Source organism: Barbus barbus, assembly GCF_936440315.1.
Source record: "Barbus barbus genome assembly, chromosome: 31".
Lineage (NCBI taxonomy): Eukaryota > Metazoa > Chordata > Actinopteri > Cypriniformes > Cyprinidae > Barbus > Barbus barbus.
The window spans coordinates 5635965-5924322 of record NC_136759.1 but is presented as its reverse complement, the minus strand read 5'-3'; the positions used below and the strand labels follow the sequence as shown (position 1 = coordinate 5924322).

General features: G+C 38.6%; 1 protein-coding gene across 5 annotated transcripts; it reads left to right on the top strand.

The window, feature by feature from the left end:
• Positions 1-73874: 73874 nt before the first annotated feature.
• LOC306851583 (roundabout homolog 2-like) lies at positions 73875-268591 on the top strand. Of its 5 annotated transcripts, XM_079387935.1 has the most exons (31): positions 73875-74593; positions 88029-88355; positions 192230-192387; positions 193353-193473; positions 193838-193976; positions 204383-204519; positions 206270-206281; positions 208903-209027; positions 210162-210333; positions 218261-218466; positions 219488-219569; positions 220161-220326; positions 221309-221475; positions 222013-222134; positions 223586-223817; positions 230841-230965; positions 232002-232173; positions 233568-233750; positions 235059-235085; positions 239009-239051; positions 248209-248336; positions 249772-250047; positions 251192-251317; positions 256536-256695; positions 257678-257941; positions 258991-259199; positions 263202-263387; positions 263967-264125; positions 264567-264821; positions 265877-266071; positions 266222-268591. In XM_079387935.1, coding segments are annotated over exons 1-31 (4734 nt in total). In that variant the 5' UTR covers positions 73875-74535; the 3' UTR covers positions 266224-268591. The 5 variants fall into 5 exon arrangements, with proteins under 5 accessions (XP_079244061.1, XP_079244062.1, XP_079244063.1 ...); XM_079387936.1 differs by lacking the exon at positions 235059-235085; XM_079387937.1 differs by lacking the exon at positions 251192-251317.
• Positions 268592-288358: the final 19767 nt, after the last annotated feature.

Sequence of the window (288358 nt, the reverse complement as noted above, 5' to 3'; positions counted from 1 at the left end):
TAGATACAGTAGATGGATTAAAAATCTTATTTTAATACAGTATTGCTCACCAAGACTATGCTTATTTGTGCTATTTTCTTATACATTTTCACATATACACACACACACACACACACACACACACACACACACACACACAGACATATGTGACTGTATATATATATATATATAATTTACATACAATTCTACATGCAATTTACAATTTCCATCTGAATATATTTAAAAATGTCATTTATTCCTGTAATGGCAAAGCTGAATTTTCAACAGCCATTTCTCCGGTCTTAATCATAATCAATGTTTACTCTATTTTTGATTAAATAAATGCACCATTGGTAGCCATAAGAAACTTATTTCAAAAACAATAAAAATCTCAATTATTCCTCTTTGTGTATATGTATGTGTATATACGCTTCATTGCTATACTGTATGTATATATGTGTGTAATATATTTGTGTTGCATTGTTTTTATTTACATTGTTTCATTGAGAAATTCATCAGATTGGAGTAAATTGAGTTGCAAACGCCATTTCATGTAGGCTTTAAGTCTCCTGAGCTATGAAAGAGCAACCTCTGAGCAATGCAATGTTCCACTGGTATAAACACACACACACACACAGTATTGAAGACAAACAATCTTTCCATTCCACTGTCCTATCAACATTATTTAGAGCTGAGCAACAGTGAGAAATGCCCCAGATATGATCAGCCAATGGCCGGGCGTCTGCCATCTATCAGCGGGTACTGCAAATGCAGGGAATTATAAATAACACAGGCAGGGGATGCGGGAAGAAATAGCTCCCAGTAAACAGATAATAATTATGTAAATGTTGTTAGACCTCGGGACTTAGTGAGGAATCTGTAACCGAAGCTCCGTAACAGCAGAGTATGCAGACAGTCGTTTTAATGTACTCTCTGCTTAACTCAGATAAACTGTCGTTTACCGATGCTAAAAAGATACTTTGCAACGACAGTCACCCAGTCCTAAATGAGGTGTGTTTTTGTGACAAAGAAACTGATTAATGTTCATATAATGTACTGACCTTGTCGAAAATGTCTTGAAATACGAATCCCTTGCAGCTTTTTAGATGTTTTAAGATTTATACGTAACTGAAGTGATTTGTTTCGTACAGTCTGTTCCAAAAGCTCAAAAACTGAGGTAATAATCCCTCGTCTCTCAGAGCTACAAAAACTCGCACAACTTCCTCGCAGCATATGCGTCCCGCCATATTTGCAGTTTTAAGCTGATTTGTCCTAATTGCGGAATCTAACAGTTGTCTAATGTGTTAGATGGGGAGTTAATTACGCACGACGTCGCACGCTCACTTTACAGCCGCTAATGGTCTCCAGTTATACGCCAACTTCTCCTCACGCCGCAGATTGTCTTCCGCCAAGAAAAATGGGAACCGCTCGTTCCAAAAATAACGTGATTAATGAGTCCGCCCGGCCTGATGTTCTTATGACTGTCATTCTCAAGATCTCTCCTTTTAATATGCATGTCAGAAAGTCGAGCTGCCAAGAAAAGATTGTCCCGCTAAGATGAAGGGTAACAGTTTCATTCAGCCGTTTGAGGTTTGAGATCTACATCATTAGTGGAATATTCCAGGTTCAGCGAACGTTAAGCTCTATTCATCTGATGTAGGCCTAACGTTTAATCACAGAAAATTATTCTGAATCGTACCTACTGTTTGGAACTATTTTCGCTGGAGAAATAAGAGAAGCAACAGTCAATATTAGCTACATAATGTCACTTAATGTTAGCTTCTTGTGCATTGAACTGTTGTATGAAATCACTATCAATAATAAAATAATTGCTCATGTGATATTGCTTAACTATGTGATATGTTATAGAAGTCATGCAGGGACATGTTTACAACGTATCTTGAGTTTTGATACATTTTTTATTATTATTTCATGGCACTTTTCATGGCCCAAGTTCATTTTCCCGAATAGTACTTTTTCAAAGTGAAACATAGCAAATTCCGCTATAAAAATAATTTTCTGTGGCATCATTTTGCAGATGTTGTAAATTGAGCTTAACTTTTGAATCTGTAACATTTAATAGCTTTTTGAATTCTTAAAGACCTCAATCTCAGATAAAAGGATTATCATTTTGGCATGCCGTCTTTTCTCTCTGTTTATTCCTCTTTCTTCCTGTCAGTTCGTAACAGGATTAAGCATCTTTTTCTCCAACCTTTCCTCTTTTACCTTCTCTCTGCCTTAGGGGCCATCTGTATGGAAATGCACTCTTTACACGATTGAAGGAATTTCTTTTCGGACGATCTGTATTTCTCTCTCTCCTCCTCCTCCACGCCAGATCCGAATCGTTAGCCTCTTAGCTTTTTTTTTTCTTCTTCTTTTTTCCTGAGCAAAGCTAAACAAATTGATGTCCACACACTTGATGAAATCGACCCCCGGGAGAGTAAATAACCACAGCACAATCTCGCTCTCGAATCTCTGGTAAACATTCCAGGGAATATGTCCTTTTTTTAGACAAATTTATTCATAAGCCTTCTCGCTAACCCATAGTTTTGTTGTTGATGCCTCCTGAAAATGAGGCCCAGTTCTACACTAGTGTAACACACATACGGGACGTGAAATTATGTTGTATGTCCCTCTGACTTCTATGCTAACATGTTTACTGGACCACATTAGCGTGATTAGCCTTTGCGCGAGTGTGGTTAGGCTAATGCACAAGCTGTCCCTCGTTATGGCGCTCGTCGAAGGCAAAGCAGTTGCGCTTAATTGGCTGGCAATGTTCCACATGGACAAGAAGGGACTTGCTGGGCTTCTGTCACTTTTCCCTGATAAAGACATCATGGCTAATGGGTGTCACAGCCAAAATCCTGCTGTTGGCATGACAAATAAAGCCATTATCTCCTCCTACTGGAGCGGCCATTTTGATTGATGCTACTGAGAAAGAAAGAGTGCATGTGTCTTTGTGTGCAGGGAGAGGTAGAGAGATGGAGAGCATGTGCGGTGGTTTTCCAAAGGTCTTTGTTTTGATGACCTTCTAAATCCTATCAAAATGCAGCTGGTCAACATGCCTGTTTGCGCAGGCCCTGCTGCCTATATAGAAATGCCTTTCAACAGATGAATTGCAGTCAGAGCCGGAGGCTATGAACCGCGTCTGGTGCTGTAACAGAGCTTTTAGTGGGCAGCCTTTGAGTAACACACGAGTCGAGGATGTGAAGAGTTTTTCAGCCACCAGGGGGCAGCAAACTTGTATGTTATAAAGGCTGGACTGGTTTTGCTCAGAAGATGAACACAGAGGACTATGCTGTTCTGTAATACGTATATGCTTTTGTGTGCTTTCCCTCACTTTTCTTGTTTCTCAATGTTTTTTTCTGATCAACTCGAACTCATTTAATCTTATTTTGCACACATGAAGGACCAGCATGTTATAACTGTTTTTTTTTTGAGCGATTTGATGACAAGACCATCTCCATGTCGTCTCATTACAGCTCTCATGATCCGAGCATGTTTCAGTTCGTAGGCTATTGTGCGGGATCTGCACATCATATTGAAAATTAAAATCGGTTGTCTGGGGAAATGGGGAACCCCAAAGTCTCATAATTAAGAAATGGGAGACATTTAGCTCAGATGAAATTTTAATGGCGTGTTAATAATTTAACATGGCAGATGGATCCGTTCTGCCTTACCTACACGGAGCGCTCAGTCACAGTCGTGTACAGAAGACATTCCTTTGTGTGGAGTTGTCAGTCAAGTCATTGTCTTGTCTTTAGAGATTCCTTGGCTTTTTTGTATTACCCTTGAGACTGTGTATAGGACAATAATGTTTTTTCATTCTTTTGGATTTTACGGTTTCCTTTTCATTTGAAAATGTTCATTTCTATATGACCAATTTTCTTACAGTAGTTGTTTTATAATTATATTATTATTTATTATATATAATTATTTTAGTGCATCAAGTTACATAACATTTTTTATGGCTTTAGTTCTAACTATAATAACCCTTTGTACAGAAAATTCCAGTGTATTTTTGACAAGTTATAGCAAACAAATGTTTTGTTTTGTTGTGTTTTCCAAGTGTAGTTTCTTGCTGTGGAGGAAAAAAGCGAATTATTATATAATTAATACATTTATATGTTGTTGTTGTTAATAACAATAAAATTTTAATTCATAATTAGAATTTCTATATAATATATTATTAAATAATTACATTATTATTATTAAACAAGTAGGCCATTTTCCAGATAATGTTTGACATATTTGTGTGTTTGTATAGTAGTAGTAATAATGATAATAATAATAATAATCATAATGCAACCAAGCCTGCATTTATTTTATCCAAAGTACAGCAAAAACAGTAATTTAAAAAAATATATATTTTTACTATTTAAAATACTGTTTTCTATTTTAATATATTTTAATGTAATTTATGCCTGTGATTTCAAAGCTGAATTTTTTGCATCATTACTCCAGTCACACGATCCTTCAGAAATCATTCGAATGTTCTGATTTGCTGCTCAGAAATAATTTATTTATTATTATTATTATGTTGAAAACATAACTGTTTTAAATATTGATTATAATAACAATGACAACAACAACAACAATGATAATAATAATAATAAATGTTTCTTGAGCAGCAAATCATCATATTAGAATGATTTCTGAAGACTGGAGTAATGATGCTGAAAATTTAGATTTGATCACAGGAATAAATTGTATTTTAAAATATATTCAAATAGAAAGCAGTAATTTTAAATAGTAAAAATATTTGTATATATATATATATATATATATATATATATATATATATATATATATTGTATTATCATATATTGCCAGCTAATTTCCCAGCCTGACCAGTTAATAATTCCTCAATATTCCTCTAAAATTAGAAAAACAAATACGACCAGCTATTTTTATCGGCCCGTGTACCTTATGTAATTCGGCTTGAAATGTTATCGGCTCTGCTTGAGTTAGGCTGTTTGCTCTCTTTAGTTTAGGATTGATTTGGTAATCTCAAGCAAAACTGTTCAAGATCCACAGCTGCTTCACAAGACTTTGGCCAAAGATCAGCAATGCTGTCCCCCAACGTTGGCGAGAAGCTTCAGACATGCTGTGTTAATTGGACATTTTGCCCCAGCCTTAGAGGCTATTTACTTTCTGCTTTGATGGAGCTGCATTTGTCAATAGCATCAATGATTCAAGACAACTAAGACTGAAAGTGTTGCCAGCCGTCTTTTGGAACCAGCCATACAAGACTGAGAAAGTGAGAGAGGCAGGCTGAGCTGCAAAACAGACATAAGAGCAAGAAGAAAAACGGACAGATGCATCGGGTACGCTCTCTGAACACTCCTCCTCTTCCTGGCTGTTCAACTCAGCAGGGTTTGTGCCCTGTGCTGCACTGTACCCATGTATTTATCTTCACAATATACACTGTCATTAAGAAGCCTGCCAATTAGACACACGCACATGGATGTACTCACGCACACGCTTACACAAGCATGCATCTGCTCTCTGAGCAAATATAAACACTTCTGTGTGCACATGAGAGGACAGAAATCAGATTTCTGCCCAAATCGAGTTTGGGCGAACGCGATTTGGGCGGCGCAGGAGTTGAAAGGCTGAGTATGTGTTGGTGTGCATGCGCTCGTGAGTGAGGGAGTTATTGCATTAGGTGCAGTAACTCCGGCTCTACAGGGATTATGGGTATTCTGAGAGTCTCAGCTGTTTGGAGGCTGTAATATTGTTCTTTCATAGGCATGTTTCCATTGCATTCAACATCGTGGCCCCAGAGGATTTGTGTATGTATGGTTATATGTTGTATGGATGTCCTTTATAAGGTACATCATCAAAGCATATCCAACAACCTATAGTAGCTTTTTTGGTAGCAGTGTATTTGTACTGTTGCTTACAAGGTGACGTCTTTACCAAGATGACGAAAGTTGGTTTTCTGATCAGACAAGTACTTTCTTTTTATATCTCTCTTCTTTTCTCTGTCCAAACCACCTCTGATCTGCTCTGCAACAATACTGGCAAGTAACTAGTGACTGTTTGATCAGTATATGGGGGAAAAATTGCAACATCAGTTGGTTTGTGTTGACAGCACACCTCAGAAATGTTTCCCCAATTAATAAAAAAAATAATTCCCCAGTTATCTAAAATTCAAGGAAAGTTAACAAGATTATGAATAATTCAATAAAAAGGGATTTTGATATTAGCCTTTTTCATCTGATGTTGTTTGATTGATATTGTTTGTGGTCTTTGGTTTGATGGAAAAACAGATGAGATTACTATATAATAAGAATAACTATTGGTTTGTTGAAATAAAATTGTTTTAAAAAATAAATGTGCTTCACAATGCCATAGAAGAACCTTTTTTGTCTAAATGGTTCCATAAATAACCTTTAACATCTGAAGAATTTCATTCATTCTTCAGATTATAAAAAGGGAAGAAAGAGACGGTTCTTTAAAGAACCTTTGACTGAATGGTTCTTTATGGAACCAACAATGGTTCTTCTTGCACCTTTTAAACCTTTTATGCACATTTATTTTTAAGTGTGGTTGTCATTTTGCAGATATACTAAAAAATAAGAATGGATGAATGAATGAATGAATGGGTAAATGAATGAATGAATGAATCAATCAATCAATCAAATTGCTAAATATTTTGATGAAAATATTTTTCCAACTATATTTAGCCACATGGACGTATTGATTATTGTAATCTTTTCTACAACAGGATTTTACAGATGATAATTCACAAGATCATAAGTAATTCAACAAAAACAAACAAATAAAGAAATAAAAAGGTTTAGACTTTTATGTGATTTTATTTAAATTGATGCTGTTTGGTCTTCAGTTTGTTGGAAAAACTAAACAACAGGTAAAATTAATAATGATAATGATAATGTTAATAATAATAATAATAATGATTTTTTTTTTATGAATTTTCAGACAAAATGCTAATCAGCCAAAGAATTTTACTGATTATCATCATCTTTCTATAATGTATTTTTTTACAGATCATAGTGTCTGTGCTCACGCAGGACAAACAGATCTTGGAGAGCTGCTAATGTTTGTATTGTCATCTAAATTAGCCGATTAACTTGTTTGAATTAGACCAATTTATTCCCAATTTATTTGTTATGTGTTGGTTGGTTGGTAAAAGCATAGAAATATTGCTTGTATTGGACTAAAAGATGTAAGACAAACACTGAAGAGAATTCATTGGGACCGAGATGTTTTTTTTTTCTTTTGCACTATATGCAGATTACTTTAATTTGCATATATTTGCACATATGAACTAATTAAAAGCAACTTAATTAACTACATAGATCTATTACTTGTAGATGACTATACTGTACACATTAAGCTGGAAAATATGTTTAAGAAATATGTAGAAAGAAAATATTTGAATAAATGACACAATTCACCTTTAACTATTTTAAATTGAGTTGAGAAGCTACAGTTTCACCAGCACTAATCTGGTTTAGAAATAAATGCCTTTAATATGCAGCTAACAGATGTCTAGACCTTAGGAGGCACCGGCACATTTTTATTTATTTGAGTTGATTGTGTTAGCTAATTTTTCCAGAAGGAGGCTTTTCACACCGATTGTGGAGGATTAGACACCGGAGATAGCCTTTTATAGTACCGACCATCGGTATAAAGAAAGAGAGAGAGTGCATGATAGAGGATCCATTATCAGGATCTGCCTGACAATGAGTCCATCAAGCAAAAACATCAGCTCCGACAAAGCTAAATTACACAGAGAGAGAGGAGCGCTCCCTTACCCCATGTGCACATTGCTTTCAATTATGGTGCTCGCCCAGTTTACGGCTGATTTCAACAGGGCTTGGCCTGGCCAGATGGTCCTGCTGTAAACTCTATTTCTCATTTAGGATTCATTCACCAGGCCACAGCATTTGTTTAGCATCTAATGGAAAAGCTCATGCTTTTTTCCTTTCCGACATGTGTGTGCGTGTGTTATTCTACTCTGTGCATGAATGAATGCATGCATGTCATTATACACACTTTCATCTCGACATCTCACTCCTTTGTTTTGATGCGCTAGGTTTTACAAGGCCAAAGCTTGTCGATGTGTAATCTGCACCCTGAGAAGTACGAACCCCCTTTGCACTTATGCTATCAAAAATGAGAGAACAGTTTAGCAGATGCTCTTGCCTCGCCTGCCTGAGTTCCACAGACCCAGTGAGGAGATGAAGCATTGGCTAAACTCTCGCTAACTGTCCTTTTTGATGGTACAGCTGTCATACCGCTTGAACACAGAACCAATACGTCCAGTAAATAGCCATTCCTGCAGTGTAGCAGAACCACATTTCTGCAGAAAGCTTGTTTTCAGCCTGGATGTTGTCATTAGCCATGTTTCCGTTCACTATTCACCATTCACTAATGCAAATTGTTAATATATTTCTATAAAACAATTCAACATGCTTTACATAAGCTATGAAAAATAATAAATATTCAAAAGAAATTCAAATAAAAAAACAAATAAAATTATAGATATTTGAATACTATACTATTTCAGTACAATTTTATACTTTAAAAAATGTGACATTTTATATATTTTGTTTTATTATTTATTATTATTATTTACCTTTAAATGATACCAGTGAATGACTGACTTAAATAGTTTAAATACTGCATGTTTATAAATAAAATTTCCTCCAAAAATGATTTTCCTCCGATAATTATTATTTTTATTTGGTAAAATGACATGACTATGGGAACATATTTCTAGATGCACATTTTGTAAAAAGGAAAAGAGTCATGTTTGCAACATGTAAACTGGTGTCCTTCAGACTTGAGTGTGTTTTGTCTTATATTATTTAATAATTAATTTAATTTAATTTTCATTTGAATAAAAATTTACCTTTTAATACAACTTCCATTACTGTTTTGGGCGAATAATCGCAGAATTGTTGTTAAAATTTCCTCTTGAACATGATAAAGATATATAAATATAAATATTTAGTGCTGTCAAACGATTAATCGCGATTAATCGCATCCAAAATAAATGTTTTTGTTTACATAATATATGTGTGTGTGCTGTGTATATTTATTATGTGTATATATATATGCATGTATACATTTAAGAAAAATGTTATGTTTATATATTAAATATGAAATATAACAATTAAGTGTATGGGCATGTAAATATTTCCACAATATATACTGTATGTGTGTGTGTATATATTATGTAAACTAAAACTTGGATGTGATTAATCGCGATTAATCGGTTGACAGCACTAATATTACATTTACATTTACATTTAGTCATTTGGCAGACGCTTTTATCCAAAGCGACTTACAATTGGGGAATACAAAAAGCGATTCATCTTGAAGAGGCAGTCAGACAGAGGAAGTGCTCGTAACACCAAGTCTCAGTCATTGTTCAAATAAGTACAAACTAGTAGGTGGAGAGAAAGATAGAGGGAAAGTTTTTTTTTTTAGTTTGTATATTAATATACAAATGTTTATTTGTTTGTTTATTTTTTATTTTTTTATTAATTGAATTGTCCAAATATGGTAAATAGTGACAATAATTAACTGGTAGCTAATACACTGTAAACTTTTTCGAAGTTCACCATTTCTTTGTAATTGTTTGTGAAATTTACTAGTAATGATATATATATATATATATATATATATATATATATATATATATATATATATATAAAGTTTCACTAACACATTTTTTTTTCAGTGTAGTATTAACAAATCATTCCAAATGTTGATGTGGAAATGTGACAGATGTATAACATTTTGTTAATGACAGGTGCTTGAATTCTGCAGAAAACTGAAGAACTTTTGCCCTAGTCTATGAGTACGGATTTCATGAAGGTCTTGTCATTGCACAGTAGCCGATATAATGGACTGCCGGAGTCTCCTAGAAAGTTTCCATCTCTCGGTTGACCTGCTTGTTCCTCCACAGCTGGTCAATTAGCTCCCTCCGTGCCAGAGATTATAGACCCAGACAGTCAACTTCCTGTTGGCTCCACCCAGCTCAGGCCACAGGCCAACTGACCAGCAGGTGACCGAATGAACCACGGGACCCTGGGAAAGATGAATACTTCTGCTAACACATCAGGACTGAAATCAGGGGGCTAATTGCAAAAGCAATTTGATATGGTTAACAAAGACTGGGCAGAGGAGAGGATTGTCCTTCCAGGTCAGGGACTTTCCACTGAGCCGAACAGAGAGATTTTCAGGGCCAGATGTTCAATTACAGCTGATGCCCTTGTGCCAAGCGTTTAGGCGAGGTCACTGTCAAACCCCTTGTCGTGTTTGAGTCCAGCTTACACAAAGCTTTTGGAGTCTTTCACGGTCACGCCCATTCACCTTGCTTGACCTCTGACCCCTGAGCCACAGTCATTTTACAGATAAATGACTGGATTTTCTTACGTCTGCTCTGATTTTTCATTGGCACAAATATGATCACATTGCATTATATTTCTGTGATGGCTTACTTGGGTTTCAGTCTGAAACCAGCTAGTATTATGAAACCAGTCATGTTTTTTTTTTGATGTTACTGAAGGGTTTGAATATGTATTTCATACTGTATGTATATTATTTATTATTTAAATACATTCATTTTAAAAAATGCAATTGGAATTTGGGAACTAGCCTACTTGTGATTAATGCAAACATCTCCTCTAAAGTACGCACTACTATTCAAAAGTTTGGGGTCAGTATTAGTAGTAGTAGTATTTTTTTGTAATATTGTGAAATATTACCACAATTTAAAGTAACTTATCTATTTTAATATGTATGTATTAAAATGTTATTTATTCCTGTGATGCAAAACTGAATTAATCCAGTATTTAGCATCACATAATCCTTCAGTAATCATTCAATATGCTGATTTTTTTTTCTTCTTTTTATCAGTGTTGAAAATAGTTTTGCTGCCTAATATTTTGTTGAAACAGATATTTTTATCAGGATTATTTGATAAGCAGAACGTTCAGATGAACAGAATTGATTTGAAATAGAATTTTTGTAAAACATATTTACTGTGACTTTTGATGTATCCATGCTGAATAAAAGTAAACAAAAAAAAAATATATATATATAATATATAAATATAATTTCAAATATCTTACTGACCCTACAATTTTGAACTGTAGTTTATATAATTAATATATATGATTTTTTTTGTTGTTGTTTGTTTGTTTTCTTCCCTCATTCCCATGTGGGTTTGTGTTACTCTTTCTTTCAGCGTTTGTGGTTTTTAGATTTGCTGATTTATATCATCTGGGCCATTATGCAAGTTTTATGTTTTTTACTTGTAACATCAGGCTTTCAGGTTAAATTTTTAATGACTGGGCACATTTTGTCGTCACAGTCAGACGATTCTAAAATTAACCATATCTCCAGTCCTGCCTCCCTCTATACTTTATAAACTGTACATTTTTATATATAGCAAGTCCACAAATTATATTGCACTTCGGATCTGTCATTTGAAGCATTCGGTGCCACGTTTTAGGAAAAAGACCCTCAGTTCTGATTCTGAAAGTGGATGGAGGGGCTCCCTCAAGCCCGCAACAGGACTGACCGTGCACCAGTCTGTCTGAATAAGGCGCACGAGACGGGCCGGGCCAGAGCAGACCATCTGAAAGGCATTAGCTCTAATCAGTGACTGGGTTTCTTGGTTTCTTTAAAGTGAGGATGTACGTGGCGCTCCGCAGGCATTCAGAGAAGACTGCGCAAAGGATAGCTGTGACGTCGAGGTCTTTGAATGCGTGGGGCAGCTTTAGACCACAAGTGGGAAAACCTCCAGACTCTGAGCGTTGGTTTAGAAGCTCAATCCGTGATTGATGGTGTGTCTGTTGTGTAGCGTAGCTGCAGATCACAATTACGGTGAAGCGCGCTCACCACTGGAAAAGTTGAGCGTATTTTAGCATCATTAACATTGGGGTATTAGCCTGAAGTGGCTTTGGAAATAAGAGCCAGTGGAAAACAGGAGCTTACTTGAGTCTTTTAGTTTTATTTCTGGTTTGCCTTGAACCTCGACTAGAAATAAGAGTAGCGAAGCTACACTGCTAAGTGTTTTTGTAAAACGAATGTATGACAAGGAAAATAGATTAGGGTCTGCGTTTCTAAAATGTAGAGAATAACACTGAAGATATATTATCAATGTAATGTTATTTCCAACATACTGATTGATGGCTAAGAGAAAGAGCTAAACTTAGCCTTGAACCGTTGGCCATCGTTTGAAGAAGATACTTCATGTCAGCAGAACTAGCCTCAGGCAGAAGCTAATTTTGTGAAGGCTTATAGAATGGACATTTATGTTGCTTTTTTTTTTTCTTTCTTTCAGGCCGATATTATATTTGATGCAGCTCTGGCTTGAGCGAGGATTTGATAAATAGACATTACTCTCAAAGAACAAAGAATGGAGGATCTCTAAATGCCTCTGAGACTGATTCAGATTGAGTCTGCGCTGTTAACCTTTTATTCTTCCAGCTCTTTAAATAATTCATCTACCACATATTGGTTTTTATATACAGACTATGCATGTGTGTGTGTGTGTGTCTGTCTGTGTGTGTATGTGCATTATGTACATTATAGTGTCTCTAATATATAGAGAGGTTGGAATTCATCCATATGAATCCAGACGAGTAGGAGCCCCAAGGCTACAATGTGACCAAATGATATATTTTAGATTTGTTTTATAGAATTAAATCAGAATTTCATGTCTAGGAATGTCAGGACTGGTAACCTTCATCTGTTGCCCTAGTCTTGATTAAAAGTATTCTTATTTCCAATAGAGTGAGCAATGTAAGACAACACAATAAAAAAAGCTCTAAAGACTTTTACTGTAGGAATAAAATTAATAAATCATCTTGAACCAGCCTAAGATGGTTTGCAGGTCCAAGTTGGAGGTTTGTGGTGGTTTTAGCAGGTTTAAACCTCTAGTGCTGAGATGGTTTAGCTGGTCTGCAAGATGGTCTTCTCAAAACCAACAAAGAGACTTGCTTGACCAGGCTGGGAGATCATGTAAGACCTGCAAACCAGTTTTTGCTGTATTTTAAGCAGGGTTGTGTTATGTACAACCTAGAATCATGCAATTCTTGAAAGTAATAATTCACCAAAAAATGAAAGTTTATTAACCAAGGTCTGGGTTTGGAACGATCACATCATTCCAAACCCAGACCTTAGTTCTGTCAGGACCACTATCGTCAAAATTATACTTAGCAGATACTTAGCATAAAGTTTGGTTTGGCGGTATGGTTCTGTTCTGGGCAAAAACTCCCTGCCCATCCATGCAGCCTGTCATGAATGAGCAGAGAGAACAGCAATAATAATAACTCGGTACTTCCGCCTACCTCAACTGTGACCTTTTCAACGTAATTGCGTATTACGTGACATCACGAACGCGCATCACAGAACAGAGCAAGGCGAGCATTTGTGCTTATAAAACTTAAACTTTTTTATTTATTTTTTAAATGACCGATCGTTTCGCAAGATAAGACCCTTATTCATCGTCTGGTATCGTTTAAAGCCCTTTGAAGCTGCACTGAAACTGTCATTTGGACCTTGAACCGTTTGGGTCCCAATGAAGTCCATTATATTGAGAAATGTTTTCATCAAAAACCTTAATTTCTTTTCGACTGAAGAAAGAAAGACATGGACATCTTGGATGACATGGGGGTGAGTAAATTATCAGCAAAAGTTTTTTTTAAAGTGAACTAATGCTTTAATCACAGCATGTTGCAGTAGTCAGAGAAACTTAAGGAAATAGCAGTCTCAATAACTAGATGAGCCATAAGCAGCAAGCATATTTCGAGAACAATCAGATGGCCTAAACAACAGTGAAACATTAGCTTCTTGCTGCTGCAAATTTAACCAAGTGCCAGCACTTGCAGTAACAACCAATATTTTAAAGCAACAAGCAGGTCTAGCAACAAACATGATACTGAGCACTAGATAAGCCCTAAAAGCAAGCAAAATCCCAATACCCTAACAGCTTTAAAGCCTTCTGAAATAACATAGACTGGGGCAGCATGCCCTTTAAGAAGAGAAGCAGCGAAGGGTTGCTCTTCTTTAATAAGCTGCTGAGAAGAGCAGCATGCCCCTTTAATGCAGAACAGCACATGGTCAATAACCGAAGTTTAGGCAACACCATGCTGCCCTTATCCAGATAATTGTTAGCATTAATAACCTTTGGTAGCAAAATCTACATACTTCCCGTTAGTATCAAGCACGTTACGGGTACACTAATTAAAGCAACAGCATATCACAAACTTAAAACACAGCGTTTTTGAAATAATAGTAGGATAAGTTTAATGAAACAGAATTCCCAATACTAGATGAGCTTAAGCAGCAAGCCTTCTGTTTCATATCAGACAGTCTTAAACAACAAATTAAAAATAAGCCTCGCTGTGGTAAGTTTAACTGGGTAATCTTACCAGTGTGTCAAAATAAAACCAATAAGCCTAAAGCAACAGCATGCCTAGCAAACAAACATGTTACTGAACAACTGCCTTAAACAACGAGCAATATTTGATGATAGCATAATTGGCAACATAGCATAAGGCAATGAGAATGAAAAAATAACTTAGTTTAGCTTCGTGAAGATATTCGGAGATGAATAAAGCGTTACATGTTCAGTTGTTACATGGATGCTTTAACCCTCCTTGATATCTTTGCTTTTTCCAGCAGGGAAAGCAGATCTTGTGTAAAAGTGTTGTTGATGCAGACATATTAGCACAACTTCAGCGAATTGCGGGCATTGCAGGCAAAGAGTCTATGTCAATGATATGTCATTGTGAGAAGTAGTGCTTGCTCAGGTCACTTCCGAGTCTATCAGCTTATATCAATCACGACGAACATGAACCTGAGAACTCTGTGAGAAACAAACCCCTGAAAATTCCTGATTGAAAGCTTTCCCACAGAGATGGAATTTGCTCCTGAGCAAGCGGCAAAAGCTGCTGATTAATACTGAATAGAGCTTATATAGGAATGCCACGATAGGTGTCATATTTCTATAGGTAGATGCGATCAGCTGAGAATCAGCTGATGCAAGCTTGACTCACGTGACCTGCCAGAACTAACGCTAACGCTCAATTTAATATTCCAAACATAAATTAAGATATTTAAAATTGAACCTAAGAGGTTTCTGTCTACCACTGAAAGTCAAATTACCTACATAAATTACAAAATCCAAAAAGTTTGTAAAGGCATCATAAATGCACAATGATGAAGATGCATGAGAACCAATGATGTTTGTTCTACCACGTGTATTTTATGTGTGAACAAAAGCCTAAATTAAATCTGTTCATCATATAAAGGGATCACATCTCTTCACAAGACTGATTAAACTGCTTGATATATACAGAATCATTTTATAATGCCATTTTGACCATTTTGGATCTTGTAAGTCTTGGTTAACCTCTCAGGATTTGTTTCATCAAAAAAATATCTTAATCTGTGTTTGGAAGATTAACCAAAATTTTATGAGCTTGGAACGACTTGAGGATGAGTAAATGATGATGAATATTCAAGTTTGAGTAAAACATCCCTTGAAAATGTTGAAACTTTAGATGTGGACCTTTATTTACTTGCGCAACCACACATAGCAATGACCAGGCGACCATGTAGAATAATCTAGTATTGCTTAGGAGCAGATAGTTTTGCATGGGAATGCACCATTCACATTTTCTTCTGAAAATGTTTGTTTGTTGTCACTGTAAACTCCTACAACCCCAAACTTGTTTTGGTTCAGTCCTCAACAGTCTGTGTCTGTATTCATTGCTCAAGTCCGATGGCTTCACTTCTCCAGAGTATTCTTTTATCAGCTTAACCCAGCTGGTGCCCAGCACACTTCTGTGGAGAAAACATCAGACCGCTAGAAAAGAGGCTCACTGCTGCGGGCGGGTGAGACAGAGAGTTATTAAAGGAGAAAGAGAGAGTCCACACATGGGCTTTTCCATTAGCCAAGAGCGGCTTAGTTCTGTAGCTTGTGGTGTCTTGACACATTCGTAAAGAAACGTCATTCTAGAGGCTTTTATCTTGCATCACCAAAACATCACTCTTGTACCAAATTCAAATGGGATTCAAATATTACTAGTGCTGTATTCAAATAATTCTAGAGGACTCAATTATGCTTGCCAAGGCTCATCTTTTAGGGCTAAAATGAAAAGTCTGTCATTGTTGACTCACTTTTTTAACAGAATATCCGACCAATGAAAGTAGGAACTTTTACAATTAGGCCTAGATTTCAAAAATGACAAAAGCAATATTAGAGCATCATAAAAGTAGTCTATGGCCATGTACACACTGTAAAGTTTCAGGAGTCACAGCCATATTTAAGTATGGGAGTGAATCCCTTAAATTATCATTTGTGTGTATGGAACAGAATTCACTCTCGAAACAGCGATTTTTGACACCATGTTAACCATAACAATGTTCTGGTGTCTTGCCATTTAGGATCCGCTATTTTTAACCAAATATTGCAGGAACCAAAGACTCTTAATATTATGCAATTTTTACTAAACCACCACCGAGCCATTGTGTTTTGTTTATGTTTGGAATGCTACTTCGCAAACGGTGCTCTTGAAGGGTTGCCATGTCCACTTATTATAAGCAATACTTATTAAGGCTCAGCTCATAGCGTTTTATGAAGTTAATAAATTAGGCAGGTGCAAGTCACTATATTTTGGTATGTGGCTTATTTCCAAGATAAGACATTATGGGCTTATTCTTATTTACTTTTTTTTCAAGCATATTTTTTATATATTATGTAAACAAAAACTTTTATTTTGGATGTGATTAATCGCGATTAATCGTTTGACAGCATCTTTTGGCAGTCAGCTCGGTTGTAGATTCCTGTGAATCCTGTGAACTATATGTGTACAGATCAGAACGTGTCCTAAAAAACTCGAGATTACGAACTTCTCAAGCTATGATATCTTTGTGTGAAATCTTAAAACCTATGGTACATGCAAAGCTTCATTTATATAAATGTGCCCGTTTTGCAGCTTTTATTGTGCCATTTGCTGTTCCATCTGCCTGAATCATTAGTCAGCGACCTCTTTAGATAAACTTTGGTGTCTCTCTGTTGTGCATGTTTTCTAGGAAGAGAGAGAGAGAGAGAGAGGGAGGGAGAGATGGTAGGCTGGCTGCTTCTGTCCCCAGTCAACAAGTTAATTAAAGAATGATTAACAGCGCTCCTGAGGAGGATACAGTTATTAAAAAAGAGAGAGATATCATCCATGTATATTTTATCTCCGTTTAAATATCTCTGAAGCTGAAGATGATTTATAATTAAAGTTTTTATTCAGAGCTGAGGTCAGAGTTGACTTTTTTCCCTCTAATTTGAAAATGCTGAATTGAATCACAAAGTTAAATTAGCTCTTAACTTGATGCACATGGAACAGGTGATTATATCTTATTTAGAAATCATGTATGGCTCATATGGCTCAATGTTCATACAGTGTTGTTTTGAAAGAAATGAATACTTAATACATGTTTCTTGAGCAGCAAATCAGCATATTAGAATGATTTCTGAAGGATCATGTGACAATGAAGACGAGTAATGATGCTGAAAATTCAGCTTTGAATCACAGAAATGAATTGCATTTCAAAATATAATAAAATAGAAAACAGTTATTTTAAATTTGATTTTCTTTTTTTACAATATTACTGTTTTTACTGTATTTTTGATCAAATCGATGCAGCCTTGGTGAGACTTCTTTCAAAAACATAAAAAAATGAAAACAAATCTAACCAACTTCAAACTTTTGAACAGTAGTGTATGTTTTTAAAAAGGTGTAGGTTTTATTTGGCAAAATATCAAAATATAAACTTTATACCATACAGTTTTCATGCCAGCTTTACTGTTTGCATGAGTCAGAGTGGAGTTTAATCCAGTTACGTTATGTCTTTATAAGATAAACCCAGCTTTCCAAGGCCTTGTTTGGTCTCTCATGGCCGGACATTAACATGTTTGCTCGCTAATCTAGCCTTCAAATTGGAAGTGAACAGCTTAATGACACATCACAGAGGACTGTGGGTACTGGAGGGTGTCATGCTTGGTGCCGCAGGGGCTTCAAAGTGTGCACTTCAAACGCTCTTTTGAAGTGGAAGGGAATGTGATAAGTCAAAAAGGGATCAAATTTTGATAGAGAGGAGTAACATAACGTTAGCATAGGGTGGCACTGAGCCTCAGGGCACGGACTGGCACTGCAAACTGTGTGGCACTCGGGCTAAAGGCTTTAGCCGGCGATCAGGGTTCAGTGAAGGATTCTTGGCTTCACTTTTAATGGATTTATAATCTAGGCTAAAAGATGCATTTGGTGCAGCCTCAGCTGGGCCAGTGGAGTTTGAATGTGGTTCTGCTTGTCACATGCATTCTTTTCTTTTTTTTTTCAATAAAATATGTGGATTTTTATTTGCTCATAATGCTTTTATTGTTATATTTAATTTTTTTTAAATGTGGATAATTTACTGTATAAGATGCCATTTCATTTAGACACGATTCTACACTTTTTAAAGATGCAATTCATATTAACACTAATTGTTTTGTTATAAGTTTTCAGTTTTTCAATTAAAGGTCATTTTGAATTCTGATATATGTTAGTTGGATGTAAAGTGAAAAAGTGTAAGCTGTCTGGAGATTAAAAAAAAATAGCAGTAGAACACTTTAGAGAAGAACAATATTTGGGGAAAAAATGTGTATATTCTTCAATAATTGTTCTTTCCAAAATGCTTTTCAAAAATTAATATTAGATACAATTTTTATAATTTCATTAATATTTCCCTAGCTTTATAACTTTAAAATAAAAACAATGTTTTCCCCCATAATAAATCTCTTTACTTTTTTTTTCTTGTCAAAATGTTTGAAACCAACATGAATATAAATATTAATATAATATAAATAAAATATTTTCCCATGATAAATCTTTCCTTTTCTTTTTTCTTGTCAAAATGTTTGAAACCAACATGAACATAAATATTACATTTCAAAGAACTTTCCGGCTGCACTCTTTTCTAGACTGTTAATAGATTTCTACTTTATTTCTTTGTCCACAAGGATCTCAGATATCCTTGCTACCGTTCCATCTAAAATATAGTACCTGCACATGGATATATGGATATTATACAATTGATTTGCTTTTGAACAGGTGGAAATCCCACTCAGTGGTCTATTCAGAGTCCAGTAATTCGCATTTCTGAAATACCAAAAGCGCCACAATATACTCAATTGATATTCAGTGTTGTGCATGTTTAATACATGACGCTAAATTAGTTTTGCTCTCCCAAAATAAATCCCCAAGCTATAGAAGATATTAAAATTGTGGCAAAAAATTATTTTTAGGTCAGGTGGTTCCCCTTGTGTGCAATATTGGCGCGCTCATGGTAATATGGTTGTATACTCAATAAAGCTCAATGAGATTTAAAGGCACTAGGCAGCCCTTATTGGATGCCTGACCCTTCTTATTCCTGGAGGTTAGTTAAACAGCCCCACGACCTAAAGACAAACACACAAATACGTTGAAGTTGATTACATTTTTCATTGGCTTTTTATGTCTCAATGAATATTCATTTGTGACGGAAGTCCTAGTACCCCGGAGGAAGTGACCTGGTCCGGTCCCAGATGGCGCGAGACAAAGCAACGGGTTCTTGTTTGGACTCTTCATGCATAATGTTTCATATGAGCTTTTGTCAGTTGCTAAATCAAGCCGCATTCGTCCTTTCCTACATGCCTGCGAGCTGTTTAGAGCTGTTGTTTCATTAGTATCCGAATGTAAGACGGTGACATTTCAGTGGGCAATGAACACTGTGAGAAATGAACTTCTGTTGTGCAAAAGTACATACAGTATGAGAACAATGGGCATTTGTGGCATGTATTTAATCTTGTACAAAGGCAGCCTGGGATCCCAGTGCTCTGGTGTTAATTACACGGCTAGTTGAAACACACTCGCATTGTTCGGTTTCCAAACCCTTGGCAGATATTGATTTCCATTGTCTTTCTAACTTTGCATGGGGTGATACTTGTGTAGCTCCTATTGGTACTTCATTTGTGCACGTTCAAACGATCCACAGCACGTTTATCCAGACAAAGTCGCATTTATTTCCACAAGTACCGCTTTCATCCGTTTGGTTTCATATTAATCGCTGTCGTTTGATGAGTCAGGTGTTGTTGCTAGCCATGTGTCGGGCGATTTGGTGAGATATTGCAGAGTGCTGTCGAATGAAGCAAATGCCTGTACTCTGGCTTGTAAATGGGGCCCCATTGTCCCTTGTATAATGACTTCATTCAAGCGCTTTATGAAATCCATTTCCCTTTGGATCAATCTGGCTTAATGTCATCCGCCTCGTTTGCCCGCTCTCGCGGTGTGGGACTGTATTAATAACGGTATTGACTGCATTGATTTCTATTGGCGGTCGAGGTGTCAAGGCTCAGAGGGACGAGGCTTCGCCCGCGACCGCTGCCTGTTACTCTCAGGGCTCTAAATCAAATGACATCTCATTAGAGCCAGCGGACTCCCGCTAACAGATTGTTGGGGGCCATAAAAATGGAAACATGATCAGCTAGGAATGAGGGAAAGGTGGATGGGTTGTTTGCATTGTTGCATCCCCAATTTCTCAGTGTTGTTTTGGGCATTTGATAGGGCTTTTTGGTACTGTATGCTTCAGGTGTGAAAATATGAATAATTTTAACAAAATAAGAGAGATTATTTTTTATTTAGTACTATCCTGAGTAAGATATTTTATATAAAATATGTTTAGATTTATTCCACAAGACAAAAAAAAAAAAAAGCTGAAATTATTCATATAACCCCATTCAAAAGCTTGGGAACCCTTGGTTTTTAATACTGTGCATGGTTACCTGGATGATCCACAACTGTTTTTTGTTTTGTGATGGTTGTTCATGAGTCCCTTGTTTGTTCTGAACAGTTAAACTGAGCACTGTTCCTTAGAAAAATCCTCCAGGTCCTGCAGAATCTTCCGTTTTCCAGCATCTTTTGCATATTTGAACCCTTTCCAGCAGTGACTGTATGATTTGGGAATTATGTAAGGCTGCTATTCATTGACTATAGCTCAGCTTTCAACACTATAGTCCCCATCAAGCTGGCTTCTAAACTCACAGACCTCGGCCTAAACTCCTCACTCTGTGACTGGATTCAAGACTTCCTCACCGGCAGACCTGAAGTGGTGAAAGTTGGCCAATTCACCTCAAACTCCATCACCCTGAACGTAGGAGCCCCACAGGGCTGTGTCCTGAGTCCCCTGCTCTACTCTCTCTACGCGCATGACTGCGTGTCCTCTCACAGCTCCATATCTATTATCAAATTCGCTGATGATACTGTGTTTCTGGGCCTCATCTCCAACAACGATGAGACCGCATACTTGGATGAGGTAGAGAGATCACATCATGGTGCCAGGACAACTGTCTCTCTCTGAATGTGAGCAAAACTAAAGAGCTGATCATGGACTTTAGGAAGAGACAGTAGCAGCCCTACACTCCTCTTATGATCAGTAGGACCCCTGTGGAGAGGGTGAGTTGCTTCAAGTACCTCGGTGTAAACATCTCCGAGAACCTGACTTGGACTACACACATCCAAATACAGGTTAAGAAAGCCAGGCAAAGACTGTACCATCTGCGACAGCTGAGGAAAGTCAGGGTCTCACCAGCAATCCTGAAAACTTTCTATTCAGGGACCATAGAAAGTGTATTGACTCAGTGCATCTCAGTGTGGTATGGAAACAGCTCAAATCAGGACTGCAAAGCACTACAGAGAGTTGTGCGCTTAGCTGAGCGCATCTCAGGGTCTGCTCTCCCCTCTCTGCAGGACATCTACCTCAAACGCTGCAAAAGTAGAGCTGTCAAAATCATCAAGGACTCAAATCACCCTGGTAACCAGCTATTCACTTTGCTTCCATCTAAAGGCTTCTGTAGCCTGTTGGCAAAAACTGAGAGACTTAGGAGGAGCTTCTTCCCCCAGGCCATCAGGCTCCTAAACTCTAATCTGGGTCATAACATCACTTGACTCCATGTTAACATCACTATATCAATAAGCTATTCATAATTTTTCCTACCTCATATGCTGCTATTTAAATACCCTATACAACTTTTTTGCACATTCTTTTGCACATTCCTCTTATATTACTATTTATGTCAACAACATACAGACCTGCACATTTATATTTATAAATTTTTTTATCTTTTATTTTATTTTATTTTTGTTTCTACTTTTCTTTTTCTTAATATTTGTCTATACAATTGCATTGTCCTTGGAGCGGACCTGACTTACATTTCACTGCTGGTTATACTCTGTATAACTGTGTATGTGACGAATAAAAATCTTGAATCTTGAATTTTGAGATCGATCTTTTCAAACTGAGGACAATTTAGGGACTCAAATACAACTATTAAAAAAGGTTCAAATATTCACTGATGCTCCAGAAGGAAACAGGATGTTTTAATAGCCGGGGGGGAAAACTTTTGAACAGGATGAAGATGTCCAATTTTTTCTTATTTTGTAGAAATATATATATATATATATATATATATATATATATATATATATATATATATATATATATATATATATATATATATATATATATATATATATATATATATATATATATATTTTTTTTTTTTTTTTCATTTAGTACTGCCCTTCGGAAGCAACAGAAGATACTTGCATGTTTCCCTGAAGACAAATTAAGTACAATTTACCTTCATCTTCAAATTCAAAAAGTTTTCACCCTAACCCATTAAACAAATTATTTTCCATGGTTATTTTTAAACTAATAATAATAATAATAATAAAATATGAAAATAAGTTAAAGGTGAAATACATATTTATTTATTTTCATATTGACTTTTTAGTAGCAGCAGCAGTAGTAGTAATAATAATAATAACTATATAATAATTCTTCTTCTTATATTATTAATAATAATAATGCATATGAATATACATATAAATCAATATTTCACTTATTTATTTTAATATTTACATGTATTTTTGTTGTTTCTGTTTTTATTTTTTATAAATAGAAGTGAAATTAATATTCTTATTTGAATGTGACTTGTTAACATATTCCTCAGTGATTCATCTTACACCTTGACATGGCACAGCTCCTTCTCTTCGAGCTGTATGACATGCATGTTCTTAAAATGACTTCATAATGAATACATATGAGTCCGTAATCTATTTGACATGATTTCTCTGTGGGATTTTATTCTCTGTAAAATGGCATGCTCTTAGAATAAAGAAAAAATGAGGACTAATTTTGATGATCACCTACAGCCTGCCATTTCATTGGGTTTCTGATTGAGTCCGATTTGTTTTCTGATGACTATATCATGACATTATAGTGGCTAGACGTGACCTCTAGTACCACAATATGCAAAAAATAATCTAATCATCTCTCTCTTTTCTTCTCCCTCTGCTTTCCTTTCTGTGCTGCACCATCCTTGCTTTCATTAAGGTAAGACACATTTTCTCCTCTGATCTGTGGTCATTCCTGAATTCTTATGCCGCTATTACCACAAACAAGCTCCCTGCACTCAGATTGTCTTGGTAGCATGTGATCCCTGCTCTTTTTTGCCTCTGTTTAATTTAGCCGCCGTTGGTTGCCAATACTAAGGGTCAATTCCTCCTGCCCCCACGTCTCCAGGAGGGCTGCCACTGATATTGGGGGCTAATCTCTGGCTGGGAATATCGGCTAAATTAACAATTTGAGATGCAGGCCAAGGCCTTGGCTGGTAATGAGGGCATAATGACATTTGGGGCTGGCTGTGTCTTTGGTAATGTGGCTTAGAAATGCGCCAGAGGCTGGTGGGATGACCTCATAGGCTCATATCATTGGGGCTTTCATATATTTGAATGTGTGTGTGTGTGTGTGTGTGTGTGTGTGTGTGTGTGGACGCCACTACATGCTGTGTTACTGCTCTCTGATCAAGATTTATTGACTGGGCACATCACGGGAAGCCAGCAGGAATTATTTATGAGTGAAATAATAAACATAATTTTCAATTTCCTAAATAAATCAGTTGTTTTAATGTTTAGTTCACACAAAACGAAAATTGTAATTTATTTATTCTGTCCTTTTATGTTCAATGGAAAAAAATGGCAAGCAAATTTGGAACAAAATAGACGATTTTTGAAGAATCTTCATGCATTTCCATACAGCAAGTTCAAGTTCAAGTTTATTCATATATTTATATATTGCAGAACCTTAATATATTTAATTTATGGCAAAATTTGGTAATTCTGTATGTTGTCTGAGCGTTGGCATCCTCTGAGGTCCTCTGAGGGGTTGGCATTATCTTTTCTCAGGTGTTCGGTCATCTCAGATCATTTAAGGGTTGGATCCAGACTGAAGCTTCTGTAATTCCTAGTTACCACGGGATGTTAATCAGAAACAGAGAAACAAATAGAGACATAATTAGCGTAGCTGCTGTTCCATCTAAGCAAAAATGATTTGTTCAAGCTAAAGAATAATAATAATGTACATTTGATCAGATATAACTGCAGTACAAGATTATAAGATGCATTATGTGAATGCTTGGCTAAAGAGATGTGTCTTTAATATAGATTTAAACAGATAGAGTGTGTCTGAACCCCGAACGTTATCAGGAAGGCTATTCCAGAGTTTGGGAGCCAAATGTGAAAAAGCTCTACCTCCTTTAGTGGACTTTGCTAGGTACTACCAAAAGTCCAGAGTTTTGCGACCTTAGAGAGCGGGTTGGATTGTAGCGTTGTAGAAGACAAGTTAGTTACGCAGGAGCTAAACCATTTAGGGCCTTATAGGCAAGTAATAATATTTTGTAAATGATACGGAACTGAATAGGTAGCCAGTGAAGAGACTGTAAAATTGGGGTAATATGATCATATTTTCTTGACCTGGTAAGAACATTTTGGACTATCTGTAGCTTGTTTATTGAAGATGCAGGACAACCAGCTAGCAGTGCATTACAATAGTCCAGTCTAGAGGTCATGAATGCATGAACTAGCTTTTCTGCATCAGAAACAGGTAGCATGTTTTGAAGCTTGGCAATGTTTCTAAGATGGAGGAATGCTGTTTTTGTAACATGGGAAATATGATTTTCAAAGCACAAGTTGCTGTCTAATATAACACCCAGATTTTTTATTTTAGAGGCCGTAACAGTGCATCCGTCTAGTTGTAAATTGTAATCCAAGAGATTCTGTGTAATGTTTTTGGTCCAATAAGTAATATCTCTGTCTTATCTGAATTTAATAGGAGGAAATTATTGGTCATCCAATCTTTTACATTTTTTACACAATCTATTAGCTTAGATAGTTTAGAAGTTTCATCTGGTCTTGTTGAGATATATAGTTGAGTATCATCAGCATAACAATGAAAACTAATCCCGTATTTTCTAATAATATTACCAAGAGGCAACATGTATATTGAAAATAGCAGAGGACCTAGGATCCTTGTGGTACTCCATACTTTACTTGTGATAATTGAGATGACTGCCCATTTAAATGAACAAAGTGGTAGCGATCGGACAGGTAGGATCTAAACCATCTTAAAGCCTGCCCTTGAATACCAGTATAGTTTTGTAATCGATCTATGAGTATATCATGGTCTATAGTGTCGAACGCAGCACTAAGATCAAGTAATACTAGCAATGAGATGCAGCCTTGGTCTGAAGCAAGAAGCAAGTCATTTGTAATTTTAACAAGTGCAGTTTCTGTACTATGGTGAGGCCTGAAACCAGACTGAAATTCTTCATAGAGATAATTTTTTTGCAAGAAGGAGCACAATTGAGCAGACACAACTTTTTCTAAAATTTTAGACATAAACGGAAGATTTGAAATGGGTCTGTAATTTTGTATTTCTGATCTCTTTCTGAAATCTGCATCTGATATTTCTGAAATCTGCAAATTCTTTTAGGAAATCTGGATATGGCCCTGGCGGTCTATACACAGTAGCCAGAGCAAGAGATAGGAGAGATTTATTTTGCATATCTAACATTGTAACATTAAGCAGAAGTATTTCAAATGAGTTAAACCTCCTGTATCCTGTTTTCTGAGTAACATATATAATGAGAATATCACTATATATTGTTGCAACACCGCCGCCACGACCAGTCTGATGGGGCTCATCTTTATAACAGTAGCTTGGTGGAGTAGACTCATTTAGACCGAAATATTCATTTGGTTTAAGCCAGGTTTCAGTCAGGCAGAGTACATCAAACTACATCAAACGCAGGCCATCAGCACGGAAAAGCCTAGGACGCTGCCAGAAAAGATTCCAGTTATTAACAAAGAGCAGTTTCTGTTCTTTACACCATGACAATAACCATTCGTTTAAAGCAAAACGTCTAGTGAACCTTTCGTGTCCTCGTCAATACGTGGGAAGCGGTCCTGACACGATGATCGTCGTCGCGGGCGATGTGCTGCGTACCGTCTCGATCAGGCTCCTGAAGTCCCTCTTCAGTGTCTCCGTCTGCCGTAGCTTGGTGTCGTTAACCCACGCGTGCAGCACCGATGCTCTCATCGCCCTTCGGGATCGCGGGTATCTGTGCAGAAACATCGAGAACATGAGCACCGGGGAAACAGTGAGTGTGCACTTTACCTTCAGCTAACGTAGCACGGACGTGCCGGATGATGGAGACTCCGACGATCACAGCGTCGCGTTCCGTCTCGCGGAGGGGAGCGAAGTGGTTCCGGGTGGAGATCTCGAAGACCGGAGGCGTCGGAGGGGGAGAGGTCGTCGCCCGGGGCCTTGCTCGCGTCTTCCGCTGCTGGTGCACCCAGGGTCCGTGGCGTCCCGGCACCGGAGTGAAGGACATCAGACTCGAGAAATCAAAATAAAACTAGTGATAACAAGGCGCTCTGATTGGTTTTGTTTTAGAATGCTATAGGGGATCTATTCACACGTTATAGAAACGAAAATTATAATGAATAAAATTGTTTTTAAGATAGAAAATAGACGATAAAGAATCAACTTGATGGAGCTCAAACTCAAAACACGCAGTCACAAATCAGCGCATGCGCACAGAATAATCAGCAACATTTCATAGTGGCCAAAAAATAACAAAAAATAAATACATTTTTTTTCATATTTATTTTTCTTCATACTACTACTACTACTACTGTTGTTGTTGTTGTTATTATTATTTTATTTGAGAATTTAATTTGAATGGGACATTATTATTATTATTAATAATAATAATAATAATGCATTTTTATTTAACAATTAAATGATCTGACATATTTCTCAATGAATAATGCAATGTGTTTCGATAAAAAGTTCTGTGACCCCCCAAAAAACATCAAATAAAATGTATTCTTCTTCGTCGTCTTCAATAATAATAATAATAAACATATTATAAAATAATTGCAATTACTATAACAATTGTCATGATTTACTCTCATTTTGTTCTACACTTGCACTTTCTTTCTTTTTTTCTTTCTTTCCTTTTCTTTTCTTTGCATGAAAAACAAAAAGAGAATTTTGTTGAGTCTTCACATGTTGGTTTTCCAAACCTTTTCCATACCTAATAGTGACCAAAAACCCACTAAATTACAGTTTTGGGTTAACTATTCCTTGTTAGGACAGTCCTGGGCTTCCTTCCCACTGTCCTGCCGTCCCTCGTTTTCTGCTGAAAGAGGCAAAATTGGAGAACTCATTTTCTAGTTAAATTGTTATTAGATTTGTTACAGAGTCCTGACGATCCGTCTCCAGATCCCGCTCTCATCCTATTAGCATTCCCCACGTTGTCAATTCCTTAGTGACTCTTTGCGAATTGAAAGCATCAGTTATGATGTGGTCTGCCGCGCGGTAATAAATCCAAGCGCCGCAGAGACGTGGACAGTCATGTCAATGGTTAGCTGCGCCCGCTTCTAATTCGCAGAGCAGCCGTAATTTCTCTCTCTGCGGAGAAAGATAGTTTGTTTCTGTCAAGCTTTCAGTATGCAAATGCCGTTAAGAATGATAGCTAAGCCCACAGTGATTCGGTTTTTGCTCTTAAACCAACACTAACTGCGCTGTATGTCTTTCCTCATGCTATAAATAAAGGAATGTAGTTTGTGTTATCTTTCATACGGCTGTTTTGACAAACGACTCTCTCCTGTCTGCTAATGTGACGTGAAATTAATGTGTTGCCCAGTTGCATCTTTCAATTTGTCCCTTCCTGAACTCGCCCAATGACTGTTTGGACGCTCTGTGATGTGAATGCTCAGGAAATCGAAGGAATCGGTTGCTTCTCCAATGGGTTAGCTTAACAATTTTTGGGTCCGCTCCTTATGTTAGCCACAGCTAATCCTTGTGCGATCCATCCTGGCTTTGGAGGAGTGGTTACTGTAATGACATGCTGACCAGTGTGATGAATTGAACAGGAAGGAGGTCATGGTTGCTTGGGCCGGAGGAGTTACCATTATGACTCGTTGCGAGGGTTGGATGTTCTTCAGAACGGGCTGTTGGGAGAGGTATAGGCTGACCCCGTAGATCATAGTCTTTCATATACTCATGGGTCTTCCATCTGAACCAATTACTGCCGCTCTGGTTGTGTTGGCTTTACTGTGCATGACATTGGGTCAGGACCTACTCTGTACTGCAACCCTAGCTTGGTTTCAAAGACATGTCAGAATCAAAGCAAATGGGCCATACTACTACATCAGAGTCCCTGGGCTGTTAACTTATACTAGTCACTTATACTTTAGATTCTCTTTTTGGAACTCATTAAGTGGCTGGGTAGAAACAGGCTGCAACAACTAATTGGTGAGATATTTCAGTATTAATAAGTTGGACGTTGTTTATAGAAAATCTTAATCTATGGGACAAAAACACATTTTATTAATATTCTTATAATATTATAATTTTCGTAACAGTATATTCTAACAGCAAAGAAACAATTAATTGTTGTTTTCATTGTTGATAGAGCACAATGGAGTTGAGTTTTAAATTAACTAGTTGCAACTTGAAATTCTGTATGCAACATAAGTAATTAAATTTTTCTATATTATTTTAAAATGTATTACTATATATATATATATATATATATATATATATATATATATATATATATATATATATATATATATATATATATATATATATCACTAATGTTGCATATAGGATTTCAGATATCAATTATAGTTGGTAGCAAAAAATCTAAATACTGAGAAAATTGCCTTTTGCCAAGTTTTTGAAAGTCTCTTATGCTCACCATGACATTTAAAAAAATACAGTAAAAACTGTAATATTGAGAAATATCATTGAAATTTAAAATAACATTTCTCTATAATAAATGTTTCTCTAATAAATTTTCAGATTTAACTTATTCCCATGATGCAAAGCTGAATTTTCAGCAGCGATTACTCCAGTCTTTCTCCAGTCACATGATCCTTCAGAAATCATTTGGTGCTCATGAAACATTTCTTTTTACCAGAAAACAGTTGTACTTCTTAATGTTTTTGTGGAAAACTTTGAGTAAAAATGTAAATGAAAATGAAATATTGTGTAACATCACAAATGTCTTTACTTTAACCTTTGATCAATTTAATGTATCCTTGCTGAATAACAGAAAAATAAAATATAAAAAAATCCCCAGCTTTTGAACAGGATCACTTCGTTATATAGTCTCACGTAGAATAAATGTCAGCTTTCATTATCCAAGTCCCGCCCATGAGGCCATTTGACTGACTTGTCATATAACCAATCACAGTTTGTTTCGTTCAGCATCACATTTCGGGGCGTGGAAATGTCGGCACAATAACAGATCGGTGTGTAAAACTCCCAGACGTATTTTAAAGTTTCTATGCCGTGAAATTTTAATTTCACATACTTCAGTTGATCCTGATAAGCGCTCATCGTCACAGTTGTAAACACGACGGCTTTCTTCTTTCGTGAGAGGGTTTTGTGCCACGGCATCTTTGTTTCCAGGCGGAACGTTAAAGAACGCAACAGACACATGTCTCCTGAAAATCCTGTATAATTCAACCAATCAGAAGACGACTTTGAAACTCCTGAAGTGTTTCCACTTTTGTGTGCCATATGCATCAGACGTTCAGCCAACGGTCCGTGGGCGTGACGACTGAGGATGAGACTACATATATTTCAATTCAATTCAATTCAAGTTTATTTGTATAGCGCTTTTTACAATACAAATCGTTGCAAAGCAGCTCTACAGGAATTTTAAGTTTCCACAATATATTTATATATTGCAGAACCTTAATATATTTAACGTATGGCAAAATTTGGTAATTCTGTATGTTGTCTGAGCATTGGCATCCTCCGAAGTCCTCTGAGGGGTTGGCATTATCTTTCCTCAGGTGTTCGGTCATCTCAGATCATTTAAGGGTTGGATCCAGACTGAAGCCTGTCCAGACTGTCATTCCTAGTTACCACGGGATGTTAATCCCGTGGCAGAAACAGAGAAACAAATAGAGACATAATTAGCGTAGCTGCTGTTCCATCTAAGCAAAAATTATTTGCTCAACCCAAGCTAAAGAATAATAATAATGTACATTTGATCAGATATAACTGCAGTACAAGATTATAAGATGCATTATGGGAATGCTTGGCTAAAGAGATGTGTCTTTAATCTAGATTTAAACAGAGAGAGTGTGTCTGAACTCCGAACGTTATCAGGAAGGCTATTCCAGAGTTTGGGAGCCAAATGTGAAACAGCTCTACCTCCTTTAGTGGACTTTGCTATCCTAGGTACTACCAAAAGTCCAGAGTTTTGCGACCTTAGGGAGCAGGTTGGATTGTAGCGTGGTAGAAGACAAGTTAGGTACGCAGGAGCTAAACCATTTAGGGCCTTATAGGCAGGTAATAATATTTTGTAAATGATACGGAACTGAATAGGTAGCCAGTGAAGAGACTTTCTTGACCTGGTAAGAACTCTAGCCGATGCATTTTGGACTATCTGTAGCTTGTTTATTGAAGATGCAGGACAACCAGCTAGCAGTGCATTACAATATTCCAGTCTAGAGGTCATTAATGCATGAACTAGCTTTTCTGCATCAGAAACAGGTAGCATGTTTCGAAGCTTGGCAATGTTTCTAAGATGGAAGAATGCTGTTTTTGTAACATGGGAAATATGATTTTCAAAGGACAAGTCGCTGTCTAATATAACACCCAGATTTTTGACTTTAGAGGACGTAACAGTGTATCCGTCTAGTTGAAAATTGTAATCCAAGAGATTCTGTGTGCTGTTTTTTGGTCCAATAAGTAATATCTCTGTCTTATCTGAATTTAATAGGAGGAAATTATTGGTCATCCAATCTTTAAAATTTTTTACACAATCTATTAGCTTAAAGTTTCATCTGATCTTGTTGAGATATATAGCTGAGTATCATCAGCATAACAATGAAAACTAATCCCGTATTTTCTAATAATATTACCAAGAGGCAACATGTATATTGAAACTAGAAGAGGACCTAGGACAGATCCTTGTGGTACTCCATGCTTTACTGGTGATAATTGTGATGACTCTCCATTTAAATGAACAAAGTGGTAGCGATCGGCCTTGATCTGAGATAATTTTTTTGCAAGAAGAAGCACAATTGAGCAGACTCAACTTTTTCAAAAATTTTAGACATAAACGGAAGATTTGAAATGGGTCTGTAATTTGCCAGTTCATTATAATCTAGTTGTGGTTTCTTAATAAGAGGCTTAATAACCGCCAGCTTGAATGGTTTTGGGACATGATACATTTAAGTCCTTACTTAATGTATTGTATAATTATTGTTTGTTTAATAGGTATAATTAACAACAAATAAGTTTTTAATGGGAAACCTATATGCGTGTAGCGTCTGGCATCACTGAAATTCTTACTGCAATGCAATGTTATCCCAAGGCCACAAAATATTCTGGTAGGGCCACCATGCACCTGATGTCCATGAAATTTCAAAATTCTGTACAAATCATTTTCCTCACTGCCTTGCATACAACTCTGTAAATGGCCTGCTTTGTTTGATCTAAATAGCGAGAGGCAGATTACACCATCCGCTGTGCAAGCAGCATGCTGGGTTTGTACTGAAATAAGTACTTTAGATAATGACTGTAGTCAGGCAGTCTCTCGCTGAGCGTGCATGCTACAACGCTAGCCTTGCTAATCTGATCACCTGCGTCAGCCTCACCTCAGGTCACGCACGCACGTTCACGCCTGCCGCACCACATCACAACAATCCAGCTCTTGCTGTGTAATTACTGTCTTCCACACTGTTTTGGCTCGATCACGCTAATCCAAGCTATCATACTGTTTCGCATTACATATTTGGAAAAACGAGTGGTGTTATGTTCCTAGGAAAGGCATGATTGTGTTTTCACAGGTAGTCTTATAGTACAAGGTGAATTCTTGAAGCTGTACCAGAGGAAAGGTTGTTCGATTGCGATTTTTTTTATAATCGATTCCAATTCCAGTAACTGGCTCTGGAATTAGAAAGCTTCTCCAGTTGTTGTTTTACAGATAGCTAGCTACACAGTGACTTGTGGTTTGGGTTGTGGAAAGCCAAATAGGTCAACAGTTTTACAGATTTAAAGAGAATTCCTTCAAGTACAAGATCAGCTGTTTAATGAATCACTTTGGCTAGTTGGCACATTTTCTTGCCCATTTTCCATCCAAGAATCTGAAATCCCACAAAGGTGAACTACGTTCCCCTCGTGTCATTCCTCATCCTAAACGGGAAGAGGAATGTGACTCTTTTAACAGCACACGGTGACCTGTGCCTATTTAGCGTCACAAAGACTTACAGCCTCAGACTTTTCCCTATGTCTCTGTTTCCTGGCCTTTTTATGGCTGTGTGCCGGACTGCGGGGTCGAGCTATATGCCATCGCTCAGGCCAGCTGACATTCTCATCAAAGAGCAATTTGCAGTAGATTTTGTGGAAGTCTATTCTTCCAAACCTGCCGGAAAAAAACCCTCAATGTGGAATGCATTCGAGAGCCACTGGTGATCATTTTTCACACGGCTTATATTTGCGATAGATTGTTTTCATCAGCGAGAACGACTGTAGGAAAAATGACATCACTATGAGGCATACAGTATATAAGAATAAGATGGTTTAATGCTTTGGAGATTACACTTTTCATGAAAAAGAGATATTTAGAAGTTGCTAAATATGCTATTTATCGTTTGCAATAATGACTGGCTGATTATTCTGCTTACTGAATTTCAAAATATAGAATTGTGTATGGACACTAAATAGTAACAAAACTTCAGTGTAACAATTCTTCTGTTTTAAGTTGTCATCTAGCTGTTTGTGTTTCTTGTTGGTTCCTTGTTCTTAACAAAACCCGTAAGACCTCCGTTCATCTTCAGAACACAAAGACCCTTCCATTGACAGCAAGCATACTACCACGGTCAAGGTCCAGAAACGTTGCAAGGACATCGTTAAAATAATCCATGTGACATCAGTGGTTCAACCGTAAATTTACGAAGCTACGAGATTACTTTTTGTATGCAAAGAAAACATGGTAGTATGCTTGGTAGTATGCTTGCTGTCCATGGAAGAGTCAGAGATCTCTTGGAATTCATCAAATATATCTTCATTTGTGTTCCGAAGATCAACAGAGGTCTGGGTTTGGAACAACATGAGGGTGAGTAATTAATGACAGAATTTCCATTTTTGGGTGAACTATCCCTTCAAACTAAACAGTGTTGGTGAAAGTTACTTTTAAAAGTAATGTATTACAATATTGTGTTATTCAATGAAAAAGTAGTAATGCATTGTGTTACTTTTTGTCACCTGAGCTGGACTTGCTTATTTGTTTTTAGCAACAAAAAACCCCAAAGTTTTGGGGGGTTTTTGGCAACTGTAAGGGCTCATTCCCTTATCTGAAAAAGTTGTATTTTTCAGATAAGAGATACAAAGAGATATTTTGTTGTAAATTTAAAAGTAATGTGCTACTTTACTAGCTTGAAAAAAGTAATCTGATTACGAAACTTGCTTTACTTGTAATGTGTTACCCCCAACACTAAACAAAAATAAGCCCTCCAAAGCCATTTTTACTACATTCATTAACTGTTTTGAGTTGGATGACTTGTTAGCTAACTTGTATTAGTATGAAAAGGGCGAGATATACAAGAATACAATGTTTAAATATACAGTTTAACATTAATGAATGACTGATTAATGCCATGAATGATAATAAATATAACATTTATAATTTTTTTTATATTTTCCATAAATTTTTGTAGTTATATGTCTCCTCTAACATTTGTACTGCTCATGTCTAATCTTAAAATTGCAGCATTGCTAATATTTTTTAGTAAGTAAAAAATACAATTAGTAAGTAGTTTTGGATGAAAGCATCTGCTGAATTATTAAATTTTAATATTATGAAGAAGTTATTAGCCAAAGTACACAGCCCGAAATTAATCAACCAGTTTCCAAATCAACTGTTGTATTTTGTTGTTATTTGCCAGATTAGATTTTTAATGAGCAAAGGAAGCGCTGTATGTTTTTCTAGCCCTTTCAGTCTCTGCTGGCTTTGAGAAGTCTGTTGAGGATTTTTGGGATCGACGGGGACAGTTCTGTTAATGAGTTTTATGAGAACAGAGGCCCAAGTGGGCGTTGAAAGCTAAACTAATTGTAATGACAGCTTGGGCCTCTGGCTAAGACACCATCGAGCAGACGGGATCCGGCCAGGGCCATGTGTATGACCACAGATTGTTAGTTTTTGTGCTGTTACACTCGCACAAACATACTTACACACATATAGTGACCAGACGTGAAGCGTATCATCTTCAGTACTCCATAAATAATGTGCAACTGAAACTCGGGCAATCCAGTAAATATGGTCAAACACACACACCCAGACAGGTATTAATACCAGGACACTGCAAGCATAATTTACTTTAGGCTTATAGTCTCTCCATCTCTGGACCCCAAATTCCTTTTCTATTATTTGAAATTCCATCTCGGGTGGCAGTGGCCCTGGCGCTCAGCTTATAATACAGTTTATTAAAAAAGCTGCCGCATTTGAACCTTGTGGGGGAAAGCCGGGGTCATGCGGGGACTGTAACCTGTGTCATCTATAATTCATTGCAGGAATATGCTCTTCTTACCCAGATTAAAGTTTAATAACTCCTGACACAGCCTTGGGTAAATACTATTTTTGTGTCTGTGTGTGGTTTGCGTGTGTGTTAGGGGTAGTGGAAACTCGGAAGATGCCGGATCGTCTAAGCCCAGCTAAAGCCAACAGAAGCCCGGAATCAGCAGGCCAGGTCTACTTACTGCTGAAATGTGTTTGCGGCCAGATAAGGGCCTGGCGTGAATGGGAGCAGCGAGAAATGTAGCCCCTATCTGCTGTGGGTCTTATTGTGCATGACAGAGATTAGATGAGCAGAAATGTAATACCTCTGGAACGGCAGAGGGACCTTTCGCAGGAAGTTTGTGTCTACGTTTGCAGGAAAACTCAAAAAGGAGGTGAATCATTGAATAGGTTTGCTCATTGATCATATTTAGTATTAATGAGTTGAACAAATAGCACTAAGTATAGCACTTATAATTGCATTATATTTCTAATGCTTCTAACTGTTTGTGCAATGAGAATGAATGATAGGCTACTGGACCTCAAATCATAGGCCTACTGTATGGCTTGTTGTGGAAGATGTATTATTATATATGTATGTTATGTTATTTTTTATTTTATTTCCCTATAGCTTTGTATAAGAAATTATGATCCGCACTCACGAGAACAGTCTTCTTTTTCATTTTATTTAACGATCATCACCAATGGGGAAAAAACATACTTTCCCTATAGCTTACAATACAATTGACAAAAAAAATCACAACTGCACACAAATCACAAATGCATACTAACCTATGCAACTGCATAGCAACATGATAAATCATCAGTCAGACCACTTTTGGAACCACATAACATATTACTTCATCTTTGCAACTTCATGATGTTAAAATCAGTCAAAACGCTTTAGCAACACGATAGCAGCATGCTAAAAATACTCGGAAAACCTTTTCAACGGCATGGCAACATGTTTTAAGTCATTGGCATTGAACTCTTACAACCACAAAACACATTGAACCGACCAGAAAACTTTTGCAAACACATAGCGAAGCATTAAAACCTGTCAGATCACCTTTTCTTGACCGCATAGCATCATGCTAAAATCAGTCAGAACGTTTTAGCAACAGGATAAAAGCATACTAAAATGAATAAAAAAGACCTTTGCAACCACATGGCAACAGGCTAAACCACCAAGAACAGTTTTGAAACCACATAGCAACACATTAAAACCAGTCAGAACACCTTTGAAACCAATTAGCAAAATGCTAAAACCAGTCAGAATGCTGTAGCAACAGGATAGCAGATGCTAAAACCACCCATAACTACCACATAGCAACAAATTAATACCAGTGAGAACATCTTAGCAACTTCTCATCAGCACTCTGCCAACCACTGGCATCATTGGTGAGTTTTAACAGAGAAGCTTCTTTCAGTGTGTCACATGCACACACACACACAAAGGTCTTTGTGTGATGTTTTGATTAGCTTGCTTCTCAGGAGCAGCACATTACACACAGAGAGGTCTGCCTTTGTCAGTTGCTTTGTCATTGTTTTGATGGCTTGTCATGTTTATAGCTGCCATTTAGCCTGTGAGAAGCAAATGGAAAGGCTAGCTGCGATGGAGGAGGACTCAGTAGCCGCTGCTTGCGGACGAATGCACTCTGGGATTACACCTGTCCGTCAAAGACCAAACCCGGCTCTGTAATTACAAGATCCGGCTCCTTTCCCATACATTGCACAGACAAAGAGCACCTCTATCCCTTCCTCTGATCAGGTTTGATCTTCTGCCATCATAGCCCTTATAGGATGCCTTGCATTTTTAGGAGTTTTCATTTATAGTTATATACTAGTATACAGTATAGCATATTATTATTATTATTATTATTGGATCATTGACGTGAAGCATCTGAACACATCAATTCAATTAAATGAACTGGACTTACTTTCATTTACACACAGCTTGTATCTGATTAAGCGAGTAATAACTATAAATCTTTATATAACCATAATGTTTTAACTTTTTATGAGCTTTATTTATTGATTTTTATTTTATTTTATTTTAGACAACACTACACTGATATAAATAAACTGTCACTCACCTCACTTTTTTACTCCAAATAAAGTTCCCATTTACAATTAAATGATTTATAAATGTTTTGTAAATGAATCATAATTTGTTAAATTATTATTTGTAATTATTTGCTAAAACTGATTCACAAAGACATTTCACTACTACTACATTCTTGAGATGACTTGAGAGTAGGTTTTCAATTTTTTCCCCCCATGGACACAGTCACATATGTGACCCTGGACCACAAAACCTTAAATTAACTTCATATGGGGAACCCCCCCTAAAAAAAAAAAAAAACTAGTAGTGTTAGTTCACCAGAGCTCTGCCACACGGAGCACCTTTCCCACTTTGGCTGTACTTGGCACTCGTTCAACTAATTAACCCCGCTAATTGGCTGTGAAAATAGTGGATTATGGATTGAGAAATCCTGTTTGTCACAGCGATCTCCCTTGATGGAGTCTGCGGTGTGAGTGACAGAACGTGTGAGCGAAAGAACAGAGAGGATGATTCGTCTATACAGACGGAGTAGAAAGAGGGGCTAATCTCAGAGGGATGGACCCAAGACACTCATTTCATTTCTCTGTAATGGCTCTTTGAAATCCCCTCTTTAAACCAGAGACTTGGAAATGTAGTTCTGTCATTTTACCCCTGGATGAGTCCTCTCTGAGCGCGCTTTATGGGGCGGGTTACTGTCTAATGACTGCAATTGGCCCACTGCTTGTAAAAGTAGGCCGGGCTGAGACGGGACAGGGTGGGGGTGGCCCAGTATTCACATTTATCTCTTCTAAACATCACCTTACTCACAAACCAAAGGGAGTCTTGGGCTTCGCAGTCCATTTGACAGATAATTGACATGTCTGTTTATATTCTATCTGTTCATATCTATTTATTTATCTGATGTTCTAACTGTCATTCTAAAGTTATTCCATTCTACCTGCCTACAGTGTTTTTTCTGTAACATCTATCTATCTATCTATCTATCTATCTATCTATCTATCTATCTATCTATCTATCTATCTATCTATCTATCTATCTATCTATCTATCTATCTATCTATCTATCTATCTATCTATCTATCTATCTATCTATCTATCTATCTATCTATCTATCTATCTATCTATGGATTGTTTGGTTGTGGTCCTTCAGTTCCATCCGTCTGTCCGTCAGTCAGACTGTCTATCCCAAAACACTGTAGAAACTACTTAGGTATCTCTAATGATTGCCAAGAATACCCTACAAACCATAAAGCAACGCCCCAGCAACCTTTAGTGTGTTTTACTGTGTTTGGAGACCAAGGGTGAGTGACCGGCCAGTTCAATGTCACCCAATGTATCGCAAAAACTTACAAAGGAGGCAGTTGTGAAGTAGTCAAATAGAAATGGCAGCAGCTGTGTGTGTGTGTGTGTGTGTGTGTGTGTGTGTTTTAATTTGCTGTACTAATGAACGATGTTGATCCACTTCTGTGGAGTGACTGGGATCGTGCTCCGCATACAGATATGACTAAACCGTTGAAACAGCAGCAAAGAAACAGCATGTCACTTCCTGTTAACCTTACCGACCTCTTGCGAAGCTCTACAGAACTATCAGAAGAAAGCACTTTAAAATGACACTGCAGCGTCAAAAGGCAGGCAGATACAGCTGTTGTTTGCTTAATTGAGTTCATTCTCTCTGCACCTTTATTCTGTTCATCATGGTAATGGAACATGCTTGTACATCATTCACAGATGACTAAATATGTGTGGAAGAATAATGCAAAATACTGCTGAAACAACATGAAATATGAATGAATGCATTTGTCTGTTTCAGAAAGTGAAAGCAAGGAAATGAACAAGCCAGCTAAAGATGACAGCTAGAGAATCAATCTTCCTTTTCATTACTTTGTCTGTTAAAATAGTTTGTTTGGTCTTCATCGCTTCTTCCTGTCAAATCCTTGTTGCTTATGGCTTAAATAAAATAAATATAGATTAGATAAACAAAAAAGTATATAGTTTTAGTCATTCTAAATACAAAATATTTACAATGTGTAACAGTAACACAATTTAACACTGCAATTTTCCAGTGCATGCTGGGTGTTTGCTAAGAATGACCTTGGCAAAGATAGATCTATCTATCTATCTATCTATCTGTCTATCTGTCTGTCTGTCTGTCTGTCATCTATCTATCTATCTATCTATCTATCTATCTATCTATCTATCTATCTATCTATCTATCTATCTATCTATCTATCTATCTATCTGTCTGTCTGTCTGTCTGTCTGTCTGTCTGTCTGTCATCTATCTATCTATCTATCTATCTATCTATCTATCTATCTATCTATCTATCTATCTATCTATCTGTGTCTGTCTGTCTGTCTGTCTGTCTTCTATCTATCTATCTATCTATCTATCTATCTATCTATCTATCTATCTATCTATCTATCTATCTATCTATCATCTATCTATCTATCTATCTATCTATCTATCTATCTATCTATCTATCTATCTATCTATCTATCTATCTATCTATCTATCTATCTATCTATCTACTGTCTGTCTGTCTGTCTCTCTGTCTGTCTATCATCTATCTATCTATCTATCTATCTATCTATCTATCTATCTATCTATCTATCTATCTATCTATCTATCTATCTATCTGTCTGTCTGTCTGTCTGTCTGTCTGTCTGTCTGTCTGTCTGTCTGTCTGTCTGTCTGTCTGTCTGTCTATCTATCTATCGTATGTCTGTCTGTCTGTCTGTCTGTCTGTCTGTCTGTCTGTCTGTCTATCTATCTATCTATCTATCTATCTATCTATCTATCTATCTATCTATCTATCTATCTATCTATCTATCTATCTATCTATCTATCGTATGTCTGTCTGTCTATCTATCTATCTCTCTTGCTTGCTTTCAGTCTGAGAGAATAGTTGCTTGAATGTCAAATAATAACATTTCTGTAAAATAAAATGTAGATTCTACATTTACAGTTCAACACACACACACACACACACACACTTTATACTTTTTAAAGAAAAATGTTGAACAAATAATTAACCCACGTATCTGAGCATGTGGTTTTTTTGCTTGTTTGTTTTTCATATGTACGTTGGTGAAAAGCATGTAGACAGACACAATAATCTTGGTACAGTTTTCCCAAAGTAAAGGCTTTGTCTTGCTGAAACCAGCATTGTATCAGAGTAATCTGTTATTTGTCCCAAAGCAAACATGACCCAGTTATACGTGAATGTCAGTACTGTACATCCTCCAGTAGAGGGAGCTCATCTGCTGATAAATTTCACAGGCTGCCAAGAGCATGTATCATCTCATCTCTTGAAATAAAATCTCTCCACAATGTTCATATTCCTGTCTGCACTGCAGGGTCGTTATTGATGGACAGGCTGAAGTTTTCACTGCCGTACGTTCCAGGGGGCTTGGGGGAAAGAATGAGGGATTTGTTGTATTTGTGAATGTGGAAGTGGAGAGGGAGTGAAATTCATTTTCGTCGCATGCTTTGGTGAAACTGACCATTTATAGCTGGGCTGTTAATCAATCTCAGGCTAAGAGAGAGAAAATAATGGTGACTTCACACACACACACAAGGGTCTTCAGGATGCCCATACCCCCCTCTTGTCCATAAGAATTTACAGGGTGGAACTGTATATGACCCTCAGGAGTTGGTAATAAACGTGAGGCCTTGTGGTCTCATAATAATGTGATAGTGACAGAATATCATGCAAAATTCTCCTCTACAAATATTGTAAAACAGAATGAGGCTTTTATTTGATGCGGTGTCAGAACGAAAAGCTTGTATGGTGTAATTCTCATTGAAAGTCTTGTTGTAAGACAAACTCTCCAGGTTTTAACTTCTCAGTGCTAAATTGTACCGAAATGATGCCAATTGGATATAAGTGCTGTTTTGAAAATGGCCCTTTATAATCTTTCTGCAAAGTTAAGCACAAACATGTGTGTGTGATGACACCGCTGGGTGCTGTGTATTTAGATGAGAATGTCAACCTCAAGTTTGAGAGTTCAAGCTGCTGTAATGGCAATTATGTAAAAATACACACACAAAGACATGCGGTGTGTACTCAAAGACTTGTGAACCTCATTATGAAAAAATTAAGTAAAATAAAGGACTAGTTTTACTTTAAATTGCAAGTAGCTTGTAGCATGTAGCTTCATAAACATTACTTGCTAGTTTGTTTGCAAGCTTTGGCTCTTCCTTTTCCAGTTTAGAAGAACTGAAAAAGATTTCATTAGTACAGCCACATGCTCTTGTTTTGAGTCTGTATGTGGTATTTGTTTGCGTATGTGTTATGTACGACTTTAATATCTCCATGTCACCCACTTTCTCCCACATCCGTCTTACCGCCTGTGGATGAAGCATCCGCAACATCATCTGCGTCTCTAATTTAAACCTCTCGGGAAGACACGTATGGTTATTTTTCAAAAGCACATCCGCAACCGCGTGTTTCCACACCCAGCATGCTGCTAGATTTTCCCCCACCGACCGTTCTGTACGGTGCTGTTGCCGTAGCAACGCCGTTCGTGTTTAAAGAGAGTCATATATTTACTTAATGTTGCCCTCATATCTTCAGCATGGCCATTAGTCTTTCTGAGGGCAACAGACTCTGGAATTTACTACCTCCCTCACTGGGGACTAACAACTTCTAAATGACTTTTTTCTAGTCCCTCTACAGTTTTGTTCCTTTTTTGCGGTTTTGAAATGAAAACTGGAGTTTTGTTGCTTTTAGGCCATGTCTGCTAGCTGTGAGGTCATATATTTGCTAGTGCACCCCCAAGTGCATTCAAAATTATAGTGTTTTTCTTCAGGGAAAACGGGCCACAAATATTGATGACTCATCCTGAACTCACTCCTTTTTTAGAAGGTCCCTCCCCCAATTTCATAGTCATGTCCCACTATACACTATGCACTCAACTGAAGTTTAGAAGGTCATATGGCCACTTCCCTTACACAATGTAGGGCAAATTGTAACTATCGAGTACATGAAGTGTCCAACATTCCACACTTTGCTTTATCTGTAAAATTTGAAGGTAATTGAAGTGCACTCCTTGGAATTTCTATAAAATGGCATAACAGTGCATAAGTACACAAATTGGGACACACCTTATACCTTTTTGGTCAACAATAGTAAGTAGCATTGGCTGTGACAAATTAAACCTGTTTCCAGCATCGCGTACCACTGAGGCGAGCGTAGTGAGAATCCAAGTGCAGATTTTTTTATTAAACAAAGTGCAATCCAAAATAAAAACAAATGAAGATCTGACCAGACTAGACTTGACTATAACTAAACACACACTGACAACAGGATTAATACATTCATACACGACAAGGCAAGGACGTGGCTACTTATAACAAACAAAGAGGACCACATGACATGAACAAACCAATGGGAAACAAGACACGTGACTAGGACAACCAATCAAGACATGACACATTGAGCAGAGGAACCAATCGGAACATGACATGAGGGCAAGGGAAGCATGAAACAAACAGGCACTGTAACTAACTTCAAAATAAAAGACATGAAAACAAGAACATGAAACAAAACCCAAAACAGACCTTACATTTTCCCCCCTCTAAGGGCGGCTCCTGACGCCCAAACAAAACCCAAAACAGAACCCAAAAAGTCCAGGAGGGTGGTGGAGCAGAGGCAGAATGGGGGCGGGATGGAGGGCCAGGCCCGTGAAGGGGAACAGGACCTGGAGCATGGGGCAATGGCAGAAATAAAAAAAGAGCAGGGATAAAAGAGCAGGGAGCCATGGCGGAGCAGGGGGCCATGGTGGAGAAGGCAGAGCATGGGCCTCAGTGGCCGTGACAGGACAGACCATGAGTTCAGGAACGGCCTCCGTCGCCGTGACAGGACAGACCATGAGTTCATGAGTGGGCGCCACCACCTCGGGAGGTTCTGCAACGGAAGCCGCCACCTCTGGTGGTTCTGCAGTGGACGCCGCCACCTCTGGAGGCACTGGAGTAAATTCATGGACCAAAGAGGCCTCTGGAGCAGATTCGTGGACAGGAGAGGTCTCAGGAGTGCAGTGTACAGCCCACACGCACAAAATAGTGACCGCCATTACAGGAAGGGCATCAGAGGGTGGCAGGAGCTCTAAGATGGTGGGGCTTGAGAGCACTGACGCCACCGGGATGCCTGCAACTCTCACCAACAACAGTGGTAAGTCCATCACACTAGCTATCAGTTTTCACCATCTTGGTCCAAGCTCCGCATCCGCAGGAGGTTAGGTATTATAGCCCCCCCACAAAAAATTCCTTTGGGGAAGTCTTGGTGACAGCCGTGACTTGGCAAGGCTCAGGCGTGGCAGTCATCTTGCGATGAGGCTCAGGCGTGGCGGCCATGACATGGGTAGGCCCCATAGACTCTGGCTTGACAGGCAAGACGTGAGCCGACTCCGGCTTGACAGGCATGACGTGAGTCGACTCTGAAATGGTGGCCATGTTATGAGACTCAGGAAGATCAGCCGAGACATGATGAGACTCTAGAACGGCGGCCATTTGCCGAAGAGACTTTTGAGTGGCGACCACCTTGCAACGAAGCTCTTGAATGGCAGCCATGTTGTGAAGAATCTCTTGAGTAGCCAGTGTGACGTGAGCAGGCCCTGGAGTAGCAGACATAACGTTAGCGGACTCTGCATTGGCAGACATGATGTGATCAGACTGTGACTTGGTAGACATGACAGGAGTAAACTTTGACTTTACTGGCATGTGAGCAGGTCCTGGATTAGCAGGCATGACGTTAGCAGGCTTTAGCATAGCAGACATAACGTTAGCAGACTTGGGAGTAGCGGGTACAGAACAGTTGCAGGGCTCCTCATCCGCAATTCCCACAGTAAACGGTGAACCAGCCAGTGACAAAACAAAGTCAATATACCGTTCTAGCGACCAACAAATCTTACCCCCTAGCAGATTTGAACGAAGGGGTTCGTCTACACCAAAACAAAAAATGTCATTAAGCGTCACGTCATTAAAATCCACACAGTGAGAAAGTTCACAAAAATCGGCCACATACTCCTCTATAGCCCGGCCGCAGGCAGAGGAGACATGAAAATGTTGGGTTCATTTTGACGGTCGTGTATTCTGTAACAAGAGAGTCCACTGAGGTGAGCGTAGTGAGAATCCAAGTGCAGATTATTTATTAAACAAAGTGCAATCCAAAATACAAACAAACAAAGACTTGACTATAACTAAACACACCAACAGCAGGGTTAATACATTCATACATGACAAGAACTAAAGGCAAGCACATGGCTACTTACAACAAACAAAGAGGACCACATGACATGAACAAACCAATGGGAAAGAAGACACATGACTAGGACAACCAATCAAACATGACCCATTGAACAGAGGAACCAATCAGAACATGACATGAGGGGAAGGGAAGCATGAAACAATCAGGAACTGTAACTAACTTCAAAATAAAAGACATGAAAACAAGAACATGTAACAAAACGCAAAACAAACTTTACAAGTACCTGATCTGGATTACATAATCAGATTCCAAAAATTAAGTACTTGTGATTATATTTCATTATATTTTAAATGATTACAGTTTACAGTTTCTTTTTTAATAGATTATATGATTACACATTATTCACACAATGGCTGTAAATTATTCATAATTTATTGATTTACCTTTTTTTCTCTCTTAAAGCTGCAGTCCGTAAATTTTGCCTCTCTGTTTGAAAACCGGTACGGTACGGCTCCAGCGAGGATGAATCTAATGTTTTGAGGAGTATGAATGTTAGTCTGTCAGCCACTGTGGATACTGTACTTAGGAATCACAGATTCTAGTCTACGTCTTGGAATATATGACCCAAATAAGAATTTTCACCATATATTGCCATCTGAACATGCACATAACGAGTCTGCCATGTTTGTTCTGACCAACTGAGGAAAAAAGCATTACAATAAATCGCACTATCAATGGTAATTAAATCAAATGATCGGTTAGCTCATATCACATCTAACCGTGCAAATTATTATTATTGCTATACTTTATTCTCAAATTATTAATGTTAACAACATGAGCATTGCCTGACTATGAGTATAGTGTGTATTAGCGTGTAGATTTCAATTTCTTTAAAGTCTAATCTAATTGTCATGCCATTCAAATTTTATATTAATAAATTATTTTAACCCAAAAAGCAAACTATGCTCCCTTCGAGCTGGTTGTTTTTAAAACAGAAATCTTGTTTAATCCCAGGCTATCTGTAATCAGAAGCACATTTAAAACTGGAACATAATTTCATTTCATTCACATGTGTTTCATAAACACATAATCCTTTCTGGACTACAATCCACCATCAAAATGATACATTTAATTATTCTAGCTGCTGTGAGAAAAGGCTAAACAATCTGCCACCTGCAGGATCCTCACATGCGATAGCCTACTAGCCGGGACAACTTCTTTATGTATTCAGACGTGACGTAATGACGCAGTGCCATGCTCGAATTTCCCTTTGAAAACCTACCCGTACCACTCAAATTAGAAAACATTATTATAAACTCACCGTTGTGAATTGGGCTAAAGACTGCAGCTTTAAATTTTCCTTAAATTTCTAGTTTCCAGTTTTATGGAACTACAAAGATTATAGCCACTAGTCTAGGTGACTATAATTACACAAAATTGAGTGTCCACACAACATTTAAGTAATATTTAATCGATTTAAGAACACATTCACATGTTCACCTTTCTCTGATTTGTGTTAATGGTCACGGGTTATGCAGGTAAACAATCAAAATATTATTACTATTATTAATATTTTTACTGTTCAAGTTTTTTGATGGATGGATATATGAATTATGGATGATAGATAGATGGATGGATGGGATAGAAATAGTCTTCCTATTACTTAACTGTGGCTTTATGTCTTGTAATTGTGATTGTATATTTTAAATATGATTTTGTTTATCTTAATTGCAACTTTAAATCAGAAAATCTGACTTTCTCTAATTTGCAACTATTTCACAGCGACTTTGTATTTTACAGTTGGCTTGTTTTTTTATTATTATTATTAATTTTTTACAGAGTATAACCTCTTAAATGGCACTTTATAAATACGTTTACAACATATTATGAGTCTATATGCAATCCACGTCATGAACAAGGGTATTCTAGGATCTTTGAAATGCAGTGTTCTTTATTAGAGAGAAGCTTGATTCTGTTGTCAATGTCAATAATGTTTATTACAAATAATTATGAAATATGTAGTTTATAGTAAATAATGGAAGCCTGGTACCCAATTAGAGATTATCTAGCATGATTCTCCCTAAGCGTCTCCACGCAAATCTGTGGCTTTCTCAATAACACTCCCCATTTGTATCTGCCCCAAAACTTGCATCATGGCATCATGGCATTAGCCGATTCCTGTTATCATACTCGCCGATAAGGCTGCTTTTTAGGGCATGATTATATCCTCAGGAAAAAAGGCAGGCGGCTTCTCCCTTACCGCTGCAAACTAATCAGCCCCCCAAAAATTACTTATTGATCTCTAGTTGCAGTGTGCGGAGAGGGATTTAGAGTGGCCAGGTCATGGCAGGAGCGCTGTGTGTGTGTGTGTGTGTGTGTGTGTTTATACCAGACTTTGAATATAGACAGACCTTTCATGTCATGGGATCATCGAATATGAATCAATTTCTTCCAAAAATCTTTTAACAGCCCTTTACCCCTGAATAATCATCATAACAGATCTACTCAGTTCAAACCAAATTGAGAATCCACTTTGCACTAATATAATCAGCGCTTTGACATTTTCCACAACATTGAAAATAGATTTTTCAGATGTTATACTCTACATTTCCAAATAGCTGAATATTTATATTGCCAGTGGAGAAAAACCAGAGAACTGTGGAAAACTTAATGAACAGCCCCGAGGCCACAGATCAATATGGTCATTACATTTCTGTGTAGAAGTAGCTTGTTATTTTGATATAAGAAGCTGGTTTATTTACATGCACATATTCTATTTGTTCATGCAACAAGCATGAGGTGGTTTTGAGGGTATGTTACAGTATGTGCAGACAGTGTTTGGGTTTATACGTCTCTGTGTCAGGGCTCATTGATCCAGGCTATGGGAGATGAATGGATTAATCACAGGCACAGTGAGCTGTGGGACTACAGGCAGCCGGGCAGGAGACGTAACCGAGGGGCTGGGACGGAGAAAAGCCGTTACGGGCAAATTGAACACTGTTAATGAATGTAGCATCGCCTGTGGCTCCATCGCTGGTCCCTGGGTGTGAAAACTGGGCCACACATTCCTCTGCCGCCCCCTGGGACCAGGAATGAAGGATGGGTGACGCCCCCCAGGTCTCCTTCCAATACTATATGAATGCTTTGGAAATGCAGAACCAGAAATATCACAAAATAGTGAGGATTTGGTTTAGTTACAGTTAGGTTTATTAACCAAAATATATAATAGTTTTCATTGAAGTACCATGGGATGCCATGATATATGAGTATTTTTTGTGGTACCATCTGATAGGTAATTTTATTTTGCAAGGGTTAAATTTAAACAGTATTATATTATTGTTTTTAATTGCATAATAAAATCTTTTAAGTTTAAAGCAACATATTATATGTAAATACATACATATGTAAACATATCTTTGAATACATATTTGAGTATGAATACATATAAATGTAATATTATTTTTTGAATCAACAACAAATGTGATTAATTTCAATGCAGTATTATTTGAGTATGATTAAAACACTAGTATAGTTTTTAATATTTTGATTTTATTGTATTTTGTTTTCATATTTCTTTCTTTTTAATTTTATTTAGTTTAGTAATTTTGTGTTTTGTCATTTTTTATTATTATTATTATTACTATTATTTTTATTAGTTGTTATATTTAAAGTTTAAGTAATCTATTATTTTATTGTGTTTTTGTCAGTATTATTATTATTATTAATAAACATCTATATAGTTTTTCAGTTAAATAATTTAAATTAAATGTCTATCACGTTAAACTAAAAAAGGAGGAGAAATATTGCTGAAAAAAATTAACATTTTATTTCAGTATCTTTTTTTTTCAAGTAACTATGTTATGGTTTTCGTAAAGTATAATAACCCTACTTTGATGTTAGCAAGTCAAGCTAAGAAAGTGAGATATATTGAGACAACAGCGAAAAATAATTTTATTTTCTCCTTTATATAGTTACCATAATGTGCATTGTGCAAAGCAAACCGCTCATGGAGTAAGACATTTGTTAGTGTAACCCCTATAAATTATAAAAGAATACATTTCCAGTGACTCAATGCATTTAAATGAACTTTAAATATGCAATATGAACTCTCTCTCTAACTTCAGGCTGAAAGCTAACATGAAACGACTTGTTTTTGTTCAAATCACCCATAGCTGGTTTACCTATCATGCAAAATTAATGTAATCAGATTAATTAAAATAATCAGCATGTCTAACCGTATTCTAAAAATAAAAAATGAATGGAACAGTCACTGTGGTTTTAGTATCTGTTGTTGATTTTATAGTGCTGCATTCATGTCTTTGCTGTGTATTTACTCACAAAAGCATTATAAAGGACAGGGCTTGGACATGAAGAAATGTGTGCCAGAACCTATTAAACCAACCTTAATCCGGCTGCCATAAAAAAAGAAAAATAAATGCATAATGAATAATTGAGTTCCAATGAGTTGTGGGCCTTCTGTTTATCCAATTACGACACATTAAAAATGAATGATTAATCAATTATTGCTGTTGGGGACTCTAGGTGCTATCAGAGTAGCTGCCCATTTCTTTGTCCATCCATCTTCATAGCTTTGCTCGCTTTATAAGTCCAACGGAAGCCGCAATATGCTTGCAACTGCACTTTCTGCTAGCATCAGTGATTACTGTGTAACTTCAGGCAAATTGGATTGGATTCAAAATTGTTGATTGTCAGATTTTTTTGTGTTAATTTTCTTGGAAGGTAACATACTGTATACAGTATATGCAGTGTTGGGTGTAACGCGTTACTAAGTAACGCGTTACTGTAATTAAATTACTTATCCACTGAAAAAGTAAAGTAAGGGATTACTGTTCATTTTTAGGTAATTTAATTACAGTTACTTATAAAGTACTTGCGTTACATACAGTAAATAATTTCAACAGTTCTAAAAGCAATATTGAATTTGAAATCTAAATTTACCGTCTAAAGATATTGAATGCAGCGGCTTTAACCCTCCGCGTGCGGGTGCGTTCACTTTCAGATTTTCCTGATTCACAGAGAAACCTTAAATACTCAAATCAGGGCCGGCACCAAGAGGGGGCATTCGCGGGCAGAGTTACGGTGCCCCCCACTTTCCATCCTCTCCCCTTCTTGCTGAACGTGATCGTTTCGAAAGCGAAAGTGAAACCGGTAAAACAGCGCACATAAGAAAGCGAATGCACGCTTTAGCGAGCGTCAGAAACTGCACGCAATCACAGATTGCACGCTTCCCATCCCACCCCGAACCCCCACCACCACCACCACCACACACACACACAAAACGTGATTGATTTTTTCATAAAAATGTTTAAGTATTACAGTTGTTTTAAAGCTAAAAGGCTAAACTATTCTATGTTTGACTCGAATTGAAAGAATATAGAGATTAATTTCTATTAAGGTTTATAGGGATTTTAAGATGTAGCCTAATTAGCGATTTGAATAATTAAGTTACTTATTGGGTAACTAAGTTACTTTTCAGATAGAGTAATTAGTAAAGTAATTTAAATACAATATTGATGAAGTAATTAGTAACTGTAATTAATTACTTTTTGAAAGTAACTTACCCAACACTGAGTATATGCTTACATATACATACACGTTATTGTCCCACTAACAAAATAGTTAGTTAGAACATAATTCATACATATTTTTGTCCATTAAATTGCTTTCTGGAATAAGAATGTACCCTCCCCATAAAATATAAGATACCTGTGACTGACTATAGCAAGCAGCAAATCAAGTTTGCTGATGTGTATGGAGTTATGCTAATGTTCATAACTATCTATTGTCTGCTAAGGAGGTGTCTGGAATTAATTCATTTTGATCATTTTTATAGCTTTGCTTCATATATCAAGTGTGAATAACGCACTAGAGAGCAAATATGGATAAAATATTCAATTATGATTGGTATGGCCATTTTATAACATATTGATTTATTAAGGTAACTATATAACTACAGTAAATCTGTCTCATTCACATAACTTATGTGTTGCATTGATATTCTGTAAATGAATCGCAATTTGAATCTTAAATGCACAGATTTGTTACTAATTATCACATTAACACACCTGTAGTCAGCAGATTTGAGCTGCTTTGTGCTCTTTCTTTGTTTGTACTGCTGGAATTTTGTCTGAACAGGGAGCATAAGCCACCAAACACACACACACACACACACACGCCCCCAAGCCGATTCCAGTCATTACTAGACACACGCAGATCCAATCCCGATCCCAGACAGTCATACCGACCTAATATATCAGGCCTATTGATTTCCCTGCAAACAAATAAGACTGTTTTTTTGGAGCAGTGGAATATGCGAGTGCACTCAGGAGGTCCTGAAAGCATCATAGCGACCTTGAGTTAATCGACTCTTTTCACCATACACACAACATTTTATTTATATATTTAGTGTCTTTTCTGAAAAAACTGGCCTATAGGTATCTGATGGAAATGCATGCTATCAGTGACATCCCATCTCCAGAGCTATAGGAGGTCTCTCTATTAATTTCTTTCATTCTTTTTCTTCTTCTATATTGCGAGTGTGAAAGGGGCTCTGCACTTTGTTCAGTTTGTACTGTTGGACAGCGATAGCTGCTAGATCCACAATCTGATCCCCGTCTCATTCTATCTGGAGGTCAGTGCGGTGTGTACTCAGTGCGAGGGAGGTGAAAGCTCTGTTTGTTGACATAGAAGATGATGTGATCTGGAATTTCCTGGAACTGTATGAGCCATTGTCGGAATCAGTCACCTTTTCACCTACAGTGGGTTTGCTTCTTTTATTAACTGAGCTATTGAAAAGAGATGAAAAGAAATGTTTCATAAACGTAACGATTAACCATTTTGATTGAAATGTTATATAACTTGAATTATTTTATCAGTGTTATATGGTGTATACCCTGAAAGACCATATTGAAGGGACAACAATAAGAAAGCATTTATTATAATGCCCGTTTTTACCATAACGTATTGATTTGTCAATATAACAAGGCATATCTAGATCTATCTCATTCACTTAGTTTTAGTAATGGCTGGATGGAGGGGTGGTTAGATTGGTTGATGCATAGTAGCAAATAAGCAACAGATAGATACTATCAAATGAGACAGATAGATAGACAGACAGACAGACAGACAGACAGATAGATAGACAGACAGACAGACAGACAGACAGACAGACAGACAGACAGACAGACAGATAGATAGACAGACAGACAGACAGACAGACAGACAGACAGACAGACAGATAGACAGACAGATAGATAGACAGACAGACAGACAGACAGACAGACAGACAGATAGACAGACAGGCAGATAGACAGACAGATAGATAGACAGACAGACAGACAGATAGACAGACAGATAGATAGACAGACAGATAGACAGACAGATAGACAGACAGACAGACAGACAGATAGACAGACAGATAGACAGACAGATAGACAGACAGATAGATAAACAGACAGATAGATAGACAGATAGATAGATAGATAGATAGATAGATAGACAGACAGACAGACAGACAGACAGACAGACAGACAGACAGACAGACAGATAGATAGATAGATAGATAGATAGATAGATGTAGTTTTCACAAATAAATTTGATTTTGTCAACACAACAATCAGCTCCTATTTCTCGTTTCCTGTTTGTTCCTAGATGCGTTTCAAGGGTGTCTTCAGCTTGTTTGTGTGATCAGCCATCAGGATTCACAGGGGTTCTGTCAGAGCCTGTTGTTGTAAATTGTTCACTTTAAGCACTAATACTGCCGGAGATTGCGCTTGAAGTAGTCACCGTAATATATGGAAACAAATTCAGCTTGTTCTAATAATCACAGCTTCAATTGCACATTACTCCACGCTAACCCGATTAGCACTGACAATGGCTGTATCACCGCTACAATAGCATGCGCTATCAGGATGCATTCTGCTTTAATTACAGCTGTCTTGCTTTATCCTTCAGCCGTGTGTGGAGAGCGTTACAGACAATGTTGCATATTGATTCTGGAGGCTTTAGCAGCAATTCAATCTCATCATTACAGCTGATTTTTTTAATGTGAGAATGAATAGATTTAGGATGATGGGAATTGGTGTCATTTACCTGTTAGTAGATTTTTCATGAAGACAATTTAGCCTTTATTAATCTTTTCTCTCATTTTATGTTCCTCATTCTTTTAGGGTTGGCATTAACAGATGTATGGGAAATGGTAGATTCATCCAGTGAGCTCTGGTATTCATTGGCTGTTTTGCTAAATACTTGCATGTTGCTTTGTCTTTAAGTTTCTTATGTTGAGACCCTTGTTTGAGGTGCTACAACCTAGTTCCTACCTTAAGCAAAGCACCCAATCTCATGTTGCCCCATGGAGACTGTCCCAGCAATTAGTGGACAATAAAATACTTTGGATAAAAAGCATTAGCTAAATGCCAGACAATTAAAGCACAACCTTTAGCAGCAATATAACATTCATACAATCACTGAGTCTAATGAAACATGTTTTCAGGAGACAGTGTTTAGTCGATATCAAAGGGAAAAGCATGAATTCTAATGGTGGATTGTAACCCAGACAGAGCTTTGCATTTTTAATGAAAATGGGGACAGTGGCAAGTGAAATCTATTTGTATGGTAAAATCAGCATGGTAGTTCCAAAGTTTAATGCATATCAGTAATGTTTTTTTTTTTTCGTCTAGTTCTCTTTCCTCTGTTGATTGTGCATGAAAATGTAAAAACAAGCTATTATGGACATTTTTATTGTCTAAAATTCCTTATGAATTACCTTAGATTACTAGTTACATTACTTTAAATATTGCAGTACTTTAAATATTAATTGCAGTGATTTTTGCCTCAATTTTACAAGTGATGTTCCCCCAAACTGCCGAAGGGAATCTCATGTCCAGAGGGTCAGAACATGGCACCTAATCTCACCTCATGTGGAGGAAATTTTCTACTGATGGAAACACACTCCAGGGGCAGGAAAGGCCACAGCAAACCCTTGCCCCAGAAGACACTCACGGCTTCTAAATGGCTCAATTTACCTCCAGAAGAGCACAGCCCTGCGCCACACATGCGGTTACGGCAAAAATCAATAAGTATTCTCAGAACAAGGGACCTTATTAAAACCAGACCCCTTTTTTCTTTCTCTCACTGTATGTTTAGAAGAAACACTCACCCCCAGAAATCATTAAAGTCCACAGCAACAGATCTTCCACGTTAGAGCCGCAACCATCCATTTTGCGCTCATTTCTGCTTTGGGCTTTTGTGATTGTGTGAACAGTGGGCCATTACTACTAGTTTAGTGGTACATTCTGGGTAATTCTATTGCGGTCGTCTAGATGAGTTTTCTCTGCAGGTGTTGTTGGGTTCAGTTTGGATGTAGTGGCTGAGGAAAAATTAGTTTGATGAAAAAACCCTTCCTCGACAATGGTTAAATCCGCAGCCATCACAATGTGGGTCGTAGTAACTCACCGTGGCTTTGCAAAATCTTTTACACAAGTAGATTAAGAAATCAATGGTCACATTTTGTTTCTTGACACATAATGGGATTGTCCTGTGTGAATTATATGGCCATCTGCTGTTTTTACAGTCGCACCACCCCAGGTTGGTACGACCCTCAGATTGAAGATGGTTGGTTCATCCTTCAACTAAACTGCGGCAGAAATTTCCTTCTGCGGTAAGGAAGTGTGTGTTTTTTGCTATTATAGTTGATTAAATCTAAACGGAGACCTTGGATCTGGTTGTCTTTTATATACCACCATGCCATTTGGCCTCCATGTACACAGGCAGCCGTAACACTGAAATACATCCACACCATTACGAGCTTCATTTTACATTCCCCCAGCAAGCCATAGAGATAAAAAGCCACAGGCTCTGAAATACCTTGCTCTATCCTTAGTGTGAAAATGACCTTTTGCAGATTTTATATCCGCAGCGTTAACAGCCCACAGTAAAGTCTCAAGGCCTGTGCTGCCGCATAGATGTGCATGTGTTGTAAAAGGAAACGAATAGCGCAGTTGACCCAGGGATCGCGAGTAGCTGTACACCCACACGCGATCCCCGCTTGCCCGCCCCCCCAAACAGAGTGCAAACTATCAGTCATAATAACCTGGAAGAAAGGAAGGCAAGATTCCTCCGTGAATTCTCCAGAAGGTCTGCATCGCTCGTATGATCCAGAGCATACATGTTTTATATTGTATACTTTTGAGTGGTTTAATTTTTAGTGGTGAATTGTGAATTGTGACTTTGACCATTTTTTTTTTTTTTTACATTATTGAAAATTATTCAGCCTTGATCTATCTCAATGGCATTTCTGGAAACTTTCTGAAAATTATGCTAAAAAGAATGAATGAATGCATGCAAGAATGAATGAATGAATGATTTTCTTTCTTTTTCTCTGTTGAACACAGAAGACATTTTGAAGAATGTTGCTAACCGAACAGTTGCTGGTAGTCATTGACTTCCACAGTAGTTTTTTCCCTGTACTATGGAAGACAATGTCTAATGGCAACTCATTTTGCTGATTAGTCAATGTATGTGTAGTGAGTAGGCAGGTTCCAGCCTCATCTGACAGCACAAATGTCCTACAAGCAACAGATGTTTCTGGCAGACAAGTGAGACATGATTTTGTTTCTACCCTCAACCCCCTTTTTAAAGATCCCCACATAAAATGTTTGACATATTTTGTTTTAGAGTTAAATTTGTGTGGGTTTTAATGCATAGATAGACGTTTTATTTTAATTATGCATTTAAACAGTATATTATTTTGTAGCATGTTCCAATTTTCAGTAATTATTACTTTGATAGTACTTTCATATTATTGCAGTGATCATTTCTAATGTGTATAATATGGAATTATCTCAATAGTAGAAATTATCGAGGTAATTTCAGTTCATTGAATATAATAGCATATAATTATTCACTTACAGACAAACACAGATTTGAGACCTTGGGGAAAGTTGTACCAAATTCTTACATACCATCTTTGGGTGGAAAGGCAGGTGAGAATAATCTGTTTTGAAAGATATATTAGACGTCTGCTCCAAGTATTGGTCTAAATGCTGTTATGGTATAAACTAGCATAAAGAACTATGTCTTAAAGTAATAGTTCACCCCAAAATAAACAAACCTGTATGAGTTTTTTTTTTTTTTATGATATTTTGTAAAATGTTGGTAATCAAACAGCAGCCGGTAGCCATTTACTTCCATAACACGTTTTCCCTACTATGGAAGTCAGTGGTTACCAGCAGCTGTTTGGTTACCAACATTCTTCAAAATATATTCTTTTATGATCCAGACAAGAATGAAACTTTAGGTGTTGTAAAAAAAACATTTTTGTGTGAACAATCTTAAATGCAAACATACTTTTTAACCTATTGCTTTGTCATTGCTGAATTATTCAAAGTGGTTTTTGACCTACTAAAGTTTTTTGAGTGATTTTAAGCCCATGTCTAGGTGGTTCCTCAGTGGCCTGATATTCTGGTCTATTCTTCCATTCAAATTCTTCCATTCCATTCCATTTTTTTTTCTTTTTTCTTTGACAAGTGCCAGGAGAAAATTGTAATTATGATTGCTTAGAAAATAATAGCACACCTGGGTTACGCCCCAAATTGGAATAAATAGGGTTAGGTGTTTTGGAAAAAAATGGGTTTTATCCTTACTTTAGCGAGCACCACTAGCCTAATTAAAATCAAAATAGGAAACTTGGAAAGGATAGAGAAGGTTTAGGTCAAGAAATCGACAGAGAAGAGGTATGTTCTTCAGTCCTTTTGCCAGCTGCTAATCACAAATGCTGTCAAGAGTTCCAAATCGTCCAGTAATCTGTCTCAATGTGGGGTACTGAGATATTGAGATGGTTGTAACGTCTGCCAAGAGAGCTTTAGTTTCTCCTTTAGCAGTTCTTGAACTCAACTGAAAGGAGAAATGAGGATGAAAGCTGAGATGCCGAAAGAGGGTGAGAGAAAGAGAGAATAGGGAGTGTTTTGGGAAGGCGCCAGAAAACTGATTTGATGACAATGTAATGATTTCTTATGTAAATGACCAAATCAGCAGCCTTATTTAATTGGCCCAGCTGTGCTGTAGTCTTTTGTGGTGTGCTAACCGCTCTGAAAATCTGTCCCTTGTGTTTCCTGTCTGCTCTAAAGAGCTAGCTTCTGCTCCTCGGAGAATTGCCATGTCTTGCTTGTCTTTCCTGCAACATTCCCACCTGCTAATTTACATATTCCTTCACATATCGGCGTCGAATGAGAACCCCAAATTTTGGCTTTTACAACCCAATCCAATAAACTGCTCTCAGAATGGTGGCATTCATGAAGTCTTGGCGCTTTTATTGACTCTCTTTTGCATAAATAAAGAGATCAATTCTGTAATAAGACTTGTTGGGGGTTTTGAATTATTTCAGCATTTGCCAGAGCAGTCGACTGATACTGTGAACCTTAGCCCAGTGTCAGCAGGCGTTGGAGAACTGTAACGCAAATGGACTTCATTTGAAGTCAGTCACTGTATTTACATATTATACCCAAGATGCTTAGAGCTTTAGTCGCAGATTTGCAACATAATTGGCCTTTCGTTCCAATTATTTGTGTCCTTATCCAGCTTTCCAACAATAAGTGTCTACATCCTTCTTTCGATGTGCTCTGTATACCAAATAACCTCGGCCAAGCTATCCCCATCCATTTAGTTATTTGACTTGGTTTAGCAGTGTGCTGTGCTACATTATACCAGGATTGCGTAAGGCTGCAGAGGGACCAATTAGGCGGTGGAGATGTAGCATTCAGCTGCAGCTAGCATGGGATCAATTTCGAGAAAAAGGCAAAGCCTCATCGCAACAGAAAAGTTGGTGGAGAATGCAGTGATGTTTATTTGAAGTTTTCTGAGAAGGGCCGGACTATCGACGGAATCATGTGAAGCAAGAGTTCAGGCTTTGGATCGAGTAACATTATAAATATTTTAATCTAATAGGGTGAAGCCAAGCATTGATGGATGTCAATGCAAACATCTGAAAAATATTCTGCTAAAGCATAGATGGCTTAATAATTCATCTTTTTTAATATTTCAGACTTGTTTAATGAGCTATGCAGACGTTATTATGTTTACCATTTCCCATACGCTGTCATAGCCTTTCGGATATTATGTTATTTATTCACTGCAGGTCCATGTGTTGCTTTGTAAATACCAATTACCGCGTTGAACGTATTGCAGAGTGCTTTGTACACCCAGACATATATATAACTGTTTATTTCAGCCCATTTCCACATCTCTGCATTTATAATACACCAGGCTTCCACATTCCCATTAGCTGAGATTTGTGACCGAATCTTTGAGAGGCCATTTTGTGGCTCTGCTGTTTTTGTGGCTCTGAAACTGACAGTAACTATCATAACTACTTGTAAATGTAGCGTTTTAATGATAGCCTTATGTATTTACGAGCTGTGGCTAAATTAAGGCCTCCGTGTCGGCCGTAATGTTTTGTACTAAGATACGTACTAAGATACGCACAGATATGCACACGTTGCCACTGTTCCGTAATGTCTCCTCTGAGAGCCGACCGAAAGTGCTCTTTCAGCACTCGCTAATGAAACAAATCGAACAGGTCAGTCGTATAGCGCAGCTTGTCCATTGTTCCCCTGGACTCAGGTCAGGGCTGAAGGCTCTTAATTGTATCTCTAGGTTCCCGATTTTGGTTATCTTTTGGTCATGGCCTGCTTCTCTTTATTGGGTACTTTATAAACCCCCTCAACCAACCCTCTAGTGTGGGTCTGCACCGCATTGCGAGGGTTTCGAATCAATACAAGACAGTCGTTAGCTGAATTTGTTGCCGTGGATGCTCATAAGGCAACAATTACAGCTGGAATGGAGAGGTTTGGGATGGGGGTGGTGGAGGCTAGGGGTCGGGGGTGGTGATGGGGGGCAGTAATGTGCCCTGGGGGAGGTTCATGTCAGACATTCAGACCCTGGTTTCATCAGAGAGTGTGGGGATCCATACTGTCTGTGAACGGGATGGGGCCGGATAGAGGTGATTTGTAGCCCAGAGGCATCGGGTCACAGGTGGGCTGTAAGTACAGTCAGAGGGCCTTATCCCGGGTCACTGGAGCCCAGAGGAATCCACCCACTATCTAATGTGTTGGCTTTTATGAGGGCCACTGGTGACCAGAGAGCAGGTTAACCCCAACGCTTTGACTTCTACAAGAGTCGACAATTACAAGTACATTACGATTCCTCTTTGACCCTTTAAAATTGTTGTACTCATTTCTAGAGTAGGCCTACAGTATATACTGTAATGCTGTGCATTGTTAGCAAGGAATAGTGGCATACATTGAACTGGCAGCTGCACTCTAGAGGAAGCAAATGTTATATTGTAATAGCAGCTATTTCTAAACCAATCTATTCAATTTGTGGCTATTTTTTGTGGATTAATTTAGGTGAAATTGTTTTAGCCTGTTGACAACATTCGCTTCATAAGATCATCTTTGTGTCTTCATCCCATTTAAAGCACCATCTCTACAGACATCAAAGCAGTACTTTTGCAATAAAATCATCACTTTTTTCAATATAATTTGAAACAGTTACTGTCAGACCCCAAAATGTTTTAAATTGTTGGTCAGTGTACACATACAGATAGTTGTTTTGGCTGCTGCATTGATTCTTGGATCTTCTCTTGCTTTTAATGTTGCACTTTTTGTGCAATTTTAACGTTTCTGCACAGTGTTTCCCTCAGGCAACAGAAAGCTTTTAACCCCTCTTGTCCTCAACATATTTATGTAAATATTTTAAATCAATCAAAATGCTTCAAACGTCCATGTGATCCAATGATGCATGGGAATCACTATCTTGGATTTATTGGATGCAGGATTTCCTATTATGAAGCACAACCTTGAACACACAATGTGGTCACATGGTAATACATTTTATTATTTAACACATTTAAACTGATGAAATCAAGTCATAAACAACTTATATTCAGGTTTCAGAATTTAGTGGTGGTTATAAGACTGTGCAGCTAATGGCATGAAGAGAAATTAGTTTAAAGATTACACATTTTGCTCTAAATCTCAAGACCCTTGATTTCTGTTCTATTCTTCTGTGTTTTATCCACCTACTGTAAATGTACTTTATTCTAATAATCTTGTCAAATGGGCTTTCTTAAAACTGACTATTTGTTTAGACAAGCCTCTGACTCGTTTAATTTTGCACATCCCTGGTCCAATTTTGTGTGTTTTTGTGTTGGTGTGAAATAGTATAACATTGTCTTTCCTATGGTTTGATGAGAATGCCAATGACTCCAAATGGTTTCATAGCTCTGGCCTTGTTGCAACTTATTTTTATTGTTTGCCATTTTGTTTGCATGGCTACTTTTAGAAGTGCACGCTTTAGTTTTAAAGTGTATTCACCGCTGTATGTGTGTGTGAGAGAGATAGCTCTCAGTGAAGGACAAATACCAGACATTGTAATGTGCTCAAGTTGGAATATCATTTTCCCCAGTCGTGATTAGAGCCAATCCACAGATGAGTGGAGAGGAGGATGGGAGGGGAGGAGATGAGCTGTAATGGGTTTGGATCTGGGCCCTTGTCCAAAATAGCGCATGGTTGAGGGGTAATAGAGAAAGAGTCCTGAGAGAAAGCATGCTTAGCATGGATGTACACCAAACGCTCTTGCTCTCCCTCCTTCTCATTTTGCTCTTCATATCAAAGAGAAACAGAAGGGAAGAAAGTGATGCATCAGCTACTTAACTGATATCATGGAGGTATTTTATCATTGGGGCACTGAGTGTCTTATAAAAACCATACGGACACTGATAGTTCACTTGCGTCATCCTCATTTGAATTAGGCTACTACATGCATTGCATTTGGCAAAGAAAATAGTTATAGCTTACTTTCCAGAATTGCCTATTTGTCTTAATCTGGTTTTAATTAAAGCATAAATGTTCTACAAGTGCAGTATATCAGAGATAAATTAATATTTACTGTAAGGCAGTGTAACAAATTATGCAAATTTATTACACTGCTCTTTGGAAAACTCTTTAATTAACAGTCACTTAGTTTCCAGTTGTTTGCATTTACTTTGTTGTTGCTATGAAAATCTAAATTAATCTTGACAATCGATTCATAATGTTAAAGCTCTAATACGTCGTAGAGGAAGTCCCACCCCCCAGTCTCATATTTGTATAGAATTGTTCTATTAGTACAGCAGAACAAAAAAACAGCCATTTATGTGTTGACAGATGAAAGATGAGGGCAATACGTATAAAATTATGACAATATGTGGTTTGTACATGTTCTTCAAGTGTTCTCGGGTTATATTTTAAAAATAAAAGGTGTTTAAAAGGGAAATGCTAAGCAGATGTAGCCTTTAGCATTGTATGGAATGCTATAAATAAAAGCAACATACCAGTGAAATGGGTTAAATTTAGTAATTATGGTTGAGAGAGAAAACAACAGCAACATATTTACTATCCTAACATTAGACTGTGGTTACCATGCAATGTAGCAACTTAGCATGTAGCATATTAGCATAATACAGGTGTGTGTTAACAGTCCTTTCACAGTGTATTAATGTTGCTCAAACAATGAGAATTTAGAGTTTTATCTGTTTTATAAAGAAAAGTTCAAACACTCGGTGGTGGCCTTCTTTTTTTTCTTTTGTGGAGGTATAATCAAAATGCACACTTCCTTTTTTGTTCTACAAGTTCTTTTGTACTTTTCTGCTCTACTTTAATCAAATAAATTGGTGCATTCTATTTATCAACACAAACACAGATGCTTCTAAGATACTCTCAGAAAAATCAAAGGACTCGAGTCAATTTTATGCAGATAGTCGTTCTTCTGAGCTAATTGTACTCTCATGTGAAGTGTCATTTGGGCTGCTTTTTGACTCGAGGCAGGGCTAACGGCCCTCTTTGCTCCTCATTTGCCTCATCTTTTATCAAATGCTCCCGATCTCAGCGTTTATCTGCCTGCTGTTTGAACACGAGTTAGACTGAGGGAATTCGAACACTCGATAGTCAAGAGTGCGGCTAAATATTCTCATCAAGAAGTTTGAGCAGAGAGATGAGGGATGGAATTAGCTGAAGGAGTGAAAGGGAGAAGGATAAACAGGATAAAGACCTTGAGGCACTGAAGATGTTCAGCTGTGTCTTTTGAATCATGGAAAGAGGGGAGTTCCAGACAAAAGAGAAATGTGGCAGACGGACGATAGCAGGTGGATAGAGGGGAAAAAATATTTATGAGGGAGAGTGAAAGCAAGTGATGAATTGATATGGAATGCAAAAGCAGAATGTGACCTGTGGAGATAAATTATGAATAAGTGATGGAAACGGAAGAAAACCAAGCTTGTTTTTTTCCTTTAAGCAGTCTGGCTTGATCAACAGGTCACAGGCTGTGTAGGCTGGTCTACAGACCCTCATCTGCATTCTCACTGGCATTCCCAACAATTAAGCCCCTAATTACCCCAGAATTCTATAGAGGAGCTTTGCTTTCCTTTGATTGCATAGATTCAGAGACGCTCTGTCAACCATATGTCTTTTTCCTTTCTCTGTTTGTCAGGCTCTTTCTTTGTACGCCCGTCCCACTCCCATGTTGGGGATTAACTAACAGTAGCACTGCTACAAATTTAGCAACACGTTCCAGTAGCAAGACAGTAGTCAAGATTATTTCACAATATTAGTGCATAGTTTTTATTGTGACAAGATTTCCCAACAAGTTGCAGTGTAGTGAAACACAAAGCTAAAAATGGGGATAGTGTTTACCAGTATTCAAATAAATAATTAGCATTTTTTTAGTAAATAATAATTTCCCAATAAATTAAATCAAATCCCAATTGTTTTTCTTGTTAAATATAATGTTTAAATCAGCAATCCAACACACTGCAGACAAACAACAATTCTTGATGAATATTATAATTAGCTTCCCTGTTGAAAAAAAGAGCATATGCTGGTTAGGTACGTTTTGAAGCTGAGATGCTGGTTTGAGCTGGTTCATGTGCTGGTCTTAAACTGGACTAGATAAGGACCAGCTTAAACCAGCTCAAACCAGCATCCCAGCTTCAAAACCTACCTAACCAGCATATGCTCTTTTTTTCAACAGGGTTGTAGCTTAGCTTGCTACAGTTTCTATCCATCTTTTCCCACTGTCAGTCTGTTGTGTTTTAGTTCTTTGCACTCTCTTTTCACATCTTTCCCATCATCATTTGAAGTCCCACAGATAGTTGAGACTGTTTATTTGGGTTAGGTGTCCTCTCTCAGATCTTTGGCCTTCAGTCAGGACCCCTCCGGATGTTGTAACTCGTGTGTAATTATGAGAGAGTGGTTTTTAAAGAAGGCTTACATGCTCAAAAGGATTTGAACGATGGCTTTGGCTCTGCTCCGGGCTGTGCAACGCCTCGGTCAGAGGCCTGACCTGATAAGAAGCAAGGCAGAAAGATGGGGGAGGCTCTTCAACTCTGTTATGATCATATCCTCCTCCTTGTGCTCTCTCTACATCTCCATTTCTCTCACTCCCACTTGCCTTTATCTCACTTGCACTAATTTTTTGCTCATTAGTGCTAAATCGCCATCACTTATTGGGCCTCTCTGTTTGCAAGACCTGCCAGAAACTCCAGTGGCTGGTGTTTGGTTATCCGGGTGGATTGAACGACAGATGTGGGTTTCTCTAGGCCTGTGGTTGCTAATGAGTGTCTCCACCACGAGGACTAGAAGAGAGAAAACCTTCTTCAAAGCCAGAGAACGACAGGAGGAAGAGCAGAGGATTATGGGAAGGGGCGTCTGAATGCAAAAAAATGCACTTTGTGGGTCCCATGTTTGCAGTAGGTTTCAGATGGTAAGAAAGGGAGGGTAGCTGTCGTCATGACCAAATTTATTTTGCGTCTCTCAATTTAACGTCCCGCTGTGGTTGAAATTGCGCACAGTCTGTCTGGATTTGGAGGCACATGGGGTTTTTCCGAGGGCTGCAAGGCTTTTTATAGCAGACGACGTACCTGTTCGAGGCAGACAGCTGGGATGGCCCTGGCCAGACGATGCTGCTCACCTGTGGGAATTCCCCTGCTACTCAGGTGTGAATTATGGAACAATTACCCAGCAGGCACTGCCCCTCTCCTCTCTGTCATTACAGCCAGCATGGGTAATAAAGCCACCTCGTTCTTTCCTAGCCCAGATCACAGGTGGAAAACAGCTTGCATCCTTAGTGCCCTGCGTCCGCCCCCCACAACTTGAATTGCTTCCATGGGACGGTTAATGGCGTGAGGCGGACCGTAGTTATTTTTGGAAAGGGTGGAGATGGAGAATAGCCAGACGTTGAACTCCCACAATCCTCAGTTTGCCAAGACTGATGTGCTTGCTTTGCTGTCATAGATGGAGAAATTCTCCCGCAGGATAATAGTTTAACTCTATAAAGATGTTTGCGGCCAGCGACCGCTAATCTTGTGTACAGTTCTGAGAGAGGGACGTCTCGGCTGAGTCTTATCCCAAAGAATGCTGAACTTCCAGAGAAACAGGGCAAACATCTCCCTCATAAATCACAAACAGCTCCCAGACAAGAGCTTGACTCCCCTGTTGACATTTAGGGACTGGGGGAGGTGCAGTACTCCAGGGAGCAGCGAGAGATAGACCGAAAAGGAGGACTGCGGGTGATGGTAGTGATTGATGAGAAGAAGCAAGCGGCAAAAAAGATGGGAGCCACCCTAGTCTGCTTCATCCTGCTCCTAGGATACAGGATTGAAGGCCAGAAGTGACTTATCTGGACAATTCGGTCAAGCTGGGCACAGCTAGCCTATTTATCGTCATGCTCAGTAAAAATTAAGTGAACAACCATCGCTTAAAATTACACATCTTGCAGGGTGAATAACCTCCTCCTTGCGGAAATAACCTCTGGAAGATTTTCTTGTGAAACTGAATGTTTGAATACATTTAAATTGGTGGCAAACTGGTTGAGATGAACCTTTATGTAACTGTGCATAAGCAATGCTTTGTTACATCCGCATCTCCACAGCAAAACGTTCAGCTCAATTATAGATGGATTCCAATATCTTAAATTAGCTTTTAAACGGAGGAAGCTTGTTTTGGAATGATTGCTAATGCATTTATCCTCCTGCACGTTGCTATGTTTTTAGTTTTCCTGTGAGGTCCTTAGAACGTTTCCATGCCATGCCGCAGAGGTATGGCTGCTATGTGTGGAAGCATCTCATTAGCTTGGAGTCAGAGACTGGAATTGGGATTTCCCTTAAGAAAATAGTAATTGGGGAAATCCATGAAGCCTTTGTTGTTTTATGTTATGTTTTCATCTCAAGGTCCACCATCCTCACCTGGGCCACCAAACACTGGTTGTTGTCATGTTGCTAAGGAGATCCACACGGCAACCGAGGGATCCCTAGGGCATCCTGGGTGGATGGGTGGTACCATTTATCTTTAAATGGGGAAACTATATTATTCCAATACCTCACCAGGATGAAGTCTGGTTCATTATTTTCAGAGACTATTTTTACTTCCTACCACAAATAAAGTTTTCAATATCATTTACTTACCTTCATATTGTTCCAAACCTGTTTGCCTAGTTTCTTCCTAGAAAAACAAACTGAGAAAATCTGATTGTAATTAAATGGAAAAATACGTTTGAGCCAAATCAATTCATCTGTTGATTCAGTTTAGTCTGAATGATTTGTTCACGACTAAGTGATTTGGTTTTTGTGTTTAATTCTCAGATCCAATGATACAGTTGCAGTGGTTAATTGCTCCCTGGAAGACAAATGATCAGTAAATATAGATATAAACTTTGACATGTTTCTCACTTAGAGTTATCATATGACTTCAGTCTTGGAAGGTAGTTCCAAGCTATCGTATGACATAATGAGTCTTGAAAATAGTGTACAAGTAAAAAACAGTTCATCCCATGTGATTAGTGTTGAATCTCCAGATGATGAGAGCTAGATGTTCAGAGTGCCTCATAGATTTTAGATGGAGGTTTGTTGTAGGCAGATTTTAGCTGTAAACCCCCTGCTACAGTCTCTCTTGGGTCAATGCAGTGATTGAAGTGCATGAGTTTTTTAAGACACTACAGGAGCACTCAATTTGTTGTACTGCAAAACCACTCACAGACACTTTTTGAATTGTCTCAGGACCGTCTTCTGCACGGGAGATTGGAAGACACCCAGTGTCCTCTTTATCAGCTGGTTCTGCTCAGTTTTATAGGGAGAAATAAAACCAGATGTGAGGACGTGTGGTCTGCGTGTTCCAGCTCTGCTGGTCACAAATCTCTTTCTATCCCACTCCATCTCTCTTAAAACACTGTCTTAAATGAGAAAAGCAGCCCCTGCAGAACCCTTGGACTGATGTTTCCTGTGCTGCATTCTCCTTTGATAGTGTACATTTGGCGATGTGGTATCCGGTTTACAGCTCTCTATAGATTTTCTCCTGTTTTATCTGAGAGAGATGTTCTGATGTTATTTAGTTTGTAGTGTTTTTGTGGTGGAATTTTGCTCATACTCTGAACAAATTAGTTTAGAAAAGTAACAGAACACTTGTCCTCCACAATGTGTATAATTTGAGCAATCAAACCTGAACACTGTCAAACTGTCCTGCCTTATGAAGTGTTGGAAACTCTGATTAGTGAATTGGTTTGCTTGGGCAGTTCTGACTGTAGGTCGATTTTTGTAGTATATGCATATACTACATATGTGTGTGGCTCAAAGATGAAGAAACTATAAAAGACTATATTTAAGGATCACAGTGCTATCCTTCAAACCACTAGGTTTTATCCACTTGTCATTTAATCATTTAAAATATAATAAATTTAGTAATAATTTAGTATGATCACATATGATCACTCTTTCTTTTATATATTTTAATAAGTACAGGTCAGTATGAGTACGTTGTTTATGCTGAATAACGATGGAACATTATTTTGCCATTTTATTTTCACAGTTATTAGAAACATTCAAGTTGACATTTAACGTATATAAAATCACTTTTGTAAATTCAGTTTGATGCAGACGCCAAAATATGAAGTCTTTGCACCGTATCTATATATTTAACTTGTAATTTAATGTCATATGTTTTTATTATGTTTAACATAATTCAAATAACCCTAATTAGGATTCAACACCATCTGATCTCTGATTATACATGATTAGATGCTTTTCTCATAGTTATAGTTAATATATTTAAAAAGGTGTTGTCCATTTATTGTAGTGAAGCTAACTACTTTTCTTTTTCTTTTTTTATAGCAGTAAAGTGACTGTTTTTAAGGGTAATACTGACTGCAGTGTAACTACTTCAAATTCAGGTCCTTGTGGCTTGAAAAACTCAATTTTCAAAGCAGCTCCTCCAAAAGCAAAATAACCTAGTCTTTGTAAACATCTGTCTCAGATAAATAACTACATTTCTGTTTGTGCTGCAGGTGTGACTATACAAGCTCTTCAATCTTTCCCTCGCCGTTTATTCATTCAGCAGTTCATATAACAGAGAGGAAATTATGCAGTTGCCAAATTCGTTGTCATCTTTGTTTCCACCCCAGTGGGAATCTAATTTTAGTCTCAGCGCGTGCGTGTGTATATTTCTCAGCAATTGTGCATAAGAAATAGGGTTTGCGTGCGTTTTTGTGACCGTGCTCTCATTTTCAAGACGGAATATGTTTTTGCGAGCCTGTGCGGATGTGTCTTTGTTGTCTTCATGGGTGTATGCTTATTTATAAGTGTGTGTCTCCGTGAGTAAGTGCATGTATTGCAAAGCGCAGCTTAATATTCAATCGGTGACAGGTTGCAGCCATTAATAAGGTGCTGATCGGGCCGGGCTGACAGTACTGCTGACAGAGGGAGATCAGAGGGAAGAATCATGCCTAGCCTGGGGACCCTGAGCTTCAGGTAGCCCCTCTCTGCCAGCCCCTTGTGTCATTACCCATGCTGAGGAGGCTGAGGAGGTGGTACCCCCACCTCTGACACCTACATTAATCAAACTCACTCCCCCCTTCCTTCTCGTGCCCACCCGCCACCCCCTAATCATCAGAATCCGGGCGCTAGGAGGCAAAGAAGAGGATATGGCTGCAGCGTGAAGGATGTCCACTAAACTGTTCCCTGTTCGGCTTTCACACCTGACTGTGACTGATGGGATTCTCCGTACCCCCCTGACCCACCACACAATTAAATATCTGAGCCCTCACTCACCGGGACGAATTAAAGTCCCAAATTACCCTCGCCGATGTTTTATATCTCGGTCGCAGCCTGTCCCTCTGCGTCTTTCAATTCCAGTGGTTTTGATAAATGTTTGTGCTTTGTTAAGCTAAAACGAATTAGGACTGGGGAATTGTTTCGCGATCCATACCCCAAACCAAAAAAGAGGCATACATAGTCTAACGCGGGAGTCGAAATTAGGAGTGTTTCGTGTGGACCTCCCCTTTTTGGAAGCTAGAGAACAGCGTAACATCCGTAACACAACACAACAATCTCGCACCTGGTAGGGCTGTACTGATTGGCATCCACCTCCATGCTAATTATTGCTAATGACAAAATCGGCCATGCGGCGCTTGATTTGCATGTGCAAACACTAGACTCGTGTCACAGTTATCTGCTGTGATGGAAGCATGTGCTAATCAGGATGATGGACTCTGAGAGGTCGTAATTTCAGTCTCGTGTCTTCATTGTTCTGCATTGTTCTAGCGCTAGCTAGTAAAAACAGTGACCTACTCAAGTGCTGTGTTTGATCACATGGATCGGGTGCTTGTAGATGGCAACATTATGATGAGACGGCATTTGTGGTTTGTATTAATCAGGAAAGTCAGATATGATAACTGTTATCGAATCTTGCAAAGCAATGCTTTGGCTGTATGCATCTCATTTTTGGCTGTCAATAGAGCCTGGAATTAGTGATGCATTCACTTCCATTCATGTGTACTTGAATTCAGGAGAGCAAACATGTACAGTGGGGTCCCAAAATCTGAGACCACTAGTGAAAATAATTATATTATGCATTTTTCTAATGTAATTGAAAACAACTGTAGTAGGGAGTTGCGTGGACTTCAAAAGTTCTCCAGCATGATTTGAGAACGACCCAAAGAGCATCTTGTGCTTCATTGGGAGCAACGACCATCAGACTGCCTGAACAAATGAGTTTACAAGATCAAACTCACAAATTTGACATTGAAGTCTAAATGATTTATATATAAAAGTTAAATAATAATGATTTAATATATAATGCATTTCTTACAAATGTTCTCACTATTTATTTATTTCAATTTTTAATGAAGAAAAAAATTCCAAAGATTTCCAAAATCATCTCAGATCTTTTGACCCCACTGTATGTTTTCATCAGGTATAAGGAGCTGCAGGAAATGAGGTGGGAGGTATACACTCTTAAAGGTGCTTCAAAAGGTTCTGCCATAAAATAGAAAAAATGTGGTTCCCCAAAGAACAATTCAGAACCATCTCTTTCTTACCTTTTTATAATCTAAATAACCTTCTTTTGCCACAAAGAACCTTTTGTGAAACAGAAAGGTTCTTCAGATGTTACAGGTTCTTTATGGAACCATTTAGACACAAAGGTTCTTCTATGGCATCTTGAAGCACCTTTATTTTTAAGAGTGTACAGTATGCAATGTGTTTTTGTTTGCTTTTAATTATTTTAATATTCATTCAAAACAGAAGCTCTAGAGAGGGATCTGAAATACATTTCATGCTAATCTAGTGTAACCTGCTGCCAATGGAATTTACCTGAGGAAGACTCTCATTCATTCATTCAAAATGACATAAATCTCACTTCATACCATTTACCAGAGTTTTGTGGTTTAAGCATCAAATGAGTCTTGGAGATAATTTTTGGCTTTAAGAAAGTCCTAATAGAGGTTAGACTTGTGAGGAAATCCCAGACACACCTTCAGAGCTGCTGTAGAGGAAATGAAAGCGAGGTAGAGTTAAAAAAGAGACGAGTAGAGCAGACTGAGGTAGCCAGTAATGTTTCCATCTGATCCTTTATCAAGATAAATGACGAGACCGTAAGGTCCTATAATTCACCTTATATAATCAGTGACCTTATGGCTAAACCAATGCTGTCCACCAGAAACTACACATTTATGTTTTGATGATTAAGTAATTTAAGCAATAGGTTTGAGAGGGCAGGCTATTACTGTATAATGTATTGTATTGGATATGGCTGAAGGGTGCTCAACATTGTTTTATTAATCACATTCAAGTGCCAACTTTGCATTCTGTGTATTTTAGCATGAAAGAAAGCTATCTGTTTTAAAATAAACGTTTGTTATTTTCTAAAAACAAACATTTTTGTAATTTTTTCACAAGAAATATTGCCAGCATAAATTCATCATCTCCCATGTCTCTGCATGTCAAAAAAAAAAAAAAAGCAAAAGTCAAGTCCATCAGGAGCGGAATGATCTGACCTTTTTAGGTGCATGGTACCTCGGCTTCCTTTGGGTTCCCTCACCAGATGGTCCGCAGACAAAAACCGGTGGAGGGTCCTGATAGATGATTTGGGTTGATCAGATTATACAGCTGTAATTGGCCAAATGAGTTGACAGCGAAAGGCGCTTGACTGGTTTAGGTGGAAACAAACGAAGATCTGGAGCATGTGGCAGAGCACTGGTGGCCATTGTGGCGTGGGAGATGATGGAGAGAAGGGCACAGCGAGAGGAAAGGAGGGATAATTTGATGTGGGAGGTGGTTTTGTTCACGTGCGTGAGTGTGTTTGCCTTCAGCAGAGCTCGGATGAAAAGCGTGCCCTTGTAATAGCGAAGATTTTATTCAACCATATGAATGCTAATCTCGGGTTATTTCTCGTAATTGACAGCGTGCTGTAATTTTGCTGCTTTTAAGCTCTTTTGAAAGCCTTTGTTGAGCTAATTTGCATTTTCACCATTCGATGTAATGCGAATGCGTAATACGTTTCATTTTGTTTTATGCCTCTTTGGTTTGATTGGCTAGGCAACGGTAATGTGAACGCTTTCAACCATATAAACACAAAGTCATGAGTAGATCCACATGGAATTTCACCACTTTCTTCAATAATTGTGGTGGAAAAGCTGTGGAATTGAGTATAATGTGCATTTGTTGTGGTTGTAGATTCAATGCAAGCTTATAAATGACATTAGAAGCATATTCATATAATCATCTTTCATTTTTCTTATTGGTGTGCATGAAAGAGGTGATGCTTATACGTATAATGCATTATATGGTTCTCCGGTCACCCCCACACCACCGTCTGATTCTGAAGTGTCTCTCAGGCTTGGGTAAACATCTCTTCTTTTTAATTAAAATAAATCCACATTCAGCCAATATTTAGCACTCTATAGGGACAGGGCTACCTTTCAAGATATGGGGATACAGTGGATAGATTTAGAATGGAGGTATAACAAGAGGGAGATTGAGATGCGGAGGGAGAAATAGAGTTTTTCATCTAGCCGTAAAGCAGAGACATGCATTGTTTATGGATGTGTAGAACAGCATTCTCCATGCGACCCCACATATAGGCCTGCTATACGTTTTAGATGGGTTTACTGCACATAAGCACTGCTGAACATGCACACAACACAATGTGGCTCTGGAATTTATTTATTTTTTTTTCCTCTAAACACTAATGTGCTCCACCCAAGTAGTATTTTTTTTTTTAATTCCTTGCTGTTGTCATTAAGAAAGAGTTATTACGCAGTGTCTCTCTCATATATGCTTATATTAATAAAAAATACTTAATATTTCTGTGGAAGCTGTGACATATTTTTTTTTTTCAGGATTCAGGATTCAGGATTCCAAAATGAGCCTTGCCATCACGAGAATAAATTGCATTTAAACTACATTAAAATATATAACATTTTAAAATAGCTTTTCCTTTGCTTTCTTTCTTTCTTTTATCAGAAGCATTATCATGTAACAGGGTGTCCATGTTTTGAACTTTGTGCCTTTTCATTCCCTGTACATTCATACAGTTGAAATGTGACGTCATATCAGAGGAGCGATTCAGTGGCGTCCCATTCTATAGCAGCTACCTGCGTTGCTAGTGGTTGGGCTGACAAAGGAATAATGAACTCACATTCATCGTGAGGCTTACACGCATGGATTAAACTATCAAGAAGATTGCTGGATCTGGCTTGTTGACGGCACTCACCGCAAACTAAATATTGCAGCAGCAAAAACCTCACAAGCTCCAACATGTCGCCTCACAAACAAACAGAAGAGGTGGAAAATGCTTCTGAGTCAAAGCTATCATTATGTACCTACTGAGAGCCCTCTTTTTTAAAAGAAGCACTGTGATGACACTGCAAAGGTGTGTGTGTGTGTGTGTGTGTGTGTGTGTGTGCGTGTGTGTGTGTGTGTGTGTGTGTGTGTGTGTGTGTGTGTGTGTGTGTATGAAATTCAGCAGGAGTTCGGAGCATGAGCGAGAGTAGTTGAAAGAAGGGGATGAGAGAAGAACAGATATTTGTTTTTAAGTGTCTGTTTTTGAATGATTTCCACAGAAGAGCTTTTATTTTGCTTTGATGTCAGAAATCAGTTTGAAAGCAGGGGATTCCAGCGTCCCGCTCGCGCAGGGAATCCGGCCCCTGCGTTGCCTGCACAAGTCCAACTGCTCTTCTGAGGAGTCAGGCCTTGTTTGATGCTATTGATTCAAGGTTTCACGCCGAATTCAAAGCATCTTTTATTCCAGATATGCTTGAATTCAATTAAACTACACTTTTCTTTTTACTAAAACTGGAATAAATCAGAGATAATGTGCACAGTGGCAGTTTTGAAAAAAAAAGTGTGAAATTTGTCTTTAATCTGTACAATTTAATTCAATTACTTAATGAATTAATAAAAAGGTAATTATGTCTGTATGTCACAATTGTAATTTTATTTCTTGTAACTGCAAATCAAATTGCAATAAAGGTGTGTGTATACATATGTGTGTGTGTGTGCGTGTTTATGTGGTTTATGAGGACACAAATTTGTATAATGACATGGGTATGACAGAGGTATTACAATATGAAGGTTGGTGTAGGGCAATAGCACACACAGTTTGTTCAGTATAAAAACCATTACGCCTATGGAGAGTCCCCATAAACCACAAAAACCAACGTGTGTGTGTGTGTGTGTGTGTGTGTGTGTGTATATAACTGTTTTTCTGTCTGTTTGTTTTTGTTTTGTTTTTTGTTTTTTTGACTATGCTGAAATTTGCTTTCTGAAATTTCTAAGCATGCTGGTGGTAAATAGAGCTGTCGTTTAGAAAATTTAGCATGATTTTACTAGAGTACTGTAACTGTAAATATCAGTTAATTTTCATAAGAGTGAAAGGTTCTCAAATGATTAGAAATGTGAATGTGAGGATATTTTATAGGTAAACTGAAAAGCTCATATAGATCTGATTGTTGCATTTTTTTTTTTTTTGTGCCTCCTTTGGATTGCTTGTTTGAAATATATATTTTGAAGGTTAACGTTCTTCTAAATTGGTCCTTAGGCTTCTCTGACATGTGATATTTGGAACTACGAAAGCTCAGAGGTCTTTGTTTGATTCGGCCTGTGTTTTACTGTACCATTAGGGGGCGCTAAAGATTCGTCCACACAAGGTAGGAGGATTAAAGCAGCCAGGCGGCATCAAGTGCGTCCACGCTTGGATGGAGATGCAGACACAAGCCCGTGCTCCTGCGCGGTTGAGCTGCGGCACATTTCACAGCATTTATTCACCCTGCCTGACACTCGCTCTCAAATTAAATTTAAAATAAGAATCCTTAACCGAACGCGTCTAAATAACATCAAGTGAAGAAAAAAATGCATTTATTTGTTATAATAATGCAAAGCAATAGCATACATTTTGCCCGTCAAAATTACATTTAACGTCAGTTTGTAAATTAATTCCCTCTCAGGAAATGAGATTTGTGTGTTTGAGCTCCTCAGCATTATCCCCCTAATGCAGGACAGCCCATCAAATTTTAATGAAACCAATTGTACAGTCTCAGAGACTAGAAGATAATATTTCAGTGATATTTCATCTATCTATCTATCTATCTATCTATCTATCTATCTATCTATCTATCTATCTATCTATCTATCTATCTATCTATCTATCTATCTATCTATCTATCTATCTATCTATCTATCTATGGAACGTCCGTCCGTCCAGCTATCTGAAAGTATACAGTTTAACAATTCTAGTTTAATATATCGTATTTTATTATACTGAATACATGTATCTTGTGAAAATGTTTTATAATTGTTGTTTTTTAATATTTGTATAATTTTTTTAATTAAATTTAAAAAGAATCATAAGTGTAATTATAATTAAAATTATAATATAAATAATATAATACATAGTTTATAGGCTATATCCCAGATTTAGCGGTTATTTACAAGGAATAATATCGAATTAAATGGTAAAGATAAATAATAATAATATTGCTATCAGTTTCATGTTACTTTGTTTATATGTTGTATAATTATTATATATTATTGGTGGTCCTACTGTCTTTTCGTTTGGTGTGGTGCCGATCATGTGGCGCTTTGGGTCAACTTTATGGATAACACCATGGAAAGCTGTGAGTCAAGATCGGAGAGAAGCTTTGAGCGCTCCCCAGCCACCTCTGCCCACAGCATCCTCCTCCTCCTCCTCCTCCACTCCTCCCGCTCTCCTCCCCCTCGCTGTCTCTTCCTCTAGTATGAGCGTCAGTCTTGGCTCGGCCCGGGAGCTGTGCGCAGAGGGGTGTCAGTTATGGAGCTGTAGGAGCGCTGCGGAGCTCTCGCCCTTCCCAAGACTGATCACATTCTCTGCTGTAGACTCACAGAGAGCGATCGCACGGGGCCAGCGCCACCCCGACCGATTTACGCTGGATTTAACGCCGCGCCACGGAACTTTGGAGCGGCTTTCTGGACGCGGAGTTAAGAGTGTAATGAAACGAGAAGACATATTTACACTTTAAACATAGGAGAGGGTCGTGTAAGCGATCCGTAAGGTGCTTCAGAAGCTGTTGAAGGAACCGGAGGGCGCAACATTTCCACGCGCGTTTGGACAGATCCGCATCTGTCTTTACGCGTGCTCGCTGCTGCTTCTGACTCGCTTCTGCTGTTTTGTAGTCCCCTTAGGACAGAAATCAAAAGCTGGTATAAGGCATGGTATAACCCACGGGCTGACAGACACTAGTTCAATCCTCACTGGTGCGCGTGGATCTCATTCCTCATCCAGAAAGACACCATGAGCCCAGCGAAAACTCATCTGACATTTCAGCTGGATCTGAGCGGCTACTGAGAGTTCCTACATACTCCAAATACTAAAAGAGGAGAAACTTGTCCAGTGTTTGAGAACTGAGGTGTGGAGTGGATGTGGACTATGACAGAATGAGTCCTCTAACACACCTTTTACTCTGTGGATTAGTATACTTTAACCAAGTGGATGGTGAGTTACTTTTTATGCTCCGTTCTAACAGAACGCTTTTTCTGAGTTTTCTGAGACTTCTGCTAAATGCATAATTTAACTTTAAAAACACCCTTACAGAGTTTCCTTCAGTGTTATTATCTTATTCATTTATTTAGTTTCGTGGATACGTCAATGATTTTGACAACAAAATAATTTTATTATACAGTAGGAGCGCGGGGTTTTATTTTGGACACTTTTCCAGGCATCACTTGGCAAAGTAAATTTAGTTTTAGTCCGAATAAAATTCTTATGTTCTTGCGTATAATGTTTGTGGAAAATCATTTGTACTTGGAGGGGGGAACACTTGTTTAGTGTGATTTGTCAAAAAAAAAAAGTGTTATACTTCTGGTGTAGTTCATATTTATAACCTGTGGTTAGGTACCAACTAGTGCTTTCCACAGCAGGTGCCACAGTCGCCGTAGTCTCTGGGGTGACACCTGCTGTGAAAAGCACCAGTGGATGCGCAAGGCGTGGCGCAAAGATTGCACATATGGACCCCAAATGACAAACACAGGGTTTAAGAATAACAAACTGATCATTTGAGATTGTTTTTGCAAATAAATGGATATACAAACATGATCCAGAATGAGATTTCATCAGTCCAAGAGTATGAAACAATCAACTGAACCAACTACACTAGACACAATAGTCTGCACCGAATTCTGAAAAGCTTTCAGTATGAATTTTAACTTCTGAACTGGTGTTATTTGCATCTTCTGATATGCCTGTGTTTGATTTCATTAAACCCTCTTACTTAGCCCGTTCTGCTTTTTAAAATATTTCATAAGGATTATTATTCCAGTAAAACTCACAGAGGCTTATATGATTTATGTAATATTTGAAACAGCGTGTTTATTTCCTCACATCTGTTCATGTCTTTTCACTGCATTCCCTAAGCTGCCTAAACTGCTCAGTTTTGTTGTATAGAAGACCGTAAAGGAGTTTGGAAGCCAATCACTTCTGTCTATCTGGTAGTCTCTGATATATATGATAACTAAGTGAGTAATGGGCAATGAACACTTGATAGCTTTTTAATTAATCACTAATGAAGATATTGTTAATGGTGTGAAACAAATCACTTGATGTAGTCAGATTGGTGTGTCCAACCATTAACTCTGTATCTTAAGAGAATAAAATGAATATACCTAATTATAGTGTATGGCGTGTTTAGATACGGCAAACTGCACTTGGAGTTGGCATGGGTTGTATTTGGGGTCTTTTCATGATGTGAACAGTTCATATTTGTCTTTGAGACAGTCACACACATTACATTAGCTGTGTCAAGAGCGCCTTTGTCCGAAATCCCCGTTTCACACTTAACAGTGTTTGGTTGGGTTTTTGTTTGAACACTTTAAAGATAATAAGTCTAGTAGATGTTACAGTGACTGATGAGGGGCTGAGTCAGGCTACAGCTTCTGCCATTGTCCTTCCAGCATCTGCACTTGTCTTGCTGTTTGTCTCCTGTTTTTGTCCCTGTATCTACCATGGAGCCTGCTAGTCTAGCCCAATTCAGCTCAGAAACTCCCTGTCCTTCCCCATTTCTGTTTGCGCCCCAGCTGCCGGTTGCTAGGCACTGGTTGAAGGCATGGCCCTTAGTTTTTGGAGGGTAAGAGGGGAGTAGGTCTTTCTAGAAGAGCCCATGAATCACCCTGGCGAACCGTTTGCCCCGTAACCCTCCTCTCTCCCTGTCCGACTGGTCTGTGAGAGGTAATCCGGCCGTTCTGGTGGAAGGAGGAGCTGGGTTTGAGGAGCAGCCCTCTCCAAGCAGACAAAAAAGGCTGTAGAGATGCATTCAGAAAAACGCTGTGTTTGTAACAAAGCTGTCCTGGGCTTTAATGACCGTAGTCATTTGGTTCTGTTCAGGGACGGCGTGATTAATGCTGCTTGGGGAGGGAGGGGTAAGAATGGAGACTTGGGAGAAAATAGTTTTTGGGGTTAGAGTTAGTGAGACAGGACAGTTAGTGAGACAGGACAAACCTGATGTTCTTCTTGTTTTGATGTTGATTTGATGCAGCTAGTCTGTAAGACTGAGGAGTTTTATTTCAGTTTTGAAGATCTTTAGTAATTGTGATAGTCCGATTGGACCATTTTTGCGTAGCATGGGTGAAAAAAATGCAAAGACTTACATTGATGAAGGGACTTGAATCATAGAGTCTTAGGTGGACACTTTTCACTAGTTTCTTCAGAAAATGCAAAAACCAAGTTGATGTTATATGATGCAGTATAGCAGAAATGCTTACTGTTGGCTGCAGTATTTTGTCCTTGAAGCTTTAGGTTCATTGCTTCTGTCCCTATGTTCCCACGTCCCAGTTTTCTGCTATTATCCAGGGTCTGATGCCTTGGTTAACTTTGCTGCTTTTAGTAGTGTGTTCATAACCGAGAGCAGAGAACAAGATGATGCCCCACTCCCAAGCTCCCCTGGTGGAAGTGAGGAGACGTGCACCTGCCTGCCAACGGTCCCTTGTGGGTCCGCTCTAATGACGGCGCTGTATCTCTCTGCATGCTGAAGCTTCAGTTCTGCACTGTCAGGAAAAACAAAAACCTAGACTAGAGTGTTTGTGTGTCTGGAAGTCATGACTGAAAGAGGCAAGGAGAAATATAGAACTGTAGGTATAATACATCTGCAACAAAATTTCACTTTGGTGTTCATGAACACCAGAGGAACCTTTGATTGCTTAGAGGTTGCTCCTTTATCTCTTATGCTTTACTGAAGTATTGAGGTTAAAGAATTTTAGGAGAAACAACAGAGACAAGCTTGATAGTTCAATGAGTTGTTATTTCTCCTGAAAAAAGCTTTCAGATCATATTGAGACGTCTGATTGCAACTTTTGACATTACTGAGATCTGATCTGGTAGATGCATGTAAGATTATTTGGGTCTCTTCTTATGGATGTTTCGATTTTCTTAAATTCATAGTGTGTTTGATAGTACCAATTACATGAACAGGCTCGACGTAATTGATTGAGATCAGTAATTAAACTTGCAGTTGTGAGGTGGGTCTGATATGGGGCCTTTACGAATGAGACATCATAAAAGCTGGGTTTAAATGGAATTGTTCTGCACTAGTTGGCTAGGCTGTGATGCATCGCTGTCGTAATTGTGCCTCATTTTCGAAGAGAGGCCTGTGGTAATGACGCGTACGCAGCTCAAAACCACAAAGCAACCACACTGGAGTCAGGGAGTGTTTGTGCATGTGAAGATGTGTGACTGTTTCTCAGTTTAGCGCTCAGATTAAAACAAGGATGGGCTCTCTGAGAAAGAATGTGACGGATAGCTGGAGCGAGAGAGGAGATGATGGGCGAGCAAAGTGAGAGTGGAGGGTGTAGGGAATCTGTAATGAGGGTTAAAGTCGGGGGTCAGCGTGTGGGCACTTTGCTGACATTGTTGTAGTATCAGGCAGTAAGAGCATTGAGTATCTCAGCATGGGAGGCTGGATAGCATTACACCACTGCTGCTATACTTAGAGTATCACTTAAACACTCTAAACCTGCCTCTTCCTCATCTGAGAATCAGCCGAATCCATCTTATAATTGATAATTACTTCCTTTGCAAGCAACAAATGCCACGTCAAGCCAAACTCAGCCTCAGAAAGTGTGACGCAAAAAGAACAAGACGTATTTCTCTCATTCACAGTTTTTGTTGACAGTAATTTTGTTGATTTGCGCCACCAATGGCAGTAAATGTGAGAGTGGATGAATGACATTTAAAGGCGGCTGTTGAATCGGGAATGCAATAGAGTGGAGTAGCTGTATTCTAGAAGTTTCTCTCAATGGAAATGTCACAAGCAGCACAAAGTGAGGAGATTATATACATTAGAGTTGTAAAAGAGCTTCAGGGGGATGAGACCAAAGCATTTTCATCTGCTTGGCTCGCTCTCAGTCAAGTATGCCTATGACATTTTCTAGAAAGAGGATGTGGTGGTGTGAGACTCAGTGCGGGGACCATGTTCTTCGTTAGATGTTTCATTTGTTTTTGGCATTAGAAAATGACTTGATGTGGCCTAATTTTTGTCTTTTAGGTTTAGTTAAACGCAATACAACACAAGAAGTTACAGTTGCTTTCCAGTTGCTATCAGGTGTTTTTTCACAGTTCAAGTCTAAGCTTTGACCCTGTATCATATTTTACTCGGTAATTTCAGTTCGTAACTTTTGTAACTAGTGACAATGTGCAGAAATGTCCTGAAGACACCACTGATGTAGTATTTGCTATCAAGCTCAAATATACATAATGTAAACTCTTTGTTCTGCACATGTATGCACTGATAACACTCTGTTGAGTCGCAAGATGCATATTGTATGCATGTTATTTCCTAAAAAGTGGATAAAGCCAGTCGAGAACTTTTTTTCATTTAAAGACCAATCAGTTTTCAGACTTTTACTACATGGGTTAGCTTTGATGTATGTATGCTGTACTCTTTGAAATGGAAGATATGCACATTCTTTCTCTTCCAGAAAATGGACCAAAAATATTGATTATATCCAATTAAGGGTTGGGGAAAAAAAACACCTAAACCTCCCTAAGCTTGGTTGGTTTCCCAGCCTGGCCAAGCTGGCAGGCCACATGGTCTCCTAATCTGATCAGTTGAAAACTGTCCAAATGATCACAAATATTAAATAAATCTGGATTTGTTGAGCCAATTCATTTGGTCTTTAATGTGAATAAACAAAAGAGAATGAGCCAAGTGTCAGATTTTCCCTCAGTGAAGCACTGGGCATGCACTTTCCCTAGTTTCCTAGACCCAGACGGCCAGTCAGAAAGGAAACTACAGTGCGATAAGTATTAGGGACAATTTCTCTGGCTAGAGATCATTCTTTGGAGATAGCGTCCTGGCCTTTATCTTTCTCTCCATTTGACAGTCAACAGACTCGACCGAACACAGTTTGTACAATCCACTGACTCCTTCAGTCCACAAAGTCATGTTTGAGAAAGTGTCATTTGCTCTTTCATCCGTTGGGTTCACCTTGCCCTCGTTTAGTTGTCTCTCGGCAGCTCTTAGATAAGAAAGGATCTGTGTCAAGGCTGAATGACTCAACACAACATAACACAAACAGATAAGAGGAACCCACACATACACAGTGGTAAAGCCCAGATAAGGAATTTAAATGAAATTCAGCTAACGCTGTTTTTTCAGAATAATCAAATCCCAGAGCTGTGGTTTTTCCCCTTTGGTCTGGGATTCGCTCCAGCCTGTGCCTGATACGTAGGAGACACTGCGAAGAAGACAGTGAGATTAAAAGCAGCTCTGTTGGTCATGAAAATGGATGAGGCTCAGCCGCAGTGGAGCAGCTGAAGACAGAGAGACTGCCCGGCACTCCAAAGCACATCCGTCATGCGCGTCAGAGCAGTAATGCAGAGAAGAGCAGTGCAGGGCAGTGTATAAAATCTTCCATGCTGCCACCTTCACTCTCATGCATCACAACACGCACTGACTGTTGCGCTTCAGACCGCCCGCTGCGCGCGCCAGACCAGGCCTTTTGATTATCACAGAGAAAGTTTTACTGAGGAGATTTTATAACTTTGCTGAATTAGGAAGTTTATGTTATGAGTTTGAGGCAAGTTTAGTTTCAGCCAGGATTAGAAAGGGCTTTGTAGATTGACATTTAGGGTTGTTGTATAACACTTGTGAAGTTAAGTACACTTAACAGTCTAAATTATAGGTTTAGATTTAGGATTGTATATTTAAATTCAGTGGTTTTTCCATCCGTTTTTATTCGGTCATAATTGTAGATGAAATTATAAATGTCAATTTCAGTTACTTGTAAATACACTCAGTTACTTGGAGTTACCACACACAGTTTCTTGTAGATACTCAGTTTTGAAAGCAAGATTGTAGGTTTAAATTCAAGATTTCATTTTATACAGTAAAATGGATATTAATCGTTGCAATGTTATTTGTGGCAAAGTTTCCCAAGTAATGATATCAGTGACTCATCAGCACAGCTGCATAAATATGTTTTCTGTCAGCAAACAACTCTTGAAATCCGTGTTTGGTTTCCTGGGCAAAGTCCATGTGAGGTTCAGGCTTGACTTTTGTTGGTTACCTGAGTCTGTTGATGACCTTTCATGTACATAGCTGAGGTGAATTTGATAAGGCAGCGCATCCGTCATAAATACAACCTGGCTGACAACACATCGAGTCATCAGCTGAATCTACATGGAAAATGGCAAGAATTCCCTGAGTACTTCCATATATAAAATGCAATACTGGTCTTTAAAACATCAACCTTGTAAATTTTTTTATTTTATTTTTTTGGCATGTATATGCCCTATAATCACTATTTAAGCTATAGAATAATTGCACACTTGTTTACTCTTGGTTTTAGCCTAAAGGTTCTTGCCATAAATATAAAGTTCTTATCATGTAGAGCAGACCTTTACTACATACCTTTAACTGATTAAACTTAAAAGTTCATCTCTGTACCCTCTGCAGAGATGTTCGGATTAAGCCTTCTATGAAATAAGACTTATAAATCTCACCGGACATGCATGCTTTGGCTTATTAAAAGAGACTTGGGCTGATCCCAGGGCTCAAGCTTTTCATTAACTAGCATTCCAGGCACACTGTATCTTTCACTGTACCAGCAGTCTATACCTCAATTCAGCTGGGACCAGCGGGCAAAGGCTGCAGCCAAGTCAGTGACATGCCCATGTGTTTAAAAACAGCCGCCCACATCTTCTGTAATAAAACTGCCTTCTCTCAACTCTAGTGACTAATGTGGCCACCTTTCTTTCGTTCTCTTCAAAAGCATATAGGATTTATTTATTTCACGCTCTGTTGACTTTGGACCATGAACTGTGAGGTATACTAAAGGCATTACTGTATGTCAGGAGACAATCATACTTCTTTTTATGTCACTCCACAAAGCCGTCGCTGCTCTTCAGAGCTGTTCAAAGATCAGCCGTCACCGGGATGCACAGAATGAGCAAGGTATGCCGCAGAACACCTGTGTGTGTGTGTGCGTTCATTAGGGTGTGGGTGCATATGCACACACAAAGCCCTACATAGCTCTGATGTTAGCACACACATGCTGTTATAAAAGACCCGGCACCACAATATTTTCACAAAGTCAAACAAACTCACACCTGCGGGGAGCCCATTTCAAATTGTCCACGCTGACCTGACCCACATTATTTCTCAAGACAATCCTGGCATGTTAAATAGATGTTGAATAAATATGTACAAAAAGTGCATGATAACAAGGGCTTTCAACCACTGAAGAAAGCAAAGAAAAAACAAAAAACTTGTTTGGCTATTAGTAGAGAATCATCTACACACATATCATTTCTTTAGCAGTTATTTACTATGGCTAGTTGATGAGTTGCGGCTTTGTTCAGTTCTCTAAAAATAAGCATTAAACTGTTGAAACTTCATAAATGTGCAAAAAGTAGGCCTAACATCCCTGAAAACATCGCACCCGGTCCTTCATAAAGGCCAGACCTTAGATTCCTTTCATCCATTCATCAGCCTGAGAGAAAACGAGAGAGTTGATGTGAATGCAGAAGAAAGGAGAGAGTGAAAGGACAAAAAGGAGGGGTTTGAGGCACTGGCGAATGTGTTGATGAGGGTTGCTGCCCTCCGCTGAATGTGGAATTCTGTCTTCCACGCCTTTCCTTTTTTCTCTCAAGGCCCTGACAGGTCATTTCCTGATGGAAGAGAGCGATAGAGGGACGACTGCTGATAGAAAGCAGCAGACAGAGATGGAGGGAAAGAGAACTCGTATCCTGTGAGGTGTGGGGAAAGATTTGAGAATGAAGGAGACATGTTGACAGGAAGTAGAAGCCGCTGAAGTATAAATATGTACAAAGCCATTATCTTTGATTACTAATTTCTCATTTCTCCAGTTGTGTCTATTTATATCTCACCGCAGGAGCGGACTCGGGAAGCGTACACTGATACAAAGTCAATAACTCACTGCAGGGGAAGAGTGTGTGTAAAAGAGAGAGAGATACATAGGACGGCAATATCTGGAAACATTCCTTTTTTGAAGAGGAATATAGGCTTCCTGGAATTATCAGGCTCTCTCGTGTTTGCTTTCCACGTGTATGTCTGTGCAGATGGAGGCAGGTCAGATACCACACTGCTCAGGTTTACCGGGGTTTGTTTGTGTATATGTTACGGAGTTTCATCTGAGATGAGTTTTCAAAGTTATTGTGCATCCAGGCCTCTGTGGGACACTGGAGGGCAGGCGTTGTGTGTGTGTGTGTGTGTGTGTGTAAGGTGACAGGGTGGCGACGTGATGAATCTTCAAGGGCATTCCTGTTCGTGCGAGGTTGTGCCGTGTGTGTGTATTCAGAGCTATGTCTGAAAGCATCCAATAACATCATCCCTGTTTCCCCACAGACATTTTTATATTTTCCACTGATGACATGATGAACGAGTTGCTGTCAGACTAGCCCGAGTGAAGATATTCATCTCAGAGAGAGAGAATTTCCAGTGCCTGGAATTGAAGTATAACCAGTATCAGGGTTAAAGGGCTTCCATAAAACTCAAACCCTGCCAGCATTTTAGTTTTTCGTGTTTGTTTTTGTGTTTGCTAAGTTTTCGCTTTGATTCCCATAAGATTTGACAAGACTGAGAACAGGGATGTGGTTTGAAACATGCTGATGTAGCAAACGGGATGCACTGCAATTCAGGTTTAAACGTAAGGAAACAAAATTAAAATTAATTTAAGTTCAAAGAAATTAATGCTTAACCTTTTATACAGCCATGTTTGAAATTTTTGAAAATGTTTAAAAAAAGTCTTGATGGATGGATGGATGGATGGATGGATGGATGGATGGATGGATGGATGGATGGATGGATGGATGGATGGATGGATGGATAGATAGATAGATAGATAGATAGATAGATAGATAGATAGATAGATAGATAGATAGATAGATAGTTGCTGCCATTTTGACCCCATTCTTTCAGTCTCAACTATCTTTTTTGCTACTTAAAATATAATAAATAAACAAGGAAAGTATTTTCTCGTATGTATGCACAGTGAACCATAAATGATGTTCTACTGTGACGTTCCTTCAGGCGCATACTAATTCAATTAATGTTAATCCGCATCAAAATCCTGAGATAACCATTCGTCAAACGGTGACCCCTTTCCTCGCCTTTTATTTATTGCCAATGGAACAGTGTAATTAGAACACCTTTGGGACGTTGCCCGTGGTAACCTCTGATCACAGCTCCACACACACACACAATAAGTGATGCGTCCTCTAGGGGATTTTCTGGCCTTGCTGGAGTGGGTGGGTAGAAGCTCTGGCTATTGATTTGAACAGTGGGCTGATGAATCTCAGGGGAACCAATAAAAATAATTACGAAGAAGATCATCAAAGCTCCCCAGCCTTCTGCTTTGCACATGAATACATGTGAGGCAGAGCTAATAGAAGAGCGGTGGAGGTGGCATACGTGGTCATCTGTGCCCAGAAGAAATTTTTATTGCTCTGAGGTTTTATTGCTCTTTCATGGTTCTCAGTTACGTTTCTTTGAAGTTTCAGATGTTTCTCCTAAAAACCCTTGGGGAAAATTTAAAATGTAGAGCTGTATCTCTACATTTCCTGGATCTCAGGAGAGTCGTGATAGTCTCCATTTGTTCTCATTGGTGTCTCAGAGTTTGAGATTAAAGAGGTCCTGTTTGTGGATGAGGAGATGCTATGACTCTTATGAGGAGATGAAGAGAACTTTATGGAAATGTACTGTAGATGGCTCAGCAGCAGGCTCGGAAATAAATAAAAACAGTTAAAAACTATACTATTTCTGTCCTCCACCATCCATTAAGTGGTGGCACAATATGTACAAGGATGAAATTAGTCCTCTCGCCATGCAGGAGACAAGAGGGAGGTTCTGCAAGTGAGCTATTGTTCTTAACCAGCCTGTAAACAATGACTAACATGACAGTTCACCCCCTCTAGGCTTTCTCATCCATAGAAAACACATCCTCCTCCTTGACTGATTCTGTAGGCTGCATATGGCGAGGAGGAGTAGAGGAAGACAGGCTTTAGGAAACTTAGATGAGGTGAAGGTAGATTATGCTATTTCCATCTGCTAAAATATACTTTCTGGAAAATGGATGGATATAAATTGCATCAGTGCGTTACATGTCGTATCAAGAATGATTATGAACGCATGAATCAAACTCGATTGGAATGTCGACAGTTTCTCACACGGATTTCCATGCATCATGTATGCGTTCCCCAGTCCAAATGTGTGTGCATGTGTGCTTGTGTGTGGGCTGGCTGGGGGGTCCAAGGGAAGAGGAAATGGTTCTTTGAATGGTGTGCGCTCAGAGACATAGTAAAGAGCACTCTCCCAGGCGGCCAAGAGCACTTGATTGTACAACAAGCAATGATCGCATTAAGAGAGGGCAGCAGGAAGAACGAAAGAGGGAAACAAAGAGACAGAGAGTGGAAATGAAATAAATTGACTTTGCCAGTGGCTTAGTCTGCTGATGGGAGAAAATATAGAAAAAATAACTTTTTCATTTTCATGTGCTACATCCACAAGTGTGTTAGGGGTAATGAAGTGTGTGTGTGTGTGTTGTGTGTGTGTGTGTGTGTGTGTGTGTGTGTGTGTGTGTGTGTGTGTGTGTGTGTGTCTGCCGGTATGATTGACCCGGTTATAGTGGTCACTATAAAATCAGGTTTTACAATTTCAAGAGTGGAAAACAGCAAATTTTGCCTGTTGTATATCTGTAAAGGTCAAAAAACAGCACTGGGCTTTCAAAATATGTAGCATAGTAAAAATTAAAGCAGTATTTTTCTTTCTCAATACTAGTTAAGTTAGTAGAATCACTACTTTTAGTCAGTTACCACCCAGTACCTAGTAAAAAAGAATGGGCTCTTTTATCAGTTTATCCTCTATCTGTTTTTATATTTCCTTCTGTTCCTCATTTAACAGGGAAAAGCACAATTTTAGAAGCATCTGCTGAGCAAAATTTCTCCCTGGATAAAAAGACGAAAGAAAAAAAATACAGCAAGCAGATGGCGCCTCAAGGTTCAGACGATTAGAGGTTACAGATTGGAATACAAATTGGATTAAAAGAAATTAGACTAATAAAAATCGAATCGCATGGCAAGTGCAAGCATATTCACCTCAGTCATGTAAAAGTCTCTGCCAGTGGCTGTCGATTAGAAGCTAAACAGATGCTCCAGTGAGATAGCAGTTAATATATGTGTGTGTGTGTGTGTGTGTGTGTTTATGTGCATTCTTGTCGGACATGGTCCCCCCATCATCCTCTTATCTCGAACCACCCCATTTATCAATGTCATAATGTTAATTAGTGGTTTGTTCATTTAGTGACATACAACATTAAAATGAACTTGTTTCTGATTGCTGAAAGTGGGACATATACATCAATAAGAAACAAAATGTTATACATTTTCGTGTTCATTCATTAAAAATTGGTGTGTATAATGCATGGATATGCATGGATACACCAATGTTGCATCAGTGTCCCAACCTTAAATGAGTTTGACACCTCAGGTTTTGAGGGATGCAGACTGCCAAGAGGGAGGGAGAAGGATAAATGCGAGAGGTAGTCAGAGACAGCAAAATCAGCGTATCTGCAAACTTCAGCAGAGCTCGGTTTCATAGTATGCAGCACAACTTAAACATGAAACCTGGAGGATACAGGATAAGACCTCGAGCTGTCAGTAGCAAGTCCCTTGTGTGACCCCCATGTCTGCTCTGGGTCCTGTGTGTGGCCCCACTTAGACAGCAGGCAGCTGGAATGATCACTAATCAATGAGAGGGAAATGGCAGGAATTAGCACAAATTAGGTGAAGTGGGAGTCCTCGCTCCTTTTAATAGAGTCCGTACTGCACTGCAGGAGAGAACGAACATTTAGAGCACACTAAGACTCAGCAAAACATATTTGCATACTAACAAACAAGCTTACTTCTCTGCTATGCTGTGTCCTGGTCCAACTGGTAAGAAGAGACAGTGTGGATATCGCATTTAGAAGTGATCCTAAACACGCCAAACAAATGTTATTTTTTACTGCAGTTCCATACATCAGCAACCGAAAGAGTTTAGCACCGCAGTGAACACCTGCCATCCCAAGAGAGGACACGGCCACCTTCAGCTCAAGCTAGCTGCTGCTGCTGGGGCTCTCATAGCGGAGGAGGTCTCTTCTGTGCTCTGCAGTGGTTTATGTCGAACAAACGGCTAGCGAGCAGCTGTTTTAGCAGTGCTAAACAAACAAAGCTGCACAGAGCTGTGTGGTGATCATGCTAGCATGCTACTCTCTCGGGAGGTTTAGCCACTAGCAGTGCATAGAAAAAGCTAATGAACAAACATATTGTGCCTCATTTGTAGATATATCTTTTTGGTCTTGTTGATAATCTTGCATAATGCTCTTGTTTTAGATTTCTCTCTATGAAACTTGGTCATTATGGGGCCTACAATATATGTGTTTTGGTCCCCGCAAAGACAGACAATCACATGCTAAAATTATATCCCCTTCCCTTTTGCAGTCACTCCTAGTTTTAAGCGATTCCAATCCCTGAAAGAAGTCAAAAATCAGCATTTACAATCTCAAGGGTGTTTCCAAGCTAGCCATGTGCTATTGAAGCGTGTAAAGCTTACAGCATTCATCTGATGGCAGCGCTAGCGGTTCGGGCTTACCATCTCTTTTTGGCCGGGTTTTGGGGGGATCAGGGGCTGCTTTTGTCCCTCTTTGGCCCATGCCTTAGTGATGTAAATTCAGGGTGCCCTCTGGCTCCTTATCTCTAGGGTTAAGGCTCACACTGCTCTTTCTGCAATCTATTATCATAAGGGCCAGACTCCTAGCGTGGGCTGCTAGCATTATCCATACCAAATGCAAGGCAATGCAGGGGAACGTTCAAGGGATTAGCATTTTAACACAGTGTGAGTCTAAACCCCTGAACCTCTCTGTCACAGAGGGCAAGTCCCCAATGGCTTGCCAGCTCACTATGTGGCACCCTAAATTAGTGTGCTGGAACAGAGAGCTGGGTTGTGTTTTTGACATTGCTTTTCTTGGCTCATTGCTTTTGCATGCTCAGTGAACAACTGGCAGTAGAGATAAAGGATTGTTTTAAGGGAGTATGTAAGTAAGATTTTCTAAACTCAAATCTTACTTTTTTTAGCTTAAAGGTTCTTTCTAGATTCAAAATGTTAGATTGTGATTGACAAGACCAGGGGTTTCCAGTCCTGCTCCAGAAGGGCCACTGAGTTTAGCTCCAACCCCAGTTAAACACTCTTAAACCTAATCAAGGTTTCCAGGAAGACTAAAAGCTTACAGAAAGATGCATTGGCATAAAATTGAGCTAAACTCTGTATGACTTTGGCCCAACAGGAGCAGGATTGGACACCCCTGGCTTAGACTAATGCTAATTGGTTTGTTACATAAATGTAAGGTTGGACCTGACAAGTCTTCCGCTTTCTTTGTTTTCCTAGGATCCCGTCTACGGCAGGAAGATTCTCCACCTCGGATCGTAGAACACCCCTCCGATCTGATTGTATCCAAGGGCGAGCCAGCCACCCTAAACTGCAAGGCGGAGGGGCGGCCCACCCCTACCGTGGAGTGGTACAAGGATGGAGAACGAGTTGAAACCGATAAAGATGACCCTCGATCCCACCGCATGCTCCTGCCCAGCGGCTCGCTCTTCTTCCTGCGAATCGTTCATGGCCGTCGAAGCAAACCTGACGAGGGGGCGTACGTTTGTGTGGCACGCAATTACTTGGGGGAAGCAGTCAGTCGAAACGCCTCACTGGAAGTAGCATGTAAGTATGCGATTTCTTTAATTATTGTCTTGAGTCACGGTAACAATCAATGTCGGAGAACTTGTTTTTTTCCATGAACCCTGTGGACCAGACTGCACTTTAATGTTCCTAACCGTACAATTGCACAATTCTGGTTTTGGAATACCACAACATTTGCCACATAGAATTGTGATTTGTTATTGCATCTGACAGATTTTGGAAAAGACCTGATTTCTCTAGTTCCAAAGCAATCAGTGGGAACTATTTTGCAGTTGGCTTCTGACTTTAATTAGCTCTACATATGTTTTAACAAATCTTAGATATATCAGTCTGTTTTGGTACAATCTGCCAGGCTTGTAGTTTTTCCATCTGACTGAGAAATGGAAATGATAGGGCATGCCAAGGAAGTGCAGAGCGACAGACTCAGATGAAAGAGCATGCTAGGTGTGGAAGGAGGGTGTAAACACTCTATACAGGAAGGCAGAATCTGGGAGGGGGGCTTATTGACAACCTGTAGATGGGTTCTGCTTTGAAGAGGGTCTCTGTTGGGTTGACTTGCATTTTCAGAGAGAGCACATCCCTTGGGATCAAATCCCCAAGCGAATCAGAGACCACTATGAGTGACAGCTAAACTGTCCTAATTTGTTTTTCTACTAACCAGTGAGTATGCTATTTTAATGATAGGCCTTTTTGCTAAATCATTGCTTATTAATGGACTGTTGTAGCCAAGAAACTCTTTGCCAGGCAGACCTTACGTCTATTGTCTTGGGAGTTTGAGATCTTTGTGATCAGTGAATACATTTTTAATCTAAAGGCATAAAAGCTAGCTACACTAGCTTAGCATAAATGCCAAAGCAAAAGTCATTAGAGATTAAGGAGTATTGGTTTTGCTCTGCTGGGTTTGTAGTCTAGACCTGAAGTCTAAGTGAGCCGCTCTCTTGAAGTCTGTTTCAACCCGAGCTGATCAATACTGCGGCCTCTCTTATGCATTGTTATGAAAATAGGGGCAATCCATCATGAAATAAGGATATGATGATAAATATTGAATAAATTGATAACTAAATTGACTCTGTGTGCTGCCGCCAAGACCCCATGCAGTAATGAGAGGGTGTGTGTGTGTGTTTAGCTGTTGGAAAGGGTAACTCTAGATGAAGGGATTGTGGGAAGGTTTTGAGAGCCAGTAAATTTTGAATGCTGCTGCATTTTCTATTTTTAACCTGTAATTGATGATACAGGACGGTGATTTGGGTTAAAGGAGAAGATGCTGGCGTTTAGTTTTTGCAATGGGTACTTTCGAGCTAGTAATTGCGGGAAGCTTTTCAGTAATATTTTTGAATAAATGTTCTATTTTTAACCTGTAATTGATGATACACAACTGCGTTTCGGGTTATAGGGTATATATAGAAGGGTATAAAGGCAGTTTGTGTGTGTTGTGTGTTTTCACTCGTGTAGCTGGCAGGGGGTGTGTGTTTTCTCTGATCCTCTTAGCTCTTCCGAGGCGGTGGTGGCGGCCCCCAGGTGCTAACTGTGTGACAGCAGCTTGATCTATCGATCGCACTAAGAGGGGTCTCCTCGCCTAAATGAAAATTCATGAAAAATTGACGACGTCCCCGATTATTCCTTTTTTACTTGTATCTTTCACTTTCCCCTCTCTGTTCGCGCTAGCTCTCTACCTTTCCAGCATGGTGCAAAGTCAGATGCTGTGTCTGAAACCTAATCTAAAAGTGCACTGTTTTGTGAATGAAGGTAACTTGTAAGGAAACAAGACACTTGTAAGGTTTCCAAGACACTATAACGTCATCTAATGATCCGAAACATTATTCAGACATAACCAAGCTAATTTTTAGGCACATTTTGATTCAAATAAATATCATCAGACACTATTTTTATTCTTTCAGCCAGATATTGGAATGCTTCCTACCTCCATATACAGCCTGCAGAGGCAGCATTTTTCAGGTTTAGACACAGTCTGAGTTGACTAAAGGGAGACTAAACCTACAGCAGGAAAGACCAATAACTGTATTTAAAAGAGACCCCTCAGCTGTGTTACGTTACACAATTTCCACTCATAAAACTTCTCTTTACTGGTGAGTGATCACAGAAGTGAAGCCAATCTAAACCGATACAGCTCATGTATCGCTCCAAGCAAAATATGTTTCATCTGTCACATCGTAGAAATATTCTGAAGCGGCGCTGTTTTCTCAAGAAGTAAATGTTGATTTTATAGCCAGCTGTGTATATCTGATCTATATGAAATACTCCCAGACTCACATACGTATAAGACGTTCACCTCCAAAACAAACAGCTGGCCTTCAGTGACAAACTGAAAAATGTGGTGAATGTTCCAGACTGTTTTGCGACGTTTGTTTTTGGGGTTCCGACTCTGGTTACAAGCCCAGTACTTTTTCATCTTTGTGTCACAAATCGTCTCCTGTTGCGATATATGGTTCCGTCTCTCTCCCTCCTTCTCATATGGGGTCAATCCGCACCCCCACAAGCTGAGTGAATGGCTCTGTTGAAACAGATTGTAGACAGGCGTTCACCGTGGACCACTGAAGCCGCCTGATCAGAGAGACCCCAAGCTGGGCTGCAGGAAGCAGAGAGAGGCCTGTGAAAGGAGCTCGCTGCATTATTAATAATGAGGCAGATTGCAAGGAGGTGTCCGCTGAAGCAGGATTATCTCAAACGCTAGTCTTTAACAATTGACCATTAGTAATGCCACAAAGAAGATACACAGATCTTGTTACGGATGTTTGTGTCCTAGAGAGTTTAAAGCGAATGTGCAAAAGGGTTGATTTTGTCCCTATAATGATTCAAGGTGCTTATCTGTCTCAACACAATTATTTGTCTCCTGTAAACTTATTTCTGTGGGGTTTATCGCTTTAGCCTCTTAAAATGGTCCATTTCTTCACTTAAAGGTACCGCACGTCTTTCCACTTTCCTCAACATAAATGAATCCCTTTCCTGTCATTTATACGGTCTTAATTAGAGCAGAAGAATAGAAGAGTGGAAAAGGTGCTGACAAGCCACAGGGAGCGATTGGCTGAATCCCAATTCGCATACATCTACTGTACCCTAAAGGCACATATTTCGCTGGTGATGCATACATGCTTGAAATATATAAAGTACATGTGTGGCTTTTTTATTAGCATTACAATGTTTATGTTTCAGAGAAATCAACTTCCTGTGTGAATGGCATTCTTATAATTGTCTCTGCATGTTAAGCTGGGCATAATATTTTAGCATTTAGGCTAACAAAGTTGGCAGTTGCAGTATCAAATTGTTCATTAATTTTTTCCTAAAACTGAATAAGAATAAGACCACAAGGGGTTGTGGGAAATATTAGCCTACTTACCATACACTAACAAACTTTGCTAAACTAGATAACACTGTTGACCATGTATTGTGTACATGTACATGTTTGATATAGAGTGGGACACACAAATCTAAATTTTACATACTATATAGGAAAAAAAGAAAGTGAATTTGGATTGTTATCTTAAAATTAGCTTTCTCTGTCTATTTACTCTGTCTCTCTATGATGTATGTGATGGATACATTTCGGTCTAGGTCGCACCCTGTGGCACTCCTTGCTTCTGGGAAATATATTTTGTTCTTTTGTTGCTATTTTTCTTTCTCTGTGTCTTTGTCTCTCTCGCACTCTCTCTTTTTGTTTCTCTCTCATGGTCTTTCTCTTCTCGGGATAAACTGGGTCAATGAGCAGGTTCATAAATCATTGCGAAGACTATGTCAGACTGAGGCAAGCCCTGCTTTGAATAAATTTGCCAAAGTGATGAACTCTCTGGTCGTAGCTTGTATACAGGCACTATGTGACAAGCCACACCGGGGGCACACAGTCATCCAGGAAAATGTTAATTAGCCCCCTGTATCTCTTCTCAGGTGGAGAGGTGTGTGTATTATAAATCTGAGGGCAACAAGCTTGTTGAACATGGGGGCATTAATTAAGCGTATAAGGTGCAAATTTGTGCGTGTTTGTGTCTGCTAATGGTCCGTGCTAATAACAATGTGAAGGTGTTCATGTACTTTGAATCTTAGCGACAAAAAGTGCTGTTTCGTTCACTTGTAACCTTTAAAAAGTATGCAAATGAAGGAAGGGTGAAACAGATGTCGTTGCTGGTTTGTTAAAGGGCCACCAGCCTGGGATTGCCTGGCGTTTTTGAAAAGGTTCTTTTGATACGCTTCAGCGTGGCACTTCAGCAATTAAGAGTATCGTTAGGCAGCATTTGGAACTGGTAAGATGAAGTAATTAGTGGAAAAATGGTGCTTTCTTGTGTTAAGTTTTTCTGGTGTGTCTCAAGCTGTTTGACTGTGTGTCTGGCTTCAGTAAAATCTAATAAAAGAGGATGAAAATAATTGGACACACACAGCTAGAAGGGGTGGGTGGTATGATCGAAATCTTATATCACGTTATGAGTAATTATATGGTAACAATATATACACTATCATTCAAAAGTTTGAGGTCAGTAAGATTTTTCTTCTTAAAGAAATGAATATTTCTAAATTAAATTGATCAAATGTGGCAATATAGACATTTATGATGCTGCAAAAGATTTCTGTTTCAAATTAATGCTGTTCCTTTAAATTTTCTATTCATCAAAGAAAAAAAAAGATCATGGCTTTGATAAAAATACTAAGCAGTACAATAACATTGATAATATATATATATATATATATATATATATATATATATATATATATATATAGAAATTTTTTGTTTTTCTTCTTTTCCTTCCTTTTTTCCTTGCATGTAAATAACATAAAGCTGCACTTCCCATTAGCAGTATAGCAAAATATCCACTGGTTGTCACAGTTCTGCTGTAGTGTGGTGTATGCCATCATACCACCCTTCCCTAACATCTAGACTACAAACGCCCATCTGGCTTTCAACATCTCATCTGGTGGACAAGTGAGCGTGTGTGAGTGAATTAATCAAACACACACTCACATGCATTTGTCCTCATCCGCCTGATTGTAAATGTCAGTGTCTGTCTGGGTCCTCTGACCTGCATTTGAGTTATCCCGGGATCCGGATTCTGCAGGTTCTAGGGGTTGGTGATTAAGTTGAAAGCAGACGGATGTCAGGATGCATCCATGGCCCACAGGGAATGTTGGTTTCTGATAAGAGGGAGGGAGGGTGAGGTGCCGGCAGAGAGGTGGAAGAAGAACAGATCTCTAGTCTGTGATAAAGGAGAAAGAAATAAAATCCCTGATTGAATGTGTCAGTGTTGTATATCTGCCGTGCTGGAGTCAGTGCTCACACCATAAAGACCAACCTCCTTATCAGCAGCATGTTACGTTACACACACATGCATGCCGGCTGCGGTGAGATGGAGCCATGCAGATTTGGATGCATATCTTATGGTCACATCTTAGTGTGTGTGCGAGACTAATCGGTCAACTGTGTAGATGATATTAAATGATTCTTCATTGTTTGTATATGTGGAGGAAGCCCTCTGGACAGGATATATTGGTCCCATGGAACCCTAGAAATACACACACATACAGTTTATACACGCACACATTGACCTTTTTCATTCTCTCTTTCTCTCTCTCACTGTCTTTTGTAAGCTCACTCTTGTCCCCTTGTGAGTGATAAAGTTTTTACAAATTTTTATGGGATTTTGCCTCAGTTTTTGACAGGATAGCAGAGAAACTATGGGGAAAAGAACAAGGGTTGGCAAATGGCCTGAAATGGATTCAAGCTACTGCTTTATTCAGTGTTATGTTGGAGCATGTGCATGACCTGCCAGGCCGGATCTCAGACTGGTTTTAAGTTTTAACAAAAGTGAGAAGCACAACTAGTCTGTAGGATGTAAATATTTATCTGACATTGTTGGTATGATAATATGTGATTTGCCCATTTGAAAATAGGTCACGAATGGTATTTCAGATTTAACTATTTTTTGAAGTTATAATCATATTTTATTTTTTAAATATATATTAGAATATGCCAGACAGGTCTTAGCACAAATCTGCCCAGTTGCTCTCAGTGGCTTTTAGAGTTATACAGTGGAATGGATTTACGCAGAGCAGAGTCCATTATGATCAGATGGTCATTGTGGATTAGCAGAAAGGATTTCGCCTCTTTTCTTTTTTGAGTAAACACATATTTCTGCTTTGTTCAGTTTGTTGTGTCTGTATCCAGTCAGATCTTATACTTAATCTGAACAGCACAGTAGAAATATATAATCAGTTGTTTTTTTCACAGTCCAAGCACTGTCGTCTGCATTTTGTTGTAATGAGAGAGTTTATCTATTATCTTATTCTCTCGCTAACTATTGCCGTGGTTTTGTACATGCATCTCTGCTAATCTCTCTCTGTGCGTGTATGAGTGTTACATTGATTCTGTGTGGTCTCTATGACCCTAAACTACTTAAAACTCCATTAAATGATTGCCTGCCATCAAAAAGAGCCAGAAGCTATGGCGAATCATTCCGAATGGTCATTTAAATCCAATCAAAGTCCAGACTATTGACTTCAATCTGCATTTCCAGACCACAGCAAACATGTTTGTGTCCCTGTACTGTGCCAGGCATTCACCTACTAGAGGTTCCTCTGCGGTTCCTCGTCAGGTCGTCTCATTCCCATGAGATTGCAGGATTCTGACAGTCTTCTGCATGGGATTGGATCCGGTGACCCGTAAAGACCTGTCAGACCCCTCCATCGTAATCCCTTAGCGTTCAGCTCTTTACGAAGAGCAGATACCCCTCACCCTACGAATGCGCCAGTGCTGTCTACCCATAACCCCTGAAGCAAAGCCTCCTGGGACCCCTACCAAGGCCTGTAATCCATCATATGTACGTGTGTGTGAGAGCAAATTCAGCTCCGCCCTTAACTGAGGACAGAGGAAATTGATTCATCTTTCTGTTGAAGCGAACAATCTGTTATTTTCTCAAAGAAAAAAGTGCCATGCCGAGTGCTGATGGTGCAAACTCTCGCGCTTGAACACACACACACTGTGTACAAACTGCAGTGCCGTTTCGGTGGAGTGTCATCATCAGAGAACGCTTCCCATCGCTCTGATGGATGATGTGTTTTTGAACCTTGCACCCTGGTCACCTACAACACAACTCAATCAAGCTGGCCACCTGAAGGTATCCGTCGTTATCGAAACTGGCATTTAGATTGTGCCAACTTTAGCACCCTTCTCTCAAACTCCCCTTCTTGTGCAGGACTAATAGTGCGTGCGATGCTGTTGTGACCGTGTGGTGTTATCGGTGCAGTTATTGAGTTTGACTCTTGTTACTCTGGGAGTGCTGCGGGAGAGCTAGTTCCTACTGCCGTCCCGGACAGCTGCGGAGAGGACGAGGGAACGGTAACCTAAGCTTCCTGTACCGCAGCGTATGACGGGGGGGATGAAATCCGAGCCCCCTCCTGTCCCTTGTCTCCTTCCTGCTGGTGTTTGAAATTGATAGGCGGTGTGGGGTCCTTCACAAGGCTTGGGAGTTTATGAGTGTGATCTAAAGAACAGCTGGAGTTGGCCTCTGGACTCTCAGTCTGCGATGCGGCCCCGGGAGGGTGTCAATGAGAAAATTTGTCAGTGGTTAGGACCTCTGCCCTCATATTTATTTCATATATATATATATTTATCAGATGTGTTTCGAGTTAATTGCCTGTTTACTTGCAACTTATAGAGCGCAACAGTCGGGTGCTGGAAGTAAAAATAGCATTTATTTTCTCCATAGAGGAATTATAAACCTTTAAAGAGAGACCTACTGTGAGCTACAAGGTTGTTAAACAATGCTTTTGTTGGCGTCATCAGTGTGTAGTGTTTCAACCTATTTTTTAAATCATTGCATCTAATTGCAAAATTCCTGGTGAAAAGCTACATCACCCATGATTCTGCAACGAAATCTCCAACAATGAGAAAATTGTGCTAAAAAAAGTGGATGGAACTGTTGCAATCTTCTATATATCTACAGGCATTTTTTTTCATAGATTTGTTCCACAGGGCATCTTCAACCCTTCAGGTCCTCATCCAAGGCTTGTGAGCCTGTGAGCAACTTTCTGAAAACTAAAATGATGAATGGAACACCCCATGATCTCATGGACTTCATGGATGAAGGTCATGGAACTGTAGCTTCACATTAAGTGCACATTTGGGACATCCATATTTTTCCAAGGCGCTAAATTTTATCCTGATTTTGTTATTCGTGACTAGTTTTGACCTTTTCTCTGATCCTATTAGTTTTCTACTGTTTCTTTGATACTGTTTCTTCTGAAGGGGAGGCAGTCGTGGCCTAATGGATAGAGAGTTGGACTTGTAACCCGAAGGTAGTGGGTTCGAGTCTCAGGTCCGGCAGGGATTGTAGGTGGGGGTGCTGAATAACCAACACTCTCTCCACCCTCAATACCACGACTGAGGTGAGACCCTTGAGCAAGGCACTAAATCCCCAACTGCTCCCTGGGCGCCGCAGCAATGGCTGCCCACTGCTCCGGGTGTATGTTCACTACTGTGTGTACACTTGGATGGGTTAAATGCTGAGCACAAATTGCAAGTATGGGTCACCATACTTGGCCACACACCACTTATTTTTTTTCATGGGGGCAGTCGTGGCCTAATAGATAGAGTTGGACTTGTAACCCAAAGGTTGTGGGTTCGCGTCTCGGGTCCGACAGGGATTGTAGGTGAGGGAGTGAATAACCAACACTCTCTCCACCCTCAATGCCACGACTGAGGTGAGACCCTTGAACAAGGCACCAAACCCCCAACTGCTCCCCGGGCGCCACAGCAATGGCTGCCCACTGCTCCGGGTGTATGTTCACTACAGTGTGTACACTTGGATGGGTTAAATGCAGAGCACAAATTCCGAGTATGGGTCACCATACTTGGTCACACACCCCTTCCCCTTTAAGACATTTTATATGTAAATGAAGTCTGTTTTTATTGGCAAACCTCTCCACATTATAATTCATCTGGGCAGGCCAAGTTGCTGCCTATCGATGTATGTAAAATATATAGGCTTCATGAGTAGTCGTTAAGTGTTAAGTGTCATTATCATGAGATCTTAATTTTAATGACCTGTTTTGAGCATTATACGTATGTGCAACTTCAAGGATGGTCTGAATATTGTTTTTACCCACTTGTTATTTTACCAAGACATGCAGATTGTCTCATCATGCATGTGTGAATATTGAGTTTATTTAGACCATGATCTTTAGTTCATCTGTTTGGGCTGGTAAAATAGCTCTTACTAGCGAGGCAGCGAGACAAACAGATGGACAGATAGACATGCATACACACACACACACACACACCACTTATAAACTTGAAAACGAGAGGCAGACACATGGATCTGTTGGGCATGCATATGTGCACACACACATAGTACTGTGGCTAAAGGCCAAGTGCATAGAAATCAGAATAGCTCCATTCAAATGCAAAATAGTCTTATCTACAGACTGTTCTTCGCTGCTCTCCTGTGCTCTACACCGTTCAGGGCAAAACTATTATTTGGAGACGTGTGTACGTCTGTGTGTGTACATACTGGTGACTATATAAGGTTATGTGTGTGTGTTTGGATCTGAAGTGTGCACGAATGTGAATTTCAATGTGAAGGTCCATTGGGGTTTCATTTGGGCCTTTCTTCACGGTTTTTCACTGCAGGTTTTCTTCGAGTAGCAGTTACTTCGAGGTTATGTGAGGGAGGTTTTCGTCATGCTTTGTTCATTTAAGGTTTTCCTAATGATTTTTCATTTGGAGGTTTTTCCTCATTTTACTAGGTCTTTCCTCTTTTCTTTGGAGGTTTTCCTAATGGGTTTTCCTCAAAATTTTTATTAGGTTTTTTTTGGTGATGTTCATTGTAGGTTGTCCATATAGTTTTCACTGAAAGTTTTTCTTAGTTACTTTCTCATGAATTTTTACTGGAGGTTTTCCTCATGGGTTTTCACTGGAGGTTTTTCATACACAGAAGTTTCCCACTGGAGGTTTACCTTCATGAGTTTCACTAGATCTGTTCTCTTGGATTTTCACTGGAGGTTTTCCTCATGGAAAACCTTTAACTGAGCTCTTTCCTCATGTTTTTTTTTTTTTCCACTGAGGATTTTCTTTATTTTTGTTTTCCTATAGTGGCTAAGTTTTGAAACACAAAGCTGTACCTTTGTGAGAATAATCAGTCACATTTTTCATAGCTTTAACCTGATCAGAGTATCCAATATTCAGCCGTTAGCGCCTAGAGGGCCAGTTACGAGGCGGGACTCACATTTCATCCGTTATGTCCTACTGTAAAGCGCCTGGCAGTCCACTTTCTAAGATGAAAGCTGGTAAATTGTCCAAATCAATCACTTTAATTTGTCTGCCACATTGTTATCAAGGGTTAAATGCATTTATTTAATGCTCCGTTGTGGCGTTTGTTTTTGTTACTGTTGAGATCAGCAGCGTTTCATCCTGATGTGGTGTGTGAGTTAGAGAGGATGTGTTTGGATGGTTTAATATCAGATTACTGACCTGCACAGGAAATGAAAGCAGATGACAGTGAGTGATCACCTTGTGAGTGAATTTTGTGTGTGTGTGATTGACAAGCTGATGCATTTGACTCCCTCGATCTTTAAGAAACATTAATAGTCTCCTGCTCCCGGGTCCATATATCCAGTCCGTGTGGGTAAGGAGAGAATGAATTATGCATTTCTAGCAGACTATGAAAAATGAACACCTTCAGATTCTCATCTACATAAATCTTCATTGTATTTAGACACTAGCTGCATGTTTACATAGTGAATACAGGCCTGGTTATTTAGATTTGTGTTTCTAGAGGTTATACATTCCTGCTGACGTCTAAATATGCAGGTGACCTAAATGAGATTCAGGCAAAACATAACCCCCACAATGCACCAAGTGAGAGTAGTCAAATTGCTCCAAATGTGCCAGCCTGATGCATTAATTGCACACTTTAAAACTCATTCTTTTCTCCTTGCCATTTTATTTTGATTTGCTAGCAGTTTTTTTTTCTACCAGGAGAAAAAATAAATTCTCTGACACATTATGAATATTGATTTGGCTCTTTATAACAGAACAAGCACCGCAGGGAAGCATGCTGCTCGATTAGCACTAGTAATTGCACACATATAGTCACTGTAATTCAACTGGAGAATCACACATGTGCCAACATATTCAATCTGTTATTTCAGCAGCGACATATACACAAAGAACACATTTGGACCCTATAATTCTGCATATAGATGTTAGTTGGAGACAACCACCCAGATGTATTCAAACTGTAATTTAGCTTTAGACTCTATGCAAAGCAAATGGCAAATGTTATGCAAAATGAAATCTGTAGCATGTCGCATTCTGTGATTCAAAACCCAGCAGGTGGATAACGTCTCAGTTCTTCAAGTCCGCTTTAGTGCTTTATAACATCACATTGAAGGCCCTGTAGTATTTGGACTCTCTCAACCGGATGATAGAAATGAGAATGGTCTGATAATGATTTCCTGTAGCCGAGCCTTTAATCCCAAACGCAATGCTTATCTCTGTAGTGTAAAGCATGTGTTGTGTGGTAAGCCGGGTTTCAGATTGGCCCCTCTCTGAATGGACAGTCATTGAGGAGTTGTGGAAAGGCCGGTGTGGTGGCGTGATAGCAGGAGCTTCTCAAACGCAGTAGCAGATAGGAGGTCATCTGCTGGAAATGATCTCCGATGGGCCATTGATTGACCTGGTATTGAACCTTTGCTAATAAACTAGAGGGACAGCGCAGGTCTGGTTGTGGGTGATACAATGGAATTCAGGTTTTGTAAACCTCAAGCAGCTTTCGTGTTAGTTGAAAAAGGAAATCGGTTGATACTAGGGAAGCTCTGATCAATTTTGGCCAAAACAGATAGCAGATAGTTTTTTGTTTGTTTTGGTTTGGTTTGTTTGGTTCATTTGGTTTGGTTTTGATTTGATTTGTTTTGTTTGATTTTTTTTGTATTTTATTGATTGGTTTTGTTTAAAGTTTGCATTTGGCTGATGCTTTGTCCAAACTAATGCACTGCATTCAAGTTAAACACTTCAGACAAGTCTGTTTAACCCATGACCTTGGCTGATAAATAACAGATAAAGGACTATATATATATATATATATATGTATATGTATATCTTTTGCACATTGTACTGTAAATCACTTTGTAACTGAATGCTTTACAGTGAATCACTTTGTTTCACTGTAAAGCATTTGCCGCATACATGAATGTAAAATATTGGACTGGCCAATATTTCAATATCCCTAGAAATATTTGACAATCTGTTATAATCACCAAAACCCTCTTGCTTTCTCTTATCCTGTACACCCTCCTTTTCTGTCATCCCTCCCTCACCGCTGCCTCCTGATTGCCGTGTATCTAACGGTCCACAGATGATAACCATTCCTCCTCAATCTTTGAACCCGACCCCTCCCCCTAAAGGCGCACACAAATCAGATACGGGGGCCTCGGCAGGCAGCTAATGAAATTAGCCCCACGTTGCCCATACGCTTTAATAAGTCACTTGACTCGATTAAGGATGTGATGGTGGGGGATGTCAAATGGATACAGTGAATCTCCAGCTCGCCTGATGGTGCCAACCCGGGTGTTGATTATCATAAATATTCCCAGTCCACACACCTCAGGCAAAATCCACACTCCGACATCCCCCTTTTCCTCTCAACACTCCTCTTTCCAGGACCAGACGCCTCTTTCGGAGGCCTGGCAGGCAGTTCGGAGGTAACGTGAGGAGGGGGCGGTGCCAGCATTGTGCTGTCATTAACTTTCTTTGACTGGCAGCCGTCAAGCTGGCTGAGCCCCGCCCCCCTGCTGTGCTGCAGTCTCCACCTCCCTTCCCTCCATCATTCTCTCCTGTCATCGCTCCATCCCAAAGTGGCAGCGATTCTTTGGGTCTCAGCTGCTAGGAGGGATGATACTCCAACCACCCGCTGCTTGGGTGAATCTTCTTGGATCAGGGAAGTGGAGCCGGCCAGCCCGGAGTGACAGACGTTGGCCCGGTGCGGAACCTGATCCCCCGCTGCCTCTCCGCAGAAAACTCACGCTGGGCAGAAAGTGCCGGATAAGTGTAAGCAATCCGCAAATAACTCAACATCGCATGCGGACTGCAGAGTTCAAAGTATTTGATTATCATGGACCGGTTTTAACTTTGTAATTTAAATTTTATGTTTGAATTGAATATGCAGTGTGTCATTTCTGCACCACTAGCAGCGTTAAATGAAATTGAAAAAGTGTTGACTCTCAAACACGCACCTGTTTTTCATTATTTGGACAAACAGATAGTCCTGCCCTAAACAAAGTAAATCGATACCATTACAGTGTTTACACACTTAAGAAACATTAAGGAACATTATCCCTATACATTCAGCTGGTATATTGAGGAATGTATGGCAGGATTTTATTACAGGCATCCATTCAGTTGAGAGTAATCTGTCAGGATGGATAAGTGAGGTCTGATGTTTCTGAACCTGACAGCAGTGGTGCCTGTTTCCAGCCGGCTGTTCCCAGGTCCTGAGCGGTGCCACGTACAGGAAATGGGGTTAGAGCAAGAGAGACACCTATTTTTTCCTTTGTAGTTTATACAAGTGCATTGAAAATTTGTCTTCATCAGTGTTTTTGTGTTGTTCTCCAGTAAAAATATCTAAACATCCTTAATACAAGATAAAATTGCTTGAAAAGCAATTGCAAACAATTGTAAAAAATTCTATAATATAATTAATAATTGCAAAAAACAAAAATTAGGACTTGTTTTTTTGGAGAATATATATCTAAATCTAGCAACGTTTATGATTAAGTTTTGCTTCTGAACTAATTTTTCTAAGTTTATACTTTCTTGTTGGTATAAATCTAACAACTTTAGCAAGGTTTATACTATTGTGTGAACACGTATGCACATTTTTAACAATAACTCAAATAAATCAGTTTGTTGAAATTATGGTTAATATAAGATAAATGAATGGTGTATGAAAGCTAAAATTTAACATATATTGTCTTCAAGAAATATTATCACAGTTTCGCTTCTGAATTAAAATTATCTCATTTAATCTTCTGAAGAAAATTGTTATGCATCTATTATGCATTGGGCTGGGTTTGTATGTGTGTAGGTGCATGACCATGTGATGGATTTTGTGTGTGTGTGTGTGTGTTTGTCTTTGACACCAGTGAGCGTCCCAATCTTTTTAATGGATGCAGCAGACTCATGTCCTGACAGCTGGCATCCTGGTGCCCACCACAACTCGCCTCTCACTTCTTCTTCCCGCTCTCTGTCCTTCTCGCTTCACTTTTCTTTATTATTCACCCCCCACATGTTTGTCTAGCCCCGTATAAACAGACCTAAGAGCTTATGACAACTGGAAATGAACTTGTGCCCCACTGTGACCCCCTCTCTATGGTCTGGGACAAGAACCCCATACACATCTTGCCCCGCCACACCAAAGTCCCCCATCCGCATGGGGCCAGAAGGGGTCAATGGATTTGCCAGGTCACCGTGGCAACTCTTGACAGGCTCAAATGTCAGAGAATTGGCTGGCCATGACAGTGCTGTCAGAGTCAAACGCCCTCCTTTACACGATGGGTTATTGCTGGAGAATGAGGGGGCGAAGCAAGGAGGGACAGGGGGATGCGGGGGTCCTGGAGCCGTTAGCATTTAGACCGGTCCGGTTGTGTCAGAGGCACACAGACACACTGTCACTTTATGTCTAATTGGGGCAGGTCAAAGCCCTAGAGGCATAAAGGTTTTCGCTCGCCCTGTTCTGCTGGCCGCTCTCTCTCTCGCTGTCTCTCATAATATGGCTTCCTACCTGCATTTCTCTTATTTTTACCTTACCAATTCAGTTTAAAGGGACAGTTCCCTCTTACTCAATTATCTTTTTACTTTAAGCCAGCAAAATAGAGTTCTTTAACTGAATGTCACTTTTTGTCCGTACAATGAAAGTAAATAATGACCACAGCTGAAAAAAAAACTAAACAAAAAATATCCACTTAAATGTATAAAGCAGTACACTTCAAGCAAAAAAAAATCCCCCATTTCAGTAAATATGAATTATCCCCTTCACTTAAGGTTTGACATATAATCCTGATAAATGATTCAAAGTTTTACAGTCAAATAATTTGCACAAATTGTCAGCAATCACTTCAGTCTTCAGTGTCACATGATCTTCAGAAACCATTCTAATATGCTACTATGTTGCTCAAGAAACATTTCTTATAATAATCAATGTTAAAAACGGTTATGCTGCTTAATATTTTTGAAGAAACCGTTATACAGGAATCTTAAATAGAGAGTTCAAAAGAACAGCATTTATTTGGAATAGAAATAAATAAATAAATAATTTTACTGACCCCAAACCTTTGAAGGGCAGCACACATTCAGGGGTCAGGAAATTAACTGACAAAAAGAGAGATGCCGTTTACACAGTGACCAGAGATGAAGAGCGGTAGATCGGTAGAATGATAGAATATTTATGCGTTCGGTGCCTCAGTGATGTGAGGATGATTGCATTGATTGATCCAGGGGTCGCTTAGGGGTCAATTCCCCTCAGATGGGACGAATAATGTAAGTCATATTAGCTCAAATCTCATTACTTATGAACACACACATTTGGAGCTCTACTGTTACATCACTGCAGAGATCATAGATCATTTTAATCTGACATTTTTGTGATTGTGTCAATTTTGCAATGCTGGCCTAGTGTGTTTATGTGAATTGTGAGTCTGTTTACTTCTGTTTATTTTGATACAGTGTGCATTTCCACATTAGCACTTTCATGAAGCGGCATTTGTATGCATAGCCATGGCTGTGCTGTGTGTGTGTCTGTGTGTGATGAACGGTGTCAAATGGGTTTGTTCGGCTTCTTGAACTAAAGAAGCTTATTCTGATTGGCCATGAAGCCAGAATTAATACCTGCATATTTATTTTGCGTCTACTTAAGAAAATGCTCCCGACCAGCCAAATAAACACACACAAAGACACTTAATATTCTGTAGAGTATCGAAAATTAGCCCCTGTTAAGCTAAAAATATATCTATGATACTTTACAATCATACTGATTGATATATTATTACACTATGGTCATCAAACAGTACTGTAAGATACTTGCAGACGCACGTTTAGGACAGGGCCTATATCTTTATTTGTGTGATTGCTCTACCTGTCCTTTAATATCTCAAAGTGCGGTGAAATGCGTCGGAGACATTATGTGCAGATATGTCGACTAAAGTCTCATTATTGCGTTGTGCCATGTAGAAACACTTCCGTATCTTTTTGCAGGCTGTCACATCGCTCTTTCTCCGCTCTCATTACCACTCCATCACTGCAGTTTGTTTTATTAGGCCCCAGAGGTGGCTGCCAGGCAACTGTGTGTGTGTGTGTGTGTTGAGCGCTGTGCCGGCTCCCTAAAGTGGCATCTTTTTCCTTCTGACCTACATACTTTTACAGCAATATTCAGTTGAGTTCATTTGTTTGATGTGTTTAAACACACAAACACACACTCAATACACACTGTCCCAAAACAAATCTTGTTTGATTAGGCTCTGGGGAAGCCAGATATTGCTTGTAAAGCAGTTGAATAGACAGTGACTTGAACAGGTGCTGTTAATCGCTGTGGCTGTTATTGTGAGCATGAACTGCAGTGGATTTAAAGGGCCGGTTCACGCAAAATTGCATGTAATCACCCTCATGTTGTTCCAAACCTGTCTGGCCTACTTTCTTCTGTGAAGAAAAAAAAAAACATATGTAGCAGAATGTCCAGGCTGCTTTTTTCCATACAATGGCAGTGAATGGGGAATAAGGCTGTCATGCTCACAAATTGTGACATAAGTGACATAAAAATGGTCCATGTTATTTGTGGACTATATTTCAAGTCTTTTTAAGTATCTCAAGCATTTTCAGTAGCTTTTATATTGGAATTGAAGTAATTTGTTGAAAAAATGTCCCTTCCGCCATACTGTACTGTAGCTCTCAAATCAAATTCTCATTCAGTTAGTGCAACTTAACATACTTTATGACATTTTTACAGTGGTGTTCTTTTTTATACATTGACATGAAATAAGAGTTCTTATGTCTGCAGGCAGTGTAATTTTTACTGTTCATTTAATTGTTTCTTCAACTAAGTAAACATGCTACGCAAACCATTACTGCTTTTTTCGTTGTTGAACATGGCCCTTTTTTGATGTGAAACATGTTCAGACACTCTAAAATGAGACTGAATGACACAAGTGTGAGACAACAGAATTATATTAGTATATATTTTATTTATTTATTTTTTATAGTACTGTCCCTTTAAAACAAGATGTCAACAGCTAAAACTTTTTCCAGCACTGGCCTCTGTGTGTGTGTGTGTGTGTGCGTGTGTGTGTGTGTGTGTGTGTGTGTGTGTGTGTCTGTGTGTGTGTGTGTGTGTGTGTGTGCGTGTGTGTGTGCGTGCGTGTGTGTGTGCGTGTGTGTGTGTGTGTGTGTGTGTGCGTGTGTGTGCGCGTGTGTGTGCGTGTGTGTCTGTGTGAAGTTCTCCCGCAGTGAGCTTTGTCTATTCTTTGTCTCTCCTCTCATCTTCTATACTTGTACACTCACACACACACAAGGGCCCACAGTCTGGCATCAGGTGGATAGACCCTGTCTGTGTCTAAGGAGTTTGTGTCCAACTGTGTGTGTGTGTTATTTAAATAGTGTATAACAGCAATTTGAAACGTCCTGGATCGAAGAGAAAATCACACATGGGACCGTCTGTCTCCATCTCTATTCTTCTTCCTCTCGGTGTCTCCTGGTATTCTGTACACAATAGTTTCTGTGATTACGGCCTTGTTGTGTGTATACATTTAGTGGCAGCGTTATCACAGCGCTGTGTCCTTTAATATATGAACTGCTACACTTTAGAGTTCGCGGCCTGCTTTAAATCCCTGTGTTTACCGTGGACTTTTGTTTGCATGTTTTAATGTCGCTGGAGGCCTGAGAGACGAGTCTGTCTGTCACTCAGCTCCGCTCTTTAAAAACACAGGGCCATTTCCTTTCTGCTCAACAAAGCTTCCTCACACACACACACACACACACAGACTCCTCAAAGTCTCAGTGAGGCTGATTACAAAATGAATGCTTTCATCACCAGACTGCGAGGCATTGAAAACTGTTTTTCCTCCAGCTCTTCAAACACTAAAATCCCCACCAGACTCACTGCTGTTATCCGTACATCTGAGTTTATGGAATATTCACACTGGAGCTATGAATTAATCGACTTCCTAGGAAACAAATGGCACATACCAGTTGTGTTTACATTGAATAAGTACAGCAAATAATTAGGGGCTATTATTGTTCTCTCTGTTTATATTCTTCTTGGACACAGATTTTGCAATTTTGTATAGATGTTTTTGACAGATTAACCAGCAGAGATTGTTTGCATTTACTTTTGAACTTTCAAAGATAACATAAAGTAGTGTTGCATTGAATTTGAGTAATGTGAAACGGCAGAAAATAATGTTAGAAATTGTTATGCAGTTGGATTTGATTATGGATTTTTTGTATTTTTCATGAGGCAACTTTATGGAAGCCTTTTTCCACATGAAAAAAAAAAAAAGAATTGTGAGATATAAACATGCAATTCTGAAAGATAAATAAATGTGAGATATAAAGTCTGAATTGGCCTTCATGTCGTTCCAAATAACGTTCCTCTTTGTAACAAAAAAGACAATATTTGTATTTTTTTTATTGATTTATTTTTATTTTACCTTATATTTTCTTTTATTTCATTTTTTTTTTTATTTACATTGAAAGTCAGTGGGGTCCGATAGAAAATCAGTCATACAGGTATTGAGCAATATTAGGTGGGTGAGTAATTGATGACAGAATATAGATTCTTGGTGAACTATGCCTTTAAATGTCTGGATGTCGACTTTACAATATCAGTGTTCGTTTTCCAAATCGCTTCGACTCTTCTCTTTGTTCGTAAGGTCTCCTGCGTTTCTCTAAGCCTTGTTTTTGTATCTCGTCCCCGTGCCGTTAACAGGCTAACCACCGGTGTTTATCCTGTTGAAACGATTGGATTTAAATCGCAGGAACGACGTCGGGGAGGCCAAGAAAGGAATAACAAACATAAGAAGAGTGCGAAGGGGGAGTATGGAAGTGATGTTAGAAGAGCGTCCCCCAGGACAATAAATCCCTTTCTCCCAAATCCCATTGTTAAGAAAGCATGAAACCGGATTCCTGTAACAAGGCCTCTGATCTGAGGAGGCACGGCCCAAAGGACTCAATTAGAGGTACAACAGGCCTGATCTTTCTACCTTTTCTTTTCTTCTCTGCATTCTCTCTTCCCTCCTGTCTCAACCTGCTGTGCTGTCGCACCACAGCTGGGGTCTGGAAAGCAGAGCATGGTTTCGCAAACACACGACCAATAAATGGCACTGGGAGTCTGTTAACCTTAGCCATAGATAGACTAACAAGTAGTGTGTGTTTGTGTATTTGTGTTGTCCTACTGTGTGGTTTTATATTACATTCTTTTTTAGGTTTATGTGGCTCAAAATGTGATTCCTGTTACATTTCTGCAAATGTATGAAGGCTACATGCTAATATACAGGCCTCCAATTGACTCAAAATCTTAAATAAATTAATGCACAAATAGCAGTGATATAACAAAAGCAGATTTTACAATCAAATATTGAAATAAAGTGAATAGACTCATTCATCATCCCTGAAGTCATGATTTGATGAAATTATCATCTGTCCCTGAGCATGGTTCCACCCTGCCAGTGTGCCTGGGCACAATCATTTGTGTGACGCATTGGCCGGAAATGTGCTTCTGATTCATCTGAATCTACTGTGTCAGATGTTTAATCTCATATATTACATATAAATATTCATGTGAACAGCATGCAAGAGCTCTTAATTTCAATTTGCTATGAAAATAACTGCTAAAACCGATTTGCCCTAGTAGAGAGTTCAAGGTTAACAGCCAGTAACTTTGGATATATTGGTTTAAATTGCAAAATTAAGTGTTAACATTTGTTTTTAATGTATACATAGTAATGTTTACATTTTGAACATTCACACATTGGAGACAAATATTGCAAAATGAAAATAAATTTAATTAATTAATTAATAAAAAAAAATATCACTTGACTCCATGTTAACATCACTATATCAATAAGCTATTCATAATTTTTCCTACCTCATATGCTGCTATTTAAATACTGTGTACAACTTTTTTGCACATTCTTTTGCACATTCCTGTTATATTACTATTTATGTCAACAACACACTGACCTGCACATTTATATTTATATTTTTTATCTTTTACTTTATTCTTTTTAATTTTTTTTCTACTTTTCTTTTTCTTAATATTTGTCTATACAATTGCACTGTCCTTGGAGCGGACCTGACTTACATTTCACTGCTGGTTATACTCTGTATAATTGTGTATGTGACGAATAAAAGTCTTAAATCTTGAATCTTGAAAATAAAATCAGAAAATATAACATTCAAATTTAAAATATTAACAAAAACTACAGTATGTCACTGATATTGAAATAAAACTCGGCTGTATAGACTAAATATTGTGTGTGTGTGTGTCTATGTACTTGTTTATGCTACATTGTGGGGACTGGCCTGCGGTCCCCACGAGGGAAAAAAATATTAAAAATAGTAAATGATGTTTATCTGAAAGTGTAACAATGTGAAGTGACATACTGCCAAGTATGGTGACCCATACTTGGAATTTGTGCTCTGCATTTAACCCATCCAACGTGCACACACACAGCAGTGAACACACACACACACCGTGAACACACACCCGGAGCAGTGGGCAGCCATTTATGCAGCGGCGCCCGGGGAGCAGTTGGGGGTTCGGTGCCTTACTCAAGGGCACCTAGTCGTGGTATTGAGGGTGGAGAGAGCGCTGTACATTCACTCCCCCCACCTACAATGCCTGCCAGCCCGAGACTCGAACCTGCAACCTTTGGATTACGAGTCCGACTTTCTAACCATTAGGCCACAACTTCCCCACAAAACTTTTCTGTAAGGTTTAGGTTTATGGGTTGGGTTAGGGGATAGAAAAAATTGTTTAGTTAGCATAAAAGTAATAGAAGTCTATGGAAAGTCCCCACAATTAGAAACACACACACACACACATACACACACACGTTTGTGTACATGTTTATATATCCTGGTGGGGACTTAAACCTAAATACACACAGACTCATGGGGACTCGTGTCACCCATGGGACCTCAATTTAGGTCCCATGGGTACAAAAGCTTATAAATCATACAGAATGAGTTTTTTTGAGAAAGTAAAAATGCAGAAAGTTTCCTGTAAGGGGGTAGGTTTAGGTGTAGTGTTGGTGTAGCGCGATAGAAAATACAGTTTGTACAGTATAAAAACCATTACGCCTATGGAGAGCCCCTACAAGGATGCCCTACAAGCTGACTAGACTCTGTGTGTGTGTGTGTGTGTGTGTGTGTGTGTGCGCGCACGTGTGTGTTCTTAGTTAATTTAGTTACTGTTAAAAATGCCAAAAGTTGCATTTTAGTTGAAAGGGGTGGATTTGGATTCAGTCTATCATAGTTGCAATTAGCTTAATCTGATAGCAATGGAAGTCAATGGGATATTTTCATATACAGCTAAGTAAATGTGTGTTTATGTTATGATCTAAAAAGGGACCTTAAGCTGCCAATTGTCCTCGACCATCAAAAGTCAATTAGAGGCTCATTAAAGAAAGGGATTAGTTGTTATAGATTTGATAGGAGAGGTATGTGTGTAACGTTAGCGATCTAGCAGCAGGGAGGGCCATTCGGTGCTCCTGAGGGAAATGAGAGGATGTCTACAACAGACCAGCAGTTAATGGATTCTGTTTAGTCTTGATAATGTCTGATAATTAGTTAATCAAAGGCAGCGCCTACCCACGCGTGTTAGCTTCTTTTACATTAGCGGCTTTGTGCGAAAAACAGGTCAGTGAGCGACTGCTCACGACAGACAATAGAAAGCCAGCCGCTGACGTTCTCGTTCCCGTTCGAAGGGTTTTCCGAATGAATTGCTTTCAATTTCTCTATTAATTATGTGTAGAAAGCCTCTTTGTTTGTGCTACTCTGGATAATTTTCATTAATTTGTTTAATGTTTTCACATCAGGATCGGTTGCAGGCGACGGTGCTTTAAAGTTTGATCCAAGTTTCTTCTTGTGTTTACATGGCATTCGACCACAACGACATTTATGGCTGAACGACCAATGGAAAAACAGCGGGCATTGACAAACTGTCCCGCTAGTCCCTGGATCCCGCCACTGTTCCATGAGTAATATGCTGTTTTCTCTGCAATCAATTAGTAAACCTTCATTAGCGAGGCCATCAGTTATGTGAACCTGACAGCGAGAGGACAGACTACGTGTCCAGGACGAGATGCTCGACTAAACCGTGTGATAACACACACTTAGCAGGCTCTGTGTGGCTCTAAGCAGTTAAGTGTGTTTATTTTGTGTTTTACTTCTGGAAACTACTGAAGTTGTTGATCCAGAACTGGTTGTAGGCCTACTTGTTTAAAGTCGTCTGTTTGAACGTCTATTGCTGTTCCCAGTCAAACTTTGAAACTTGTAAATCTCATTAATTTAAGCTTCAATCCATGTGCTGCAACAGTCGACCTTCACGTTCTCTGTTCTTTGATGAGTATAGTACGTGCGGGGCAAGCGTCTGTGAGCTACGGTTATGATTAGAGGCCCACCGAGATTAAAAGCGCCACATATTGGATCTTCTCATGATGGATGAGGGGATCAATTAAACAATATGAAATGTGTTCTGCTGGTGACATGCTCATTAGGGACATACTGAATGAGGGAGGGAGGACTGGAGGTGTGCAGGGATATTTCTCGTCTTTCTCATCATTCTGTCGCCTTTCCCTCGCTTCACGTCACTCTGGTGATTGAGAGAGGATAAATAACGGTGCAATCGATAAGGACACCGATTTATTTACTTGTTTATTAGGGAATTTAGGGCCGGCTGTCAAGCGATGACAAGTTTCATTAATTTTTTTAACATGAGAACTATTAAAAATGTATTCCTTCAAAGTAGAAGCGTGGTTTCTCTGTCAGCGAAAGAAAAGCCAGTCTTTTAGCTTCTAGCAAATGTGTTTTGCTGTGTGTGGGATAATTTGATTCTTATGGAAGTTATAGAAATGTGAAATAACAGTTCTAATTAGATTTGCATTTCCTGAAGGAAATATCCAAGCAAAGCAGCAAAAGAAGTAGCTAAGAAGTATGAAATAGTGAAAGGTAAATTGAAAGAGAGAGAGAAACTGACAGTAATACGCAAATAAGCAGTATAGATGGATAAATAGATAGGAAAAAACAGCCATTTCTCAGTGCCACATGATCCTTCAGTAACATTTATCATTATCGGCTGCTTAATAATATTGTAAAAATGTGATAGAGTGTCAACGGTCTATTTGAGAGATAGGTGGCGGTAATTATAAGTCTGCAATCCGCCGTAAAGCAAGAAGAAGACGCATCACGCGCCGGCTGTTGTGAACGCACCCAGGACAGTTGGACTGGGTGGCAGATCAGAGGTAAAAACGGTATAAATGCTGTTCAGTTTCTTGTACAGACCGATCATTTTGTGTCTTTAGACCTCAATGTATCGTCACGAGCCGCAGGGTAGAGCCCTGCGCGGGACTGTTTTCTTAAACCCGCTCCCGCTGAATTACTGACCAGGACCGCCCGCGCCCGCAATGTTTGTGTCCACTCCCGCCCGCGCCCGCAATGTTTGTGTCCACTCCCGCCCGCGCCCGCAATGTTTGTGTCCACTCCCGCCCGCGCCCGCAATGTTTGTGTCCACTCCCGCCCGCGCCCGCAATGTTTGTGTCCGCTCCCGCGGACTTTCTCTCAAGAGCTTGTGAAAAATGTTCAGAAATACTCAAACTAAATAAGTTAACATCCAGAATAACAGGCTTTAAACATGATGGCGTTTAAATAAGATGAAGCAATGCTAAACCAAAGCACCACACGTGACAAAAAACATTGAGTATTTTTTATTACCGTTATAAAATATGAACCGTTAAAACAAAAATATGGGCACCTCCGTTTTAAAACGCAGAGGCTACTGCATGATACACACATGCAACAAACGATTAATTAAACGATTAACAAACAATTTAACTCCTAACAGACAGTTTACCTGTAAGTATTAATATTAATATTTATTTAATTAAAACTTATTAAATAAATAAACACACAGAGCTTAGAAAATAGGCTAGATATAATTTAAATTAAATACAAAAATAAATAAATAGAATGCCTCGAGAAATCTCACAGATTTCACATTCAAAATAGCTTAACAGGCTATTGCAAAAAGGAAATAGCCTAAATAAATAGGCCTACTAAAAAAAATATTTAAAAAATAAAGTAGCCTACTTAAACAAATGTGATCACTGGGCCTTACATTGCTTACTCCATATTACTGTGAAGGAAAAGTATATTGCTGACTGACTGCGGTCTCAGACTTGTGCGTCTTTCTTCCAAGATCTGCCCACAATGCCCTCTCTGATGGCGCACTAGATGTGGGAATGCTCAAAATAAAACGCGCAAATTTTGAGAGGACAGGAAAGCGCTCTTTGTTGAACTTCCACCACTGAAGCACTTTCTCTGGATCTGGTTTGTCCGCGAGTCGGCTGCCAAGATATTCTGCTATTTCAGCGTCGATGGGCTTTGGTGCTGAAATATAGGATACACCGTCGTCTTCCCAGTCTGTGAGTCGGTCAGAGCAGCTTTGCTTTTTGGCTGGTGGTGGCTCATCCTGCGCTGATATTAAAATGAGTTTGTTTGTAGTTTACTCTTATTCAATTACTTTTTAAAGATTTGTATTCATTGTCATTTTTCTTCATTCTTGACTTTATTAAACTTATTCTTATGCGAATAATCTATTTGTGTAAAATGTCTGTAATTTCGCTTTAGAATATGTCTACAAACAAATTAAATAACATAGGCTAATATTTAAAACAATATAGCCTATATATTACCTATTCTTTCATATTACACACCTCTGATCACGTCATCTCTTGCATCTGGGCATACATCCGTAGCAATCGCATTTTGGGAGTCAGAAACGTTGCAATTCTGTTGATCATGTGGAGGGGATTTGCTGATGTGTCACTAGTGCCCATCAGTTCTTCCAGACGTGAGACACACACACTGGCAACTTCAGAGAGCAGAGGCTCGAGGGATGCTGCTTGGCAGTGTTCAAGGAGTCTGACGGACCATGGCAGCGCAAGTGATGCGTTTGGAGAGGAGTTTTCGGACTCGAGGTCGTTAGTAGTCTCTTTAAATAACTGGAGAAACGCAACGACTGTTTTCAAACTGTTTTCATTTATCTGTGCAATTTTTGTCATACTGGTTATTGGCCATCAACAATGTGGAGATCTCCTCATACTGTTGCATTATTGAATCCAGCATATCATGATTTGAATTCCACCTGGTCTCGATGGATTGTTTGAGGGATGTCTTCAAGATGTTCTGCAGTCCTGAATGTTTGAAATACTTGACCAGTTTTTTTGCACTGGTCAACAGTTGAGACAGCTCGGGTGTCTTGGCCAACACGTCTGGGGCAAATGCGCTGGACAGGATGATGTTCAGGATATGTGCATTGCAGTTCAGCCTGGTGTACCCACGCAGAGCAGCAACTATGTTGGCTCTGCGATCAGTCACAAACACAACACGGCCAATAAGCAGTGACGTGTCTATTCCAAATGCACAGAGTTTCTGGAACAGCAAGTTTTTTTTATGTTCTCTCCTGTTTTTGACATGCCGTTTTCGAATGGAGCCGCAAACAATGCTCTTGAAACAAGAACAAAATCATCGTTTGTGTAATGAATGGTGCTGGATATGAATGAAGTCTTATGGTAATCCTCAGTCCATATATCCGTTGTAATGGCACACCCATACATCTCAATGATGGGCTTTATCTCCATTGCCACAGACGACTGCAGGGCCTGTGCTTTTCCCTCAACATGTCGAGACACAGTGGTTGGATGTGGCAGAGCATCTCTCACATCAAATGTACCATATTTACCTGCTGCATTAACAAAGTGCTGAACAATGTCAACAAAGCCTTTCCCGGCAACAAAGTCAAACGGTCTAATATCTTTACAGCAAAGTGCAACACATTTTTCTGTAGTTTCTTGCTTAACGTGAGCAGGAAGTGCTGTATTGGGGAATGAGAGCTTGCTTTGAGCAGAGAGAACTGTGCAGGTATGTCGCCTCAGGGCAGAGGTGCCAGATTTATGTCCGTTATAAACGAACACTTTTGCACATTTATCGCAGCTAACAAAGTTTAATTCTTTCCCATTTTTTTCGTGACAGTTGAAAATTGTTTCCAGATGTCTGACTTGCCTTGCTTTGCTTTTGTCATGTAAACAGCCGCTTTAATTTTCTTCTCAACTTCATGTGTTGACTCCATTTTTATTGCACGCCAAATCCCACCGGTTCCCGCGGGTCTCCCGCAAAAGTTTCTGACCGCCCACTCCCGCCCGCAGCAAAGGTAAAACCGCCCGCTCCCGCAAGATTTGCGTCGGGTCCCGCGGGAGACCAAACCCAATGCAGCCCTCTACCGCAGGGTTTAATTTGGTTTTGTCTGTGTATGTTTTTTTTTTTTTTTCCTCAAAGCTGTGAGTATCATTGACTTCCAATATATGACTGACAGACCGCAACGGTTTGTGTTAAAAATCTTCGTTTGTGTTCTACTGAAGAAACAATGTTACCTACATCTTGGATGCCCTTGGGGTAAACAGATAAGCATCAAATTTTCATTTTTGGGTGAAATATTCCTTTAATGACAGAACAGTGTGAGTACTTCCAAACAGAAACAGGTTCAAGACAGATGTGCGACTATTCCAGTGAGACGAATGTTGACAGGAATTCTACATGATTGAGCATGACAGCGTCCGACTGAATCCCTCCGTTCTTTCGTTCCCTTGTGTCACTGTGTCAGAACCCTCTCTTTCTGCCCTCTAAATATGACACACCTCCCCTTTCCCTCCTCAATGTGCTTCCTCATTAACCAGTCATTGTAGTTTTCCATCTTTTCTCTGCGATGATCAAAGTTTCATAAGCCGAATCAGAAACGTGTACATGCAAACAACATAAATCCAGAACAAAAACAAAACAAAATTATGCTAATTACTATTGTTTTTGTTACCTTATATTTATGTTGTAAATTGTGGTTTCAATAGCTAGGAATTGTTTTCCCCGCTGTCATGTAAATGTTTGCGATAGACTGGTTCTTTGTTCTTGCTTTATATCCTCATTCATCTCCAGATTTTCTCTCGCAGTTACAAAACTGCACATAAAAAGATTGTAGCTAATCTCAAATCCACTCAGTTGATAATCTCTGAAGTGCTCTCTTTTCTCAGCAGGGTTTTGCAGTCTACTTGAGACACAAGAATGCTGTCATCGTACCTTCACACATCAAAGATGAGGAAATAAATACGTAAATCAAAAGCTCCAGTTGCTAAGGTTATTAGTGGGACGCTTCCAGATGTGTACCCTGTAGTAAAATGTCATTGTTTGGTAGCTTTCCAGTCTTAATTCACTGTCCGTCTGAGACGCCAAACCCACCTAATGTTTCTAATACACAAATGCGAATCGAATCCAGCATACAATTAACACAGTGCTCTGCCTATTAACTCCTACATACTGATGAATTAGCATGGAGCCCCGCGTATTAACCCTACATATTCATGAATTAGCGTGTGCATATTAATACGTCTCGTATGGGTTGGTTTGCTGGGCTGTTAGAGTCTAGAAATGTGTTAGATGGGCGCGTGCTGGTTTTTGGGAGTATCGTCTCATTGTCGATGTCTGGCACCATCGCTACACCCTTCATGCCAATGGAAACCCCTCCTTCCCAAGTGATTGAATGTGTGTCTATGTGTGAAACTGGAAGGAGGGGAGGGACCCCCGTTTACAGATGGGCCGCACAGACGGACAGGCGTCATTGTGGGCCAAGCTGGATGGCACCTCTTCTGAATGCAGATGCCACGGCAACTGGAAAGCGCAAAGATGAGTCCGATGTGCAGTAGGGTGGAAGGACTTTCAGGAGGATGTTATGGAGACATTATGGGGATGTTTATGGAGCAGATGTTAGGGTCTCTGCGTTTGACATCTGGGCTTTTATGAGGATGATGAAGGCCAATGTAATCACAGTGGAGAGGTTGTTTTGAGAGCCCAGATGTTTGTCCAACCATGGTGCCAAAGGTGTTATTTGTGTGTGTAAGTGTGGGTGTGCTTCTCTTGCAGTAAATTAGCTTTGTTGCACGACAGTCCACTTTAAACCTGGACATAAAAGTATGCAGCTCAGCACAAGGCCTTCACTGGACATCTCGATTTGTATCGTAAAAAGCGCTATACAAATAAACTTGAAACTTGAACATCTCAGCTTGAGGTGATGCTTATCTTGAAGACAAGCTTTTACTTTTCTCTTTGTCTCCTTACTTGTTAGGTTTCTTCTTTCTTTAACTCCATCTGTTCCAGTCTTCTTCTCTCTGTGAGCTTCATAGGGTTTTGCTAATTAATTTCTATGAGAAAAGTCCTCCAATTTTGAAACTCTTCTCAGTTAACCTCAATTTAGCCATCTGAATTTCATGACCTTAGATCTTGTGAATTAGATTTGAGGACAAGTGTTTTCCAAAAGTCCTGTCTTTTAGCAGACACGTGCATTTAAAATTTATGATCACTCTTTCTCAAAATATCTCTCACGGACATTTCCAAATCTTTGAGCAATTCTCTCACTATATTATATCTCACTATATCACTTTCACTTGATTAAAACAAGGAGGAAGCAATTTTTCTGAGGTGTAATATGTATGATTAATGTTTTTCTTCCTCCTCCTCTTTTAAATTGCTCATTTTCTCTTTATCTTCCTGTCTGTCCAAGCAACAGTAGTCTATCAGGTGGAAAATTGCATTTCTCCAAGTGTCTTTACACACTATTTGAATAAGCAGAACAAATAACAGCGATCTAAACCACCCTGCGGGCATCACTCAGATCTCTGTCATCTACATTCATGCTCCCTTTTAGGCCATTATAACTACAAAAACACCGTTTTCACAAGGCAAGATGGCAGATGACTCCTAAATCAAGTTCCTCACGATGCCTATCATCCTGTCTCCCACCCCCAGCTATCTCTACCTCGCCTTTTTCCCTTCCTCCTCCCCTCTCATTCCCTCATCATTCACCATCATCCCCCTTTTTCCCTACAATTTAATTTTTATGAAGTGACCGCGACCATGACAGCTGGCGAATCACTCCTCCATTATTAGATCTCACAAAACAAGCCGAAGGACTGAAAAGAGCGAGCAATATGGACAGAGAAATTAAATAAAAGCAAGCGCTCTCTTCCTGGTCACAGCTCGGCAGTTTCTGATTAAATTGTAAATACGTAAGGTTGCTCAAAGGGGTGTGCTGTGGTCGCCTGCTTTGGTAAGTTGGCAAATGAAACTTATCTTAGGTTCAAGGCCCCCCCAAATGTTTAATTTTGTTCAGCTCCAGGCAAAGAGGAAGGCTATTTTCCATCTATCAGTATAACAGTGCCACTGTCAAGCCCCGTTGAACATGATGACAAAAAGAGAGTAGATATGAAGCCGCATGTGGTCTTTGAAGCAGATCGGAGTATCTGTGTATTTACTAAGAGACCCATAACAATTACAGCACAAACCCCCCTCACTGCCGCCAAAGCCCACCCTGCCGCGTCCACACAACAGCTAACATAGCCCGCGGATGAGATGAACTCTGTTCCCCCCTTACCACCCCCTAAAAAACCTTCAGAAGCATAGGGACCCACTCTCCCTCATTAAAAAAACAACAGCCATTAATACTGGATGAGAAGCAGGGAGGAAGAGGGAGCAAGAGGGGTGATTTTAGTGAAAGGGCGTTGCGCTCCATCACTGAGCATGCGTGTTTTCTCACATGCTCTCTTTTGACTTCTTTCATAGATACACTGCCGTCCACTGCAAAGAAGTTGATCTTACACCTCAATCTTTTACACCTTTACAGATGGTACAGTTGTCCTCTCTGTCCTCGAGTCTGTTGACCTGTAGAGCTCGAGCTGATGTTCTGTTTATTCTAGAATTAATTAAGCAACATTCCTCCAGTCAATGCAAAGATCTGCATCGGCTCCTAAGAGACTCTCTCTTCAATTTCAACTTAGTCTGTGAAATATTTTAGTGACAAGACACTATAGATAATCAATGCCTTTGATAGCAAATTGACTCTAGTCATTGCACCAAAACTAATGATCCCACAATGCAACACTTTCACAACCTGAAACGGATTTGTTTTTTTCTTTAACACGTTTAACATACTTTTTTGCTTATTATTAGTATTATTTTTACTTTTATTTTGTTTTATTTTCTATAAAAAGCTTACTTTTAGACTAATCAGAGGATTTTTTATTTGAATTATTTTTCTTAAACATGGGTGCCTTTTTTAGGTAGGCCTATCTTCTTATTTTTCCATTTTATTCTTAGTCAGTCTTGTTTTTTCAGTAAAACATATATTTTCTCCCTTAAATTTACCAAAGAAAAATATTTTTCAGTAAGATATGACTACTTTTCAGATTGTGCATCTTGCATAGGGTTTTTTTCCCCTAATTTTAAACGTAAATCTCATTAAATGTGTTATTTTTCTTATTTTCTATAACAGCCTTTTCTTGCAGTCTAGAAACTGTCAGCCTAAGGAGTTATTTGTATGATCTGAGAACTGAATTCTTAAATAGCTGCTCAGAAGTGTTTATGTTTGTGCATGCATGTATTAGTGTTAGTATAATGCCATTATTTAGTGTGATGCAGAGCTCTGGGGGCAGTAGGGGTAGACGGTGGTGCTGTAGCCCTGTAGCAGGGCTCTGTCTGTTGGGATCGCGTTGGGCTGCAGGCCCTGTCTCTGTGTGGTGCTGTGGGACTCATAGAAAGCTAGTGGATGCATAATGAATGCTCTAGTCCACAGGCTCTGTACACAGCATAATTAGCCTCATCAAAGGATGAAGCCATAAGCAACAGAGCGTCTTCCCGCACGTCGAGTCTTAACTAAAACAAAGCCGCCATTAGTCACCTACTCGGCATGAGCTATGCCCGTTCCATTGGGATTCCTGCATTCGTATTGTTTACTTGTTCCTAGAAATTCTTCCTGAAATTGCTTCTGCAAAATATGTTTTTCTGTTGCAGAAATTTTGGAAGAAACAAAGGGTAGGAAGGGTAGAATAAGTGTATAATGAGGTGGATCATGTGCACTTTACTTTCTAATTGGGAGTGAACACCATTGTGTCTAATTGCATAAAGCAGAACTTTGTCACCGCCAATGGTTTTAGTCGCCCTTACCCTGAAACTCGAGGACAAGAATGTGCAGTCTTGCTCTTGAAGGGCCAATTTCATGCAGAGTTTAGCTCCAACCTGCCCCAACACACTTGCCTGGATGTTTCTAGTAACCCTGAAGACCTTGGTTAGCTGGTTCAGTTGTATTTAATTCATATTTGAGCTAAAGTCTGGAGGATAGTGGCCCTTGAGGAGCAGGATTAGTGACCCCTGCTCTAAGGTTAGGCAAAGCTGGTTTTGTAATCTCTTTCCAAAATGATGTTCTATGTGCAATTGAATCCAGCGCAAGTAAAATCTCTGTCCAATGGAAATCGAGTAAGTTGGACAAACAAAAGTGTGAGGAAAGATAGGAAAATATATTTTGTACTTCCCCATCTGTAAATGTTTGACCTCTGTGTAGAAGTTAGCAGTTTTGGTATTGGCTAGAGAGTCCTAAAATGCAAGACCACGTTTCTTCACCTAGCAGCCATGCCTTCAAGAAAAAGGTCAAGGTTGCACCAGAGCACCTTAGCGATTTGCTCCACTCTGAATTATACACATTATATTGTGTGCATCTTCCAGGTGTCTGCATGTGATTTTGCACGTATAACTTGCCCCACTTCAGACCAAAGCATCAGCACAATTTTCCAGAAAGCAGATCCCTCTTTTTGCCTTGTTGTGACTGGGATTTATAGGGTGTTCCTATCTGTCTTTGACAGTGATACATTGGTTGTATACCTTGAGACAGCTTTAAATCTGTCCAATCCCCTTTTCATTTTCTTCTTTCCTAAGTGTGAGATGGTGGTTCCTCATTAGATCTTATGTGAGCTAATGACTGCTGTCTCTGATGAAAAGGTTCCAGTATGGATCGCCTGTGTCCTCTATTGAAAGCCTCAGGGCGCTGGACCATGTGCCGCCCTGACACCAGTAACTCCCCTGAGGGAGGAAAGCTCAGCTACTGACCTGGCCTTCCTGTCAGAAGCTGGAGCCACCTCACACGCTTGCTTACCTTAGCAAATAATTCACCTTTAATGCACACATAAGTCACCGAGGCATTTATCCAATGTTTGCGTTTTCACCTGGATGTTTCATCTGCATAAAAAGTGCTAATACTGGATATTAGAACAACGTACAGCAGATTCATTTGAAATGTTTAAAGTAGAATGCAGTGATTTCCAGATGATAAGCACTTTTTATAGATGTCTTGAAGATGTATGTGTGCTTACAGGGCAATTATACTTTAATTTAATTCATATATTGTGTTTCTTCAGCAGAAATATAAGAAATTTAGTTCTCATTAAGCTCTAATGATGGACATAATGCGTCACCTATGTGCGGTACCTGTCATATCAGGTAAATTCCTATATCTGTGTGCAATGCTGTGGGAGTGTATACATTATGCCAAATGTATACACACATCAAGGATTAACTTCATCTTCGAAAGTGTTAAATAGTGTAGTTTATAGTGCATGTGAGACTGTCTGACTGTCGTTGTGAGTGAAATCGCTATTGACAGCGGCACAGGGCTGATAAGAGAGGCTTAGTCGCTAATTACTGCATGGCACTGTCTGTTCCAGTCAATGAAGACATCCCTCTGTCTCTCTCTCTGGACTGGACCCTCTGTTTTTTGGGGAATTGTAGATTAGCCGGCATTCTTTGCCTCTCTCTCCATCCTCTTCGCTCACTCATCAACTCGTTAAATGCAAATGCGCTCATTTATTTGTAAGGATGGCAGGCTTTAGCATCTCTCCAGTGTGTTATGTTTGGTTATCTGCGCTACAGTGTCTCTGCTCTCGCTAATCTCCAAACATTAGATTACTTTCTGCTAATTAAAGTGACTACAGAGCCAAGTAGGTGATGGAAAGAGAAGCAGCAGAGAAGTGATTGAAAATACCTTAATTTTTCTGTCTCAGAACATAGCGTGGACAGATTAGCATGACTAGGTTAAGGGGATGAACAGCTCTGATTGTGACCGTTCTTGAATTTCTGTCTGGAACAGTGGATAATAGTGGTTGTCTCATTACACACTTCTGGGAATATGATTCAGGGAGTTCATGGATTTACATCTTTTATTCAAGCCTCCCCAGCAAACCCTGCTGGAAATGGATGGTAGCTGGGCTTACATTGTGTTTCGCTAGTCAAAGCTTGTGATTATTGGTCATTAGCTCATCTTATACAAAGTATCCTAGGTCAACTTGGTTTGCACAGGTAGACTACCTTGTGTTCCAAAACACCTTGACCACCCTAATCTGATATAACCTAAGAGGGAAATGTTCCTTGTAATAAAGATTTCTCAGCATGTACTGCAGTTTTTTGTTGGACCAGGTTGTACCATTAACAGAACTTGCAGGTTTAATAAACTGCAGATAAGGGAGTTTTAGCTCAAGCTGCTGTTGGGGAGCTTACGACTTGAAATGGTGCGTTTCTATGGGACTGTTAGCGGCTCAAGCTTAGCTCACATTTTTAGCGAGCCGGGGGGAAGTGAGAATGAGACTGCTGAGATCAGCAGCACAGAGTCTCTCTAAGTGAAAGGAAAGGAGAGAGCTGCGCAGAAATTGGTTATAGATTTATTTTTGTCAAAATTGGAAATGGCCCCTATGTGTTTTTCTCACTTCATCCTCTCTCTCTCCTTCAAGTTTTACACCCTCTGCAATTTTAGTATTATGCCTAAATCTATAAACCGTATGTGTATGTGCTACTTTCAGCAAAATGTGTTAAATAGAGGGTAAATGGCAGTGTGCGCACACACTCTTATGTTTGACAGCGACAGGGATAAATGTCACTCGTGACAATGTGTGTGTCGTGCCAGAGAGATGCCCTTTTCCACGATGTCCCCCTACGACCCCTCCAGCACGCTCAGGTCTCAATATGGTGTCAAGTGCTGGGACCTGCACATCTATATGCATGTTCACACCTTTGTGCACACATACAGATACGCAAGCAGGTGGAGGAGGGCTGCTGGAGCTCAGAGTCCTGGAGCGGAGAAGTGCTGACAGAGTAGGATGTGATTTCAGGATCACTGTGTTTAGAGATGACGAGCATGGTGCCTGCTAACCAACTTCTCCTCCTGTGCAGTTTAGCTTTTGTGGCTTACTGCTCAACCTCAATATTCTTGTTCAGGTATGCATCATTGTCTCTAGAGTAGTTTCTCCTTTGCCTCGATATTTTGTTGTTTTTTTAATTTGTGAGTGTAGTCACAGTAATCTCCACAAGACATTATCTCTGTCAGCAGTTAGGATTTCTCTTTCCTCTGGCTTTTCCCGACCCCATTCTTTAGTTTATCTCGTAGTATTCGTCATGTTTTGTAAATAAACAGCTCCTAAATAATGATGCCATATAACCCATTAACATGGGCCTTTAGCCATAATAAAAGGTGCAATCCATATTGCAAACGGCCATGGCGAACACTTAATTAATCTTAATTGCCTGCCAGTCGGAACAGCCTGCGGAGTCTACGTCATTACTCTAAACGACGTCTTCCTGCAAAATTGCACACACAAGATTTTTTTTTCTCGTCCGTTCTCCCTGCTTGACGTGATGAAATGCAAACCCTCCCCTTTAGCCTTCTATCAGTCTGCTTCTTATCCTAGCAATTCCGCCGCACGGAGGACCAGGAAAATCTTTCGTAAGCTGCCAAACAGCTTTGGCTGTTGGTGGGGAGGCTATTTGCCATTGTGGTCCAGGCGGAAGAGGGATGGGGGTAGGGGGGATGAATCGGGTTGAGAAATGGTTCCTCCTCAGTCCTTATCACTCTGTCGCACACCTGCAGTCCTTATGGTGCAGTGCTCCTAATTGCTTTCCTCCCTCAACCTCACTCCGCAAGGCCTGCTCCCAATATCTGCCCATGCCTCACGTTTCTGGATAACTGCCTCTCTTGTCTATTAATGCTGTTGAAGACATAGATTTATGAGTCTTGCCATGTGGCTTGCAGGAAAGGGTGCAAAGAATTGGCTGTGCATCTTCTGTAGGTGCCATGTTGTTGCTGCCCTTATCTGGAATAAGGATGGACAGTTATCTTTTAGTGTACCACTTTGGAGAAACCAAAGTGTATAGCTTTTTTGTAAACCACACTGTATCGACAACTCACAGGCCCATAGAAATGGTTTATGAGAGTCCTTAACCTGCAGGAGAGTTTCACTTATGAGTGAAAGATACTGGTTCCCCAAAACAAAATAGAACTTAAAACAGTCTCGTTCACAGTGTGGTACACTTGCAAATAAACAGGAGGCACATGAGTTAAGGTGAAGTAAGGTGACTAAAAGCTGTAAGCTCCACAGTGGGATCTTCTGGCCTGATCTTATTTTCAGTTTGCACACGACTTCCTCATAAAAGGTTAATGCAGAAGATTTTAGAGAAAGTCAGACCAATGCTTTTTAAAATCGCCCTAAGAATATGCAACATCTGCCCAGTCATAATGACACGTGTAATATTTTCCTCCCAAACAGAAGCAAAACCCATTACTGGTCCCTTAGCTACTTAGTTCAGGCCAGTCGTTGAGAGGTAATTTGGAAACACTATGGGGCCTGAAGATGGATAGTTCTCAAGACCTCTCTCTGGTCTGAAAGTGTCGTAATAGTCCGGTCTCTGTCTGGAGGTCTGTGGGAGGCTTCTGTAATGTGTAGAGTTCATCTCTGGTGTGCATTGAAAAGCACTTCCTCCCTGTAGGATGATACATAGGGACAAAGACTGTTTCCACTCTGGCTGGAGTAGATGAGAGACTGTGGGTTTTCAGGAATGCTTATTTGTCAGGGCTGGAGAAAATGGGCCCCCCCCCCCCTTAATTCTCGTTCTCTTGCCTCCTCTTTCTCTCACAAAAGCACTCTCCAAGTGCACTCATGTTTTTTTTCAAAGAATATTACTTTATGAAGCGAGAAAGGAGGGGAAAAAGAGAACAAGATGAGAGGGTGTCTTTAACGATAGCTACTTCCAGGGTCCGTCCAGGCACAGCTGAGAACATTACGCATGACATCCCTGCTATTTTAGGCACTTGGCCTAGGCTCATGTACCACTCCCAGCGGCACAGCTGGACAGGGTGAAGCAACGGAAACAGCAGCAGTTGGAGTGGCTTCTTCATGATCTGGCCTCTGAGGTCAGGAGAGGTCTAAGATCTGCCAGTTGGCAGCGCCCTCAGTGGTGATAAATGTTCGGGAACTCTTTGGGTGACGCCAAATTTCTCATCATTAATCCAGGCCATTATAAGGCCTTTTCCACCGTCATTGATCCCACAGTCCTTATCCCCCCAGCTGACGCAGCCCCTCCAGAGAGGGAGGGTGGGGGTGGCCTGGGTCATTGGTTATCAAGGAAGGAGGATGGAGATCAAGCCCCTGGCAGTGTGTCAGCAGCAGCCGGAAGGTACAGGAGTGCAGCAGATGTTGTGAAATACAGATCTTCCATTCTCATACAAATTTGAGTTTGCTGACAGTGGAAGCAAACGCCAACAGAGTGTTGTTCGGTAAAGCTGGGTTTGAGGGTGGAATAGCTTTTGGAGCTTCACCATATGTCACCAGAATGTAAAGGTCACCCTTTATGCTGAAGGGAAAGCTCAGTAAAAATGTGGTAAATTACAGAAAAATAATCTGCATGTTCAGACATGATTTTAAGGAAAGCGTATATTGAGAACATCAGTATTCTGAAACTGTAAATTTCCAGTTCATAGCTACTGCTCTCTGAATCCTTTGAAGTGTTTGGCAGAGAGTGAAAGAGCAAAAACCAACTCTCTGTAATATTTGTTCTGCAGTCTTCTTTCTTTCTTTCTTTCTTTCTTTCTTTCTTTCTTTCTTTCTTTCTTTCTTTCTTTCTTTCTTTCTTTATTTCTTTCTTTCTTTCTTTCTTTCTTTTCTGGCTTCCTCCTCCATTCCTTACTTTCATCTTTTTTTTCTTCGTTTCCTCCTTCCTTTTTTGTTATTTTTTTCTTTAATGGCTCCATCTTCATTCATTCCTATTTTCTTTCCTTTCTTCTTTTCTTTCATTGTTTATTCGTTCATTCCTTCCAACCTTCCATCCATCAGTCCATATTCATATGGTGAGGTTTGATTCTCACCATCTTCTCCTCTCTCTCTCCCTCCCTTTCTCTCTCTTTTACCCTCCATCTCTCTCTCTCTTTCTTTCTCATTCGCTCTTCTGCTTGCACTTATAGATGATTTCAAATAAAACAAAGGAAAGTCTATCAGCTGTGAAATTGCTGATCATCAGGGCCTTCATGTCTCCACCCACTATAGGATGTGAGGGATTCCAGAGAGGTGTAAAAAAAAAAGAAGAAAAGAATGAGGGAAGTGGATGATTTTTGTCCCCCAGGGTCTGTCTGCTACTCAAGAGTATCTCTTGATCAAGAGTAGCCCCTTCTAATTGCCCTGCTTCCAGGACAGATGGAAGGTTTCCTCTGCCCTGTAGGGTACTGACTGTATTTAGCACTGCAAACTGTTGCTTCAGTCTTCTTCTAAATGCAGACACCAAGGCGTTTTCTAAGAGAAATCTTAATTTGCCTCTTTAATCTCTATAATACTTAAAATATATGCTTAAATAATATTTTATCCCTTTTAACAAGCAAAAGTAATGCTCTTTGGTGTTAAGTCAAAACAAAGAGAAACTGAAACTTTTTGTGATCTATCGACACATCCAGCAGCGATGCAGGAACGGCCTCACAGTGCAGGTGTTTTTTGGAATGGGAATGTGTCCATTTGTGTGCACGTGTGTGTGTACGTGTGTGTGTGTGTGTGTGTGTGAGGGTCAGCTAGCCAGTGTAATTACTCGGATCACTGAGCATGAAGGTGGGGCCATGCTCTCCTGTCAGTAGTAGGTCGTGGCCGGCAGCTGGGGAGCTAATACTCCTATCAACAGCTGTGTAATCACAATCCTGTAGTCCAGCCAGCCTGGACATGCTTACCTGCCAATACACAGTATTCACCGGCCCCTGGACTCCAACTCCCATGATCCTTTGATGCTATTGCAGGTGCACACTCAATAGACAGAACAGGGAGCTCTAATTAGAGGCCTGCGCATGAATTGCTTGACTGTTGTTGGAGAATTTGTTAGAAGCACAGCTCCAGGTGGGAGAGGTCAAGGTGTTTCCCTGAAAATGAATGCAGACAGAGGGGTTTTGATTAGCATCATTTTTGCACCATTCCCGAGACCTATTCATACATTTCCAAGTTCGAAATCTCAGGAATTTCAAAACCAGCTACAGAACTAGCAAGGGACATTATCTGGAGTTATTGCCTTGTAATGGTTCATCCCATCTTTTCATATGTTGGCAGAGGCAACGGTCACGGTAGCTGGTGGGTTATGTGGTCTCGAGGAAGATGAAGACATTAAGGGGAGGTGTTGCTTTATTACTTCACCGTTTCCCTAATGGAAGAAAAAAAAATTAAATTAGCTGCTAATTTGCACTGATGTCTCTGGTGGCAGGAAGTTGCATGTCGTGTCAGTTTCTATTAGAAGAAGCTCTGTAACCTTTTTTCATGTGATATTTCCTTCTGACTGAACAGCGAATAGCGCATGTTGCGATTGACCTTTTCAGAAGACACCATGATGTTTGGAATATTAAATAAATTATCAGTATGTCAAATGACATGAAGTAATTAAAAAGCGTTTGTTGTTCCATTCATCATGCTCATTCAATATTTATTTTAAAATTGTGAATTTTTTTTTTTTCAGTCGCTTTCTTTGCCATTTCCAGACAGCTGTCTCTTTGATCTCAGACCACAAAAAGCTCATGTTTCTCATCAGCAAGTCTCGCTATTTCATTAATTGACTGTCTGCGGGGGTCTTACCATGCTCAATGCGATGACTGACGCTTTTCACTAGGATGAGTATCATAAAGATAATTGTGCCTGTGTTTAATAAGATTAGCCGCGGCCTATTTCCGCTAACAAATGTTCCACATTTAATTCCGTGAATGCAAGCACACGCAATTTGTGTTTAATCTTTATGCATTTGTATAGTTATGTTAAATATGTAAGGGAGGTGATATGGGGTTTAGGCATCTTTCGCTCAGAAATGTCTCTAAAAACAATGACCTGTGATTGGATTTCGAGGTGGATGAAAAGTAAAGATTGATTTCCATTTACCCCCCATTAAGAGTCAGACATCTGGAATATTGCCTGCGTATCGAGCATGTGTCATCTGTTTTACATTCTGGAGCTTTAACGGAGGCCTTTCCTCCTCCACCCTGTCAGAATAACTTCGCTCGCTCGTGTCTGGAATGTGAGCTCTCTGCCTGCCTTTGACAGATGAATAGAAATCAAGCTTCATTGTTTGATAGGTGCTTGGAATTGTTTCCCTTCGTTGCTAATAGGGGTTCTGCACAGTGAATCTGTCTTTGTGTAGGTTTCTCAAGTGTGTGTGTGTGGTGTATTTCTCTGTCTGTCTGTCTATTTCTGTGTGCATTTTGTGTGTTGTGTGTTTCCCTCTGTGTGCGTTTCCTCTCGGGTCGGCGGGCCGCCCCATGTCATGTTGTTGTCAGTCAGGAGCTGCAGGCCAAGCGTGGAGACTGAGAAGGAGACAGAGGAAAGCATGAAAAATACATGATAATCATGCCGCCACACTGAGCACAAAGGCCTAATTGGGAAAGAGGTTCTTTTCCCCTGTTTGTGCTTCTGTAGCAGCCTGCGGGCTCCAAAGCTCCAGCTTCGCAGAGAGACGCCACACTGCAACTCTATTACAATGCTTTACTTTATCTTATTTATTCAGACACAGCTTTTTGCAAATGGATTCACAACATTATGTTTTTAAAAGCCATTTAAAAACAAAAACAAAAAGCAAAGGCAAGCAATGAGCATCCAAAACAAAATGTATGCATGTTGATGTTTTGTCTGGTTCACTCTTTTTTCTTCTGGTTTATGTCTGCGTTAGGGCGGCAACAAACAAATATTTAGAAAATTGAGCACTTTGTTTATTTTGTAATTATTTCTTTGATTCCAAATACTGTATGCAATACATTTTCAAAATGTAAATGATAAAATCTTTAATAATTTAAAATAAAACCACAAACTAAATGTTAACTGCCAAGTTGTTCTCCGTGCACATCACAAAGACTAATCGATAATGAAATTTGTTGTGGTTTATTTTAATTTTTGATTATTATCAGTTTGATTGATTCGTTGTTGCATGCTTAATTTGATTCTGGATTTATGCCAAAATGAAAAGTAATGTTGTTTGGCTTTATGATAAAATTTTGGAGCCACATGCTTTGGCCTGCGCAACTAATGCGATGAATGTATAAAAAGGTGTAAAAGAATGAAGGACATTTTCGTTTACCCTCCGCCTCTGTCTCCACCCCTCCATTCTTTCATCCATTAAACCCGGCCAAGTCCAGACGGCTGTCCCTGCAATGCCTGATTATAAAACAATGCCTTATCAGAAGCGCATTCTCCTGCCATAAATCAATTAGAGGCCGTGTGTGGATCCGCCAAGCTGCATGCAAAACTCACCGCCTACTGACAAACACACACGCACGCGTCCCCTGCAGCCCCCTCTGAGAGCAGCCAAATTAATAACAGTAAGTGGACCCTGGGTCACACCAGCATCTCAGTGCAATTCCTGCATGTGGATTAAAGTGCAGCTGGACAGGGTTGACTGAACCGATTCCACTCTCCCTTGATTCCGTCTGCTAATGGTAACCAAAAAAAACAGGACTTAATTGGCATTTGAACCCAAAGCATTTTGCTGCTCCTGGAAAATCTGGATAAAAGTGGTTTGGAAAATGTAGCGTTAGCAAAAAATGCGATGTTGGTTTTGAGCTCAAAAGATTCCTTGTTCTTTTTTAGGGGACTAGCACTTCAGTAAATGCACTTTTTCTTTCTTTTAACTGGACATCTTGACATTTAATGTGGTTGGTTGTGTGCTTTGGTCATAACAGTGTCCTTTATTTGTCCTGAAGGAGATGGGCAGGTCATGGTACCTGATTAAGTGTGCTTGTGGTCTGAGAGACCTTGGGTTCCTGTGGTCTTCCAAGGCTTTATGTCATGCTTTATTCCTCGTCATAAATCCTGTTGAAGGATGGCTCAGACTCTCAAACGAGCTTTTTCATCCCCTCTAACCTTCCATCCTGCTTGTTTTTTCTCATCATTTTGAAATTAAGACGTGGTTCTCCCAAGGTCAGCAGAAAACGCACTCTGCTTCTTCATGTTTGGAGTATTCTAGCTGTCCATTTCTGTTCTTCCTTTGTTGTTGTGCTATTTCTTTCCCTTTGAGCAACCGACCCTATGTTTTCACCGCTTGTGGCAGTTGTCGCCAGCTCTCCGGGGAGCCGATGGCCCTCGGAATCACCACAGGAAAGAGGGAAGAGGTTGTTACTTTAATTTTCTCGGGCAATGTCAACAAAGGGCAGAGAATTAGAGTGGGGGTGGATGCTGAAGCTTTGGCATTGCACGATTTCTAGACCTCAGTGTTACTCAAGTTCTTTTTAATGGCTTTTCCAAGCTGTCCGTTGGATAGAGGGCCATCCACTCTGACGGACAGGACAAACGATATCGGGGATGAGTTTAAAACAGTTCAACCTCTCACCCCTGTTTGTCACCCCATGTGACATGCAGTTTCGGGGGCCGGCGTGAAGACAGGCGAATGATATGATGTGTCGAAGTGTTGGGGGTCAACTAATCCAGCGGCCCAGCATGCCAGCAGTCTCTCACGCATGACTGCCTTTCAATAAATAAAAAATGGAGAACGTGTCTCGCAAATGTAATATTAACCTCCCCATCTCCAGAGAGAGAAAGGCAGGGTTTGGTGCACAAGCACGTCTCTGGTTTGGAGGCGAAGACACACTGTGCTAATGGAAACACACGCTCTTAGTGTTTGAGGATTACCTTTAAGGACTTCGGTCTCTAGAGAGGTAGGGGGAGGGAATCGGTGCACCCAAGACATCCTGTTTGAACCCGACGACTACCTATTGCATCTTATTCCTGAAGAAATTACGCATTTTTGCAACCCGTTGCCCAACGCAATCGAAAAGGTCATTTTCTGAGGGAGGAGGTTGAAAGGTTTGAGATGCAGCCTTCACCTGGAGTTGACAGACCACGGTGGCGCGGCTGTCTCCTGCATCGCTGCTCAACCATCCACATCCCCTCGCACGCCTCTCTGCTTTTTTTTAGGAGATAGCCAATTGGTTACGGTCCCTGGGAGAAAGCAACTGACCTCTGGAACTGAATTTTTATTATTCTATTTTTCAATAAGCCAGAACCGTTCCTGTTCAGTGTCTCCCGGAATGAAGCCATAAAAACTATTCCAGTCTCTGCTGGAATTCATGTTAATATTATAATTGTGAGAGATAAAATGCTCTGGCATTTCAGAAATAATATTAATGGAGACCTTCAAGTAAAAAAAAAAGAAATAAAGAAGAAATCAAAAGAACAAAAAGAAGACCGTTCCCGGGCTTTATCTTCAACTTTCATTACCGTGCAGTTAATGGAATGATGGCTTGGAGAGAATGTTAATTACCGATTCCCTGGTTTTGACAGAAAGAGAATTTAACAATGCATTTAACATTATAAGAAGTTATTTTCTCATTGTTTTCCCCCTTCCATCTGTAAGCAGTGACTCACTCTGTTGAAATTAGATTTGTCACATTGGTGTCCTTCATGATTTCCTGCTTATCAACCAAGACGAGTGACGCACAGCTGTCCCATCCTGCATTTTAATTTCATTGTAATAATTCCAGAGCCTTCAGCTATTCTTTGAAGAGAAGTCAAATCAAATGCAATAATATTTAATGATACTAAAACTGTTGATTTAGACTTGTTTCTAAACTTGAAAATACATGATTGTTAGCTTTGTATTTTACCAGCACTTTGCAAACTGACTTGACCCATAATTCTGTAGACCTGTAGACAGTTTTTATCTTGATTTATGTTTTCTGTGATTCTCCTCATCCATTATTTAATCTTTCTTCAATAATGAAGAGCAAACACAACCTTTTCATTTGTTTACTCCAAGATTGTGCAGACTACATTGTCGTAAGTGTGTGCTAAAGTGAAAAAAAAACGACTATGCCCTAATTGCATCTGGCCCAGAAATAGATTTTACATGTTTTCCAATTGTTCACATTGGAAGTGCAAACTCTGCAGAAGTCACAAGTGACTTCAAAGCTTCCAGACCGAAGATCAAAGGCTCTGTGCTTTGCTGACTAACTAGCCTGCCTTTTGCAATGCATCTATTCAAAATCTATTTTATTGGAGCAACATGAAAATAAATAAATAAATGCACAGTCATTACACCCACACAAATCCATTTACATCAACAAACCATTCCCATGATTGGTGTCGAAGAGCGATCAGGCGAACCGTACGACAGCGTTATGCCCTGGTGCATGCTAAAATGGAGTTGTTTGTGTGTGCACTTCGATGTGTAGTTTGAACACCGCCCTTCAAAGTTGGCGTATCGAGTTGGCGCTCCACCATTCTCCGCCTCAGCGCTGACCTTGTATGTATTATGAATGCTTAACAGACCCCTACGGCATTTAATCTGAATACAGAAAGAAATCCTTTGCCATTTCAGAATTGTTATGAATCCAGTGTCATTTCTAAGATGTGCATAGGTATAGAAAGAACCTATAAAGGAATCCTTCGGGCTGGATTGCGATTTTCAGTGCCAGGGCTTTAATGGTGGATCATGCTTGAATATGCAATGTCTCTCCCTCTCTCTTTCATTCCCGTCTCCCATCTCTTCCCCTTCATTCAACTTCAGACAGATTTTCTGCCTCGCTGACATTCCTACAGCAAAAAGCCCAAGCGAGGAGTCATTCAAGGTCAAAAGAGGAGGAGAACGAGAGGGAAAGAATTACGCATTCACAGAAAACTGGAAGCTTTGTTGTTGTCAACGATTCCTTAATAATTCACACCTAAGAGAGTTCAATCTCTCGTCGAAATCATTCTCTCGAATTAAACCCACTCCAGACGTTTCTGTGTTTACTTTCTACCTGACTCCCCCTTATGCTAATCTTCTTGGATTTAGTATGATATATCAGCCAGAGCTTTTCTGTTCAAGCGGCGAACAACTTTTAAATCCCTCTTAAAGACTTGGGAATTCCTTGGGCTTAGCTCGATTAAAGCAGATAATACCGATAATGGCGGCCAACGCCGTAATTATTACGAACAGCGCACATGTTTGTCCACCGCCGCCTGAGAGGCTCTCATTTCCGCTTCATCTTGGGATGTATTTTAGATCGTGTCTTTGGTTTTGAGGGAGGGATTGTGTTGGGAATCACCTGCTGTCATAAAGAGAAGCCTGGCTTTTCATTTATTCATTTGTTCCAGTCATCCATCCATCCATACCTGTCTTTCCTTTTCATATCCTCTCATTTGAAGTAGGTCACACAGGGAATGGAAAAAGGTCAATGCATTTCTCTCTTTCCTCTCTTCTGAAGCGTCGTCCTTCATATCCATTCTTGTCATTGACCGGCCTGACGATATTGATTGGCTGGAGAGGAAAGGGTTACTTCAGAGAGAGAGAAGCTGTTTTGGAGCCCGGGCTAATATGCAGATAATGTCATTAGCACAGTGCCGCTGCTCTCAGGGGCCCATCGAGTTCCTGTCGGAGGCTGTTAGCTTGAGACACCGTGCTGACAGTTCTTGTCCGGAGTCCGTGTAGAGCCCAGCATAAGTCCGTTAGGCTTTCAGCACCCTGCCTGAGCAGTGTGCATGTATGTGTGTGTTGCCATTAATAGGCCATTCTTCCATAAATACGCATGTAGACACTCTCAGAGGTGATAACACAGCTAAGCCCATGATGAAAAACTTCTTGACACGTAGCTGACACTGGGCTAATACTACATGCTTTGTCATGGTGAGGGTTTCAGCAGGCCTGTCGCATACGGGATCAGTGCTGGTGTTTGGTCTCTGGTGCTGAGCATTAAGGGCTTTCCGGGGAACATTTGTACTTTGAAAACAATTTGTGGACAATAATAACTAGGCAGTTAAGGGAAGAAAGATATTTTGAGAGTACAAGGACAAATATACATGATAATAGTAATACAAGAAAACCAGCTCGATTCAGCACTGAACAGCTCCTGATATATGTACAATAATGTTTCTCTGTCTTTCTCTGAGTGTGTAACCACAGACTCTGAGCCCTCTTGTTGGAGAGTTTGTCTGCGATTAGTCCTCAGATCAAGATGAGATTAAGCTCTGCTGAGTAAACCATATCTGACTGTGTTCGCTGACCTTCCCTCAGCTCCATTAAGCTCACTCTCTATCCTAGAATTCACTGCTGTTTTCTCATATGTGGCTGAAATGCAATTTAAAGACCTTGAATTGTGTGTTTCATTTAATCTGTGGGTGTTTGTAGTCTTGTCACTTATTTATTTATTCTCTTTTTCCTTCCATGTGCTGTTGCCGTGCACCTCTCTGTGAAATGGATGGTACAGGTGAGTAGAATAAATCTTTATTTATTTATTTAAATTTTAACAATTATTTTATACATTTATATTTTCATTCTAATATTTGCATACTGAATTGTGATTTATATATAGTTTATTTGTTGAAATTTGACAAATTCATTTTCTTTTTGAGATGTGCATTTGTGCTGTCTTTTGCCTGGGAATAGCTATGGAGCGTTTGCATATTGCATGTTACTCTCAGTAGTTTTCCTTTTGTTCTTCTTTCTGTATTTCTGTAACTAATTTATCTAAAATGTCAACACTTTTGTTTTGCTGCCTTGCAAGCACGGATATTTCTTTCAGGAAATTCAAAACTAGTTCTTTTTTCTCATTCACCTAGAAGAAAGGATAAAAGGAGAGAAGATACAATTGCTTTTTCTCTCAATTAAACTGACAGACTTTATCGAATCAACCAGAACTTTGCCCTCGAGAACTACACTCTCGATTCATCTGGTTTTTTTGTGCATTTCTACACACTCATGCCCGGCAGCTTCCATTGTGCTTGCAAACACAAGCGTTGTGGCGGCTGATCGCCTGTCTCTCGTTTCACGGCCGTGTGCCGCTGCAGATAATTCCGTCAGCTCAAACCGACCGCACGCTGTTTGTTAGGAGAACCCATCCTGCCCTGTTCCACCCACACAAGGTGGGTTAATTAGGGACAAATTCTCACCCAAGACATCTCCAGGAGAGCATATGTGTGCAGGCCCTGCGGGACACATACGTGTGTGTGTGTGTGTGTGTGTGTGTGTGTGTGTGAGAGAGTGACAGGGACATTTACATGCTTTAATGATGAGTATGGAACGGGTGCTGTCAGCCCACCTAATGAGTGTGTGTACACGCATGTGTGTGTGTTTAGCCCAGGGGCAAAAGGGGGTTGCATCCCACGTGATCCCCAGGCTGGCATCTGTCTGTCCCTGCGCACACACACAGACACACACCATTACGGATTCAGCACAAGGCTAACGGCACAATCCTGTCGCCCGCATGCCACCACACACCCCATAATGATCACACACCGCCTGACTGCCTGTCTCCTGAAGGCTGAATTTAAATAAACACGCATTCCAGGCAGTTTATTTTATAACACCTGTTTTAGATGCAGTATTGCTATAATGCATATTTTCAGCACTGATTGTCAGAAGAGAATTTTTGTAATTTTGTGGAACGGATTTAAGGATGAAGTATGTCATTTTTGGATGGTTCTCAGCTGAATATGCAAAGCCATTTCTAGGTTGATTCCAGTAAAAATGGCAAAACTTTCAGTCCTGTCAAAAATTAAATATGGCACTACCCTGACTAAAGACTATGGTGTGAACTTGAGGCAGAAGAGGGGTGAATAAAATAAAATAAAATAAAAAGTTTGGTGATAGCGGTGGTGCATACATTACACGCATTTGGCCTGAAAGTTACATAAATATATGAGTAAATTCTGAGTCATTTGCACATTAGTGATAAAACCTCAGATTTTATTTGGCCCAGTGTCTTTAAATATGGTAAAATATGTTCAAACTGAGCTAAAAGTAGATTGCTTTGGCTTGTTGAGGTCCTCCATGTGTTTTCTTTCTCAGGCACTCTCTCTGTATTAGTGAGTAATTGCTTTGTGTTTAACTGTAAGGCTTTTTCTGTCAGTGTGTATGTGCCCGTGAGACAGCTCGGGGTGTGAAGAAGTATTGGAGTCTTAGGTGAGCGGTAATGGTGTCCCTGTTGACCGGTCGACACTCGCAAGAGGGCAAATTGCAGACCAAAGAGGGCTTGATTTTTTTAAGACAGGGTGAAATAACAGAGCAAATAAGTGGAAGCTCATATAAATATATACATCTTTTTCTGTCTTGAATGCACAGCCGCAAACTAGTATAAATGTACTCGCAAGGGCCTCCCATTGATTTTTAGTGTCAGTAAATTAGGCTAATTATAATTATTATAGATTTAATTTTTAGATATGAAATTAGACAATAACCAATTTAAATGGTTAAATTGCTGTGAAATTGCTAGATTAACTTGTCTGGTGAAGGTACCTCATCTGTTAATCAATGAATTTCTGTTTTTATGCGTATTATCTTGCTAATAAATGTTGCTTAAGCCAGCCTAGGCTGGTTTGCTGGTCTTATCTGGTTCAAGTCAGTCTCACAACCTGGTCAAGATAGGGGTTAGCTGAAAAGTGCCAAAAAAAACTTGAACAGACTGGTAGAACTACTAAGACCAGCTAATCAGCTTAGGCTAGTTTAAGTGTGTCCAAAATACAAAAAAATACAATCAGATTTGTGTCTTTCATCAGAACATGGTAGCCCTCACATGTTCAAGATGCTAATATTACGTTATTCTTCATGTATAGCATCAATATGGGACTTCTCAGGCTATTTTAAAATGATTTAAGATGGGGAAAAAATGCCAGACTTTAGATTTTTTCAACTTCAACTGAAAAGGTGTTGTTAAATTCACGACAGTTGCCATTTTGTCCTTTATGCTAATTTTATTTGTTTATTATTTGAAACTGCTGAAGAAGTTGTACTGTATTTCTGAGGACATTTTTTGATCTTAGGGAAACAAGTGCACAGTCAGCCTCAGGAGAACAGATACACCCTGTGATCTGAATGAAAGCTCTTGTAAAAGCTGAAGATTGGCAGCTCTTCTAGCAGACAGCAGTATTGATTCCAGCGTGAGTGCTGTCCATTGAGTTAAACTCTGTCTTAGCATGCTGCGGGGAGGTTAAGGCTACTCAATATGGAGCATCATTAATAGATCTATCAGTGTCCTAAAGGACACGCAAACTGCAGCGCACTCGGACAGAGAGGGGCCCCGCTGATGGACCCGTTTGCCCCGGGGCTGTGTCCCTAAGGTCAGAGGTCAAGTCACTAACCTGCCTAAATGCACTTTCTGTCATTATATGCATTAGTGAAGGGGTTTGGTCAGATTTATATTGTCTTTAGTAGAGGATGCCACCCATGATGCATGTGCGCGTGAATGAATGTGTTTGCTGTCCATTGCATTTTCAAGGTCAGATGTCTGACCTTCCTTTAAGCGTTTGTATGATGCCTCAATTTGGCCGTGGCAGTACCATGGCTCAGATATATATATTTTGACTCTACCCTGACAACAATTCCACAGTAGCCTTACAGAAAGTGCCATAGTAGTACCGTGGTATTTATCAGAATTATTACCTTATAAAGCCTGTTTAATTACAATATGCATGTAACATGTTACCAAAAAACGTAAATTTAAAATTAAAATACACTTCAAAATATTTGTTTAAATATTTGTTTATAAATATTTATAAATCGTGTTTAATATATACTATTATATAAATAATTATTAATTACATTGATAATATATTTAATATATATTCATAACTTGTTATTATATTGTATTATATTATTATATATTTTATATATATATTTTTTTATTTACTTTAACAGTTTTTGCAAGAGAAATAATAATAATAAATGTAAACAAAATAGTATTACTACGGTATCTATGTATTTATTTATTTGATTGTTTGTTTGTTTTGCATATGTAACATGATTCTATCACTGCGTTCTCTGAAGTAACCATGAATATAGAGCAGCAGAAATAATGCAGTATTTATTTATTATGGGACCTCCACAGTTGATTTTGTAAGGGTCCCAGGATATTATCATGTGTTATTGTATGTTTTATGGTCATTTATGTAAAGCATATAGGAGAGGCTAGAAGTGCTAAGGTTTTGTAAACTAATATTGTTATACGCACACACACACACACACACACACACACACACGCCCCCGCAGCACTATGTCACTCTATAGTGGGTGTGTTCCGGGTCCCCCACCACATCAAGATCCCACATCAGAGCTCAGATCTCCACAGATCTGCTCTCTTTCTCTCTCCGTCCTTCCCTCCTACCATCAGCCTCTGCTTCTCCTGCCTTAATTATACCACTCCAGTCCACCAGGCTGTCATTTATAAAGCCCAAAACACTATAATTAAGTGCTGTTTTTACAGTACCTCATAAATAATCCAGCCCTTCTATAGCTCGGTTCTTTACAGACCTCTGTACAGCGTTTGTGGACGTACCTCCCAAAATAATCCAGCCACCCTTATTTTAGTCCTCTTCTTTAAAGGGTCACGCTTTACTGTGCTGTCTTCTGATTGGCCAGACTTTTGTGTAGCGCTTGCCATTTTTTTTCCTGTCATGAGGACATGTTTCCAACCATGGTGAACATGTTCTGGTTCCTGTTCTCAATCTGTTGAGCAGTGATGTAATTAATGACTCTACCAGCCAAAGCCACAGACTCAAGGAAAATATAACCATATGGCCTAAGAGATTGTAGATTTAGATGATATTTCCTCAATCCCTATTGGTAATTGCTTGTAACTCTTTGTAACACTTTTTTGATAGTTCCAAGTCTAAATACTTATTGGATGAGCTGCTTTTGCCTGCGTATGAACCTGAGTTTAAATGCATGTCCTTGGCTGTGTTTGTGCGGTCAGATGGCAGTTCCTCAAACATTCTTTGATCTGGTTTTCTGAGCTTTGAGACAAGCCGCTACCTGCGAGAATCCAAAACATAAGGTTGCCTTTGATTTTCACATCTGGCCTCTGAAGCTTTTATTTATAACTGATGCATTCTTTCAAGAACCATTTCAATGTCTTAACAAAAAAACAGTACATGCTGCTTTATGAATAATTTGTATTTCATGTATAACATTTATGCGTTTTTTTTGTTTATTTGTTTTTGTTTTTTAATGAAGGCATGCAATTTGATTATTTATTATCAGGATTTTTTTTTACTCTTATTTCCCCTATATTTATTTATTTATTTTTATGTATGTATTTATGTATTTATTTATTTATTGTGATTTTAAAGAATTGCTCTATTCAAATAAAAATACAGCAATGTAAAATTATGAAAATATAATAATAATAATAATAATAGTAGTAGTAATAAAATCAGTAGAAATCAATGTCTTCATTTAGACATAAGAAAACAAACCGATCTATGTGTTTTCTTTGTGGACAGATGCATATCAGTGGCACTAAGGGAGTTTTTTTTTTTTTTTTAATCAATGGCATGTTTAGACGTATTAGCCTCTCTCTCTCTCTCTCTCTCTCTCTCTTTCTTTCTGTCCATGTTGAGAATATCTATACTCAGCGTTTCACCTCTTTTGTGAGACCTGGTGTTCTACTACATGTCAGAAACAAAAGGAGAGAAAATAAATGTTTTTTTTCTTTTCTTTCTAGTACTGATGAAAAGACGTCAAAAGGGCAGCATGTTGAAGCCTCTAGATAAGGGGGAACTTTAGTTCAGAAGGGTAAAAGAATGATGGAGAGCTGGGGAAAAAAAGAAATAAAGAGGGGAACAGGAGAGCCCTGTTTCTGAGACCCTCACAGACAATTGTTCATCTGCCTGAAACATAGAGGCATGAAAACACACACACACACACAAACCTTACCAACACCCTTTCCCAGCCTGTGTCTGATTGCCTTCAGTTTAGACCACCCAGACACTCCTTCAGCCCCATTTACCCCGAATAGACAGAGAAAAAGAGTCGGAGGCAGATACAACTGCCTGCTGTCGTTGTCGTTTTCTCATGCAGTGTGAAGTTTTTTTTCAATTTTAAAATATTTTCTTCTCTTCAAGCTTAATGCAAAGTCAACAAATGGCAATATTGGGTTAGGGCTATCTGCTTTCTTCTACTAATTGCAGCCAGTATTCAGGAAGCCAGTTTGAAGTTTGTTTTTTTTTCCCTCCCCAATTGCATTCAGTTATTTGAGAATGAGAATGAGAATGAGAATGAGAATGAGCTTTATTGGCCAAGTATGTTTACACATACAAGGAATTTGTTGTAGTGACAGAAGCTCCACAGTGCAACAGAAAGACATCAACAGGACAGGACACAGATAATAAAAACAAAATAACAACAAATAGCCAATAACCAATGTACAAAGCAGAAAAAAAAAAAATATATATATATATATATATATATATAATATAGACAACTATGTATGTACAGGTCAAGTATGTGCAAATTAGAAAAATAAAAATGAAATAAGTGAGTGTGGTGAATGGATAATGTATTATAGTTGTGTTCCACGTTTATTGTGAAGTGTTCATGAGATGGATTGCCTGAGGGAAGAAACTGTTCCTGTGTCTGGTCGTTCTGGTGCTCAGAGCTCTGTAGCGTCGACCAGACGGTAACAGTTCAAAGAGGGAGTGTGCTGGGTGTGAGGGGTCCAGAGTGATTTTGCCAGCCCTTTTGCTCACTCTGGATGAGTACAGTTCTTGGAAAGTGGGGAGGGTTGTACCAATGATTCGCTCAGCAGTCCGGACTACCCTCTGTAGTCTTCTGAGGTCAGATTTGGTAGCTGAGCTGAACCAGACAGTTATTGAAGTGCAGAGGATGGATTCAATGATGGCAGAGTAGAACAGTTTCAGTAAGTCCTGTGGCAGGTTGAACTTCCTCAGCTGGCGAAGAAAGTACAACCTCTGCTGGGCCTTTTTCACAATGGAGTCAATGTGAATATCCCACTTCAGGTCCTGAGAGATGGTGGTGCCCAGGAATCTGAATGACTCCACTGCAGTCACAGTGCTGTTCATGATGGTGAGTGGGGGGAGAGCAGGGGGGTTTCTCCTGAAGTCCACAATCATTTCCACAGTTTTGAGCATGTTAAGCTCCAGGTTGTTGAGACTGCACCAGACAGCCAGCTCCTTAACCTCCTTTCTGTAAGCAGACTCGTCACCGTCCTGGATGAGGCCAATCAGTGTGGTGTCGTCTGCAAACTTCAGGAGCTTGACAGAGGGGTCTTTAGATGTGCAGTCGTTGGTGTAGAGGGAGAATAGCAGTGGGGAGAGAGCGCAGCCCTGAGGAGCTCCAGTGCTGATGGTGCGGGTGCTGGATGTAAATTTACCAAGCTTTACTAACTGCTGTCTGTCTGTCAGGAAGCTATTGATCCAGACGGAGGTGGGGACGGAGAGCTGGGTTAGTTTATTTTGAAGGGTTTCCGTGATGATGGTGTTAAAAGCGGAGCTGAAGTCCACAAACAGGATCCTCACATAAGTCCCTGGTCTGTCCAGATGCTGCAGGATGAAGTGCAGTCCCATGTTGACTGCATCATCCACAGACCTGTTTGCTCTGTAGGCAAACTGCAGGGGGTCCAGTAAGGGTCCAGTGATGTCCTTCAGATAAGACAAAACCAGTCTTTCAAATGATTTCATGGCTACAGACGTTAGGGCCACAGGTCTGTAGTCATTAAGTCCAGTAATTTTGGGTTTCTTTGGGACGGGGATGATGGTGGAGCGTTTGAAGCATGAGGGGACTTCACACAGCTCCAGTGATCTGTTGAAGATGTGTGTGAAGATGGGGGCCAGCTGATCAGCACAGATTTTTATTCAGGCTGGTGACACACCGTCTGGACCTGGTGCTTTCCTTCTTTTGTTCTTCCTGAAGACCTGGCAAACATCATCTTCGCTGATTTGAATTGTAGATGTGGGGGAGAGAGGGATTGCTGGAGGTGTTAATGGTTGTGTGAAGAGGTGTTCAGGGCGGGTGTGGGGTGATCGTTCAAAACGACAAAAGAACTCGTTTAAGTCGTCTGCCAGGTGTTGATTCTCCAGAGTGCTGGGGGATGGTGTCTTGTAACTGGTGATATCCTTCATTCCTATCCACACTGAAGCAGGATCACTGGAAGATAATTTTTCCTGAGCTTGTCAGAATAATTCCTCTTTGCCACTCTGATCTCCTTTTCTAGTGTGTATTTGACCTGTTTGTACAAGACTTTATCCCCCTTTCTGTGAGCATCTTCTTTGGCCTGACGGAGCTGTCTGACTTTGGCAGTGAACCATGGTTTGTCATTGTTGTAGAATAGATGAGTCCTGGTAGGAATGCACATGTCCTCACAGAAACTGATATAAGATGTTACAGTCTCTGTGAGCTCGTCCAGATCGGTGGCAGCGGCTTCAAAAACAGTCCAATCAGTGAGGTCGAAACAGGCTTGTAGATCCCGCTCTGTTTCGTTAGTCCATCTTTTAACAGATCTTAATACAGGCTTTGCAGACTTAAGTTTCTGCCTGTAGGACGGAATAAGATGAACCAAACAGTGATCAGAGAGTCCTAAAGCTGCTCGTGGAACAGAGTGATATGCGTCATTTATAGTTGTGTAACAGTGATCCAATATATTACTGCCTCTGGTGGGACATGCGATGTGCTGTCTGTATTTTGGCAGTTCGCGGGAGAGATTTGCTTTATTAAAGTCCCCGAGAATGATTAAAACAGAGTCCGGTTGTTGTTGTTAACTCTCTGTGATCAGATCAGCGAGTTTCTGTAAAGCTGTGCTCACATGCGCTTGCGGTAGAATGTAAACACTCACGAGAATGAACGAGCAGAACTCCTGCGGCGAATAGAACGGCTTGCAGTTAATGAAGAGCGTTTCTAGATCTGAACAGCACATCTTCTTTAACACAGTTACATCTGTACACCACCTCTCATTGATGTAAAAGCACGTCCTGCCGCCTCGCAATTTCCCCGTTGATCCCGTGTCCCAATCTGCTCTGATCAGCTGATAATTAGGCAGATGTAGCACGCTATCCGGTATATGCAGGGTGGTGATGGCGCAGTGGATAAGACACATGCCTTTGGTGTGAGAGACCCGGGTTCGAATCCACTGTGAGACACCAATGTGTCCCTGAGCAAGACACTTAACCCCCTAGTTGCTCCAGAGGCGTGCGACCTCTGACATATATAGCAATTGTAAGTCGCTTTGGATAAAAGCGTCAGCTAAATGAATAAATGTAAATGTATATCGCCATTCAGCCAGGTTTCCGTGAAACACAGAGCAGCAGAGTTAGAAAAATCCTTGTTTGTCCGGGAGAGCAGAAGGAGTTTGTCCGTTTTGTTGGGTAGAGAGCGGAGATTCGCCAGATGGATGCTAGGCAACGCCGTTCGAAATCCGCGCTGACGAAGCTTCACGAGCGCGCCGGCTCGCTTTCCCCGTCTGTGCCTCCTGTAACGTTTGACCAGAGCTACGGCTCCACCAAATGCAATGTTCAGCAAAACATCCGAAAAATCAAAATCCGGTAGATTTTGTGGTGTGTTCTGCCGAATGTTCAGCAGGTCATCCCTGGTAAAACTGATCATATTTGAAAAAAAAAAACTGGAAAAACAAACAAAAACAACACGAACACTGAAGAGCAACGCACAATAGCTTCCATCATCGGCGCCATGTTTTTTTTTTTTTTTAGATTTATTATATATAATAAATGTATTTATATATGTACCATTTTGTAAATATATTTTCTTAATGTGTTCTTTTAGTACCATTTTAGTACCATTATTTTTATTATCAGTTTATTTTAATAAAGCTGAAATAAAATAAAATAATATAGAATAGAATAAAAAAGACACTGTGCACTGCTCACATACTCTCTGATGTGATCTCACTGCATGTGCATGTGTGTCTCTGTGTACATGTGTGCTTGTGTCGGTCTTTTACAGGCACACACACTGTTTTGAGTGTGTTTTAGGTGGGAGTGTGTGTGTGAGGGCCGTCATTGTGAGGTAAATAAATGGCACTCCAGAGGGGTACAGCAGAGCTCTTGAGATGAACCTCAGAGACATTAGACCTCCCCTTACCAAGCTGTTCTCCTTAATGACAATATGCTTACCAGTTCCCCACCTCACTAGAGAGCCTAAAAGAAGCTCTCGGTGTGTGTGTTTGTGACAGTTGTTGCTCTGCTGGTCGTTTGCATGCGCTGACATGCCCTTGTCAAAGAGGAGGAGGGGGTGGGACACTGCGGGATGATTACTGAAACATCTAAAAGCTTCAGCTCCCCTGAGATTAACCCCGCCCACCCACAGACACACACTGACCCACAAAAACAGCACAGATTGATATTAGGTGAAATAATGATGTGAGGGTTGATTAATTACGTTAAGTTATTTAGTTACACAAGCTGCCCATGCCACGTTTTATTTCCACGTGATTATGGGTAATCACTCTACAGAAACTAATCTTCCTAAAGAAATTAACAGATGGGGATAGATAGATCTGATAGATGGATGGATAGGCAGATAGACAGATGGATGGATAGATACATGGTGATAGATGGATGGATGGATAGATGGATAGATGGATAGATAGATGGATAGATGGATAGATAGATGAACAGATGGGTATGTGATGGACGGACCTTCTGTCCTGGACGGATGAACGGATGGATGAGGAGATGGGTGTGTGATGGATGGATGGACGGATGGACAGAAGGACGGATGGATGGGTGGATTGTTGGATGGAGGGACAAACGAATGGATGGATAAATAGATGGATGAATGGATGAATAGATTGGTGTGTGGATGGATGGATGGATGGATGGATGGATGGATGGATGGATGGATGGACGGACGCATGGGTGTGTGATGGATGGACGGACGGACAGAAGGAGGGATAGATGGATGGGTGGATGGATGAATGGTTGGATGGAGGGACAGATGGACGAATGGATGCATAAATAGATGGATGAATGGATGGGTATGTGATCGATGGATGCATGGATGGATGGATGGATAAATAGATGGGTGGATGGATGAACAGATGGATGGAAGGAGGGATAGATGGATAGATAGATGTGGATGGATGGATGGATGGATGGATGGATAGATAGATTGGTGTGGATAGATGGTATGTATGTTGTTGACTTAAATAGTAATAAAGAGGAATAAAGAGAAAGTTGTACAGGGTATGTAAATAACAGCAATATGAGATGGATGGATGGATATATAGACGAATGGATGGATGGATGAACAGATGGGTGTGATGGACGGACAGATGGATGGAAGGAGGGATAGATGGATGGATGGATGGATGGATGGATGGATGGATGGATGGATAGATTCAATAGATTTTTATTTGTCACATACACAATTATACAGAGTATAACCAGTAGTGAAATGTAGGTCATGTCCGCTCCAAGGACAGTGCAATTATATAGAATACAAATATTAAGGAAAAGAAAAGTAGAAAAAAATTAAAGAATAAAATAGAAAATATAAATGTAAATATAAATGTGCAGGTCAGTATGTTGTTGACTTAAATAGTAATAAAGAGGAATGTGTGAAAAAAAAGTTGTACAGGGAATGTAAATAGCAGCAATATGAGATGGATGGATGGATGGATGGATGGATGGATGGATGGATGGATGATAAATGACCGATAGACAAACAGAATAACAAAAAAATGGACAGACGGACAGATAGATATGGTTTGGTTGGTCCAGTGACCATAAATTCTAGTAGGTGGTTTAATTTTCAGTGTAATTAAGGCTGAAGAGGAAGAGCTTTGATTGTGGTGAGATGTGTTATTAGAGGGAAAGTAGGGTGATTTATTTCCAGAGGAGAAAGCTGTCATGTCAACTCCACTCCCTCAGCCACTGGAAGTGCCCAGCGGACCAATTAGACCCGAGAGATGGAGAGAAACAGTGAGCGCAAGAGACAAAAAAAAGAGGGAGAGAGGAGGGATCCTGAGCTGTCATACACCACAGACAGACACTAGCTGGTCTTTTTCATTTCTGTTATCTTCTTTGCCATCAAAATAGCACTTGAACTTGAGGATTTATTTATGCACTGCAGTAGCTGTGAATTTAGACTGAATCTGACATGACAGATGATTTTATAATTTGTCTGTCTAAACTTGCTCCACATCCTCTCACATTTGGCGTCATAGCATTGCCCTGCCTCACACACACATCTCTGTCCGTATGGCTGGTGTCATGCACAGGTAATTAGTGCTCATTATTATTCTGTGTGTGCTACACTAATTAAGGGCCCTGTTGTGTGGGTCTCCTCCGTCCCTTTATTCAGTCTCTGGTCTCTTGGCCTCTCACCTCAGGGGACCGACTCGCCATTCAGGTCTTTGTACTAGTGAAAACACACTCAACCTGGGTGGGGCAGTGTGTGTGTTTGTGTGTGTTTACATCCCTCTTTTGGTATCATTCACAAAGACTGCAATAAGACCCTGCAAATCTCTGCCTGCAGAAAAGCAACAGATTTTTTTTAGTCGCTCTCAAAGAATATTTAACTATTGTTTGTGTGATTATTTGGGTAATATCTTGAAAAAACCTTATGACTATTCACACACAATGTGAATGTGCAAAATATTTGGATATATGGGGGGTGGGGTGGGGGTGATTAAATAAAATAAATATTTGCAAAGATTTTTTTCCATACTGAGTCAGCCTTTTATTTTTATTTTCGGAGCTTGCCTGAAAGAAATGTATCCAAGTAAATTATTCTTAATAAAACTAAACTAAATCAAACTAAACAAAATAAAATAAAATAAAAAACAAATTTTCAGCATAAAAAGCATGTAAAACATGATTTAAAAATTGTCACATTTCCAAAGGTGCAGTTTTTTCAAACAATATTTTTGTAAAGTTTTCAAAATGTTCATAAAATTTTAAATATTAAACACTGTCCACTATTTTTTTTATCTTTATTTATTTTTATTTTTAATTTTTTTACCAAAACTACTTGCACCACAGACTCTAATGTTAAATATTTGTTTTCTTTGGCACTTATTTCTATTATTTTTTATTAGTTTGTGTTTGTTTTAAATATATGTGTGTATGTAGGTTTTTTTCAGTTTTAGTTCTTTTAGTATATCGTTTAATTAAATGAAAATGACATATCCTGGCAATAAGCTAAAATAAAATAAGTTTAAGTTTTTATTATGTCTTTTTTTTAAGTTTAAGTTTATTGGCAGACTTTTTATTGTTTTAGTTTTAGTTAACTATAATAACCCAGGTTTTGAGTACGTGAATGAATTGTTTGGTATTTTAACAATAATAATAAAAAAATCCATGACTGCTGAGTTGCATGGTTTTATTTTGAAATCTTGTTTTGTGTGTTTTTCATGCTGAAAATACAGATTTAGTTTGGACAGGCTGCAACAAGCGGCATAATATGCAAAACGCCCCCCTCAGTTGAAGCCGAAACATGCCTCTCTTGTCTCTCTTCAATGCAGATTCTCTGTCTCTGTAAGAGCCGGTGTTCTGACCCCGGCCCGACAGCCCTAATGGTTCCAGGCGGGCAGCTGGAGTCTAGCGGATTAGCCCAGAGACAGTTAACAACCTCTGTACTGTTTACCGAGTACAAAGAGCCCTCCTCATCCGCCTCTCGCTCTGCAAAGCATGTGCATATTTAACCAGGATGCAACAGAAGGGGTCTCGGCATCCTCTTGTAGCCGCCGGCGCGCCTTCAGAAGCAGGTCCCATTAGCAACCGGTGTCAGGGAGAGAGTTGGTGAGAGAGCGAGAGAGAGGGGGGCTGATGGGATGGGGGTCCCCAGGGAGGACGGAGGCTAGCGCAGGGGTGGAGGTGAGGGATGAGAGGGGGAACTTCATATGGAGGATTGTCAAACAAAAGCAATGAGATTAGAGGCCGAGGAGGACTTTAATATCGGACCTCAGATATTGGCCGGCACGGTTTCTGTGTCTACCTTTAAAATGTCAAATGTGATTTAGGAGGTTATTACGCTGCTTAGTAGCAGAGGCTTTCTCTGGCTCTCTCGCTCCCTCTCGCTCTTTTGCTTGGCTGTCACTATTTCATAATAAATCTCTCAATGTAATCAGTTTCGACCTCGCCATCTGTGTCACAGTCTCAATTATCCAGACAGTTGGTTAAAGATGCTCACTCTTAAAATAAGAGAGAGCCCAAGACAAAGAGGGCAAGAAAAATGGCTTGTAATGTTGTTGAACAAAAATCAATGAGTCTCCAATTCAAGTAGTTTTGATGTAGAAGATTCCTCCATTGATCCTTGGAGGTTCTTTGAAATTATGGGTGGCTGTGTGCTTACGTAAGAGCGTTAGACTCCATTTTGATGTTTGTTTTTGAAAACAGCAAGTTTAGATTACCAGTTGTCTGGCAAGGATAGACTTAAGACCAGGCCCATTTGAAATCTTCTGACTTTTTTTCCATTTTTATTTTTGTATATTCTGCACTGGTTTTTGGAAGAAGCTTCAGAATTTTCTGTAATGATGAATGCAGTTTTCTGTCATGCATATGTCCTGTTGAAACAAGAAGTTTGAGTAAGGCATATTAATGGTCTCTCTCTCTTTTTTAGTTGTTTCAACCATGACCATGATTTGCTACTTGCTAGTTGGTTTCAGATGGTAATGGGGAGGGGCATTTGCATTGTGCAAGCCTTTTGATTGGACAAAAATGTGTGTAGTGCAGGATGAGTCACCCATATTTTTGGTATTGTTATATAAAGTTATTTGATATCATTATCTATATTATACAATATTTTAGTTTTATATAATATTTTAGTTAGTTAGTTAGTTAAATGTACATGTAACATTGAAAATGTTGGGGTCAGTAATAATTTATTATTTTATTATTATTATTATTGATATTTTTAACTAGTGCTGCATTTATTTTAAAAAAAATACAGCAATATTGTGAAATATTATTACAATTTAAAATTACTGTTCTGTATTTTATTATTATTCAAGATGTAATTTATTTCTGTGATGGCAAATCTGAATATTCAGCATCATTACTCCAGTTTCCAGTGTCACGTGATCCTTTGGAAACCATCTTCTAATATGCTGATTTGCTGCTCAAGAAACATTTCTTATTTTTATTACTTCTTGTGATGATATTTTTGCATTTTTCAGGATTTTTGGATTCATGAATAGAAAGTGTAAATGAACAGAATTTATTTGAAATAATAATAATAATAATAATAAACAACTTTTGTAAAATTATAAAAACAAATTACAATTTATATGTATGTGTAAAAAAAAAACAAAAAAAAAAACACAACTGATTAAAGTGATCCCATGATTCCACATCCTTAACCTCTCCACCTCAGCTTGGGGCTATTTTACCGATGAGTCCCGACTCCCACCTTTTCTCTCGCCCCTTCCCCTGCCTTCCTCCGCCCCTCCTGGCGGACTATGGGTGCATCTATCATCATTCAACCCCTGGTCTCACTGTTGCTGGCATGCATAATGCAATGAGATCTGGATTCCATTGCACCTGCTGCCTTCTCTTTCTCCGCTGTTCCATCTCTTCAGTTTCTACCCCTCAGGGACCAGGGGAGGGATAGATACCCCCTTCCCTCCTCATCCATCCCACTCTCTCCATCCATCCGCTGTAAGCCCTGCAGGTCTGAGTGCCAGGCCTCGGGTGTGAGATAAATGGCGGATGGGGTGTAATTCTATAATCAGAGGCGATGGCTGGGAGGCTGGTTAACCTATCAGCTGCTGCCCCGTGACCAGCTGATCTGCTCCTCACTCAGACGGGCCGCTGCTCGTCCAGCTCCACGCAGACGGGGGAGGGCTTGTGGGTTGTTGCCCCAAGCCAGGATGAAAGATGGATCTTGATCGTTCTGTCGGGATCTGAAGAAGTGTGTTAATCATTTGTTCTGGCTTTCTTTGTTGTTTATTCATTTGTTTTGTGGCAGTGTTTGCTTTCTATAGTTTATTTACGTCATAATTGTGTAAGTGAAGTGACATTCAGCCAAGTATGGTGACCCATACTCTGTATTCGTGCTCTGCATTTAACCCATCCAACGTGCACACACACAGCAGTGAACACACACACACCGTGAACACACACCCGGAGCAGTGGGCAGCCATTTATGCTGCGGCGCCCGGGGAGCAGTTGGGGGTTCGGTGCCTTGCTCAAGGGCACCTCAGTCGTGGTATTGAGGGTGGAGAGAGCGCTGGACATTCACTCCCCCCACCTACAATTCCTGCCGGCCGGAGACTCGAACCCGCAACCTTCGGATTACAAGTCCGACTCTCTAACCATTAGGCCACGACTTCCCAATCTGGTGAAAATCACAGCAATTGAGTTGGACATAGAAAAAAATATTGATTAGTTATTTATTATGGATCAAGGTTATCAACTAAACCCAAAACTAAAACCATTTAAAAAACAAATAATAATAATTTTATGAAATTTTTAAACTTTAACTGAAATGAAAACAGAAAATATAAAAATAAAAACCAATTCAATATATTAAAAAAAATGTAATAGTATCTTAGTGATACTAAAATATCAGTGTTAATATTTAGATAATATTTGGTAATGTTATATAATATTTTTTAATATTATAGAACATTTTTCATAGATGTTGAATGAGAGATTATTATTATTATTTAAAAAAATAAATATTATAGTTTATATAACTTATTATTTCAAAAAATAAATATTAGTTAACTACTGTGAACCTAAAACTGAAACCATTAAAAATATTTTATTGAAATAAAATAAATGTTAATTAAATAGTGTTTGTTATTATTATTATTATTATTATTATTATTTTAATTTGATATACTAAAATAACTTAAACTGAAATAAAAATGTATATACGCAATTTTTATAAAAAAAAATCTACTAAAAATGACAAAAGCAACAAAATTAATAAAACTTTTACAGAAATTAAAACAAAAATATGAAATAAAAAATAATTCAAAATATTAATAAAAAATAATATCTAAATGATACTAAAATATTTTTTAATATTTGGATAATGTGTGGTAATATGATAAAATATTTTATTTTTATATAAATTTTTATATATTATATATTTTGCATAATGTTTTTCATGGGTGATTTTTTTTATTTATTTACTTATTTTATCTTCTTTTTTAACTTTCTTTCCCGCCCTGTTTTTGCTCCTTATTTCTTTCTACCCCAAATCCTCTACCAACCGCCCAGTCACTCTTCCAAATCCCAGGCAGATATGCACCAGGCGCTCCATCCTGGCATTGGTCGACAGACGCCCAGTGCGTGCCAGTGGTCATGCCAGGCTCTTATGAGGGTGGCATTGTCTGTGCCGGGCTGCATAGCTCAGGCTAATTACCTGTCATCTGGCTCACAGAGAGAAGCCCAGAGATGAGCCTCTTTGTCTTTTTGGGGGGATGCTATGCCACACTTCCAGCCTTGTTAAAACTGAGCTTTGCTGTGAACATGGCCTAGAAGTTAGTAGGTCACTTGGTGCTCATGTGAGTTAAGTTTTTCTACTTTAAATTAGTTTCTATGCTATTTTTTGTCTATAAAATGTGAGACCAACACGGTACAATACATCGGTTGTAGTTGAAGTTGTAGTATTTGCATTTCAGTTGAATGTTAGGTTCAGCTTTTAATACGTGGTTTATTCCAAACCCAGAAGGTTTTGGTTCAGATTTTACAATAACTCTTTTAACTGAGCCATATTAAAGCCTTTGCCTTGATAACGTGTCTGCTGTAATGTTAAGTAGCGGTGAATGGTTCAATGTGCACAGCTGAGAAAGAGTAAGAAAACAAAAGACAAGAAAAAGCTAAACACAAACGCTACACAAAAAGCAGCAGAGAAAAAGAGAGGTGGAGTGATAACGCTCCCTCTTTTTCGCTGGCAGCCTGCCATGTGGAGCGTTCGGGCAGGATTGAGAAGAATAGCAAAACAGGGGCCCTGGATGCCAGCCAATGAGTTTTCAGTATTTCTCTTTTACTTTTCTTCTCCTCTATGCGAGTATTTATTGCCTCTGCCAAGATCTTTAGCCAGAAAGTAATGAAATCTCTTCCTCACTACCAGGAGGTAACATGATTGCACCGTATCATCGGGCTATTTGCTATACACTCTTTGTTGAAGTTTATCTTTGCACCTTTTAGCACTAGTCATGACTTACTAGCTTGGAAAGCAGCAGCATGTCACCGATCATGATGTTATCAGGCCTTGTGACACATGAGTAGGCGTTAGGTGTAAGTTAGCGGCGGAAAGTTGGAGAAAGTCACGAACCGTAGCGTTATCAGACCGTGTGGCACTAGTAAAACTTCTAGAGCATAACGGCAGACATTTTCTCATTGACCAAACCCTAGGGGCAAAAAAGAAAGCATGTTTCTGTTGAACTTTTGACATGGCACGTCCAGTTTATTACTCATTTCTAGCACTAAAATTGGTTTTGTAAGTATAGCAAAGTTGCAGAATCTTTCTCTTGCCTCAGGCTAACAGACATCCACCGGGCCGAGGTGAAGCCAGGGTCTGGATTTGATGAGCTGCCCCAGTTTGACACTTGCTCGCTGGTTAACGAGCTCCTGCTCGGACCCTCTTTGCCCGAGGCCTGCTGGCCTGTCAGTTTGTGAACGTGAAACAGCTGAGACATGCTGAAGGAGGAGACAGAATGAGACGGACTTGGCTGAAATCTATGCTGCGTTTTTTATGTTTTTGACACATAGCAGAGTCAGACCTGACTTCACAGGCTTATGGCAGGAGAGTCCTGAGGTAGCTACAGATGTCATGTTCCTGCTTTGCATTTAAAATGAAGCCTGTTCGCTCTGCATTATCCTCTCCATTTTAGATTAGCTGAGGATAGAACTTCTCAGCTAGAGCTTGGTTTTCAAAATCAAGGTGGTTGCAGCCTGATGCCATAGAAAAAAATAATCTAATGGTTCTTTAGAAAACAATCTATGTGGGCTAAGTAAAGTAACACAAGAAGATTAAAAAAATCAGATATAGTATTTTGTTGTAAAATGTATTCTAATAATCTTTGTCCAAAACTTTTAAAGTAATAATAATAATAATAATATACGATTATTTAAAAATAATAATAATTTTGCTACAGTATAGCTCAGGAGTGTGTGTATATATAGATAGATAGATAGATAGATAGATAGATAGATAGATAGATAGATAGATAGATAGATAGATAGATAGATAGATAGATAGATAGATAGATAGATAGATAGATAGATAGATAGATAGATATATCTACTTTAATTTTATTTAATTGTGTATATATATATTTTGGGGATTTTAGAGATTTTGTTTAATTGATTCTATTAACACTTGGTTATAAATGAAAATATTCTACAATTACAGAAGGTAAATTAATTTTAATTTAATTAATTAAATGCATAAATCAATGAATAAAATCCATCGTCATCCATTTAATTTTTAATTAAATGGAAAATTAATTTAAATTTTTTTATTTTTTTTTTATACAAACTAACCACTTTTCTTTCCATTTTGTCTCACTGCTGACTATGAGAAGCTATTCTGTACTTTGGAAACCATTATTTTTAAGTTTTGGTTTAAATTTTTGGTTCTCAGTGCAATAATGAGTAAAACCAGACATGTCTCTCCACTCTACCATCTTACAGTCAGAGGATTTATCCCTGAAATGAAAGATTATAGATGTTTCTGCCCATATATGAATGTCGTGGAATGTAGGAGCTGGTGTGTATAAAGGAAGCAGGTCCTCGGAGAGGCTGCAGTGAGTGGGTCCTCAGCTAGCCTGAGCAGTGGGGAGCGTTTATCTGTTATTAGAGCAGATTGGATGAAATAATCCTTAGCAGTAAGCTGCATCAAGAGTCCCGGTCAACTCCCCGGGGTAGAGAGAGCCTCCCCGCATGAGTCATTCTAATGCGCTTTTAAACGCTCGCACACTCATGCACACACTCATTAAAGATATGCACTTTACACACAATGTTTTTTTTAAAGCGCCTCTGCATTTATCCACAAACCTTCATGCTTTCGCTGCAAAAAACATGCAATACTCGTAAATCATTAAGACAAAGAGAACAGCAAAACAACAAGGGTTTTTTTTTTTTTACAGGGTTTTACTTTCAAAACAACACACACACACACATATGCCAGCAAACCAATGTCACATACGTCACCCACTACACAGTAGCACACACTCCACCTGCTAGCATACACATAATGTATTCCTTTCTCCAGTGGCTCATCAGGGATTTGGCAAATGGTGGGGAATGGAGGAAATATCCACTTTGATAGCCCTTTTTATTTACCCTGGAAAAGCACAAGGCATCTGGAGCATGTTTACATACGGAGGGGGGGGGGAAATGTTCCATCTAGACCGGGAAATGCAACGCAGTCACCTCCAAACAAAAGCACTCAGTGTTGAAAATCATTACTGTTTTACGGAAATATTTGCAAATATCTGAAAGGAAAGAGTAAGATACTTTTTTTTTTTTTTGCGAACTTGTTTAATGAATGAATGAATGAACAACAACAACAACAATCATAATAATTATAATAATAATAATTGTTATTGTTATTGTTGTTGTTGTCGTTTATTTATTTAAATTCATATTTTAATACTCAGAAAGTATTATTATTATTTAACTTATCATTAGTTCCATTCACTTGTTATTTGTGACACATTATATATTTTTTATGTTCTGTGTAGTCTCTCAAATCTCTGTGAATTATATATTTTTATTAGTATATTATTCATATTGTATTTATATTATTCCGATCATATTCTTTTCGATTAAACACAAGACATTGTGGCTTAGTTCTGTTTTTAATTACGTAAATTACGTTTTGGTCCTTTCACAGTCATATTACAATAGTTCATATTGTTATGCAGACAGTCATTACTGAGTTGACTCAGACCTCTTGTCCCATGTCTTTGGTACTTCCTATCTGGGTTCTTGTCCCCTCAGCTCTATGAGCTACAGATGTGAGGTTGAGATGCACCCATCCCTGCTCAGCTGGATGCCAGGCGGGTAGATCGGGGCAGAGGAGGGGTTGGTTGGTATTTAGGTAGAGCAGACCAGCGGGGCACTGCCCTGTAATTGCACACTACCGTGACTTCAGCCAGGACCTGAGCTCTGAGCCCTGAGACAGACTCTCCTGAAGGCCTGTAGAACAGAAAGAGAGAAAAGCTAAGGATTATGGGTAATTGCAGGGTTGCTAGAGCCGTGTCACACTACCATGCGGTGAGTGGAGTTTTATCGCTACGGATAGCACAATCCCCTTGTGACCCCCATCCATGACATTAGTAATTCCATTTGAGATACTGGACTACTACTTATCATTTTATATATTTTATATTATAATCAATATACATTCAATGTATACATTTACTTAAAAATATTTAACTAAAATCTAATATAAAACATTTTTGTTTGTAATTTATTAAATGTATTCATTTAAAATTTATTTACAAAATCAGTATTCATCAGTATAGATAGATTAATTTACTTTTACAATGGTGATTGTTTTATATATCAATTATATGCATTTACAAACTGAATGTATTTTGCAGGGCTGCAAAATGATTAATCACGATTAATCACATTCAAAATAAAAGTTTATGTTTACATATTATATGTGTGTGTACTGTGTATATTTATTTGGTATATATAAATACACACAAATGCATGTATATATTAATTTCTTTTCTCTTTTTTTTGTGGATATCCATGTATCAACAGAATTCATGTTCGAAGCTTTAATTAATCAGAACTAACCAACTATAGCTAATGAAATCTGGCATGAGTGGTGTGTTTTATGGTGAGTAAACGTTCTGAAAAAGAAGGAACGCTGATGCCGGATGTCAGTATAGATCATCTTAAGTGCTGTACACTCTCCCACACAGGTCAAAGGTCAGCACAGGTCATCAGTTTTCCCAGCTCTCAGCTGTGGAGTGACCAGAGGTGATAACTCTGCATTCATCATGAATCTCAGCTCTGGATCTTAACACACCAGCACACATATGAAAGCTTTCTACAGGTCTTTCTGAGTGCAGTTTGAATGCTTTTGCCTTGATGCTTTTAGAGTTTTATAGCACAGGAGCACTAAAAGAATCAATCGTGATCTTAATTTCATTGTTTTGTTGGCATTTAAACCTTCCAATGTTGTTTTATAGAGAGTCTCAGATGTGTACAATGTGATGTGTTCAATTCTTTTTTTCCCACCCATTTTATTGTCCACCAGGCAAATATTGTAAGTTCTGTTGCTTAGAAAAGAAATAGCACACGTGATGTATAGATGGATGGACAGACAGACAGACAGACAGACGGTTAGACAGATAGACAGACAGTTAGACAGATAGACAGACAGACAGGCAGACAGGAAGGCAGGCAGGCAGACAGACAGACAGTTAGACAGACAGATAGACAGACAGACAGACGGTTAGACAGTTAGACAGGCAGACAGACAGACAGACAGTTAGACAGACAGACAGACAGGCAGACAGGAAGGCAGACAGACAGGCAGGCAGGCAGACAGACAGGCAGATAGACAGACAGACAGTTAGACAGACAGACAGACAGGCAGACAGGCAGGCAGGCAGACAGACAGACAGATAGACAGATAGATAGATAGATGGATTACTTATTTATTTAGGTTAAATACATACACCTTTATGTCCAGATATGGCCTGAGTCTCTAATTTGATATAAAAATAGGATTTTCTTCACCTGTTTTATCGTCCACCAAGCATATAAGTTCAGTTTCTTTGAAAAGTAATAGCACATGTTCATAGTAAGTACTAATTAGACCTTCTTCACCTCTGCAGATGTCTTTCGAGTGTTCATTTTCTTTATGAGTGTGTGTTTAACACATTTTGACTGTTCCCTCTCGCATTCGCAACAACCACAGTAACGTCTTTGTTTTAACCACCGAATCCTTATCCTGCTTCACCCCACATGTGTCTTCACTTTATTACAAACACACACCTGTGTCACACACCACAGACCATCTGAGCTTTGTCATTCATTTGAAATGAACTCAAGAAGCGAGGCAAGACTGGTCGAGTCTGGGGAAAAGCCCCATTATACAAGAAAGATCCGGAAGGAACAGGACGTCGAGAAAGCAAACAAGGGACAATAAAGAGCACAGCGCATTGCTCTCTGCAAAGCTAATGCACCATGAGGTTGAGATTTAGACTTCCAGTCCACAGGGATCCCAGCCAAGAACCACAGCCAGGCTGGGCCGCTCCCCCATGGGCCCTGACAGCGACGTTCAGCCCTGGCCAGCGGCCGGTGGCACCAAAAATAACATCAGGCAACGAAAAGGAAGTAATTATGACTGCCTCGAAATTGGCATCCGCATATTGAATTATTACCAACCCGATTCCAAAATAAACACCCAATCCTAGGCGGAGATTGGTCAGAGTCTGCCTGGCCTGGGCCGTGTTGCCAGGGAGATGGAAATAATCAACAAAATTAAATGGAACAGAGCGACAGATTACATCACAGCGACTGAGTGCACTTCAAAGAGCTCACTGTATGTTATTTAAGCTAAAACAAATGAGGGTTTCTAGAGATTGTTCGAATGCACCTTTCCCATGTTTTCAACACAGGCCCACTGTGCGCCATTTCCCCCGCCCCCGCATAAAAGGTTTTATGCCGACGATTTGGCTTCAGAGATTAATATTTCAAGTAATGTTTGCTTGTTTGAAATAAATGCGGTGTAGGCTGCCAAACGGGCGGCTGACATATGCTGTATGTGTGATTAACTCTCTTCATGAGCTGTGTCTCTTTTAAAACCTTTTTGGCCGGATCCCGCGGTTAGCCTGCCCTCATTTGTCAAATATTGCCATTTCATTTGTGTTCAACTCGAGATTTAAATAACTTTTGTATCAACCTTTGAAGTGAGCTCTGGATATTCTATAGGAGCATAAGTGTATTCTAGGAAAATATATATTTTTTTTTTTATTTATTTAATTTTTTTTATAAAGGAAGCAGTGCTCTTAAATTGTGATTATTGCAGTGGCCATTCTAAGCAGTTTGTGATTATAGTCCCATTGCTAATTTGATTTTCATGAAATTTCGGATGGAATATATATATATATATATATATATATATATATATATATATATATATATAATTTTTTTTTTTTTTTTTTATAATAATATTAATAGTTGTATTTATTTGTTGATATGCTACTATATTACTGCTACTTTTATTATTATTATTATTATTATTAATAATAATAATAATAAATAAAGTTTAGGTTTTCAGCAATTAAAATTAGCATTATATAGTAGACGTGTATGGTACCAACACTTTTGGATAGGAAATGTGTGTGTGTGTGTTGGAAGACATCCTTGCACCAGCATGGAGAGCGAAATAAATAAATGAATCATAAGGGAAGATGAATTATACATGTCCGGTTGCACTGTTTGTCACAATGTCAGTGCCCAGTGGGGGCGATTTGGCACTTCCTTTACCCCACGGTCTCCCGATCAGTCACATTTGTGTATGTGTTTGTGCCGTAGCAGAAGGTCCACAACAAAGACCTGCAGCACACAGCTTTGATCCTGCATAGATTTGGCCTGTAGGCAGCGCTGGATGCCTCTCCTCTTGCTTTCTCTCTTTCGTCTTGTCTTTCTGTTCACATTGGTGCTATCTTTCTTTCCTTCTGCTCCTTTTTTTGTCTTACTTGGCAACAAAATCTCTTCCTGAACGATTTGGTTTGTTCTGATGTTTATTCCTTATTGATGCTGCATGCTAGCCTAAACAAAACAACTACATCCTGACACTAGATACATACACTTACACTGTGCACTCTTCCATTCGGCTGTACGACTGCCTTAAGTGCTGAGATCACATTGTGCCTTGTATGCAGGTTGTTCCTGTACTGTCTGTCTGCTAATGATCTGATCTATTAATGCATTTCCTAGCAAAACAAGTGTGATTGGAGCATGTCATAGATATCAGCCAATCATATGTCATATATCTTAAATTGATTCAAATCCGGGCTTTTATTGGAATTCTTTTGAAGAAACAGTTTGTTCTGTTTGCAACAAAGAATGGGAAAACATCTACTTCAATGCAAACAAGTCTATAATCCCAATTCATTTGGTATCCTGAATTCACTGGTTTTCAAAAAATCCATAGAGTGAGACGTGATCGTCTCAACCACTTGTCGTTCGTTCAGCAGGGTGTCTGTAAATCTGCCTGAATCATTTCAGAGCAGGTGCTGTAATGCTCCAATCAGCACAGCACAATGGCTGGAGATTTCCACCGCAGAATCTAAAGACAGACTCAGCTGAGTTTATCTCTGCGAGCCGCAGTCGTTGCCTTCTGGATGTGTCTTTAATGCCGCCACTTATGAAGTCTCTTGCTGCTGATTGCTAGTGACATTTTGGGGGCATTGACGAGCTCATTTAGTCATACCGAAGAACGCTTAGAAAAAAAACAAAAAAAATCTCTCACTGGCTTGTTCTATTTGCTTAATTTAATGAGGGATGTGTTGTTTTTGCATGTGCGTCCTCCATTAGTGTTGCACTGTGATCATTTGGAATTCTGGGTAAGAGACGCTCATGTATGTCAAATGCGCACACACAGTTTTTGACCTGTGTTCTCATGTTCTGCTCTAGCCTGGAGCCTGATGCCTCCCCATAAGAATATGGTTTGTTTTTCTTTGCTGCAGAAACGGAATAATAATACAGAACCATAAGACTCCCAGCAGGCAATATGAAACCGAGAGACAGTCAATGAGAGAGTGAATTTCTCCTCCGGCCATAGGTCAAAGCCCTAGCAGATGTTGGAGGGAGAGCTGGATGACTCTGTGTGTGCGTGTGCGTGCGTGTGCATGTGCGTGTGTGAAGACAGTAATGAAGACAGTAAAGAGGTGTTTGCAAATAAAAGTAGAGGATCAGTCTCCTTCAGGGTCTGAATTGCCTCCAAATAAAAAAAATGCTGGCAAGTGGGTAGTTTCAGTATCAAAATGTTTTGTTTTATTTTATTTTATTTTATTATTTTACATATCTATATTGTTCATAATTAAATGAATAATAACTTTTTATTTCTCTTTTCACCATCTTCCTGGATCTCTGCTGTTTCTCTGTGTGTTCTGATGTCTTCCTCTTGTCCACATATATAGGTAAGTTTTCTAAAACCCACTCTCTCTCACACATGTTTGGAATGGCATGCTAAATCTGCAGTATACAGTAGTATAGAGCACACTATGTAGACTAATGTATCTCACAGTGCAATGGTCTTAACCTTATCTTTTATTTTCAGTATGACAAACGAACCAGAAGTGTTTATTTTTAACACTTGTTGATCGTTTGATGGGATTGCCATCACTTTTTTATATGAAATTGGATTTAAAAAGTTTAAAAAAGGAATGACATATGATGTCATTTGACTGTATACTGCATATTATAAAAAAAAAAAAAAAAAAAGTAACAATTCTCACTATTAATTACCTATTAAATATGGCTTATGCCTCAATAAACTCCTAATTACTGCTTGGTAAGGTAGTTGTTAAATTTAGGTACTGGGTGGGATTAGGGATGTAGAATATGCTCATGCAGAATATTTGCTTTGTATTAATAAACAGCCAATACATTAGTAAAATGCATGCTAATAAGCAACTACAGTAGTTAATAGTGAGAATTGGTCCCAAGTGTTACTGTAGCAAGTATTTTATTCCAAAACCTATTGTAGCCATTCTCACAAGCAGCTTTTCTTTTGCTAGGCTTCATTAAGAACACTGTATATCCAGAAAATATGTTCATATTCCTTGCTGAGCTGTTGTAGACGCCCACTAGACATTTAAAATTCAAATATTTTATATGTGCAGAGTGTCAGCGTTAATTATGTTTGATACACCGACTCATGAGGATCGTAAACAACACTTAAATTATAACATGCTCTTTTTCACATCGATTAGCATCTTGTAGGCTGAGCTTCAGTTGACTACGAGCACTAATGAGATTACTGTGGTTTTAAATCGAATTTTCTCAAATATTAACATATTGGCTTTCATAATCCTGATAAAATGTCCAGCGCTCACGTCCTTAAAGCAACAGATGGTTTTTAACACCAAAACAACAGTATCCTTGCGGCTACACACTTCAGTTTGTCAGTTTAGGGAAGTTCAATGAAAATAAAGGGAGACTGCGAGACTAAACCAAGAGCGCGAGATATAAATAAACATGTGCGCTCTTGTCCAAAGCTCTTAACAGGATTTCCTAAATGTGCTCAAAGTCTCTGAAAAAGTGCCCAGTCCCTGGCTGGGTAAATGTAGGCCGTCCTGAGAGTGTGTGTGGAGTTAATATTTGTTCGGGGAGGCCTTGTGTGTGTGTTTAAGGCCTGCTGGGATGACTGAAAACTGGAGAGAGATGGGAGGATGGATAAGGGAGGAGAAGTGGGTCTAATTGGCTTAAATGGACCCGTCTCGGCTCAGAGGAGAAGGGTGACTGACAGAAAGGAAATAGATGAAGGTTTTGTTTGACATTGTGACCTGCACATATGTTTCCACAAATGCTAATACATTTAGAGCTATCAAGCACTTTGCTGAGCTTTAGATTGGCTTATTGTGACTTATTTTATTACTCTGGATTCTTTAGTGTCATGTCCAATTTTCTGTAACTGTGCTCTTCTCAATTTCAGTGTCAAATTCTTTCTTCACCACTCCTTTGAGTTTCCTCAGTATTCTGTCTCTGCCTTTGTCTCTATCACGGTCTTCGCCGGTCTCACTCTCATTCTCTTCCTCCTCCTTTCTCTTCCATTTCATCTTCTTTTTCCTTAATCTCCACCTCTTCATCTTGATCGCTTCCCTTTCTTCCTCCTCTTCATCTTGATCTCTTCCTCTTCCCTGTCTGTCTCAATCTCTACCTTTTCCTCTTCTTCAGTCTCGATCTCTTCTTCGATCTCTGCCCTTGTCTTTGTCAGACACTTCCTCTTCCTCCTCCATTTCCTCTACTCTGTCGCTGTCCTAACATTCCCGGCATTATTCCACTACCTCTTGCCCATCATCACTGTTTCAGTCTCTTCCTCTTTCCCTTTCTTCTTCAATCTCCTTCTCTCCTTTTTCTGTCTCCACCACTACCTCTGCTTAATTTTCATCTCTTCTTTTGCAGTCTCTGCTGCTTCCCTGCGACTGTTTCAATTTCTTCCTTTGCTCCTGCCAATGTCTAAGTCTCTTCCTCCTCCTCTTCACCTGAGAATGTCTCAATTTCTTCCTCGTCCTCCTCCTCTTCCTCTGACTTCTCCTTTTCTTCTGGCTATGCTTCTGTCTTGTTCTCTTCCTCTTCCCTATCCTCTGCCCTGTCTTTCTCAATTTCTCTCTCCGCTTCTGTCTCGAGCTCTTCCTCTGCCTCGTGTCTCCGTCAGACACTTCCTCTTCCTCCTCCATTTCCTCTACCCCGTCACTTTCTTCTTTCTCTTCCCCTGCAATCTCTGCTTCGCCTTTGGTCTCCATCTCTTCCGGTTCCCCTTCCTCTTTTCTGTCTGTCTCAATCTCTCTCGATCTACTGCTTTTCCTCATTATCGTCCTCCAACTCTTCCTCACTTCCTCTTCCCCACATAACAATCTCAATCTCTGCTTCCTCTGACTTTATCTCTGTTTTGATCTATTTCTCTTCCCCTTCCTCATTTTGTCTCATTCTCTTCCTTTTCTTTTCCCTCTTGTTCTTAATCTCCACCTCTTCCTCTACTTCCTCTTGATTCCTTCCCTTTCTTCTTCCTCTGCTATATCTTTCTCTTCCTCTGCCTTAATGTCTTTCTTGCCATAGTCTTGGTCTCTTCCTCCTCTTTTACCTTTGACTTTGCTTCTCCCTTGATATCTTAATCTTCCCTTTCTGTCTCGGTCTCTTCCTCTGCCCTTGCTTCTTTCTCGATCTCTTCCTCTGTCTGTCTTTTGATTTCTCTGTCTCTCTGACTGATTAATAGCACAGCTACATTACTTCCATCTTTTGGCTGCTGTTACTGTACGTGACATAGCTATATAAATTTAAATCTCCCAGATCTCCCAGTTTGACCTGGTGTCAAACAAATGTCTCAGTGAGGAACAGCTGTTAACAGTCTGTAATTTATGGCCCTGTAAGATGACAGTGATTGATTCTCTCCACATTCCCATATTTCACTGTACTGATTTGACAGAACGATAATTGGACTGCATTTAAATGAATTTGGTTGTTTTAACTCATTCCTGAAGTCAAGTTGGATCCTTTGTGTGATCTCACACTTTGCTTAACTCTCAGTAACTCTCTATATTATATTGAGGTCAAGTCCTCTTCTGTCTCTATCCTCTTTTCCTCCCTCTTTCTCTCGACAAACCCTCCTCCGCGCTCACAGACTTATCTCTCTTCAGGGTCGTTGCTACGGGTTACCAGGGATGATTGAGACACACTCTTTAGCGTTTATCCAGCAGTCTGATAGCAGTTGCTGAAGGCCCTCTTTGTTCTCAACACACACACACACACTGCGTTTATCTGCCATTGGAAGTGCCAGCAGAGGGTCTGTCTGTGTCCACTGGTACACAAAGACTGCTCAGTGTTCAGTGTGTAAATCTCTCAGCAGAGCCCTGGCCCGTATGGAGCCTACTTGCAGTGTGTGTGTGTGTGTGTGTGTATTCTCCAAAGACTCTGATTTACGTTCCTCTTCTATATCTAAGTGTGACTGATGTTCAGTTAGCTAGACTTGTTTGTTTCCCTCTGGCATGTGTGTTTTGATGGGTTAACCATAACAACAGGTGAGTCACAGCCATTTTTCTGTTTAGATGGATAATGGAGGTAGTTCAAAAGTTGATGCAGTACAACAGAACAGAAGCAATTTCAGGGGTCTCATGATGCGTTTTTCAAAGTTTGTCAACTTGTAGATTTAATATACAACACGTATGACACAACTGCCAAAAAAGTCAGTTTGCACATGTACATTGTGTTCATTTGAGGGCTTTTCTCGTCAAATATTAATATATGAGTAAGTACAATTGATATGTGACTGTATTATTGTATATTTTATTGTTTTAAGGCATTTTATTTATTTTGGAGAGCTTTCGCATTGATTGATTGCTTAATTGTTTTTGTATAATATTTATTTATTTTTAATTGACCAGATTGAAACCTGAGGCATCAGCTCAAATGTCATTGCAAATTGCAACACCCCATGCTCTGCAGCTCTGACATGATTTCATTAATTATTTGGCATATCATTTAATTAATTCATTTAAATTTGAATCAACTAACAGCCCTAATAGAATAGGTTTCTATATACTTTCTATATTCTATATATATTTATTTATTTATTTGTAGTAGCTCTCCAAGAATGTGACACTTGGTGTTTGCAGTCTGATTTCAGGCAACTTTGCACAGGGAAGTCACTCTCATTTCCTCCACATTATAATGATGTGCTGTGTAAAAGCAAGTATTTCAGGCCAGAAGCTGTGTTTTATGTGCATGTGTCTGGAAATTGCACTTAAATGTTTGTATTACCACGACAGAGAAAGATGCTGAACGTGTGAAAACTCATGCGTGACTGGAGTTACCCTTTTTAAAACAGAGGGCTAATTATTGTCAGCCGGGTCAGGCCGTGTTTTTGTTTGCACCTGCGGTCTGCATGCTTGCCGAGTTTTGAGGGCGCTTTGAAGTGCACTAACTAAGGAGTTCAACAGAGCACACTAACCTCATAATATCCACCCTGGATATTGTTAAATTACTGAACGTGTCTGGAATTGACATTTACGCTGATCTCCTCCCCTCAGTGTTTTAGATGTGGACTTAGCAAACGCTTTGTAATACCTCTGTCTTGTTTTCAGCCGGTGAATACGAGGCCAGTGGAAGTACACTGTATTCCCAATAGTCCATTTAAAAGCAGAACAAAGTTAAATGGACTAGTTTTCTCAATGAAGACTCAGTCAACAAACATCTGAGTGGTTTCAGAAGTGCATGCTGGGAGTTTAATGCATTTAATTTCAAAACCTGATACGTATAATCAGACTATGTAATTGATTGTTTTTGCTAAAAAGGAATGAAATGAGTGAATAAAAAACATTTACATTCTAAATAATGTATCTAAAGGGGTAGGTAGGTAATTTAAAACGCTTTATTTTCCAATATTATCCTATTAGCTGTACATTTTCGTATTTATCAGATGGCTGCTTATTAAATAATAAATAAATGTGAATAAAATATTGACTTGACTTGAAATTACTGTATTAATACACTGAAATATTTCACCACAGGATGCAGTCCTTTATCAATTAGAATCAAGTATTCTGTTGAACTGTGTAATGAATAATGTAGATGCGGTGACGACCTAAACAGACACAAATCTGCTCACCTTTTATTTACTATTACAGTGTTTTCATTACAACTTCACATGAACTGCTGTAAGCTTCTGCGTTCAGCTGTCAAGATGCGAGACACCCAGGGATGACCCTTCAGACGGCATGCTGTGACTTTTTATGAAACGTCGTGCTCATTTTATATTCGGCAGCTTTGCTTTTCTCCGCAGTACAATGTGGTGACATGCTGTGCCTAGCCGTAAATAATCTGCCTCACGGTAAGAGAAGGTAATTGTTCATTGTAATATTCTGGCCCTCGACAGATTCACAGTTTAGGTTGTTGGCTGTGCAAACAGCAGTAACCAGAGAGAGAGAAAGAGAGAGAGGCTGGTAAATGAGGAGGAAAATCCCTCCGCACGGCATTTGGCCGAGCTTCAAGACGTGTCTTTCACACGCCGATAGAGCTCTGACACTCTCTCACCTCACCTTAATGGAAGTGTTTCTGCTTTCCATTCGATTCCTGTTAAGATCTGTTGTGTGTGACGGCGCGTTAACAAAATGAACTCACTCAAAAATAAATATCCACTTCCCGTTTCCTTTGCTCACATTCCGGCATGTTGACATTTCCCTGTCGAACTTTACTGAAACACTAGCCTAATGCTTCGTTATTGCCTTTTTACGACAACCGCCGCCCCTCCTTAACGAGAGCCAACCAGCCAATTACAGCACGGGGCTGTAGAGCAGAGAATCCCTGATGGCGTTTGTGTTGGAGAGCGCTGTTATTGTTCATTAGGTGAAGGAGAGGAGCTCCTGCGCTAATGAGAAACGTGCTGCAGCTTAGCCACGTGTACCAACAGGACCACAATTCAATTAATTAGAACATATTGCCTAATAATGTGTGGAGAGGCTTGAAAAATCCTGATGTGCCCTTCCTGTCCGCTTTTTCCTCTTTCTCTGTATTTCTGTGGCGCGCTGTGTTTGTTTGACCAGGCTTTGGGGGTTAGAGCACAAGGTTTCGAGAGAGTGTGCTGTATGTTTTGGCAGATGGAGGGACTTACAGAAGGGAGGATAGTGCCAGCAGGCTGCAGTGAAGAGAGAAAGACCTCGCGTGCTTCTTTTTTGGTCTTTTTCTCACAGTTTTTCCTCTGGTTTGTGGACGTCAGTGTAGATGCATGAAGCATCAGGTGTGAAACGTGACCGATCGCTCCCTAGGTAACAGCTCCACCCTTCTTGTCTCATGGACCCCCTCGTCATGCCTCTCCAAACGATAATCTGAAAGGACGTGAACCGGTGGCTTTTCCTGGGGCTTCGCTTAGCAACCCACGTCTTGTAAACAGAGAGTGAAATATCACAGTCTCTATTTTCAGTGAGTGACTTGGATCCATCGTTACTTAGTATTTTCGCTGCCAATTGTAGAAAAAAAAAAAAAGTAGCTTTTTCTGTTATGTAGTAGCATTTGAAGTTCATCATTGCCTGTTGATTTACTAATGAGAATTTCCATTGGGTTAAGAAAGACAGTTTTCTAGACAATGAGTAAATACTCATATTTGAGTGCTTAGATAAAGTTGTGAGAGTTTTGCATGGATAGAAATGTGTTTTATAGGTGTGGAAGGACAACTGAACCTTCTTGAATTTCTTATTGGTCAATGTTGCAGCAGATTTTCTCAACTATTGGTAGCATGGCAGAGTGAACCCTTGCATTTGTCATCTACATCCTTGCAGTGTATCATAATAGTATGGTTTTGCAGTGCTCTTTAATGCACAGACACCCTAAAACAAATTCAGACTCAAAACTAGCCAACAATTGGTGCGACTGATGATGTAGACAGGTTTTCTCCACACGTTGTGAAAAGCTCACCATTTCTCAGTTTGTGTTTGCAGTGGAGACGCTTGGTCTTTGATAGATCAAACAGGCCAGCAGGACTCATTTATGAAATAAATGGAGAGGTGATTCACTTCCTCTGGAGACAACAGTATTTAGCACCGTCACCTGGGGCCGAGAGAGATAAAGAGCAAATGAGCGAGAGAGAGTGAGAGAGTTGGACCCACCTAAACTCCTCCATCCTTCATTCTGACGACTGGTGATTTGGGCGTAGAAAGGGCGGGTGAGTTGGTGCGGGCTCACAGAGAGGCTTGGCCCAGAATTCCCATCATGATGGATAGAAGGCGTTTGGAAAAGAAAAAGAGACAGGTTCACCCTGTAGCGATAATGCGGGGCAAACAATTTAGACAGTGAAGAGAGGGAATGGATGATAGATGATGAAGAGAATGATATATATATATATATATGTGTGTATACGTGTATATATAATTTAGTTTTATATGTAATTAATCATTTTATTTATTTATTTATTTTTATTTTGTTTATTTATTTATTTTTGGGAAGTATATTTATAATATTGTATTCATTATTATTTTTAAATAGTTTTCTTCAAACAACCTGAAACTTGATTCAGTTTATTCATTCAATCTATTGATGAATTATGGAGAAAAGTATGGATGGAAGATCTAAGCAAAGAACAAACAAAGTGCTTCATTTTGAAGTAAATGGCAGCTTCAAGGTGTCAGTTTGAAGCTGTTGGTCCTGTAGCAGCGGTTGTTATGCAGGATTACATCCAGTTAAGATGAATCAGTGTCTTTTTGCTCAAACTAGATCGTCTTCACCATTCCCTCGTGGCAGCCTTAGATAAACCTTAGAGTCCTTTGTGTCGCCCGTTTTATTTTACCCAGATTTTCAAAGCAAAAGGACGGATAGCTTGAACTCAAGCCACAATCGATGAAGGGGGAAAGAGAACGACAAGGACATATGTGCTGATTTGGTTGCTTACTGGTTTAATGACTAATTAGAGGTGATGCAAGGGTAATAATCCACATTCATCCTTAGTAATAACTGTGTTTTGATTTGTTGTACTTTGTTCATTCTCAGTGTATGCTATTAAAAGGTCTGTACGCTCTTATATTTCAAACCCACACGTTCATATCGCACACACACAGACACACACAAAGAATAATATTTCTCTCTCCGTCTGTTGCCAAGGTAGCAAATGACAGGGTTGGCAGGGGAGAATTTCGTGTTTCCCCCCATATGTTCGGTCCCCCTTTATTTGGGCCAATCAGACAGTGCCATCACTTACCACCTCAGTCTGCGTGCTACAGACGGTTCAGTCCTCATGTAGCAACAGCCTCGAGTCTCAGGTACTTATTTGTTATTTTGACTTGATTGCATCACAAGGCTTCCTCTGTGAATTTCATCATGCGTACAATACTGATGGAGACGGAATCTGATTTGTCAAGGTCCAGAGTTGAATTAATGCATTCCGGTTTTTAATAACTCACGTAAATATTGAAATAAGCTTAAATAAACATCAGCAGCCTGCATTAAGTCAAGTGTTTTTAAAGGTCATGGATCATAGCTGGAATCGATCTCTCCTCAGCTGTTCCACGGGCCAGAGACCACAGCGCTGACCCGGACTGCCCTCTCAAATCCTTCCAGGGATTATTCTTCCAAACCATATTTTTCTCTTCACTTTCTTGTTTTTTTTTTCTCCTTCTTTCTTTCAGTTTAACACATACAGAAACCGAGCATATGATGTATACAAAGGGTCCAACTTGCAACTTTCTTTCTATGTAGTTTTTATGTATTTAGGTGGCAAGCTCTGTGGAATATCATATCACAAAATATTAATTTATTTGTGGTATAATTTTTATAGATACTCTGACTTTATTCTTCATCTGTTTTTTAATTTCTTTATAATATAATATATTTTAAAATATATAAAAAATGTAAAATGAAATATATAAAAAATGTAAAATAAATTAAAATGTAAAATCAATTTTATATGTATATATGTGTATATATATATATATATATATATATATATATATATATATATATACTGTGTATATATATATATATATATATATATATATATATATACATACACATTTAATATTTATATATTTTAGATGTATTATATTTTATTTGTTTTTATTTTTATATTTTATTACCTTTTTTATATTGCTCTTCCTTAATATGCTGCCTATAGAGGAAGCCTGCTTACAGTTTTACTGTTTCATTGTCTTTTTTCTTGTATTTAAGGAAGTATAAATATATATTTAAAATATAAAATTAAATATATAAAATGCATGTAAAATTGTGTGTGTGTGTATATATATATATATATATATATATATACATATATATATATATATATATATATATATACATATATATATATATATATATATACATACATATATATATATATATATATATATATATACAGTATATATATGTGTGTGTGTGTTTGTGTACATTTATTGTTTCATTTTTTAATAAAATATTTGATATTTTATTGCCTTTATACTGTCTTCCTTAAAATACTGCCTATATAGGAAGCTTGTTTACAATTATTGTCTAATTACAGTACAACGCATTTTTAAGTGTGGAAATGCATATTAACTACATCTGTCTATAACATGATTTGTCAATATATGCAAACAATTCTACAGCATATTGCAATTTCATTGGTGTCACACAAAAAGAATCAACACATGGCTGTTCAATTTCAGGTTGAGAGGTCGGCCTCCTCATTGACGTCGCTTCTCGCGAGTGACTGTTTGTGTTTCTCTGTCACTGCTGAAGCACTTTGTGGTCTAATCACTGTCCGGCTCATTTGAAGCTCTTCAGTGTCTCCTTGTTGTGTGTCTGTTTGCTCCATCTCCCTCTTCTGCTGTTGTAATATCTTTCTGCATGAGCACTGAAGGTTTAAGTGCCGCTAATTGACGGCCATTAGCTTTGACCTCCTTCCCTTTTGTGTCTCTGTCTCTGTGTGGACAGGACAGTCTGTCCTGATAAGCAGATGTGGTTGAGATAGCATCCCGTCCCATCCACTGCCTGGTGGCACGACCTTTGATCTTTAGGTCAGGATGGATTGACTTTGTAGACAGTCCATCATTAGGGGGGAACATGTCATCATTTAAAATGCGCCTACACCCCATCGACGTCCTCTGGCTACATCTGTGATTTCTATTTGTCTTCATCTGTGTCGAGTTTAGCCCGAGTAAATGCACGACTGACCTTTCTGAACCTGATGGCCCTTCAGTCACCCCTCCTGAAAACATTTCTATGCTGCTTGCTTCCTCATAGAGAGATGTCCTAGACATAGATTCAGACTCGAGATTAGTTCGCAATGACTTGTATGAATGTATATGATGATGACACATGGTGTGAAATCCATTCAAGGTGCTCCTGACTCTGAGGGCCAGTATATTTCACATCAGTTTGAGGTTATGAAATAACAGAGAGAGGCCCCGTTAATGGGTCTGTCAACACTTCAGGCCGGCATATGTCTGTGTGAGACTCTTAGCGAGTGTGTTCCAGTACTTTTGTCCTCTCTAGAGAGATTTTGTATGTGTGTCGTATTACAAGACAGACCTGTCTCTCTCATCAGTCCGTCAGTGAAATGACTGCCGGTGAAACAGTAGAATAAGTGTATCGTCCTGTCGTATAAGTCTGTCAGCACGAGTGGAGTAACGTTAACCCCCTCTCTTACGTTCAAAAGCATTTCAAAGTTCATCTTGCACTGTCAAAACATGATGACTTAAAAAAGCACAGACTCGTTCTTTGAAAAATGGCCTGAGCTAGACCCACAGGGCAGTGACATTGTGAGCGTGCATGCACACACACACACACACACACACACAAAAAAGAAAGTCAGCTTGCCTTTGTATTTCATCTGAATGTTTTTTTGGCCCAGGTTCAGATTGTTTAGTGTACTTGGTTCCAGTAAATCTATTGATTGTAAGGCCTTTCAGAACAATGGCTTGGCAGATCCCAGAGGTTTATTTGTTTGAAGTGAGTCACGATTGATGTGAAGTATCTGTGGCGTTATTCATGCTGATGATCAAGTTATTGGTCTTTGTACTGCCTGTTGACTGTTTATTTAACCCTCTCTCCTTTTTTTCAGTATCTTAAAAACATATTAATGTCTACAGTCTGATAACACTGTAATCAGCACAAACTGGGCTACAATAATATGTGAGCAGCAAACAAAATGAAATCGGTGGACCCTGGTGATTAAGAAATACGTATGAATCATAAAAAATAATATATAATAAATATTTAATGAAAATATAATATTTTAAAATAAACCTATGTAAATAGTAAAATAAATATTTATTACATATAAATTATTATATTTTTTAAAACTTTAAAATATGATGTTAATTTAAGTTTTTACATTATTTTTAGTTCACCAGTGCATGTTATTCTAAAGAAATTAGAATTATTCTTTTTTTTTTTTACAAATAAAATTCTGTATGACAAAATCAATTCCCACCCTAACGTATTTCCCACTGAACATTCTTTTTCACTCAAAAATGGCATTATCCCATGTTCCATATTCCCTTATGTGTTTGAATTAGTATTTAAAAGAACCAAAATAGTTTGCAGCAATTAACTAATAAAATCAGTCTTAAGAATCTCTCATCTTACTGTTTGTCATCACAGTATATCCTTTATATATAATGATCTGCACAAGCCAAAATGTCTGTGATGGTGCATGTGCGTGTGTGTGTTTGTGTGAATGTGTTCTGAGAGAGGTCGGGCCCCTGAGGCCCCAGGGTTCTTTATGTGCAGACATCATGCTGCAGATCCATCTATAGCACTCCGCTGTGCCATCTCACTCAGCACAGACATTATTGCAAGGATTACCCAGCGTGACATGGCAGGCTGTCTGTGATCAACTAGTCCTTCAAACACGTGCGCGCACGCACACACACACACATTATAGCCCTCCACTGTTCAAACTAATTCATCTTTCCTTGTTTTTTATTGTGTTGGCTGCTCTACCATGAAATGAGTAGCATGCAAATATGACTGAGGCAGCTTTGCATGAAGAACTACATTGATGTATCTGGACACTTCTGCCGCATTTAAAAAATAGATGAATGCCACAACTACAACATGTCTGAGTACTTTTGAACAGTAAATCTCTTGGTTCATCATTTAAAAACTAACAAAAATCTGTAATGCGATGACATTTAGATCTTTTTGAGTCTGTTAGTGTGACAGTGTTCAAATGCTCTGTGGTGCCACTATATACAGTTGGGCAAAAAAGTATTTAGTCAGCCACCAATTGTGCAAGTTCTCCCACTTAAAAAGATGAGAGAGGCCTGTAATTTTCATCATAGGTACACTTCAACTATGAGAGACAGGATGGGGGGAAAGAATCCAGGAAATCACATTGTAGGATTTTTAATGAATTAATTGGTCAATTCCTCAGTAAAATAAGTATTTGGTCACCTACAAACAAGCAAGATTTCTGGCTCTCACAGACCTGTAACTTCTTCTTTAAGAGGCTCCTCTGTCCTCCACTCGTTACCTGTATTAATGGCACCTGTTTGAACTCGTTATCAGTATAAAAGACACCTGTCCACAACCTCAAACAATCACACTCCAAACTCCACTATGGCCAAGACCAAAGAGCTGTCGAAGGACACCAGAAACAAAATTGTAGACCTGCACCAGGCTTGGAAGACTGAATCTGCAATAGGCAAGCAGCTTGGTGTGAAGAAATCAACTGTGGGAGCAATTATTAGAAAATGGAAGACATACAAGACCACTGATAATCTCCCTCGATCTGGGGCTCCACGCAAGATCTCACCCCGTGGGGTCAAAATGATCACAAGAACGGTGAGCAAAAATCCCAGAACCACACGGGGGTACCTAGTGAATGACCTGCAGAGAGCTGGGACCAAAGTAACAAAGGCTACCATCAGTAACACACTACGCCGCCAGGGACTCAAATCCTGCAGTGCCAGACGTGTCCCCCTGCTTAAGCCAGTACATGTCCGGGCCCGTCTGAAGTTTGCTAGAGAGCATTTGGATGATCCAGAAGAGGATTGGGAGAATGTCATATGGTCAGATGAAACCAAAATAGAACTTTTTGGTTAAAAACTCAACTCGTCGTGTTTGGAGGAGAAAGAATGCTGAGTTGCATCCAAAGAACACCATACCTACTGTGAAGCATTGGGGTGGAAACATCATGCTTTGGGGCTGTTTTTCTGCAAAGGGACCAGGACGACTGATCCGTGTAAAGGAAAGAATGAATGGGGCCATGTATCGTGAGATTTTGAGTGAAAACCTCCTTCCATCAGCTAGGGCATTAAAGATGAAACGTGGCTGGGTCTTTCAGCATGACAATGATCCCAAACACACCGCCCGGGCGACAAAGGAGTGGCTTCGTAAGAAGCATTTCAAGGTCCTGGAGTGGCCTAGCCAGTCTCCAGATCTCAACCCCATAGAAAATCTTTGGAGGGAGTTGAAAGTCCGTGTTACCCAGCGACAGCCCCAAAACATCACTGCTCTAGAGGAGATCTGCATGGAGGAATGGGCCAAAATACCAGCAACAGTGTGTGAAAACCTTGTGAAGACTTACAGAAAACGTTTGACCTCTGTCATTGCCAACAAATGGTATATAACAAAGTATTGAGATTAATTTTTGTTATTGACCAAATAGTTATTTTCCACCATAATTTGAAAATAAATTCTTTAAAAATCAGACAATGTGATTTCCTGGATTCTTTCCCCCCATTCTGTCTCTCATAGTTGAAGTGTACCTATGATGAAAATTACAGGCCTCTCTCATCTTTTTAAGTGGGAGAACTTGCACAATTGGCGGCTGACTAAATACTTTTTTGCCCAACTGTATGTAGTTGTAGTAAATATTAACAGTGCATTTCACTGTAGCCTTTACTATAACTTTGGGCATAATTATAGATTTAATTCATGTTTTATATAGCCCTGTTTTAGTATTGGATCACGATTATGTTTTAACTGCCAGCATTTTCATATGAACCATAAAACGACTCTGAATCCGACTCAGAAGCAAGAGAAGGATGTTTATGATGGTTTTTCTGTCTCTTCCTCTCAGACACATTAAAGGTTAGCATCTACAGCTCCCCTGCCACCGTGCTTAAACATGTAAAAGCTTCCCCCACCACTTTTACTGTCTGTTTGTTTATATATTTTTATTTTACTGCCGACCTTGATTTTCAGACTCTCAGCAGAGAGCAGCATCGCACAGGGACTCGCGTGAGTCATGGATGCTATCCAATAATACCAAAAGAAAGTCACATCAATCTTATTTAGTGCTAAATAATCTCAAAAACACATTGAAATGGTTATCGCTCGATAAACAGCCACTGTTCTCTGCATTTCGCTATCAGAAATGAAGAAAAACGAAGGTGTAGATGCTAAATGAGCCAAACAAAACTGACTGAGCTAGACAGAGATTTTTTTAGTTCCCTTTTGGATGAGTTTACTACAGTACAGTTATAATAAATGATATATTTCAAATGTTTTGTGTTTCGTTTGATGCTGTAAATTTGCTATCAACAGTGCTGGGTAATAATTGATGACGTAATCTGGATTACGTACCAGATTCCAAAAAATAAGTATTTGTAATTAGAGAATATTACATTTTAAAGAGCTCATAATCAGATTACAGTTACGTTTTTATAGATTACATTGATCAACGGTTGTAAATCATTCAAAACAATTTGTAAGTAGTCCACCCAGCTCTGGCTGTCTACATATGGCAGCCACCAGGGGACGACCTGCTGTATGTGGAACAAAATTGCCTTTTCTAGGTCACTACTATGACTTATCTTTATCATATGTGAGTGTGCTATTATACTCTTCTTTAAGTGTCAAAAATCGCTTAGTTTGTATTCTCCTGGTTTGTTGGTAGTAGCTTTGACGACTCCATGTTTCATGTGAGCTGCTGCAGGTTGCATTGCCAGACGCTGGCAGCTGTATGGTCCCTAGGGATAGTCGGTGTCTCATTAGCATGGATTGCACCCCTGTAAGGTTCACAAATCAAAAGAGCATAGAGAATGCGTCCAAGCATACAGAAACTTAGATTTGATCCAGTTACCCAGTCATTCAAGAGCATATTCGTCTTATAAATTAGAAACACATGGTGTTGGTTTAAATGTAGATCTTGGAAATAGAGTTTCTTTATTTGAAACAAACTGTTTTTACTTCAAATGAAAAATTACAGAGCTAAATTGATCAATTTTGGGTCTTTATCATATCCGTCATGATGAAATATGATTGCATCAAATGGGTGTTGGAAATAGCTGACAGGTCCAATGTTGGAAGTGCCATTAAGTCAAATATGATCCAATTACAACTGAAGCTCATTGCTGAGTTGGCTTCATTAGCAACAGCTCGCCTAGCTCTTCCAGTTATTTTATATAATGCAGTAATAAATCTCTCATTGGACGTTTTAGTTTTTCTTCTGATTGAGATTTAATTAAAGAATGTAACTTTATTTAGTACCCTGTCATATTTTCCCTCTGAAAGGTGCAGCAGATGCTGAAGGCATCTGGGAATTGTAAGCATTTGTAGCGGGAAACATCTACAGACAAAGAGGCTGATTATTTGTAGATTAATATTCATACGTTAATGCATCATTCAAAGCATGAAATCCCTTCTCTAGTATATACTGCAGTATTAATCTAAACCAATCTGTATTACATACACTGTAAAAAAAAAATAAAAAAATAAGTTGTTAACTTAAAATTTTAAGGCAACCAGCTTCAGCAGATTTTTGAGTTTTCTCAAAAATCTGCGGAAACTGGGATGCCTTAATTTTAAGTTGGCTCCACTTTTCTTTTCTTTTTTACAGTGTACACGGCTTACACTGTAAAATGCATATTCTTTATTAGTATCTTGTCTCGTTTTTAGGACAAATAACTAAACATATTTACAAAATATGTGTAATATAAGACTTTTTAATCAATATATAGTCTCTGAAAACAAGTACTTTTATTATTTTAAGAATATTTATTATATATTTTCACTGAAAAGTAAATGAGTCATAGCTGCGCTGACCTGCTGAGACATGGTTCTTATGCTAGCAATCCGAGTTTGAATCCGGCATGCGTCATTTCCTGAACCTTTTAGGCAATGTACAGTATATTCAGCATAAAATGATTGCAAAAGGCCACAGCTGAGTGTTTGCATGGTCAGAAAATCCAGATATTTGAGTCACCGCTCACCATGTGTGAACCGCTGACGGATATCTGGATTCCATCGAGATCCATCAGGATCTGCTCTCAGCCCCGCTGTTGAGTGTTTAAGTGACTAAATACCTCTGAATCCTGTTTGATTTCATTAGTGTTGGTGAGGAGGGTTTTATATCATACATAATGGAAGGCAGCAAACGGGAGACAGACAGCGGGGAAGATTAGAAGGTGCTCTAATTGCGGTGTGCCTTACACCGGGCTTGGGATGGAGCGAGGAATCGATCGGGAAGGAGAAGTAAGAGAGGAGGAATAATCATGAGATGGAAAAAGAGGAAGAGGTGGAGAGGCACGGGCTCGTTACAGGAGGAATGATGTATTGATCGCGTCTGACAGGCTGGCGCAGAACGCATCGACCGTTTGCATGTGTGCGCGTGTGGGACGGAGGTGTGTTGGAGAATGCAGGTCACAAGGGCCTCTGCAAGGTATGATAATGAATTTTTTTGACATATCAGAAAAAGTATGAACACAGTTGACTACATTTATGTCTCTTATGATCTTTAAAAGTTTGATCTAGAGGCTTATGCTAAAATGCTTGAATTTGGTGTAGTAGACAAATGTGTCATCCTATGAATTTCTTTACAAAATGTCAAATGATTAGAATTAGATTGAGTATATAGTGAAGAAAAAGTGTCTAATATGTATTTCAAAAGTTATCCCAGGATGCACTTCATGAAGTTGAGTGATGAATGCAAGTTTGTAGTGTTGATTTGTTGCACATTTTTGGTTACTACACTGCAAGAAAGATTAGTTGTTTTTTTTTTATCTTAAAAGCCTTAAAATAAGATGCATGCATTTGAGAGGCAACACATATGTGTATTTCTTATTTACTGCAATGAAATAATAATGAAAATAATTTGCCCGTCCAATACAAAAAAAACGTACAATCTATGAAAACTGGTCATAATATTTTATGCAAATACAGTTTAAAAGTATCTCTTTTTTCAAATTAATTTTAGATATTTTCCTAGTTACATTTATTAGACTATATATTAATTAATATACATTTAACAACAACTACAATTTATAAATGTAAATAAATAATTATTTTTGTAATGTACATAATTTGATTGCATGTGTGTTTTCATATTTTGTCTTGTCAAATTTGAAAATATATTATTTATATATAATGAGCAGGTGTGTCCAATGCTTTGACTTGCCTTGTAGATGGACAGGTGGAAAAAAATCGACAAAATTAGAAGGAAATATGATAAAGTACCATGTTTTTTGACAAGTTCCATGATGTTACCAGAGCACAATTTAAATACCATGGTTTATAAATGTGGTCTTACCTTAGCGCTTCATAGCATATCTTCATAGATACCATCATTGTACCACAGTATGTTTTTATAAGGAATATAGATGTATAGAAGGATAATGTGTCACTAATCAATCACATCCTGAAACTCTCCATATTACTGATGACCCAGAGAAGAATCCCTATCCTGATTGGATCGGTCTCTGGGAGTATTCGGATTATTACTCACACTTAACAGGAAGTGAGAAAGAGATAAATAGTGACAGAGTGAGAGAGCTAATACATAAAGAGTGCAGTTCAACAGGAAGTTTGGCAGGCCGTATGCTCATCTAAGAATGTTCCTCAATTGATTGGCTTTATAGTTAGGAACGGCACACTTCAGAAGCACAAAAGTGCGTGTAGGAGGAACTAACCGAGAGTTATGATCTGTTAAGACCACTTCACTGTCTTTTCTTTCTGAACACACACACACACATACGCTCATCTCCTGTGGCTCCCAAGCTAATTGATTGCCTCATGTTAATTGAAGGCAGGCCTGAGTGGATTCTGTTAATGGAGGGTGAATCGTGTTGGCCTGACAATAAATTGCAGAGCTGCTGCAGAGTGATCATGCAGAAGAGGCCATGGCATTGACGGATGTGAGTGCGTCTGGAATATTTTATTACAGCAGGGATAGGAATTTCTGAAATAGTCTTTCTGCTCCTATAATCCCAAAAATGAGATTGATGGAGAGGTGTCCATATAAATGAGGATTGTGAATGCACACGGATATATTCCATTACAGAAGCTGTGGAATCTGGCTGAAAAACTCTCGCTCTGTAATCCGGATCGATGTCTGTCTCTCTCTCGTGTCCGGCACCACAGCACGGCAGCCTATTTGCATTTATCCAAGGTAATTGCCGGCATTAATCACACCCGCGTTTACAAAACGTCCTCAGCCATGAACTGATTATGGTAATCTCTGTGCTTATGAAACCCCCCAAAAGCTGCCTTCAAACACGGATTCTCTCGGACGACTTGAGCTACTTCAATCGGAATTGGAATTCAAAGCCGGAATTAGCCGGCGTAATGGTTTGTTGTTTAGCAGGACGGGCTAAAACTGAGTGTCCCAGGCGAGCGACGGCTCTTCTGGGAGCGTATTGATGTAAAACATGTCACAATTACCTGCCTCCGTGGCCGCCTCTGCCGAGAATACTAACAGGAATGCTGTCAGGAAGCCGTCACAACAGGGTCACAGGTTTCTGGGACTCCTTTTCATCTCCTTCACTCGCTCCCCCCACCAGCTCGAGAATGTCACCGCCGTCCTTTCCAAGACCGGACCTGTTTTTTCCCCATGAATTATTCAGCGGAAGAACCGGGGGCTTGTCCGGGTCAGCGGCTATCAAAAGAGTCTCGGCTCTGAAAACCGTAAGGCCTTTGTTTCGCCTCTGTTCGGTCTAAATCGAGCCTGAATAATAATAGCCATCTTTGAAGATTGATTAAACTTGCTTCATCGCTTCATTGACGCCACGGAGCTGGTGACGGGTTTTGTTTTGTTTTTTTCCCAAGTTGTGTTAAGTTTCTGCTCCTGATCAGGGAGCTCACATTGAGATGGAGGCAGGGCCATGTAAAAGAGTCACGGGTGGGTTGAGGCAATCTCCAAATTTAACGAAAGCCCCCTTCCTTCACCCTTCAGTTTTCCGAGATGGATTTTTTGCTGTTGGTTCCGCTTCTACTGAAGTCAAATGGTTGTTATGAAAAATCAAACTTCATATCCCCCTTTTTCTCTGAGTGCAGTCATTCAAGACATTAGACAGGCTTGCAAATGCAAGAAAATGGTTTTGGGAAATGGCATTGCAGGAAAAATGACTTTTCCGCCAACACAATAGATCTCAACTTCCACCCTTCACTGCAACTCAGCGTTCAATTCCCCCCTCAGGGAACAAAGACTAGGTATCGGATTTGAAGTCCTGTATTTTTTAGATATGTTTTTATTTGTTGTTTTGTGCGTGTTTTTGTTTCTGATGGGATGTTTTAAACACACTGCATTGTTTTTCCATTACATTCACAGTGATATCCATAGCTATTTTCTTAAGCATTATAGACATTATAACATATATTTTTATATAATCTATGTGTGTGTGTGTATATATATATATATATATATATATATATATATACACTTTTTTCAATGTAAATTTCTATTTTCTATGTAAATTATATTAATTAATTATTTATTTATCTATAATGCAATGTAAAATAATCAAATAATAATAATAATAATAATAATTATTATATTCCGTAGAATTCCACTTGCTTTATATTTATGCATATACATATTTTAATATATTTTGTATATGTTTGCTATTAGCTACTTTTTGCTGTATTACAATAAACAAGCAAACAAATAAATAAAGAAATAACACTACACTAAGTACCAGTTGATAGTTGATAGATTCACATGAACCTGGTGATGAAAGTTACACTGTTTTTGTAGAGGTGTGGATTTGTCTTGATTCTCCAGGTCTCATCCTGACACTGATACCTGACTTCAAACGGCGGCGTTGAAAAAAGCTCTACCTTCTTTCAAATCTTTCTCTCCCTCTATTTTTCTGACGAAGGCAGCAGCTATGTTCACTTCTGCTGAGAGATGAAGCGATAGATGGAGAGGGAGAGTGGTTGCCACACATCCACCCTTCGCTCTTTCATGTTTCCGTCAGAAACCGATGCATTTGAAGCGGAAGCAATGCGAGACTGTTTTTCCGACAGTCCTGGGATACGTCTGATTGAAGCATTCGAAATTCTGCTGACTTTGACCAAACCTTAATAAAAGAGACCATTTTCTCAATATGATTAAGCGCTTTAGAGTTTCTCTGCCAATCTTTTCTGAGATTTTAGCCCTGACTGATGAATTTGTCGTGGTGAGAGATCGACTTAAGTGTATAAAGGACATGCGCAGAAATGAGAAGTCAGAGGTGGAACGGTGGCTGTTTTTATCTGTGTCGGGTTCTCGCTCTGGTGCCCTGTATTGAGGGTTATCTGGATATCTGCGAGTAGCAGATAACATACTGACACTAATTGGGTTTTACAGCAGTCCAGCAATGGAGATTCATTACCCTGGGGAACCAGAGGCCCGGCTACCCACCGCTCGCGCACAATTCCTCCTCTTTTCTAGCGTTAATGTGTGTTTGTGCGTCTTGTCTCTTGCTTATCTTTCCCACTGCACTGCTCAAACTCTCAAGCTTTCAAAAAGTGCTGAGGAGCAGAGCCAGAACAATCATGTGGTTGTTTCTTTGCGTTCTCGTGAAATTGTCTTATTCTAACATCGCCCTGCTGAACGTCACCCCGATGCCCTGCTTTCTGATGTTGAACCACATTTTAAAACGTCATTACATCACGCTGGCCTTTCAATGACCTGGAAGCAATCAGACACTCTGGGTCACAGTCTAACCTTTGGCCTTCATATTCAATATGTTTTAAGCCTTGGGTATCTCATATCTTTGACAGTATAGTGTTGGTTTTCATTGCTAATTTTAAGCAGGACATTTTTAAGAATTTTGTCAAAGTTTAATATTGTTACGATATAAGTACAAGTTATTATATTTAAAATATTGTTGTCAAACGATTAATCGCGATTAATCGCATCCAAAGTAAAAGTTTTTATTTACATAATATATCTGTGTTTACTATGTATATTTATTATGTATATATAAATACACACACACACAGTATATATTTTGAAAATATTTACTTGTGTATATATTTATATTCATATAATTTATATTATACATAAATATATTTAATATATAAACAACAAAATCTTAAATATGCATGGGTGTGTATTTATATATACATTATAAATATACACAGTACACACACATTTACTATGTAAACAAAAATGTTTATTTTGGATGCGATTAATCGCTTGACAGCACTAATTTAAACATTTTCTATTAATTTGAATAGTTTTATAGTGTTCAATTTATAGCATGAATATCAAAAGAAAGTAACAATCAATAACCTGTGGGTGTGTGTGTGCAAGATTTTTTTTCTATATAGTTTTATTCTAAAAACCTACCGTCACAGTGCACACACGAGGACGATACAAGAACACGCAGATGAGGCGTAAACTCAAATGAACAGTCTTTAATAAAAAGTCGTCGTGACGTATTGTCAAGTATGGTGACCCATACTCGAAATTGGTGCTCTGCGTTTAACCCATCCAAGTGCACACACACAGCAGTGAGTAGTGAACAAATGCACACACACACACACACACACCGTGAACACACACCCGGAGCAGTGGGCAGCCATGCTGAGGCGCCCGGGGAGCAGTTGGGGGTTCGGTGCCTTGCTCAAGGACACCTCAGTCGTGGTATTGAGGGTGGAGAGAGTGCTGTACATTCACTCCCCACCTACAATCCCTGCCGGCCGGGGACTCGAACCCGCAACCTTTCGATTACGAGTCCGACTCTCTAACCATTAGGCCACGACTTCCCATGGTGTCTCCCCTGCCAGGTAATGTAGACATCAGGACAAGGCAAGGCTGACAGACAGGAACACTGGAGTAACGAGTAGACCAGACAAAATCTAACTGAATAGACAGGACTATAAATACACAGGATAATCATAGATAATTAGACAAACACAGCTGGACAAGAATTAACTAATAATCACACTAAACGAGGACAGGAAACAAACCAAATATGGAAACATGAGGCGGGAACACATGACACACACGACAGAGGTCTGACACCTACATTTTATTACAATTTATATATTATAAATTTGTGGAAAATGGAAACATTTCAAATTGTGATTTTGAATTTTTCACTAATTACCAAAATTCTAAAAACTAAATTAAGTTAGAAATCGTGCTATAAATGTATAGCATGAACTAAAACAGAAAGTAACTTTTTAGTTAATGTGTTGTTAATATTATATGTTTTGTTGTATTATTGTAACAAGTGTAGTTTATGGAAAATGGAAACATTTCAAATTGTGATTTTGATCTTTTCACATTAAACACAGAAGGGCTCTTCGATTTTTTTTAATGTTTTTTCACCCCATCTCCCCTTCTTATCAGTGGAAGCTCAATCTGTCAGCCACAGTCATGGAGGTCATTAGCGCTGGAAGAGAATGAGATGATGATGAAAAGTAATGATTCTAAATAACAGACCCTCGTCAGCAGATAACCATGACTGATCTTGGTCTCGCTGTGTCTGCGGTAACCTCTACAGCTCAAGTTTTATCTTATACTCTCCTCTCTTCACAAATTCTGCGATATTTACTGTCCAAGCAGGAAACATGCACACGTTTCATATCGTCGTCCGTTTTCAGGAGTCTGGCTTTATTGAATTATCGCTAACAGTGGGTAGATTAGTATTGATGTGGTGTTTTTTTCAGTGGCTGATGTTAATAGCATTCTATAGGAGGTCACTAACTAAATTGGCTCTGCCATTTAATTATAATGTGGAATCTGAAAATGAGAGAAGGCCGTGTGAATTCAGAAGTGCTCTGGTGAATTCAGAAGCGACTCAGCAGGAAGTTCTCAGCGAGTGATGGTTGGAAATGTTGATCTGGTAGAATTGCTCCAGCTACAATAATCACATGGCAAATAATCACTTGGCATGGAAAAGCATTATGCCTGTAGCTCATCCAGAATTTTGTCTCACGTTTAATAATATAATATCATATCATAAAATAATATAATATAATATCTAATAGATAGATAGATAGATAGATAGATAGATCCTAATTGAATATCATACTATATTTTTTTTCCATACTATGGAAATCAATGGAAACCAGCACCTGTTTGGTTACCAGCATTCTTTGGTTACCAGCATTCAAAATATCTTTGTGTGTGTGTGTGTGTGTGTGTTCAGCAGAAGAAATACTTTTTATACAGGTTTGCAAAAGACATGAGTTTGAGTAAACGATAACTGAATTTTCGTTTCAGCTTCTTTTAAGAATGTAAATGGTGTCCATCAGGTACCAATATTTGCTGTGCAGTGGAGCCTTTTCCAGAAATGGATGCTTGCAAGTTTGTGGAGGGCACCCTGCTGCATTTGCATGACAATATAATTGAACATACCGCCAGGCACACACATTTCGGCCCCGTAGGGGGCCGTTTCACAGCTAAACTCTGAATCAGACTGTTCTGTCAGATCTGACTGATAGTTCTCCCTAAAACATGTTTTGAAACTAGATCCGCTGCTGTATACAAAGAGCATTGGCGTTCTGAAAGCGATAGAAGATCCGTTCCCACTGCATTGCGGCAGCCAGCCAATTACAGCCAGACAAACACAATTACCTCCCGCAGCCTGTGATGCAATTAACAGCAAGAGCATCGTACAAATGACTCAGTGTGGCGTGGAAAGGGTCGTATGTGGCTTTGTCTCATCATGCGTGTTTATCTCTACTTTGTGGAGCAGTTCAGACCCAGGCTAATTGTACAGAAAGCATGCAGGCCAGATCTATTTAAGGATTGTGAGAAACCATTGAAGACAGAAAGGAACATCTGTTAAGAAGGCACCAGGTGTGTTTTGATGTGCAGCTGTGTGATGTACAAGGATGTGCAGGTCTATATAAGCTGTTCTGACAATAAGAATTCAGTCTTTTGTTGGATGTGATGCAAAAGAGGAGATACAGCTCCGTCACTGGTGCTGGAATAATGATCTTCTGTTTTCCATCTCAACTCGCTGTGTATATGTGTGTTTGATGAGCTGTGGCTAATGTTGAAAAGATGCTGAGTTTGCAAACGTACCAATGAATTTATTTCAAGTGTTTAGTTGTAAAGGGTTAGCAGCGCACTGTCTGTTTTCTTTCTCTCTTTTGCTTTGGTTCGTTTAAGCTGAAGGACCATTAATCTCGCCCTCCGATGCAACACACACATGCAACTCAACCACAAAGGACTGCAGAAAGATGCTCAGAATGTTCACATATCGCATTTCCTCATCTAACTCACTTTTTTCAGGCACACACACACCGGCTTCTTTCCATCTATTCATGGCACAAACTGCTGTAAAGGTCATCAGCATATCCAGTGTAATTGTCACTCTTCCTCTCCTGTTAAGATCCATAAAACCATCATTAAATCATTTTTAACGTCAGTGTGAGAGCTGAGAGCTGACTTAGATTTAACACCAGACCCCTGTTACCACTCTCTCTCTCTCTCTCTCTCTCTCTCTCTCTCACTCATATACACACACACACACACACACAGTGTGACTGGCCATTACAAAGGTTATTTTATTATTATGAGTATGGATGTAGCAGTCTTAAAGGAAAATGGATGGATGGACAGGTAGATAAATGGAGAGACAGATGGACGGACGGACGGACGGATGGACGGATGGATGGATGGATGGATGGATGGATGGATGGATGGATAGATTGATAGATAGATAGATGCATGGATGGATAGTTATGCTGATTTAGCATTTTTGCTTTGCTGTCTAGGCAAATACAAAGTAGATATGTAATGTCATTGTGAGTTGTCAGAAACACACACACACACACACACACATTTACACTCACTCAGAGGCTCAGCGCTGGTTCAGTAATGTGGTGTCTCCAGCAGAGAGTTTAATTAAACGAGGGACGCAGTTGATATGAAACACCTTTTCACAAACCACCATCTAGTTCAATTAACTGCAGCAAAGCATTAAAGTAGAAGACTGCAATCAGCGCAAACGACACATATTTTCTTTCAGCCCCATTGTGTCTGTGCGTGTGGATGTGCGTGTTGCACATAAGTGAAACTGTTAGCCTGAATGGCGCTCTATTGAACGCTAGCATTAGGCCTCTTCACAGAGCTCCACCGTGGGGCTCATGTTACCTTTCTAAGGTCAGCCTACAATGTCAGATCCTGAAGCTTCGGGATCTGTTTCTTAAAGGAATAGTTCATGCAAAAATAAAAATCTACTCAAAATAAACTCATTAGTTAGTTATGAGTTAAAATTAACTCATAATTAACCCTCGGGCCATTCAAAATGTAGATGAGTATGTTTCTTTCTCAGGCTTGGAGAAATTTAGCATTGCATCACTTGCTTGATCTTCTGTAGTGAACGGGTGCCATCAGAATGAGAGTCCAAACAGCTAATAAAAACATCACAATAATCCATTATGTAGTATGGACTCATATTTTGGCTGGAAGCAATGGTTTAAAGTTAAAACACCTTATGGATGGATTAATTAGTTTCTTATAAACATGCAGCTTTTCGCTTCACAAGGCATTAATTGATGGACTGGAGTGGTGTGGATTACTTGTGATGTTTTTATCAGCTGTTTGGACTCTCATTCTGACGGCACCCATTCACTGCAGAGGATCCATTGTGGGCAACTGATGCAATGCTACATTTCTTCAAATCTGTTCAGATAAAGAAACAAGCTCATCTACATCTTGGATAGCCTGAGGGTGAATAAATATTCAGCATGTTTTTATTTTTCAGTGAACTATTCCTTTAATTAAAGATGACAGAAAATGTATTTTAGAGATTTTATGGGATATTGACATTTTATTTTGCATAAATGTAATCTTCATCTGCTAAATGCGTAGTTGTAGATTTTTTTCAGTGCTGTTTAATGGAAAATCCTTAATTGGCTTATGAAAAGTAGCAGATTAGATTTCTCTCTTACTGGATGTAGCTCACACCTGCTGTTACTGTATTGAAATGTTGTGTTTGCTTGTGTGAACGTGTTTTCACAATGCAGCTGGCTTCTGTCACTCCCAGCAGAGTTTGCGTCACAGTGCATCACTTCCACATGAATGAATCCCACCAAAACACATCACATGAAAACAGTCCAAGCATGATGCAAACATAGCTAATAGGTCATATTTTTACCTTATGCTATTCCTCATCTTCTTGCAACTGTTCCTTTAGGGATGGAGAGAATCTTTGAAAGGGAGAGAGAGATTGATTTCAGCCCATTTCCAGTCTAAACCCCACTCATCTGAAGTGACATGTCTCTGCTCAGACCATGCAGGCAGAGGGAAAATCCAAAAGGCAGCCATGCTAAAATTACCTCTGACCCACAAAGAAATATATATATAGAGAGAGAGAGTATAAATTGACCACAGCTCTGATTCTACGAAAGAGTTCCCTAAGGACGTTTTTCATGACGTTTCCCCATCTTGACAAACTAATTAAAGAGCAGGAGAAAGGATGGAGCAGAGGGAGATCTCAAGAAAGCCATCTCCTCAGTCACATAAAAATAGACCAAACGGAGTTCAGCACCTTCATAAAGCAATGGAGATCTTTGATATCTGTGGAATTAAGAGCAGTTTTCATTTTATTAATCTTTCCCTCTTTCTCGCTCGCTCTCTCCTTTGGAAGTTCGTGTGAATCCGAAGCATGTAGAAATAGTAGATGAGCTTCGGAGGAGGGAGAAGGTTTGGCTTTTGATCATGCGTTCGCTGTAGCAGGTTTCTCACCGCACCGCCGAGTCTTCAAAACTCAGGAGTTGTTCATTACGGTCGATCAGGCTCACCGTACGGCTGCTGGAACTTTCTTTGGAATATGTGGGTGGCTTTTGAAGTGCCTGACCATCTGCGGTGTGTGGATCACGCTGTTCGCAGCTGGAAAACCAGTTTAGTCCAGTATAAGTTTCCATGTTGGCCAAGGTGGTTATGGTGATTAGTGCTGGTCCAGCTAGCATACCTCTGCTGCTCACCAATAAAGCATGTCATTTTCTGTGATTATTTACTCTTGACACTGACTTTTTTTTTCTTTCCTCTTCTTACCTCCTTCTTTCAAAACTGTATGATTTGGTTTCATTTGTTGAAGACAAAGGAAATGTTTAGTGAAATGTTGACACTGCTCTTTTTCACATTTTCACTGAGAAACTTTCGATTTCAGTCTGTTGCTCAAACAAAGCTATTGTGTGGCAGAGGGAAGATTTTGTATTTGTTTGATTTGATTTTTAGTATGGATGGATGGATGGATGGATGGATAGATGGATAGATGGATAGATGGATCGATGGATGAGTGGATGGACAGACAGCCAGATGGATGGATACATGGATGGATAGATGGACAGGCAGACAGATGGATGGGCAAAAAAAGAATGGATGGATGGGCAGACAGATGAATACATGGATGGATAGACTGATGGATGGATGGATGGATGGATGGATGGATGGATGGATGGATGGATGGATGGATGGACGTTGGGCGGATGGATGAATGGATGGACGGATGGATGGGTGATAGATGGATGGATTTATGGATAGATACATGGATGGATGGACAGGTGAACAGACGGATGGATGGGTGGTTAGATGGATGGTTGGCTAGAAAGATGGATAGATACATGGATGGATGGACAGGTAAACAGACGGATGGATGGTTGGCTAGAAAGATGGATAGATACATGGATGGATGGATGGATGGATGGATGGATGGATGGATGGGTGGATGGATGAACAGACAGACAGATAAATAGGGATGGATGACGGATGGATAGATCCACTGGGAATCTATTCTCTGCAACTGGTCAGGGTGTCATTTTAACACAGGAATTATTTTTTGGAAGGAAATGTGTCTTTAGTTATGAGGGGTGTTTAATTACCAAGTCACAGTGAAAATTAGCCACCTAGTGTCTGTGTGTATTATGCAAATTAATGCTGTTTTCAGTCACAATTAAGTGCTTAGAAAGACGTCATTCTCTTTTTTTGTATCCCATTCTCTCATCATTCCTCTCTCCTTCTCCCCATCTTCCTCGTTTTGTCTTTGCTTTTCAGTAATATCACAGTAATGAAGCTATTACTTTGAGTGAATTTTAATGAGTTTTTAGCTAACATTTTAATGGGCTATGCATTACCATAAAGCCTGGGATTAGGCTAAATTAAATTTGGGAAGTGCACGTAGAGGACAGAGCAACGAGCAGAGAGGTTCATTAAGAGTTAATGATATTGTTTGTGATGAGCTTGTGTTCCGGAGCCAAGGGTCCAGTCGGAGGCGTTAGCATGGGGCGGAAGTCATTACCGGGTTGGCTAGCGGCAGTCTTGTTAGCCTAAAGGTGGAGGTGCAGCTTTTTGAAGGTGAGAGGTGTTCGGTTGCCAGTACATACACCTTCGTTTAACCTTCTGTTTTTTTGTAAAATTAAGCTAATTATACAGTAATTGCTACATCGTAGCCCTAAACTTTGGCTATTCTTACATGTGCACTGAAACAAATTTGGTGTAGAACCTATTTTCATTTAGAAATTGCTAGTAAATTTCATAAACAATTACAGATAAGCAAGTTGAATTAAACATGAAATTCTGAAATAGACCAACTGAAAATCATTTAACAGTGTGTAGCAACACATTATTTATTCCCTTTTTCAAATTTTTTCTTACGTTCACCAACATTTTTTTCTTGATTCACTTATACTCCAGTCATTTTTATTTACACATTTGAAAAGTAATTTTTTCACATTGTATCAATATTTATATTCCAATACAAGAAATCATCACTATTATATATGCCACTACGATGAAACCGTACCTTTCAAGATTTAAAATGTACACAAAAGACTATAAAAGTATGAAAGTAGTTCTTATTTTCTTGAAAAAAGTGACATTGAGTTAACAATGACTAAAGCTTCATATTTAGGTGAACTGTCCCTTTAAGAGCCCAAAACCCGGTGACACAGAGACTCTCTTTTTTGTCCATGCTCACATATAAAACATGTTTGTACATGAATGGACAGTTAAAAAGTGCTGTGACAGAGATTGTCTGTAGATTTTCTACTAGAGAGAGTAACGTGTGTGTGGCTTTGGGATAGAGGCAGCAATGTTTGTGCAGCTGTTAATGCTAGTATGTATAGCATTTAGAGAGGAGGAAGGTGAAGTTGATGAAGGCAATAAGTGTGTGCGTGTCTGGAGGGCTTTATTTGCAGTGTGAGGGTGTATAGATGGGGTTTACAGGGGTCACTGGGGCTCGAGCTCATAACAGGACTGATATACCCTACAAACAAATGGAACAGCTTTCTTACCCACTACGGACTGGGACACATTTTCACATTACTCTTGCCTGTACCTCTCACCACACACACACAGGCATGTATACGCACAGACCCAGGGGCAGCGCAGAGGGGGGAAAAAATGTGCTATTTCTCTCAAAGTGACATATTTACACTATTTCATGCGAGAGCCACATCAGACACAGCATCGGCTGTAGTGAACACTTTTGAGAGGCACTCAAATGAAATGCTATCACTGCTTATAGCATGCTGGGAAAACACTCATCTGTCCGCAGTCGTTTTCTGTACCTCTCTCTCGATCAGTATGTTGTTGTTATAAAGTGCAGTAGGAGTGTGATATTGCTCTAGGCCAGTTCTGTGCTGTAATCCCACTGCGTTCTGACCTTTGCTGGCTCTGCAGACACAAGCTACCAGCACTGCAGTGCATGATGGGTAAAAACAAACTGATTTATATGCAAACATTACCATATTATCCACTCCACAGGTCTGTGTGTGTGGTCTTGCCCATTTATTTTGAAATTATTTGATAAGTATTGTATTTCTTTAAGTATGGTATGTAAAATCATATATTGTATTATATTATATTATATTATATTTAATCATTAACAACTTGGAATTATTTTTTGAAATTATACAATTATTATAAAAAAAAATTACTGTTAAATTACAGGTTAACTGTAAAAATTGTGACAATTATACAAAAAATAAGATTACAGAAAACTATTTAAAAAGGTTATTTTATAAAATTCTAAATGTGTGTGTGTATATATATATATATATATATATCTAGTAGTAATTAATAGGGAATAATTTATTATATATCATTCACAACTTTATATGTATGTGTGTAGCTATGTATATAAGTGTGTGTGTGTGTGCGCGCGTGTGTGTGCGCGTGTGTGTGTGTGTGTATGTATATAAGATTGTACAGTCAAAAAATTATATATATATTTGAACAATTTAAATTTTTTTATAATCTTTGAACATTTTTACAGTTAACTTTCACTTTAGTAAATTACATTTTCTGTTTACATATTTTTAAGAAATTTTTAGTCAAAGACATATAGACAATAAATGTTTCATCTGTAAAATAGATGAAACACATAAATACACATAAATTACATAAGAGATTTTTAGGCTGTAGTACAATTTAGAGAACATTTACAATCTTGTTTCAAGGATTGGCTGGGTTTTTTTTTTTTTTTTAATAGATGTATAAGGTGCAGAAAGTAAAGAAATAAAGAAAAGACACTGGAATATCGGGCCCTTTAATTGCCTTTGGCATTGACTATATCTGACAACTCCAAACACACTTAAGTACAAAGTAGCATCTGTCCTTTTTTTAATGATCCTCTTGGCTTCCTTCCATTGCATCATCTCCTGTTACACTTTTCCACCACAAACCCTTAACTTCACTCCGAAAGTTTTGAAATCTAGCCAAAGAAACTGCAAAGTTGCCAATGTTGCCCAAAAAACACCCCCTCCACCTCTACCAGCCGTCCTCCAGGAGGGAGAGGAGGAGGGTGGCGGAGGAATATTCGGCAGATAAGCCTCTCCTTTAGCCTCCAGCCTGACAGACAGATGCTGCTCTCGCTAGCATGCGGGGGAGGGAGACGAACAATACATAAATATTAATCAGATGGAAGATCGAGAGGCTCATCGCACCCGGAGAGAGAGAAAGAGACTTGTAAGAGAGCTGAAAGTCGAGGCTTTTGGAAGGATGAAAATGTAATTATGCGTATTGAATATCTGTATACGGCCTGAGGCCAGAAAAAGTCATGAAGTTAAGAAATGTAAAGCTACACATGCACAGCGCTTTGTCTTACTTTACAGCGTTATTCTCATTTGAACAAATCACTAAGCTTCAGCATGTAACTTGCCCTTGAGTGATTTCTGATATCATGCAGTTTGTTGAGGAGAGGTGTGCTCTTACTTTTTCAAGTGTTTGAAAAAAGCCACAGACTTGCGTTGAAGGACCCGAGCCATATATAAGAGACCAGAATCTCATACAGACTTGTTAGTGTGCTCTTTTGAGCAACAACCTACCAACTGTCTTTGCACTGCAAAACATTAGAAACTGCTCAAAACACCTTAGCAACTCTATGGCATGTTTAATGCAGGGATGTACCACTGACACTGATATAAAAATCAAGTGGTTCGTATAATAATAATAATTTATTATTATTATGTTTATTATTGTGTTTATTAGAAAACTACTGCAACTGTATCATGGTAAAAGTGTCTAATATAATAATAACAATAATAATTATTATTATATTTGTTGCATTAATACACCATTCAACTCATGTTTGAGTTTTAACAGCTTTAGACATGATTTATCCAATCATATTTTTGAGTCTGAGTGCTCTCTTTCATAATTATTATTAAATCACTTTAAAGTCATTATCTGATTCATAAATCTTAACTAAGACAAGTTGAGAGAATTTTTCTCTATTAACGCATGATCAGTTGACAGATCTATCCTTTTGTCTCTCACAGGTCAGCGCTAGAGTATAATTACTCAACTCATTTATTAATAAAGCGGTGTTGATGAATGTGAAGATGTGTACAGGTGTGTTTATTAATTCATTGCATTTATTCATTGCTGATAATTGGGTGACCTCATGTATGTTTTTGCTGTCGAGTTTATTGCTACATTAGTCATGGCCAGAGGCATAGTTGGTGATGAAAGGGTGAGCATGGGTGATTAGTTGGCACAGATTTACCCGCCCACCCACCGACTGCGCGCGCGTGTGTGTGTATGTGTGTGTTGCTGTTCCTCTGCTCCACGCATATAAGTGACACAGAGCTGGAGGGCACAATATATCTTCCCTCACTCTATTTGTTCTCCTGTCTCGATAGGGAACCCCATTAAGTCCAATTAAGTTTTTCTTGTAGTCACCCTATCAAATAAAATTTGTACACACCCTCCTGCAGACGGGTGCCTTCACAGTGATTTACTGCGTCTGGTGTTCCCGTGACCTCAAAATACTTAACAGAACTTTCAAACAGGTGTCTCTCTGCACCCCTGTTGAATGGAAGCTAACATTTGAGCACTGCTGGAGTGTTAGCATTTTAGAGGACTTAATGAAATGACATCTGTTTCAGCAACAAAAGAACATTTATTTGTGCCTCGGGGATTGTAAGCATGACTAAATTTGCAAATGGTTAAAGAACGAGCTAATCTTTTTTGCTCTCTCTCTCTGTTTCAGTGTTACGTGATGATTTCAGACAGAACCCTACGGATGTGGTGGTGGCTGCTGGAGAGCCGGCCATCCTGGAGTGCGTTCCCCCTCGTGGACACCCGGAACCCACCATCTACTGGAAGAAAGACAAAGTACGAATCGATGAGAAGGATGACAGGATCAAGGTGAGAAATGGCGACTATTCATATTTGGGTTGCAAAGCTCTGACAATTTTCTGAAAAGTTTACAAAAATTCCAGGAAAGTGTCCAAAAAGACCTGGAATGTTTCTGGATATTTTCCCAGAAATGTTCTACCTCTTTGCGACCCTATTCATATTCAGTTTGTTTGTATGAATTGTATTGTTTTTATTTTATTTCATTATTTAAAAATATTATAAATTATTTATATTTTTATTTAATATAATTTAATTATTTAATAATATTGAATTTTTCAAACTCTGGGTAAATATAACAAAAAAATCTAAAACAATATCCTTTAAATTCGCTTGCTTGATTTTGCAAGAAAAAACTTAGCATTTATGTATTTTGTTACACTTGTATGGGTTTTGTTTTGTCTTGTTTTACTTTGTTTTTTTGTTGCTGTTTATTTGTTTTGTTTTGTTCTCTAAAGCCCTTGTTTCGTTTTTCTCTCCAAAGCCGTTTTTTGTTGTTGTTTTTTTGTTTGTTTTTACTTTTTGTTTTGTAAAAAAAAAAATTTTTTTAAATATTGTTAGGCTAACTGAGACTTGTCATAGCGCTTACATATTGTTGCTCTTTTGTTGGTTTTGATTGCTTCTGTTGTCCTCATTTGTAAGTCGCTTTGGATAAAAGTGTCTGCTAAATAATTAAAAACATTCTGACACTTGGCTGGTTATGTTTCCAGTATCCTACAAAGGTGTATTGTTCAAAGATAAATCTTTCTAAATTAATTGACACTTTTTTGCAACAAAGAAAGCTTGGAATGGTGGTTAATGATCTAGCTTTGAATCTAGAATCTAAAAGTTCAAAACCAGCAAAAGATGAATCATAAACCACATCTATTTTGCCCTCGAGCAAGGCATTTAACTTCAGGTAGCCCCACAGAGAGTGCCGCAGTAACTTATCGCATGAGTTGTCGCAGAGACTGTAACGTTCCTGTCTTCCCCTTCAGATCCGTGGAGGGAAGCTGATGATCTCCAACACGAGGAAAAGTGATGCTGGCATGTACATCTGCGTGGGCACCAACATGGTCGGTGAGAGAGACAGTGAGACGGCCCAGGTCACTGTGTTCGGTACGTGCCACCTCTAGTCTGACATTTCTAAACCACAAAAATTTCTTAAAATATAAAAAAATATTTCAGTCATGCTCTTAAAATGTTTAACATCTCAGCTCATAGTTGATGCTTTTGTAAACAAGCAAGTTTGAACGATTTTTCCAGCGTGAGAGAATGTGACATGTTTAATTCCTCTATTATGCTTGTGTCTTCATGTTAGTCATAAAACATGCTGGAGCACAAAAGCATTTGATACTCTTACACAATACCACAAATCTCTGTGAGAGCTTCTGTTCGGGATCTGTGACTCGATGCTGAGTCACGGCGTGTGAATGAGGTCTCCGTGTCCCTTATGTCCTTTTCTTGTCTACGTGTCTTTCAGAGAGGCCCACGCTCCTACGACGGCCCATTAACCAGGTGGTTCTGGAGGAGGAGGCGGTGGAGTTTCGCTGTCAGGTGCAGGGAGACCCGCAGCCTACCGTCCGCTGGAAAAAAGATGAAATTGACGTCCCCCGCGGGAGGTGAGATGGGGACACACTGGCTGAAACGTCTGCCAACCTAAAGCATTATTTCAAACGTCTGCTCGCACAGCCATAAAAGCCGTCTGTGATGTAGGTGTTGAGCTCCATGCTGAGGCCCATTTTCAGAAACACACCAGCTCCGTCGTGAGGCCCCCTGCAGATAATATAAGCCAGAGCTGCATCGTGGGCCTCAGTGGTTGTGTTCTTTTGCTCGGTGCTGAGGCCCTGAGGTAAAGACAGGTGAGGCTGCAGGTGGACCAGTGCAGGTGAGGCTCTGGCACGGCAAAAGAGACGTTACGAACCCTCAGGCCTCTTCATTCAAACTGTGATGGTGAGATAAAGAGAGGGAGAGAGGATGAGAACACTTTTGACAAAGATCATCCTTCAGGCCATACAAAAAAAGTTTAGTCATGGAAGAGATACATTGTGTCAAAAGCAATAAATCTGGGATCGAATTCATAAAAAACACAAGATAAGATAGGAAATGATCATAGGGCTGAGAATTAATATTTTAATATTTAATATTATTATTTTTGTTCATATTTTGCTTTTTACTTATACAAAAAAGTACTATGGTGTTTTTTTTATCTAAATGATTAAATTCCCTTTTTATTATACAATTTTGGGGTCAGTTTTTTTATTTTAAAGAAATGAATACTTTTATTTAGCAGGGATGCATTAAACTGACAGTAAATACATTTAAAATCAGTGAAAATATTTATATTTCAAATAAATGCTGTTCTTTTCAACTTTCTATTCATCAAAGAATCCTGAAAACTATTATGATTTCCAGAAAAAAACTATTAAGCAGCACAACTGTTTTCAATTTTGATAATAATAATAATAATAATAAGTATTTTCTGAGAACCAAATAAGCATATTAGAATGTTTTATGTCTTTTATTTATTGTTTGATTTATTTAGTCGCATTTAAATTGATTTTTGTTTTTTTTTTTCATTTTTATTTTATTTATTTATTTATTTAGGCAAATCTCTTTTAAATATAAAGATTTAAGATCTAAAACAAAGTTCACTTGCTAAAAGTTCACATGCTCAAAAACACAATATTACCATTGTACCATTTGCAAAACCCATAATAAAGTCATGGTATTTTTTTGTAGATGAAATATTCAAAGAGTCAAGTATTCAAATAAATATTCTGCAGCAAGAGTCAAAACGGCATCAGCGATTGAGACGGTTCCAAACATGTGTATGTCCTCAGCCAGCAGATAAGGATGTGAGCAGCGCTTGTGTTTTTTGAGTGCTATCATGCCATGTTTGTTTGTCTGTGTCTGTGATATGGCACAGGTCACCAGGCCACATGCTCTCACAAGCACGCAGACAAAATAAACTGTCTGGTCTGTGTACTTTTCCCACACACTCCATATCTACACAGATTTCAAAATACTCCTGTTCAACAGTTCTGAAAGGCCACTTTTTATTGTTGTTTTCATAGTTTTGCACTACAAATCATGTCAGAATATTTACTTTAATATGGGCTCTGGAACTAGTGTGGTTGAATTTATATCCATTTATTGCAGAGTTTTATAGTTAATTAAAACTGAAACTAAAATTAAAACCATTGAAAAAAACATTTTCATTGCTTGAAATAAAATAAGCATTAGCTGAAATAGAATAAATTATTTAAAAAGAGCTAGTTGCCACATTTGCTCTGTTGGCTGTGGAGTCAAGACATTTGCAAATATGATTAAAAGATGAATATGAGACAAAACTACAGAATGTCACATTTTATTATTAGCCGTTTCAACACATACATGTTTTACCAAATAAAAAGAACAGCACTTTTAGAGTTCATCCCACTCATTGATGTGAGCATAAGTATTGGGACAGTTGAACATAAGGCAGATATAAAAGATTAAAAGCTATTATTTAGTTGCAGATCCCTTGCACACAATCACAGCAGTGAGTCTGTGACCCATAGACATCACCAGACTCTTGGTCTCATCCTTTGAAATACTTTTCCCAGCCTTTAATGCAGCCAATTCCAGTTGATGCTTGTTTTGGGGAGTTTCTGCCTTTACTCTCCTCTCCAGCTGGTGAAATTCATGTTCAGTCAGATTTAAATCTGGAGATTGACTTGGGCAATCTAAGACTTTCCATTTCTTTGCTCTTATAAATTCCTTGACTGAACTGGCAGGGTGTTTTGGGTCATCGTCCTGATGCAATATGAAGCACTTCCCATTGAATCTGGTGGCATTTTCTTGAATATTGGTAGGCAAGATGATTTTGTACCCTTCCAAATTCATTCTGCTACTGTCATCATACATTAAGTCATCAGTATGAATAATGAATAAATAATTTTATTGGCATTGTTGTAAAACAACGAGATTACATTAGAGCCTCAATCGACAGTGCAGTTTCTTAAAGTGCAAATACATAGAATGTAAACATAATAAGGTCCATAATAAGGCCTTTTTTATGTGTTTCATGACCAGCCGTTCCAGACACTTGGCAGGGATATGTGTGAGTACCACAGGCCTGTAGTCATTTAGGCATGTGACATTAGCTTTTTGGGGGACAGGAATGAATGTGGCTGCTTTGAAACATGCTGGGACCCATGACTTGGACAGCGACATGTTAAATATGGTTGTGAAGACCTCTGCCAGCTCGACCGCACAGTCCTTTAGCACCCGGCCCAGCACTCCGTCTGGACCAGATGCCTTCCTGGGGTTGACGTTACTAAGGTAGAGTCTCACTTCATGAAGGCTCAGGACAGGTGCCGTGTTGTCGTTGGAGGGCAGCTGGGGCAACAAAGTGTCCTTGTTCTCCCTCTCAAAACAGGTTTAATTCCTCTGCTAGCGTGGCAGCCCTACTTACAGAAGCAGATGTTATTCCCTTGTAGTTCAATATTGCCCTAATTCCATCCCACACCTGCCGGGAATTTGTTGAGGTGTTAAAGTGGGCTTCAATTCGTCTTTTGTAATCCAATTTAGCAGACTTGATGCATTTAGCAGTAAAGTTGAGAGGGCCTGTTCCAGAGGCAGCCATGCATGCCCATGCCATGACACCACCTCCACCATGCTTTACAGATGAGGCTGTATGCTTGGGATCATTTGCAGTTCCCTTTTTTTCTCCACATTTTTGCTTTCCCATCACTTAGATAAAGGTTGATCTTTGTCTCATCGGTCCATGAACACAGTTCCAAAACTCTTCTGGCTCACCTTTGTGCTTTTTTGCAAACTCTAATCTTGTCTTTCTATTTTTGGTGCTGGTCAGAGGTTTGCATCTTGCTGTGTAGCATCTGTAATTCTGTGTCAAAGTCTCCTGAGGACAGTAGATTGTCAGAGCATCACCCCAGCTTTCTGGAAGTTGTTGGTGATTTTACAGACACGTCTTTTAAGGTTCATTTTCACAGCTTTTATGATTTGTCTGTCATCAACTACTGTTGTTTTCTCAGCCGATCAGGTCGTTGTTGGCTGCTGGTGTCGCTGCCTTTTCTCCATGCCCTTTGTTTTTGCTAGAGCTCTAACTGACTTCCTCTTTTCTTTTAGCATCCAAATTGCTTGCTTTTCTCTCAAAGTCAGCTCCCTCATCTTCATCCTGGTTTGTGTGTGTCATCATCAAATGCAAGATTCAGAATGCAGAAGTAATGGATATAACTGATACGACACATTCTCTGCTTTTAATATCTGAAGAATTAATGCAACAGGACACAGCTGATCACTTAGAAAGACCTGTGAGGTAACTGTTCCAATACTTATGCTCACATCAGATAGAGGGATGAAACTCTAAAAGTGCTGAACTTCTTAGCTGGTAAAACATCTATGTGTTGAATCACCCAATAATAAAATGTGACATTCTGTAGTTTTGTCTCATATTCATCTTTTAATCATATTTGTAAATGTCTTGACTCCACAGCCAACAGAGCAATTTTGTCTTTACTGTTCCAATACTTATGGAGGGCACTGTATATATATATATATATATATATATATATATATATATATATATATATATAGTAACAAAATTACTAAAACTTTAAAATTAAAACTATTAATGAAATATTTTTTCAATGGTACTAACACTGGTTTATTTTTAGTCCATTCGTCATAATTATATTCTGTCCTTATACTGTCCAATTGCTAAACGTAATAAATTCATAAAGATTAAGTTATAATTACTTTACCATGTTCCTTTCATCAGATCACAAATGTCGTTCTGTGCATTTCCATGAAGACTTTTCTTGGTTTATTAGTTTTGTAAGAAACAATTAGATTAATCTACATTATTCAGCTGTCAGCTAAAACATACATAGTAATTAATTCAGCGAGTGCCACAATCAGTGTATCTGTCAGGTAATAATTCAACATGCTTCTTCTCTTTTCTTTCCAAGAAGCATATCAAGAAATTAATTGGGTTTTGAAAAAGAAACAATGACAATCTAATAATTAAATAACTCACAGTCTTGAAGCACATAATTATCACAAGACCCAGACTAGACTAAACACGTGTCTTGTCGTCTTATTTTATTTCCCGTCTCTGAAGCGGCGGATTATTTTAATTTTGACATTCTCAGCCGTCGCCCGTCTTGCAGAGTCACTTGTATTTTCCTCATCGGCTCTCTCGCTCCTGATTATGTAGATGTCTGACTTCAAAGAGCTTGCGTATGTGGTAGATAACGGATTGGAAACCAGTTGACCTTCAGGTTATACAATCACACAGACACCCACATTCACTAAACACGTTATAGTCAAGTCAAGTCTGCTTTATTGTCAATTCTTCCACATGTACAGCACATACAAACAGAGAATTGAAATTGCGTTACTCTCAGACCCTTGGTGCATACACTTAACATTAAATACTGACAGTAGACGTTCAAATACAGATAAGTACAGTTTAAACATATGTACATACAACTATACAGATATACAAATGAGGACATTGTTAAAAAAAAATAAAGAAAGAGATAAAGTGGCATAAGGCACATGGCAGATAGAGTGCAAACCAGTTAAATAAAACAAAACTGTGCAGTTATATTACTGGGGGGGGGGGGTTATAGTGTCAGTGTTCAGTGTTGCATGGGGTAAAAGAGGGGAGGGGGGGGCAAGGACGGGAGGGAGTTCAGCTTCCTGACAGCCTGATGTATGAAGCTGTCCTTCAGTCTGCTGGTCCTCGCCTGGAGACTCCGCAGTCTCCTCCCTGATGGCAGCAGACTGAAGAAGCTGTGTGTCGGGTGGGTGGGATCACCTGCAATGCGGAAGGCTTTGCGGGTGAGACGGGTGTTGTGTAAATGTCCTGGAGGGAGGGGAGAGAGACACCAACGATCTTCTCAGCTGCTCTCACTATGCGTTGAAGTGACTTGCGGCAGGATGCGTTGCAAGCGCCATACCACACAGTGATGCAGCTAGTTAGGATGCTCTCGATGGTGCCTCTGTAGAAGGTGCACATGATGGGGGCCGGGGCTCTGGCTCTTCTAAGTTTGCAGAGGAAGTAGAGACGCTGCTGTGCTTTCTTGGCCAGTGCTACAGTGTTTTTAGTCACATTTAATAGGTGAAAACCTTTTGAAACGGCGCTTGATTCGACCATCAAATCTTTTTCTTGTTGTATGGAATTCTCTTACAGAATTTCACAAACTTCTGCTGCTGTCAGGATGCCTGTGCTGTTCATACAGAGATGAGATATGAAGTCATTAGCACATCAAAGTAACACCAGGCCATTTGGCGCAGACTTTCACAGCAACTCTGAGCTCCAAGTACAAATTAACAGGAAAAAGACACTCAAAAACTGTGTCTGCAAATGTTTACACCCCAAATCTGTCAGGAATGCATGCTGCGTAATATGTGTGTGTGTTGTTTGGAGGCCGATGGAGTGTAGTGTATCCTCATCATTGCCCTGTTTCGTGTGTAATTGCATTCCTCTCCTAATAGAGACCAGATCCAGCTCAGAGAGGAAACACGTACAGAGCGCTACTGTTTCTGTGTGTGTGTTTCTCATTCTACCAGGCTCGTTTCATGCAATATTTAGTCTTAGTGGTTGAAAATCTGATTTGCATCTGTTTATGTTGTTTCTTTAATCTCTCTCTCTCTCTTTCTGTGTCCAATCACATAAGACAGCCTCAGGCTCTGTCAGAAAGACACTTGATACATCGGAGTGTTTAGCTTCTGTGTAGTGTCATTCTCCTTGCCTTTTCATTCGAACAGTATCTGCTTTATTTTCCTAAACCTGAAGCGAACCTGCACTTTGTGACCTTACATATATAATCAAAGCATGTAATATGTCCCAAAGTAGTATGGTGAAGTTAGCAGTTATAGCTGAGGAAATCAGTCAGTGTGTGTGCGTGTGCGTGTGACCCTGGACCACAAAACCAGTCATCATAAGGGTCAATTTTTCAAAACTGTGATTTATACATCTTCTGAAAGCTGAATAAATAAGCTTTCCATTGATGTATGGTTTGTTAGGATCAGACATACAACTATTTGAAAATCTGGAATCTGAGGGTGCAATGATCTTTACTTAATATCCTAATGATTTTTGGCATAAAAGAAAAATCTGTAATTTTGACCCATACAATGTATTTTTGGCTATTGCTACAAATATATCCCAGCGACTTAAGACTGGTTTTGTGCTCCAGGTTCACACGCAGATATATATATATATCCTATATATATATATATATATATATATATATATATATCCTATATAAATTAAATACAATTTTACACTATATAGGAGATTGTGGAAAAAAACTAGGCTGCATTTTCTTTTTACTCTATATATTTCTTTTTTGATTTTAGGGTGAAATATTATTCTTGGTCCCTATCTTGGCCCCCCTTTTTTAACTGAAGCATTCTGTGCTATGATTGTATATCCTTCATAAACAACAGTCTGCAGAAGTATAATTCTTGTCTTATTGGTCCTCATGTCAGGGATCAGCCTGTTTTCCTGCACACATGGCGTGCTCTCTGAGCCCTGCTTCCTGTGGAAGGGTGGATCTGGAGTGACAGACAGCAGACAGAGTGTTGTCTAGCTGTCAGACAAAAACCACTATGGCACAACACTCTCTCACACTTGCTCACAGACACGCGTACACTCTCCAGAAATCCCAATTATAGCAAAATACTACAAAGAAGACCAACCAGCAAGGCCTGTCAACTTCTCAACCGCACTTTCACCTCACACACACACACACGCTCAAACACAGCTCATCACCTTTGGCTGTCAGTTTCCAGGACATAGTGCTCCTGAAGTACCTTGGAGCTGCCAGAGTGGTGCAGATCAATAAGGCTGGATTCTACATCTCAAATCCCTCTCTGTACAGTCTGACCTGGAATCGGCCTGTTTTTCTGATTAGCTCCCAGATATGCCCACTTCTCTCTCACACACACACACCGGACGCCTCATAAATATTGGAAGCATCTGCGGTTCCAGTTGAAAGCCTCCTCCTTCTCTGTAGAGTGTGTGTCATTGTTGAATAATTGATCTTTCTCTGTCAGTAATAAAAAAAAAAATGCTGTGTTTCTATACAGTGTTCTTTCTCTGAATATACCAGATTTTTCTCATATGGTGTTCTAAATAACATCTGCTATTATTTATTGTAAACTTTAATGATAATTTTAATATATCTTATGTATTACACACTACTGTTTAAAAGTGTGGGGATGGTAAGACTTCTTTAATGTTTTAAAAAGAAGTCTCTTATGCTTACTGAGGCTGAATTAAAAACGGGGAAAAAATGAAAGATCAAAAGTGCAGCATTTATTTGAAATATTGCACTTTTGATCAATTCAATGCATCCTTCCTGAATAAAAGTATTTTATATCTACTTTATATCTAATAAATCAAAGGTCAGATTTACTATTAGCTTGCGGCAGTGCAAACCCTCATTTGGCTTTAAAAAAAAAACTACTGTCAGAATTTACTAAAGACATACAGCGTGAAATTAGCACTGAAAAGGCATGGACACAGTTACGACTCACCTTACAGAGTATGCATTTGTAGGAGTTTAACCTTTCGATCCGTAAATTTATGGGAAGAGAGTATGACATTAGTGTTGTCAAATGATTAATCGCATCCAAAATAAAAGTTTTTGTTTACATAATATATGCATCTGTACTGTGTATATGTATTATCTATATATAAATGCACACACACACACGTATATATTTTAGAAAAAAATATATTTTTATGTATTAAATATATTTATTTTTATATATTAAATATATTTATTTATAATATAAATTATATGAATATAATTATAGACATGTAAATACATGTAAATATTTTCAAAATACAGTGGTGTGAAAAAGTGTTGGCCCCCGTCCTGATTTTTTATTTTTTTGCATGTTTGTCACACTTTAATATTTCAGATCATCAAAAAAAAAAAAATTAATCAAAGTTAACACAAGTAAACACAACATGCAGTTTTTGAATTATGTTTTTTATTATGAAGGGGAAACAAAATCCAAACCCACATGGCCCTGTGTGAAAAAGTGCTTGCCCCCTAATCCTAATAACTGGTTGGGCCACCCTTAGCAGCAACAACTGCAATCAAGCATTTGCGATAACTTGCAATTAGTCTGTTACAGCGCTGTGTAGGAATTTTTGCCCACTCATCTTGGCAGAATTGTTGTAATTCAGCCACATTGGAGGGTTTTCGAGCATGAACCGCCTTTTTAAGGTCATGCCACAGCATCTCAATAGGATTCAGGTCAGGACTTTGACTAGGCCACTCCAAAGTCTTCATTTTGTTTTTCTTCAGCCATTCAGAGGTGGATTTGCTGGTGTGTTTTGGATCATTGTCCTGCTGCAGAACCCAAGTTCGCTTCAGCTTGAGGTCACGAACAGATGGCCGGACATTGTCCTTCAGGATTTTTTGGTAGACAGCTGAATTCATGGTTCCATTTATCACAGCAAGCCTTCCAGGTCCTGAAGCATCAAAACAGCCCCAGACCATCACACCAACAGTAAAATATGGTGGTGGTAGTATGATGTTCTTTTTCTGAAATTCTGTGTTACTTTTATGCCAGATGTAATGGGACACACACCTTCCAAAAAGTTCAACTTTTGTCTCGTCAGTCCACAGAGTATTTTCCCAAAAGTCTTGGGGATCATCAAGATGTTTTCTGGCAAAACTGAGACGAGCCTTTATGTTGTTTTTGCTCAGCAGCGGTTTACGTCTTGCAACTTTGCCCAGTCTCTTTCTTATGGTGGAGTCATGAACACTGACCTTAACTGAGGCAAGTGAGCCTGCAGTTCTTTAGATGTTGTTGTGGGGTCTTTTGTGACCTCTTGGATGAGTCGTCGCTGCGCTCTTGGGGTAATTTTGGTCGGCCGGCCACTCCTGGGAAGGTTCACCCATGTTCCATGTTTTCGGAACACTTTTTCACACGGGGCCATGTGGGTTTGGATTTTGTTTTCCCTTCATAAAAAAAACCCCTTAATTTAAAAACTGCATGTTGTGTTTACTTGTGTTATCTTTGATTAATATTTAAATTTGTTTGATGATCTGAAACATTAAAGTGTGACAAACATGCAAAAAAATAAAAAATCAGGAAGGGGCCCAACACTTTTTCACACCACTGTGTGTGTGTGTGTGTATATATATATATATACTTAATAAATATACACAGAACACACACATCAATTATGCAAACAAAAACTTTTATTTTGGATGCAATTACTCACGATTAATCGTTTGACAGCACTAATTTAAATGAATCACACAAGGTGATTTACTAAGATTTGCACTCGTCGATTCACTGGTATTTGCACCATTATTTAACGCCCCAAAAAAAGCATGTCTTAAAGAAGGTGGCAATTTGTGCTGCTCTTGGTAGATTGTGCTGGTCATTACCCACTGCGCAATGTGACGTCGTAGTGACATCTTTTCCATGTCATTTTGGACGTCCAATTTCCGTCCATTGATGGGGTTGTTTTGTAACGCCAGGCGACGTCTTTTTTCGACGTCTACCGCACGTCTAATGTGTATATCACAACTGCCATAGACGTCCAAATGACGTCCAAAAAAAATAAGCCAGATTAGGTCAAATGTTGAACGTCAAAATGACGTCCAAGTTGGGTCATGGTTGGACGTCCAAATAGTGGACCTAGTTTGGACGTCGAATAGATGTCCAGAATTGGTCATGGACCGACGGACCCAATATAGACATGATCTGCACGTCTATCCGACGTCCAATGTTTAGTGGGTATGGAAATTAGATGCTGCATCTGTGTTCTTTAAACCTTGTCAGTAAATCACCCGCAGACTTTTTCCCTCCCATCAGTGCTTTTATGAAATTGCGCACTAACGCTAATTTGCCCTGTTTAGTAAATCTGGCCCCATGTCTTACTGACCCCAGTAGTGTATGCTGTACTTACATATGTATATCACATAGTCAGAAGTGGTTTCTAATTGCTGTACTCATCTTCTCTTTATATGTGTTTCAGGTATGATATGAAATATGATAAAGACGACTATGTACTGAGGATAAGGAAGGCAGCAGCGAGCGATGAAGGAACCTTCACCTGTGTAGCTGAGAACAGAGTTGGCAAAACGGAGGCATCTGCCACCCTCACGGTCAGAGGTCAGTCGAGTATTGAAGTCTACCACAAAAGTTAAATGACACTGCCTTACATGACAACTGTCCAGCCTCACAGGGTGGTTAGTTGCCTTCAAAAATGTGCATTTCATCAAAATGTTTCAAAGCAACTCATGCAATCAGCTTAGTCGAATGCTTTTGATTGCATCATTGATTACTAATTACTGTTTTTAATTACTTAATTATAATTATTGATTGCTGTATTTCTAAATTTTACCCGTTTAAGTGCTTAAAGAGACTAATCACAGTCCTTTTTTATAGAAAAAAAGATCAAAAAGATCAAGAGTTGATTATTTTAATCTTTTTTTTTTTTTTTGACAATCAAAACCAAATATTACTTAATTTCACAGAGACCCAACAGTGCATTTATGCTGATCTTGGTAATTTGACTCTATCATAAAGTTTCCCTTTACTGGAAATCAATAGCAATGTAATGTATTTTGGCGTAGTCTCAGTCTAAAAGAGTGAGATAACTTCCTGACGGGTCTCAAATGAACTCCTGAAGTGTAATTTAGGTGGGGGGTGATCTTGCCCTGAGCACAAATCCTTTTTATTATTTACACCCCCTGGAATGGAGGCCACCAACAACCCCCCCACCCCCCCTGCACACACATAAACACGCAATCTTCTCAGTTCCACTGTGGCTCTCCAGCCCAAACCAGCGAAACCATTTCACAGTTTGCTGGTGCAGACCGACCTCAAAAAGCCCCACTCGGATGGGCAAGGTTAGTAAAAATTTTTTTTTTTTTTTTTTTTTTTTGCCATAATCTCCCTCTCTCCCCTTCCACCTCTTCTCCGTCTCCCTTCTCTTCTCACCACATTAAATCAAACTGCCTAGATGCTCTGTGGAGGTCTTTAAAACCTCATTGGGGGGGTTCAGTGGCCTTCAGGAGGGGTCTGGAGCTGCCAATGGGACAGCCATCAATTTTCAGCCCTTTTGAAAGGATTTAAAAGCGGACAGAGTTCAGCCATGAAGGGATGTGTGGGGATGCAGAGTGGAGGGGTTTTACACAAGCTAACTTTCAAGAATGAGAGGAGGGAAGGAAGGAGAGGACAGCACTCTGAGCGTGATTTCTCCCTCTTAATGTCAATATGGCATCAGCCTCCTCGACAGCTCCACTACTGCATTAAATATAAATTGTTTTGTTTTTTTGTCAGCTAGTTTCTCTTGGACATTCTGTCTATTTTGCCCACATTCTGTCTTGTTGGATCAGCTTCTTCACAGGGAGCTGTATATATAGACCTCATTACTGCGAGTGAAGCAGATTTCATAGTTTTGAATTGTATCCCGGACGAGCCCCCGATTTTAATGACTTCATATGAAATAAGATACCTGTCAGTTAAGGTGGAGAGACAGGAGTGCTGATTTTGATCTCTGAGCTGTCCACATGCCCACACAATGAAAATAATCATTCAATTTGTCTGCCACCGGGTGGTGCTAGTCCAGATGGGCATTTTTATGATGTTTACTTAATCAATAAAGTGAAAAAATTTAACTGCATAAAATACATTGGATTTTCCCTCTCCTCATTGCATCTCCACTGTGGAATATTTTTCTACCGACCAACACTGTGCTGAAATGAAAGAAAAACAACAACACATTGCCATTGTTCATTCTGAATTTGGTTTCTTTTGTTCTTAATTCTTTTCACTTTCTTCTTTGTTCGTCCTTTCTGTTTGTGTCTGTCTTTTGTCATTTTTTGTTGTCTTCACTCCACCATTGTTGTGTCTTCAGCTCGCCCTGTCGGTAAGTACCCATCCCAGTCACTCCTTCATACTGCATGTGTGCCTTCTGTGCTCCTTCCTCCTCTCCTGCTACACACACACACATACACACACGTACAGTGTGCTGGCTCAACTCTTCGACTAACTCTGTAGAGGTTCAGTACTTCCTGTTTCCGCTTCACTACTTCCCCTTCCCATCGTTATGAACTTGATAGCTTTTAACTAAGGTAGCAAAGTAGAGTTTTATCCCGTACTAACCTGTGGCTGTACTAACTACATTTATTGTAGGAATGTAGATTGTGATAGTACTGCTAAAAAAGCTTATGAGTGTGTTATTTGCTTAAAACTTGTGGCTTCTGCTTAATAAATATAATTCAGCAGTCTTCCTAACACACACAGCCATCTGGGACTACATTTGGCTGAGTTGAAATACTTTAAAACAATGCGTTCTAGCATTCAGAGAGGGTGTTCGATTAGTCATGTCAGTGTCTGTTTATTTTTCTGTCTTTGTGTGCATTTCGGAGAGAGCGTGCATGTTTTTTTTCCTGTTGTTCTCATATGTGTTTACTTACAGCTCTCAGAAGTGTGTTTAGTTGTGAACTCTCTCCAGTACGAAGCAGATGTACTCCGTCATGAATTAAATATGGGAACCGATCAGCTATTCTGCTCTTACAGGGCCTCGTTCTCCCAGCAGACTCTTCCCACTGAAAAGAGACCAGCATGTGTGTTATTCACACACCACACATGCATTAAAGAATGTACCAGGGATGCAATCACAATTTATTTATGACTAGCTTTGTTCTGCTCTTTAGAATCCTCTCGGGAGCAGATAGACTTGGGATGTGTGTGTGTGTGTGGTTGTGTATGTTTTCCTCCCCTCCTGGCCAAAAAGGGCTTTAACACTCAACTGCACAATGAAGTTGAGCGTCCAAGTCATTGAACAATCACTTTGAGTGAGTGGCATGGGTAAATGCCCGTCTTTTATGCCCGCTCGCTCCGGTGCAAAAAAAAGCTCTGGGAGTAGAATGAAACCAGGCCAATCTGTGATTTAAAGCCTTTGTGTTATGTCCAAACTCACAGAAGTGCCCGCGCCACCGTGCGCCCAGATTGGGAAGCCTGTAAATCTGCCACCATCTGTAACTTGCCTGAATGTGTCAGCCTTAGTCAAGTACAGCCTCACAAAAAAGGGATCAGCCACATAAATCACAAACACTTGCAGACTTCTCTTGTCCACAGTTGCCAGCTGCACAGACAGTAGAGGGGCTCATTTAGGGATCAAAATAGAGGGGGAGAGTGTTTTTCCGCAGTCAGACCTTTTCTTTCGTAGATGGGTGTACCGTGAGTAATGGTTCCCCTGCTAAACGAACTCCACTGTTTGGAGTCCTGCATCGAGATTTATTGTTGTGGCTACAAGTATAAAACTAACACAGCGTCAGAATGTTCAAATTACGTGGTAGTTGTTGTTTTTGGTCTGAATTTGTGACTTCTTGTGAACCTCTTGATGAAAGTATCAGTTTTTAACAGTAGTACATTCTTTGTTTACTTTTGTTCGGTTAAAAATGATTGATTGTAGGGTCGCCGTCCAGAGTTGCTGGCATAAGCAAATTGTTCTTTTATTTAGGTCAGCTAAAACATTTATTCCTCCATATAAAGACCTTTGCTCCATCCTTGAAACTCCTTAACTGTATGTTCTCCAGTGAGAGGTACCGTCTGCAATAGCATTTTATCTTCTCACAAGCTGCAGCTGCCATTCCCTGTCTTTGAAGACTCTGACAAACCTTTTTTAGACAATTGCTGCCCTAACCTTCTCATTAAGGAGAACGTAACTTTGACTCCATGTCAAGGGGAAAGTTTGGATCCCTGTTTCTGAATTCTGATGCCATTTTAAGGTCAGGTTAGACAGGGAAAGCAGGGAAGATGGTACTTTTAATTGGTTTATTTGAATGTGCTCTGCAGGAATGTTGGCTGAGTTTCTGTGCCGGGTGAGTTGAGAGGTTAAAAATACTTTGCTAAGTGTGACGCATAAGGCGGGAAAAAAAAATCTCGTTCTGTGAGAACTTGACCCAAGTTGGCAGTTAGAATAGAGAATGATGTCCATTAAAATGCCAACAGCAATTCAATGTTTTCCAAGCTTGTCCAGCTTGTGACCTCTCCTTGTCTTCGATACAGGAATAGAAACTGTTTTGTGTACCTAGAGTCAATGGAGTCGAGCATTTAAACCCACTTACAAAAGAACTGTCCACTCAAGTTCACGGTGTGGCGTCCACACTTAGCTTCTCCTGTCCGTGTGTCCTGACCGGAATGACCCACCCCTCCCTCTGGTGTTGTGACTGCAGCACGGCTGTGTCTGAAAGCTGCCGTCATTCATTCGGTACCGCCATCCGCGGCCCCACCTGGATGAATGGCTTCCTGTGGTTGCTGTGGCTGTCCTTGCTGTTTGTGGTCAAAGCAAACAGAAAATCCAAAAGGTCGATTGGTGTCGGAAACGGGCTGATGCATGGAAGCTCTGTCTCAGTGACCTCAGCAGTCAATGCCTGTGGATGCCTGATGTTCCCACTGACTGCCAGTGATCAGCGTTTGTGTCGGTGTGTGTTTGTGCCGAAGGGTTTGGTGTAATGTTAATGTCTTTGGTTCTTGACTCAGCCGCACCGCAGTTCGTGATCAGGCCGCGGGATCAGATTGTGGCACAGGGACGGACCGCCAGTTTCCCCTGTGAGACCAAAGGAAACCCACAGCCGGCGGTCTTCTGGCAGAAAGAAGGAAGTCAGGTAAGAGCACAACTTTCTCTCTTTATTTTTGTTAAAGCTTTAGGCTAATGGTTAGCATACATGCTTCAGACATGTTGATAATAATACGGGTTTTTTTATATAATATTTAGGGATGGGTCACCTAGCATCCACCCAATAGACCTTAGTAATAGCAAATCTGGCAACCACCCAGAACATGTTAGCATTGTAGCAGTGAGCTTTAGCATGGCAAGCTAGTTAAAAAATCCTATAAAAGTAATATAAAATGATAAATAACAGAGGATTTGATTCTTAATCCCAATATTAATTTCAATATAACACTTTCTATTACATTTTCTGTCCTGCCATTCATCTCTTAAGTTAGATATGAAGGTATTTGTTAAAAGGCAAAATTAAAGCAGTTATTGAGTCATTAGTGTTGAAAGAAGCCTCTCAGTCACACTTGAGGATAATGGACCCAACATCTATCATGTGTGAGAGGCTAATTAAAAAAAAGAACGAAAGAAAGAAAGAAAAAAACATAATTTGGAGCATTAAAGTCATTAGGTGTAATTGAATCTGGCTAATGCCTTTTGGTTACTGACGGTCAGCTATGAGGACTCAGAAATCAAAAGAGAGAGAGAGAATATGAAAGGAAGAGTGGAGAGATCTCAAGGATATAAAATCTGAGGTAAATGTGAGAGCTCGGTCAATGATGGCCATTAATGATCCCAGCTTGTTATCTGCCGTAATTAGCGAACGGGCTAAACCGGCTGCTGGTGGTGAATTAGTTTCGAATCACCTGGCCTCCTCCCTTTCCAGCAGATTTCATTTCAAATACAACAGCCATGTCAGACAGAGTGAGTAAACAAGCAGCCCAAAGCAATTACTGGAGTCATTTGGACACAATGGATACACACAGTGAGAGAGATACACAGTCAGGGTTAGCATACTGGTTAGCAAAAGCTTTATCTGCGGTGAGCCATTGTGTTGGCAATTTAAAGTCACGCCACCATAATTGCTTTCAGAATTGTAATAACTGATAATACAGATAATAATTTACCCCCTCTAATGCAAAAATGTCTTTCCTGGTGTGTTTATATTCTAAGAACGGTGGGTTTCAGGTAGAACATTTTCCCTGGAAATGCTCTTTTACACTTTTCTTTGTTTGTGTAGAACCTCCTGTTTCCAAATCAACCGCAGCAACCCAACAGTCGTTTCTCGGTGTCGCCCAGTGGAGATCTGACCATCACGGCGGTCCAGCGGGCAGACGCGGGATACTATATCTGCCAGGCTCTGACGGTGGCGGGCAGCATCCTGGCCAAAGCACAGCTTGAGGTCACAGACGGTAAGCACTGGGGTGGATCGGACCACAACAGGGCTTTGGGAATGTGGATAGATTCTTATATAGCTGGTGTTTCATTCCGTTTCTTTGTTTTTAGATAAAGGGCCTTTTTTTAATCAAGCAAATCAGTTCCTTCTAAAAGATTCTCTTGCATATGCCAGAAACTGAATCTGGCATGCTCATATAAACAGTGGTCGAATTGTAAACATTTTTTAAGGGGGATGGTGTGGTATTTTTTTTTCTTCCTGTACCTAAATTTACATAATAATGTGTCTAATTTTTAAAAAGGTTTTTATTTAATGAACAATCAGCCTTATTAAATGAACTATTATTGATAAGCTTTTTTTCCCTTCTGGGGCCTGAAATGGGGGAAGTTTGGTCAATATTGATCATTAAACAATATTTTGCTGAATGTATTTTTGTGCTGGCACCTTGGCTGGTTTAGGCCTGTCATGGATAATGATGATGATAATAAAATCGCCAGTAGGTGGCAGCAAGTCCTTTTTTTAATTAATGATTTATTGAATCATTCAAATCAAACAATTCATTCAAAACAGCTGATTCAATTAGAAACTAAACAAGTGAGTCCATCTGAATGGACCATTGAATTACTAGCTCGCTCAATTCGTTTCAAAAACAGATTCATTCAAGGAACGAAACACCGTGTTGCTCTGCACTGTTGTATAAAATTCATAGTACATTTGTGCTCTCGCACAAGTGCTGATATTTACAAAAGCACATGGCTTGTGCAATGAATATAAAAACATAAAAACTCATACATGTTTTTTTTTTTTTCATTGCTTGAATTATAAGGGCATTCTAATAGTCTCCATTCTAATAAGCCAAAGCTTATTTATTCAGCTTACAGATGATGTAGAAATCTCAATTTAAAAAAACTGACCCTTATTACTGGTTTTGTGGTTCAGGGTCACATATATAATTAATAATTAAATAGTATTTTATATTTTAGAATGTTTTATAATTTTACAAATTGTGTTTTTATTATTACATTTGTTACAAAATATAAAATAATAACAATATGAATGTATATATTAAATATAATGGAAAGGTTCCAAAAGTCCCCCATTCCTTCCACCATATATATATATATATATATATATATACAGTATTCGATTGATTAAATAACTATAATTATAAATGAAAAATTATGATTATCATCATTATTAAAATAATTAGAATCATAAATAATTATTATAATTGCATATTTAATTTTTTGATTATTTTTTACATGAGCTGACTTTTGTTAAGCCTCCATTTTCAATATTTGTCTCTCTGTCACTCACTGTTGTTCTCTTTTCACCACTCTTTAATTTCCCTTCATTCATATGTCAGCCTACACTTTTCACACCCGACACAAACGAAGGCCTCAATATCCCCATTCAAAAGTGTACTGGCAGAAAGATAAATGTCATATGAAAACCACTTCTGTTGCCGCTGGATCCACATTAAGAGCTGAATTGGAATGTGGCCTTGAGCTCTCCCGCGCTGCATTGATTCTGCCTCGCTATGTGAAGTGAATAGCAAGCCTGACGACCCTGAATTCTGCTCGCGTTTGAATATTACAGGAGCACGTCTCTGTGAACTTCTCTTGACAGGAGGAAAACTTCATTTCAGCTTGAGAAGGGAGTGAAAACAGCCGTCCTTGAAAACTTCAGATACTGATGATGGAAAAATTGCTTTGGCAACAAAGCGTGTTTTGGGTTGTGTAAGAGAGATTTTTTGAAAAGGAAAAAGTAGCAAGAAGTCAGTTTGTATGAACTTTTCAACTTACATCTTCAGTATAACAGTAAAATGTAATTCTTTTAAAAGGTGACGGCTGTTACGGTTGACTGCAAAGCATATAAATTAGGCGATCTTGTCTTAGAAACCGCATATGACCTAGACTGCCGTAAACGGCTTTTTCTCAGAAATGAGTATGTGTGCGAGATGTTGTGGAGGATGACAGCAAAGAGGGATGACAGGAACGAAAGAGGAAGAGGGTCACGGCCACACCTGCGCTGGAGGAAGAGTGTGATTTAGTGGCTGTTGAGGTGGCAGAGAGAGCTGGACAGGTTCAAGGAGAGATTTGATGAAAAATGACTGCTGCCAGATGGCACCAAGGCCTTCACACTGTCCGAAACTATCCTGTCAGAGGAACAGCACTCCATCATGTCACGCCAGCACACACATTATGTGACTTAGTCTTATTACACTCACACATAAACCATAATACCTAGCACACAAAAAAATGTTTTTCCAATTAATAAGTAGTCAGTTAGCAGACAAATTTATTTAGTATGTGTGTATATATATATATATATATACACACATACCATCTTGATCAAATAAAAATTATAAATTTACAATTAAATTCATGATTATTATTCTTAAAAGTTTATTTTTTTGTGAAACCCTTGTAAATACAAATACAAATTAAAATTTTAAATTTGCTTTCTAAAATGTTTTGACAGGAAAAATGTTTGTTTGTTTGTTTGTTTCTTTCTTTCTTTCTTTCTTTATCAAAACCCTTGTTGGATTGGATTGGATTGGATTCAATTTATTGTCATTGCACATGTAGGTACAAGGCAACGAAATGCAATAGAGAAGAAGAAATACAGCATAACATGAGGAAAGAGAGGAGAAAAAAAAGTGTCCTCGCACTGCGTTCTTGGAAGAGAGTGCAGTGTGAGAACAGACAAAAAACCTCAGCATAAAGCACAGTCAACACAGGAACATAACTTGCATAGTAATCCTAGTTCAGACGAAACAGCCATCCGGCCAGCCGCCATTACAGCGCAAACCCACGGACCCGTTAACACCTGACAGGATGAAGCGACGAAGGCGTGGGATGGGGTTAGGGAGGTGTATGAGTGTGTGTATGTGTAAGTTCGTGTGAGTTCGTATGCCTTGAAATCCGTTTCGCCAGCACTCCAAACCAGTCGACTCAGTTCGCAGGTTGTGATGCGACATAGCAATTGCCATGGAAACGTCCTTGGACAGAGCACAAGCGCCCGACAATAACAAGGTGTTTTTGGGAGGAGGGAATGGAAGAAAGAGCGTCTCCCTGCAGTATTCACCGGAGAGTTGATACCAGAGCGTCCTTGCCAAGCCGTTCTGTTGTGGGAAGCCGGAAAGAGATAAGATTGTTTTGTCTTAGTGCGAACAGCTGTCTTCCAGTTTCACAGCTATTCTCATTGTCCATTCTGATCTCCATGTCCATCAATTTTTCATGACGGGCAGCCGTGAGAGGTTTTGGATAGCCAGTCCCGTCTCCTTAATTTTCTGATAATTTAGGGCAACGCCTAATCCAAATAGCAGAAACCCAGTTATCATTGTTCCGAATAAGAAGATGTCTTCAATGTCCTCCACGGAGAGAGCCGCCAGACACACGACCCGCCATCTCTCCCATGCGTCCATCGTGTAGCCAGCAGCAAACGTCCCAGCGGGACATTTCGGTTCTCCAGATCCCGCTTTCCTACTCGAGAAGATGGTGTCAATTGCATTTAGAGACCAGTTGATCAGATCCATAATTTCGGTTTTGTAAATAGTGCAGCGAGAGTCTCTTAAGAAGGACAGGACAATACAAGAGAGCAAGCAGGGAAGTTCAGGAGGGAGGGAGGGAAGAAAAATGCGACCGCCTTCGAACAGAGCCAAACGAGATAAAAATATATTGTAAATATAAAAACATTTAAATTTACTCTCTAAAGATATATTCTAAGATAAATATATATTTTTTAATTCATTTAGTCATATATGGATTGTTTTATTTATTTATTTATTTTGGAATATTTTATTACAACTGCTAAAAATACTTTTTTTATTCTGAGGTTTATTTGAAAATGTTTTTTTTTTTTTTTGCAAAAAAATAGGCGCTGAAAAGAATAGCCAATAACATTTCTGCTGACTTCTTTTTTCCCCCCTTCAATTTTCCATGAAATTCATGAAAACTCTTGGAAACATCCCTATATCAAACATGTCCTTCCAGCAGGGATGAGATTGGGTCGATTTGAAACAACTGTAGTCTAGTCAAGTTCAAATGCAACAGTGCAACACTAAAGACTCATTCAGTACAGAGGATGCAGCTTTAATCCAAATACAGCCATTATGCCTCATCAGTCTCTATCTATCCACACATGCATTTCTCTGGGGTTTATGTCGGCCTGATGGATGCACCAGCAAAGCACTCTGGGGTTTAACCTCGGCACGGAGTAATCCACACTGATGAATTAGGATGGCAACTCTTCATCCCTGAGCCCAAATGAAGCATTCCGATGGAGATTTGGACAATATAAATACCATCCTTTATTCAGAGCGAGACAAATAGCAATGCAGATGAGAATGGAAGAAGACTGCATCTGAAGCTGTATTTAAGAGGTGCAGTCTGTAATTATCACTCACCGGCTTTTTGCTCATTAATTCACACCTGCTAATTAATGCGTCCTCAGAGGGGCAGGGGACAGGACACGGCTGTGATTATTGTATTATTAGTCAGAGAAAGAAATGGTTGGCGCTTCTTAAGGGGCATTTGATGCCCATTTGTATGTCAATTGTTGCTGCTTTATAACTGAATCATATTTGTTTCATAAATGATGAGCTCAATTGAATCAACACAACTTGAACTGAATAATAGCACTGTTTCCAACTTTAAAGATGCTTATAGCTGAATTAAGCCTCTTTAACTTTGCTACTACTATTGAACTGAACTGAATCAACACTGAATGGATGTGAGCTGAATAATGACATTTATGTTCTGTATTATCTAGCTGTTTTATAGTTAAACCGAGGTCACTTTTCAACATTCACACTGTTGTTGAACTAAACTGAATCAACAAGTCAAGTCAAGTCACCTTTATTTATATAGCGCTTTTAACAATACAGATTGTGTCAAAGCACTTAACAGTATCAAATTGGAGGATAGAGTGTCAGTAATGTATAATAATAAGATTAAACACTCAATTTTCAGTTAAAGGCCTTTCATTATTAAATTCAGTGATGTCATTGTCTAGCTCAGTTTAGTTTAAATAGTATCTGTGAAATCAAATTGACGATAATCGCTAGAAATCAAGTGTCCCCAACTGAGCAAGCCAGAGGCGACAGTGGCAAGGAACCAAAACTCCCTCTGTGACAGAATGGAGGAAAAAACCTTGGGAGAAACCAGGCTCAGTCGGAGGGCCAGTTCTCCTCTGGCCAGGATATTATTGGTTATTTATTGTTTAATTATTGATTTAATTAAAATTTTAAATGTATAAATGTATTATATTTCTATTTTTATATTGTTGCCATTTCTAACATTAATAGTATTATGAAGTTAAGTATTTTATTATATTTTTAGTTATTTTGTTTTATTTTTATTTAGTTGAGGTCTTCACTAGGTATATGTCCCCGGGGCTCATCCAGGTGTCCCGGCCTCCGCCGACGATCAGGGCCGCAGACATCATCTCCCGGCGCCGATCCACCATCTGATCCGGACACGGGCTGAGAAACAGAATAAGAACGAAACAGACAAATATTAGCGTAGATGCCATTCTTCTTACAATGTAACGAGTGCATCGTGTGTTATGAGGAGTGTTCCCGGTTCCGGTTGATCTAATTAATGCAGCCTAACAATCCTTTAACGGATTTGAATAATAGAAGTGTATTTGAGCTAATAATGACACCATTGTCTTTTTAGAAGTTCTAAACAGCTGAATTTACATTCGTTTCACAATTGAAGAACTTAAAACTCTTCATTTCTTGTTTATTACTGTGACGCTGCTTTAAAACAGTCTTTATTGGATAAAGCGCTATATAAATCAATAAACGCAAACATCAGTAGGCCCATGCAATCCCACATAATTTATTTTTATATAGTGTTTATTACAATTTTAATTCCTTACATTTTTATTTTTATATACATTTTATTTATTCATATTATTTATCAATTTTTTTTTATAATTTTAAACAAGTTTTAATAATATAGTTCTATACTTTTAATAATATACATTATTTATTTATTTGTCTATTCTTTATTTTTAGGTTTTCAGATTTTAATAACACAAAATAAATAACAGGAACAGTTAGATACAAACAATAAATAAATAAAATGATGCCATCCCAATTGAGAACCGCAAGACAGTGCATGTGTGCAGTGTATTATTTATTTATTTATTCATTCATTGTTCATTCATTCCACATGATTTTATAATGCCTTCTGTTGCCAATAACAATGCGGTGTTTTTACGTACAATTTTGCCATAGTTATATTTGCTCCATAAAGATTTCCCTCTTAAAAAAGTGTCTACACAATGAGATGAAAATGGATGGAAATCTTTTCATGAACACTCATCATTATAAACGTTGCAAAACAAAAAAATGAAACAATCTGTGCTCTCTAGGATGGTGGGTTCGTGTTTGAAGAAGCAGTTTATGAGGGGACGTTTTCTTAACCAGCATGAGACATTTAAGCGACCACATTAACTCTGATAGTCGGATATATAGTAGTGCATGAAATTTTACTCAGAGTCTGGTTCCTAAATGAAGGATCTCAGGCACTAACTGGAAGCTACAAAACCACCTCGCTGCCACATCAGTGAGCTAGAAACCAAGACTCAGCGTTTCTCCCAGTTTTTCCCAGAATGCTTGGGGGGTAGACGCTGCCCTGTGGTGCGACCACAAAATGTGCATATAAGCCCGATACGTCCAGGAATAAGGCAATCATAGCTTCATCGTGCTTCCTGTGCCGCACGGGACACTGCCGCAATCTTAATTTTTCCAGACACTTTTAATGACGAACATGTTCTCTGTCCTGTGCTTAAAGCAACAAATGATGTAAGAAGGCCTGTTAGTGTCATGATGTCATCTGTGGAGAATATATTAGTTTAGATGGACAAGCATGCTAATTGCTAACAATCTTCAACATTTCCATTTCAGTAGGAGCCAAGGCCTAGTTATTAGCACGTGGGCTCCAGACACGTTGAGTCACTGCACTCACACAGGAAATGTTTCAGATCTGGCCTGTGTTGTGTTCCGGACACTTTCTCACTCTGTCTTCCTAATTATTTCCTGTCTCCTCTCTGCTGTCTCTTGCCCTCTTTGTATGCCATCCAATAAATAGTCTGTGTAATATAACAGAAAATAGAGGGGTGTTTCAAATCAAAGTACACTTAAAGGTGGTGGTATACTTTTCATAGTCTGTATTCACTAATATTTCACACAATCTCTTATGCAGTGGAAGAAGTGACAGTTATCTTTTTATTCTTTTAATTGAAAAAAGTTGATAAATGTGAAGCTGAAACTGAAGTTTATATATATATATATATATATATATATATATATATACTGTATATATATATACTGTATATATATATATATATACTGTATATGTATGTATGTATGTATAAACAATGTGTACATTTTACAAAAATAAGGTAATTAAGATTTGATTAGATTTTTTTATTCTTTTGATTTATTTTATTGTATTATTGTATTTTATTTTACATTATATATTTTATATACTTTTTATTACATGTATAATTCCTTTTTTCTTTTTTATTGTATATGCATTTCATTTATTCATATTTTTAACAATACATTTTTTTTATAATATACTTCTATGCTTTTAATGATATACAGTATTTATTTGTTTGTTTGTCTATGTCGTATTTTGATGTTTTTTTAACAACACAAATAAAAAAAACAGGTGATAATTTGACCAAAAATAAATTAATTCATTTAAAAAAATAAAAATAAAGGTACATAAAAAAAAAAATACCTTAAGTAAATCTAGTAATAATCTGTCACATTACATTTTATAAAAATAAGGTGATTTTATTTTATTCAGTACATCAGCAGCAGAGTATACAAATTGGGATGCCTCCTTTCTAAAACAGTAGGAACTACATGGTGGTATAATTATTGTTCTTTCCTCTCTCTCTTTCTCTCTCTTGTTTAGTGTTGACCGATCGTCCTCCCCCCATCATCCGGCAGGGTCCAGCTAACCAGACTCTGGGTGTAGACAGTATGGCTCTTCTGAGATGCCATGCGTCTGGAGAACCGGTCCCAAACATCAGCTGGCTGAAGGATGGGGTCAGTCTGCTGGGCAAAGACCCTCGCATGTCCCTGCAGGACCTCGGCAGCCTGCAGATCAAGGGTTTGCGGGTGAGCCTAAATATTTTTATTTATTTATTTATTTAAATTTTCCTCTCTTTTTTTTTCTTCTTTTTGTAATGAATTTGGTATGCACCCAAATAGAAAATTTAATAAAAATAAATCATTTGACATAGAAAAAGAGTATCCTGTTTCACCTTTTTTTTGGACCAGTTCTTATATTAGCCAACTCTGATATAACCACCAATATATCCCTAATATGAATGCCCAGATGTGTATCTGTCATTGTGTATTTCTAAGGCCATATGTGTACATTTGTGTGACTACCAGCTGTCAGAAATGTCTTCATCTAAGTGTGATGTATAAGCTTAGCAGAATTCAATCAGATATTGGCAAGACATAACAGAGACGGGCAGAGGGAATCATATTGCATTACGGGGATGAATGGGAAATATTGATTTTGGTAAATTGTTTGATACTATCACTTAGGGATACGACAGCTCTCCCTAGAATCATTTACGGAAGCCTGGACGGGCTCCAGTTGCACACACATTTGCACACGCACACACAAACAAACACACTTTTAGGACCATATTGAATTTAAAGTCCCCAAGCCCTCCCTGTCAGCTCGGGATGGAATGGCCATTATGCCTGACAGTGCTGCCCACCTCTGAAATTTTATCTAATAAATGGAGGCGAGGTACCCTGATGAAAGGCAACAAACAACGGGGAGATCGTCCCAGAAAGGTAGAGAGGGGGGAACATGTGCCAGCTGTCAACAGTCCAGATGGTTTCAGCGACTACCCCTTTAAATGAATTAGCTTAACTCTTGTTGCGGTTAGTGGGTGGGTTTGTAAATTTGCCAGCAAGGATAAAAGCTGGCTGAAGGGTGCGGAAAATAGAACATATCTACCATATTAGTGTCAGCGCTTTAGCTGAACTGGACGTGCCCGAGGTTACATCTCTCGGATCGAAAGCTTGGACTTACCATGAGTCGAATTGATTAGCCGTTTAGTGAATTCACACTGCTTGAAGATATGAAGATCAATGCATGCTTTTTTCTGTTTCTCAGCTCTCTGATTCTGGTATCTATACTTGTGTGGCAGCAAGTTCAAGTGGGGAAACATCTTGGAGTGCTTTCTTGGAAGTCAAAGGTACTTGTATGCAACTTCACAAAAGACACTCTTAAAAATAAAGGTTTCAAAAGGGGGGTTTTGCAGGAATGCCATAGAAGAACTATAGGTCCCCATTCTGAGGTCCCCAAAGAACCTTTCAGTGAACAGTTCTTAAAAGAATCATTCTTGTTTTCCTAGTGTGAAGAATATTTTAATAATCTGAAGAACCTTTGCTCAGTGTAAAAAAGAAAACGTTTTGTGCTATGAAATGTTTCCATGGATGTTAAAGGTTCTTCATGGAAACCCAATGGAATCCCAATAAAGAACCTTCATGTTCAAAAAGTTACAAAAATGGTGTTTTTGCAGCAATGCCATAGAAGAAATTATTCTTTTTGGGATCCCCAAATAACTTTTTAGTGAACAGTTTATACAAGAACCTTCTGAAGAACCTTTTTTCCACTTTGAAGAACCTTTTGTGCAATGAGAAGTTTCCATAGATGTTAAAGTTTCTTCATGGAACCATAGAAAAGAACCTTTAATTTTAAGAGTGTATGTGCTTTTTGAGTTACGTTATTCTTCCAGAAACAGTTCCAGAACTTCTCAATGTTCTTATGTCTGTCCTCTCTTCAGAGTCTGGTAGTCTTGTTGTAGTTAAAGACCGAGATGAGAATGAGCTCCCCGGTCCTCCTTCCAAACCTCAGGTCACCGACGTCACTAAAAACAGCGTGTCTTTGTCCTGGCAGCCTGGCCTTCCTGGAGCGTCACCCATCTCTTCATATGTTATTGAAGCTTTCAGGTTTGAATTTTGTAGTAGTTTAGTTTATTTAGCCATTAAGTTCCTTTTCTAAAGTTGTTTTAGATTCAATTTTTTATTTTCCTGTCAAGTACTCAGTTAGACCAAAGTTTAGTTAAGGCCAGGATACACCAAGCTGGCGGTCGAGCGACGGTCGGGCTAGTTTGTTTGGTGTGTTCCACTCGTCGGGCTCACGTCGGCGGCAGTTTGCCCCATTTGCCCAACATGTTGAATCAGCTTCGGGACCGTCGGCGAGCGTGAGAACTCTGATTGGATGTTCAGTTTAGCCAACAAGTCAGTGCCCGAGAATTAAAGCGACAGTGATGAAAACGCACGTAAATAAAGGCGGTAAAGACAGAGGGCTGTTTAAATGTTACGTGATCTTTCCAATCATTCTAATACGCGAATGTTTTCATAACAACATAAGCCACTTAAAATGATTAAAGTTATCAACGTTACTGATATTCAAAATGGTAAGCAAGCGCTGCTTTGTTTACGTTTCATATATCTGCGTTTATCTCGTATATCTTTCTCCTTTTGAATGACGAATATATACTATGGATAGCTGCTGATATAGACAGTTAATTATTCTCACGCATGCGGAGAACGCACGTGTTAGTTTGCCGTTGGCTGTAGTCTGTGCGGTGTGTTCGAGCACAGCTTTTTGGTCCGACGCTGCCGACGCAAGGCGACAACACCACCAGCTGTCATCGCCGCTAGTTCTTTGAAGTCGGCTTGGTGTGTTCCGGCCTTTAAAGTAGATGCTATTTTTCATTTGACACCAATGAGGATTTGAGATGAAGTTCAGTCTTTTCAATATATTGTACGTTCAGATTACAAAACATCGGAAATACGTCTTTATACATATTTCTAATGTACAAAAGCTCAAAAGATGTGGGCTGAGACCTGTCTCTGGCATGGACTCTAACTAAAGTGTATTAAGACATTTCAAACTCTGACATCACTCTGCCCCATTTGCTTGCAGTCAATCAGTGAGCAACAGCTGGCAGACTGTGGCCGATCATGTCAAGACCACCCAGTACACCATTAAGGGTCTTCGCCCCAACACCATCTATCTGTTCATGGTACGAGCAGTCAACGTCCAAGGCCTGAGCGACCCGAGCCCCATGTCCGAACCTGTCCGCACTCAAGGTATTTGACAGAGATTAGAATCTGTAGTTGTGACGAATATAAAAATCTTGTATCTTGAATCTTGTGTATATAGTTGTGTATAGAGTTTCTTTTCGTAATAAACCCATATGAATGGTGCCCATGTCAATGATTTCCAATTAAATCCTAGCTGTTGCTCACAGAGGACGAGATCTAGTTTAGATACCACATGGTCTAACGGTCCCATATGCTCATTAGTTCCAGAGACGGAGTATAACGTAGAACAAACATCATCTACTTTTGGAGTGTATAATTGAGTTAGTGCCCTGGCTGGTACCTTAATGATCATTACGAGGAGAAAAAAAGGACCAACTTCGACTGGAAAAAGATTCGATTAAGGTGCCACAGAGTCCTCCATATGTTCATTAGGGGTGACTGATTCTGAGACCTTGGGCGGATGTAACCTCACAGGTTGGGTTGAAGCTGTGCTGTCTGTGGCTGGAGTCAGTGAAAATTACTCCTCATTGCTGTTTTAGGGGATTAAATTGTATTTAAGGGATTATGTTTTTCTCTTCACAGATATAAGTCCTCCAGCTCAGGGAGTGGATCACAGACACGTACAGAAGGAGTTGGGTGAGGTTATTGTGCGGCTACACAACCCTGTGGTCCTCAGCCCCACCACCATACAGGTCACATGGACGGTAAGGTGCTCTGTGATGGACAAAGCTAAAGATTTAGCATGTTAACTGTGTTTGAAGAGATATTATAGGACAGAATTTTGACATATGAACTATGTTTATATGAATATTCCACAGAATAATGACAGTCAAATGTTTGGAATGGCATGAGCTATTTTATAGTATACTATTTTGATTATTTTTACATAATCTCTGTAAAGAATGATGCTACTTGCCACAGATTATTGGCTCTATGTTATTTAAACATATGCATTATGTACATTTATAATATGTGATATCCAAACAAGTGCATCAGTTCAAAAGTTAACTCTGTTACTCGTCTTGGTTGTTATTTCTATTTCCCACTGCAGTCTTCCAGCATTGATATAAACACTCTAAAAGTGTTTATTGTTTGTTGAATTGCATTAAAATGGAGATTTTAAAGCTTTGGGTTTGTCACATTAGTTTGTAAGCACTCTCCTGTGGTATATTAATGATTGCCATCAACAATCATTACAGAGACAAATATAAGCGTCTGTCTGTTGGGCCTAAATGGGGGATAGACTGTTTCAGAGGTATTTTTCTCATATGAATAATCCATAAATCACCAGCCTACACGGCCCCTGAATACAGCAGCACTCGCGGTAAACGTAGGTGGTGTCAAGAAAGCTTTTACGACCCTGAATCATTCAATTAATGAAAGTTAAAAAGCGTAGGAAGAATGCCCATTGGGCTGATTTACTCCATGTGTAGGGAGGAATAGCAGATGTTTAATATCTCACTCCGAAAGCCAGACTGTGCTGTTAGGAAGACATTAATGTGACTTATACAGATTCCTTCTCTCTGTAAATACAACTTTTATTCGCCAAACTAAAAAAAGAACTAGGCTTTCAGCGAATGAAGAGTCTTGTTTACCTTTTTGTTGATTTGAGATTGCGTGTCGTCTTCGATATTTATGTTGACACGTTCTTTGCTGATTTCTATCTGCACACATGTGTATACTTGTATGTGTTTATTTATTCACAGTTGAGCTTTTTTTCATGGCATGTTTGTTCGAGGCGGTTACATCTTGCATAATTGCTGTTATATTAATGTTTTATTTACAGTTTATCAAGGTCGTACATATGCATGGCTCATGTAGAGTATTTTTTTTATCAAAGGGATTTGATTGGCTGAACATGTTGTTATATGTAAATACTGGTTAAATTGAAAAAGAGGAGCTATTCCTTGGACTTTCAGACTTTTCCATGATGGTCCAAGCTGATTACTTGCTGGTTTAGTGCTGGTCTAGTTGATGCATCAACATATCTATAGAAGCTCATCAATCAGCTTTTCTGTTGAAGTTGTTTGATAGTTAAGACACCTAATGGGACATCAACCATCTCATGCACCCAAAGCTAGAGTTTCTCCTTTTTCAATTACTTTTCTCACTCTATTGCACTTTTTTTTAAGTTTGAACCATCTTTCCCCCTCAGGTTGACCGGCAGTCTCAGTTCATCCAGGGCTACAGGGTTTTGTACAGGCAGATGTCAGGGCTGTCCTCCCCAGGAGCATGGCAGAGTCAGGATGTGAAGGTCCCCTCTGAGAGAAGCGTGGTGCTCTCGGCTCTGAAGAAAGGCATCGTCTATGAGATCAAAGTCCGTCCGTACTTCAACGAGTTCCAGGGCATGGACAGCGAGTCCCGAACGGCAAGGACAACAGAAGAAGGTACGTTTGATTCTTAGAAGTCATACAGGAGATCTGTGATGTTTGAAGTCAACATGAAATCAAAATTGAACGCATTTACTTTCATAATACATAATTTATCTGTGTAACCTTTAATTAAACAAATTTATATGGATAGGGAAAGTAGCTTTTTAGCTAATTTGTTTTGGGCTAATTTGTTGGTAATTCAGTTTTTCCAAAATACATTCATAAAATAACTTTTGCTTTATTCTTAATTAATGGGTTTGTGAATGCTGTTTCGTGTTGACTTTCAAGTCACAGAGTTTTATAATTCATTTGTCGATGTCTTATGCTTCTGAAACATACAGGTCACAGATACTAAGAGACACAAATGCAGGTATAAGCCCAAAGGTTGGATCTCTTGCTGATTCTTTCCAGCTTGCTCTAAGTCCACAGCAATTTGGGCCAGTGATACATAATCCACCCTTAGGCCACCGTCGTAACAAATGCCATAGTAAGCAATACTGTCCTGCTTTCCACAGCACTGCAGTAAGCTTGTCTCTATCCCTGACAGGACTCGGAGTAAAGACGCTATCGTTTTGGCAAAGGAATTGACCTTTTCTTTGTTGCGGGTTGTTTTGTGTGTGTGTATGGCTGACAAAACACTAAAATAAGCATGGGTTTCACTGAATTCTTTCCTTGTACTCGTCCCCGTCACTCCCAACTGACTAAAAAAAGACTATGTCAACCACAGAGCCAGGTTTATACCAACTCTGTATTTTCTTTCTGTGTTTTACTTTAGACAATTACCAATCCTTACCTAGCATTCAAAATTTACTTTCTGCATAGAGAAAATTGACTAAGAGGAAATAAATAAAAGATTTATGTGATCTAGAAAATTATAATACTTTATATTTATACTATATATAGTATTATATGTTTATATATTTTTTTTTGTAAATTAAATGTAATCCTTTTTTTATAACAGTAATTATATAATTTTAAGTTTAATTATAATATTGTTAAGTAAAATGTTGTAACTTGTAAATAAAATATATATTTCATTATTATTTATTTAGTCTATTAATTTGATATTAAATTCATTGTTATTATATAATATTTTATTTTAAAATGTGTGTATTATGCCATATATAATTACATTTAATAAATAATAAGTAATATCATTATTAAAATAGTTTCTGTTTTCTGTATTTCCATTAGGCAACCACCAGGCTTAACCTACTGTTCAAAATTAAGTTTTTGCATATAGAAAATTCATCCAGATAAACAACTAAATATTATGCAATTATTTAATTCTTTATCTAGAAATTTATATTTATAACTTTATATTAATGTTTATCTTTATTGTTAATTAAAATAAATTCATTATTTATTTTATTTTTTTTTTATAGTATTGTGTAAAATTAATTTTACTATTTTTAATTGTAGGATAAAATATAACATTGTTTATTTATTTATGTATTTTTATTTATTTATTTATTTAATTAATTTCACTCATAAAAGCTCAATTTTGCTCTCAGTTTGGTGCTTGGTTTTAATTTTTGGACCCTGCCGATATGGATCCCAAGACATATCGTCTTGAGTTATTGTGGCTCAGACAGGCAGGTTGTTACTTAATGTTGACCAGCGTCCAGGATTAACCAAAATGCTTTGAGATGTTCTCCCAGGTGTGAGCGATGGCTGCTACCAGACATAAATCTTGGGGGGAAAAATGCATTTTTGGGGATAGTTTAAACGGCATATGGAACTCTGGAGACATAAATTCACACACACTCACACGAGCACAGAAGGTTTGCTGATTAAAGTCTGAGCGCAATGACAGGCTCATTTGTTACCCAGAGTGTCCATGGAGAGCCGTATCTCCTCCACACACACCAGCTCTGTCACCTGAAGCCCCGCTGCACTGCCTTCACACCCTACACCTGCATGTCATCGCCATTACCAGAGCAAGACAAAACATCGGGTCCCCTGGCAGAAGAGCGTCACGGGGCCCACGACTGCGATAGCCCCCTTTTGTTTCTTGTTTTGCACTGTGTGGTAGTTGAGAAGGTTTGTCAGAGTCACAGAAGAGGATGATTTATTGGCCATTGTCTGTTTATACAATTATAGTTTCTCTCTGGAGCTCACTGCCTCCATTTCTTTTCTGTTTTTCATTTCTTTCTCACTTTGTCTTTTCCGAAAAGTAAAAGTGTTTTCGCTTTCGTTTAAACCTTCGCTGAAGTGATGAATTTTGCAGGGAATTATCTCATTAAAACTGAACGTGCTCACCAACCATAGCCTTCTCCAACTTGCCATACCACTGCAATAATTGTTACCATGATATAACTGTGATAAATTGTAACTATTGTAAAATTAATTTATTTTTTAAATTGAAAATTAAAAATGTATTTTATTTGTTTGTTTGTTTAACACTTTTTTATTTGTCCTTGTTACACGTTACATGTACTTAATATTATAATAACAATAAATTATGCATAATTACATGCAAGTAACCCTAAGCCAAACCCTAACCATATAGTACATGTAGTTAATTAATATTACTCAGTACTTACATGTATAATTACACTGTAACAAGGACACCTTAAAATAAAGTGTAACCTTATTTAATTATTTTATTTACTTTTATTATTTTTAATTTATGTAAAATTAATTTACAATTTTTCATAAAAAATAAATTATATTTTTATCAAAATTAATGTAATAAATGGTTATATAATACATAATTAATATGTTCTATTTTGATTATTATTTTGATTATTGTTTATTGGTACTAGCTACCACTGTCATCCAAAAAGGTTATTACCCATATATAAATGTAATATGACACATATTGCCCTATATCAAGAGTGATATTGCCATATATATCACCCATAAGGCATTATATAATTTTCAAATATGTACATTCTCTGGGAAGATGAAGTTTTATAACATATAGATACATAAAAAAATCCCCATAGTAAAATTTGCACACATTTTGATAACGATTTTTATATAGTATTATATGTAGCAACCATATATGTCAACATAATATTTTATATAGGTATATACAACTAAAACAAAATATATACAAAAATCTGTATGTTTATATATTTAGTTTTTTTATATACATGGCTGTTTTACTTACTCTATATAATATCAACACTGATTCATGTGACTATAGCTATGCAAGACAGCTCTTTCTTTGACAACGTCCTATATTATTAGTTGCAGCAGTAGTATCTTTTTGAAGATAGAGGTTGAAAAGGTGAAACAGGCCCTTTCAGAAACTCCTCTGTGTTCTTAATCCATTTTATGGTTAGTAATCAGCTTCTCAATAGGAGTTTTTTTTCCTGAGGGTCATTATCACACATTGATTAGTGGCATGTTAAAGCAATGTAGCATTTCTTCACATTCTGTAAGCTAAAGCCCTGCCGCTCGCCCGGGGTCTCAATATTAGCTTGGTTTAACATCACAGTGTTTTTTCATCAGCTTTCCCTGCAGGCTACTGTAACGGCAGTGAAACAGAGGTCACATCCTCGCTGGCTATACATCACACCGCTAATGGCGCTATTAGCATCGCCTGCGCCATCGCTCCCCAAATGAGAAATATGTATTGTTTGGCTCAAATGTGCATAATGATAAGCTCCTAAATTATTTATGGCATTAACTTTGAATGACATTGGCTGCATTGTTATAGGAGGGGTTTTGTCACCTGCGGCGTGCTGAGTTACGCTGATATGGTTTTTCAGTATTAAAGAAGAAAAATGTGAATATTCTGTGAAAACTATTACTTTATTTATTTTTTTAGTAATGAAGAAAATTTTGAATTTTCAGTACATTTATTACGTAATTACTGAAATATTCACCGTAATAAAGATATACATTATTATTTTATATTAACATTTATATATATATATATATATATATATATATATATATATATAGATGTTGCATTAATTCTTCAGATATTAAAAGCAGGGAATGTATCGTATCAGTTATATCCATTACTTCTGTATTCTGAATCTTGCATTCGATGATGACACACAAACCAGGATGAAGATGAGGGAGCTGACTTTGAGAGAAAGGCAAGCAATTTGGATGCTAAAAGAAAAGAGGAAGTCAGTTAGAGCTCTAGCAAAAACAAAGGGCATGGAGAAATCAAGAGTTTGGAAACCACCAGCGACACCAGCAACCAACAACTACCTGATCAGCTGAGAAAACAACAGTAGTTGATGACAGACAAATCATAAAAGCTGTGAAAATGAACCCTAAAAGACATGTCTGTGAAATCACCAACAACTTCCAGAAAGCTGGGGTGATGCTCTGACAATCTACTGTCCTCAGGAGACTTTGACACAGAATTACAGATGCTACACAGCAAGATGCAAACCTCTGACCAGCACCAAAAATAGAAAGGCAAGATTAGAGTTTGCAAAAAAGCACAAAGGTGAGCCAGAAGAGTTTAGGAACTGTGTTTATGGACCGATGAGACAAAGATGAACCTTTATCTAAGTGATGGGAAAGCAAAAATGTGGAGAAAAAAAGGGAACTGCAAATGATCCCAAGAATACAGCCTCATCTGTAAAGCATGGTGGAGGTGGTGTCATGGCATGGGCATGCATGGCTGTCTCTGGAACAGGCCCTCTCAACTTTACTGATGACTTAATGTTAATGTTTTTTTTTGTTTGTTTTTTTGTTTTGTTTTTTTACAGTGTTATGGTAAAAATCCAAATGCACTCTTAATTTTAAGAAGAAAAAAAAAATATATTATATTATATACAGGGAGATAATATATATATATATATATATATATATATATATATATATATATATATATATATATTATGCATTATATTTTATATATATATATTATGCATTATATTATATATTATATTATATTTTCTGTATTCAAGAAGAAAAATACTAATTAATGAAGGAAATTATGTTTAATACACATACAGTGGTAAAAATCCAATTGCACTCTTAATTCTAAGAAATACATATTATATTGTATTATATTATAATATAATACAATATAATATGTATTTCTTAGAATTAATTGTCACGGTTTGGTTTCTGTTTAGTTTCTGTTTGCCCTTATTTGGTCGGTTTCCTGTCATTAGTTAATCATCGTTTATTCCATTCACCTGTCTTGTATTAATCATCTTGTTTCCTCATTAGTTTGTGTTCTTTATAAGCCTTGAGTTCAGTAGTCTTCTTCGTCTTAAAGTTATGTTTACGCTATTATTCCTGTTGTTAAATACGTTTTCTCCATTAAAGAACCTGATTATTCTGCATCCCTCGTCTTCCTACCTTCCTTGATCAGCATCGCGTAACAACAATATAATATAATATTATTATAGTATATTGTATTATATTGTGTACTTTACAAATATTACTTAATTACTTAAACATTTACAGTATTAAGGAAAAATCCATATCAACTTGCTCTGAGAATATTATGTGATTTATATATATAATTATGTAAAATTATATTATATATTATATTACAATAATTTTTTATTTGTAAACATTGAAAATTTGTAAGTTTTCTTCATTGTTTACTTAAGTTATTATCACTCAATTACAATAATATTTACAGTATTAAGATAAAAATATCAATCAAATTGCGCTCTAAATTCACACACATATTTTATTTATTTATTTTTTAATTTTTTTTAGTGACATACTGCCAAGTATGGTGACCCATACTCGGAATTCGTGCTCTGCATTTAACCCATCCAACGTGCACACACACAGCAGTGAACACACACACACCGTGAACACACACCCGGAGCAGTGGGCAGCCATTTATGCTGCGGCCCCCGGGGAGCAGTTGGGGGTTCGGTGCCTTGCTCAAGGGCACCTCAGTCGTGGTATTGAGGGTGGAGAGAGCGCTGGACATTCACTCCCCCCACCTACAATATTATTCAGTATTAAAGAAGAAAAATGTGAATTTTCAGATATACATAATGATCAGTTTTAACTTTGAATGACATTGGCTGTATTGTTATGGGAGCGATTTAGTCACCTGCGACGTGCTGAGTTCATTCAGCGGCCGGCTGCTGGGTTATTTTCCATTCAGCTGCAGATGTTTGATGAAGGCAAGCCGCTGTTTGTCCCATCAGGCATTTTGGGGGTTAAAATGGTCCGCCCCGTGTGAGGGATGAGTGTAGCTTTGGGATATCTGCCATTTACGTGGGGGTCAGAGTGCAGAGAAGCGAAAGAGAACGAGCGAGCAGAGTTTACCGTAATTGAGCTGTCAGTATTCTGCTGTGTCGCCGCACCTCAGGTTGCCACAGAAATGAGAAAAACATTTTTATAAAAATGTTATTTTCCACTACAGACCTCTATTATTTATTTCATTCCTTTCCCTTGTTTCTGTCAGAGTGGCTCTGATGGGGTTAATAAAACAGGGATCCGGGGTCTCGACTTGTACATTACAGACTCTGTTTTCAGCCAAGGACAAAACAGCTTCTTGGATTCGCAACTGGCCTCCTTCAATCGATGTATCCATGTCAATATGTTCACCCAGCGCTCCATTCTTTACTCTATGCAAAAAAAAAAAAACCTCCATTCACATTCCTCCCCGAGCTGGGCGACCTACATGCCTGTCAGAGCGATTTGCTAAGAAAGCCGAGTTGTTTGGATGGCTCACCATCTCATTGTCTCTCAGTAAATGTATTTTTTCAGTAAATCCCTCCTTTCAGAGGCAGGATATGAAATCATAGTGAAATGTGAAGGAGTGTCAGTGTCAGGCTGAGGAAAATCCCCATCTAATGAACTTGTGCACCCGTAGCCACCTGTCTTACATCTTAAAGCTCAGCGCATACATCGACTACTTAATGCTAATGCTGTGACTTACAACAGACTCTTTCAGAGGAAACCGAATGATAGAGAGTCATGGCATGAGTGTTGAGAGTTGATTAAATCCTTGCCAAACAATCAGAGGCAGCTGTAGCCTCAAATCTTTTCTGGAAATTCCGGAATGTCAATAGTGTAGAAGAATATCATGGAAGCTATGCAAGTAAACTCTGTGTTTCTGTTTCTCTCCCTGTATCCCAGCGCCTAGTGCTCCTCCTCAGCAGGTGACGGTCCTCACGGTGGGCAGTCAGAACAGCACATCCATCAGTATCTCCTGGGACCCTCCTCCTGCAGAACATCAGAACGGCATCATCCAGGAATATAAGGTAAATGCCATGTGACTTCATCAGAAACACCAACAAACATGTGCGACTTGATCTAATGTGGCTAAATGCAGCAATAAATGTCCCAATAGACTTGTACTCTTAATTTTGAAAATTAATATCTTGTTTTATTTTTATTTTATTTCTGATTATTTTAAAGAGAAAGATTTAAATTTTCTGTGGAATTATTTATTACTTAAATATGGTAATATTTACAGTACTGAGGAAAAATTCAAATAAACTTGCACTCTCAATTCTGAAAGTCTGTTACATTAGATTAGATTAGATTAGATTAGATTAGATTAATTTAGATTAGATTAGATTAATCTAGATTAGATTAGATTCAAAAAAATTCAATATTATTGCAATTATTATTTATTACTTTATTACTGTAATATGTATGTGTAATACTAATGCTTAATACTAATGTGGCTAAATGCAGAAATAAATGTCCCAGTAGGCTTGCACTTTTCATTCTGATTATTATATTATATATAATTTTTATATATATATATATATATATATATATATATATATATATATATATATATATATTATTTTCTGACTATTTTAAAGAGGAACATTTTAATTTTCTGTGCAATTATTATTTGTTACTTAATTACTGTAATATTTATAGGGGGGAAATCCAAATAAACCTGCACTCTCAATTCTCAGAAATATTATATTATATATTTCCTAAGCACTTAGTACATTTGAGGTTGTTTCAAGGGGCTAAACTCAATAAATAATAAGTGTACGATAAGTCATTTTGGATAGAAGTGCACACTAGGTGACTGTTTACATTATTTACTTTTGTTCAAAATGGGCCTCATTTATAAAACAAAAGCAGAACAAATTTCTCTATAAATTGTCTGTAAATCCCTTCATACATAAATAGCTATACTGAATTGAATGCAACAATTCACATAAAAAATGGTTTTACGAGTAATTTGCACAAAAATCGTTTTCGTTAATGAGGCCCAATCATTAAAAATGACTTTTTACAGACAATTTGCTATTTTCTCTCTCTCTCTCTCAGATCTGGTGTTTAGGGAACGAGAGCCGTTTCCATGTAAATAAGACGGTGGACGCAGCCATCCGCTCAGTGGTGGTGGGGGGTCTCCAGGCAGGGGTCCAGTACCGGGTGGAGGTGGCCGCCAGCACCAGTGCTGGGGTGGGGGTGAAGAGCGAACCACAAACCATCATTATTGGTAAGGGACATCTTTTGGTTTCGATAACCTTTACTGTCACACTGCATTTACTCTTTATCTGTGATGGTCAGAAATAGCTCACTATTCATTGGATGGTTTTGAGCGGGGTCACCAGAATCAAAATTAAATCTCACGGTCAGGGCCGCAGATTTTCTTCCAGGTCTTTGGGTGTTTACAGTGTGAGTTATGTGAGTTGTAGCAGGTTGTGACTGGTTTGACCCATAAGTGATGATCTGGCCGGTGACATGCTCTTATTCCCAAATGTCAAGCTCACTATCCATCTTCACGCACAGCCAGGGGCTGATAGACTATTTATCAAGACTGCAGTTTGTGTGTATGTGTGTCCTACCAGCTTTTGAAGTAAAAAAGGCTTATTTAGCTACAAGACAACATAAAAAATCCAAATAAATCTTTTTTGGCTCTAATAAATATCCCTAGGTTATTGTAAATAATTCATGTGCTCATCACTTCAAAAGGAAACAAGTTTGTTTCTCTAACATTTTATCAACTTTTTACTGAGTTTTTATTTATTTATTTATTTGTTGGCTGAGGTGGGACATGTGGGCAGGGTTAAGTAATATTAACCAATAATCTTTATAGTCTAACATTATTCCATCCAATCAAATCAAAAAGAATAATAAGTACTGTAAATACTGTTTTGTGTTTTTCATACGGCATTTTATGTTATTTAGTTTCTTATTTCATATTTTTGCTGAGGTGGGACATGTGGGCTAGATTAAGTAATATTAACCAAGTCTCATGGGACATTATTACAGATGAATATTGAATTCATTTCAAATTAAGGAAATTAAATGTACTGTAAATACAGTTTTGTGTTATTTATACACATTTTGTGTTATTTAGTTTAGTTTCTGTTATATATATTTTTTTTGCTAAGGTAGGAATGTGGGCGGGGTTAAGTAATATTAACCAATAATCTTAAGTCTAATATGATTCCGTCCAATCAAATACTAAAGGATAGTAAAAGATGTCTCATCTTACATTATTACTGACGAATATTGAAATAATATCACATTAAGGTAATTAAATATGCACTAAATATTTGTGTTATTTATTGACTTTTTATAATATAATATTTTTTCTAATGTAGTTATTGACTACATTATTTTTGCCAAATATTGAAATAATGTCACATTATGGAAATTAAATGTGCTATAAAAATGTTTTTGTGTTTTTTTTCTGTTCTGTTCACTGAAGATCAAGGTGATGTGCTTTTAACGCTCTAGTTGAGTTGATTAAATTCTGTGCAGATGTTCACTGGAGCACAAGTGTTTTTCTCGTGCTATTAAACGAATTTAGAAACTCACCCACAATTTTCAGTTTACTAAAGAGCGTTTTTTTTTTTTTTCTTGCATGTGTGTGTGTCCATGTAGGTAAAGACTTCCGGGACGTGATCATGAGCAGGAACAACAGCATCACGGAGCAGATCACAGACGTGGTGAAGCAGCCGGCCTTCATTGCGGGCATCGGAGGGGCCTGCTGGGTCATTCTGATGGGCTTCAGCATCTGGCTCTACTGGAGGAGAAAGAAGAGAAAGGGTCTCAGCAATTATGCAGGTAGAGACCAGATCCACTTGAGCTACACACAGTGGCGACTGTTTTCAGATGGCACGGGAAGCACAACTTCCCCTAAATGCGTTTTCAGGTCAAATAATACAAATATTGTTAGTATTTTAGCAAATTAAACCATGGTGCCCATGCTTTACTGGGAATCTATGGCAGATTCCAGTGCTATTTATTTTTATGAAGCAAAGAGTGATGTTCATTGGATTTAAGGCTCTAAAGTGCTGTTTTGTGTCCTTATTTGTATTATTAAATTGAATGGGACATATTCGGTTTTCAAACAATGTGTTTTTGTCCAAGCTTTTGCTATATGATGATTTTTTCAAGCTCGTAAATGGACAGGACTTGCTGCAAATGGCCAATAATTGAAAAATTGATATGTACAATAACCCTTGTGATGTGTTAAACTCTTTTAAAAATGGCTTGTAAGTCTCTCGATATGCTATATTATCACCAAATCTTGTATTCAGTTTTCAGTAACATGTTTTCTTTCAATTGGGACAGATTTTGATTTTGTTTTTGGAACTGACTGCTTGTAGGCTTCAAGCTTATGCACCTCAGTTCTTAAATGAAAAAAAGCTTTATTCGTGGATAATTTTGGCAATATTCACTCAAAATCTGAGGCTCGTATCAATGAGGCCTTTGATCAAAACCTGTGCTAACTGAAAGAAAACAAGTTGCTAAAGAGATTGAATCCAATTATGGGTAATGCATAATGGGAAGTTTATGTGCAATTTTTTTGTAGGCCAGTCATTGTTGATCAGGAACTCCACAAGTGTAACAAAGTGTGGAGGGGGGGGGGGGTCCCCAAAAAAAACAAAAAAAATATTGAGAAAAAAAAGAAAAGCATTGCTGGGAGGTTGTTCCTTGTGTGAGCAAAGTCAGCACTCCAGTGTGATAAGAAACTATTATTTATTATTTTATAAGTACTTTCACTCTTTAGTAGTACTTAGAAGCAACATTGCAGATATAAATAAAATAAAGAGTACACATTTTGATAAGTGATATATGTGCTTCCGTACTATTTAAAAGCCCCAGCCGCCACTGAAACACACTCTTTTGTTTTGTTTTTTTACACTTTATTTTAATTATGTTTGTGTGTCTTCTGTGTTAGACTGTCTCATTCCTTTGGCTGCTGTCTTGCTGTCTTGACTCTGATGGCATTACGCAAACCTTTGAACACACTCCAGTATGCATGCGAATAATCATGCACACTCACAGAAACACACAAACCTTCCAAAGCCCGACTGAGCACTGCAGGCTTTTTAACACACACTCTTCTCTGTCTTCTTGTTTTTGCAGTTCAGTCGTTCACCTTCACCCCTGCAGGTACTGTTCATTTGTCCCGTCTTTTCAAAACCCCCATCCCTTCTTCCTGCATTTATCTTATTTTCCTTTACACAATCAAGTATCCCTTCCCATGATTCCCTCGCAGGTCTTCAGATGATGCCCACCTGACTTTATCAGCACAGTATAGGGAATAAATCTGGCTTTAAGGGTCTCAAACAAATTATGGACAGATCTAGACAGTCTAAAATTGTGGATTTATTTATTTTATTTTTCTAAAAAGCAATATAAGCATATAGACATAATTTTATGTATCTTTATATTATAAATTTGTAATATTATTTATTTATTTATTTACAGATACAGGATAACATTCAAGGTCAAACTAAAGTGCAAGTAGTGAACATTGATTGGTTGGCTGTGAATAAACACCATGTTTTTCTAAATGCTAACAGAGTCAGGTGGAAGATCTGTGTGCTGCAAGATCCTGCAGTTCTCCATTTGTGTTTCTTTGTCCTTTTCTTCAGGTCATGTTTTCAGTGGTGGTCACCTGTGCTGATCTTTTCATGTGGTTTATCCATCTCATCTTTATCTTCCTTTTATTCTCCTGTTCTCTCTTTCTGACTTTTTGTTTGTGCAGGTGTTGTAAATTGTTTTTCTTCTCTACCTGAGTTCTCCGCTCTTTGATTCATTCCTGTCTTTGTTATTAACCGCTTGAACAAACTTACATTTGAGAATCAATTGTTCCCTCCATACGAGGTTGTCGACATGCTTCCTCTCCCTCCAGTTATACACACTTCTATATATTCTGTTTTAACCAGTATAGAAATTATGGACACAGATCTAGGTTTAAAAAAACGGATTTGATCGGAATTGAAGTACACACTGCATACTGTTTATAATTCTTTATATTCTTTTATAGTCTTTCTAAAAACATTATTCTCTTTTATTTGTATATTTTCAGCTTGCATTTTAATTTGTTGAATTTTTAGTAATTGCTTCTGTCATTTTTATTAGAATTTTTTAAATATTACTATTTAGGTTTAATTAATTTTATTTTGGGTCAATTAATGATAATGGACAGTATGCATTTCAAATATTAGTAGTGTGCTAAATTATTGTTATATGTGACCCTGGAGCACAAAACCGCTTAGATATATTTGTAGCCAACAACACATTGTATGGGTCAAAATGATTGATTTTTCTTTTATGCCAAAAATCATTAGGAAATTAAGTAAAGATCATGTTCCATGAAGATATTTAGTAAATTTCCTACTGTAAATATATCAAAACTTCATTTTTGATTAGTAATATGCATTGCTAAGGATTTCATTTGGATTTTCAGTATTTTGATTTCATTACAATTTTTTGCACCCTCAGATTTTCAAATAGTTGTATCTCGGCCAAATATTGTTCTAGCAAACCATACATCGATGGAAAGCTTATTTATTCAGCTTTCAGATGATGTATACATCTCAATGTTAAAAAACAAATTGACCCTTATGACTGGTTTTGTGGTCCAAGGTCACATATGACCATAAATAAATAATAATACAAAAATAATTAAAACAATTTATATTTATATGTTGCTGGGATATATATTAATGTCTTATATTATCTTAAAGTAAAAAAATGTATTATACTTAATTTATTTTTTGCACAAATTGTCTTAACATTTAGCATCGATTTGTTAGCAAAAAAGAAACTGTTGATATTAGATGACTGGATGCATTGCATTGAGGGATATTGTACCTAGCGAAGCTTGCATTGTTGTACCTTTTAGTAAATATAGTATTTATACTATATACTGTAGAAAGTCGTAAAAATAGTTTACCATTCCGAACACAGTCATGTTGCCACCAGTCTCTTGATTTTCTGTCCATCAAATATCATCCCATTCTGAAATACGGTCACGCTGCCATTGATTTTCCACTTTATGTTCACAATAGCAGAGAAATGTTTGTAATTCAATGGTTGGTTTGTCCGCAAGTTACGTGATATATAGAAGATTCGCAGGCCTACCAGAGGTTAACCAGTGATGACCTGATCCAGTCACACGGTCAGCCACAATCACATTGTGAATTGATAACACAAAAAACCAAAAAAATCACTCTGCAAGCCCAGGTTCCCTCCATGTCTCTCGGGGATTGTGTGCGGATTGAGGTGTGCTTTTATCTTGTAGGAGGGTTTCGCTCCAAACTTCATTACCGATGAAATCAGTCTCCCTGCAAAAGCGGACACCGCCGCACTCCACTTTTCCCCAAGATAAGAGCGTAACACTCAGCTGTCCGAGTCTTATGGCCTCGATATCCCTCGACTTTCGTTTTAATGCACTCCAGTGGTCTCTCCTCACCACTGCTTGAGTGGGCTTCAAGGTTGCCGGCTCCCAGGGGCCCACATCTTTCTTGGTTTCTTGGTCCCATGTGCCGAGCAGATAAGTGTGGTGTTCAGACGCATTACCGGCATGCCAGACCCCATATGCGTGACGCTTGCGAAGGCAGCGGCCCATGCTAGCGAGGGCAGCTTCTTGCGCCGAGTAAAAGACATTGCTTTATTCTTGTTTCCTGGAGCCAAATTGTCTTCGTCTCATTATCATGGTTCACTGCAAATCATGCGAACTTTTCAGGGTTTATAGAACAAAGAAAGACAGCTGATTCCGCTACACTGGGATGTTTGCATCAAGGCGTTTTTTTTTTTTTTTATATGTTTAATCGGCAGTTGGGTGTAAGAGGTAAAAGCGAATACACCTGTTCACACAAACACCCACTTTCCTCCTTTAAACCTGTCATCGCCGCAAGGCTAAATCAAGTTGTGCTTGGACGGGAAGGAAGGATTTGATGGAATTTTTATACGGGCGATTTTGTCATACCGCAGTAAATGCTTATTAAAGAGGAGTAATCAGTTTTCATATTGGAGAGAGTGCTTATCTGGAGCTCAGCCTAAAGCTGAGACCAGCGCCAGTCTACGGGCCACATCAAAGTGCCAGCAATGTGTCCTATTGTAGATAGGCACTTAACAGACCCGCACACACACATAGCGCCACATAAAACGAGTCCCTTGGGGAGAGAAAATACCTTCAGTGTTTGTTCTCAATTTACTGAAATGCCAGATTCTGGAATTAGCAGCGAATGCAAATAAACCCAACAAACAGCGGGCCCAGAGGAGAGACGAACGCAGGCTAGTGTTCATCGAGTTTAATGTTTGGACTGTCTGTTTGACAGAAGAGGTGATGGATTGTTAACAGTGGAGAGAAAATGTCACTGATCTAATTCAGATTCTCTGCAGGGTGTGTAAACGCACCAGGAGTCACTCTGGATTAGTTTATGTGATATTTGTTAAATAAGTGTGCATGCTTGGACATTCTTAAAGGGAATATTTCTGCATTCATTTACTCACCTTCATGTCATTCCAAATCTGTATGCATTTTTTTTTTTATTCTGTGGAACACAAAAGAATATTTAAAAATAAAATGCATCATTGTTTTTTCATACAAAAAGGCCAATGGGGTTCAGTATAGTTTTACACCCCATTGACATTCACTAAATGAACAAAAGCTTTGGAAGAAAGTGTTTTCAAATATGGACGCCTGATTAAGTCTCCCTTCCAGTAATCCATCTTTCTTTTTGCACACTTTTTATATAAATCACTTTCTTTTGGCAAGAATATTGAGGCAAAACCCAGAGAAAATAGGAAGTTATGGAGATAAAATGACAAAGATGCTTTGATTTCATAATTTCATTCTGCATGTTCATTTTCAGGGCACTCTAAACAATTCAGTCACTCTTGAAAGATTTAATTGACACATATGTGGAGACGTCTTCATTTCTTAATCAGTTCCAGCTGTTTAATTTGGAATCATGTTTAAAAAATGTAAATTATAGAGAGAATGATGCATAAGGGATTGATTTTGCCATGATGACTCAGTCTCTTTCTCTTTCTGTTTTCTACCCTCTTTCTGACCCCAGTGACGTTCCAGCGTGTTGATGGAGGCTTGATGAGCAACGGGAGGTAAGATTCCTGTCATCCGCTCTCTAGTTTCCCCTTGTTTTTCTTCAGCATGCCACAAAACAGCACTAGTTATTATCTTTGTGCCAATCACCTGCCTTTAACCTTCAAAGTCCAGCCCCTCAATTCCAAACCTCATTCATATTCTGTCCATCATCCCCTGGAAGGTCATCAAAACCATTATCCTCTACAAGGCAGTCATCTTCCAGCCCGTACTCTGCTTTTAAGGGTTCACGCCATCGCTGCACTGTTAGAAATTCATCTTAAGAGACGCTGTGGACGGGAGTTATTGAATGGTTGTTCTTATAGGTTTCCGTAAGGGTTCTTGCGACACACAACCGATTTTAATGGGTCAACAACTTGATTAACCTGCTAAAAGTCACAGTAGAGTCCATCAATGCGGAACAATTCTTTGCATAACCATTAAAACAGGGTTCTTTCGAATATAAATAAATAATTCAACCAGACTTATTGTTGATTCTCGCCACTCTGTGAGTGTTCAGTGACCCCAAGGGGATCTGTATCAGTGATGTAGTATATCATTTGGTTATATATTACAATATTATATATTGCATTTTTTTATTATATATATATATGTATGTGTGTGTGTGTGTGTGTGTGTGTGTATATGTATGTATGTATATATATATATATATATATATATATATATATATATATATATATATATAAGCATTAAAAATGTATGCTAAAATCATGATTTTTATATATATATTATAATATAATTGTATTTATATAATTATTTTAAGTTAGCATAATATAATACATAACTGAAATAAAATAAAATAATTATATTACATTAAAATAAATGATAAACTTAATAATATAATAATGTAATATAATTATATGTATGTAATTATTTAAAGTTAACATAATATATAATATTATGATTTAATTTAAAAACATAGATAACTGAAATTATATAAATGTTATATCCAAATAACAAACTTATAATATCTACATCATTGAAAAAAATCCCATAAATCCTCTATAATATTAAACCTTAGATTCAGTCCAAAACTAAGATAAAAATAAAGCATTTTAAGAACCTAATAATAATAATAATTACTATATAATAAATGAATATTATCATTTATTATTATTATAATTATTATTGTATTAATAAAACATTGTATATAATAATTTAATTATATTAATTGCAATATTTTGATTTAATAACATTCAGATTATAGATACTTTTTTTTTTTCATTCTTGTATGCATTGTTACCCATGAGCACCCAGTTTTATCAACAGATCAAACTACAGCATGCAAGTGTGCATTTATACATCAAGCTCGCTCTGATATCATCATGTGACTGATGGATGAAAATATGAGATCTGCCTGTTTGTGTACCCTGCATCCTGTCAAACACACACCACACACACACATACTGTACGTACACACACAAATCTCCACACATCTCCCTTCACGGACGGCTAGCTGCTCATAAATCTCACCCCCCAAAAAGAATTAGCAGGAACAATTTAAGCAGAGAGAGGTTTTATTTTATCATTTGTCAGCCCCCCTTCGTCCCCGCTGCCTGCACGGACCCCCGCAGTGATAAATTTGCCTGTCACCTCAGTTGGGCGGCTGGAATATGAGCATGTGTGATAATGTAAAAATAATTACCCCAGGGAGAAGCTATACTAACCCTTCCGGAATCTTTCGGCAGGCCTCAGTTTTTTTAGGGGGTGGAAAGGAGAGTAAAGGTTTGTTTGAATGACACCAGTTACCTGCTGGACAGGAGTAGAAGAGCTGTCTTTTTTGTGTCCAGGTGTCTTTTATCACACCTGAGAGGCCAAACCCAGTTTTTCTGTTTTAATTCCACGCTCCCACACGTCTTCTCATTGTCTCCGCTGCTGTATCAATAGATTGAAGGTGTTTGAGTAGCTCGAATTAAAGCTGCAGCAGTGTCACCTGATTCCCCCTGCAGGAAGTCAAGTTCTGCTGATTGATTTGAAGATTCTATTCCAGATCCCATGGGTCTCCTATCTAATCAAAGAGGACGTCCACTTGTATTTTTTTTAATAGCGATACCTTGTCTTTAGCTCTATAACACCCTAGAGATCAGAGATAAGCACTTGCCTCTGTGGATCTGAATTAAGACAGACGTTATTGGAAACAGGATGAGGTCTGTGTATAAAATGCATTATAAAGCTATCCACAATGCCTTATTCTTCTCCATTTAAGCATATTGTATATATCATATCATATCACATATTTGTTGAATTATGAATGCATTAAGGATACCTTTTATAATATTTTCGATATAGTAAAAAATTACATTCTAGCATGTTTTATTGCTTTTATAAAGTAAATTACTTTTTTGTCAAAAACATTACTGATATTTTAACCCATTTAAACAACTACTACTAATAATAATATTAATTTTTAATAATAATAATTTTATAAACACATAATAATTATATCTGTACATAATAATGTAAATTTAGTAATTTTGTAAATATTTACTCATTTTTATATTAAAAATAACAATGTCACAAATTGTTGTTTACACATTATTTTATTGAACAAATTCAGATTTATATTGGAATATTATATGTATATAAGTCGTGACGTATTGTCAAGTATGGTGACCCATACTCGAAATTGGTGCTCTGCGTTTAACCCATCCAAGTGCACACACACAGCAGTGAGTAGTGAACAAATGCACACACACACACACACACACCGTGAACACACACCCGGAGCAGTGGGCAGCCATGCTGCGGCGCCCGGGGAGCAATTGGGGGTTCGGTGCCTTGCTCAAGGGCACCTCAGTCGTGGTATTGAGGGTGGAGAGAGCGCTGGACATTCACTCCCCCCACCTACAATCCCTGCCGGCCGGGGACTCGAACCCGCAACCTTTCGATTACGAGTCCGACTCTCTAACCATTAGGCCACGACTTCCCATATAAAAACTGATATAATAACAGAATGCAATGCAGTGACAGTGAACAGGTGTTCCACATCTTAACTGTCACTGTATTGTATATTTTATATTATGTATTGACCAGTCAACATCCAGGACTGTAATATAATGCATTATATACAGTATGTTTCTTAGGAAGTTCTTCTGCATGTTTAGGTGGGTTCATGCTGTGAAGGTGCTCTACATGCATCGGGACACTTGATCTGTCTTCTGCAGTGAATCCCCTTGACTAAAGTTCCTGGAGAGATGATGGGAGAATGTGTTCATTTGTTACAGTCTTTGTTTATTGCATTAATTAGACGATAGCAAATGAAGCCGCGTCTGTTTTTGCAGCTCCTCATTGGCTGCTGCCAAATTGCTCGTACTGAACAATTACGTTTAATCGATCACAGAATAAATGATTCATGGAAGATGAATAGGCGGCATATTGGTCAGGCCTTGAACTGATGGAAACTGATAATGGCAGATTGTTTTTTCTTACACTGTTTTTCTAAATTCAGTTTTTACTTTCATTTCTTTATGTACCGCCTTACTTGTTTTTTCGGTCTTTCTTGACTTCCAAATTCCTTCATTTTCTTCTGCCATTTCTCTTTTCATTGATTTTCATCTTCTTCTTCTTCTTTTCTTTTCTTTTTCTTTCTTTCTTTTTTATGTAATAACATTTCTTTCTCTCTTTTTCTTTCTCCGTCCCTTCCTTCCATCCTATATTTTTTTAAATAATTTGAATAGCTTATTGTTTATATTAAACAAAGTAATAAATTATCTATAAAAATTGTATATACGATAGATAGATAGATAGATAGATAGATAGATAGATAGATAGATAGATAGATAGATAGATAGATAGATAGATAGATAGATAGATAGATAGATAGATAGATAGATAGATAGATAGAGATAATCAACAATATGATTATCATGATCAACAATATGATTGATATTATCATATATTAATTGTATATAATAATAGTAGTTTTTATGTATTATTATTATGTATTTGATGTAAAAAGTAAGCTATTGAAATTATAAATGTCTAATTGTTTCTCATTTATATTGTATTTTAATTAATGTGATCAGTAAGATATTCAAAATAAATATATTTAAAGTATTATTACCCACGTTTCTTTCTTAGCTGCATTTTTCCTTCTGTTATTTTTTTCAAGGCACTTTATTCCTTCCCTTCCTTTCTTTCAGATCTATATGTTTATATGAACATGTTTGTGTGTATATTGGATTTTCACTGTGCTCAAAGTAAGCGGCAGCATCCTCCAGCCAATGTAAATCTGAAAAGCAAATGCATGTTTCGGCATGCTTTAAGCGTAATTTAATGTGCAGGCTTTTAGTTGTGTCTCTCAGGCGCTCGCTCTTTCTGCAGCTGTATTGAGGGCGTGTGGGCCTGTAAAGCCCGGCTGATTTATGAAGTAGCATTGGGATTAATATTGCTCACTCGGCTTGTTTACGACGATGCTCACAGATGCGCTGCGAGGTTGTATTTCACAGTTGCGCGCGTGTCTAGGAGCGTGGCAGGGAAAAATGGAGCCAAATCAAATCTCTTTGGTCTCAAGGCCACAGTGCGCTCTGGTTGTCTGAAGAGAGGGATTCAGGGCTGGGTGTCAGGGCTGGGATGAGGCCCCTGGCCCCGCTCCCGGTGATTTGCAGAGCAAAAATATGCCCGCTAAAACGATATTTCTCAATCTAATCATCTCGCATGGGAGAAGATGAATGCAAGGACAGAGCCGCCGTTACCACAGTCAACATCATCATCACCCACACTTACAAATGATCCCTGTGAGGACTGACTGCGACTCTGTGCATGTGCGTGTGGATGTTTAGCAGAAAAGTCAAAGTCATGAAACCTCCATTTTTCTCTGGTCAGCTCAATTTACCGAAATTGCATTCTGTACACATTTAGCCTACACGGTAACACTTTACTGTGCATGGGATTTTTTTTATTTATAATATAATTATAAATTATATTATATTATAATATAAATTATATATAATTTATATTATAAATTATATTATAAAATAATATAATTTATAATATATTATTTATATTATAAATTATATTATTTATAATATAAATTATATATAATAATTATATTATTTATATAATTATATAAATAATTAACTAGTAGGAAAATATATATATTTTACTTGGACTTGCTGTTAGAGTATTTAGCAGATTTTAATTTGATTGTGAAATGTAAAACTATGATATCATTGGTTCATATTCCCTGCCCACATAAAATGTCAGATACGATGGAAAGTCAGACGAAAGTTGTTTCAGAGATGGATAAAGTTATAAGTGAGCCTGTTTCTGCCTTGGAGGGAAAACATGTAATATATATATATACAGTATATATATATTATATATAATACATTAAAATGCAGTCATACATAGTCACAATTATGAGAAATAAAATCAGTTAAAATAAAAGCATTTTTTTCTTACTTTGGAGCAGGAACCATAATACATTTTGATAAAACATGATCAAAAAACCCTTTGAAATGACATGCACATATATTTCAAAGACAGTAGCATTTCTTTAAAATAAATTATTATTGTTTTTAAATATGGAAGGAGAAAAACACTTGGAAAAACAGATCGAGAGAAAGAAAAGTATCTCATAAAGATCATCTCAGGGCCAAACAAAACCAAAACAGCGAAGGTAGAGAGAGGACCTGATTGTGAACAGGTAGGAGAGAGCATTTCGGTTGGAGGTGAGGAGAGCACAGGATTGTTTTTCAGAAAGAAGAAAAGCGGAGGGGGGAGATTTGAGTAGTCCTTGACGTATTACCCTATAAGAAGTAAACGTGTCTGAGGAGGAGCCATCAATTTGAATGACTCGTCCCCCCTGAGGGCCTGTTTTGGCATTCAGCTGCCACATCAGGGGGTGTTTAGTCTGTCAGGACCCCTGCCTCCTCAGCCCGAGACCCTCCATTCGGGCTCCGCTGGTTCTTATTAAAACCTGTGGCTTAGCGAGCGACGGGCTGCTACACTGCCATTACTGGTATATTGCCCCTGGCTTCAGAAAACCACACACTTTTCCCCAGCCTGGGGGAGACGAGCCACCTCAGGGCAAATGTACTTCCATAGAGAGCAGGAGTGAGAGGAGACGAGAGAGAAAGTCACAGTGAAATAGAGAAAGAAAAGAGACAAAGACGACTAGGGTGTGTTGATGCACACCTGCACTTGAGTCTTTGGACGAGAAATGAAGCCTTTTTAAGCTGTGTTTAAAGTTAAGTATACGTCACAAAGTTATATTATAGGTTTAACATGTATGTAGACCCGCCCCATAGACTTTTAAGTGCATACCTGTGTTTATTATTTGTTTGTTTGTTTATACAAACTCCGTTGAAAATGAATTTACTTTTTTTTAAACAACATATATTTTATAAACAGAATAGCCCTGTAAGAAGGTGTATTGGCTAAACCTTGTTTGTTTGTTTGTTTGTTTGTTTACTGACTTTCCATAATGAATCATGAATGTTATTTGTTTGTTTGCTGATTTGTTTATTTATTTGTATAATAATAATAATAATTATTATTATTATTATTATTTAATGACTGAAATACAATTAACAATTAAACAACAAACTAATTAAACAACTAAAACTAATGTAATGTTTGATTAATATTTAATTACAGTTATTTATTTTTGTTTTCTTGCGTGCCATAATGGATTATGAACATTAGTTGTTTGTTTGTTGATTTGTTTATTTGTGTAATAATAATAACTATTATTATTATTATCGTTGTTATTACTATTATTATTACTGAATTACAATTAACAATTAAACAACTAAAACTGTTTACTTAATTAATCGTTAATGATGTGTATATTTATAATATCAAAAAAACTATTTATTTATTATTATTATTATTTGAACAACACATGGTTGAGTTAGTGACTGAATTATAATTTCAATCTTTAGAAAAGCATTTATTTATTTATTTATAATAGCAATATCTATTATTATTATTATTATTTGAACAACATATGAGTGTATAAATTCATTACCCAGATGGCTGCTGAGTGTACTGACTTGCTTTTAAAAATGTATTTTTGTTTGCGCTCATGTCTTTGTGTTCTTTCAAAATCTCCCGTTCGCACTGGCATTGCTCTGTCTCCACGACCATGACCACAAATTGCTCCTCTAACAATGATGAAAGGCGAAATACAGAGATGAAGGAGAAAAATGAAGGAGTCCTTGAGCGCTTCATTCATCCACCTCTCCACTCATTCTCCATTCCCCTATTGTTACATTCCCAGCCTTCCTCAACCAATGGCTCTTTATTTCCATCTATGCTCATTCTGTAGAGAGAAAAAAAAAACTGTATTTTTTATAGTGAGAGCGTGGCTTTAGCAGCACAAATGAAGGGATGGGGGTAAAAGCTCAAGCTCTCCTTGGCATCTGTTGCCCATGGCAACAAGCTTCAGCGAGGTGATTGCACAGTAAAGTGGTGGTAATGGCCCACAGCACTCACCCATGACAGCTTAAAGTCTTAATGATGCCTTTACGCCACACACACACCCTTGGGAAGACACACAACACCTGTTAAATCAAACCTCCTATGTGTGAGCTCGTACACACACGCGTGGTTATCAGATGTGGAGGAGTGTGTTGTAAAACACAGGAGTTCGATGAGCTGAAGATGGTGTATTATAGTGAGGGTGATCTGTTAATTGAGGGTGTGTGTTGGCATGTACGGAAGGGCGTTCGCTTTGTGTTTTCTTACACAGCTACAATGAAAAATGTTGTCTTTGTTTAAAATCCTAAAGCTTTCTGAGAATTTCCAGGTTTAAATGTAAAAAAAAAAAACTTTTCTCTTATCAAATAAAATCTCTTATCAAATAAAAAAAGATGCTACATTGGAAAATGTGGTAATCATTAGGAAAATCTTACAAAAATAAGCATTTTCTGTTGAAAGGAGATTTACATTTACATTTTACATTTATGCATTTAGCAGACGCTTTTATCCAAAGCGACTTACATTGCATTCAAGTTACAGTTTTTACATTTTATCAGCTCCTGCCATGAGATGTCATGAGAACATCATCCACTCTTAAAAATAAAGGTGCTTCACGATGCCATAGAAGAACCTTTTCGTCTAAATGTTCCCATTAAGAACCTTTAACATCTGAAGAACCTTTCTGTGTCACAAAACAGAAGACCCTTTTGAAGCACCTTTATTTTTAAGAGTGTACACATCATTTGTTTGTGTTATGTCTTTATTTGGACTCCCTGCAGATTTCTATCATGTGTTTAATTCATTTTTTTTCCCAATCCTGCTGGAAAATATTAGATTGAGACAGACAGATGAAGAACAGACTCACAAAACATTGTCACAAAACTTCTGCTGTATTTTAAAATTTAGTTTCGATGTATTATTATACATCGGAACTAAATTATTATTACGTATTATTATTATTATCATTATTATTATTAATAGTAGTAGTAGTATTAATATTAATAATAATAATGTTGTTGTTGTATAAATTACATTACATAAATAAATGTATGCAATAATTTATAAACCCATTAACATATATAATATTATAATATAATTGCACACTGACTCAGACACCAACATTTCATAATCCCATACTTATCTGAGCATTATTAGCAAATATAATAATAATACTACTAACAGTAGTAGTAGTACTAGTAATATGAGAATATTAACTGTTATTATTATTATTATTATTATTAAATTATGTATTTAGTTGCATAAATGTAATCTTGTAATTGTATAATAATAATTATTATTATTATTTTTCCCAGATAGTTTTCTTTAAATAAAATTAGATTTTATCTTCAGTCCATAATAATAATAATAAAATCAAATAGGAAGAAAGGAAGAAAGAGAAAGAAAAAACTGCCTGGAAATGTCATGCAAATTACTAACGTTGTAATTTTTTTTATTTTAATTTCAATTAATTTGATCATTTTTACATTTCTGTGCTGATTATACATATAAAAATTCCATGCACTGTTGTATAAAGCTTATGAATGAAACGTTCATACACTCACAAGGCTTCATTTATAAGTGAGCAATTATTAAAATACTCTGCCTGTTTCAGTCAAATCCATATCCAGTAATCACAAATGATTTGGCATGTTATGGAAATTGGTTGTTCAAACTGTGGAAAGTCAGAATCAAGAGAATGAAGTGTCACATGCATGGTTTGTGTTCCCGCAGTCGTCCTGGTCTGCTGAATGCCAGTGATTCAGGATACCCCTGGCTCGCCGATTCCTGGCCGACCACCAGTCTGCCTGTTAACAGCGGTTCTGGAGGACCCAACGACCTCAACAACTTCGGCCGTGGAGGTAAACCGACTCTCAGACCCATTGGTGCATTGGCTAGGAATTTAGGACATATTAAACTGGTGAAATTGATCGTAGTCAAGAGTTCAAAGTGTTAAAAGCAAGCTCTCGCCATCAGTTGAAAGAAAATATCCTTTTCCCCTTTTATATTCTTGGGCGATGTTTCATTCAGGGTGTCCTGGTGTTGTCCATAAGATGAACACCTGTATGCATATTGCACCGTTTTTGGATGCACACATTTATTCATCATGCGCTGAGACAGACTGATATCGCCACCCGCATCCTGCTGTCACGCTGAAACTAATGGCTGTGGTTCTGACCCGCTATCAGACAGAGGAAGGGCCGATAGCGGAGGAGAGGGGTGGTGGGGGAGTGAGGAGAAGATGGTGGTGGAGCAGTGAGTCGTGAAGGACAGCCGCAGCTTGAGTGGTGCAGATGCAGCTGCTGTATATCATTTTCTCTTCAGTACACACATATATACACACACATGTAGAGTTACAGCATTATTACCTCCTTCACAAGTGCAAAGACAAAAATACAAAGAGAATATAGTAACAGCGAGTCAAAGGGAAAAAATTTAAAGAAACTAAAGGCCTGCTCACACCAAAAATATTGCATATCCACAAACTTTCAGTATGATTAAACTATATCTTTCTGTAATTTATAATATAGTATATAATAAATAATATATTAATTAAAATATGTCTAAAATACTAATAATATAATAATAATCTCTGTGTATATGTGTGTATATATATATATATATATATATATATATATATATATATAATTATCTGAGCATTATCTAAGTATAATAATAATTTAGTGTATTAAAAACAACTTGTAATTATTATTATTATTATTATTCATTAAGTATTCATATAGTTGTATAATTTAAAAATGTATATTAATAATATTATTGTTGTTTTTATTTCACACCACCACTACTTTAGTAGTAGTGATTTAGTATATTAAAATTATTTTTTTGTTGTTATTATTATTAGATATATTAAGTATTCTTGTAGTTGTATATATTTATAATTTATATTATTATTATTATTATTATTATTTAATATTCTTGTAGTTGTATATATTCATGGTTTCTATTATTATTATTATTATTATTTCACATAGCCTAAGAGACCAAAATATCATAATTCCAGAATTATTTTAGTATTATTTCTGTGTGTGAATAATTTTTGGGGGTATTCAAAAATATAAAAACTGTCTTAGAATCTGAAGATTAATAATATGTACTATTTTAAATAAAATAAAAAATATATCAGACTTGTTGTTAAAGAGCACTGAATTGAAATGCACTGAAATATTTTGTTCTTGAAAAATTGATATCACTTCTCCCCAAACGTCTTATCTAACACCATATTAACCTCACAATCTTGTTTGTCTTCCTTTTATTCCATCTTCCCGTTCCACTCAGACGTGATGCCCAGCGCACAGGCCGATAAGACGGGCACCATGCTTTCAGATGGAGCCATTTACAGCAGCATCGACTTCACCACCAAAGGTGGATTCGGGAGTCCAAGCCCCGCCTCCCAGGCCACGCCCTACGCCACCACCCAGATCCTCCATTCCAACAGCATTCACGAGCTGGCCGTCGATCTGCCCGAGGCCCAGTGGAAGACCTCCCTACAGGCCAAGCAGGAAATGGCCAACCTGGGCTACTCACTGCCAGACAAGAACTCCTGCAACAACAGTGAGTCGGGCTAAAGGGCCGCGGGTGTGTGTGTGTGTGTGTGTGTGTGTGTGTGTGTTCCAAAATCTTTTGAAACAAAGCCAGTTGCTCTATTTCTGGATATTGCCCGAGGTTTGTATCAGTGTTAATTTGACCATCATTGTATTAATGTTGCATTTTTCTGACATACAAGAACAATAAGACTGTGTATCATTGGCCCATAACAAAATCCATGACCCTTGAATGTGTTTCCGACCAACCGCATTTATTATTTAAATTGTCTTTGGGCTAAAAGAATGTAACGTCATTAGCCAAGATTTATTCTATTTTGAAAAGCTTTTAGACAAATGCACTCTGCTTTTTTTTGATCAAAAAAGTACTACTATCCATATTAATGAACTTATTGTCTGCAGTTGAGCAGAATGATAAATTGTAGATGTTCCTTAACGCAATTAAAAACCATTTACGCTTTCATTTGGACTTGAATAAACCTCTATGAAATTACTGTAAATCACAAGTATAAATGTTTCCATGAACTGGTTAACTTGCCAACCAATAGAATTAATTCCAGGAAAATTAGTTAATGCATTAATGTATGTTGTTAACCTCTGAATGAGACACTTTCCAAAGAAACTAGACAAATTGAGAGATTTTAAAGCAATTAGGGCTCTGTTCCAGAGCCTAGTGAACGGCCATACTGTCTGCTACCTAAATAGGCAGCATCCTGACTGAAATAAATAAATATACAGAAAGAAATTAATGCAGATTATATTATATTATGCATTTATTTTTATAGAATTTTATTTTTAATATTATAAGTAATTTTAAATTATTAGTAGTAATACATTTATATAGTTATATTTGATATATTATTATATTCATTATAATTATTTATAATACATAAATAATACATGTAAAAACTTTCATTTGAATTGTATTTATTTAAAAATAATAATTTTAATCATTTCATTTTATTTGTATTTATTTTTAAATGTTCAAGTATTGAGTCTAAGCATTGTTAAAATAGGAAAAGAATAGGATTTTTAAAAAGGAGTTGTGCGTGAGATCGGTGCTTTGCTTGTTGCTCTAACTGCACCTCCTTGCATGCGCTTGTGCCATCTTGCCCTCCACCTGATGCCACTTTTTTGCCCTTCGCCTCCACTAGCACTCCTTTTCATTCCTGACTACCGATTGGCTGACGGATTGTGTAATAGAATGCCGCACAACCAATCACAGGATTTCAGCACCACCAGCTCCCACAACAGCTCAGATCGGAGCAACAGTCTGTCAGGTTGGTATTTCACCGGTCCAGGGTCAGCAGCCCACCCGCATCTTTCCTTCAGTCTACCCCTCTCCCCTTTCACCTCCACTAACCGTGGTGCACACGCCATGACTCCTGCTCTATAATGTCGATAGTATGGGTTTGTTTAATAACTGTGTTCCTCGTAGCAGGCCATTGTGCAATGGCCTGGACAGAAAAGTCCTGTTTTTCCAAAAAGAAAAAAAACTATTTATATATACCAGTAGGTTTCTAGTGTAAAATATGATAGGTATTATGTGATTCAGAGCAATGACCTTTCTATAATGATGTTTTGATTTCATAAATTAATTTTTTTAACCTCTGGTGCTGTTCGAGTGGCACTCCAAAATGACTGATTTTATTTATTTAAATTAAGCGAATGTCCAGTAATGTTTTTTATTTAATATTTTGTATTTTTAGGGGACTTTTATGGTACTAAATTATATTTATGTTTAATAGTTATGATACATTTACTACCTGTTAACCACTTTTTCAGCATAGACCTGAAAATAAAATTTCCTAATTAAACTGTCATAAATCTTAAAAGCTCTCTTGAGTTTGATCTTTTTAAATAAGACACTTAGCAGATTATTTCTGAAGTGAAAAAGTTATAAAAAAAAAAAAAAGTGAAACAAAAGAATTTTATGAAAAATGCACAAACTATTTTTTAATTTTTTATGAAATTTATATTTTCCAAAACATGTTTGTAAATCAAAGCCATAGTGTTCCTCACAGCACTTTTCACATGTGAAGGGGAAATGACGCATGACACAATCCACTCAACCTTTGTCTTCTGGCTCCGTTTGACTTGTTGCACATGCTGTAATTCCAGCAAAGCATCTTTTGACATTGTCATTAACCTTGTGTTAACAATGTCACTGTGTTTTTGATTTTAGCAAAGGTTTGTTTTGTCATAGGTTACTGTTGCAACGTAAAAGAAACCACTCAGAAATGCACACACGCACTCGAGCGGCTTGATTTGAGCCGATTCCTCTCTTTAATGGTTACAAGCTACAATAAAATTCATGTACCGAAAATTACAATGTCATTTATATGACACGGAGACGGCCCCCATCCTCTCGTCTCGCTGTCCATGTGGCTCTCTTTCTCCTCTCTAATCAAGTTTCATGCCAGTGCTTTAACTGTGCAGTAATCCAACGCAGCCTCAGACATTAGATGGGAAGCTCTCCAAGCATCTGGCTCAAGTGTTTCATGGGCTACAATTAGGACTCCAAGGGTAGATTTAGGTCAAACATCTCAACCTCTTCAGGCGAGGATTGTTTAGAAGATAGAGATCAGTCGACCAGATCGAAACATTCTGATCTCGTTTAACCTTTGTACAGCATTTTAAGGGCTGTAATGGTATTATTTGATATTGCATGTTTGCTTTATATGTAGCAACCTGATTAACTTGAAAACTTGTTGTATTTTATTATTTAGCATTTAGACATATTATACTGATCACGCTTTTGAATATATACACTAGCATTCAAATGTCAAAATACAGCAAAAAGAGTAATATTGTTATGATTTAATTTAATATATATATGTGACTCTGGACCACAAAACCAGTCATAAGGGTCAATTTTTTTAATTGAAAGCTATACTGCAAATAAGCTTTCCATTGATGTATGGTTTGTTAGGATAGGCCAATATTTGTCCAAGATACAGCTATTTAGAAAATCGCCTTTAAAGTTGTCCAAATGAAGTCCTTAGCAATGCATATTACAAATCAAAAATGAAGTTTTGATATATTTACGGTAAGAAATGTACTAAATGTCTTCAAGGAACATGATCTTTACTTAATATCCTAATGATTTTTGGCATAAAAGCAAAATCTATAATTTTGACCCATACAGTGGATTTTTGGCTATTGCTACAAATATACCCGTGTTACATATGACTGGTTTTGTGCTCCAGGGTCACACACACACACACACACACACATACATATGTATGTATATATAAACGTAAACCTTATATATATATATATATATATAATAAGGGTTACGTTTCCAAAGTAAAAGTCCATCACATTATGCTGGATTGTTTCCAAGCAAACATGTGTACTTCATTTGTTTGCTGAGGATCATTTTGGCTTACTATCCCAAATAATTCTGAAATATTTTAACTTTCAATATTGATATCAGAGAATTGGTGTATATTTTCCACACAGAATTCATTAATCTGTTTGGTGCTTGATACTATTTTTTTGACAAGTCAGGGTCACTTTATATCAGATATCATGTCACTTTTAGCATCTGATCAGGTTTTTAATGAATTTAAATGTGTTTAAAGAGAGTGAAACATGTCTCTTTCAGAGGGTATGTTTGCTGTTGCACATGTGTTTTGGGCCAAAATTTACAGCCTTCTTTAGAAAAACTGAAACACTCTCTTTTCCTAATCAGAAACACATGTATTTTCTGTAATAGAAATCCCATAAAGTCTTTGTACTGCCCCATTAAAAGCAAATTATTTTCAAATACTGTTATTACTTCTTTTTCCCACCGTAACATAGAATTAGATCATAATTCATTGTACAAGATAGAACAGGTCCGAGTTGAGCAAGCTCTCAATGATGTGTTAAAGGTGTGAAACTTTATAAGTTATGAAACATTCCTTCGCCTTTTCGCCGGCCTGGTTTGGCCTAATTCAGAAAGCGACCTCATGTTTGTCAGTCGAGTCACTGCCGTCCCACAGCACCCTTCCTGTATGTTTTCCTCACATTTCTTACATTGGTAATTTCAGGAGCTGCCCCAACTCCTCAGCAGAGACTCGTTTACATTATTGATGCCCTCTACTCGACAAACAGAGGGAGAAAGAAAGGAGGAAAGAGAGAGAGGAAGTGAGGGAGTGATTGAGTGATCACGCCATCTCTCCATTTATTGGCTGACGCTGCGCGTCACCCAGAGGAACGATTGGGAAACCCAATTACTTCCCCCCACTCCAGCCACTTCTGCCTCTAGCCTGTTGTTATTTTTTTATTACTAGCATGCTTTATTCATCTTCGTTTGACACTTCCATCCCTCCGCAAGACTCCTAATGCCTCCCGCTCTCCCCCGGCCGTCGGAACAATAGCGCACCGTCAGCGAGAAGTTCCGGCGATGAGAACGCTCTGTAATAGGCCGACTGCAGAGAGTATCATAAACGTCAGCCACCATATGACAAATCTGCCTGTGCATAGCTACAGTACTCATCCTCTTGTTTTTGTTTTTCTTAAAGGAACAGTGCACCCAAAAATGAATATGTTGAAAACACTCACTTTCATGTTGTTCCAAACCTGTGTGACAGTCTTCATTTTGTCACACAATTATTTTTTAATCATTATACTGGTTTTCCCTTTCTGGTTGCTCTCTGTGTACTGTACGATGAATGTAAACTGAGTTTTCAAGCAAAGGACAAAAAAGCATCATAAAGTGGTCCGTATGACTTGCCTATATTTCATGTTTTCTGAAGCCATATGATAGCTTTTGCGGAACACATTTATTCAACAAACAATGTCTTGTTTTAGTATTATTTATATAATATTAGTTTTGTTCTTTTTGTAATTTTTTTGTTTTTTTTGTTTTTATATTTATTTTTTCTATTCAGATTATTTTTTTCATCTAATACTTATATTTTATTCATATCAGCTTTAATTAATAAAATCAATTATAATATTTTTTTATTTTAGTTAACAGTAACAACAATGACTGAACTCAAAAGCCAAATCAGTTCATTTTGTGAGCAATTTAGTTAGGAATGGTTTTATGAAGTGGAGCAATTATTAATCATTTGGTCGAACCAGTTCACAAATGTTGGTCTGAACTGGGTTCTGTGAACTTAAAACACCAGTTGTTTGAAAAGATTTAAAATAATGCATCTCATAAACTTTCTACATGCACCAAGAAGAACTAGTTATTTATTATCACTTAATTATTATAAAATCATAAAGTACTAATCATAGGGACCACTTTTACATTGCATTTGCATCTTTTTTAAAGCGTGACAGCCTCAGTCTTTAATTCAACTCACTGAACAGCACAATTCTTCAAATTTCTTTATTTGGTTTTCACAGAAGAAAGTCATATGGTTTTGGAACATTTTTGGGTGGAATATTCCTATATGATCCACTGAAAATAGTCTATTCATAGCCCTTGAATGTGATTCAACATGGCTCTTATAAAGAGTTTTTTGGACTTAATGTATAGCCCTGTCAAAGTCCTGGCATCATATTAAATAACATGATGTTTGAAGCCACAGGGTTGCCTGAATCGGAACATTTTGAGGCGGCAGGGACGATTAGAGGCCATTGGCAGACAGAGGCAGATGATGACAGATAGGATCCCATACAGCACAAGTGCTGCCAGTGAAGGTTTCCTCCCCCCCATTTGCATTTGGCCGTGTGTCTGACTCCATCAGCCTCAGCTATTTTATGCCTGGCTTGAAATGCTGGAGGACCTGGCAACATGCGGCAACGCACTGGTAATGTCGAGTTTGCCAGCGGTGGCATTAATAATTTACAGTAATGAATCCTGCCGCCTCTGCATGTCTTGTGGAGGACACGCATATACATCACTTCCTCGTCCCAAATGTCTTCATCTGGCATTGATGGCCGTTACATTTAGATGGTTTTGTTAATTAGATTGTGACAGAAGGGTGATTAATTACTATCCTTCGTACTAGTTCTTGGGCAAGTGTGTGATTTGCCAAATCTTTTGTCCAGGGAGCTTGTGGATGCAACATTTTCTTTCCCTCTTTGACACGTTCTGTTTCTTTCCCAAAACTTTTTCTTAGAGTAAAGAAAAGTGCACATTCATAGAGTAGAACCAGAGTTGTAAGCAAAGTTATTCCAGCAAGTTGCATAAATAGCAATCATAGTTAAAAGGAGGTCAAAGGTTTTTGTTTCAGTATTTTTTTTTTAGTCTTCAGTCTTTGAGTCATTGACATGGTGCAAAATGTTTCTTTCACCACGCAGCCTTGAGATTGCTTTTATGGCTGTGTTGGCTTAGGAAAATTTTGAAAGCAGTTGGAGTTGTACATTCTAACATTCAAGCAATTGCGTTTGACAGTGGCATTGCAATTGCCTTCACTTAGCATAGAGAATTTCAAGCACATGTCATGTGGGGAATAAATCGATTTTCTTTTTAAGGTGAAAACATGGAAATTGGCTAATCGCATATTATCGATCAGCATTCAGGCTTTAACAGATTTACTTTTGCAATTGTAGGTGGGAAAGGCGGAAAGAAAAAGAAGACCAAAGCAAACGCCAAGCCCACCAAGATGAATGGCTCCAACTGGGCTAATGTTCCACTCCCTCCCCCTCCTGTCCACCCTCTTCCAGGCACAGAGATGGACCACTATGCCTCAGAGCACCATGACGGAGGAGGGTAGGGTTCAGAGTCACTCATTCAGCTCTACTTAGTACAAGTAATAGAGACACTCTATACTGCAAATTCAATGGTCACATCTAAAATATCTAGAGATTATGATCCACGCAATTAAGCATTGGATTTTTCCCATCAAGTGATAAAAATGGTGGTTTAAATTAATAACGGCCAAGATGTTTGTAAGAAATTACTCAAAGTCTTGTTCTTGCTAGCTAATATATATCAATAAATCTGCTAATGGTATCTATTTATTCCTTAGAGAGTTAATCAAGCCACTAGCACTAAATGATTTATTTGTTGTCCGTTATAAATAAATGAGATGTAATATTAAAACCCTGTTTAACAAACTGTTCATGCTCAGCAACTTTTAATATACTTTCACCTACAACGGCACTCCACTCTTGTCTGACATCAGCGTCGCCCCATCTGTACAGTTAAAAGAAAACATGAAGGTGATGATACAAATTAAATACCCTGCCGGAGAGGTGTGCTTGCCTTTCAACCCTGTTAATTTCCATCTCGGAGAGTCATCGGGCTTAATAGGCTCTCTGGCAAATAAGTAGTCTTCTATGCAGTAAATCTCACCACTGTCTTTAATGGCTTCAGATTAAAACTGTTATGTCCTACAGGATGTGCACTGACAAATTCCTCTAATGAACGTTGGCTTTATGACATGTATTATTTCAGCATGTATAAGCACAGTTCTGGGAAATAAGAAAAAGCAGCCACTCTGCCAGATCAGCGTGTATTAAAGAACAAGTAAAGCTGAGAAAATCACTCTTGATTTAACCCAAGATTTACATCATACCACTATGTTGCTAAACCTGAGTCTCAGTATATCCATAACTGTTGGCTAGGCTAACATTTCTAAAAAAAAAAATAGATTCCTTTTTCTCTTGCCTAACGCAACTGTTCATGGGGTGCCACAGGGACCTGTCTGTGGTCTATTTTCATTTTATTTCTATGCTCTGAACTGTTTCAGATATGATAGTGATGGTTGGGGCCCACCCTTGCCCGTGCAGACATACCTCCATCAGGGTTTAGAGGATGAGCTGGAGGAAGAGGAAGAACGGGTGCCCACTCCTCCCATAAGAGGTGTGGCCTCCTCCCCTGCAGCAGTTTCCTTTGGCAAGCAGTCCACAGCCACACTGAGCCCATCCCCACATGAAGAAATACAGCCCATGCTCCAAGCCCACCTAGATGAACTAACCCGTGCTTACCAGTTGGACATGGCTAAACAGACTTGGTAAGATCTTGATACACTGGATAATTTGAGGGAATTTTTTTTTATTTTTTTTAAATGGACAGTTTATACTTGGGTATAATGCAACACTTACATTCTAAGTTTGCTTTTTGCCCCATTGTAGTAAAAAGTTTGAGCACCTCTTCACTAGAGGCAATAAATGCAATTGTAAAATATAAAAATGACTATTTAACACTGAAGATTCAAAGAGCTGTTTTTTGTTGTTGTTTTTTTACTTAACTGGCTTCCTTTTTACCCACACAAACTAAATTAAACTGAATAAAAAGGTGTTTTTTTGCCCAACATTTGTTAGTCATTTTCAACAAAAGCATGATTTAAATGAAAAAGGTCGATATAGCTGAATTAAATATGAAAAAACTGATAGTCGTTCCACCCAGACTGCATAACGCATTCTTATAAAGCCCCCATGCTAAAGCCATGCTTCAACCTGTCTTTCCAAGAGAAACCAACTTCTGCTTATTACAGTCAGCACTGTGAGGAAACGGCCTCTACTTGTCAGGAGGAAGATGTCATGTTACCACCATAATGAGTATGTTGCTCATAGAACATTTGTGACGACTGGGAAGAGCCCATAATTATATCCAAATCCTAGCACAGACCGCATCAAAGCAGCAGCAGCACTGCACAAACACACACCGATACACACATATATATATATATATATATATAGACACACAGTAGGGCTGTCATCAAACCTAGCTGTCTAGTGGGTGACAGCCGCAGCAAAGACATGCCTGTGGTGGTTGCCATTGTATCCTCTTCAAGCTGCAATTAGTAGGTCATTGTGTTAGCATGCAAACCATGGCGCTACTGAATTAGCCGAATTGTCCCAATTCATCGGAGAGATGACAATGAATGTTCTAGGAATACCACATTTCGCCTGACAGACAGCACACCCCACGCATTTCTCTTTTGTTTAGGCTTGTTGCTCATTGACACCCTTTGTCTCCTTCTGACAAACCTTGAAGCTCTTGTTTGGTTATGCAAAAAAGCGTGGTATATTCATGTTTGACTTCTTGAATTCTCCGTAGGCACATGCAAAGTGGGCCATACCCGCCCCAGGCCCCAGCACCGCCCGTGGGTTATATCTCCAGCACCCTAGTGTCTGATATTGAGACAGACCTTCCTGACGAAGATGACGATGAGGAGGAGGACGAGGGATATGAGATGTCACCGCCAATTAGGGGCATGGAACACACGCCAGGCTCCAGCATGGACAACTTGGACAGCTCTGTTACGGGTAAGCGTAAATTTTTGTGATTAATTTCTCATTTATATGAACTTCTACTTTGAAGGAACATTCTAAAGTTCTTCAAAAAGAGCATAAAGCCCTTATCTAAACCTTTGAACTATTCAGTTGGGTGCACAGTTAGATGTCCGGTCCAGATTGTTCTTTCAGTGCAGGGGTGGTCATTTCATTTGCTCATTATCTCATCCGACATCCTCGTTATCAAGGATTTCTATCTCTGTGAAATCATTTCAGGACTCAGTTTGAACCCAGCATGGACGGTAGAGACAAAATTCAATATATTTTTTTTATTTGAAAAGTTAATTAAAATGCAGTCCATTTGGTCAGAGACACCAAACGATATGATCTACTCGCATATCAAATTACAATTCAACAGCATGTGTGGCGTAAAGATAAGACAATAAAACATAGGTACTGATCTCTAATCTAAAAGCAGCATATTTCAGTCCAGCGGGCACTTTGAGATTGTACTGTTGATGTTTATATGGGAACCGGTCATGGTTTATTCACATGTGTACCGCATGGTAAATGAGCATTGTTCAGTAAAACTGGACTAAACCTAAAAAAATAGTAATAATAATTCACAATATTACTTCTTTTACTGTATTATTGATCAATTAAAGCCTTGGTGAGCATATGAGACTACTTTCTAAAACATTAACAAATCTTACCAGACCAAAACCATTGCATGGTAGTGTGTAATATATTCACGTATATGTGTAGTATTATTATTAGAACGAAATACTCAAGCACATTGCCTTCATTTTCCAATGAAGATTTTGAAAAAATCTCACGTTCATGGCTCCATTTCCCCATTGAAGACAGGAGGCACCATTTCCATTTTACAACTTATTGAAAGGATTTTATGGGCCGTCTGTCATAGGGGACACGTGAAGGGTATGACATTGTGGGGTTAGAATCTAAAAGTCCTCTGTTCTCCAATTTACCACAGGACTGAGGCAAAATGGGCCAGTGGTGTTCCTCTAATCAGGCAGAGATGTATTCATTATCATTGCACTTGTATGCATTATCATGGGTGCATAGACAGACAGACAGACAGACAGACAGACAGACAGACAGACAGACAGACAGACAGACAGACAGACAGACAGACAGACAGACAGACAGACAGACAGATAGATAGATAGATAGATAGATAGATAGATAGATAGATAGATAGATAGATAGATAGATAGATAGATAGAAAGATAGAAACATTGAGTTTTTTTTTACTGGACTGGACCTCTGAGGTGCATTTTCCCCTGAACGCTGTAGCATTGGTCGTCTCTGACATCTCTCTGGACTGAAATATCTGGAGAAACACAAAGCAAGTGCTGTTCAGTGGTGGCTGTGTCCTCCTGTAAGACTCTCGACGGCTTCCTTTCACTGCTTTCTTCCACCAGTGTCCTTTGTTTTTGCCCACAGTAGCACCAAACTGACACTACACTAGTGCTGGGTTACTGCCAGACCCAGAGGCAGAGATTTGTCCTTTCTGAAGAGAATAAAACAGTTTTAACAACCGTTTCTTTTGGGCAGCTTAGTTAAGGTGAAATAAAGATCGCTGGAACATTTTTCTTTATCGTGTTTCATTATTTATCGCATATACTATCCATGAGTTTGTGAAACAGTGAGGGTGTTTTATGGGAGTTGTAATGTGAGCAGTGAGCTCACTGTCCTGCTCCACTTTGCTCCCATAAACCCTTGCACCGACTGAGGTCACGTGTCCTGAGGCGGGTGTCTCCGCCTACTCGTCAAGGGGAATGATTACGGCACTTAATGATATGCAGATGAGGGTTCAGGGCAGTGTAAATCAGCTTTAGTGGCAGCAAGGTGTTGGATGAGTTTTACAGTCCTGCATAGCTCTATTTAGTCGAGCCGTGAATATTAGTGGATTATCGGAATGGAAAGATGCTTCAATGGTGTCAAAAATAGCCGTTATTGAATCCATAAAATGTCCGATTTTTGTATCAGCCTTATATTTATAGCAGCTACAGTATTCTAGCTTCAAACATTGCCGTTCGTGACTGCCAACTCCAAATTAGCAACAATTTGTGGGAAGTTCAGTTCATGGTAAGCCACGCTGTATAAAAACATTTGGGTTTGCGAACGTGATCCAAAAGTTATGTTGGCCGGAGAATTGTTATTGTTTTGCAGCTGCCAGCATTATTATATGGTGAAGAGTGAAAGCGTGGTATTTTCGGGGATCTGTTTTAGGTGGCTGGTTGTTAGAGAGGATGTCGTCTCTGGAGGAGGCACGAGGCAGGAGGCACTGAGGCGTAGTGCAGGTATTCTGCAGGAGCTGTCCTCTCTGATGTGGAGCTCTGTACCCGCCTCTGTCTCTGCCAGCACATCCAATTCATTATATGCAGTCTTGCTTTGCTGAGAGACAGTCTCGAGGGACTTAACTTTTTTTTAGCGAAACAAAGCCATATGCAGTTTCTGAGGAAATTAAAAGGAAAAGACTGCTAGGAAGGTGGGTTTTATTTATTTTTTTATTTTTTTGGTGTGCATCCTATTCTTCTTTTCTCTTGTAGACAAGAGAAACAAACTAAATTTATGTTGGCGGTTTGAAATTTTTTGTTATGTTTGCAGGTATTATAATATGATGTGTTTTTGTTTTTTTTGGGGGGGGGGTTATATGCTAGCACGTTACACTATGTATACAGCGTTACAGATTTTCCATAATAATAATGAAAATAATAATAATTCATTATGTATTAATTAACTATATTTTATTAGAGGTAATGAATAATTTTTTAAAGCTGCATATTTAAGGTGTAAGGATTACTTTACTGCAGTGCTTATTCTTTTGGGTGATTTTACTTTTTTCTGCATATTAAGCTGGGATAAAAAGTATTTTATCATTGACACTATAACAATACATGTAATAAATCTGTCACCAAAACTTAATTAGCTCAATGTTAGATCTTGAAACCAGATATATTACCCAGGCTACAGTAACCACTGTAACCCTCTTAACTTTCTTCTTGGATCATTAAACAATAGTCGTGCCATCTCACATCGGCTTCCCTGAGGATGTTTGTACCGGGTTGCCATCAATCAAAAAAATACATGCCATAAATCTGACAAGTGCCAAAGAAGAAGAACAGCACGTAGCCGTGTGGTTGCTTTGATCATGCTGCGTGTTTCCGTGTGCGATATCAGCTGCTATACCTCAGGCCATGCGCAGGTGCGTGCGTTCCTTCCTATCAGAGCAATCAAAAGGAAGTGAGGTTGTGATGTGTAGTCAGGTGGCGGGTGTAATATTATATGGAGGATGGAAGTAGGATACATTACTGAAGGGGAAAAAAAACCTAACAGCTTGGATTAGTGAAACAAAAATTATTAACATTAATGTTTTAGTTAATAAATTATGCATGTATTGTAACAGTTATTCATTGACTCAAGCCTTTGTGTATTTTTGTTGTTGTTGTTTGCTTCTTTTTTTCATTTTGTCTCATGTTTTTGTTGTCTTTAATTTAGTTTTTAGTCTTTTGTTTGTTTGTTTGTTTGCTTGCTTGTTTTTCTGTACTTTTGTGTGCCTGGGTGTTTTGCTTTTTTGTTTTGAATTTTTTGTTTGATGTGATTTTGTTGTTGTTTGTTGGTTTTCTTTTTTGTGTGTGCCTTTGGTGTTTTGCTTCTTTGTTTTGTCTTGGATTTTAATGTTTTTCAAACAGTCATTTTGTTTTGGTTATTAGTTTACCTAATTACCTAATATTATGATGGTGGCTGACTCATCTCTTATCAAACATAGCTCACCTGCGCTATAGAACACATCTTTTTTCAGATAAGAGAATTATCATTTCCAGCACACACCAAAGCCCCATTATAATATTCTGATAAATTTAGCTTGCCTTTTGCCTTTATAAAGGCATCAATAATTTATTAGCATTTAAATATTAATAAAGTAAAACCAGAGTACGTCCTGTTTTTCTGGACTATAAAACTAGCAAACCTGGTCAATCTAACACCGTTACGGACGCTCCCCTCCAGGCTCCATGGTGAACGGTTGGGGCTCGGCTTCAGAAGATGATGACAGAAACTTCTCCAGCAGAAGGTCTAGTGCCGGCAGCTCCTCTGACGGCTCACTCTTCACCCATTGCAGCTTTGCACGAGCACTGGTGGCGGCCGCAGACAAGGCTGGTTACCGTCTGGACGGCACTAGCCTGAGCAAGAGAGGTCGGTTTAGAGGAAACAGGAATTCGAGTCTGGAAGTCTGGTGTTTGCTGACTACAATATGGCTCACTCTTAACAGAATGATGCTTCTTTTCTGCTTTCTGATTTTATGCTGGTGAACTCCTGGTGAAGCAGCATGGTGCAAATACTAACATCTTTATGGATTTTGCTTTGTGGATTTTGGCGACGACTGTTGTCACTTAGCAGGGTTTTGGTCTTGAGCTTTCAGTGAAGTGATTCAGTTTATACTGTAAGCGAATGAATTAACTGGAAACAGATAAGACACTGCTGTCTTAAGATTCTTTTATTATACACTTCAGGTTTGACTTCATGCCTCTTTCTGACTCTGATGATGATCTTAATGATCTTCATAAAACCATTTCCACAATCTTAACCTTTTCTCGAACACGCTTTGCAATAGAAATGAAATGTATTGATTGATTCTGAATCAAACTAACAAGCTATCCGCCCTCCACCTGAGCATCCTGTCATGCTTTCCTTTTAAGATTCGTTTATCACCTCTGCAAGTAGTGTTTCGGTAGCATTATGGGCTAAACAAGATTCTCTCTTTGCTCCCTGCAGATAAAGGTCTACATCATAGACCTCGTCCTGCTAGCCCATTCTCCACAGATGGAAGCACGGTGGGCACACATAGTCTGGGTCACCAGCGGGCAGCAAGGCCCACCCGCAAACACAAAGGCACTGGCACTGCCCCGCACCGCCGCGATGCTAGCGCTGATGGTAAGGTTTAGTCCAGTTTTTACTGAAAAGATAATTCCAAAGCCTGGTTCAGTTTAGATCAATTTAATCCATGAAGACAAAACCAAAAACAATACCTATATTTTAATTACGTATGCAATGGTTTAGACCACATTTGATGGCCAAAACCCGGTTTACAGCAGATGGCAGATCTCTCTTGTATGTTTTATTGAATTAATGTGGAAGTCAGCACTGGTTAAAGGAGACAGATGGGGTCATAAGCAAATGCATGTAGCAATAGCTAATATCCAAGCCATTATAATCATTTATCAAACAGAATCAAATCAATATTACCCTTTTGAGGGCATTTATGTAGATACAAAAGACACCTATTGTCAAATGATGATAAATGCTCAATGTACATAAATGCAAATGCTGTACCTATTGTTTGAATTCAAGTGGCCCTTCCTGCTTCTTTCCCAGATCTGCCTCCACCACCAGAGCCTCCACCCTGCCAGACAGCTCGTGTCCAGGGGGCAAGGAACATGCCCAACCCCTCTGACCGCAAGGCTTCCTCCTTGGAGAGGCAACCCATGATGGGCCTGGAGGAGATGAAGAGTTCCTTGGACCGGCAGGCCCGAACCTCACTGGAGCGCCACCAACAAGCCCAGGACAGACTGGGATCCATAGAGAGAGGAGAGGAGAGCAGAAGAGGACAGAAAAATGGCCCTGTTTCAGGTAGGACGATTGATGGCTTACCTTGAGTTCTGATGATATGTTGATATTTTAAATTGACTCATAAAGGAGAAACTACATTAGAAGCAGTGTTTTGAATACTGGTTCCAAGCAAATGATACTAGTTAGTTAGTAACTTGTCCAGCAAGGGATTCTTGGTTAGCCAGTCTCTCAAAGAACAGGAATGGACACCACTGAACTCCATGGTTAACCAGCTTCCAGAATTTGAATGGTTTACCAACTAGTCCAGCTCCAAACCAGCTCTAACCAGTCTGGTCTTTAGCAGGTTAATGGACATCAGAAATGCATTTTTTTGGTGTTTTAACTTGATGGTGAAATATGTTTTCATGAAAGACCTGAACCTGATCTTATATGTCCACATGAGTTATTCAGCCTGGCACAGTAAACATGCTCTTAATTCAGCAGAGCAGGTCTGTAAAATATTATCTTGCTATCGTGGTCATCAGAGGCAGATGTTTGACAGCGCCAGCTGTGGACCCTTGCATTCATTTACGGTCCTTGCTGTAAGGAGGCCAAGCTGGAGCAAACAGATTGCCTTGTCTCCCCCTCTTAGTGAGCTCTTCCATGGCCAACACCGGCCTTCTCCAGGAACCAGCAGACAGGAGGCACACTTAGTTGCACAGATGTACCCTAATCGTTCCAGCCCTCATTTTTCACTGTATACACACACGCTGCAATGAAGCCGAGCTCCATCTGTGCCTGTCTGATCATTAGGATCCACCATTCTGGGTTTCCATCCCAAATGAAGCATAAAGAACCAGGCCTGGATCTGGCGCGACACAGACGGAGATGTGGGTTGGGCAAGCCGTATGGTTTGGTCTCGTATGTCTTAATTTTCATCTTAAACTTCGGTGTGGAGATTCGTTTAGCCATTGGAGCATATTGCTAATGAGTAGGGTTTGGTCAAAGCTGGCACGAGTTGGTCACCTAAGTGTTAGTCAGAAAGAAACCAATCATGGACATGTTCCAGACTGGAATACCTAAAAAAGATTTATTTGCCACTAAATGTATGGATTTGGATATTTGTATGTTTTCAGAAGAGGCCATATTGCCATACAACAAACCGTCATTCCCATCTCCCGGGGGCCACAGCTCTTCTGGAACAGCCTCCTCTAAAGGGTCAACGGGTCCTCGTAAAGGTGAAGGGACAAGGGGACAGCACCAGCGCTCCACCGCGGAGCAGGGCGAAAGCAGCTACATGGGGACCAACGCGCAGTACTCTGGAGAGTTATGTAAGTCTGAGCAGGTTATTCTGGTGCAACTTTACTAAGTTTGGAACCTTGATGGTTTAAAAGTTCCCTGGTCAAGTGTTGATGGTTTACCTTTTCTTGAGCTGTATAAAGAACTGACTGACTGGCATGTTCTCTTTGTATTGTTTTCAGAGTGAGCCTTTTTGATGGAAACTGAAGAATGCCTTTATCTGTTCTGGAAATGCCTCACCTGCTTGGTGCAATGGACTCGTGAAGCGTCAGAAGAAAAAAAAAAAAGAAGAAAAAATATGAAAAGGACAAACTGTAAATGTGATGTAAAGATGGACATGCAACCCACAAGATTCGCAACATCCCTCACCTTCCTCCTTAAACTATTCATTCACAGAAAAAAGAAAAATGTTGAGGACAAAAAAAAAAAAAAATGATGGAAGGCCTGAGACCTGAGTCGCCCAGCTTTGGTGAACTTGCGAAAAGGAAATCGAGGTTTCCTGTAAATATATTCTTGACATGGGAGATTGAAAATGACATTATTGTTATTGCATTGCTATGCAAGCCGAGTTCTGTTTCTGCGCTCTCCTCCCTCTTACGCTGTTGGTCGTTTGTACGATATGTGAATTGATGGGCTGTGGTGCCATAGAAATTATGTTGTCATCCATCATTTGTTAATACTTCTCATGAATTAATTGTTGTCATTATAATAATTATTATAATTAATTATTTTCTTTTGCACTGCAATTTTGGTGATAAGCACAAAACCATAGCTCCTGCTGACATGAAGAATTGGAGGAAAGGAAATGTGAAGGGGAGTTTCTGTACTGTAACTAGAGATAAGAAAATATATAACCGTGTACAGAGATATATTAAGATATGCCTGCATCTATGCTGGTGGAAAGACTTACAATTCTGACGAAATGAGTTACGAACTTTCGGCAGTGGGGTTCCTGAGAGAGGAACCGGACCCTCTCCGTGCTGGAAATAGTCACAGTTGGGTTGGGGAACTGTTTGCAGGGAAATTTATCCGAGGTGGTTCTATTTTCAACACGTCCAGCTGCCCCTACTAATTAATTATTACACAATCTAGTCCACTTGGTCCAATTGGAACATATTTAGGCCAGATCTTTGAACTACACTGGACTACAGGTACCAACTTTGCCTCTTCCCCTGCTCACTTTTTTGCCGCTTGCTTTTGTTTTGCGTTTAGTCTTTAATTTGGTACATCTGAGCATAGCAAAATGAATCGACACCAACTTTTGGGCATAGAGTTCAATTGGACTTTTTAATTTTTTGATCTCCACTTAAAATTTGATGACAAGCACTTGAAAAGTGAGTAATTTAAAAGCCATATGAACAAGACTACAATACCCCTGCCTTCCCGTAAGGCTTCTGCCTTACTCTAGAGGTCTTGTAGACGTCAATTCCCATGCTTGTCTTGAGATTCTGCATACGTCTCAAATTACAAGTGGAGAATCAATTCAGGTAACTTAATTTACCATTTTTGTTGAGCACTTAATGTATCTTATTTTTTTTTGTATTTCTGACAATGTCCCAAAGCCTTGTTTCCAAGTTCTACTTTACCTATGCAGGGCACTGAATCACTAATATCCATAAATAAATCCACATTCATTGGTATCTTGATTCAGACAGTCGTCCTGTAATCACGTTGACGTCTCAAAATGACTATCGAGCTAAAGCCAATAACATTATGCATTTGACTTTGCAAAAATACGGCAATATCTCTCACACGATCGGTAAGGCATAGTGGTCATATGATTTTTTCATGTCCTTGGTGTGTGCTGTACAACGCCAGTCAGACCTCCAGAAAACGTTTCCACTGTCTTTGGCCCATACATACAGTACGTTTACCGAACAGTCCAGTTGGTTCTTTTTGCTTGATGAAATATATAAATATATTATAAAAACAAAATGTACAAAAGGCTGCTCAAAGGATATTTTTTACTGTGTAATCTTCAGGAGTAACTGGTGAAATGACTGTTTTCTTTCGTTATTTCCTTCTTCGGTTTTGTACAACGTTATTGAGAAGAGCTCTCCCAAACCGGGCTGACGTGCCGTCCCATGTCTTTCTCTCAAAATTCACATAATTTCAACGCTAGTGTCCAGCTGTTTGGAATAATGAGGTGCGAACGAGTATCTCAGGTGATTTTACATCTATATCGGTGGTGTTGATGTGGGTGTATATAAATGTATATATTCATATGCATCCTCACGTAAGAGAGTTCATTCCATGTTCGCTATTGAAACGTTTCTCCACCCCTTGTACCTGATGGATTGCTATGCTCTCTCTTCCTTTTTTGGCCCTGTCAACAGTGGATTTCCATTCCTTTCTCTTCCATCTGAAAACGTGCCGGTACACTAAATGTCCATAAGACAAAGATGTCACTTACAGAACATACCAAAATTAATATTGATATTTCTAATGTCTAATGCATTTTAGTGTCTTTTTTAATACTTGTTTCTTTAAACATCACAGTGTTGTTGTTTTTTTGTATTTATTAAGATAATAAAGGTATATTGTGAAAAATGCATCAAGGTCTATGGCGTCCTTCTCCTCGATTTCCTGCACACTTGCTTACCGCGTTTCACACCGAGGCTTTGTTTTCACGGGCTGAATCGGCTGAATTTGAGACGCTCAGATATTTTTTTATAATTTGTATGCGCAACCTCCTGCTGCTCTCTCAACAGAAAGGCTACAAAAGGATGATAAATACAGAAACGACGACAAAAGTCATCAACCCACTCCAGAGATGGGACACATACTGTTTTTTTTTAATGGCACATGCTCTTATTCTGCTCCCCTTTCCATCTGTACTATACATGTTTTTACAGAAATGTTGATTATGTACAATGAAAACTGAGTTTTTGAATGAAATAGCTAGAATTTTCTTCTATATGTGCATGGGGAAAAAAAAACTTTCAAGGATTTCATAATTATTCATAATTCTCTTTTTGGCACATTCAGAGTACTTACCTAGAGATGTTCAGACAGATAAATGTGTCTTTGAAGCAGTTCAGAATGAGATGAATGAGATTACAAATGACCAATCCATCCTGCCAAATCCACTAAATTCTTAATGCAACTCATCCAAACCTGACATTCAGCTGACTAGACTTCATTTTTGGGGTACAAGAACGTGCTGTTTCCTGTATGGTAAAGATGTAAGACAGATGTCAAATGTCATATCAGTACAGGAAGTTGTTAAAAACAGATTACATTTAGCCTAAAGTAAATCTAAAAGTACCTTATCAAAGATCTAAAACTGAGTCATTTACTCAGTTTACTCGGGGCCTGAAGAACAATTTAATAGTTCCATATGTATCCATAAGGTTCCACTGATGATAAAGGTTCTTAATGGAACCATTGATGTCAGTAAAGAACCTTTATTTTCCAGAGTGTAGTTTATATTCTTTCATGGGTACTGCTTGGATTCAGACCATAAAGGAAAAATGGACTGAACCGAGAGAAAAAGAGACAGACTTGTGTAGTACAGAGCTGTTGTGTTCACTGAAAAATTACTGTTTGTGTTTATCCCATAACCCGGCTTGTTTTCATTTATTCGGACCCTTTGAGTAAACTACACACACACACACACACACACACACACTGCTGCGTCCTGTAAGCCTGCAAGGAAAAATAATGACTATCCCTTTTATTTCGCCAGCAAAGCAACTTTTCCTCTCTCTCCCAATTTCATGGCTTTTTCCTTCTCATTTTTCACCTGCTTCGCCTAAACGCATTTCCCCCTTTTTCCCCATTTATTTGGGGAAATGATTGCCTTCTGCAGTTGCAATATTAACACGCCGTCTGCACAGTTTTATCGCTGGTACTCATAGCGATAAGATGAGCTCACGCTTGACTATTGACTTTTAATTGTGTGTATGGAGCATGAGACGTTTAGTGTTTGATTTCATTGTGCCTGTGCTGCATTTGAACCCACGACTGCAGCAGATAAATACACGAGTGTGTGTTGCCATTTGTAGTTGTTGGAGATGTGCTGGTATGTGGGTTAATTAAAGGAAACATCCCTGGCTGCTGTTGCTGTTTTCCCCCCCTTCTCTTTGTATTCTCGCTCACACACAGTAATGAGGAATGGAAGCAGAGAGGCTGGTGGTACCAGTACAGCACAATTCATCATTCATGTCATCCATACCAAAGCCAGCTGCTCGGAACAGACACCGAAAATTAGCATTTCACCCCCATCCCTTTTCTCTCGCGGGCACGCTTTGAGTCCCTCTTCCTCATCAACCCCCGTTTTGTCACTTCCTCACTGTTAATGGTCCTCTCTTCTTATCATTTAACTGGGAAACTAATTCCTGTCTTTGATTACTGTCAACCGCAGCGCAATGACCCATATCTATCTCCTCTGGTTCTGCTGAAACTGCTATTTCACTGGATTGGATGTCAAGACAAAGTAATTATTCTCTTTTTAAACTTTTGGTTTGAGTTTCTGTCTTGTAATATGTTTATATTTATGGTTTTATAAAATGAAAAGCACCTATACAGCGTTTAGGCCTGTTTCTGACTGCAACTGGCATTGTTGATTTGGCACTAGACTTTGTACTGCATTCATTTCCATTCATTTATGGTCCTTATTAAAGGATGTGAACACTAACACTAACTGTGCGAATGTTGTTGTTGGTTTTTTTTAGGTGCATGAATTCAGACCTGTGAATTCACATCGAACAAAGACATTTGACCAGAGGATGTAAATATAACAGACTGGACTGATCTCTTGAGTTTTCAGTGTTATGTTGAGTCTAAAGTAACTTAAAACAGAGTGTGACCACAGCTTTATTGCATTTCTACTGCATACATTATTTTATTTTTTTTTTTTTAAATATTGACAATTAGTACAAAAATTCATCATAAACTCTTATTTATACATATTAACATCCAAATGGTGCTAATCTACACAGAAAAGAACCCACATTGAATATTCCTGTAGCTCAAACAACTGGTCATGATGCTAGCAACACCAAGGTCATGGGTTCGATTCAGGGAACCCATGGGTGACAAAACTGTATATCTTCAAAGTAATACATGTCACTTTGGATAAAAGTGTTCGCCAAATGCTTACATCAATATAAATGTAAATGCTAAGTCATATGCAAATCATATGATTTACTGAATAGAATGTGTTTGTGTACACTGTAAAAATGCTTTAAAAAAAGAAAAGTGATGTCTCAAAGTTGTAAAAAAAAAAAAAAAAAAAAAGTGGTGGGGGGTTAAATTATTGGAGTATGTTTCTTTGTAAATAATTGTAAAAATCTACAGTAACGCTTTACAATAAGGTGTCATTTGTTAACATTAGTTAATGTATTAACTAACATGAACAAACAATGATACAGTCGTTCATTATTAGTTCATAGTGCATTAACTAATGTTAACAAACACAACTTGAGATTTAAATAATGCATTAGTAAATGCTGAAATTAACATTACCTATGATTAATAAATGAAGTATTGTTCATTCTTAGTTCACGTTGACTAATGTTGTTATCTAATTAACTTTATTCTAAAGTGTTACCAAATTTACAAGCAATTTCTCAATGAAAATGGTTTCTACACCTTTTTTAGTGTATCTGTCACTGCATGTGGAACTTGCATCAAGCCTGACAGGCGTCTTATTTCAACCCCTACTATGGGTGAGTAGAGTTCATTCAATATTTATTTTGTTTAATAAATGCTTTTTGAATAAACAGTACTGAGCAGCACTACACTGCTTATGCATACAGCACATTTCAATGCACCATGTCATCGGTACTTCAGAAAGATCCAATCTGTGTAAATTAATTAAAAACACATTTATGCTTCCCACGTTGGTCAGTTCTTCCTTTTGTTGGAAAGCAGATAAATTCAAATGAGGTCTTCTCTATTCATTTCACTTTTGACTCCAAGGTCTTGTTTTTCCTCTTATCTTGCAGCTTTACCATCTTTTCATAGAGTCTGCGGCACTAAGCTCTCATTGCTGTCTTTATAAGCTATCCTTCCTACGGTTAGCTGAAGGAGTGCTGTAATTACCCATGAACCCTTGCTGCAGCTTTTCCTTTTGTCAGCCCAAAGGAACCAGAAGACCAGTCTCAGGGCGGCTGTGACATTATCTTCAGATTGAGAACATCTTTTCAACCAAGTCTCAAAAAGAAAATCATTTCTGCAAACCTCACTCTCTGAATCCACCAGCACATCCACCTGTTGGGAGGTTTCGGAGACTGGTTTGGTCCGAGTCGTGGTTTGTCTTCAGGTGGGATTTGCTGATGAACATCTCTTAATCAAGCTGTAATTGTTTGAGCATGACCCTGCTTGACCCGGTTAATGGGAATGGCCCTGATTAACGATGTGTGCTCAGTCACACAGTGGGAGGCACCGCCCACACCCACGAGTCATTGGTTCATTAATTAATTTATTAATTAAAGGGTAACAATGAAGCAGAAAAAAAGAAGCAGCAAAAGGACAATGCGGGGGGTGATGGTCCTTTTGCATTATGCTGTTAAAAATGATTTATGTGCATACTCATGGTGATTGATAATTATAAAACATCAAGCTATATCAAATTGCTCACAGTTTTTCACAATTAAGCATTGAATTAGGAAAGGATGATATTGCGGTATGTAACGGAATCATAAATATAATAGGAGAGGACAGGTGCATGATTTTTTAGAAATATTTGATGGACAATGTCATATTTGCAGTGGGTTTAAAACAAACCCTGACCTCTATTCACTGAAAAACATTATTTTGCTAAGTATTCCTAAGTGTTTCTTGTTTGCTAAGTATTCCTATTTTTGGTGGTCCAAGATTTATAGTACCTGGAATAAACCATTTGTTCAATTAATCTATATTTTAAACAATTAAAATGATTTTCTTGCTTGGAATTTAGTGCACACATTATACCTTTACGGTTCTTTAATGGTGCTTTTTATTGTGATTTTTGCAGCTTTTATAAAAAGAAACAATTTGTACATTTTGTTTAATAGAAAAAGTCAAGCATTGGAATTACATGAGGGTGAAAATTATGAGAGATTATTTCTTTAATAAATTTCAAATTTAATATATTGGTATTTGTGAACAAATGTATTAACCTAACCTCTAGTATACAGAGCATTAGAGTTTCCAGCCAAATACTAAACGTTCAGACACGTCGATGCACACAATATAACACATAAACATACACACATATTAATTGCGCCTGTTTGCTAAGCTTTAATGACATGCACATTTGCAAACAAACATGTTTGGTGAAGCAAATGTCATATTGAGTCGCCCCTGTGTTCCAAATACCTTCTGTATTTGTTCACAATAATAATCGACAGATGTTTATTGACATTCAAATGTCATCCTTGAATGACTTTTATGGTGGTGTGCTGATGAAAGAGTAGAAGATCCATCTCGCAAACTTTGGTGATATGACAGATCACGTTCATTTCACTTTCAGCAATCTGCATATGCATATTACCTCAGAACAGGAGTCAAAAGAAAAGACTGGGTCTTAAAGTACACAATGTAGTTTTAATTGCTATATATATATATTACGTAAGGGATTTCGAGTAATTGCAAGTCTCAATTCAGTCAAAAAGTCAGAATTGCAAGATATAAACTCGCTATTGTGAGAAAAAAGTCAGAATTGCGAGATATAAACTCGCTATTGTGAGAAAAAAAGTGTCAGAATTGCAAGTTTATCTCTCTCAACTCCGACATTATTTCTCGCAATTGAGCGTTTATATCCCACGATTCTGACTTTATCTCAGAATTGTGAGATATACATTTTCAATTGCAAGTTATAAAGTCAGAATGATGAGACAAAAAGTCGCAATTATCAATTCATTTCTCCTTTCTTAGTTTTTTTCGTGTCGGAAAACAAGCTTCAAGCTTGATAGCAAGTCCGGCTATGTAAAACATACTTAGAAGCGCTTCAGCAAAACATTCAAGTCGGCATGAAATGGAAGTAGCGATCGTCTTTTTTTCTCTACTGTGACATCTAGCCTATCCGAGTGCAGAGCAATTGAGAGACAAATGTCAGAATTGCAAGTTTATAACTCTCAAACCTGACATTAGGCTATTTCTCGCAATTGAAAGTTTATATTCCACAATTCTGACTTTATAATTTTATATCTTAGTGAGACAAAAAGTCGCAATTATCAATTTGTTTCTTTTTTTCTTTTTATCGTGTCGGAAACTAATGCTAGCTTGATAGCAAGTCCGGCTTCATAAAACATACTTAGTAGACGTGAAGCCGTATTTGGTCGAGGAGCAACACGTGCGCGTCAGCAAAACATTAACATGTTTATCATTATTAAAATTTTAATGATAAATACAGGTCAAACATAGTTTTGTTTACAAGGTATTTATGACGGTTCAGACAAATTGTGCTATTGGAGAAATTAGCCTATTATCAGGGGTGTGAAGTAACGAATTACAAATACTCAAGTTACAGTAATTAAGTAGTTAACGCCGGCTCGTGATTTTATGCTTCCCGGTCGGTGACGTCACCCGCCTATGACATCTTGCCCATCCATTGGACAGATTACACTCTGGTTCAGAGCGCGGTCACGCTGAAGACATTCCCCTAGCGCTTTCGACGCAGCGTCTCGTTCCCTTCAGCGAACCAGGGTTACATAAGTAACCCGAGACGTTTTTATCAGTAATTGTACTTTTTTGAGTAGTTTAATAATTGTGTACTTTTACTTGAGTACATTTTAAGTGATGTATTGGTACTTTTACTCCTCTATATTTTCCTCCGTCTGTGGTTGTTGCATGCTTATTGTAATTTTATTTCTTATCCAGTAATGTGATTGGATAGAGACATAGTAATCGGTCTCGTGACTTTCGTCAAATCAAATTGTGCATAGAAAACTTTAAACGCCAACTGCTGTGCTGTTTATCATGGCTGCTGGTAGTGCATTCTTCACGCATCAATTCAGTCGCATCTTCCTCTGATATGTTAAGGTACATTTCGGATTTCTGCTTACTAAATGTTTTGTATGCTTGCCTATCTACACGGCATGAAATTTGTGAGGTTGCGGGTATTGCATTCAGTGTTAACTCCCGCAAGTGCCACGTTCGGTAAATTCCCACTGACTGCGCTGCCTCGTCTCTCTCGCGTGCGTTCTGCTGCAGTCACTTGGATAAGTCGTTCCTGCTTATTGAACTTGTTGACTTTTGATGAGTTTGAGCGTGTGATGTGCGCGCTGTGAAAAAGTGTGTTGGAAACACTGTAAAACAATTAGAAATTTGTCAGCGCGTGATGTAATAAAACTGCAGCTCATTAATAAACGTTTTCTTAAATCCATTTTATAGCCTACAATCCGCCTTAATTTAGCAAGTGCACTCGCGCATAAACAATTTTCAACGCTTTTTGTTCCATTGAGTTGTGGATTCTACTGATTCGCCGAGATCTCTGCGGCTCAGCAAAGAGACGTGCCTTTGTGTTTCTTTTGAAAAAGTTTCCCCAGAAATACTTTGCTATTTAATGCATTTTTTCTTACAAATAGTTTTATCAACATAGCAATTCGAGTAAATGTATAAAAGGTGTGGCATGATGCCATCCTTCTAGAACAATGTGCATTTGTTAAAATTGTAAAATAAATGATCAAGTTTAGTTATTCTTTATTGCAAAACGCTAAAACTGGCAGCGTTTTTGAAAGAAATGGGCTCTCATTTGAACCCATATCATGGTGTGTGATGCTGAACTATGAGTTTCTAATGGTGTTTGTATTTGCACTATTCTAGACATTAATATTTTATGCAACAACATCATGCTGTCTCAGTGGCCTTACACATGATTTTAAATCTGTTTTTCAAACTTTGTGATTTAAATGGGGATGATTGTACTGAGAATAACTTTCATCTTTTCTTCAACCGAATACTGTTTCCGTGCTATTTTGATTGTGTTTTAAAGAGTTGGCAGTAAAAATTAAAACTGCTGGATGATAGATATTCTTCATTCATTATGACAAACAAGATATTGTGAATTACAGAATGTACAACGTTTCTTAAATGTATAAATTGCAGTGTACAGTGTTAATGACGGGGTAGAATCCACAGCTCAGTACTCCCTGCTCAATACTCATGAGTACTTTTAAATAGGCTACTCTTTTACTCAAGTAGTTTTTTGGCCAACTTTTACTCTACTCGCACTACATTTTTTGGAAGGCAGTGGTACTTTTACTTGAGTATATTTTTTCAGTACTCTTTCCACCACTGCCTATTATAAGTTTCTTTCAAAACTCTGACCTAGCTGAAAGGCATTAATTCTTAAATAAATCATAAGGCTAGCGGAGGCAAACCAGCGTCATTTCACAGCTGATTCATTTCTCATCCAATTCTCAAGAACTTGAGGTAAAAAATGTGACATTGAAGAGTTTACTGTATCTAAAGTCATCCTTTCACTTGTGTCGTGATTTCAGGAAAATGTCAACGTGAGCAACACAACCTGGAAGTTGAAAGGAGAGCAACAAGACATCTCTCGCATCAATTTTACCCGTTAGACCCTGTCTTGCGTGTCTGGTAAATTCTCTGATTTAGGGACGCATGCTAGTGGAGGTTATTTTTAATAATTTGAGTGGCACCTGAGCGTGAGACTCTGATGTGCTTTTTGCGTGAAGGCGGCTGAAGTTATTAGACATGGCGCTTTCGATGTAGCGTCTCACTGAAGCAGCAAATTAACACAAAGACATGGCGACACATTAAGAAAGAGGGAAAGGGGGATAGAGAAGAGAAGAAATATTCGTTTTGCGCTGTATCCTTCCACTCTCACCTCTCAATTTCCTTCATTTAATCTCACAATCTGTTCAAGTGTTGACACATCCACCTGTGTAATGTGGAACCCATCAGATGTTGAGCAAGTAACTGAGAACGTCGTTCCTCAGGGGCACAACGCGTCTGTGTACAAAACACTCTTCTGAGAGGGTTAAATGGGGATGAAATGCAATCAGCTTGAAATTGCGTTCATAAATCCATAACAGTGCGATATTTTGTTGACGCACTTCTAGTCTCTACGCGATTATTCCATCTGCAGATGTGCAGTAGGCTATTTTAAACAATGAGTCATAACTCTGTAGGCAACACTTTTCATTTAGTAGGCTATTTCAGTTATAAACACAAACATCTGAGTCGCATGTTTTCCTTGGGGCCAAAAAGTGACAGGTCAGTTGAATCAAAAGATTTTGCACCGTTTTGAATGAACAATTTGAGTGTCATCTTATGAAAATTGTCATAATTTACTTATCCTGTTGTTCCAAATCTTTAGTTGTTGTTGTTGTGCAACAAAATACATGTTTTTAAGAAATGTATGAAACCAACGTAGACACTAACATTTCTATATAGCACTTTAATCTGCTGCATTTTCATCTCAGATGTCATTGAATCTCATACATTAAGTGTACAAATACTTTTTTAGTTTCACTGTAGATATTATTTCATATTTAAGTGTTCTTATAAATCATTTTTTGTCATGAAAGATAATGTTTTGGCTTGCTTTACTCTATACAGGGGTACACGAATGAGAATGGACATGTCTGTACATTTCCCAGACCTAATTCAGTATGGAAATAAACATGCCCTGCGTCCCAATGTGCATACTAGCCACGCTATCTGCCCTAAATAGTATTGAAAATTACTAATATCACATAGAATTTAGGATGGAGTTGCAGGATTAATGTGATATTTGCCAAATGAGCAAGGTATACAGCCATATATATATATATATATATATACATACATACACACAGTCATGGCCAAAAATATCGGCACCCTTGATAAATATGATCAAAGAAGGCTGTGAAAATTAAAACAATCTGCATTGTTAATCTTTTTTAGCTTTTATTTAAAGAATTCACAAAAATCTAACCTTTCATTGGATAATAAGAATTTAAAATGGGGGGAAATATCATTATGTAATGTTTTTCTCAAATACACTTTGGACACAATTATTGGCACCCTTAGAAATTCTTGAGTAAAGTATCTCTGAAGTATATTCCCATTCATATTCACAGTTTTGAGCACTCCAGGGTAATTATGAACATGAAACTATCCAGCCATGGTTTCCTGTTTATATTTCCAGATAAATAGGAGGGATAGGAGGGAAAACAAAGCCCATATTCCCTTAATCATCCATCACAATGAGAAAAACCAAAGACTATATTTCTGATGTGCAGCAAAAGATAATTGAGCTTCACAAATTAGTGAAATGGCTTTAAGAAAAGAGCTTGAGCAGTGAAAATCCCCATTTCCACCATCAGGGCAATAATTAAGAATTTCCAATCAACAGAACATGTTACGAAACTGCCTGGAAGAGGACGTGTGTCTATATTGTCTTAATGCATGGTGAGAAGGAGAGTCAGAAAGCACCTACATCACCACTTTGTTGTTTGGGAGGGTTTCAAGAAAAATTCTCCTAGCTCATCCAAAAACAAACTAGCATATTCAGTTATATGATATCTCCAGACATCTTGTTTAGACACATGGCATCATGGATTCTATCAAATACCAACAGATAAAAAATCAATAAGTGACTGACTCTGTTAGAAATCTTATAATGGGCCATGTTTGGGTCTTCCAACCGAGCAATAATCCAAACACAAACCTCAAAAACAACACAAAAATGGGTCACTGGGCACAAAACCAAGCTTCTGCTGGCCATTCCAGTCTTCTGACCTGAACCCTGTAGAAAATGAGTGAGGTGAACTGAAGAGAAGAAGCACCGTCATGGAGCTGTGACTCTGAAGGATCTGGAGTGATTCTGGATGAAGGAATGGTCTCTGATCTCCTGTCAGGTGTTCTTTAACCGCATCAGGCATTATAGGAGAAATTTAGAGCTGTTAAACTGGCAAATGGAGGTTTCAAAAATTATTCAATAAAAGGGTGCCGTTAATTGTGGCCATTGTGTATTAGAGAAAAACATTTATTTCATAATGATATCTCCCCCCATTTTAAATTTTTATTATCCATGGAAAGCTTTTTTTTTTTATATATATATATATATATATATATTGTGCAATGTTTACAACTAGTCTCTGTGGGAAAGCAGTTATGTAATCATTTATTTGACTTGAATACAAGTAAATTGCCTTTTTATCAGTTTGCATTTTTCCCAAACATGTTGCAATCCCATTTTGGTGTTGCTCATAAAGCGCTTTGAAAAAAACAAGTAAATGAAGGCAACATATTTCACATTTCAGATTTTATCTGTATTTCCCAACACACATTATCATGAAGCTTTTTAATGCCCTGCAGCCACTTAATCTTTATTTCATTCAGACTGGTGACAGAACATACATTTGTCATACTGCATTGTAAAACAATCATAAATCCCTCCCCTTACACAAAGCCATTGTGTTTAATGTTATTTGTGGGTAATAACCCCTTCACGTGGGATTTTATCACTAAGCCTGCTAAGCATTTGATCATAAATGTGTACGTGTGTGAGGAATAAAACGTTTGGAAATGTGCAGAGAACAGCATTGTTCTATTGGATGTGCATATTCTGCCTCGGAGGGATAGAAACCACATCACGTTACCATCCAATTTGCGTTCCACTCACCAATTACTTTCATGCTCGACTTCCCCCCCATCTCAGACCAAAAGGAGATTATCTGTATTGCGTCTGAACGCTGCGGTTCCTAATTAAAAAACACAAACGAGAGGCATGTATGCTGATAACACAACTGTGAGAATAAATATGGTCAATGTATAGGTCCCTACGACAATATTTACACATTATACAATTGTTTTTCTTTGCCGGAAACTAAATATTGATGTTAAAAACTGTGACCCTCTATGAATATGATGTTTGCTGATAATGCTAAACTCTCAACAGTGTGATGTATCAGTATTACCGGGTTCTGTCAGCTGTGTTCAGTTTTGCTAGGTCGGGAATGGGACATGAAATATGACTCAAAATTGATTGATGTTTATAGTATGTGAATATGTATTCAATTTATATTCATTAATATTTAGGTGATGCCAGCGAAGGGGTTCCTGATAAAACCTTTGTTTAGACATAATGTTTAGCTGCTGTTAGCAATGTAGCATTTGCTTGTTGGTTAATCATGTTTTTGAATGATCACAGATTTTTTTAAAATGTCCATATATTTTTTGGGGACACCGTATACAATTTTACAATTTAATATGGTCATATAATCTTTCATGTTAATAAAGGTAAACTGCATTTTCTTGGAATACTGACACTAGACTCGGCTCAGCACTACCCAGACCTAATTAATTACAGAAGTAAAGGTGGAGTTGGAGGATGGATGCCAGAGGAATTGTCTAAGGAGTAAGGTATGCAGACAGTCTATGGATTTATGAGTTTATGCACAGTATTTTGCATGCACAGTGTGTGTGGATACAGTTTTAGCTGCAATTAGCATTTTAGCGTCCCAGAAGGGAGTGCATGTCATGATTTAAGTCATGCTGTTAGAAGGAAAGTCTGATTTACAGTAAGCAATGTGTTATGTGATATTTAGCATATAGAGTTTATCTATAATACCTAAAGTATTTATTTTTAACTGTTGCAATACGTTATAATATATCTTGCATAAAATAGCCCAAACAAATATGAACAAAATGTAATATTTTTGAGATGATTATATAATATTTTTTATATATTTTCATGGCTGCTAAGAAATATGACTTTTTTTATTCATTGCCATTGAATGCTGTTTGAAATGTTTAACATCAGAACATGTTGAGATCATCAGAAGATAATCTCCTGACAACCTGCTGTTGTCTTTTTTGAGAGCGTAAGACTGTAATTGTTGCAGTGGAGCTACTGATGTAACCCTGATCTTGATCTTGGATTAGCATCCCTGCTGCACATACAAGCTAAGATCCATGTGTGAAATGCTATAGAAATACATACTCCACCCATCTGGCCTTATTTCTCAGTTTTTCTATGCACTGAATATGAAACTAGAACTATTAACGTGCATTCTTGTATTACACACATTTAATAGATGTCTTCAAAGTGTATATTTTAAATGATTAGTTTACACACACAGCACATTTATAAGAGCTTGTTGCCCAAATGCATGCATGCACACTCACCAGGTAGCATCGCTCTACTTCTTCCCATCAACTTAATGAGGATGGATTTATCCAATCTATTCCCTGACACTAGAACCAGAACAAGCCAACCCACCCCCTGTGTGCTCTTCTGTTCCTTCGCCCTGTATTTCCCTCTCTCCGATGGATCAGGCTACCCCGGTGCGCCACCAGACCAAAAAGTGAAAAGGGCAAGAAATTTGTCACCTTCCCCAACAAGACCCTCACCAGACAAAAGAACAACGGCATTAATCATCTGACATTTCAATATTGTATTACCCTTTCTGCTGAAAATCAAGGGGTCATTAAACTGGTAAAAGGAGACGGGGTGCAGATCAATAATACAAGCCTCGAACAGAACCTTGAGCTTTACTGCCGTCTGCAGATTCCCAGCTGCTGTCAGTAGGTATGATAGGAGACAGCCTTAACTAATTACCTCTACGTGAAGGGCATGAAGTGGCGTTCAATGCATTGATGGCGGCAGTGAAGAGAACACTTAATCAGCAGGCAATGAATATAAACAGGCAAAGACCACCAGAGGGGAGCCCCTTGTTTGTGGCGTCGTTCGTGATGAGAGCCGCTGGTAGTGTGAGGTTTTGTCTCTGTAAAAACAACATACCGAGGTGAACTGCGCACAGTATGTCGAAATGCTTTAGACAAGGGTAGAGTTTGAGAATGTGCCCTCCAAATGTTTTCACGTTCTGTTTTTGGTTCAAGGTACAGGGAAAGTTTTTCTTAAGGGATGAATTAAAAGGAGCGACAGGCTAATAGCGAGAGATATCTCAGTCGTGTCACTTCGCTTTCACAAGCCTCTCCTGGCCGTTCACCCCTGTCTTCATCATTCATCATGCTGCAATCGCTGTGTGTCTGTTCAGCAGGTCATTTAACTACACAAGTGTGTGTTCACGGACTTCTTCAAACGCTGTTTGGACACGGTCAATCATCGTGGTGTTTCAGCTTGGTAATTGTCAGTTCAAGTCTGTGACTGTGGAGCTCTTAACAAAACAAAGTGATTTAAAAAGTTTAGTTTTTGAATGAATTGGATGTTGTGGCTTTGTTTCATTTCAAAGGGTTTTTTTTAGATAAAAAACATTTTCCTACCTATAAAGGGTACGAAATTTACTCACCGTCATGCTGTCCCAGATGAATATTACTTACTTTCTTCAGATAAACTCAAATGAAGATTTTTACCACAACGATTTATTCACATAAAGTGAAAACAATGGGAAACTAATATTTTACACTTTTTTTTAAACCATTTTTAAACCATAAACAATACTTTTGCCCAACTGTCACACGTGGGTTTATGAGTTCTCATTTGATGTTAAGTTTCGTAGCGCTTCACAGCACTAGAAGTGATGGTTGTATCAGCTACAGTCGTTTTTCAAAAAAACATATTTCATCTGAAGAGTAAAATCATATGCATCTGGTAAATATGCAGGGTTAATAACGAGACAGTTGTCAGTTTAACTTACTGTGCAAAGATAGTCATTCGTTGGTAACATTTGATTACAAAAAAAAACTTTCATTGGTTGATTTCCCAGAAATGTTTAAACCATTTTTGCCCTATGTTTGTTAAAGCATCCTCACCAACGAGAGACCTGTTTTTGCATTTAGTGAAGGTTGTAGCTTAGAAATTGCTTCACTTTTAATGCTAGCAATGATTGTGCTGGAGAGATGGATGAATCAAAGAACGAGCAAATGCATGAAGGATTGTTCCTGTGCAACTCCTCTTTTGAGATGAAATGGTTCCATGATTTTTTTTTTTTTTTAATGCAACATTTAGCTGTTTTTGCAAATTAATGTAATAGGTTCAGTCTGAAACCGTTACCATGTGGCATCGCAGGTCTGTGAGGAATCATGCCATTTATCTTCTTGGCATGTCATTTTTTTTAATCATTGGTTTATAGAGACATCTTGATGCATAATTCATCCATTCATACTCCTTTAAGATAGAGCAGAACGTCTTTGTCAGCAACTGTTGATTGCTTCACACATTTACTTCCAGTCGGTCGCCTTCGATTTGGCTCGTTCCAGCGCTTTTGGCAGGGAGATAGTTGCATAAATTTGACTGAGCATCTTCCTGACTATGCGATGGAGCCTTATAATGTAATTGGTGAAAACTAATAATAAAGTTGATGAAAAGCTGGCCGTGACTCATTGGCTGATGGGACGGCTGAGGTTACGTCAGCCTGTAAGATGTGCAGGACCGACTGTGGGAAGGAGAGGTGAAGTTTGTCCAGGTTAATTGTAAGGTCTGAGCACGAATGGAGTGAGTTCTGCTGAGCTGAGCACTGGAAGGACTTATTAAAATGGAGTTATTAAAAAAAACTGCAGTTTGCTAGCTGTGAGACTCGAGGGAGGACCAGCACTACAGTTGAGAGAAAGATGATTGGAGAAAAGTCGGGCATCGGTTTAATTGAATTCGACAAATTCGTCTACAAAGTCCTGAGAAATTTTCCAGGGTGATGAGTTATTATTTTAAGTTCTCGTCTTATCAGGAGACACATGCTGTAGAAGGAAAAGGATGTGAAGGAATAAGGGAGGGAAAAGAAAGAAATGGAATGAGATGAAGGACTGGGGGAATGGTGGTATGAAGGAATTAAAGAAGGAACACTCTAAAAAGAAATTCAGCAGATATATTACCACAACTTAAAGGGATAGTTCACCCCAAAATTCTGTCATTAATTACTCACCCTCATGTCGTTTCAAACCCGTGAGACCTCTGTTCATCTTCGGAACACAAATTAAGATATTTTTGATGGAATCTTGAGAGCTCTCAGACCCTCCATAGACAGCAAGAGTCCTTACACAATCAAGGTCCAGAAACGTAGCAAGGAGATTGGTAAACATGTGACATGAGGGGTTCAACTGTCATTTTACAAAGCTACGAGAATACTTTTTGTATGCAAAGAAAACAAAAATAACGACTTTATTCAACAGTGTCGTCTCCTCTACATCAGCGTAGCACCATTTTAGAGAATATAGCTGCATACCGGATGTGCTGTTTTTGTTCAAAACATAAATATACGTAGAAGACATCCGTGCGGTGTGGCTGACACAGAAGAACGTACACAGTTTTCATCCAGCGGATATTCTCCAAAATGGCACTAGGGTGGAGACTAATTTTTTGCGCACAGAAAGTAATCTCGTAGCTTCATAAAATTACGGTTGAACCCCTGATGTCACATGCATTATTTTACCGATCTCCTTGCTACGTTTCTGGACGTTGATCGTGTTAATTTCCTTGCTGTCTATGGAGGGTCTGAGAGCTCTCAGATTCCATCAAAAATATCTTAATTTGTGTTCCGAAGATGAACGGAGGTCTTACTGGTTTGGAACAACATGAGGGTGAGTAATTAATGACAGAATTTTGGGGTGAACTATCCCTTTAAATAAATGCATGGTTGAAAGTTAAAAATTCTAAATCATTGATTTGATTAAATCTTTTACGGTGCAAACATTATTTTGATTAAGTCAAATAAACTGTTCACTTTGAATGGATAGTTAATCCAAAAATGAACATTTTTCATCCATCCAGGATGTAGATGAGTTTGTTTCTTCATCAAAACAGACTTGGAAAAAATTTACATTTATATCACTTGCTCACCAATAGGTCCTCTGCAGTGAATGGGTGCCGCCAGAATGAGAGTCCAAACAGCTGATAAAAACATCACAATAATCCACACCACTCCAGTCCATCAATGAAAGTCCTGTTAAGAGAAAAGCTGTGTTGGTGATTAACGCACATAAAGGATTACTTGTGGATTAATGTGATGTTTAATCAACTATTTGGGCTGCCATTCTGATGGCACCCATTCACTGCAGAGCATCCATTGGTGAGCAATTGATGTATTGCTAAATTTCTTACGAGACAAAGAAAGAAAATTAATTCTCTCCACAAATCAAAATCCTGTCATCTCTTCTCCAGAGAAGATGTTATAAATGAAATGGAGTGATCCGGGTGAATGAGGGTGGTGGGTGAGCAGGTGGGATTGATCTACACGGGTCTCAGTGGGCAGCAGCAGACAGGAGGACGGCTTTCCTGACAGCATACAGCTGTTACTCTTAATTGCCTCCCGTTATGCGTGTGGGGTTAATTAAACCAGTTTGGGTGAAAAATAAGACATGAATTTCCTAAAAAAGGATATTAGGTTAAACCCTACACATCGCCACAGCGGAAAACGGCGAATGTTTGCCTGTATTAGCTCAGAATTTAGCGTCTCATTTAACTAGCGAGCGCTCATTAGCGCCGCAACAAAGCTAGATTGGATGGTTTGTTCATTTCATTTCTGCTCGCCTCCATTTATGTTCTAAAAACAAAAAGCTTGCATTTTCTAGTCAAGCACACGCTGTTTTCAAATAAATGAGGCATTTTCTTTCTCAGCCTGTGTTTGATGAAGCTAACGGCTGTGGGTTTGATAGCAATGAGGGACTCGGAATTGACCTAGAGTCGTCAGGTACTGAAAGTCATCGTATAATAATGACTGCGATGTACAGTCAGTCATTTCTAGGCTACATAGATTCATAATATTAGCGGCACAGTCAGTGTCTGTGTGTGTACTAGCTTTAATCACCTGTGCCTCATTGTGTGCAACATACACACCTTAGCTCATTAAAATGACGGATCGAGCCAGAGGGGAAGCTCTCGGTTGCTCCAGATTTGTTCTCGTTTAAAAGGTGTTTAATAGGGGAACACCTGTGGGGAACTGCTCTCGTTTTCTGACGGCAACCAAGACGCCTGGCAGATGCACAGGAGAGGGCATGCGTTTGACATTTTACTTTCTGTATGTCCCAATATTTGTCTGTGGATTTTCAAATGGAGCGTGTCTTAGTGCGGTGGCTCTCTATAAAGGTTGCGCTGCTAACTATACCTTCACAAAATCGACTTGTCGGTGGGTTGCCTACATGACTAATAGGCCTGATATAATGAGGCTGGTGTTGGGTTCTGATCAGACACATTTGTTAAGGGACCTTTATTCATATGTTTTTTAAAAAAAAAAGATGGGATGCAACAAAATAGGGAACACAGGGACTCTATTCAGTGGAAACAATGTTCAATGCAAATACTAAAATTCATCTAACCATGTGTAGTTTTGTATAGTTAGAACAGTAAAATAAATAGGCACATAACAATGCCCATATCAACTGTGGTTCGTGTCAAAGGCAGTACAGTATTTTTTTCACAAATTATGTGAAAAAATATGGCTATAACAAATTATATAGGGTTTTGTAATTTTTGTAATATTTTATGGCTAATATTAAGTGTTTGTTCTTGGGTGGTGAATCACACACATGCTGTTTATGCACTGTCAATTTTCTTAGTCAACCTATGTTAATATTTTTGCATGTTGTCGGCCCTATGAAATTTATTCACTGACGAAGGCAAGTAGACTGTGTTGCATAATGAAAAAGTAAAAAATAAGAAATGTATTGCAATAGTGAAAACTTTAGATTTTTAAGGGCATTTTTATTACATTTGATGTCCAGTGTAAAAACCTTGATAGATTTCTATCGTCTATCATATTTGCATTTTATTAAACTGTAATTTTATACAAGTAATTTTTAAGTAGTTAAATCCTGATAAAACTACTTTAAATTATTTTCTGTTTTGAACAGTGCAAAGTGAGTGAGTTGCATAGTGTATCTTGGTAATTACTTACATAGTCAAATACTTCTATTTACCATAAGTACTTAAAACAAACCTAATTAAATTACCTTCCACACAGATCGTCATTTCTAATTTGACATAACATTTTTGTTTGTTTTATTGTTGAACTACAACAGAGTAAACTGAAATTAAATGTTTAAATTAAATTAATTAGATTTTTTTCCTGTAAATGCACAATTCAGGGTGCAGCACCGCGTGCTTTGCGACACTTGACGTCAATTAACGTCAACAAATTAACAAACGCAATAATGGAGAAATCAAGGCAGCGGCACACAGACAAGAGAGATTTTAAAAAAGTTTGGCAAGATTAGTTTTTATTCACTGAAGTCAAATCAAAGGCAGTATGTCTAGTTTGCAAACAGTCTGTTTTAAAAGAGTACAATATCCGTCGTCATTATGAAACAAAACATTCTGCAGCTTTCTCAAAGTACAGCGGCGAGGCGCGAAAACAGAGGGTCTGAACAGAGCGCGCTGCTACGTCCTTCATCAGCACAAGAAAGCGCCACACGGGCCAGTTTTCAGATTTCCGCTCTAATTGCTAAAAGTGGAAGAGCCTTTGCTACTGGACAGTTCGTCATGGAATCTCTTGCAGTGGCTGCAGAAGCAGTTTATCCTTCTCAGGTACGAATATTCTCACAAATTAGCCTGTCAAGAAATACTGCTACCCGACGCATAGAGGACATGGCTCAAGACATCGACGAGCAAATCAAGACAAAGGCAAGTGCGTTCTCTGCCTATTCAATAGAGCTTGGCAAACTACGTCACGCAGGTGAGATTCCGCCATGTTTTATGTAACGCTCAGGAGCACACAGTGTAAACGCATGCAAATCACCACAGAAAAAAGCCGACCGTTTACTATTCATATTTTTTGAAAACCATCTTACATACTCTTAGAATAAAACGGACTAATAAGTAAACCTCTTTAAATAAAAATAAAAAATCGCTGTGTGGTTTGTCTGAGAGGCTGCATATATTCATTATTCAGTCTTCACTGCAGTGGTACTGATAGGCTAACTGCCTTGGTTAGAGCAGCAAAACCATGCCTATTTTTTTAAAGGGATAATACATAGCTAGATCTTAAACAGTGGATCGTTTAGCATTGTTATATTGCCCAGTAAATCTGCTCAGTGTAAAGAATTAAACCACTATAGAGATAACACAACTTACTATAAGCTGCATTGAATCGATGTTTATTGTGGATGCTGTGCAAATAAATAATGAACCAAGTTGAAGATTCCTTATTATTAGAGACAATGATAAACGATCAAATAAATGAATGAAACTTAATCCTTACAAACAAGTGGCCGGGGATCAAAGAACTGCCACAGATAATATTTCCATATATGATTTTCTTTTATTTGTAGTGTGAGGGCGAACAGTTTCATGCAAATCACTGTATATATTAAATCTACAGAGATCAATTATTAAGCTATATCTTATTTGAGTTGTTACCGAGTTTCAGTTTAACTTTCATCCGAGTTCGTAGTGAATGTAGACATTATATAGGCTATTATTTTATGTGTATGTGATTCAACTTAAGATCGTGTTGAATGATTTAAGGCTTACTGTATCAACAGCGTTA

Bases quoted from the DNA above. Each gene is read 5' to 3' on its own strand.
- LOC306851583 (XM_079387935.1), top strand. From the start codon at position 74,536: ATGAGTCCTCTAACACACCTTTTACTCTGTGGATTAGTATACTTTAAC. The intron at 219,570-220,160 runs GTACTTGTATGC...TCCTCTCTTCAG, and splicing joins TGCTTTCTTGGAAGTCAAAG to AGTCTGGTAGTCTTGTTGTA. The intron at 239,052-248,208 runs GTAAGATTCCTG...GTGTTCCCGCAG, and splicing joins GGCTTGATGAGCAACGGGAG to TCGTCCTGGTCTGCTGAATG.